Source organism: Phocoena phocoena, chromosome 20 (assembly GCF_963924675.1).
Source record: "Phocoena phocoena chromosome 20, mPhoPho1.1, whole genome shotgun sequence".
Lineage (NCBI taxonomy): Eukaryota > Metazoa > Chordata > Mammalia > Artiodactyla > Phocoenidae > Phocoena > Phocoena phocoena.
The window spans coordinates 45,535,668-45,824,025 of NC_089238.1; the positions used below are offsets into that span (position 1 = coordinate 45,535,668).

Sequence of the window (288,358 nt, forward strand, 5' to 3'; positions counted from 1 at the left end):
TGTAAATTGATACAGCCTCTATGGAGAACAGTATGGAGGCTCCTTGAAAAGCTAAAAACAGAACTACCATACAACCGAGCAATCCCACTACTGGGCATATACCTTGAGAAAACCATAATTCAAAAAGAGTCATGTACCACAATATTCATTGCAGCTCTATTTACAATAGCCAGTAGTTGGAAGCAACCAATGTGTCCATTGACAGATGAATGGATAAAGAAGATGTGGCACATATATAGAATGGAATATTACTCAGCCATAAAAAGAAACGAAATTGAGTTATTTGTAGTGAGGTGGATGGACCTGGAGTCTGTCATACAGAGTGAAGTTGGATCTAGAGTCTGTTATACAGAGTGAAGTAAGTCAGAAAGAGAAAAACAAATGCCATATGCTAGCACATGTATATGGAATCTAAAAGAAAAAAACCATGGTCATGAAGAACCTAGGGGCAGGACAGGAATAAAGACGCAGACCTCTTAGAGAATGGACTTGAGGATATGGGGAGGGGGAAGGGTAAGCTGGGACAAAGTGAGAGAGTGGTAGTGTATATATGTCTATATATAGACTACCAAATGTAAAACAGCTAGCTAGTGGGAAGCATTCGCATAGCACAGGGAGATCAGCTCGGTGCTTTGTGACCAGCTAGAAGGATGGGATAGGGAGGGTGCTAGGGAGGGAGATGGAAGAGGGAAGATATATGGGGATATACGTATATGTATAACTGATTCACTTTGTTATAAAGCAGAAACTAACACACCATTCTAAAGAGTTATACTCCAATAAAAATGTAAAAAAAATTTCCGAATCAAAAGAAAACTTGAAATAATAGTACCTAAATATCCTTTACTTAGAGTCATCAGTTGTTAACATTCTGCCACATTTGCTTTTGATTCATTTTTTTTCTCCTCTCTCTCTCTCTCTTTTTTAAACTACTTGGGAGCAAGTTTATAACTTCCGGAAGAGAGGTATCATGACACTGCTCCTTTAAATACATTAGCAGGTATTTCCTAAGAAGAAGAACATTCTTTCACATAGTCACAATAGTGTTTTCACAGTCCATAAACTTAAAATTGTTACAGTATTATCTAATACATTCCATATTAATATTTCCCCCAGTTTTCAGTAATGCCCCTTGTTGGTTGTTTTTTTTTTAAATTAAATTCAGGATCCAGCCAAGGATCATATGCTTCAATGAATTTTTAAGCTTTGTAGTCTCCTTTAGTGTAGAACAGTTCCCTTGACATTTTGTGGGGGTTTTGTTGATTTTTGCTTTTCAGGACATTAACATTTTTGAAGTGTCTGTTTTTACAGAATTGCTGTATCATTTTTTTAAAATTTATTTTTATTTATTTTTGGCTGTGTTGGGCCTTTGTTGCTGCGTGCGGGCTTTTCTCTAGTTGCGGTGAGCGGGGGCTACTCTTCGTTGCGGTGCGCAGGCGTCTCATTGCAGTGGCTTCTCTTGTTGCAGAGCATGGGCTCTAGGCACGCGGGCTTCAATAGTTGTGGCACACGGGCTCAGTAGTTGTGGCTCGCAGGCTCTAGAGCGCAGGCTCGGTAGTTGTGGCGCACGGGCTTAGTTGCTTCGCAGCATGTGGGATCTTCCTGGACCAGGGCTCGAACCTGTGTCCCCTGCATTGGCAGGTGGATTCTTAACCACTGTACCACCTGGGAAAGCCGCTGTATCATTTTTCGTTATAGATTCCTGTGTCCTGAAGAGATCTTCAAGCTTATCTGTTAGTACTTCAGACCCAGTAAGCATAGTTGTTTTATAGTCTGTATCCATTAAGTCTCCTCTATGAAATCTTTGATGATCTTTCTCCTGTCTGTAGTTTCTGTTAATTTTGCTCATGGTGTCTTGTCTTCTTGTGTGTTTGCTTGTTTTTGTTCCTCATTATCTTTGAAATATTATTTGTAGGGATTTTTATTTTTTGAGTCTGGTAAGGTGGTGCCTTACTCCATAGTAGATTTATATTTGCTTCTGCCAGACACGTCAGGATTTGTTAGTCTGGGACTAAAGTAAACCTAGCTCATGGCTTGAAGTTCTGTAGATGGTTTAAGTGGTAGGGAACTGGGCTGCAAATTTGAGTCAGAAGTGACCCCACCTTTTGGGGTATTTTTTTCCCCTTCTTTTTCTTTTTATTCTCTGTCTCTGATGAGCACCATGACAAATTTTACTTTGGCTTTCTGGGGATGGTGATGGAGTGGCCAGTTTTAACTGTGGGCCCCAGCCTAAAGTGAAAAAGATCTCTCATTATACTTCCCATCTTGAGTGGACTCTAATCATTAACTTCTCTCTCTTTGCCCAGCAAGGCCAGCTAAACCAAAGCCCAGATTTTTCTGTACTAGCAAATGCTGTAGGGCAAAAGTGGCTCTGGGTTCTAATGCTTTGCTGACTTCTCTGGTGTTTGATTTCCTTTAGATTTTTGTCTGGTAATTCTGACTATCTTGAAAGCTCTTTAATACTTTTAAGGAGATAAAAAAATTTTTTTTTCACCTGGAATTTTTAGTTGTATTCACATGACTTGTTGGTTCATGTAACTGTTACCTGCTGTTAGTGGAAATGGAGGTCCTCTTTAATTTTAATTTGTTGTCCTTATTAGAGATATGGGCTGGATACAGATGTTTTTCATACTTTTAATGGGAATTGATCTGGCCAAGCCCTGTGAAAGCACCACAGTCAGAGTTTCCTAGTCAACATTTAGCAGTGTGATAACTGAAAGAAGAAAAATGGCCCTGTTACATGCTATACAGCTCAAGTACAGTGTTTTAGTTTGTAACCAATCTCTGTCATTGGTTTTTCATTACTGAATTCTGTTATGACAGCCATCCAGTATGAATTAAAAGAATTCCGTTTGACATTTGACATTTTTTTTTTTTTTTTTTTTTAAGCCATATTTAATTATTAAATACAACTGTATTTATTTGTGACTGCCTTATACCTGCTTTGTGTTTTTTTTTAAATTAATTTATTTATTTTATATTTATTTTTAGCTGTGTTGGGTCTTCATTTCTGTGTGAGGGCTTTCTCCAGCTGCAGCGAGTGGGGGCCACTCTTCATCGCGGTGCGCGGGCCTCTCACTGTCGTGGCTTCTCCCGTTGAGGAGCACAGGCTCCAGACGCGCAGGCTCAGTAGTCGTGGCTCACAGGCCCAGCCTCTCTGCGGCATGTGGGATCTTCCCGGACCGGGCCACGAACCCATGTCCCCTGCATTGGCAGGCGGATTCTTAACCACTGCGCCACCAGGGAAGCCCGACATTTGACATTTTAATAAAAGGTAGACGTGCAGCATTTAACAAGTAGCTGCCAGTGAGGGGGTATGAGACAGTGACCAGTGTTGAAAGCACTCACTTGAGCAGGGTCAGGCAGGGTTGGTGTTCACTTTCTTCTGGGGTTTGCCACATGCCTAATGGCTGGTGGAGATTGATGAAAGCACTGGTCCTTTTCTTCACTCATGTCAGTTGGAACTATGCAAGGGTCACTGCGTGAATCCAGATTTGATCTTATGTGAATGGCTGGCTTTATTAAAGAGATTCTGTGAAAGGAACTCTGATTCCCAGTCATTATTTTTGTCAGAAGGATTTGGTTAACAAATAAGATCACTTTTAAATAATGTTTGCTAATAACTCTAAGTTGGTAGTACTTGGAAAAAAATGATGCAAAATGTGTCAGTTTTCTGTAAAGGATTTTCTCTGTAACCCTCTATAGCCTTTCATCTTTAAAGTCTGAAAATGAAATATTTTAAGTCTTCTCTTCTGGACTCATACTTTCTGGATGACCGGAATATTTGTATCCATATGAGCTTCTGCAGAGACCTTGCTATGTGCTGATCATATTCAAATGTGAGCTTGGTAAGAGCAGAATAATTTGTATATGGAATTACCTGTCCTGGGTTACCTAATCCAAACATGCAGTGATTTTTCATGATTTCCAGGTTTATAGTACATCTGATGGTGCAAATGAATTAGCCTTTACATTATATGTAAATACAAAATGTATAAACTTATTCTCTCCTAATAGAAATGAGGCATTTTTAACTTGCTTTGGAAATAATAACTTATGCCTTTGCATAGTAGTTGTTTGCAAATCTTCCTCCTAAACGCTAGGAATAATTTTCAGGTAAATGTATGACTCCTAAGAATATAGCAGTTATCATTAGAGAGTGTTAGATTTCAAGTGACAGAATCTTACTTCCAACTTCAGTACTGCTTAAACAAAATAAGAAATTTATTAGATCATGTAGTTGGGACACTAAGACACTAGGATGGCTCATAGGGTCAAAAGATGAGCTGCAGATACCAGGGCCTCAAGGTTTAGAACTGCTGTCAGTATGATTATGATTCACTTATATTCATCTTTCTTGCCTCCTGTCATCCATCCATCCTGCTCACATTTCTGCTTTTACCTCCATGGCTTTGTTCTTCAGAAAGCCTTCTCCATGTGGTGGGAAAGATGCCTGCTAATATCTTTAAGTTCATTTTCAACCTAGAAGGTCCAAAGAAAGAACTTCTCTTTCCCAGTGTTCAGCTATCGTTTAAGGGAAGAATTCCAATTGGCATTATCAGGGTCACATGTTCATACCCAAGAACAGTCAGAGTATAGGAGAACAGGATACTATGATTGGCCAGGTCTGCTTACCCCTTGTGGACAGGACATTGGGTTCTTATAGGAAGACAGAGAATGGGAGGGGGGAATTATACTGGAGAACCCAAAGAAATCCTTTACAAAAATAGATTGTTAAAAAGCGTTAAATACTGTTAAAGAGTATTCCTTATTGAGTACGCATTCTTGAATACAAGTAAGATAAACAGATTTGAGAAAATAATCCACTATAAGGGGATCCACAAACCCTTTATACTCATATGAGAAGATATTTTCTCATGTTAGAAAATTCCATAGAAATGTTGACTATTATGTGAACTCTATTTGGCCAGTGGAAATGAAAATTGAAAAAGACTGTAAATAGTTAAATCCAAATAATTCCTCTGTATAAATGAATTATATAATTTTTAAAAAAGTCTCACACACACGCACACAAAAGGAAAATTCCATAGGTTAGAGGAACTGATACAGCACACTAGAGGAGAGGACAATTGAATTAGGGATTGTTGTGTTAGAAAAGAAATTAATACACCCAAGATTTTCCTTTGCTTACATTTCTTCCACAAAGAAGTCACTAAGAAATGATAGACTGTAGCTTTTTTAAAAATTATTTTTTATTTTTGCTAAGCCAGCAAGAGTGAGCCATTTCATCTGTTGTTATTAAAATAAGCCCTCATTGATTTAATGGTTAGATCCAAAATAAGGGATTTTAGTTATCAGTAAGTGGTAATTTCAGTATCAGTTCTTCATTGCAGCAAATTCATAAATATGCATTTGTTTATGAATATTCTGCAATGAAAATAATATGAATTGACTAGCATTAATACGGATATAAAAATAGATTACCTTGAGTGATGTATGTGCATGTGTGAATTGAAGCAAATTCTCCAAATGAACATTCATCATGTGTAATATCTGTAGAAACCAAAAACATTCTCACTGTGCTTTTGCAAGCCTACTGGTTTTTAGACTCTGGTGGTAACAGAATCAATGGCATATAAATTAGAAGTTATTATATTTTAGTAAGGCAAACATGGATTTAAAATAGCTCGTCTGCTATATTTAAATTAGTATATCTGACAAAATGAACAAGTCTGTCAAAAACTGCTTTTACAAGTTACGGTCTGGAAACGTAACTCTCAAGTTGTTTATGCTATAGTAATACATTACAAATAATAGAGGGACTGCAATTATTTATAAGGAATTCACTTTGTCAGGAGACTGTGGCCACAGCATACAGCTCAGATGACACTTGTGTCAAAGAACATTAATTGGCTCAGATAACTCAAAAGTTCCTGGCTGGATCTAAGGATTCAAGTGATGTCATCAGAACTCAGTCTCTCGGCACTGCTTTTATTTGTGTGGCTTCGTTCTCAGCTTCCCCCCTCATTGGGTGCTAGAGGGCTGCCAGCAGAATTAAGCTCATATCTCACTTCTCAGCAACCTCAATGGAAAGAAAGCATGCCTCTTTTTCAGCAGTTGCAGTAAAGTCAGAATTAAGCCTCATCGACTGATTGGTTTGACTGGGGTCGTTTGCCCTGTCCTGAACCAGTCACTACGGCCAGGGAGGTATGATATTGGGGTAGGCCACTCCCGGATTGGAGTAAGAAGTGGGGTGTTTTCCTAAGCAAAAATGATATTGATCCCAGAAGAAGGGTGAATGGATGCAGGGTATTAAAAATCAATAAATATCTGCCAAATGATTCTTTTTTAAAATGAAGATATCCTTGAGAAAGAAAACAGAATAAATGATTCAGTGATTCAGATGCCCATTAATCATTCAACAAGTATTTATTGTCTCCATGCCTGTCACTATATTAGGTATATATGCTAGTGGTGAGCACAGTGGTCGAGGTCTCAGAACTCATGGAAGTTGCTCTCTGGTGGAGAAGGCAGACATAAAAATCTAGTTACACAAACAATTTACTTATTATGTGAAAAGTGCAATTGCTATGGGAACATATAACAGGGAGCCTTCAGGGAGGTCAGGAAAGGCTTTCTAGAGGCAGTGTTGTTTCAACTGAGACCTGTAGGATGAGTCTAAGCAAGGGAAAGGGGGTGGGATGGAAGGAGAGAGTTTCAGAGATTTTTACCTCTAAGTAACCCTGTAGTTTGATCAGAGGAACTGGGGAAGCCTGAGAACCTAGACAAAATGGGGACAGAGTGCACCAGTAGGGCTAACGGACTTGGAAGGCGATGCTGAGTGTTCCAGAGACAAGAGCTATGCATTTCACTGTGTCATCTGCGGGTGTCTGTGATAAGTGAGTCTCAGAATCCAGATCCATACATGGATCAAGACTTTCTGAAAGAAGATCTAGCTAAAGCTCAGAGAGTCTCAATTTTAATATACCTTTTCAAAAATTTTTTGCTTTTTTGGGTTCTTCAAGTGAGAAGAGGCTGGAAAATATGCCCTTGGCTGCTTGACAGACAAAAATGTTTACTTTTGGCCATTAAAGTTCTGCAAGTAGCTATTCAGTGTTAACACATTAAGTGTCCATCTAAGCTAACAGTGATTGTATCTCAACCTTTTACCTGAAATGAAATGATATTGAGACATCAGCTCTGTATATCTTAGATTAGTGGCATGAATGGGTTTTCCAGGTAATTACAGACATCTGAGCATCTAAGTAGACTTCTACCAGTCCTGGACACTCTTTGTATTTTGCTTAATTTTTGCATTTTATCTTCAAAGTTTCAAAAAAGTTGGACTTTTGGAAAATTCTTTCGGCCTGGGTTAGGATTTCTCCCCTTATACCGTCTACACTCAGTAAATGAGGATATCTGCTCCTAAGAATGGTAGACTAGGTAATACAGGTCTACCCTCCTGCTGAGGGCAACTAGAAAAACTGGACAGATTATAAACAAAGGCCTGCTTCAAGGCACTAGAAGGCTAACAAATAGTGAAGAGGTATCATCCAATAAAGATGTTAAAAAAAAAAAAAAAGCTATCAGACCAGGTCCTGGGGGAACAGCAACCCAGGGAAGTGAGCCCCAAACTTGGTGCCCCTGAGAGCACATGCAAATTCCAAGGAAGAAGCTGAGAGACTAAGAGGCTGGGCAGTCTTTGTGGGCTAATGCAATGAGAATTGGTGCCCAGGGTCTGCAAGGATACAGGGAGCCTGGTGAATCCTTTCCCTTTGGGTTTGGACCTTAAAGGGCTGCCTCAAAGGAGTAGGGATGAACTAGAAGTCAGCCCATGAAGCCAGATGAAATGAAAAAATAAGCCTGGGCCAAGACATTTGTAAAAACCTGTAACTGAACAAAGGGCTTGCGTCCGGAAGGACTTTCATCAATCAATAAGAAAAAGACCACCCAATAGAAAAAAGTCAAGAGAACTGAACAGTTCACAAGTATGAACTGTTACAAAAGGGACATCCAAATGGCCAGTAAACATGTGAAAAGGTACTTAATGTCGTTAGTAATCAAGGAAATGCAAATTAATACCACAGTGAGCTATCATGACACGCCCACCAGATAGCTGAAATTTAGGTTGCCAATAGCAAGTGGTAGCAAGGTCAGGGGGCACCCAGATCTCTCATACACTGCTGGTGGGAGTATAAATAGGCACAACAACTTTGGAAAACTGTTTAGCGTTATCTACCATAGTTTAAGATATGCATACCCTATGATCCAGCAATTCCAATCCTAGATATATATGCTGCTGGTCCTTGTGCACAGACGTATACAAGGGTGTTCATAGCTGCATTATTCATGATAGCCTTGTGGACCCATTATTCATTTGGGCTGGGAACAACCCAACAGTTAACCAGTAGTAGAATGGATTAATAAATAATAGCATATTCAAACAGTGAACTATTATACTTAAATGAAAATGAACAGACTATAGCTAAATGCGACAAAACAGATACATAAATAGAGCGAAAGAATCCAGACACAAAATATTACATGCTGTGTGATTCCATTGTTCTAAATGTTAAAAGCCAGGCAAAACTATAGTGTTTAGGGGTACATGCTTAGGTTATAAATGAAAATCAAGGGAGTGATTTCTACAAAAGTGAGGACAGTGCTTACCGTTAGTGGGGAGGGAGGGCTTAGTGATGAAGAGGGGGTTTGAGGGGGTGCTGGCAGTGTTCTTTAGTTGGGTGATCATTACACAGATGTTCACTTTGTAATAATTAATTCAGCTGTACATTTTAGAGACGTTTTTCTACATGCATATAATATTTCACAATAAAATCTTTTAAAAGACCATATCACTTTGTCTTTTCTCCACCTCAGTGAAACTAAAAGCAGAATTTATGACATACTCAATCAGATTGCAGCAGTGCTTTTCCCTTAGAGATGTGACAAAGCCTGAATGTGGGCAGACAGGCAAAGTCAGAGTCAAAATCGAGTTTGATTTCTGGGTGTTTATTACTAACTTTCATCTTCTTTCCTTATGATTTTACTTATAATTAACTAATACAGTGGCTTAGCGTATAGTAGACACTCTATTATTTAAGTATTTTAAAAATTTTATTTTTGGCTGCGTTGGGTCTTTGTTGCTGCTCACAGGCTTTCTCTAGTTACAGCGAGCGGGTGCTACTCTTTGTTGCAGTGCACGGGCTTCTCATTGTGGTGGCTTCTCGTTGCGGAGCAGGGACTATAGGTGTGAGGGCTTCAGTAGTTGCAGCACACAGTCTCAGTAGTTGCGGTGCATGGGCTCAGTAGTTGTGGTGCGTGGGCTCAGTAGTTGTGACGCGTGGGCTCTAGAGATTTGGGGAGAGTGTTGCCCTTGGAGAGGGCATGGAAGCTCTGTTCCCCTTCCCCATACCTTGCCTTGTGCATCTCTTCCATTTGGTTGTTGCTGAGTTATATCCTTTTATAGTAAACTGGTGACCTAGTGAGTAAAATGTTTCTCTGAGTTCTGGGAGCCGCTGTAGCAAATTAATTGAAACTGAGGCCGGGGTCTTGGGATACTCTGATTTATAGCCAGTGGGTCAGAGCACAGGTAACAAGCTGGGCTTGTGACTGGTGTTTGAAGTTTGGGGGCAGTCTTAACCAGTGGAACACTTAGCCTGTGGAATTTGATGCCATCTCCGTGTAGATAAATTACTTGCTGTTTTGGGGAATACCCCTCCTGCCCCTGCCACAAGCATGCACACACAAACACGCATGCATGTTGGAATTGGTGACCGGAACAAAATACAAAATACATCTTTATTTTTCTTTTCTTCAACCTGGGTCAAATAAGAGGATTCTTTCTGAAATTTGTCTCTCTTTTATCTACCTCAGATATATGTCACACATTCTGCAGACAGATGTTTTCAGGAAGTATTTCAGGGAGAAAAGAGCAGAGGCCAATGTGAAACCTATGAAATCTGAAGTAATCCAATTTAAAAGAGATCAAACAAATAGAAAACCAAGGAGCATAACAGCTTTAGAAACAGTAGAAAACCAGAAGAAGCGCAAGATTAAAATATGAAAATTAATCCTTTTACTCCAAGTGCCTAGAGAACCTGTCACTGACAACAGAAGTCATGTTGCATTTACTTGAGCATTTTCTGTATTTTTTTTCTTTGATATTTTCCTGCTAAAATGGTTCTTTGGGATAAAGAAATATTTATCAACATCCCAGAGTATAATTGCCCTTGCCCTCACTTTAGCAGTAGCAGAACTTGAAGACATGTGAACAGTTTCATATGCTCTTATTTATTTCCAGCAAGCAAGATTTAATTGAATGGAATTTCCATCTTTTCAGTTTTTTTAAACCGAACTTTCTGCTAATAACACTAAGAACAATTATATGCCAGGTACTGTGCAAAGTGAAGTACTTTACAAATATTATCTCATTTAATCCTCATAATAAACATATGAGGTGGATGTGATAGATGGCTTCCGATGATCCTCACTTCCTGATATTTACGTCCCTGTGTGGCCTCTCCCACATTGAATAGGGCTGATCTGTGTGACTAATAGATCTTGCATAAATGATGGTGTGTGACTTCTGGGGCACAAGCTACATTGCAGCTTCTCCCATGGTCTCTCAGACTGCTTGCTCTGAAAGTAGCCAGTCATCACGCCATGAGGACACTCAAGCATCCCTGTTGAGAGGCCCATGAGGGGAGGAACTGAAGCCTCCCACCAACAACCAGGAACAGCTTGCTAGCTGTGTGAGTGAGCCATCTTGGAAGTGGATTTTCTAGCCTTAGTCAAGCCTTCAGATGAATGTAGCCTTTGCTACCATCTCTGACTGCAACCTCATCAGAGACCCCAAGCAGGGTTCTCTTTCCTGAGTTATGTGGGAATACATTTTCCTCTGAAAGAAAGTACTCTGTCATACATACTGAACACTTATTTAACTAGATTCTTAGGTAGAAACACTAGAAGGAGCTGGAGGTTGACATTTAAATGAAGGAAAAAGAGGAAAATAGTTCCTCTGTGAAATGTTTTAGCCTAGTGAAAATTCTCTTTTATTGAGTGCAATTTAATATTAAATTCAATTCAACGAATGTTAACTGAGCCCCTTCTATGTGCCAATCACGCATGGTCTGTACAGCAAAGAAGCTTACATTCTGGAGGTAGATGCGGGCTGGTAAGCAAATAATTACTGTACAGTGTATTACATTCAATAATAGAGGCATGTGCAAAGGACAAAGTGATTGTCACTCTTTGAATGCATTAGGGAAGGCCTTACTTCTGGGGACCCTTGAGATGAGTTTTGTAGGATGAATAGAAGTTTGCAAGGCAGACAAGGATAGGGATGTGAGAAGAAAGTATGAGTCTATAAAGGTATAGAGGTGTGAAATAGCCTGGCACATTTGGGGATTGTGAAAGTCATTTAATTAATTACAAACATTTATTAAATATGCATATGTATGAGGCCCTGTGCTGGGTATGGGGAATACAGTGATAAGAAACACAAAATTCCTGTGCTCAAGGAACTTATAGACTCAAGGCAGAGGGAGATTAATAAATAACCATGATGGGGTGAGCATGAGGGCCCGTGAGTTCATAAAGAAGGGGCAGCCTTGGGTAGTCAGGGAAGCCTTTATGAAAGAGGTCACATCTGAGTCTGGAAAGACAAATGGGAGTTAGTTGGGGAGAGAAGGGGAGGAGGGGAGAAGAAAGGCATTCCAGGTGTTATGTACAAGTCTGGAGGTGTGTGAGCCCCTGAGACTTTGTGAATTGCGAGTTGAGCATAAAGTGCGAGAAGGGCAGGTTCCTGGGATGGATGTCGTGCTGAGAAGCTTACAGAGTATTCTGGACTAAAGGATTTTAGGTAGGGAAATGAGATGACCAGATTTTCCCTTTAGAATAGTCACTGTGGCTGCAGGGTAGAGAATGTCCAGGCTATGGGGGTGGGGTGGGAGTGGGGACACAATTCTGGAGTCAGGGAGGTCAGTTAAGAAGCTGTTGCAGCCACCCAGGCAAGACATGAGAGTGACATTAACAAAGGAAGGCAGCAGGGATGAAAGGGAGTAGATGGATTTGTGAGATGTCAGGAGGTAGATCCTCAAGGTGGAGGCAGAATAATGTCACCATCAAGAGTGTGGACTCTGGAACCAGAGTGACTGATTTTCCTCCCACTTCTTTCCTTTACTAGTGTGGGAACTGGAGCAGGTTACTTACCTTCTCTGTGCCTCTGTTTCCTTATCCGTGATATGGGGAGAATAATACTACCCACATCTAGGGTTGTTGTGGCGATTAAATGAGTACTTATAATGTTTGGAACACTGTCGGCACATAGTAAGTGTTCCATAAACATTTAGTTATTATATGATTGATAGGAGGAGAGAGAAGTCATAGGTGACTCTGGGCATGGGCAATTGTGTGAATCATGATTCCATTCACAGAGGGATACAGAAGAGAGCAGGCCTGGGGGGCATGCTGGGCTTGAGGTGCTTGTGGACACCTAAATGGAGACATCTTGTAGGCGTTGGAGTCAATGGAGTGGAGCTCAGAAGGGATCTGGGTGGGATAAATTCTCTAGAACTGCAGGGAGGGCATGGGCAGGGGCGTGAGAAATAGAAGGACTGAAATAGTTGTTGAGATGAGAGGTGACAAGGGAAAGAGATCGGGAGGTAGAGGCCCCAGTGGAGGCTAGAGACTCCGAATTTGCAGTCACATGATCTGGACCATTGTGTGGTTTTCTCCAGCAATCCTAACAGCCTGTTAGTATGAGAGAAGAGTTGAACAGCTAGACTGACCCAGTGTTGGGCTTTTACTGGCTGTGATGGCAAGGCTTGGAATCAGGACATTGACGATATTACTAAGAAACTGGAGGACAGGATCAACTGTGAGGTCTAGGCTGGAGAGGGAAGAGTGAAGATGACATGAGAGGGTAGAGAGAGCCATAGAGAGGCTAGGAGATGGAAGAGCATAGGATGTTGGAACCAGGTATATTGGGAGTATCAGAATGAGAGAGAGTGATCCTATGGAGAGAGGGTGCCCTCTCCACCCCCCACCATAGTGTTTGTTATTATTTTTAGACTTAAAAAGTAGTACATGCTTGTTGTAAAAAGTTTGAACACTTTAGACAAATCCACTTAGGAAGTGGAAGTCCCTTATTCTAATAGTTTCTTATAATTTTTAGTGTTCATTATTTTAAATGTATTGTTAACAGTTTAGTATATACTCTTCTGTATTTTTCTGTGCATCATTTCTTAGTATTGTTTCAGAAATTGAATCATTATACGTATTGTTCTGAAACTTGCTTTTCTTCGAATATACCTTGGCTATAATAATTTCTTGTACATTTAATCTTTGAGAATGGGTTATTTATTTATTCATTGTCCACAGTGATTTTAATTACTGTTCAAAAATTTTCCCTGTTATGACTTTTGGGTAGATTGAGAGGCTTTTCTTTCTTCTTTTTTCCTAAGAATTTTTTTTTAACATACAGAAATCTGTACATAATTAGTGTATACTACTTGATACATATGGAGATAAGTATACACCCATGAAACCATTACCACAGTCTATGCCATAGACCTATCCATCACCTCCAAAAGTTTCCTCTGGCCCTCTTATTCTTTATTATTATTAGCGTATGTGTGTGTGTGTGTGTGTGTGTGTGTGTGTGTGTGTGTGTGTGTGTGTGAGAGAGAGAGAGAGAGAGAGAGAGAGAGAGAGAGACAAGAACACTTAACTTTTGCCCTCTTAGTACTTGAAACTTTGTACCCATTGACTAATATCTCCCCCTAACCCCTGACAACCACCATTCCAGAGAGTGGGATATTTAAACTCAAGATTTTATTCGGATATAGAGCAGTATCTGGTGATGATAAGGTCTGGAAGGGCCTTCCTGGGAATGCAGATTGAAGTATAATGGAGGTGAGTGTTTTGAATCGGTTTCCGGCTCTATGGATGTTGCAGTCATCCAGAATGATGGCAGGAGTTGGGAAGAAAGGGAGGACAGTGACCCGGTTGGCAGAATCCTCAGTGTGTGAGTATGAGAATGTGAGTAGACAGAAGAGATGAAGGCAGGGAAGTGAGTATAGAGGGGCATGGTTTGAGCCACAGTGGAGCAGCATGGGTCAGTCTGCAAAGCAGATGGGAACCAGGCAGGGAAAGTGTGAACTTACAAGGAGTGGGGATCAGGGAGAATAAAAGATGCAATTTATATATTTTAAAGATTTTATTTGGTAAGAATTGAAAGACTGAAGGCAGGCAGCCCTGCTGGGAGACTATTGTGGCCCTGGAAAAAATAGCAGAGCTTGGGGATGTGGATAAGAGAGATGTTTGCAGGGCCGACAGGACCTAGTGACTGATAGCACTTGACGTGAGGGGGCAGGAGAGTTGAGGGTGATTCTCCAACTACTGGTTTGAGAAAATGACAGTGAAAACTAAGATGATAAGAGACAGAGGATGAGGAAAAACAAGGAGTTATGTGTACGTGTATGTGTGCAGGCTGTGTAGGGGAACAGAGGGTGGAAAGAAATATAATGACTATTTAATTAAAACATAATTCCATGAGTTTGTGAAGTTAATTTTAAAAAATAAAAATTTATTCTAGATAGAAACTGAAGATTTGGAGATATGCCTAGATGAGATAGTAAATGCCCTAGTAAAAGTATTGTTGTCCAGACCTTTTTAGTTAAAAAGTTCTTTGGTTCATGGGTTCTTTTACCGTACTTTGACTGGAGGGAGGTCTTTAAAAGCAGGATGTTAAGTTAACCCATGAATTACATGACTCAAGGCATTCCAGGGACATTAATGCATGGATTTAGTCCTGTGTTAGATATTGGAGCAGTGGGCTAGGTGATTATCATTTTTCATGACACTCCTGAATACTGACTCTGTCTAATTTACTAGACGATGGTTCGTTAGAAATTCACAAGCATCCATTATATACAAGGCACTATACATTACAGTCTCTACCTCAAGGAGCTTGTATTAATATTGGAATAAGCACGTACATAATTGCAAAGTAGAATGTTTTAGATGTTACAAGAGAGGGAAAAAGTAAGGTACCGGAAGGTCAAAGACGCTGAACAATCACTACTGCTGGTAGGATTAGATATTGCTTCGATAAGGAAATGACATTTGAATCAGGAAGTAATCTGTGTAGAGGTAAAGAGAGGACATTGCAGACAGAAGGTGCAGTGTGAACAGAGTTTTAGGGAAACATACCTTAACCATTGTAGATACAGAGCTGTAAAAGCATGATCCAAGTATACTATAGGCTGGAGTTGTAATATAGTGCTATTTATCAGGAACAAAAAAGGAAAGTGGTCAAGATTTTTAAAGTAGTTAAATCAGTTACAGAAATAAATGAGTTTTAATAAAAAAATACCTGGGTAATCAGATTTTAATGCAATAACTACTCTGTATTTTGGTATGATAAAAGGACATGCTATTTCTATTTTGTTGAGATAGAGTGGCCAATTTAAGTTACAGCATAGCTTATGAATACATCTTTTCGTACGTGGCCAATTTAAGTTACAGCATAGCTTATGAATACATCTTTTTGTACTTGGGGTAAATTCTCCAGCATCAAAGGATATGTACAGTTTAAAAAAATTGCCTAATGAAGTTACTGATTTACATTCTACCTGTAGTGTATGAGAGTGCCCATCTTCACAACATCTTCATAAATAATGAGGTTTTTTTTAACATCTTTATTGGAGTATAATTACATTACAATGTTGTGTTAGTTTCTGCTGTATAACAAAGTGAATCTGCTATATGTATACATATATCCCCATATCCCCTCCCTCTTGCGCCTCCCTGCCACCCTCCCTATTCCCCGCCTCTAGGTGGTCACAAAGCACCCAGCGGATCTCCCTGTGCTATGCAGCTGCTTCCCACTAGCTATCTATTTTACATTTGGTAGTGTATATATGTCAGTGCTACTGTCTTACTTTGTCCCAGCTTACCCTTCCCCCTCCCGGGGTCCTCAATCCATTCTCTATGTCTGCGTCTTTATTCTTGTCCTGCCCCTAGGTTCATCAGGACCATTTTTTTTTTTTTTAGATTCCATCTATGTGTGTTAGCATATGGTATTTGTTTTTCTCTTTCTGACGTACTTCACTCTGTATAACAGACTCTAGGTCCATCCACCTCACTACAAATAACTCAATCTCGTTTCTTTTTATGGCTGAGTAATATTCCATTGTATATGTGTGCCACATCTTCTTTATCCATTCATCTGTCAATGGACACTTAGGTTGCTTCCATGTCCTGGCTATTGTAAATAGTGCTGCAGTGAACATTGTGGTACATGTCTCTTTTTGAATTATGGTTTTCTCAGGGTACGTGCCCAGTAGTGGGATTGCTGGATCATATGCTAGTTCTATTTTTAGTTTTTTAAGGAACCTCCATACCGTTCTCCGTAGTCACTGTATCAGTTTACATACCCACCAACAGTGCAGGAGGGTTCCCTTTTCTCCACACCCTCTCCAGCATTTATTGTTTGTAGATTTTCTGATGATGGCCATTCTGACTGGTGTGAGGTGATACCTCGTTGTGGTTTTGATTTGAGTTTCTCTAATGATTAGTGATGTTGAGCATCCTTTCATGTGTTTGTTGGCAATCTGTATATCTTCTTTGGAGAAATGTCTGTTTAGGTCTTCTGCCCATTTTTGGATTGGATTGTTCGTTTTTTTTGATATTGAGCTGCATGAGCATAAATACTGAGTTTTGTCAGTCTTTTTCTTGAAAAACTAAACAAAATATAATTATAATTATACATTCACAGGAAGTTGCAAACAAAGTACAGAGAGGTTTCATATACCTTTGACCTCCTGTTTCCCTCAGTGGTTACACCTTATATAACCATAGTATAATATCAAAACCAGAAAATCATCATTGGTACAATGTATGTGTATAGTTATATGTCAACCTATTGCATATGTAGATTTGTATAACTTCCACCACGATCAAGGTACAGAAAATTCATTTATTAGCTTCAGTGATAGCACTAGAAATTGAACTCATAGCTTATAAGAAGTGAAAAACTTTCTGTTAGCAGGTTACCTCTTATTTACCCCAACTTTGTAAACCTCAAGATTTTACCCATTTTATTTCTTCTTTATGTGTATTCTATCACCTCAAACATCTCCTTTATAGTCATTTTTCCCCACCCTCTGCCAACCACTGGCAACTCCTGATTTGTTCTTTATCTCTGTAATTTTGCCATTTGTGAATATTATATAAATGGAATCACACAGTATGTGAGCTGTTAAGAATGTCTTTTATCACTTCTTTTTTTCCCCTGAGATCCGTACAATTTGCTGTATATATTGATAGTTTGCTTCTTTTTATTGCTGGTAATATTCCATGGTATGGATGTACCACAGTTAGTTTCACCATTCACCTACCGAGGGACACTTTGGTTTTTTAAGTTGCTAAGAATAATCGTGCACAGGTTTTTGTGTGGACATACGTTTTCTCTGGGGTAAGTGCCCCAGGATATGATTGTTGGGTCATAGGTTTACTTTTCCAAGAAACTGTCAAACTATTTTCCCATCAGCAATAAGAGAACCAGTTTCTCTGCATCCTTACCAGCATTTGATATTTTCATTATTTAAAAAAAAAATTCCTGGAACATTATATTATATATCCATATAATGCCCATTAAAAATATCTCAATGTAAACCTTATCTTTAAATAAACAGCAAAGTTTTACAAAATTATTATAACAACTCATTATCATTAGTTTCAAGAACTGCTTTCTGGACTTTTTTGTTAAGTTAGAGGTCTGATTATACTACCAGAAAAATTTGAAGTTACTAATACTATTTTGATCCATATGCTTAAGAGAATAGGAATTCTATCATTCTATGATGAACCTTTTGCAGCTTTACTGAGGTATAATTGGTAAGAAAAAAAAAACACCAAAAAAACCCCTGCACGTATTTAATGTCTATAATTTGATGAGTTTGGATATATGCATAGACCTGTGATACCATAACAGTCAAGGCAATAAGCATATCCAACACTTCCAAAAGTTTCCTTGTGTCCCACACTTAACATGAGCTCTACCCTCTTAACACATTTTTAAGGGCACTGATATATCATATTGTTACCTATAGGCACTATGTTATACAGCAGATCACTAGAATTTATTCATCTTACATAACTGTTTACTTTAGCTGTTTTGATAGGTAAGTGATATTATTTAATCATGGTATTAATTTGTGGTTCCCTGGTGGCTAGTGATGTTGAACATCTTTTCATATGCTTTTTAAAAAAATTTATTTTATTTATTTATTTTTGGCTGTGTTGGGTCTTTGTTGCTGCGTGTGGGCTTTCTCTAGCTGCGGCGAGTGGGGGCTACTCTTTGTTGCGGTGTGCGAGCCTCTCACTGTGGTGGCTTCTCTTGTTGCGGAGCACAGGCTCTAGGCATGTGGGCTTCAGTAGTTGTGGTGCTTGGGCTCAGTAGCTGTGGCTCGCGGGCTTAGTTGCTCCACGGCATGTGGGGTCTTCATGGACCAGGGCTCAAACCTGTGTCCCCTGCATTGGCAGATGGATTCCCAACCACTGTGCCACCAGGGAAGCCCCTCATATGCTTTTTGCTATTGATATATCTTCAGTGAAATGTCTCCATGTCCTTTACCCATTTTCTAATTGGATTGTGTGTTAGGCAGAATAATGTCACTTTTCTGCCAAATATGTCTATGTCCCAATCCCTCAAGCCTGTGAATATGTTAATTACATGGGAGAGGAGAGTTAAGGTTGCAGATGGAATTAACATTGCTAGGCAGGTGACTTTGAGAAAGGGAGATTATCCTGGATTATCCGGGTGGCTCTAATGTAATAACAAGGTTCCTTAAAGGTGTAAGTGGGAGGCAGAAGAGGAGGTCAGAGTGATGTGGTGTGAGAAAGACTCAACCTGCCATAGTTGGCTTTGAAGATGGAGGAAGGAGCCCATACAGCAAGGAAATGGATTCTGCTAGAGCTTCAGAAAGGAACACTGCCCTGCAGAACCTTGATTTTAGGCCAATGAGACCTCTGTTACACTTCTAACTTTCAGAATTTTAAGACAATAAATTTATGTTGTTTCAAGCCACAAATTTATGGTAATTTGTTGTAGCAGGAAGAAGAAACTAATACAGGTTTGTTTGTTTATTTCACTGTTTGGTTTTGAGCGGTTTTTAAAAAAAATGTACTCTAGATATGAGTCCTTTGTCAGACATGAAGTTTACAAATATTTTCTTCCCGTTTGTTTCTTTCATCCACTTAGAAGATTCTTTCCAAGTAGAAAAGTTTTTTTATTTTGATGAAGTCCTCTTTATTGACTTTTTCTTTTCTGCCTTATGATTTTGGTGTCATATCTAAGAACCCTTCACTGAACCCTAGTCTAGAAAATTTTCTTCCTTTTTTTTCCTAAAAACTTTGTAGTTTTATATTTTACATTTAAATATATGCCCCACTTTGAATTAACTTTTGTGTAAGATGTGAGATTTGGATTGAGTCTTACTTTTTGCCTATAGAGCTCCAATGGCCCCAGCACCATTTGTTTAAAGGCTCTTTCTCTTACATTGAATTGCTTTTGCACCTTTGTCAAAAATCAATTTGGAATATTTGTGTAGGTCTATTTCTGAGTTCTCTGTTCTCTTCTATTGATCTATATCTATCCCTCTGCCAATACAACATAGTCTTGATTACTGTAGCTTATGTAATAAGCCTTGAAATCGGTTAGAATAATTCTTCTCATTTTCTTCTTCTTTGTAAGTTTGTTTTAGTTATTCTAGGGCCTGTACCCTTCCATATAAATTTATCTTTGTTTAAATAAAAACTTTGCTGGTATTTGATAGGTATTAGATTAAACTTGTGTATTAATTTGAGGAGAATTGACATCTTTGCTATGTTGAGTCTCCCAATCCTTGAACATAGATCTCCTTTTAATTAGATATTCTTTGATTTTATTAATCAGCACTTTGTCGTTTTTAGCATATAAGTCCTGTATATGTTTTGATCAATTTACACCTATTTTTTTTTGAAGGGATGGCAGTTATAAATGGTATTGTATCTTAAATTTTGGTTTCCACATCTTCATTGTTAATATATAGAAATATGAATGATATTTGTATGTTTATCTTATATCCTGTGACCTTGCTGTACTCACTTGTTAGTTCTAGGAGGTTTGTTGTAGATTCTTAGGGAATATCTGTGTAGACACTTATCCCATCTGCATATAAGGACAGTTTTATTTCTTGTTTTCTGCTCTGTATGCTTTTTCTTTCTTTCTTTCTTTTTTTCTTCTTATAGCACTGACTAGAACTTCCAGTACTGTGTCTGATAGCCATGTTGAGAATGGACCTCCTTGCCTTGTTCCCAGTCTTTAGGGGGAAATCATTCAGTCTTTTACCATTTAGTATGATGTCACCTGTAAGTTTTTTGTATATTTTCTTTATTATGTTCCTCTATATTCCTAGTTTTCTGGGAATTTTTATCATGAATGATATTGAATTTTGTCAGATGCTTTTTCTGCATAAATTGACGTGATCATATGATGTTTCTTCTTTAGCCTGCTAATATTATGGATTACATTGATTGATATTTGAGTATTGAACTTGCCTTACATTCCTGGACTTAACCTATTTGGTCATGGTATATAATTATTTTTACATATTGCTAAATAACTTGTTAAGATTCTGATAACATTTCGTTAAAATTTTTAAATTTATATTCATGAAGGATATTGGTTTTTAGGGTTTTGGGGGTTTTTTTGTACTTTCTTCATCTGGTTTTGTCTTAGGCTTCATAAAATGAATTGTCAAGTGTTCCCCTCTTTTCCATTTTCTGGAAAAGATTGGTAATATTGGTGTTAATTCTTCTTTCCATGTTTGCTGTCATTCTCCAGTGAAACCATCTAGACCTAGGTATTTTTTTTTTTTTTTTGTGGTATGCGGGCCTCTCACTGCTGTGGCCTCTCCCGTTGCAGAGCACAGGCTCCGGACGCGCAGGCCCAGCGGCCATGGCTCACGGGCCCAGCCGCTCTGCGGCATGTGGGATCTTCCCAGACCAGGGCACGAACCCGTGTCCCCTGCATCGGCAGGCGGACTCTCAACCACTGCGCCACCCGGGAAGCCCGATATTTCTTTTTTTGAGTTATAAAATTATGAATTCAGTTTCTTTAATAGAGTTATTCAAATTATCTATTCATATTAAATTTTTGTAGTATGTGTTCTTTGAGGAATTGAAGCAGTACATCTAAGTTGTGAAATTTATGAGTGTGGAGTTGTTTATAGTGTTCCCTTATTATCCTTTTGATATCTGTATGGTTTGTCCTCTCCTGTTAAATTCCTAGTATTGGTAATTTGTGTCTTCTTTCTTTGCTAAAGGTTTGTCAATATTATTGATTTCTCCAGAGAATCAGATCTTTGTTGAATTAATTTTCTCTATTGCTTTTCTGGTTTTAATTTTATTGGTTTCTGCTCCTGTCTTTATTATTTCCTTCTGTCTGTTTGCTTTCATTTTATTTGGTGTTCTTTCTTCTGAACTTAGGAGCTTAGATGACACATTTGACTTTTACTGCTTTCTAATCTAAATATTTAGTGTTATAAATTTCAACACTGTTTTAGCTAACTTTTCAATATTTTGAAATGCTGTGTTTTCATTTTCATTCAATTCAGTGTGCTTGTGGATTTCCCTCTTTGACTTATGTATTTATTTACAAGTGTGTTGTTTAGTTTCCAAGTGTTTGGAGAATTTTGTGTTATCTTTCTGTTGTGCATTTCTAATTTGATTTCACAGTGGTCAACCAGCGCCCTCTGTATGATTCCAATTCTTTTAACTTTGTTGAATTTTATTTCTTGGCCTAGGAAATGGTCTATCTTAGTATATGTTCCTTGGACACGTGAAAAGCACATGCATTCTGCTGTTGGGTGGACTGTTCCATAACTATTGATTAAATCATGTTGGTTGTGTTAAGTTCCTCTACATCTTGTTAATTTTCTGTTTAGTGCTTATATCAATTGTTGAGAAAGAGATGTTGAAGTTTCCAGCTACAATTGTGGATTTGTATAGTTCTTTTCATTTTTTGCATTATATATTTTGAAGCTTGGTTCAAATCACACATTTTAAAAGTTGTTTGGTGCACTTATAATTATGATTGCTATGTCATTTTGGTAGATTCACCCTTTTACATTATATAGTGTCCCTCTTTGTTCCTGATCTTTTTTTTTTTTGAAGTCAACTTTATCTAATATTACTGTAGCCCTTCTGGCTTTCTTTTGGCCAACTTTTGCATGGTATACCTCTTCCATCCTTTTGCTTATAATCTACCTGTATCATTATCATTGAAGTGATTCTCTTAATTCATAACTATCCTTCCTCCCTCTCTCTCTCTCTCTCTCTCTCTCTCTCTCTCTCTCTCTCTCTCTCTCTCTCTCTCTCATGTGTTCATGTTTGCATACACACACTCTTTATTACTTGAGTGAAGTAGGTCATTTTCCTATAACATTTTCCACATTCTAGATTTGGCTTAATTTTATTCTTACAGAATACACATGTTCCTGCATTTCTTGATCTCCTGCAACCTAGCTGGTAGGTCTAGAGACTTAATTAGATTTAGGTTTAGATTGTTGTTCATAGTTCTGCACAGGTGGTGCTGTGTACTGCATCACGTCAGGAGGCACATAATATGTCTAGTTTTCACTCTTTTAGTGTTAAGACTGATTTAGAGGGCTCAGGTGTTGTTAGCCTGATTGAGCCATTATAAAGTTCTTCAGCAACATCCTTTCTAATGGTTTTAACATTGATGAACCTTTGTTTCATTAGGGGCTGCAAATGGTGATTATTTTTCAGTCATTTCTTCTGCATTTATTAGCTGGAGTTCTTCTATGAAGAATAATTTTCTGTCATCAACTATTTGGTTAACTTGCAATGCAATTTGTACAAAAATGGTACAGAATAAATGGTTGATTCTTCCCAGTTATTATTTCCAAAATAATTAGTCTGGTGCCTTAGTAACTTCCAAAGGTGACCAACGATTTTTTTTTAAATATCTTTTGAACTCCGAGTTTTAAAGACTAATCCATTGCAGACTTTTGTTTTTGTTTTTGTTTTCTCCAAATTGTCCTGTCTTTGGTGAATGGAAACTCCTTCAAGTGGCTCTGGGCTCCTTAGATACAACCCTAGTAGCCTTTGATAATGTACTTATTTTACAGTATAATAGAATGTTCCAAGTTCATCTTATACATTTCATGCCCCAGACCTTGAATTACCCATTTCTCTAAGGAGTTATGGTTTCTTTTAGTGGGAAATGGTGTTTAAAGACCACATTATGTCCCTGGACTGTCATTGCTTACTTAGCTTTCTTTGCTTCTGGGGTCTTTCAGTAGGGAGGTTATTTAAAAGGAGAGAATAATCAAGAGCTAAAACTCAGATTTTCTATTTAAATTTAAGATTATAGGGCTTCTTAATATAAGAACTTTTTTTTGTTTTATATTTTTAAAATGCTGAAATGCTTGGCTTCTAGCAATATTGATGTAGCTACTTGTTTTTAAAATATTATTATTAATATTATGACCAAACAATAAGACTACTATACAATGAAGATATATAGTCAAAAACCATGTTTTAAAATTGGTTGGAATAATTGTTTGGTGTTACAACACCAATTTGATATACAGCAAGGTTTATTTGTTTCACTTTTCAACTTTTAATAATTGATTTTTCAAAATGTTTTAAAATATATATTTTAATAACTTTATTGAGGTATAATTCACAATTCAGTTCAGGATACAATTCACCCATTTAAAGTGTACATACAATCCACAGTTTTTAGTATATTCATAAACACGTGCAATCATCACCACAGTCAATTTTAAACATTTTCATCATTTCAGAAAGAAATCTCATACCTTTTAGTTAACACCCTTCTATTCCTTCATTTCTCTCAGCCCTTTGCAATGACTAATCCATTACTTTCTCTCTAGAGATTTTCCTGTTCTGGTCACTTCATGTGAACAGACTCATACAATATGTAGTTTTTTGTGACTGGCTTATTTTATTTAACAAAATGTTTTTGAGGTTTTTCCCTGTTTCTGTGATCCAAGGGGATGCTTCAGTCTCATCCTGGGTTCTGGGATTTTCACAAAGGTGTCTTGTCTATGGATGATTGCTAGTTGGTCTTTTTGTGAGGGGAATTGAAGTTGGCAACCACCTATTCCACGTTGGTGACATCACACTGCCTATATTATTTTACACTGTAATAATTATGTGTATTGAATAGTGTATACTGTGATTGTATATGATTTATTGTTTGTCTTTAATATGTCTTCTTTGCTTTTTCTAAAATTGCTTTTGGTATTTAGGAAGGTGTATCTTTATATTCAGTAGTTTCTTTGTATATAAACCCTTTATAGTGCCTGTATTGTTATCTATTACTGTATAACAAATTACCCCCAGATTAATAGCTTAAAACACTGAATATTTGTTTTCTCAGTTTCTGTAGGTCAGGAATCTAGGTGAGGCTTAGCTGGGTGCTTCCTACTCAGGGTCTCTCATGCATCTCCTGTCAAGCTGTTGCCCAGACTGCAGTCATCTTAAGGCTCAACTGGGGCTGGCAACTCTGCTTTCATTCACATGGTTGTTGGCAGCCCTCAGAAGATCCACTGCCAAGCTCACTCATGTCATTGCTGTCAAGGCTTGGTTCCTCACCACATGGGCCTCTCTATAGGTTTCCTGAGTGTCCTTACAATGTGGTAACTGGTGATTCGAGAGAGCCAGGCGGTGCCCAAGATGGAACTAATTTTCTTTATAACTGATCTCAGATGTGACATCCATCACTTGTGCTGTATTATATTTGTTAGAATACCTAAGCACAGCCCACACTCAAGGGGAGAGGATCATATAAATATATGAATGCTTGGAAACAGGTATCATTGACTGCCATCATAGGGGCTTTCTACCATAATTCCCTTAATTCTCCTTTATTCTATCTCGTTAAATGCTTTGATTCCTACCTAGTACTTATATAGTTGTTAATCTTGTCTACTTTTCGGCTGTCTTTCTTTTTTCTTTTCATTTAAAATTGCATCCTTTCTACTTTGTCAGAAGATATAATGTTTAAATTCTATTCTTCTCCTTATGTCTTCAACATTATTTTAATACCTGTACAATTATATATATGAAATGCTCATCATCAGTCCTTTTGCTGAAATTCCCCAGCAGCTTTTGGTTGGATGAAGCCCATCCTCTAGTATATTCTTCAGGAAGGGAACATGTTTATAATATTCCCTGGGCTTTTGCATGTTCAAAACTCCTTTTCTGTAGCCTCAGTGACTGAAGGAGAGCTTGGTTCCTTCTAAAATCCTTGGCTCCTGCTTTGTAAAGTCTTTGAAAAATGCTGCTCCTCTGTTTTCCCCCTGCATAATTTGCTTTTACAAAGTCCAATGACATCTATTTCTCTTGCCCTTGTACATTATTTTGACTTTTTGCCTGGATGCTAATTTTTAAAATTCTTTGAAGCCTAGTAGTTCTTCTAAGACATGACTTATAGTTGATCATTTTGGGTCAGTTTTCCTGGGTACCTACTAGTCCCTTTTCATTGTTTTTTTTTCTGGAATTTTTCTTGGATTATGGCTTTAAATATTAATTTCCCTCCAGTACTTTTTCTTCTTCATGGGCTCCAATTATAGCATGTTAGAACTTCTTTCACTCTCTTCTATTCCAATCATTTCTTTCTCTGATCTTTTTTCTTATTTTAAAATTTCATATTCATTTCTTTGGGTGTTTTACTGCTTCATTTCAGTGTACCTTATTACATTTTCATCATATCTCTTTTCCTTTATGCACTGCTTTCCCCTCCATTTTGGTCTGGTAGTGCCTTATTGTCTTTTGAACTTTTAACAATTTTAAGGTTTTTTATTTGACATTGAATCAAGCTTTTTTTTTTTTTTCCTGCACAGGGTTGAACAACCTAGCCTGCTATTATTAAAAGTAGAAATCCCTACATAGTCATAAATGGACTTCCAAAGTTGCAAGTGTCCTGCTAGAAGTATATGGAAATATATGCAAAGGGGAGATGTCATATTTCTTTGCTTTGGAGGTATTGGGTGTCTGTTTAATGCCTTGTTTATTACTATAAACTTCAAAAAATTTTTCACAAACTTCTTTTTCCACGTATCATCTCATGCTGCCTTTTTCAATTCTCTGCCTAGGTGTAAAGGTTTGAAGCCTTATATTTATTGTGTTTGAAGGGTGCCATGAGAGAGAATTGTCAAATAAGCAGATAAAGTAGCAAACTATGAAGTATAGTTATTGAGCAGTTTTTGTTTATTTATCTGGAGAAGATAAAAGTACCAAAATATAGTAACTGCTTATGTTTTCATGTCTTCCCTGAGCTTAGTCCAGAATCACTTGCTTTTTCTAAAAGCGATCCTAGACTTCGGGATAAGGCTAAATCTAGACAGATTCATGGAATAGACTCCTACAGTTAAGGCATTTGTTCCAAGCATTGGATGTATTTTTGAAAATCGCTATTTTCTAAACCTTCGTATATTGGAAAAAGCCTCAAAAAATGTGACCTGTATTCAGGAATTAACTGTATTTATTCTAAAACTATTTTTTTTTCACTCTTAGGTATACAAAGGAAATAACTAAAAATGACAAGTAGAAGTCTTGAGGAGTCCATGGGGGCTGTTCAGACGGGGCTAGTCAGAACGCTTAAAGGATTCCAAAGCAAGATTTTGCCACCCCTGAATCCGAAGGTGGTTACAGAAGAAGAAGTAAATCGAATGGTAATGTATAAGAGAATTTCAGAGTAAAATACTTAATGCAGTCTTTCTCCTCAGGAGAATGACAGTTGCTACTTGACATTCTCAGAATATCAAACAGAATTACTGGCTGATAATACCCGTTTAGTTAACATGGGTAGATTGCTGCAGAGCACAGTTACCTTTTAAAGCTTGGGGAATTTTTGAAATTATATACATCAAAGTAGAGGCTTAAATTAAATTGCTTAAGTTAATCAGTTGAACTAAGACTATGCAAGCAAATTATTAAGATTTTGTAAATATTAGCTAGAACCTTAAGAAACTGTCATTTATGTAGTTCAAAAACAGTCAAATATCAGGATTTCATAGGTGTAACATATATAATCAATTACCTGTTGATTGGCAAGAGTTATTTTTGTTTGTGTATTTGTAGAACATAATGCATTAAAATGATGACTATATAATATCTAGGAAAAATGCATAACTTTTTCTGTCCTTTATGATAGAAAACAATTACATTTTTAATGAATTCTAATGATTTGGTGAGAATTGAATTATAAGCTACATGCTATGGAAATACCAATAACAATTTAAAGTGTTAAACATTGGGTTCACTGCATTTTAAAAACTAGTCTCAGGTTATTTCCAATTAGAAAAATAAAATCTGTCATTTTCTTTTGTGATTGTTCTTGTTTCAGCTTTAAAGTAACTCCTTACTTTTTGCTTGTAAGAGTTTATTTTTATTTAAATCACAACACAGCTGATACCTCATAACATTTTAACATTCTAATCTGTGTTCCAATCAAAAGGAATCTTAGAAGCTATATTAGAAATATGCCTTCATTTAAATGGATTCAATCACAAAAATTAAATTTGTAGGGAATTTGAAGAGCATTGATTTTAACCCAAGGCGAAATGAATCAGCTAAACTATACACCCCTGAATGTTTTAAGAAGTCTTGGCACATACTTAAGCATTATGTTGCTGCCAGTGATCATAATCTCTTTGCATATAAAGTAGCCCTAGAACAAAGTGAACATTCCAGAGCAACAATCAATAGTGATTGGTCTTGGGTAAGCCCTTGCTGGTTTATTTAAATGATAGGTTACCTTTTTTTCTCAAAACAGTAGAAAGTGTTAAAGAATTTTGTGTTCTTGTTTGGGTATGTGGATGTGACTGGCTGCTGGATCTGATGATTGACTTAGAGCTCTTTTAAAACAAGGTCTAAATGTGCTCTTACGATTTCTAAAAAGTTCAAACTCGTTCCTAAGCAGCACAGTCATACTTCCCAGATCCTTTACTTTATAAGATTTCTCTTTAACCTGATATAACATGATAAACACCCAAAAGCTTTACTTGCATGTTGTAACTTCATTTGAGAAATAGAAATATTTCAAGGAGGATTAGCCTCCTTAGCTCTGAAGCCCTTAAGTGATTTTAGAAACCTAGAGTTTTATGCTCTTCTGAGCATAATGTTAAGCTCTTTGGTCATGTTCCTGTGCAATTTCTTGCCCTTCCTCTCCCCCACCCCAGGTTCTTTTGTGTGATTCCTTCAAAATCATAAGGAAACAGCAACCACATATCCTTTCAAATTATTGTGCAAAGAGCTCAGAAGTGCACGGGTACTTCGCTTGTATTATTCAGTTATTTTAAACGTTTTATAGGGGAACTTAGTGGCATTCCAGAATTATCCTGAAAGCTGCAAACACAAATTATTCATTACTGGCACTTATGAAAGCACTTTTTCAGTATTACCATTTATGAATCTTTGGCTCCTGTTGCTTTAAATTCTAGCTGACTCCCTCAGAGTTCCTGAAGGAAATGTCCCTCACCACAGAGCAGAGACTGGCCAATACACGTGTGATGTGCCGACCACAGATCACTGAACTTTTAGATATGAGGGAAACAACACATCAAAAGGTAGCTGCTTTCTGTCATACTTGCTTATAAAGTAGGTCCTGGAATAATGTGGATATTCTAGAACAATAAGAACTAAGCAGTACTTATTGTTCCTGGGCTACCTAGTCCCTTATTGGGTTTGTTTTATGTATTCTTTTTCTACCTCTGTTGATCTTGATATCTATAATTTGATACAAAAAGAATTACACAATACAATAACTTTTAAAAAATATTTATTTATTACTTTTATTTATTTATTTTTGGCTGTGCTGGGTCTTAGTTGTGTCATGCGGACTCTTAGTTGTGGCATGCATGTGGGATCTAGTTCCCCAACCAGGGATCGAACCTGGGCCCCCTGCATTGGGAGCATGGAGTCTTACCCACTGGACCACCAGGGAAGTCCTCAACTAACTTTTGACTAGTCACATTTCTTCCTTAGCTACTTCTGGACACCATTGTTTACAGATTAGGAGTAATCCCAAGAATTATATTAGCCAAGCCCAATTAGGTTGTCCTCCTAGTGTAAGAAATCCCTCCTTACCTGAGCTGTCATAACTAGAAAGGAAGAAGGAGGAACTGTTTATTAAAATAGGCATTTTTGTCTATTCTGGCTGATTTCCAATAACAAATGTATCCTTTTAGTCTCTAAAGAATAGCTATTTTAACATGTTTCTGTATTCTCATGTAAACCATACATTCCAGGCTTTAGGAGTATATGTTTTATAAAGTAGTTCTTATTTCCTACATTTTAATTAATTTCTTGAGTTATATGCTTCACTTTTTTGCACAAATTATGGTATGAGCCTCCATCAGTTAAACTGCTGGAGATTAGCCTCCTCTCAAAGGGTTCCCAGCTATTCCTGAGGGTTTTTCAGAGTGATTTCCCACAAGACAAGTGAGTCCCTCAGGCTCTTTTGCTCTCCTTGGCATGCCATTGCCACCCCATAAAATTTGCTCTTCTTCTGAGCACTTCTAGCTTTAGCTATTCGTTGTTTCCTCTCTTTCCCATAACACCCTCTAACTTTGAGAGCAGGGAACACAGCTTTCTCCAAAGCTAATTCATCCTAATTAAGGGCTAACTGCTCCTTTCCCAGAGTATAACTAAGACCAGACTATGTGTATTGTTCTGTGTGTACTGCTTGTGTGTGCGTTTTAATGTATTTTGATTCCTGCTATGAAGGATGAAGAAATTAGCGTACCACATCTCATCTTCTTGCCTCTGTCCTCTGTCAACTCAGTCAGTTATTTTTTACTTTGTTTTCCGGAGTTTCATTTGTTTTTTGGTAGATAGTCATGCTCTTCTCATTTCCTCCAGAAGAGATTATGGAAACTATATTTCCTTGATTTTATAAATTTGATAATATTTGCCTATTGCCTTTATAGGTGAACTGCAGATTTGTTAGATGTAAAATTCTTGGGTCACACATTTTCCCCATAAGAGATTTGCAGGCATTTTCTTCACTACCTTCTGGCTTTAAATGATGATATGCGGAAGTATGCAGCCTAATATTTTAGCTTGTATGCCCAAAGATTGTTTATTCTTATTTGATGCCCAGTGATTTTATTAGGATGTGACTAAATTTTTCCTAAGACACTACGTACCATTATTTTATTTTTAGAAAGTTTTTCTTGAATTATCAAGTATTTGTTCATGCCATTTTTGTTTTTATGCTTTTTAGAAATATCAATTGTGAACATGCTGGATCTTCTTTGTCTGCCCTTCTACACCTTGCATTTCCTTCCTAATCCATCTTAAACTTTCTGTTCATTCCCATTTCATTGTAATTACATTCATCAACTTATCCTCTGTATCCCTTACTTTGAGTTGTGTGTGTGTGTGTTTCTCTTAAAATTCATTCTTAAGCTTGACCAGTTCAACACACCTGGGTTGTCTCACAGCATTTTACAGTTAGTTTCTTTTTTTGTACTTTTTAATTCACTTGTGTCTCAGATATCACTCTTCTTTGGCTTTCTTCCTACTTAACTGGTTGCTTTTTTCTTATTTGTTGGATCTTTCTCCTCTTCCTGTTGGCTAAATGTTGGAGTTCCCCAGTACTTGGTCCTTAAACTTCTTTCTCTTCTGAACTCATTCCTTAGGTGACTCCTTCCAGGAACAAGGCTTTAAATTTCACCTTTTAAGTGATTGCTTTCATAATTATATCTCCTGCTATGGCCTAGCCCCTGAACCCTGGATCATATATTCAGCTCAATGTGTGATTGGCAGCTCAAACTTAAAATCCTTAAGAGCTAATTTTTGCATTACATTCTTTCCCTAAAGGCATGATCTTTCCTCTTTTGTCTTTCCTCCCTCCACCGTGTAATACCCCCATTTATCTATTTTCTCAGGCCAAAAACCTTGGTGTTATCTCTGATGCCTCTGTTTTTCTCACGTCTTATATGAAATCCAAAACAAGGGCTAATAATCACAAATATGTCTTTAATCCAACCACTTCTCACCACCTCCACCACTGCCATCCCAGTTCAACCCACCATCATCTAGACTCCTGAAATAGCCTCCCTGTTTCCAACTCATCGCCCCGTTACCAATTCTCCACAAAGAAGTAAGAGTGGTTTTTATTTTATTATTTATTTAAAATATTTATTTATTTATTTATTTATGGCTGTGTTGAGTCTCCGTTGCATGCGGGCTTTCTCTAGTTTGAGTGAGCGGGGGCTACTCTTCGTTGCGTTGCGCAGGCTTCTCACTGTGGTGGCTTCTCTTGTTGCAGAACATGGGCTCTAGGTGCGCGGGCTTCAGTAGTTGTGGCTCGCGGGGTCAGTAGTTGTGGCGCACGGGCTTTGTTGCTCTGTGGCATGTAGGATCTTCCCGGACCAGGGCTTGAACCCATGTCCCCTGCATTGGCAGGCAGATTCTTAACCACTGCGCCATCAGGGAAGTCCCAAGAGTGGTTTTTAAAAATGTAAATCAGAACATGTTACTTCTGTGCTGAAAACCACCTAGTAGCTTCCTGTTACCCTCATAGTTATAAGTTCCTGCATTATCTGATCCTGAGTCCTTCATAGTCTTTTCCTTCCTCTCTCCCCCAGCTCATTCTCCTCTAGCTGCTCTCCCCTCTTGCTGCTCTTCAAACACTCAAGGATAATTCTCACCCTAGGGCCTTTGCATTTGTTATTCCTTCTAACTGGAATGCTGTTCTCTCAGATCTTTGCGTGACTTGCTTCAGATCATTTCCTCAGAGAGGCCATGCCTTGGCTACCTATCATAAAGAGCAACCATCCCCCATTCACTCTGTCTCCTTGTCCTACTTTGGTTTTCTTCATAGACTTATCACTGCCTGACCTCATATTATGTATTTCTTTTTTAAAAAAAATATTTATTTATTTACGTGGCTGTGCTGAGTCTTAGTTGAGGCCCATGGGATTTTCGTTGCCGTGTGTGGGATCTTTAATTACGGCATACAGGATCTAGTTCCCTGACTAGTGATTGAACCTGGGCCTCCTGCATTGGGAGTGTGGAGTCTTAGCCCCTGGACCACCAGGGAAGTCCCTATTTCTTTATTTTTTATCCATTTCCTTAAGCATTTCAGCTTCATGAGGCAGGGGCTTTATTGGCTTTGTTCACTACTGTATGCTCAACATATGGAAAATATTAGAAACTCAATTAGCATTTATTGAATGAACACATGAATTTTTCATCTCTTTGTCATTGTGATTATTATTATCACTCATCTTTGAAATAAAGAAGGGAATTCTTCCTGGACTTGCTGTTTGCAGGTAGTTAATGTTGAGGCGGGGCTCGGTAGGGTCACAGACCAGCAGGAATTCTCCATGATTCTAAGGGCAGCTCTTTATGAAAGCAAATCATATGTATGTGTTTATTTGGAAGGGAAATGAGAGGAAGGGAGGAGGAGTAACTGAGTTGTGTTAGCCTTTTCTTCTCCCCAGAGTTCTAACTTAGGGATTCTTATGATTCTTTTTTTTTTTCTTATGATTCTTTTACCCTGTCTAAATGATGGACTCTTCCTATAAATATGCATTTTGTGTATTTTCCATGCAATTGTCAGTAGTTCAGTGTAGATCTTCTTTAATTTCTGTCGATAATGGTTTGTAGTTTTTCCAGGTAAAGTTCTTGCACATCTTCCATTGGATTTATTCCTATGTATTTTATGTTTTAGGATGTGATTTTAAATGATATTGTTTATAAATTCCATTTCCTAACTGTTCATTGCTAGTACAAAGAAATATAATTGATTTTTTATGTTGACCTTGTACTCAGTGACCTTGATAAATCACTTGTTAATTCTAATTTATCTATAGGTTATTTTGAATTTTCTAAATAAACAAGTTTTTGTTCCGGGGAAAATGTCAGTTTTGTTCTTGATCAAAACTTCTAGTGTTAAAATAACCTTCTATTTCTGAGATAGACTCAACTTGGTCATGTATTATCTTTTTTATATATTGTAGGTTTCAGTTTGCTAATGATTTGCTTTTTTTTTTTGATCTATGGTTCATAACCTATAATTTTCCTCTCTCTTACTGTCTTTCTCAAATATATGAAAGTTATGCTAACAACATCATCATTAAATGGAAGACATTTAATTTTTTGTTTTTCTTTTTCATTGTAGTTTACTATAGGACATTATAGTTCCCTGTGCTATGCCGTAGGACCTTGTTATTTATCTATTTTATATATAGTAGTTTGTATCTGCTAATCCCAAACTCCTACTTTCTCCCTTTCCCACCCTCTTTCCCCTTTGGTAACCATAAGTTTGTTTTCTATGTCTGTGAGTCTGTTTCTGTTTCATAAATAAGTTCATTTCTGTCATATTTTAGATTCCACATGTAAGTGATATCATATGGTATTTGTCCTTCTCACTTACTTTACTTAGTATGATAACCTCTAGGTCCATTCATGTTGCTACAAATGGCATTATTTCATTCTTTTTTATGGCTGAGTAGTATTACATTGTGTATATATACCATGTCTTCTTTAGCCACTCATCTGTCAATGGACATTTAGGTTGTTTCCATGTCTTGGCTATTGTAAGTAGAGCTGCTATGAACATTGGGGTGCATGTATCTTTTCGAATTAAAGTTTTATCCAGATATATGCCTAGGAGTGGTATTGCAGGATCATATGGTAACTCTGTTTTTAGTTTTTTTTAAAGAACCTCCATACTGTTCTCCGCAGTGGCTGCACCAATTTACATTCCCACCAACAGTGTAGAAGATTCCTTTTTCTCCACACTGTCTCCGCCATTTGTTATTTGTAGACTTTTAATGATGGCCATTCTGACCACTGTGAGGTGGTAACTCATTGTGGTTTTGGTTTGCATAATTAGTGCTGTTGAGCACTTTTTCATGTGCCTATTGGTTATCTGTATCTCTTCTTTGGAGAAATGTCTATTTAGATCTTCTGCCCATTCTTTGATTATTTCTTTTCTTGTTATTGAGTTGTATGAGCTATTTGTATATTTTGGAAATTAAGCCCTTGTCTGTTGAATCATTTGTAGATAATTTCTCCCAGTCTGTAGGTTGTCTTTTCATTTTGTTTATCATTTCCTTTACTGTGCAAAAGCTTATAAGTTTGATTAGCTCCCATTTGTTTATTTTTGCTTTTATTTCTGTTGCCTTGGGAGACTGACCTATGAAAATATTGGTACGATTTATGTCAGAGAATGTTTTTCCTATGGTCTCTTCTAGGAGTTTTATGGTGTCATGTCTTATGCTTAAGTCTTTAAACCATTTTGAGTTTATTTTTGTGTATGGTGTAAGGGTGTGTTCTAACGTCATTGATTTACATGTGGCTGTCCAGCTTTCCCAGCACTGCTTGCTGAAGAGACTGTCTTTTCTCCATTGTGTATTCTTACCTCCTTTGTCAAAGATTAATTGACCATAAGTGTGTGGGTTTATTTCTGAGCTCTCTGTTCTGTTCCATTGATCCATATGTCTGTCTTTGTACCAAAACCTTGCTGTTTTGATTACTGTAGCTTTGTAGTATTGTCTGAAGTCTGGTAGGGTTATGCCTCTAGCTTTTTTCTTTTTCCTCAGTATTGCTTTGGCAATTCTGGGTCTTTTATGGTTCCATATAAATTTTAGGATTAATTGATCTAGTTCTGTGAAAAATGTCATAGGTAATTTGATAGGGATCACATTAAATCTGTAGATTGCTTTGGGTAGTATGGGCATTTTAACAGTTTAATTCTTCCAAACCAAGAGCATGAGCTATCTTTCCATTTCTTTGAATCATCTTCGGTTTCTTTTATAAATGTTTTATAGTTCTCAGCATATGCCTTTCATCTGCTTCATCAGGTTTATTTGTATTTTGTATGTGATTTTAAAAACATTATTTATTTATTTATTTATGGCTGCATTGGGTCTTCATTGCTGCGTGTGGGCTTTCTCTAGTTGCGGCGAGTGGGGGCTACTCTTCCTTTGGTGCGCTGGCTTTTCATTGTGGTGGCTTCTCTTGTTATGGAGCATGGGCTCTAGGCACGTGGGCTTCAGTAGTTGTGGCTCGTGGGCTCTAGAGGGCAGGCTCAGTAGTTGTGGTGCACAGGCTTAGTTGCTCCATGGCATGTGGGATCTTCCTGGACCAGGGATCGAACCTGTGTCCCCTGCATTGGCAGGCAGTTTCTTATCTACTGTGCCACCAGGGAAGCCCATATGTGATTTTAAAGTGAATTGTTTTTTACTTTCCCTTTCCAGTATTTCATTGTTAGTGTAAAGAAATGCAGCAGATTTCTGTATGTTAATCTTGTATCCTGCTACCTTGCTGAATTTACTTATCAGTTCTAGTAGTTTTTGTGTGGAGTCTTTGGAGTTTTCTATATACAGTATCATGTCATCTGCATATAATGACAGTTTTACCTCTTCCAATGTGGACAAATTTTATTTCTTTTTCTTATCTGATTGCTATGGCTAGGCCTTCCAATATTATGTTGAATAGAATTGGTGACAGTGAGCATCCTTGTCTTGTTCCAGGTTTTAGTGGGAAGGCTTTCGGCTTTTCACTGTTGAGTGTTATGTTGGCTGTGGGTTTATCATAAATAGCTTTTATTATGTTGAGATATGTTCCCTGTATACCCACTTTGGTAAGAGTTTTTTTTTATCATGAATGGATGTTGAATTTTATCATATGTTTTTTCTGCATCTATTGAGATGATCATGTGGTTTTTGTCTTTTCTTTTGTTGATGTGGTATATCACATTGATTGATTTGCTTATCCTTGTGACCCTGGGATGAATCCAACTTGATCATGGTGTGTGATCTTTTTTTACGTGTTGTTAGATTTGGCTTGTAATTGACTTGTAATTTTCTTTTTTGGTATTGTCTTTGTCTGGTTTTGGTATCAGGGCAATGGTGGCTTCATGGGATGACTTTGGGAGTGTTCTTTCCTCTTCAGTCTTTTGGAAGAGTTTGATATAAGAGTTTTGGTGTAAGTTCTTTGTGCGTTTGGTAGAATTCCCTAGTGAAGCCATCTGGTCCTGGACTTTCGTTTGCAGGGAGTTTTTAAATTACAGGTTCTATTTCATCTCTAGTGATTGGTCTGTTCAAATTATCTATTCCTTCTTGATTCAGTTTTGGTGGGCTGTATGTTTCTAGAAACTTACCCATTTATTCTAGGTTGTCCAATTTGTTGGCATATAATTGTTCATAGTATTCTCTTATGGTTTTTTGCATTTCTGTGGTATTGGTTGTTATTTCTCCTCTTTCATTTCTTATTTTGTTTATGTGAGTCTTCTCTTTTCTTCTTGGTGAACCTGAACAGAGGTTTGTTGATTTTGTTTATCCTTTAAATAAAACAGCTCTTGGTTTTATTGGTTTTTTTCTACTTTCTAAAAATCCCTATTTTATTTATTTCCTTTCTGATCTTTATTATTCCCTTCTTTCTGCTCACTTTAGGTTTTGTTTGTTCTTTTTCTGATTCTTTTAGGTGGTAGGTTAGGTTGTTTATTTGAGATTTTTCTTGTTTTTTACAGGAAGGCCTGTATTGCTATGAACTTCCCTCTTAGGACTGCTTTTGCTCTGCTCTCTCTCTGTTCTGCCTGTTGCAAACTGACTGCTGCACTCTCCTCCGAGCCTCTGAAGCTTCCTTTCTGTCCCAGCTGATCACCACGCCAGTGAAGGGGCTTCCCAGGATGAGGGAACCTTTCCTCTTTCACAGCTCCCTCCCAGGGGCGCAGGTCCTGTCCTGATTCATTTATTTTTTTTCTTTCATCCTACCTGGTTATGTGGTAATCTTTCTTGCTATTTTGGTTTTATGATCTTCTGCCAGCACTGAGCAGGTATTCTGTGAGAATTATTCCACATGTAGATGTACTTTTGATGTATTTGTGAGAGGAGGTAAGCTCCTCATCCTTCTATTCTGTCATCTTGATTTGGCGACCCCTAATTTTTTGTCTTTCTTTCCTTTGGGAGAGTTCCTATAATGTTTGAGTTGTATTTTCTTTAAATGGCAGCGCCATACTTTAAAAAAAATTAATTAATTAATTTATTTTTGGCTGTGTTGGGTCTTCGTTGCTGCACGTGGGCTTTCTCTAGTTGTGGCGAGTGGGGGCTACTCTTCATTGTGGTGCATGGGCTCCTCACTCTGGTGGCTTCTCCTTTTGCAGAGCATGGGCTCTAGGGCACATGGGCTTCAGTAGTTGTGGCACATGGGCTTCAGTAGTTGTGGCTCATGGGCTCTAGTGCGCAGGCTCAGTAGTTGTGGCGCACAGGCTTAGTTGCTCCGCGGCATGTGGGATCTTTCTGGACCAGGGCTCGAACCCGTGTCCTCTGCACTGGCAGGTGGATTCTTAACCACTGTGCCACCAGGGAAGCCCCAAGTTGTATTTTCTTTAAATGTTTGCCAGAATTTGCTTGTAGAGATATTTGGGCCAGAGTTTTATCCATGAAAAGTTTTTACTTTACAGATTCAGTTTCTCTAATAGTTAGGGAACACTTCATATTTTCTATTTCTTTTTGTGCTAGTTTTTACAAATTGTATTTTTCTAGGAATTTATAATTTTAATCTAAATTTTCGCATTTGTTATCGTTTTACTTAGTTTGGGTTATGTAGTAATGTTCCTATTTTTTATAATTGGCTGTGTCTTCTTTTCTTGATCAGATTCAGGTATTTTATTATTTTTATTAGTCTTTAAAGACTCAACTTTTGGCTTTGTTGATTCTGTGGGACAGTTACCTTGTATTTCATTAATTTCTGCTGTTTTTGTTGTGTCATTTTTGGTTTTTTGTTTGGGTTTTAATGTGTTTTTTATGTTTGCTATTGTTGTTCTAAATTATTGAGGTGGATACTTACATCTTCAATCTCCAAACTCTCTGCTGAGGTGCACCCAGGATACAACCGTGAACTCAACACGGCATCGTGGGGTATTCTGAATTTTTAAGGGAAACGTGGCAGTACTCAAAACCTGTTGGATACTACATAAGCTACTAGCTTGAGATAATTCAGTTTTACCATTAGATAATACTGTCTTGTTAATCCCTCAGTGCCTCCAAACAGGTTTTTGTTGATACAGCTTTTCTTCTTATTCTCATAGGGGAGTTGGTTCAAATTACCTTATTCACCATTACGGGAAATGGAAGTTTTGAGTTGTTGTTCTAACTAGCCTATTTTTTAAATTGAGGACCAAAACCTAGAAGTTGATGACAATAACCTTACTGATTATAATAGTGTTTATAGTACTTTCCCCTTTTTGAATGTTTCCTTTGTTCTTGGTGTTAATATTCATAGGTATATGTAGTAATTTCTTATCTTCCCCGGTTGTTTCTGCCATTGTGTGACTATATGATTTTCTTTTTTCAACTGCAGTTTCCAGGAATTGACCTGGATCAGGCCTTATTCCAGCCCTTTCCGTCAGAAATTGTATTTCAGAACTACACTCCCTGTGAAGTCTATGAAGTTCCACTAGTTTTGAGGAACAATGACATAGTGAGTATGTTTGCTGGGATGACTGTACCTTTCATGGATATATAAGAAGGGATTAGATAAAATGGGATCCTGTAGGGTCTTAGATAAACTCTTGAACTTGATAGGCCTAGGAAGGCAGATAAAAACATGCCCTTTGACTATAAGCTTAATGAAGACAAGACTGTGTCGGTTGGTTTGTTGCTAAATGCTCAGTCCCAGGGCAGTACCCAACAACTGGTAAACTCCCAGTGTGTGCACTGACATTTTGTTGAATAAGAGATTGGCTAGATCAGTGTCATGAAGTTCTCATGAGTGACCATTTGGGCTAGGTTTTCATTTAATACAAGATGATTACTGTTCATGTTTACATGCTCCACGTTAGAGCCACTATTTCCCCAACTGAAGGTATCGACTCTACTCATATGAATTGCAGTTGTTGAGCCAATGCATTTAGATTCTGCAAATTGTATTAAAAAAAAAACAAAACAAAAAAGAAGATCCCCTTTTCTCTTTTCCATCTCCTCCCTTCTACCTCAGATAGCCTTCAGATTTTGTTCACAGATAGTTTTGGATGGCTTCTCCCACTGTCTGTACCTTGTTGCTTTGTGCTTGCAACTGAGGATTTCTTCTCCATCCTTATGCCTTTTCTTTCAGAGCTATATTAGGGTATATTTCAAGAAAGAGTATTAAATGACTGAAGAGTTCCTTGACACGTAACAATAAGGAAAGGAAGAATAATGCAGAAGGTCAGCATGAAGCACAGTTAAGTGTGAAAAGTAATCAGGTAGGAAGGAAGGCATTAGAGAGATGCTAAGCATCAGGTGTTAAGGACAAGTAGAAATACTTATGGGAGTCTTAGAATGTTGAGACAAAAATTCTAGCTATAATAAAGTAGGGAAAATAAGTGAAGACTATGCAAGAATTCAAGGCAAATGGGAAGACTTGCAGTTATATTCAGTACAGTAGCTCATTAAAGGAATCAGTGATGCCTTTCAGAGATCAATGGGGTGATTTAGTGACAGCAAAGTCAGACTTTGGAGAAAATGGAACATTTAGTTCTCGCTGAAGGCGTGTTAGCAAGAGAAGCTCATGGGTTGGAAGCTAAAAGGTAGGCAGAGAGAAGAAAAAAACCCCGAGGTGTTCAGGGTTATGTTCCTAGACCTCAGGAAGAGGTGAGTTACATAGACATTAGAACTCTCTCTTTTCATGCAGGGCTGCCAACCAATTTAGTTTCTCACTTCGAGTTCTTGTTTTCCCTTTCTCCGTTACTTTTTGACTCTTGTTCAAGTTTTTTTAGGCTATTAAAGGCAGAGAGGAGCTAGTCCAAAGGGTACTTTGGGTACTCCTCCCCAGCCATAAGCAAGAAATGCTTGTCACTGAGTGTGTATGAGCACGTCAAGGATAAGAGGCATGTGTGAGTCTTGTCTGCCAAAGGGCATTCAGTTGTCATGTATAAAACCCACACTTCTTGGTAAGATGCTGCTAGAGTATTGGATCCCATGAAAGGAAGGTCCTCATCTAAGGAAAGTTCAACTATCAACAAGAAGACAGATTCTGTAGGCTAGGCGGGCTTGTTCTGGGTGAGTTACTCCCAGGACCTTCATACGAGGTGGCTGATGTAAGCCTGCTTCTCTACTTCCTGGTTCATGGATATGCAAGGAACCACTGAGATACATTTGGGGCACTGAGAAACGCTTTCTGTGTCGTTTACCTTTTATTTGCTTCCTGAGTGCCATGGAGTGCAAAAGACAGAGCCTGTTTGGTCTTTGTTTCTCTACCTCTCTCAAACACACAAGTTGAAAGTAAGCCATGAACACTCGACAAGCCACAACACAATTCACTTGGGGTACAATTATAAACACCCAGACTCCAGAGTCAGACTAATCTGGGTTCAGATTCTAGGTGAACTGTCTCCCAGATGTAGACTTTGGGCAAGTCACTTCACTTCTCCAAGCTATGGGGATAAGAATAGCACCCATTTCAATAGGTTGTTTGGAATATTAAATGAGATAATGGATGTAAAGTACTCAGCTCAGTGTCTGTCCTATAATAAGCACTAAAGCAGTGTTACTATTCTTCTTCTTCTTAGTGTTGCTGTTGTTTTCCTTTCTAGTTTTTAATCCACAGTTAGGCTCTTACTAAAGTATTCCCAGCAAGCTTATATGGCATCATTCAACACATCATAAACACCACTGCACATTTCTCTTACCAGCAAAGCCAATTCTATTCCTACCAGATATGTACACATCTCTTTCTTACCTCCCCACTCTCTAGTCTTTAGATCTGTCTGAATTCTCTCTGCATTTCTTCTTCCCTTCTGCATCTGGGTTTCAGCTTTGAGAGGTTGTGGGAGTTCCTGTTTCCTCATATTTCACCTGAGACTCCTAGGACATACTTAACTATAGTTAACTTTCTTCTGCCCTCTTTGAGTTTTTAAAAAAACAATCCTCTCCCATTCCTGTGTCTCTAGAACCTCCACCCCTGACCACCCCCCTTCTCACAGTTACATTTCTTTTTAGAAATATGTACTCTGGATGAGGCAAGCAGAGCAGAGGAATAAGACTGTAAAAGGATGGGACTGTTTGAAGCCGCTCTGAGACTGGCCTTGGGGATTGTACTGCCCTCTGTGTTCTTGCTTCACAGTGGTGTTTAGGTAGGACAGTCCTATAGGGAGGGAAGGTGGAGTTAGGCCGGGACTTGATCCGGAACACCATTGCTTGGTAAAGCTGTAGCACTTATGGCAAGTGTCTGTTTCCTCATCTGTAGAATGAATTGTAATGAAGCCCAGAGGTTATTGTGAGGATCAAGTGGCATCTCATGTGCAGTGGATGATCCACAGCAAGAGTGCAGTAAATGTGATTTCTTCTCCCAGAGCAGTTCTCAAATGTTGGGAAGTCCGGTGCAGCTCCACCGTGTGGGTGGGGTTTTAGATGATTAAGCAGTTAGTCTTCGAAAATAGTCACATTTAAATAATAAAATAAAGATTTGCAATAACAGTTAAATTGTGTAATAATAATAATGTTAATAAAAATTAAAGCTAAAGTACATTGAGTGCTTACTTTGTGTGAGGTCCTGGGGTAAAGGTAAGTACTGTCATCTCCTTTTACACTTGAGGAAACGGAAGTTCAGACCTAACCAAAGTCACACGGCTAGTAAGTAGTAGATGGAGATTTCACGTTTAACTGCAAGGCCTGTCCTTTTTCTTCTGCTTTCACATGTACAGTGCCCATTATTGTGTTTTTCTTGCAGGTTCCAAGGATGGTGAAAGTTGTTGAGGAAAGTTCACCTTACTTTAAAGTAATCGGCCCCAAAGATATTAGCCACAAAGTAGCACCAGGAGTGCCATCCGTTTTCCGAATCCTCTTTAGTCCAGAGGAGAACAAGGTAACAGCAGCGCTGGCAACAAACTGGTTGAATGCTTGTCGCTAGCAGTTTGCAATTCTGAGCATTCGAGGAGGTGGTGTTGGTGTTGGTATTGTTGGTGGTGGTGTTACTGGTATTGGTTGTGGTGTTGGTGTGGTGGTGGTGGTAGCTGTGTCGTCGACAGTGTTGTTGGTATCGTTGATGGTATCGGTGGTGGTGGTGTTGATGGTGGTATTGCTGGTGGTGGTGGTGAGGAGAGGGATGGTGAGGGTGGATGAGAGGAGGGGATGGTGCACCACTGGGAATACGGAGAGAATTGTCAAACAGTGATGAGGGCTTACATGAGCTGCAAGTAGCCAGAGTGTAAAGAAGGGTAATCCTGGATGCTCCCATGGAACCTACTTCAGCATATTTATGTTGGACTGTACACCGAAAAGGAAAAGATGTGGTCCAGGTGCAATGAGCTGAGACAAAGCGTAGAGATTACGCCTTCTTGGAAGTTTGGGATTCTTGTTAGTTGCATCCCTCCTCCCCACACCCTAATTAGTTTAGGAAAGAGTCCTAAGATCCAATATTGATCACAGTATCAGCCTCACTAATGGCAAAGAATGTGGCCAGGACCTGAGGCCATATTCTGCTCCTTAATGACCAGTAGATGACCAGTCCTCCGTGAAGGGGTGACCTCACCAGTAGCTCTTCCTAAGCACGAGTGGAGAGGCTAGAGCCAAAAGCAGAGACCTGCCCTGTCTGCTTATCCTTGTCTGCACACAGACCAGCTAGAAAGAGCCTGAGTTCAAAAAGAGGCCGTTTCCTTCCAGCATCACCACAGCTGTCAGGAATCTAGCCTATTCTCAGGCTCTCCTCAGTTGTATAAATTCCAGTTACTTCTGGAAGAAAAATCTAGCTTGGGTGACTGAGGGAGGAGGCTTCTCCCCAGCCCTTCTCCAAGACTGCAGAATTGTGGGTTGAGTTTTCCTCTGTAAGGGCCAAAGTGGGGGCTTGTGTGGAGGAGGAAAGGGCTTTTACCAGCATGACTGAAAGAGTGAGGACAAAAAGCAAGGCTAAAACAGGCATAACAAAATGTCAGGTTATATGTAATGTTAAATAGTGTGTTTGCTTATCTGTATTGTGCTGTTATGGTTGGAATCAAAAGAGCGTAATGGAGACATAGAGAACTGGCTTTGAATCCCTGCTTCTCCATCACTAATACTTATTAGCTGTTGCAAATGTCATTACCAGTATTCCTGGTGCTGGTGCTACTGTTTCTGCTTTTCTGGAGAGCAGGGATAGAGAATTTAATGTGGTCTGCCAAGCATATATCACTGGAGCAAGTGGTTAGAAATTTCATTACTATTATACTGCTGTTATTATTTTTCCACTCTGTAGTATTACTGTTTGTTTCTTGGGCTGTGTTTATGAACTTACCATTTTGTTTGGGGTATTATTGAAGTAAGCAGAAAGATAAATAGTTCCAGAAGTAGTGCTTTTTGTTACACGTTATTGAAGTCCTTATTTTTTTCTCCAGGCTCTATATCTGAATGCTCTCTGTGAAGAGAACAGTACTTGGATTTAGTTTGGGTGTCAAATTTGCCTACACTGTCAATTAATTATAAAAGCTGAATATAATAAGCTTTTGTGCAGCTTGAAATATTAAACTTGCTGGATTTGAGGAGTTGGCTTTCCTTAATTTTTTTCTGTGCTGGAGAAAAAAATATCTTCTGTTGAATAAGTATTATTCTACCTGTAGGTAGTCTGGCTGAGAGAGGGATACACAGAAGTTTCTGAAGAGGTGGAATGTTCGATGTCATGATAGATGTGTGGGTTACATGGATGAATTCATTCATCAAAATTGTATATTTAATATTTTTGCACTCCAAAATATCTAAACTTTACCTTAAAAACTTTTAAAGTATAAAAACAATAGAAAGGTGAATGGATGGAGGTACAGATAAACCAGAATGACAGAATGTTAATAACTGTTGAATCTGGGTGATGGATACATGGGATTTGTTATACTATTCTGTTTTATTTGTGTATATTTAAAATTTTACCTCATCAAATGTTAAAAGCAAAGGGAGAGAGATTTTATTACTGCTTATCTATACAGCAAATAAATAACTGAAATATATTTTAGGTGAGTTTGTATTTACTTTAAGTATGAAATGCCAGCATTCCCATTGAGGCTTATTACTTGGCTATATTTCGTGGAAGCTTATCTTACTCCTAGTTTTTTTTTTTTAATAAATTCATTTTATGAATTTGGTTTTGGCTGTGTTGGGTCTTCGGCTTTCTCTAGTTGCGGTGAGCGGGGGCTACTCTTCGTTGCTTCTCATTGCGGTAGCTTCTCTTGTTGCAGAGCACGGGTTCTAGGCACACGGGCTTCAGTAGCTGTGGCACGCGAACTCAGTAGTTGTGGCTTGTGGGCTCTAGAGCGCAGGCTCAGTAGTTGGGGCGCACGGGCTTAGTTGCTCCGCGGCATGTGGGATCTTCCTGGACCAGGGCTTGAACCCGTGTCCTCTGCACTGGCAGGTGGATTCTTAACCACTGCGCCACCAGGGAAGCCCACTCCTAGTTTTTTTATTCCCTCTTAGCATTCCATTTCACCAACATCGCCTATGGCCTATGGGGAAAGCCTTAATTAAAAAAAATAAGTTAAATGTTGTTTTACTGTTTTTTCTAAGTATTTGAAAGTTATCAATGGTTACATGCATGTATGAGGAGAGAGAGAGTGAGTATAATGGCTACCTATGAGAAACTTATCTAACTTTGGACACATTAGGATTTTGTGTTGGATTGAGCTCTAAGCTATGAAATAATTGACATAATACGTTTTTCTAAGGACGTAGTGATTTCTCCTGCTGACTGTCTAAGACTGATGGTGGGTTTTTGGGGAAGCTCCTGCTGCTAGTTTTGGTTCCCTTTTTCTGCAAAGGTCCTGCCACCCTTGCACCATCAGCAGGGCTCCATTCCAGTAGTTTTTCCAGTCGTCTGGGCATCTACATTCACTCTTACTGTTGGAAAACCAGCAGGGCCATGCACAGAATGACCAGCTAGGGTTAGTTGTGCTGTCTTTCGTGCTGCTCCAGAATGTAGCAGAGGAGTACTAGAGCCAGATTTATTTCAGGAAGAATAAAAGTCAGTCTTTTCACTGTGTCACTTTTTCTCCATTTGGCCAAATTGATAGCCAATGTGCATATGTATTTTTCCTCCTTATCCCCTGCTGATCTGAACACACTCCGTTCTCATTTACCCTCCTCACACCTGGAGGGTGAGATATGTAAATTGCAGCATGCCACAGTTTAATAAGCCAGTCCCCTTTCAATTGGATTTTCAGCACCCATGTATATTAGCATGTCGAAGATGATAATGCAATTTACATTTTTTCCTGTCATCTATTAATCTAGCTTCCTGGAGATTTAACTTGTTTAGAATGCCAAATACCCAGATAACGGGTGCAGGAAATTCACTTTGGCTTTCCTTATCTCTTCTTTTCACATGGACTTGAAAAAAAAAAAAGATTGGATATGTTATTTATCTAATAATCCTAGTGTACATGTCATGGATGGTAGAAACATAGTAATCAATGTTATCTTAACACTATAAAATTCTGGAGACAGGCATTTTTCTTGACCTCTTAAATCTGTATCTTTACTATTAAAAGGAGTATAAAAATATTAGGCTTATGTAGGAAAGCAAAACTGGGTACTTTCTTGGACTTAAGAAAGCATCTCTTTGTAATAGTGTTGGCATATGGAAATGGCAGCAGTGGTCTGAAGAAAATATGAAGTGATGTAATCTTATTGCTCAGTTATGTGTTGAGAAAATATCTAGTTTGTTGTCAAAATAGTTTTCTTGATTTGTTACTATGAAATTTAAAGAACATGGCCCAAGCAAAGTAGAAAAACGTTGACATAATTTGTAACCCAGGTGTGTAACATTAATGAACTATAGTGCCAGCACTTTGAATTAAAGTATAGATGTCATAAGATTTTCTACAGTCAGTGATTCTTGTTGACAGAAATAATGATAGGGATTTAGTTTTCTTCCTGCCTAGCATTCGCCCTCCCTGGTTCTGTCTGGGCTTCCCCTGTAACCCAGGTGCCTAGTACGGGGCCTAACATATAGGAAGTGTGCAATAAATATTTGCCAAGTAAGATAAGGAAGTTAATCTCAAGAAAATGTAAGGTAGTTTCTTCAACTTGAGGATGGCCTGAAGATGATAAAAGCAAAGGCATATAAAAAGGGGGCTCTAATATCTTTTTGTGCCATGAATGTATTAGATGTTAACGTTTTTTCCCGTCATTTCAACCAGGAGAAAGATATCTAAGAAGGCTTATTTAAAGGTGTTTCTTCCCATTTTGTTTCATATCTTCAGTGAGTCACATCACTACTTTCTAGCTTTCTGGATTTGACAAATATCATTTTATAATACGGCTAATGAGGATCTCAGACATTCTCTTGATGAAGAACTCTTGATAATGTAGTATCCAAATAAAGATATTAAGATGAATATTATTTCACTCGCTCTGCACCAGGCCCAGTTCTGTCAGCCAGGATCCAGTGGAGAATAGAAGAAGCTTGGCCTTCATGGAGCTTATGTTCCACAATGAATAAGCAAACAGATCATTTAATGTCAGATATTGACATGATAGAGAACAGAGAGTGATAGAGAATGGGGACTGTTTCCTTTCAGCAGGAAGATCAGGGGAGACTTCTCTGATGAGGTAACATTTGGGCAGAGAGCTAAACGGGGAGGATATTTGTGTGGGAGCAGGAACAGCACTTACAAAGGCCCTGTGACAGAAATATGTCTGGCAACAGGTCAGGGAAGTGCAAGGCCAGTGTGGCTGGAGCAGAGGAAGCTGCTGGGAAAATGGTAGGAGACAAGGTTTGTAGAGGGTAAGACCATGAAGCGTCTTAGAAATCATGCAAAGTAGAATAGGAAGCCACCATAAGTTATTTAAAATATTTCTATTATGGAAGCTTTCACCCATATGTAAAAATGTAGAGAATGATATAGTGAACTGTCATCCCCCAGATTTTCAAGCTATCAGTGCGTGACCAATCTTGCTTCATCATCCTGTCCCCTGCCTCAGAGGATTTTGCAGCAAGTCCCATACATCATTTCATTGTAAATACTTCATTGTTTGTCTCTAAATGATAAGGTCCTTTCTAAAAGTTAACGTAACCACAGTACCATTATCACCCCTAAAAAATGACAGGAACTCCTTAATATCATCAGATATCTGTCAGTACTCACATCTCCCCAGTTGAGTAATATGAAAACATATATGTATATGTAGAGGTGTGTGTATATATGTATATAAATATCACATAAATCGATATATGTGCATTTTAAGTTGCTTAAATCAATCATATGTATATGTGTAAGTTGGTTTGCTTAAATTGGGATCCATACAAGGTACTGAGTGCAACTCCACCAGATTCCATAGAATGATCCTCCATCCCCTCTGTTTCCTGTAGACTGGTAATTAGGTCTAGAGCCTTGTTTAGATTCGTGTTTGATTTGGAGGGGCCAGAATTCTTAGGTAATGTGGTATTTCCTATTGCATCACATCAAGAGGCACAAAATGTCTGTTGTTACACTTTATTTTTGTAATGAGTTAATAAGGATCCTGAGGTACAGTTCATACAGGAAAGATAGGATAAATGCTTGTTTCTTTCCCTTTATCTGCCCTGGTGAGTTTTGATTAGGAATGACGTATCTGGCTTACATTTTTAAGATCACTCTGGTTGCTGTGTGGAGAATAGACTGAAGAGGGTGTGAGGCATAATGGCTAGTTGTCTACTCTTAACATCCATTTTCCCTTTCCTCATTGGTAAGAGAATCACATGTTTTGATTGGATTCGTTGCTGCCAGAAACAAAATGTTGCATTTCCCCAGCCTCCTTTGCAGCTGCATGTTGTCTAAATGTTGGCCTGTGAGATGTGAGCAGGGCTTCCAAACACATGTACTTGACGGAAGCTGACACAGTGGAAAGTGCTCTATTCTGCCTTCTCCTGCCTGCAGCTTGGCTGTGAGAATAGCTGGCATCCCAGGAATCACTCTGCCCCATCCGGCAACATTGAGGATGGACCCTGTGCTAGACTGGTAGAGCAGGAATTTAGGAATTTGTGTCTCTCATGACACTGTGGAGTCACCATACCAACCTGGCCCAACTACCTCTGGACTTTCCAGGAGAGAAATAAACTTCTAGCTGCCTAGTTTAAGTTGCTCTTATTTTCTTCTGTTCCCTGTTATTTGTAGCAGAACTGAACCCTGATGAATATAGAGACAAGCGTCTATTGTAATAGTTTGCGAGAAAAAGATGAGGATGATTTGGACGAGGGTGGTAACAGTGAGGTGATGAGAAGTAGGTGGACAGAGGATATATATTTTTATGGTAGAGCTGTCAGGGTTTGCTGATGAATTAGATAAAGGGTGTGAAGAAACAGGAGTCTAGTTTCTCATAGTATTTTGGCCAGCAGCTGACCGAATGGTGCCACCATTTGCTGAGATATGGAAAGTGGAAGAAAAACAGGTTAACGAGGCTGGGTAGGAGTGAGGTAGGGACTCAGGACCTCTTTTTTTATATGTTAAGTTTGAACTTCCCTTTAGACATCCAAGTGGAAATATCAAGGAAGCAGTTGGACACAATTGTCTGCAATAAAGGGGAAATGTTGGGTCTACAGACAAATATTTAAAAGTCATAGTGTAATGATGCTACTTACCACCAAGGGTGGAGGAGATGATGCTGGGAGTGAGTGGAGATAAAGAAGAGGGTGGAAAGAGGAGGAGATGCCAACAGAAGATGACACTAAGAAGGGGTAATCGTGAAGTAGGAGGAAGGCCAGGAGACTGCAGTGCTCTGGAGTCCAGGTGGATAAAGTATTTTAAAAAAAGAAGGAGAGATCAACTGTGTCCAAAGCTATAGAATAAAACAAGGATGTGGACTTAGCCATTAGATTTGGCAAAGTCATTAGTGACCTTGGTGAGAACAGTTTCTGTGGAATGTTGGGTAGAGAAGTCTGATGGGGTGGGTAGAAGAGAAAAGAGAAAGTGAGGAGGTGGTAATATTGAGTATAAATAACACCTTTGAGGAGTTTTGCTGTAAAGGGTAATTGGAAAAATGGGGCAGTAGCTGGAGGTGGATGTTGAGATTGAGGGTAGTTTATTTAATATTTAAGTTGAGGCTATCTAAGCATTGTTGTAAGCTGATGTTTAAGTTATTTAAGCATTGTTATAAGCTGTGAATGTTCAGTAAAGAGGGAAATTGATGCTTCAGGAAAATCCTAAGGTAAGTGAGAAGGATTGAAATCTAGTACGCAAGGAAAGGGTTTGGTCTTAGATAAGAACAGGAATGAAGGCAGAGTATATGGGTATAGACACAGGTTGATTGGTAGATTTAAGGTAACTTAGAAAGCAAAAAAGCTAAACAGGAAATTAATTACCTTAAGTGGATGATTTGTACATGAATCATGAAGTAACCACATTATCGTTGTATACTAATGATAAAGATGGTCAAAATAAATTTGGAAGTCCTCGGGTCACTTTACAAGCCAAAGATCAGAGGTCATTCCTTTTTAATAGGTGGAGAAGTATAGATGCCCCTAGGAAGCTGAGACCCCAGGTAAATCATATGAAGAGTCAGAGTGGTAGAGGGTAAGGCCCGAGAGACCTGATCAGTCTTGTTTTTAAACTGATTAGGACTTGAGAACTAATTCTTCCCTTTAGAGAGGTGAATTTCAGATTGAGTACTTTTAACTGGTTAGGGAATTTATAACGTTTTTCAGGGACAGTGAGTATTAAATGTGCTGAGTCCTGATCAAATCTGGTTTTACTCTGTGTTAGCCATTCCACCATCAAGTTTAGGAGTGGAGAAAAGGGAGAAAGAGGATTGTGAGGGCTTAACCACACTGGCTGTGCTTGCACTTGAATGCCTGGGGAGTCGTTTGCTGCAGTAGAAGACATCATTTTCCTTTGCCTGAGTTGTTAAAGGACAGAATTATTGCCATGTTTGCTTTCTATCGTGGAGCTAATATAAAATCAAGATTCATTCTTTTCACTTCTCAGAGTCAAATCTGCCACTTGCATAGTCCACTGCCTTTTTTTTTTTTTTTTTTTTTAAGTTTGGAGGATAGGCAGGTTGGAAGGAAGGCTAATGGACAGAAAAAAAAATGGATAGGCAATTTCATCTGGAGGCCATTGTTATATAGAATAACATTTTGGGATATGAAGTAATTCATTGCTAAGTCTCATAGTAGACGGGAGAGAGTTTGGAATAAATATTTTGGCTCTGAATGGTGACCTGATTGCTCTGAATTTAAGTACAGAGGAAGGAAGTACATCAACTGAAGTAATTGCTTAGCTTGCAGGCTGACAAAGCCTCCCAAGTCATAACATCTGAATTAATTTTAAGCCAGTAGAGCAATATATAATTGTATATTATATAATCTAATATAGTCATATTAAATACAGAGCTTAAGAGATTGGAATACATTTTTAAGGAGTTTAAAGAATTTCTTCATATTCTTTTATGTGACTTGATTATGAAAAAATATATAATTCTGATCAAACTTCAAATCTTCCTCATTTGGAAATTTGAATATTTCAGTTAGCCTCCTAAAGTATTTTCAGCTGTCTTCAATTCCTTATAGAACAAGGCAGAGAATATGTAAACATAGAATAAATTACTTGGAGATCCCCTCTCATCGTGGATTCAGCAGCATCTTTTGTTCTTTCTCTCAAAGCCTCAGTTAATATTAAGTTTCCACATGTGCCAGCAGCTTTCCAGTTTCTAATTCCCAACAAAACCTTTGCTTGCTGGGTTTGATCTCCTAAGAAAAAATGAAAACAGTACTTATCTCTTTAGGATTCTGATGTAATCAGACTAGACTGTTTTGTTGTTGAATTCTGTGGAGTTTTCTAGGATCAAGTATGCTTCGTGTAATTTGTACTTTCTTATATCTGAATGGCATAATTTTTGAGCCTGGCATTACCATGCAGAAGCCAGAATCACTTCAAGAGCTAAGAGTCCAACAACTCAATTTAAATAAATTTCATGAATACTGTCCATTAATTGTTATTACTTGCTCCTACCTTAGGACTTTCATGTTTGCACCTCTCCTTGCCAGGAACACTCCATTCCTATATCTTGCCTGACTGGATGCTTTGGCTATTCAGGTCTCTATTTGAAGGCCACCTCCTCAGGGAGGCCTCCTTGGTTGTTGTAACCTAAAGCAGCCGCTTCCCATATTATCACTTTACCATGTTTTATTTTCTTCAAAGTCCTTGTTGTTTTTTGAAATTATCTTGTTCCATTATTATCATCATTACCAGGATTATCATTATTATCCTAACAACAAGTACACAAAAATTGAGTTTTCCTACATGCCTTACACAAAACATTGTATTTTATGCAACACTTTAGTAATGACAACTAACATTTACTGAGTACTTAACTACTCGCCAAGCTCTAGGCTAAGCATTTATTGCACTAGGCCAGGTCAGTTTCATCTCTTGCCTGGACTACTGCAGTGGCTGCCTAACTGGCCACCCTTTTTTCATCTTAGCCTCCCTACAGTTCGTTGTCTACATAGCAGCTAGTAATTCTTCTAAAACATAAATCAGGTACATCATGATCCGCTTTCAGCATCATTAATGTTTTTGGCCATCCTCAGGTCCTAACAATGGCTTACAAGCTCCTGTGTGATCTGGCTTCCCACAACCTCTTTGCTGCATCTCTAACCTCTCCTTACCTTATTCCCCTATGGCCACAGTCTCTGAATCATGCTTTGGCCAGATTACCACCCACCCCCATGACGTCATTTCTCCTTTCACTTAGATTTCTGCTGGAATGTCACGTCCTCATAGAGGCCTTTTCCCACTCACTCTTTTTTTTTTTTTTTCTTGCGATACGCGGGCCTCTCACTGCTGTGGCCTCTCCCATTGCGGAGCACAGGCTCCGGACGCGCAGGCTCAGCGGCCATGGCTCACGGGCCCAGCCGCTCCGCGGCATGTGGGATCTTCCCGGACCGGGGCACGAACCCACGTCCCCTGCATCGGCATGCGGACTCTCAACTACTGCGCCACCAGGGAAGCCGCCCCACTCACTCTTTATTCCCTTATGCTTTATTTCTCTTCACTCAGCACTATAGTACTCATTTGCCTGTCTTTAGCAAATATTTGTTGAATGTTTACTAAGTACCACGTCCTGTTCTAGGAGCTGGATGTGTGAAGTCAGTACGATGGGCAGAATCCCTGTTGACGTGGAGATATGGGGGGAGGCATACAATAGACTCAATAAATAGGTAACATATATAATATATTAGATGGCTTTGGTAAACTAAAGCAAACGAAAGGCTAGGGAGTGATGGGACAGGAGAGGGAGAGTTAAGTTTACAATAGGGCAATCAGGGGAGGCCTCAGGGAGAAAATGGACATTGTGCAAAGTCCTGAAGGAAGTGAGGGAGCAAGCAATGTGAATAATTACAGGAAAGCATGTTCTGGATGGAACGAACATTGAGTTTGAAGGCTCTGAAGGGAGAGCATCTCTAGAATACTCAAGAGACAGCAAGGAAACCTGTAGCTGGAGCACAGACGCAAGTGGGGGAGGGGGAGGTGTGGCCAGAGAAATGACAGGGGTGCCAGACCCTAGCACTCAGAGCCCCCCAGCTCTCTGCTTGGGAGATTTTTTGAATGGAGGAGCCTCCTGAGCTGACTTATATTTTAACTGGATCCCTCTGGCCCTTGTGTGGAAAATAGACTTTAGGGAGCAAGGGTTGAAATAGAGTCCAGTTAGCCCAGGAAAGATTGGAGTGGCTAGGGTCAGGGTGGCAGGGTGGAAGTAGTTAGACGTGTTTGTGGTCTGGATATATTTTGGAGGTCAGTCCTACGAGATTTACTAAGAAATTGAGAAACAGAGTGATCAAGGATGCCTCATGCCAGGATATTAAATCCAGGCCAGTGGAAGGATGGAGATTCATGTACCAAGATGGAGAGGCAGTGAGGGGACAGATTTAGGGTGGAAGGAAGGTCATGAGCAGGACCTCAGCTGGCATTGTGGAGCTTTTGTGGGCATGAGAAAAAGGCTGCCCCTCTAGGCCGATTCAGTTGGAGCCAGCAGAGTGGACTGGATTTCAGGCCCCGTTCCTTCCCTTGGTAGGGTATCTTTATGCACAGTTGCAGGCAGGGGCATTAGTCAGCAGCTTCGCTTTGGGCCATGGTAAGTTTGTATCCAGTGAGATGTTGATCTGGCTGCTGGGTATGAGTTTGGAGTTCAGGGAGGCAGAGAGATTGCAGGTGTAAAGCTCTGTCGTGGGAACATTCCTGGCTATTTTCTCTTTATATTTATTTAATATATTTGTGTATGTATTACATTGTACATTAGATATGCTTTATTTACCTGCTCACTGTCTCTTCCATCACTATGTAAGCTCGAAGTGATCCACGTCTGCGTTTACTACTCAGTTTCATACCCAGACCCAGCTCGGTGCCTGGCACCTGGACACTTAATAAACACGGTTGTATGAATAAACGAATTGGGGATACCACTGCTTTCTACTTGTCCTGTGGGTTTCGTGAAATTGAGTGCATGGCCAGGTCTAAATGTCAGTCAGTATGTCAGACATTCCCATTCCTGCTCTGTGCCTAAAGTCCAAAGAGAGGTTTTAAACCTCCACCACTGAAAACCATTTACTGCATGATTACCAAAAGGAAACTTAAGTTCCAAGAGGCCTTTATACTTATAAAGATTGCCTTGCAGCCAAAACACACACTAAAATGTTGGGGAAACTTAAAATGAAGGAAAATGAACCTGGTTTAGATAGCAAATTCCTTTCACAGTGACTTCTGAGCCTATTCTTTTTTATTTTATTTATTTATTTTTGGCTGCATTGGGTCTTCGTTGCTGCATGCAGGCTTCCCCTACTTGTGGGGAGCGGGGGCTACTCTTTGTGGCTGTGCGCGGGCTTCTCATTGTCGTGGCTTCTCTTGTTGCGGAGCATGGGCTTTAGGCGCGCGGGCTTCAGTAGTTGTGGCGTGTGGGCTCAGTAGTTGTGGCTCACGGGCTCAGTAGTTGTGGCGCACGGGCTTAGTTGCTCCGTGGCATGTGGGATCTTCCTGGGCCAGGGCTTGAACCTGTGTCCCCTGCATTGGCAGGCGGATTCTTAACCACTGAGCCACCAGGGAAGCCCTTTGAGCCTATTCTTGAGGAGACTGTTAATGCTTTCCTTTCACATTTAGGTTTGCTTGTTGGTGATGGTTTACTTTTAACTTTTTCTTTGTTGCACTGAGGATGAGATTTCCATTTTCCTATCTTATGAGAGGAGATAAAGGGTGACTTAATTCAGCATTTCTGTTGCATTTAGACTCAAGATTGGGGACGATGGATGCCTAGGGCCTCAGCATTTTTATTTGGAATGGTCAGTAATGGCTTTGCACAAGAGGTGAGGTTTAAAATGGGCTTTGAATAAGTTAGCTATTGTTGTATAATGACAGACCACTCCCAAATTCAATTATGGATATTATGGCTCACCAGACTATGGTTTAGCTAATCTTGACTGGGCCCACTCATGAGTTGGGTAGGCAACTCTGCTTAACTTGGCTGGGCTCTCTCACATATCTGGGGCAGTAGGCTGGTCTAGCATGGGACATTTGGGCTCCCATCCTGCCGTAGGCTAGACCAGGCTTGTTTACATGGCAGAGTTTCAAGAGCAAGAATGGAAATGCCCAAAGCTTCTTGAGGCCTTAGCTTGGAACTGGCATAGCATAACGTCTGCCGCATTCCAGTGGTCAAAGCACAGGGTAAAGAAATAGACTCCACTCATGATGGAGAAGCTGCACAGTCGTATTTCAAAGAGTGTGGTCATAGAGAGACCATTATTCGGAGCTATCAGTCTAACACATGGCTTGAAGGATAAGTAGGTAGGGTTTAGAAGGAGGAAGTTACTGGTGTGAACCTCCTCTGATCTAAAGAAGAATGAGCCTCAACTGTCCCGCATCCCACCTCCCTAATATCCGGGAAACACAAGAAGCATAAGCTTCTCTATTGGCTTGTAGGTTTTAATACTTGAACTGTTCTCTTTTTCTTAGAAAAGAGTATCTCATTGAAGGTACATCCATAATTGTCTTGAGAAGGTTTCATAGAATATATATATATATATAAAGTTGTTTTGCAAGATGCTTGGCATACAGCCCTATTTCTTGCAGTTATCTTGGTCATGTTGGTGTTTCCACAAGTAATGATTGTACCCTTCTCTTGTAGGACTATGCCCATATGTTGACCTGTGTCACTGAAAGAGAAAAGTTTATTGTGCCCATCAAAGCTAGAGGTGCACGAGCCATCCTAGATTTTCCTGACAAGCTGAATTTTTCTACTTGCCCTGTTAAATACAGCACTCAGAAGATTCTGCTAGTGCGAAACATTGGCAACAAAGATGCTGTGTTTCACATCAAAACTCATAGGTATGCATTCCTTCAGCTTTTGTTTTTGATTGATTATAACTAAATCTAGTCAGCACATGTAGTCTCCTCGAATAGCAGTCAAGATGCAACTGCTTATTACAGTCTTCACTTGCAAGGATGGGGGACCTCAATGATGTGGCGCAGACTGCTTCATCCCACGAGGAACCCAAAATTCAAGGTTACCTGTTTGGGTACGGGTGGTTTTCTGAAATGCTGGATAAGAGACTTTCTATTTAGCATAGCGAATGGCTCATGGGAATATATTAATAGACATATTTGTTGTGACTGAGACTTTTATAACTGACTGTATTAGTTTTCTACTCCTATTGTAATAAATTACCACAAACTTCATGGCTTGAAACAACACAAATTTATTATCTGACCTTTCAGTAGATCAGAATCCTCACGGGGCTAAAATCCCAGTGTTGGCAGGGCTGTGTTCTTTTCTGGAGGCTTGATGGGAGGATCCATTTCTTTGCCTTGTCCGGCTTTAGAGGCCACCCACAATTTTCTTATCTGAAAAATGGGGGAAAGTAGCCACCTTATGGGGTTGTTGTGAGGAGTAGATGAATTAATAAACATAAACTGCTGGTATATAGCAAGTACTGTATAGTGAGTGTTTCTTCTTTTATTATTTCTTTAAATGACCTACTGCCAGTGTGGTGGGCAGAATAATGGCTCCTCAAATATGTGCATGTCCTAATCCCCAGAACCTGGAAATGTGTAGTGTTACATGACAGAGGGGACTAGGGCTGTAGATGTAATTAAGGTTGCTAATCAGCTGACCTTAAAATGGGCAGATTATCCTGGATTATCTGGGTGGGCCAAGTGTAATCACAAACATCTTTAAAAATAGAAGGAGGCAGAAGAAGAGTTTGAAGTGATGAGATATGAGAAGAACTCAACCTGCTTTGAAGATGAGAAAGCTGAGCGATAGAGAGGTTGTATAACTTGCTCAAGAGCACGTAGCTAGTAAGTGAAGCTGTTTGATTTCAATCTGATAATTTATGGTGTAGCTATAGTGTAGTAGACATTATGGGACAATCCTTGCCCTCAATGATCTCTCTCATAAGATGGGGAAGAATGGTTGTTATGGGACGTGAAGATGCTGGCTGATTAGCAGGGCCATAACAAGAATGGCCAGCTTGGGAACACAGGAGACAGAAGGTCAAGTTCTTTTTCTATGACTTTTTAAAAATAAGGCAGGTATTGAGCTGGATCATTTTCATAAGGGCTTTATCTGTGGAATCCTTCGCTAGTTTAAGGACAATCTCTAGTTTAAGGACACATCTCTCCAGTAAGGATTAGCATTTACTTCTGCCTGGTTCCCAAAGATTAGACTACATAGACTGCCTCTCTGGTAATTTCTTGGTTTAGGGGTCCCTGGACTGATCATGCATATCTAAACCCTAAACTGGTAGAATACACATGTCCAAAGTATGAATTCCCTAGAGAATCCTTGTTTCCCTCATTCAAAACCACGATAGACATCTTTCCTTGTGCTAATGGGAGAATGTTTTGGTAACCTTTGAAGTTTCCCAGGTTTATATGGGGATTTTGTTACCATTCCCCTGACTTAACCATCCATAGACCTTGTATCCTGCTGCTATTAGCAGGGCTGTTAAAACCCAGGCTTCAAGGGCTCAGTGGCTTACTGCTCTGGTTCTTATTTCCTCTTGTTTTTGAATCCTGTGGATTTGCCTCTTTTGTTTTGCATGCTCAGCTACACATTTATGTAAGTTATATTTTATCCAGACTTTCTAGGTATTTTCTGGTGGAAGAGTTTTCGGGTTACTTGGTCTGCCATATTGTAGGTAGCAGGGATGCCATAATGTGGGTTGAGGCACATCCCTCAGGAGGGAATTTGTATTTATTCTTACATGTGTCCCAGGAGCATCACTAGCTCTAAACCATTTCATGTAGATTCAAGTTTCTGTTTGGTATCATTTTTTCCTGGCTGAGAAACTACTTTAATATTTCCTGTAGCACAGATCTAGTGGATATTACTCAGTTTTTGTCTACTTGAAAAAAAAGTATTTTGCCTTCATTTTTTGAAAGATTTTTTCTCTACAGTATAGAATTGTGAAATGGCAGTTATATATACATTTTTTTTTAGTACTTTAAAGATGTCACTTCATTGTCTTTTGGCTTACATTTTTCTAATGAGAATTCTGCTGTAATTCCTAGCTTTGTTCTTCTGTAGGTAATTATGTCTTTTTCTTGGGCTGCCTCAAGATTTTGTCTTTATATTTGGTTTTTAGCAGTTTGAATGTGATGTGTCTAGATGTGGATTTTGGTTTTGGTTGTTTTTTGGTTAAAGGATCTTATTTTGCTTTTATTTGGTTTTCGTCTCAATCCTGCATGAAGTTCTCTGAGCTTCTGGGATCTGTCATTTTTGGAAAACATCGGCCATTATCTCTTCAAATATTTCTTTTCTCCATCCTCTCTCACCATTTCTTCTGCTTGTAGGAATGTTCTATCTGCCACAGGTGACATACTCTGCACATGTCTTGTCTTCTTTAGGGGCAGGGGATTGTCCATTTTTGTTTGCCCTGCAATCTCAGCTCTCTAATGGGTTTGAGAAAAATTGTGATTTTGTTGTTTATCTGGTTTGTTGTTGTTGTTGTTAGGGCAAAAGAAACACTCTTTTCAGCTCTCTACATCCTGGGTGGAAGCAGGACTCTGACCCACTTTAGATAAATCAACCGTCAGAGGCAAAGGAAAAATTCTTTTGAAAATCAGTGTCTCCTGACATTGTCAAAGTGCTTATAAAGGCTTCTTTTGTCATTTCGTGGTGAGACTCATATTTTGATTGAAGGGAAGAGAGCAGGTTGTTCAACTGGCTCACCATGACTTAGAAAGAACCAATCTCTTTCGGTTAAAAAAAAAAAAAAAGAACTTTCATAACCACCATCCATAATACACATTAAAAACTTCCTGTGACATTGGTATTGTTCCAATGAAAAAGAGAGTCCACCTAAGGTGGAAAAACAAGCACAGGCAGCACATCTTCCTGAACTGTTTGGCTGAATCTTAAAAACTACACATAATTGGCAATACATTCATGTAAAGTGAAACAAAATCACAGATTTAATAGTGTGAAGTTGCGGGAAAAGATCTAAAACTTTTATATACATGTAACTGTGAATGTGAATCATCTTTTCCTAATGTAGAAACACTTCTAAGGTAAAATGGTGAGCTAACTCAAGGACTAGCCAGCAATCATAATGACATTAGAAACTCTAGTCCAACATTCCCAGTTTACAGATGAAAGAAGGAAGGTCTGAGAAGGTAAATGACTTAGCCAAGTTCCCCCAGTAAGTTAATAGCAAAACTTGGATTAAAACAAACATGGGCCACTTCTGGCCTTGTTTACCTCAAGATCCATTCCTTGCCCTTCCCAGGCTTTGCTCAGTATCTATGTTGGGCTGTGTTAGCCCCTCTAGCCTCCACGACCTGCTGGATTCCACCTGGGTTTGACCAGTGGGGGGCACTAGAAGGAGGTTGGAGAGTAGGAAGAAGTCAGAGTATTTCTCTTCCTCCCTGTCTAACTTCAGTAGAGTCCCCAGCAAGCAGCTGTATCTCCCTTGTGGTTCTAGCTCCTGTCAGACAGACCTGCTATGGTTCCAACTTCTGCCAGGTCCCCAGGATCTGCTCATACTTCCTCCTCTCCTTTGGTCTCCAGCCCAGTGGTGGAAATGGCTTACTGCTATTACCAATCCCTGAGCTATCTCACCATCTTAAGTTGGGCTTTTCATAGCTTTCATCTTCTGTGTAACCAAGTCTTTCAATTAAATTTCCTGTTTATTTTTGTTCTCCTGTTTAGACTCTGCACAAAATGGTACTTTTATGCACAAAATGGTTCTTTCCACAAAATGCATGTATTCCAACCATGATGTCAATTCTGTGAGCTACCCCAAATCCTTCCAATAAATCCCTTTTCTGTCTAAGTTAGCCAGAATTGGTTTCTATTGTTTGCAACTGAAAACCCTAACGACTACAATGAGAAAGAATGCAGTTGAATTTGTGGTCACATTTTATTGAATCAGAATGTCTGGGGGGATTCCCTGATGAGTATCCATTCTGAAAAGTGCACAGGTGATTGTGTTGCCCAGCCAGGGCTGAGGACCGCTCTTTCATTGACAACCTGATTGTCAATAGACATAGTGGAGCAGTATATGTAGTTTGAGAATTTGGAGTCAAAAACATAGGGTCTCTACTCTTGGTCTTGCTGCTTTTATAGGCATTGTACAGTTAGAAATAATATCTCACAGGAAATTGTTTAAAAAACAAATCATATTCTTTTCACTGAAATAATGATTTAATTAATGGTAAAGTTTATAAGTGGTCAGGTTCATATAAATTATAAAACTTTATGTGTCTGTTGCTCCCATTAGAATATGATCTCAAATGCAAGGATTGTATCTCTTTTCATTTGTATGTCCCCAGCATCTAGCAAATTGTCTAGAATAAATAAGTGCTTAATAAATGTTTATAGGATGCCTAACCAACAATATATCACAACAGCAGAGCTACAACTGTAAACCTCTACAATAATTTAAAATAAAAAATCATGCTCCAAGTACTATAAAAGAGGCATAGTGTTTTTTTACACGAATAAAAGGAGCCTCAGTGTGCTATAAAGTATACAAAGAACATAAACAATTACTCTTCAACTTTATTGCAGATTTGACCTAAAACTCGAGTAGGTACCAGAATAACTTTGACTATTAAAGTAGGATTAATTTTGGAAGGTGAAGTAGAAAGAATTAAGGAGCACTTTCAAAATCTAAAATCTCAATTTAGGAATCAGTTAATAAGAAAGATTATCTGAAGGAAAAATACTAATTTTATATCCAGTGTTTAATATAATAGAACCAGTATTTAGTCTTCTGCTAAAATATTGAATCATTTGAATGGAATAGTTTTAGTTCTTAAGAGCAGTTCATAGTGGATTGAACAAAAACTCAAAATCTTTCTTGTGGCTCATGATTTTACACAAACCCGAGTTCCCTCCCTAATCAAGTATTCAGTATTAATGAGGATGTGATATCGAAACCAGACATTCTGGTAGACAGAGGCAGCTTTATACCCTGGAGGAACAGCACCTTTTACCTCTCTGTAAGATCATTTTCTGGTACTTGGTATTCTCTAGCCTTTTCAGCCTGTCTGCCTCTAGTAAAATGAATACAAAATCAAATTATAGACAATGTTTAAGCACCAGAACTTAACACACTCTATCCAAGTAATGTCTAACTTATAGAGAAAGCTTAGGCGGCTCTAAGTAGCAATGGCTATCCCAGGTGATTTTCTAACCACTGAAGAAGTTTAGTGTAATATAAACCCAACAATTAGCACAAAAGGGAAGAACCTGTTACCACTGTATGGAATTAGGATTTCTGGAGGTCCTAAGAAGAGTCCCTTTGTCCATAGAAAATTAGCTTATGTTCTATAATGTAATACTATCCAATTCATTTCTAAACTGTTATTTTGCTACTAAGAAATGTTTGGGAAAAAAAATGAAAGCACAGTGTAGGGAGAAAAATATTAGAAACTGGGGAAGCGGAGGTAGAAGAGAATGTTACAATGTTGTTCCCAAAGCCAGGAAACTGGGGCCAGTTCTCAATTCTTCAGATTCTTCCTGAGGCCATAAGGAAGGAAAGAACTTTAAAGACGCTGAGACTCACCTTCATCTCCCATCAAGCAGAGATTCTTGTGATACCAAAAGCCTGCTCCTTTTCTGTTCCGCCACGTTGTTATAAAGATTAAATAAAGATTAGAGATATTTTAAATTTCCCTTTAAAAGTTGATTATAATTCAATTTAACAACCTCTTTTGAGAGGCTCCTATGAGTACAGAGCTATGCATGGGGTAGTGAGAGACACAAGGATAAATCTAACCAGGTGGCTTCCACATTGAGGGATGGTTTGGGGAGACAGAAAAAACTTGAAGGCAGGCTTCCATCCCTGCTCTACCACTACCTAGTTGGGTAGCTTTGGGCCAGTTGCCTGCCCTTTTAGAGCATCTGCTTTCTCGTATCTAAAATGCAAATAACAAGACCTACTTTCTCAAGATTTTGTGAGGATTAAAAGAATTGACATATGTAAAGTGCCTACTGTAGTACCCAGCATAGAGTATGTGCTAATGAAATTTTGTTTGCTTTCTCTTTCCTTTCATCTCAAGAGTCTCTAGCTATTGGGAGAGACAGGCGTGAAAACTTATTATTGTACAAGGTGAGCTAATGTAAGAAGTAAAAATAAAGTTATAGCCTCTGAGAGGAAGGAGACATTATTAATAAGAGAGAGAATCAGGAAAGATTCTATTTAAAAGGTAACTTTGAGTCTAGGCTATGTTGGGTGACTTTGGAAGGAGTATGACATGGAAATGGTGAATGTTCCTATCTGACCCAAGCAGTTCCGGAACTATGTAGGGGGCACTGTCTGGTTGGAAGGAAGAGTAGGTGCAGTGCTGGGGAAGGTTATGGGTGTAGAGACTAAAGCCCTCCCATTCCGTCCCACCCCAGTCTGACATGGAAGGTGACAGGTGTATAATGTATTTGGACAGATGTATCTGTTTAATGAGAAGGCCAAAACTAGTTGGGAGTAGATTGTGTGGGACCTCAAATGTCGAGGACTTTGAACTTTATTACATAAGTTATGGGGGCCACTGAAGGTGTTTGAACAAGAGATTGATGTGTTATATCCTGTGTGTGATTTTTTACAATGTCTCTAGAGCAGTGTGAAGGATTGAGAGGAGGATGATAAAAACCTGAATACCCAAGATCATCCTCTGGCTGCCAATGAGGGAGATAACAATAGCAATAACAAAGATAATAATAAACATTTGTTTAGCATTTCCTCCATGCCAGACATTATTCTACGCCTTTACCTCTATCAACTCCTTTAATTCTCACTACAACCCTGTGAAATGGGTGCTGTCTTTATCCTCATTTTACAGTTGAGGAAACTGAATGTTCAGTGACTTACCCAAGCTCATGGCTGATCTGGGTTTTGAACTTATTCAGTTGGCTCCTGGCTAGTAACTACTACCTCATGGTGCCCCTGCTACAGTGCCTGGAGTTCATTGGAGGTTCGGTGCTGAAGGTATGGGAAAAGGACAGACAAAGGAATGGGAAAGTAGTGAAAGGAGAGGGCAATCCAAATAGAGGGCACCAGAGAAAATAAACAAGTGCCCGTGGTAGGAAGCACTCGAGGTCCTGCAGTGATAATTTCAGGTACCACCAAGTGCTACCCATGCTGTAAGCTCCGTACCCTCATAGAAGAAAGGTTAGGTTTTCTGAAATTAAGTTCATTATCTAAGGGAAGGTTTAAGGACTGAAGACTAAAAACAGTTGCGATAGAAGTAAATAATCAGAAACAGCTTAGCCTGCCAGATACATTGTCCAACACATTACTTTGAAAAACTGGCAATTTAAAGAAGTGAAATGGACCATGAAAATAATTAAAAGGGCTGGGCTTCCTGTTTAGAAGGAAGAGTTCTGTAAGTTACTTAAGGTACTTCATGATCAGATCCAGCTTCTCTCTTACTCTTCCTTTCCAGGACAATTAAAGTCAACTGTTTCCTGTTCCCAGATCCACCCTACCTCCCCATAAGGTCTGCATGGCCAAATTCTATTTTCAAGACACAGATGTCCCCAGTTTGCCTTTCCAAATGCTCTCCACCCTTCCCCAGCTTACTCTCACCCAGGAGGCTAACCTGTATGGCAGAGGTCATTAGACTCCCCATGCCTTTGGCTTCTGGTTGGGTTCAGCCAGTGGGAGTCCCAGCAGGCAATCAGGCAAAGGATGTGAGGTCAAGGCACTTTTCCCCCTAGTGTCCTATGTGTGAGGTCTCCTGGGCTGACTGTCTCTCTTAACTAAAGCCCTTTGAGCCTCATAAGGTAGCCTTCTCTTACGACTCTGGTGGGTTTCAAAACCACTCCTCCTTGGCTCTTTGGGCCTAGAGGTGGTAACAGTTCTACTGGTAACAACCCTGGGCAATTGCATCGTCTCTTGCAGTTTCCCTACACCCCTTCCCCCCTTTTAAAAAGACCCCTTGTTAGACTGCCCTCCCCTTATCCTCATGTGATTGTGTGATCACTTTACTTTTGAGACTCTGGTATGTTTTTCCATCATAAAACCCTCTCTTCGCTGAACTCTCGCAAAATTTGATTTTTATCCCTTTGAAGGTACTGTTCTTTTGCAAATTACAGTATTTGCGTACATGTTATAAGTCTGTCCTTTACTGGAATCACTCAGTGAATGTTAAAAGAAAGGCTAAATGGCAAGGATACAAACAAGAATATTATGCATCATTTAAGTTTTTCTTACATTTGTTGTTCTATTACTGTTATTTTAACATTAATACTAAAGTTCTTTCACATTAACGGGAAAGTATACTTATGAATCACTGAATTGTGGTGTCGGGTCTGTGTTGTCTGCAGAACTGGAACTCATGTCTCCTCTCCCCTTCCCCCTCACACTAGTCGGGAATGTGTTCTTTTTTTTTTAATTGGAGTATAATTGCTTTACAATGTTGCATTAGTTTCTGCTGTACAAGGAAGTGAATCAGCTATATGTGTACATATAGGAATGTGTTCTGATGATGTGTCTCCATGTGTCTTGCAGGCCCTTCTCTGTAGAGCCATCTGTTGGAACTCTTAATGTAGGAGAGTCCATGCAACTAGAAGTGGATTTTGAGCCACAAACCGTGGGCAATCACAGCGAAAAACTTATTGTGTATTACGACACAGGTATGTGTTATTCTTTGTTAAAAGTTCTACATTTTAAGAAAGGTCAGATGGAAAACATGATGAGGCAAAACAGGAAATGGTTATTTTGGCTGCGTTAGAGTAAGCTAAGACCCACAAGGTAAAGAACTAAAGACTGAACGCCTCCAGCAGAAATGATGCTGAGCCACGTATAAATCCCACCTACCAGTTTCTCCTGTGCTTGAAAGCCTGAGAAATATAGGACTCAGAAGGAACGGAAGAAACCCATACCCAGAAGTTACACTGGTAGATTGAGGTTATTTATACGTAAGTGGAAACTTGAAGGTAACGTAATAACACGTGGGTTTTCCAGTTACTGCTGCATTAGTCTAACATATAAAAGATACAAACCCGAGTTCAGAATGTTCTCGTGTGTGTCCTCTAACTGGATGTAAGATCCGGTTACTTTAATCCTTAGAATATACAAATGTCTTACTTAAATCTAGGACTTTGTTTATTGCTGCTAGCATTTTCTTGAAGGCCCCACTCAGGATAGTAATGAAAATTCACTTACTGTTTTTGCAAATATTTAATCTGTGGTCATGTAGACTGCACGTACATTACGCAAGTCTCTGAAGTTGGTTTTCAAATTAATACTTATTACTACTATTTATTATTTCATGATTTTTCTCATTTCCTTCTCACTTCTTTTTTACCCATTTGTGTTGATTGACCCAGATTGTCTGCATCAGAAGGGCACTGTAGGGAGAAAACAGAAGTGCACAGTCAGAGAAAAAGCAACAAATGATACCTAGGTCATAGTTCAGAGCTGCTGACTTTGTGGATGCTTATCTGAGCAGGATCAATCAAGGCCTTGCATAATAAGGACGTGTGGTTAAGTGGTCCTGGCTCCACACTGCCCAGCATAACAACAATTCATAATCAGTGGCACAATCTATATTTATCTTTTAGTGTTGTCCACAGTTCACTGGCTGCTAGTAAGAAAAACCTAACCTGGACTAGCTTAAGCAAAAGGGGGAAGTTTTGGCCCATGTAACCCAACAGTGGAAGATTAAAAGCACAGTACATAACCCACCAGGGATGTCAGTTTTTCAAAGTAGTGCCATTTTACACTCCCACCAGCAAAGCTTGGGAGTTCCAGTTGCTTCACACCCTCGCCTACCCATAGTGTTGTATTGTTCATTTTAGGTATACTGGATGTATAAAGTGATGTCTTCTGGTGGTTTTAATTTTTATTTCTCTAATGATTAATGATGTTCAGCACCTTTTCATGTATCTTTTAAAATTAAGTGTTGAAGTCTTTTGCTCATTTTTGAGTTGTTTTTCCTTTTGTCATTAATTCGTAAGAGTACTTAACAACTTGTTATTCTGAATGCTAGTCATTTGTCAAGTATATGTGTTGTTAATTTTCTCTACCAGTCTGTAGATTGCCTTTTCATTTCCTTAATGATATTTCTTGATGAGCTGACATTTTAAATTTTTATGAAATCTGTATTATCATGATTTTAAATGCAATAACTTTTAAAAATTTATTTATTTTTGGCTGTGTTGGGTCTTCGTTGCTCCATGTGGGCTTTCTCTAGTTGCGGCGAGCGGGGGCGGGCTTCTCATTGCAGTGGCTTCTCTTGTTGCGGAGCACGGGCTCTAGGCACATGAACTTCAGTAGTTGTGGCGTGCGGGCTCAGTAGTTGTGGCGCACAGGCTTAGTTGCCCCACGGCATGTGGGATCTTCCCGGACCAGGGCTCAAACCCGTGTCCACTGCATTGGCAGGTGGATTCTTAACCACTGTGTCACCAGGGAAGCCCTTTTTTCTTTCAAGATTAACGCTTTTGCCTTCTTGCTAAGAAATCTTTGCCTTTTCCAAGATCATGAATATGTTCTCCTGTGTTTACTTTTAGAAGGGGAGTAGTTTTAGCTGCTAGTTTAAGTTAATGATTTGTCTTTGATTTCATTTTTGCATGTGTGTCAGGTGCGGACCATGTTTCTTTTTTTTTTCTCCATGTGGGTTATTGGCTCGTCTCCATTCTATTGTCTTATTCTGGAATTCCAACTACTTTATTATTCTATTACTTACTCTACTATTAGTCTGTTATTTATTACTTTTAATCTCTATTTTATGTTTTCCATTTTTTTGTAGACTTCTCTGGATACTTTCTTCCTATCTATTGTCCCATTCAATAATTCCCTCTTCAGCGAAGACTCACCTGCTGAGTTTTAATTTTTCAATTATTATAATTATTTTAATTTCTGAAAGTTTTATTTGGTTCTCGTCAAATCTGATTGCTGTCTACTCTTTTATTTTTCATGTTTCCCTTTTATTTCTTAAATATATTAAACATAGTTATATTGTGTATGTGGTAATTCAAACATACTAAGTCTGCTCATCTATTTATTTATTTTGCTGTTTGTTGTTTCTTATGGTTTTTCAATCATGGTATCTGTAGAGGAGGAAAAATGTCTTTTTCCTCTACCCATTTAGGTTTTTAAGATGGGGCCCCTGTAACAAAAGACAGATTAACAAGAGAAGAACATAAAAATTTATTTAATGTAAGTTTTACATGATATGGGAGGCTTCATAAGGAAATGAAGATCTGAAGAAGTAGTAAAATCTGAATTCCTTTATGCTGGTTCGATGAATGATGGAGAGTTGTGGGAAAACGTGACAGGACAATAAAATGACATGAGCTAAGAGTAGCAAACTGGGAGAAACAGTAAGGCCTGTTTATTCAGGCTCCTCTTGATGTCCCTCTATATTTCAAGATACGCATGCTTCTTTCTACCTGGTCTTGGAGGGCACCTCTCACATGGGGGATCTGTGACCTGCTTCAGGAGAAGTTAAGAAAATCCCTCTTGCACCTGCCATTTCTTATGTTCCTTCAGCTTGAAATATTTAATATGCCAAGGTGCCGTATTTTGTGGTAGTGTGTTCTGAACCCCATCATTATCTTATGCCTCTTTGTGTTTTGTAGCTTCTGGATTTAGCATCGTTACTTTGGGCAGGCCCTGGACTTTATGTCCTGTCCTAGGCACCCAATGCAATAGTTAAAACAGAAGTTCAAGGGTTAACAAAGTCCACTAGGGCAAAAGACAACCTTGGCACTAGATTATTTCCTGGTATTCTTCACTTTGCTTTAATGTCCTTATTTTCCTATCAGGTTAGTGATCAGTTTTAAAGTAGTTTGAAAAATGTTTTATTGAGTATTTTAGTTATTTCAATCTCCAGTTTAATGGGCTACTTAAAGCTGCTTTTAATGTATGTCTTTTTTCACATTATTCAGCAATACTTATGCAGTAGTTCATCCTTTCCCACTAGTTTTCAATCCTTTGTGTATATCATAAATACAGTTTATCCCTGCATGTAGCTAGGTTTTATTTAATTTCTCTCAGCAGCAGTTTTCTGGGTATAAGTCTTGAACATTTTGATTAGATTTATTCCTATATATTCATTCATGTTTGAGGATCCTGTAAGTGATTCTTCTGTTACTTTTTAAATTGAGGTACGATTTAGATATAAGATGCACAGATCTTAAATGTACAGTTTGATTCATTTTGACAAATGTAAATGCCTGTGTAACACATTCAAGATATAAAACATCTGTCACCTCACAAAGTTCCCTCATGCCCCTTTCCAGTCAATCCCTCCATCCGCCATCCCAGAGATTCTGATTTCTATCATCTTATATTAGTTTTGCTTATTCTTGGACTTCAGATAAATGTACTCATACAGTATATACTCTTTTGAGTCTGGCTTCTTTCATTCAACATAATGTTTTTGAGATTTATTCATATTGTTGTGTGTATTGGCAATTCCCTTTTTACTCCTGAGCAGTATTCCACTGTTTGGTTATACATAGGTTATCCGTTCTTCTGTTAATGTAACTGAATTGTTTGAAGTTTTGGGCTATTATGAATAAAGCTTTAATAACCATTATTGTACAAGTCGTGTGTGTGTGTGTGTGTACATATGCATTTATTTCTCTCGGGTAAATATTTGGGAGTAGAATTGCTGGATCATAGAGTAGTTATATGCTTAACTTTATAAGAAACTTCCAAAAAGTTTTCTAAAGTGGTTGAAGCATTTTACATTCCCGCCAGCAATGTTTAAGGGTTCGTTACTCCACATCCTCACCAGCTCTTGGTCATGTGTTTTTTTAAAAATTGAATTGACTTACAATATTAATATTAGTTTCGGGTGTACAACATAGTGATTTGATATTTTTATGTATTGCAAAATGATCACCACGGTAAGTCAGGTGACCATCTGTCACCATACAAAGTTATTACAATATTATTGACTATATTCACTATGTTGTACATTAATCCCTGTGACATTGACTTTTTTATTTTTATTTTTTAAAATAATTTTTATTGGAATATAGTTGTCTTACAATGTTGTGTTAGTTCCTGCTATGTATAGTGAATCAGCTATACGTATACATATGGTATATGTATACATATGCTCTACGTATACATATATCCCCTCTTTTTTGGATTTCCTTCCCATTTAGGTCATCACAGAGCACTGAGTAGAGTTCCCTGTGCTCTACAGTAGGTTCTCATTAGTTATCTATTTTATACATAGTAGTGTGTATATGTCAATCCCATTCTCCCAATTCATCCCCCCTTCCCCCCCCCCATATCCATACGTCCATTCTCACGTCTGTGTCTCTATTTCTGTTTTGCAAATAAGTTCATCTGTATCGTTTTTCTGGATTCCATATATAAGCGATATTATACGATATTTGTTTTTCTCTTTCTGACTTACTTGACTCTGTATGACAGACTCTAGGTCCATCCACATCTGTACAAATGACCCAATTTCGTTCCTTTTTATGGCTAAGTAATAGTCCGTTGTATATATATACCACATCTTTATCCGTTCATCTGTCGATGGACATTTAGTTTGCTTCCATGTCCTGGCTATTATAAATAGTGCTGCAATGAACATAGGGTGCATGTGTCTTTTTGAATTACATTTTTTTCAGGGTATATGCCCAGTAGTGGGATTGCTGAGTCATATGGTAGTTTTATTTTTCGTTTTTTAAGGAACCTCCATACTGTTCTCCATAGTGGCTGTATCAATTTGCATTCCCACCAGCTGTGCAGGAGGGTTCCCTTTTCTCCACACCCTCTCTAGCATTTATTGTTTGTAGATATTTTGATGATGGCCATTCTGACCAGTGTGAGATGATACCTTATCGTAGTTTTGATTTGCATTTCTCTAATAATTAGTGATGTCGAGTATCTTTTCATGTGTTTGTTGGCCATCTGTATATCTTCTTTGGAGAAATGTCTATTTAGTTCTTCCACCCATTTTTTGATTGGGTTGTTTGTTTTTTTGATACTGAGCTGCATGAGCTGTGACATTGACTTTATAGCTGGAGGTTTGTACCTTTTAATCCTCTGTCCCTATTTTACCCATCTGTCCCCTCCCCTCTGGCAACCACCAGTTTGTTCTCTGTATCTTTGAGTCTATTTCTGTTCTGTTGTGTTTGTTCATTTGTTTTGTTTTAATTTGAGTCATTCTAGTGGAAGTGAAGTGGTATCTCTTCTGGTTTAAATTTGCATTTCCCTAATGACTTGTAATATTGAGTAACTTTTCATGTGCTTCTATTTTTATCTTCTACCCTCAGGTGTGTATTCAAGGTTTTTGCCCAATCTTTATTGGGTTATTTATCATTTTGTTATTGGCCTGTAGTTTTTGTATATTCTCCCTACAAGTCTTTCAGAAATTATTATTGTTAATATTTTCTCACAATCAGTGGATTATCTTTCTAATTTCTTAACAGGGTCTTTTCATTAGCAAAGTAATTTAATTTTGATGAAATACAGTTTATCATTTTTTCCTTTTATAACTAGTGTGTTTTTTTCTAATTTTATTTTTTAAGTTTTTGTGAATGTATCAAAATACTGAATTTTGTATGTTGATCATTTATCTACAGAGCTTGATAAATTTACTTATTAGCTCATGATTTATCTGTAGATGATATTAGATTTTGTTTATATACAATCAGTCATCTGCAAATAATCATAGTTTTCTTCTTTTTAAATTTTTAGCCTTTTGTTTCTTATTATTTCTTGCATAGGCTAGGCCTTCAGTACAGTGATCAATGGAAATGATGATAGTGAGTGAACATCCTTTTCTTTTTTCTTTTTTTTTTTTTGCGGTACGCTGGCTTCTCACCGCTGCGGCCTCTCCCGCCGCAGAGCACAGGCTCCGGACACGCAGGCCCAGTGGTCACGGCCCACGGGCCCAGCCGCTCCGCGGCACGTGGGATCCCCCCCAGACCGGGGCATGAACCCGCGTCCCCCACATCAGCAGGCAGACCCTCAACCACTGCACCACCAGGGGAGCCCAAAACAAACATCCTTTTCTTGTTCTCAGTCTCAGAGGAGAAGTGCTCAGTGTTTCATGAATTAGTATGTTGACTTTAGTGGATACTCTTTATCAGATTAAGTGAATTCCCTTCTATCTCTAGATTTCTAAGACTTTCAATCTTGAATGTGTTTTGAATTTTATCAATTACTTCTGCTTTTGTTGAGATGATTATGTATTATTTCACTTTTATTCTTCTAATGCACAGATTGAATTTCAAATACTAAATCCCTGCTATATTCTGGGGTAAATGTAAGTTTTAGCCATTATCATTTTAATAAATCCCTGGATTAGATTTGCTAATATTTTCTTTGAAAGTTTGGCATCCAAATTCATGAGAAAGATTGGCCTGCCTGTAATTTTGTTTTCATGAAATGCCTTTGTCTTTGGTCTGAAAAAACAAATTGGTCTCATAAAACAAGTTGAGAGTTATTCTCTTTTAAAACTCTCTCTGGAAAAATTTTTTTAAGATTCATGTTATTTCTTCCTTAAATGATTGAAAAATTCATTGTTCAAGCCATTCGGGTCTAGAGCCTTTTAAAAATGGATTCAGTTTCTTTAGTAGATACAGATCTACTGAGATGTTTCTATTTTTTCTTATGTAATTTTTGGTAAACTTTTTCAAAGAATTTTCCCATTTAATCTAAAATCTTAAATTTGCTGGCGTAAAATTGTTTATAATAACTATAATCTGTGTAATGTCTTTAGGACCTATAGTGATATCTCCTCTTTCATTATTGATATTAGTAATTTGTATCTTTTTATTTCTTGATCTGTATTGTTAGGGCTTTATTCAGAGAACCAACTTTTGATGATATTCTCTATTGTTCATTTCTTTTCAATATCATTGATTTCTACTGTTTATTATTTCATTCCTTCTACTTTCTGTAGGTTTAATTTGTTGTACTTTTTCTAAACCTTAGGAGAGATGCTTAGAGCACTGATTTTTAACCTTTCATCTTATCTAATATATGCATTTAAGTCAATAAATTTTCCTCCAAACCTGACTATATCTTCAGCCCATATGTTTTTATATGTTTCATTTACATTAACACATAATTGACAGTATTTTAGAATTTCCATTTTTACTTCTTTGATCCATGGGCTACTTAGCAGTGTGTTGCTTAGTATTTAAACATTTGGGACTTTTTCTAGTTTTCTTTTTGTTATTGATTTCCAGCTGAGTTCCACTAGTGACAGAAAACAAATTCTGTATGATTTCTATCTTTGAAAATAGTTGAGACTTAGCATTATAGCCCAGAATGTGTTCCATTTTGGTAAATGAGCCCTGGGTACTTGAAAAGAGTACAAGTTCCTCAGATATCAATTAGGTCAAGTTTGTTAATAATCATATTGTTCAGTCTGTATCTCTACTAATGTTTTTCTTCTTATTTTATTAGTTATTGGAAGATGTCATTAAAATCCCCAACTATGATTGTGAATTTTCTATTTCTCTTTTTTTGGTGATATCAGTTTTCATTTTATATGTTTTGAGGCTATGATACTTGGTGTATATACATTTAGGTTTGTTATAACTTACTGTTGAATTAACTATTTTATCATTATGAAATGTTTCTCAATCATTTATAAGATTTCTGACATCAAAGACTGCATGATCTGATACTTGTTTCGTACAGCAGCTTTCTTTTGATTAGTGTGTACGTAGTATATTCTATTCATCCTTTTTATTTCAACTTTTCGGTGTCCTCATATTTAAAGTATGACACTTGGGAGTATCACCAGGTTGTTTTTTAATCCAGTCTGAGAATCTTTGTCTTTTAATAGTACTCTTCAGTCCTTTTATGTTGAATGCAATTTCTGATATATTTGAGTCTGAATCTTCTGTTTGACTGTGAAGTAACTGTTACCTTTATGGGAAAATTATTAGCTGAATTTCAACAAAGACCTTTGTGTTATTAGTGTTACTAGTGGATGAAAGTGAAAAAAATACGTGTTAATAAACTCAGTCAGTGATATATTTCTTCCATCTGGATCTCCATGTCTTTGTGAGGTATCAGTTTTTGTTTATGTCAGCCCCTAAAATGAAGTATTGGAAAAATTTGTGGCCTTAGAATTACCTTTTTCAGATGACTATATCACAACATTTTAAACCAGGAGCTTAAAAAAGAATGAAGGTTAGTCAGTGTTTTAGCTCTCACTAAAATAATTAATTGTTGGTAAATTGGTAAATATATCAAATAAATTATCTTTAAAATATTATCATCATCCTTTTTTAATATTTTTGGTTGTATTTTTAATACAATTGACATGTGACTATTGTAGTATATGGGTATAATTTATAAACAAACAAGTTTATATATGTTGGGGGTATAATGTCAAAATATTTTACTTGGTTGAGTTTTGAGACCAGCAGGCTTAGATTGCCCATGGATCAATAGAATCAAAACTTGAAAGAAGACTTCAGTGATAATCTAGTCCTTAGATTTGTTTGCATGTGTAAAACTGAAGCCCTAAGAAATTAAGTGGTTTGCCCATGACTCATATAACTAGTCAGAAGCACAGTTAGAACCCATGCTCAGGGACTTCCCTGGTGGCGCAGTGGTTAAGAATCCGCCTGCCAACGCAGGGGATACGGGTTTGATCCCTGGTCCAGGAAGATCCCACATGCCGTGGAGCAGCTAAGCCCATGCGCCACAACTACTGAGCCTGCGCACCTAGAGCCCGTGCTGTGCAACAAGAGAAGCCACTGCAATGAGAAGCCCGCACACCACAACGAAGAGTAGCCCCTGCTTGCCACAACTAGAGAAAGCCCATGTACAGCAACAAAGACCCAACGTAGCCAAAAAAGTAAATTAAAAGAAAAAAAAAAAGAACCCACACTCAGACTCTCAACTCACGTGTAGTGCTTTGTCCTCTATAGTGGATCATCTCCCTAATCTCTTGTATTACTACATGTGCCTTTTTACTCCCTTAATCTGTTGACTTTGAAATGCAGCCACGTTCTCCCAGTGGCCCTCAATCTGGATTTTACTTTTATGGAAATATTTGGATTGACACCCATACTTACATTTATAGTCCTGTGCTAAAGGAAATGAGTATTTGTGTATTAAAATTTAATCATGCATGGAAAAGTTGATTTCCATACCCTGAGGTGCTGGTGTCAAATATGATTTATGAATAAAGTTATTTTCTGAAGATTGCAGATAGAGGCAAACTGTCTTGTAGCATTTTTCCTTACATGAAATGAACTGCTGATAAGGATATGCTTTCATCTTTATTGTGCCTTATCAATGACCAGGACCTATAACCTTTTATTAGTGAAAAACATTAATGACTACCTAAACCCAGTTAATCACAGAGCTTTTCCAAGCAGCCTTGACCATTGGCTTCTCATTTCACTAAATAAGCATCTTACTGAAATTTCTGCAGCTGTTTGAAGTATGAATTGATTTGAGGAGGGAAATTTAGCATCGGTTTTTCTTCATACTTCTTCAGTGTTCCAGAAGGAGGAACACTGATACTCCTCAACAGGAAGTACTCAATCACATTTCTAACAGTTGTGTTTATGCCCTTCCATTGCTGGTCCTCCACTGGATACATTCTTGATTAAATGCAGCTGGGAGATTTTGCTTTCTTGACATCCAGAGTTTGAACCAGTGCTCTAGTAATTAAGGAGGTCAAGTGTAAATTTCACCAATATCTAATACTTTACTCATTAGCATTTTCGTAAACCAAAACTCTCCCCTCCTTTCCTCCTGTGTATGCCCTTCTGTAGTAAAATCAAGCTTATTCAAGCGATCGATTTTACCCCAGGAATGATTTAGTTACCTTTTTATTATAGTCTAAAACTTTCAGAGAAAAAGCTGAAGTAACTTGGTACCTTTTACAAACTAATCTGTCCAGAAGAGATTAAGGATACAATTTCTCAAGGCTACATTGATTAACAGTGAAACAAAACAAAAAACAAATGAAAACAAAATCAGAACGAGTAAATTAGTTCTATCATTTCATTAATACTGAGAGGTGAAAATATTGACTATTAGGAGACAAATGGTTAGTTGCTTAAGTTTTACACTTTTCAACTGGGTATTGAGAAACTTTATATAATCTAAGAATTCAAGCAAATATTAATATTTAGAATAGGCTTTTAAAAAAAGACATTCTTACTGAAATTTCGGTTACTTGAATGAGTGCTAGAAGTAGGAGCATAGCAGTGTTTTTTCTTTAATACCAGGTGAAGTTGCTGTCACTTAGAGGTGACATTAACTACTGGTATAATTAGGAAATAGAGCTAATGTACTTATTCAGTATTTTTTTTAAAGTATTAGGTCTCTTACTGAAGGGGAGATATTTCAATTCATGGATCAGAAGTTGGCAAATAGGCTCTTTTCCCCAAAGGTGTGATGATGTATTGTTATTAAATATACAAGCAATCATAATATTAGTACTTCACAGAGCAGCTTTATGGTCACTTATATATTTTACTCTAATAAACCGTGAAGAAATTCTTTTTTTCCTCCTAAAGGCTAATAAACAAGTACCAAAATATAATATAGTAATTGAGCATGATATGATATCTGGCAGTTGAAACTGTTAAATAATATGTATCTGAATATACCCGTGCGGATTTACCTGTATGAGCTTTGTGTCAATTGTGCGATTATTAGAATGAATTACAAGCATGTGCCATTATAATTACAAAATCTAGCAAAACATAGTTGTCGTAGAAGACCCAAATGTTTTTAAAATGGCTTTAGAGCCAATGCAAATATTCCTTGACCTAGTTTTCTTTTCTTTGTCTCTTATTCAACAGTTTAGGTTAGGGAATGGCAGAAGTTAGGATATACTGATGGTCAGAGATTGTTTAGGGAAGTGGAATGTTTTCGAAAATTACATAACAAGGGAAGACTCTCAAGTTATTAGGTGTTAGTACTTAAAGGGACATTAGAGCCCATCTCTGTAACTCCCTTCATTTTAGAGGTGAGTAAACTGAGGCCCAGAGGCTTAAATGACTGACTATACACCGAAGTACAGGTCTTTGGCCCCCTCTGAGGCCAGCATGCTTTCTATAATCCTAAACTGCTTTCTGTGCAGATTAAGAATACCGATTTTGGCATTGCCACCGGTGTGCTGGCTAAGCCCAGTCAAGTTGCTTAATTTGTTTCCTGAACCCTTTAGAGAAGGAGCACTTCCAAAGAAGTTTGATTCAGCAATTCACTTGAGTGGTGAATTTGACCCTGCTGTGACCAGAAGAGGAGAAACACTCTTTCCATCAACTTGACAGTTCCCTAGAGAATCTATGGCTCTACTCATATATTTTATTTACTGTGTCCTCCGTTGTCTGAAAATAACTGAAACCACAGTATGAAATGTATTGTGTATATAGCTAGCTTCACATTTTCTGGGTAAAATCAGTTTTGTTCATATTGGTTTTTGCTTGACTGATAGTAGCAAAACTTGCAAGATGTAATGAGACCTTCCACAAAATGTGTCTTTATTAAAACATAATAAATGACTGTGGCTAACCTCATCTACAGGGACTGCAGAATTCAACCTCAGAAACTGAAAAGAAACTATAGTGGTAACTGGCACTTCAAGGGCACAGAAAATACTAATGATGAGGCACAGCAAATTCATCCATTCTCGCAGGCATAATAACCCTTTCCATCCTATCAGTCGTCTAAGTAGCGGCGGAGAGGGACCCTATTTAAGATTGTCTTCATGAAAGTGGGTGTGAAAAGCAAGTTCTTCAACAGCTATGGGGGAAGACAAGAGTTATTGCTTCCTTCACTTTGTGACCTGATGACTTTTGGAAGATAGTAGTGAAAAAATCAATATTAAATGGTTCTTGAAAAGAAGGCAGTGGCTCTTGTTATATTTCTGGGAAGGAACGTTTTGCAGTGTGCAACTCAAATTGACGACATTAGTCTCTCTGACCCCTAGATTTTTATGAAATAAGTTAAGCCCTTGAATCCTTTTCCTTGATTAGTTTTTTTTTTTTTTTTTTTTTTTTTTTTGTGGTATGCGGGCCTCTCACTGTCGCGGCCCCTCCCGCTGCGGAGCACAAGCTCCGGACGCGCAGGCTCAGCGGCCATGGCTCACAGGCCCAGCTGCTCCGCCGCATGTGGGATCCTCCCGGAACGGGGCACGAACCCACGTCCCCTGCATCGGCAGGCGGACTCTCAACCACTGCGCCACCAGGGAAGCCCCTTGATTAGTTTTTTCAACAATGAAATATTTCAGATATGTGCAAAAGCACAGAAATAAGGTAATCAACAACCATTGTATTTTAACACATCTCAACATTTTGCTATATATGTTTCTTTCAGATGTTTTATTTTATGGATAACTAAATTGACTATAGATTTGGAGTCGCTTTGTTATTCTTTCCTGATTTAACTCCCATGTATTAATCCTCAGGGGAGCTGTATTGGGTGCATTTTAATGCCATTCCTACATATTTACTTATCCATAAACAATACATACCATTGTCTTGAATAGTTTTAAACTTCACATAAATGGTATTATACTGTATATACCATTTCCCATCTTGACTTTTTCATTCAACATTATGTTTTAAGGATTTTAACACGTGGATATATAGCTGTGATTCATTTTAACTAATGTGACACGCTCCAGCATGTGAAAATACTGTAATTTATCTATTCTCCCATTAAATATTAGGATGTTCCTAGTTTTTTGCAATTACACCATGCTGCAGTGAGTGTCTTTGTGGATGTCCTGTGTAGCTGTGTGAGATTGTCCTTAGGGATAAATAGCTAGAAGTGAAATTGCTGAGTTATAAGGCAAATGTATCTTGAGCTTTACTGGATACTAAATTGATTGGTCAAGTGGTTGTACCAATCTGTATTTCCATCAGTAGTATATGAAAATTCTTGTTTTTCTATGTGCTTGCCAATATACTGCCAAAACAGCATTGTCAAACGCTTTGATATTGGTTAATCTGATGGTTATGAAATGGTATTTTATTCTATTTTTATTTATTTCATTTCTCTCATTACTAGTGCTATCTAGCACCTTTACATGTTTCCTGGATGCCCTATAGTCCTTTTAACATTAAAGTTTTGGATGAGTAGTGTAATCATATGGTCAAAAATTAAAGCAGTATTTTAAAGGTATATATTGAAAGGTGCTATTTCCATCCTCCCTCATTCACCTGACCCTTCTTTCATTTTATTGCTGTCTTGTATACTTTTCCAGTGCTTTTATACAAATAGATGCAAACGTGAATGTATATTCTTACTTTCCCACCTTACACAAAAATAAAATACTATGTAAATTGTTCTAAACCTTGCTTTTTACACTTAATCATATATATTGGGGATCTTTCCATATTACTGGGTACTTTTTTATACCTGCACAGAATTCTGCTTCTAGGTGTAGCACAGATTATGTAACCAGGCTTCTCTTGATGAGTGCTCTGGCCTTTTCCACTCTCTTGTTATTAAGAACAATGCTGTAATGAATACCCTTCATCTTGTTCTGACTTATCTATAGGATAAATTCCTAGAAGTGGGCCATAGGGTAGTTTTATAATTTTGATAGATATTTTGATCCGTGCCACCAAATTCACTCCATGGACTGGGGAAGAATAATACCATTTTGCATTCCCACAGGGTGTATAAGAATGCCTTCTCCCCACAGTCTTGACTATAAATTATGATCTAAAACGTTTGTTTTACAGTCTGATGGGGGGAAACGGTATGTAAATACATCTTTAGTTGTATTTCTTTTATTATGAGTTGATGCTCAAATTGAGCATCTTTTAGTACATATAGGGGGCCTTTATGTTTCTTTTTTTGCAACTCTATCCCATTCTTCTATTGGATTGTCTTACTGATTTCTAAGAGCTATTTATGTAATGGGTGATTTAGTCTCCATGTCTAAGATATGAATTAAGTATTTTACCTAGTTTTCTTTTGTTTTTGCTTATGACTTTTTGTGCCATGCAGAATTTCTTTTTTCATTTTTATGTAATCAAATTTCTTAATTTTGTAGGAGGGATCTGGATTTTGAGCCACAGTTAGAAAACTTTCCCCCTGAAAGCAATGAAGAAGTTTTTCTGTGTACCCTTCTACTCTTAAAGTTTCATATTGAACATTTAAATATTTTATTCACTTGGCTTTATCTGATGTTAAATGTGAGGTATGTTTTTCCGTATGGTTACCAAGTTGTTCCAATAGCACTTTTTTAAAAAACAAAGTTTGTCAATACACCAGTGATTCAAGATGCTGCCTTTATAATATAATGAATTCCAGTGTGTATTTGGGTCTTTTTTGACTTTTTATTCTATTCCATTGATCTGTCTCTTTATGCTGTCTTAATTACTTATACTATGTTTTAATTCTATCAGTTCCTATTTTATTGAGTTTTTAAATAAAAAAATGTATTTTGAATTTTGTCAAATTCCTTTTCATCAATGGAGAAGATCATATAATTTTTCTTCTTAGGTATATTCTATATCAGTAGGGTTTCTAATAGTGAGCCATCTTCACATTACTGAAATAATGTCCACTTGATTGTGAAGTCTTATTCTTTTAATGTGCTCATGAATTATGATTGCTAATTTTTTATTTAGGATTTTACATTAATATCTGTAAGTGTAATCGGCTTATATCTTGGCCTATTTATTTTATCTTTGTCAGGTTTTGATAACAATGTTATACTGAAAATACAATATTGGAAATTAAAGAATAATCATGTTAGTTTACCAGTAGAGTAGACAGAGCAGAAGACAGGATTAGTGAACCTGAAGACAGGTCAACAGGAAATACCCAAACTGAAGCACAGAGAAAAACAAAGAAGAATGGGGATGAGATGCGGTAGGGAGAAACAAAACAGAAAAGGCCATGTGGGTCACAGTCAAAAGGTCAGCATACATGTAATTTGAGTCTTAGAAATAGGGTAAAGAATGGGGTAAAAAGATATTTAAGAGATAATGGCTGAGAATTTTCCAAAAATGATGAATGACATTAATCCATGGTTTAATGGATTAACAAATCCATTAATTAACAAATCCATTTAATTAAACAAAGCTCAGCAAACCCTTAGTGATACAAATACTGCTGAAAACCAAAGCAAAGGGAGTATCATAAAAGTAGCTAGAGAAAGAAAAACACATTACCTTAAAAGGAACACTAATAATACTGATGGCAAACTTTTCAGCTGAAATTATGGAAGCCAGATGATAGTAAAATGGCATTATGCAAGTGCTGAAAAGAAAAAAGGCTAATTAAGAATCCTTTACCCATTGAAAATATCCTTTAAAAGTGAAGACAAAACAAAGACATTTGTAGACCAAAAAATGCTGAAAAACTATAGAATTCTTGGTTGGCATTGTTTTCCCCTTCATCATTTTGAAGAAGCCATCCTATTGTGTTTTTAGTTTCCATTATTTCAGTTGAAAAGTTAGCTGTAATCCTAACCATGGGTCCTCTGAAGATAATCTTTTTCCCTCTGGCTGCTTTTAGTATTTTCTCTTTGTCTTTGATTTTCTTTAGTTTCACTGCAATATATTTATGTATGAATTTCTTTTAATTTATCCCAGTTGATGTTCATTGCACTTTTTGAATTGTAAACTGATGTCGTTAATCAATCCTAGAAAACTCCTAACCATCATCTCTTGAAATACTGTCTTTGCCTCATTATCTCCTTCCTTTTCTTCTGAGCTTTCAGTTAAACACTTCTACACCTTCTCACTTAATCTGCCTCATCTTTTACCCATTCATTTTGCATTTCCATTTATTTTTAATTCTTCATATTGCCTTTTGTATTTTCTGAACCATGTCACTATTTTTTCAGAAAATTGATAACATTATCTTATTGAGTATATTCTTAGAGTTTTTAAAAATTTAAGTTGTTTTGTTTCTATTAGAGCCTAGAGTGTAGCTCTTTTTCAGATTTTCTAGATCTTTTTAAAATCTCCTATTCCTTGGATAGAGCTTCAAGTGCATCCTTTGTTTCTTTAAACTACTAAGCATAGTTGGTCCTAGTATCTGATTCTTTGTGGGTCTACTTCTATTTTTCTTGTATATGCAGGTTCTAGCATATGGAGTTTTGTTTCTTTGCATGCCTGGTTATGTTTGGCTTTTTAAAAAAAAAATGTTGAACAATTTGAAACTTTGGATGGAGGTACCTTACTCCAAAGAGAAGTGGGTTCCTTCTTCCAGGTTTCTGAAGGCAAAAGTAGTCCATGACCACCAAATTCAAGGCGCAAAGTTCTCTGAAAGACTTAGGTAATGCCAGCATAATATTTAACTCTGAACTAGGGCTAGTCTACTTCCCATTTACCCTCATTTTGAGGGCACAGTCCTTTGAGGATCAGCTTATTGTGGGGACATCCCTTTTTTTGCCTTAACCTCCCCCTTTGGTTGGTAGGCTTAGGGCTTTGATTTCTATCTCTCTTGACCCCACACGAATGATAGCTTCTTTGATGAATGATCAAAGAACGATATAACACACACTTGTGTGTGTGTGTATAAAATCAATTAATACATGAAAAAATGTTTAACATCATCTATAATTAAGAATATGCAAATTAAAGCAGCAAGTTTTCACTCATCAGACTGTTAAATTTAACTCATCAGAAAGCTTAAAAGTTGACAAGAGTGCATACCTTTATTTGAGAAGGAAGTACATGAAAATATTAACAATTCTTAACTCTAAAAAGCAGGCCTGGGATTGAGTGAAGGAGAGGAAGATGTTTTCTTTTCATGGTATATGCTCTTATAGTACTTAAAGTTTTTACTTCATGTACATATTTTTTAATAAAAATTTAAAATGCCTAGATACTTACTTTTTAAAAAAACATTTATTTATTTATTGGCTGCATTGGGTTTTCGTTGCTGGGCACGGGCTTTCTCTAGTTGCAGAAAGCAGGGGCTGTTCTTCATTGCTGTGCGCAGGCTTCTCATTGCGGTGGCTTCTCTTGTTGCGGAGCACAGGCTCTAGGCATGCGGGCTTCAGTAGTTGTGGCACGTGGGCTCAGTAGTTGTGGCTCGCAGGCTCTAGAGCGCAGGCTCAGTAGTTGTGGCGCACGGGCTTAGTTGCTCCATGGCATCAGGGATCTTCCCAGACCAGGGCTTGAACCCGTGTCCTCTGCATTGGCAGGTGGATTCTTAACCACTGCACCACCAGGAAGTCCCCTAGATACTTACTTTTTATTTAAATTTTGGGGAAGATGTTGCTGTGTTCAAAGTGATTGGGCCTAGAAAACATTTGTACTGTATAAAGGGTTATCAGCTTGCTAAGTGGTGCTCAGTTCATATAGTCATGAATATAGCAGAAATATTTGCTAAAAAATAAAGTCCAAGTGACTAGGCTTTCTGGTTCCGATTAAAATGGTAACAGCACAGATCAACAGAACATTGATGATATTTAAGTGTTTCCTTTTTCTACTTTGACGTCAGACTGAGGCACCTGCTCTGACATTGCAGAGATCAGATAGAATATAGTTTGTAGCTTTGTGTCTTCTTGGAAGTCCCAGGGGCCTCATTTATATACCTAGAATCAAGGCAATTGGAGCATCCTGAATGAAGTCAAGGCCTTAAATTACTATGCTGAACAAAGGTGTTCTTAACATTTAAAAATTTAAACATAACTTTTGTCTTTCTGTGTTTTTCTTTCTTTGTAACCACTATCCAGAGATAGTGTTGTTTTGTTTTAATTGCTGTTGTTTAGGAATGTGGTTCCCTTTTTTTTTCCTTTGAGTTTAAACTGTCGTTTATTATTATTATTTTTAACATCTTTTTTGGAGTATAATTGCTTTACAATGTTGTGTTAGTTTCTGCTGTATAACAAAGTGAATCAGCTATATCTATGCATATATCCCTATATCCCCTCCCTTTAGCATCTCCCATCCGCCCTCCCAAGGGATGTGGTTCATTTTAAATATTTGGTTTTCTATTAATGAAGTTATTAATGCTTCCTTCCTGATCCCCTTTGTTTGGACTTAGAGCCTCTCATACTGAGCAGCTCTTCCCAGATGTACTGGGTGCAGTTAATTTAAGAAATCCAGCTCATGCTTGCAATAAAGATGAGGCTAATGGTTATAATTCTACAACTCAGGTGCCCTCATGGTCAGGTTGTCGGATTTTAAGCTACTACAAAGAAGAAAAAGACTGGTAGCACTCACCACAACAATTCATATTTTATGTATTTTTTACAATAACCAAGCAAGATAGTTTTTCTCTATAACTGTACCAAACATAACATTTCAGGTTTCTGATCATGTCTGATCTCTGACTGATATGGGGGGCGGGGCGGGGGTAGTATGAAACGTCTCATGCTTGTGCTATATTCCCTAATGTCACCTTGGGGTAAAAATAGCCTAGTAGCATAGTTCTAGAATAAATCTCAGAGTGTATTTATACTTTGTTAATTTCTAGGTGAAAAAGTGTTTATATCTCTGTATGGAGCTGCTATAGACATGAACATAAGGCTGGACAAGAATTCCTTGATCCTTGAGAAAACTTACCTATCTCTGGCCAATCAGCGAACTCTAACTATTCACAACCACAGTAACATCATTGCCCATTTCCAGTGGAAGATATTTGCTACGCAGGAAGAGGAAGACCGAGAAAAGTATAGGTTTGTAAGAAAAATCACTGTCTATACGCTATCTATATAATTTGGGGGAACATGAAACTTAGTTATGAAAATTCTGTCACTTTTGTAGTAAGTTTCTAACTCACTCAGTGTCAGATTTATTATAACTTGGGTCCAGTGTACAATGCTCCCTTTTTCATTTAAAGAACTGGAGCTGAGCTATGTGGAACACAACATTGTCCATCCTCAGTTAATCTTATCCCAGTTTTAATTTATCAGTAGCTAAACTCCTGGATTTTAAAGACCAAATACATCATTCTTCACTTTTCTCTCAAAACTAATCTATATGTCTTTATTTCTTTTCATAACCCTAACTAGATCGATCAGTTTTCATAGGGATTCTAAAAATAATCTCTTTTGGATTGGGATCAATGTGGCCTTTTTATTTTTTTTCTTCAGTGAAAAGGTACTTTCAGAAAATATGAAGAATGGGGAAAAAGAGGGCTTAGATATAATGGCTTTTATATTTTCAGTTTTAGTAGCATTCTCAATTCCTGCTGACCGTATAATTTAATAGTGATTTCTTGTTGCTATCTTTAATCTACTGCTTTTTAAAATGATACTTCAGGCAGTGGAGAAAATTAATAAAATGGAAAACCAAACTGTTTTAATTAATCTCATCACTGTTAAATTTTGAATATTTCTTTTTACTGAATCTGTCCTTGATTACTGTAATTCCATTTGCAATTTTATCTTCTTCCATCCTCCCTGAATTAGTTCTTTTGCTGCTTTCATTGGAATTTATTTCAGCCTTTTTTATTTGCCTCTCCATTTTCATTAAAGATTAGCCCTGGGAAGCTTCAAAGCTTTGTTTAAAACCAAGTTAGTATGTGATAAAAATAAAAGTCTTAGGTCTAGGGAAACCAGGCAGAAATCCCCCAGTGTGCTGTCCGTAATTGAATCAGAAGGAGCTGTGACAGTGACAGGACACAGTGGACCAGAAGCTTTATCATTCAGACAATGAGCTTTAATCACCAGATTGCCCCTGTGCCATCTTTAAAAAGTGAGAAAAGAAAAGCCTTTCCTGCCTAAAAACTTCATTTTGCCTCATGGTATAGATACCAGTAGTTTAAAAAGGCAAGAGGAGACTACTCAGCCATGGTTTCATCTGTCCTGATTCTTCAGCTGACATGTATGTACCAACAATCAGAGTGGTCCAGGCATATTTAAAGATAAGATAGGAGAGCAGGTACAAATAAAGAAACAGCAATAAAAGTAGTGTTTCAATATCCTACTTGTGCTGTGGGCATAATCTTTTGGGGAGAATGAGTATATACTATCAGAGGGAAAGCCAGCTTTAATTTCAACTATGTCTTTGTGTTTGACCAAATGTATAGCATGTGATTGATGCCATGCCTATGTCCAAAAAATATTTACAGAAGTTAATTTCAACAGTGAAACTCAGGAAAAATTCAAACCAGTTGCTATCAGAAATGCTTAAGATATAGAGAATATAATTTCAAACACACGTGGATGGATTTCGCCCCCCCACCTTCACCTCCTCCAACACTCATGGCTCTATCTCTAATATTATCCTTGAGTCTTATTCTTCCTTTTCTCTTGCATTGTCTTTCTTTCACTGTCTCTCTTGCTCTTTCTATTAGTTCCCCTAGCAGTTTTTTTGTAGCAAGGGAACAATATTGAAGAGCACTTTCATAACCATAATTGGAAGCCCAGTTTTATCATCTTGGATCATGCCCCTCCCTTAAAAATGAAGTTGAAGAGTGACTTCAGATGGCCAAATAAGAATACCTTGCTGTGTGTGGGTGACACACGGCGACATAACTCATGTTCCTGCAAACTGGATTGGTTGATCTAAGTGAAGAGTCTATTGAATATTCTGTTCCATGCCCTCTCCCTACCCCTCTCTTAGGGCCAGATGCCTAATCTCTTATTTGACCAGGTGTGTCTTCTCTCCCATGCCTCTCTTGTTTCTTGATACGTTCCCAAGCATGCCACAAGTTTCATATTATTAGCCATGGATTCTTGTCTTGGATGCAACTAGCCATGAAACGCCCATCCTCTCAGAAAGCAAAGCAAAGAAAGAGGTTTGCTCTTTACTGAACATTTGGTTCCTGTCTTTGGATAGCTGCCCCTCTGGTGGGTGGCTGTGCTCTTACTGTGGGTGTAGGCCCTCTCCTCCTCCCTGTCACAAACCCTTAGGTTGTCTCTTAGGCTCACATCAGTGGCAGATAAAGCAGAATGTTCTTGGGTAGCTTTCTTGTGGGCAGAGGTTTGCTCATCCCTGGGAAGCAGCAGTGAGCTCTTTAGCTAATGGTATAAACTCTCTCTTGAGCTCCCCAGCAAGGCCAGTGCAGGAATCCCTGGAATAATCTTTTTAATGTTTGACTCTCCTGCTCCTAATGGTGAGCAACCTCTTCCTTTTCTCCTCTTCCCTCAGCAGCCTCTGTAGTTAACGTGCAGAGCGAAAGGTCCACATTTGTCCTGAACTTGGAACAGAGATGATCTAAATGGGCTCATGTATACTTTGAGAGATTAAAGTTTCCCTTTGCAGCACCCAAATGACCTAAGATTTTAAAACTTCAGTGTATATTTTTAAGTGAGACTCAAGAGCCTGCCCACTGCTTTCCAGTTATAACGTGGCTTAAAACTCATCCCAAGGCATTCAGCTACAGGGGCTGAAAGTTGCTCCATGGTGGTTTCAGGAATTCTAACTGCTTTAGTATTATGGATGTCCTTAAGACCCTATTCCAGCCATCATGGCTTCTTGTTCTCCAGCATCTTGTTGATGTTCCTGAGCAAAGACTTGGACGTCTCTTCTCCCAGTGGGGGAATTTCAGCCCTACTGAGCCCTATTCCTTTCTGGCAGTTTATAATTTCCATTCTAGGAAGGATGACTTCCTCTCTGCCTACCAAAACACGTTGGTACAAACTTTAGGACACATGTCCAGATTTGGGGGCCTCGGGCTAATCTCAGGCTCCAGACTCTGACAATGAAGATGTTATTTCCCCTAGGAAGAAGTTCTGGGCTTAAAATTTTTTTCCATTTTTTTTAAACCTTAGGAATCAGATATAAGAACCTTTAAAAATCATCTTTTAGGTCTCTCCTGATACTTTTCTGAGAGTTGCAGAAATTAATCTCTTCAAAAACTGGTGCTGAATTCTTTCCTCCTTACTTCTTCTGTCTTGGCCTCAGGGATTATAAAACATCCTACAGGATTCTTTCATCCTCATTTTCATCACAGTTTATTATATTCAGAGACTTGGCATGGGCGTTTGAGGATTTCTGCTCCCTATTTCTCCATCAAGGTCATGGCCATTGTCTCAATAGCAACTGCTCTAATTCTAGATCTGCTCTGTGGAAGAACTGTAGAATCCTCAGTGAAGCCCCCCCACAAAGTGATCAGCATAGATGTGTTCCAAAACATTCCAGTGTTGGAAATGGCACGTTTCTCTAAATAAATCAGTTTTATTTGAGCTTTGAGCCTGCCACCCAGGCTCCAACTTAATCTCAGTTGTGGTCGGGGAGCCCTTCCCTTTCCTAATCATAAAAGAATCTGCAGACTTGAGTGGTACCTGATAAACAGGAAGAGGACCTCTAGTCCTCATTTTATAACAGGCACCACAGAGTTGTTGTGTGTCCAGGGTCACACAGTCCATCCGAAGGTGGATGGCTCTATCCTTTCCTTGCCAGGTGTGGACATGGGAGTATTTCTGCCAACCATGATGGCCAAGGTTCTTAGTTTTTAATCTCCTCAGCATCCAGTTACCACCTCTTAGGGGTGTTGTAAAGGAGCAGGGTGCAGGTCTCTAGGAACTCAAGATAAGGGGCAATACTAGTTCAATGCTACTGTACTTGAGACACAAGGGTTCCCCATTGAGTATAGTCCATTAGCTGGACTGTAGTTGATGCCTGAAGGTGATGGGTATTCGGGCTAGCAGACCATTTGCAAAATGGGTTAAATCCGTGGTTTTACTGAAAGAGAAGGTTGGTGTGATATTACACTCTCTGATGAGAGGTCTCTTCGTCTGTAAAACAGAACCACCTCTGAATTCAAGAGACCGTGAGTATCAGCACAACAAGATGGCAAAACAATAGACTGAGGTATACAGAAGTCCTCGTTGGAGTCAGCCCAGCTTAAGGTGGTATTGCACGTTCCCTTCTTAGGCTCTCAGCCTTGGCTCTAATTCTGCATAGAGGGCAAAGAGGATGACATCTGGTGTCCACCCCCCCATGCATTATACAGCTGTCACTGATACAAGAGTCCCGACAGCGTGGGAGAAGAGCATCATTTGGGAATTTTTGTTTTGTCCTCTTTTGTTTTCTGGTGTAAGGGCTGAGTTAATCATACTCCTCAATTCATAGAGCATCATCACCCTTGGTCCACATAAAGCATTTTATCCCCACACCCCATTTCCATTAACCCCCCTAAGTAAATGTAATGTATATGACTCCCATTATTTATTTAACCAATACTTCAATCCGTTACATCGAATTTACCCACTTTTTTTAGTATTATTGCTAGAACTTTGATGAACCTCTTTGTTGCTCTTTAATTACCACCGTGATTGTTTTTTTTTTTTGAGAACTTATTCCTAAGGAATAGATATCAATAAATTCCACTTGCAGGAATACATGGTTTCCTTTCTTTCTGTGGACTGAGCTGTCTTTAATTTGCCCTGCCCTGCCCAGCAATATAAAAGGACAGCTGCTCTGGCTACCTTGTACGCTGCTTCCCATCTAGCAATAAAAAGGGAGCACAGAATGCTTTCTTCCTTGGGACCAGAACATACTGAACCTATTTCTTTGACTTCTTTATGCTATGTGACCAAAGGATCCTGAACACAGAAGTTATTTAAAAAGAGTTATTTGACATTGCTGAGCATGTGGTGTGTGAAGTCATTTAGAAAATAGGGCTGGGACTGGAATTCAGTGACCCTAGCCTCTCAGTCAGTACTCACATTACTAAATAATTTATCTCTCACCACTGGTAATACCAGTAAAATGCTGGGAAAATAGTCATGTATACTGGGAGGAGATGAAATTCAGTCTTCAAAGTTCAGGTGAAGTAACAGACACCAGGAGTAATGTGAGCATAGCCTGAGTAATGAGTAGAATGTCGGGAAGGCTGCTTTTCTGACTTACCACAAGGGATATGAAGATCTAGAAAGAGGGAGAAAAATAGGACGTGTCTCCAGGTGTAGTCTGAGCATTTTATAAGCTTGACAGCTTGGTAATTGCCTGCGGTTGATACAAGGAGAAAACTGGCATTTATTGAGCAACTGTTTTGTCCCAGGAACTATACCAGGTCCTTGATCACATTTAATTCTCAACATATCTTTATGATGGAGGAGCTCCTGTTCTTTCCATTTTATTGATGAAGGCACTGAGGCTTAGAGGATTTAAGTAACTCCTGAAGTCACAGAGTGAGTAAATAGATAGTAGAGTCAGTACCAAAACCTAGGCGTTGGGACTTCCCTGGTGGCGCAGTGGTTGAGAATCCACCTGCCGATGCAGCCCTGGTCCAGGAAGATCCCACATGCCGCGGAGCAGCTACGCCCGTGTGCCACAACTACTGAGCCTGCGCTCTAGAGCCCACGAGCCACAACTCCTGAGCCCGCATGCCACAACTACTGAAGCCCGTGCACCTAGAACCCGTGCTCCAGAACAAGAGATGCCACCACAATGAGAAGCCCATGCACTGCGACAAAGAGTAGCCCCCGCTCGCTGCAACTAGAGAAAGCCCTGCGCCCAGCAACGAAGACCCAATACAGCCAAAAATAAATAAATTAATTAAAAAACCAAAAACAAAAAAAGCTCTAGGCCTTGCTGGCTCCAGCTTCTGTTCTCTAGGTAATAACAGCTAGGAAGGAATTCAAGCTAAGCAAGTGTAGCAGAAATGAAATTGCACTTAAAGTGTGGGAGGCAGGGTATATGTTAAATATTGAAAAAGCAGCCTGGAAAACACAATTACCTAAAAGAAAATATTTGTACAAATATACTAAGGGCTCAGGAGTAAGCAAATGGGCATTGAGTAGGACAGGAAGCCTGGGAGCACTTCTTGAAGGAAGCAAGCTGAGGTTCTTGAGAGGTTAAAGTACAAGGTCACTCAGCTGGTATATTATAGATTCAGGGCAAGGAAGGACCACCCCAAGGTCATGGGTGAGACTATTCCCAAGAGGATGGGCTGGCGGGGAGCCCTTTACAATGTTCTTCATGGGAGTATCAAAATGAATCTCATGTTTCTTGCTTTTTTTTAGGGTCTGTGATGATCTTACCAAAGAGGAAAAGAATGAGATCGATGGGTTTCTTGAGGAGTGCATTACTGATCCTTCACTACAACAGTGTCTTTCCTTTCTGTCCCGCACCTTTGAGAATCAGAGAAAGCTGGTTCAGGCAGATAGCATGCTCTTCTTGAATAACATTTTCAGTGTTGAGCCTCTGGTAAGCACATAAATACAGTCTGACCTTACAGTAAATGTAGTAGGGATGCAGGGCTTAATTTGATGGGATTACTCTCTCTGAGATTGATATGGTGAGTTCCAAGAGCATAAAGATTCCATCTGAGGAGCCTCATTGTCGTTATGAGACAGTGAATGAAGATTAATAGTAAGAACACTCAGAGGTTACATTTATAGGTCACACTTTATATGCACCAGTCACTATTAAACACTTCATATGTATTACATACTTTATCTTGTTTGTATATATATTATCAGTTTTAATCAGTCCCCCATTCTACAGATGAGGAAATTAAGACTTAGAGAAATTTGATAACTTACTCGAGCCCAAACGATTAGTGTCAGTAGTTAGAAATTTATCCCTCATTAGCCTCACTGTAGAGCAGGGTTTCTCAACCTCTGCGCTATTGACATTTGGGGCTGGATAATTCTTTGTCCTGTACATTGTAGCATATTTAATAGCAGCCCTGACTTTTACCCATCAGATGCTAGTTGTGACAACCCAAACTCTGTCCAGATGTCAGATGTCCTCTGGTGGGCAAAATCACTCGGGTTGAAAACTGCTTTGTCCTTAATTCACTCAATAAATAGTTACTGAGTGCATGTTCTGTACCAGGCACTGCGTATGTACCAGGCATCGATGAACAAAACAGACATAGTCCTTGACCTCAATGTCTGTCTAGTGAGACCTGAGCCAGAGTTAGAACAGGATCTGTCTGATTCCACAGATGAAACTTTTTTTTGTAGGTGTACAACATAGTGATTTGATATTTTTATAGATTATACTCCATTTAAAGTTATTACAAAATAATGACTATTATCCCCTGTGCTATACAATATATCCTTGTTGCTTATCTTTTTTATACATAGTAGTTTGTATCTCTTAATTTCATAACTCTATCTTGCCCCTCCCCCTTCTCTCTTCCCATTGGTATACACTAGTTTGTTTTCTATATCTGTGAGTCTGTTTCTGTTTGCTGTATACATTTGTTTGTTTTGTCTTTTAGATAATAACATATAGTATTTGTCTTTCTCCATCTGACCTATTTCACTAAGCATAATGCTCTCTAGGTCCATACACTTGTTGCGCATGGCAGAATTTCATTCTTTTTTATGGCAAAGTAATAGTGTGTGTGTGTGTGTGTGTGTGTGTGTGTGTGTGTGTGTGTGTGTATCACATCTTCTTTATCTGTTCATCTATTCATGGACATTTGGGTTGCTTCCATATCTTGGCTATTGTAAATAATGCTGCTATGAACATTGAGGTGCAAGTATCTTTTCGAATTAGTGTTTTCCTTTTTTTCGGATTATGTACCCAGGAGTGGAATTGCTGGATCATACAGTAGTTCTATTTTTAGGGTTCTGAGGAACCTCCATACTGTTATCCATAGTGGCAGCTTCAATTTATATTTCCACTAACAATGTACAAGGGTTTCCTTTTCTCCACATCCTCTCTAACATTTGTAATATGTAGGCTTTGTGATGATAGCCATTCTGACAGGTGTGAGGTGATATCTCATTGTTTTTTTATTTTTTGCTTTGCATTTCTCTAATAATTAGTGATGATGAGCATCTTTTCATGTGCCTGTTAGCCATCTGTATGTGTCCTTTGGAAAAATGTCTGTTCAGATCTTCTGCCCATTTTTTTTTTTTTTTTTTTTGCAATACGCGGGCCTCTCACTGTTGTGGCCTCTCCCATTGTGGAGCACAGTCTCTGGGCACGCAGACCCAGCCGCCACGGCTCACGGGCCTAGCCACTCCACGGCATGCGGGATCTTCCCGGACCCAGGCACAAACCCGTGTCCGCTGCATCAGCAGGCGGACTCTCAACCACTGCACCACCAGGGAAGCCCCTTCTGCCCATTTTTAATCAGATTGTTTGTTTTTTTTTTTATATTGAGTTCTATGAGTTGTTTTTATATTTTGGATATTAACTCCTTATCTGTCATGCCATTTGCAAATGTTTTCTTCATTCAGTAGGTTGTCTTTTCATTTTGTTAATGGTTTCCTTTGCTATGCAAAAGCTTTTAAGTTTCATTAGGTCCCATTTGTTTATTTTTTGCTTTTATTTCTTTTGCCTTAGGAGACAGATTAAAAAGAATATTGCTATGATTTATGTCAAAGAGTGTTCTCCCTATGTTCTCTTCTAGGAGTTTTATGGTTTCAGGTCTTACCTTTAGGTCTCTAATTCATTTTGAGTTTACATGGTGTAAGGAAGTCTTTTAGTTTCACTCTTTTACGTGTAGCTGTCCAGTTTGCCCAGCACCACTTATTGAAGAGACTGTCTTTCCCCCATTGTATATTTTTGCCTCCTTTGTCATAGATTAATAGACCGTATGTGTGTGGGTTTATTTCTGGGCTGTGTATTCTGTTCAATTGATCTATGTGTCTGCTTTTGTACCAGTACCACACTCTTTTGATTACTGTAGCTTTGTAGTATAGTCTGAGGTCAGGGAGCCTGATACCTCCAGCTTTGTTCTTTTTTCTCAAGATTGCTTTGGCTATTAGGGGGTCTTTTGTGGTCCCATACAAATTTTAGGTTTAGTCGTTCTAGTTCTTTGAAAAATGTCATGGGTATTTCGATAGGGATTATATTAAATCTGTAGATTGTTTTGGGTAGTATGGACATTTTAACAGTATTAATTCTTCCAATCCATGAATGTGGGATATCTTTCCAGTTATTTGTTTCATCTTCTATTTCATTCATCAGTGTCTTATAGTTTTCAGAGTACAGGTCTTTCAACTCCTTGGTTAAGTTTATTCCTAGGTATTTTATTCTTTTTAATGCAATTGTAAATGGGATTGTTTTCTTGCTTTCTCTTTCTAATAGTTCATTATTAGTGTATAGAAAATCTACAGGTTTCTGCATATTAGTCTTATATTCTGCAACATTACTGAGTTCGTTTATTAGCTCTAGTAGTTTTTTGTTGGAGACTTTATGGTTCTCTCTATATAGTATCATGTCATCTGCAAATACTGACAGTTTCAATTTTCCCTTCCAATTTAGATGCTTTTGTTTCCTCTTCTTGTATGATTGCTGTGGCTAGGACTTCCAATACTATGTCAAATAGAATTTTCAAGAGTGGGCATCCTTGTCTTGTTCCTGATTTTAGAGAAATAGCTTTTAGCTTTTCACCATTGAGTATTATATTAGCTATATATTTATTGTAAATGGCCTTTATTATGTTGGCGTATGTTCCCTTTATACCAACTTGGTTGAGAGTTTTATCATGAATGGGTATTGAATTTTGTTGAATGCTTTTTCTGCATCTATTGAGAGATGATCATATGATTTTTACCATTTGTTTTGTTAATGTGGCATATCACAGCAATTGATTTGTGTATATTGAACCATCCCTGCATCCCTGGAATAAATCCCACTTGATCATGATGTATGATCCTTTTTACATATTGTTGAATTTGGCTTGCTAATATTTTGTTGAGGATTTTTGCATCTGTATCCATCAGAGATATTGGCCTGTAATATTCTCTTTTTTTGGTAGTATCTTTGTTTGGTTTTGGTATCAGGGAAATGGACTCATAGAATGAGTTTGAGAGTGTTCCCTCCTGTTCAATTTTTTGCAATAGTTTGAGAAGGGTAAGTATTAACTCTTCTTTATATGTTTGGTAGAATTCCCCTGTGAAGCTGGGCAGTCCGGGACTTTTTTCTCTTAGACGTTTTTTGATTACTGATTCAATTTCAATAATAGTAATTGGTACATTCAGATTATCTGTTTTTTCCTGATTCAGTCTTGGAAGATTGTGTGTTTCTGGGAACTTATCCGTTTCTTCTAGGTTGTCCAATTTGTTGGCATATGACCATTCATAATATTCTCTTATGATTGTTTGTATTTCTGTGATATCAGTTGTAATTTCTCCTCTTTCATTTCTTATTTTATTTATTTGGGTTCTGTCTCTTTTTCTCTTAGTGAGCCTGGCTAAAGGCTTATCAGTTTTATTTATCTTGGTTTCACTGATCTTTTCTATTGGGTTTTTTTCTTTTTTTGGTCTCTATTTTATTTACTTCCTCTCTTATATTTATTATTTCCTTCCTTCTGCTGATTTTGGGCTTCGTTGTTTTTCTAATTCCTTTAGATAGCAGGTTATGTTGTCTACTTGAAATTTTTCTTGTTTCTTGAGGTAGGACTATATCGCTGTAAATGTCCCTTTTAGAACTGCTTTTGCTGTGTCCCATAGATTTTGGAAAGTTGTGCTTTTATTGTGATTCATTTTGGTGTATTTTTGCTTTCCTTTTTGATTTCTTCATTGATCCATTGATTTTTAGTAGCATTTTGTTTAGTCTCCATGTGTTTGTGTTTTACCCGTTTTTCTTCCTGTGATTGATTTCTAATTTCATACTGTTGCAGTTGGACGAGATGCTTGATATAACTTCTATCTCTTAAATTTGTTGAGACTTGTTTTGTGGCCTAGCATGTGATTTATTCTGGACAATGTTCCATGTGCACTTGAAAAGAATGTGTATTCTGCTGTTTTTGAGTGGAATGTCCTGTAGGTATCTATTAAGTCCAGCTGGTCTGATGTGTCAGTTAAGGTCACAGTTTCTTTATTGATTTTCTGTCTGGATGATTTGTTCATTGATATAAGTGAGGTGTTAAAGTCCCCTACTATTATCATATTATTGTAAATTCTTCCCTTTATGTCTGTTAATATTTGCTTTATATATTTATGTGCTTCTTTCACAGACCAAACTTCTGACCACTCTGCCCCACTGCCTCAAAATGAAAGTAACCAGCATCTTCTGTGTTTACTATCTGCTAGGCACTGTACATTACCTTAAACTTAGCAAGCATAGAGTGCTGTGAGGGTAAAGACAGCAATAGGAGTTGAGAAGACCCACAGCTAGTTAGAGCTGCCATTCAAACCTGTTGGAGAGAAGACATGGGCACAGGGACACATTAGAATAAAAAGTCACTTGTGAGAAGTGCCATTGACCTGTACGTACCAGTTTTCCTTATGTCTGTACTTCCAAATTATTACAGTATATAACATAGAAAAGGGAGTCCATGGCTAAATAAGTATGAGAAACACTGGGTTCAATATTGCTTGAAAGGTTTATTTGCTGTTAGACTTAAAAAAGTCTTTCATATGATAATGAGCATTATAAATCCCTTAAGAGGGAGCCTTCCCCTTGGAGATATCCTTTGGAACTAATATTTAGTGGGACTTGCTGTGTGAATCACAGGTAAAGACAGACAATCAGGACACTAGTTCAGAGGCTGAGGTGATTATCATAGGCTAAGAAGTTAGAGTAGGCTTTTTGAGAGCAGAGCCTTGAACTGGGTCTTGCAGGATGGAACTTTTGGAAAACAAAATTGGGGGTGTGCATGGCATGGTTCATTCAAGGTTCCATTAGTGGATCAGTTTGCTTGAAGTAAAGGGTTCATGTAGGGAAACAAGGTTGGAGATGTGGGTTGAGGCTGAATCTTCTCTCCTGTCAGAAGACTATCCAGGGCTCAATTCAGCAAAGGGATCTTCAGATATAATGAGTTAGCCCAGAAAGAGGTTAAATCAAGGTGAGCATACAGTCTTGGAAGGACAGGACATGCACCTATAAAAGTAGGTCATGCCCAAAGGTGCTGAAAAGATCAGGAAGGCATGACAAGTCCAAGCAAGTAAGTTGCTGAGTGAGGCAGAGGCAGGGAGGAGCAATCAATCATGGCAATCTTAGACGTGGCTGGTAAGGTCCAGAGTGTAGGCAGTCCAAGATTCTTCCTAGCCGGTACGGAGAATCCAGACTGATGACTGCTGTCCTTTTCTCATAGCCTTCTGGGAGTGGGTGACTCTGGGGTGGCAAACATTGGTGGTGAGAAGGAGGTGGGAGGCCTGCAGGTAAGGCTTGTATATTTCAAATTCAGAAGTAGGAAGACTGGGAATACCTCAGATTTTCTTCTCCTCATGCACGAAACCCAAAGCTGCTTGCTGCAGATATATGTGTTAAAATGTGGCACTTAATATGATTCCTTTCAAATTCTAGATAGGAACTGAATTGGGCATTCTTATCACAAGGCATTTTTTCACTATTAGGAAGAAAAACATTTTGTAGAATAATGATACACAGAAATGATACCTTTTAAAATAAATGAGACTAATTTCATTTATATTATGTGAAAAAAATACCCAGGAAGGGGATAGATAATATTTGCTTAGTACCTAAGTGATGGTTATGGCATCTGTAATAATTTTGTCTTTTCTGTACAGTATTCAGGTTTTCTTCTCATGATAGTATTCATTAGCTGATTCTTGATCATTTTTGCAAAGTGAAAAATGAAGGCATGAATTTTTCCTAGTGTTATCCGTAGTGTTTTTCTGGCCAGAATAACAGAACTCATTGTCAGTTATACTGGTATATTTATTGATCTTAAATTTCCTTTTTTCCTACTTAGAGATCCTGATAGTTTTATAGAAATACAGTTCTTGTGAGTGTAATATAATCTTACCTTGTAAATTAGTTTTGAAGGTATTTGATGGGAAAATTCTGTAATTTCATTAGCTTCTTGACTCTAATGTGAACTATGGGTATTTTCCACTATTGAGATTTTGGTTTTATGATACAGGTAAATAAATTCTGTAGTATTTTTGGATGATAGAGTTGGGAAAGGGTTTATAGAAGAGATGAAATCTGAACTGAATGTTGGAGGAAGGGTAAGATTTAATTAAATAGAAAAGAAGAAGAAGGATGTTTCCAATTGGAGAAATTTTGAAAACAAAGAAAAGGGAAACTTGTAATAATAGGTTCATAGCATATTAAACAACAATGAAATGATGGATTTTTCTGGAGCAGGTGGTCATGGAGAATATAAGAAATGAGACTGAGAAGGAGAGTTGGCATATCTGGGCTGCCCTGGCAACCCGTTACACTATAGCCAACTGTCTCCCACATTATGTGTTCTGTAAATATTGGATCTGAGGGGTGGTAGTGTGTGTTCCTTGCCAAGGGGAATTTTGTGCTCAAATAAGTTTGGGAAATACTGGTTCAAGAGAAGGTGACTCTCAAAGGGAAAAGTGCAAACAGTATTTCCCCAGGACGAGAGACCCCTTTTCCCACACAGTATCCACCGGAGTCAGTGTTGTGTGGATCCTAGTTTGGTAACTGGTGCTGAGGGTATCTGAGACTCACTGTAAGGTTTGGATCAGGAACAGGATGTGTTCGGGGTGTTTTAGAAAGATTATCATAGCATCAGCTTGTGGATCAAATTGGAAGAGGATGGTTAGAGGGTGGGATGGATAGTGCAGGTCAGGCAGGGGAAATTCACTAGTGCAGGGAGGGTCAGGGAAACTGAACATCTCTGCAGGCAAGTGGAGGGTAACGTGTGAGGGTGACACTGACCTGGAACAGCCTGGTGATGGTCAGAAAGCAAAGGAAATGGCAGATGTGAGAGATGCTCAAAGGAAAGACACTAGAGTGCTCTTTGACTGACTGGCCGTTGATGGTGAGACATGGTGAGGAATCATATGTCTTCTCAGATCTGAACTAGAGTGACTGGGAGAATTATGATGTCTTTGATAGGAATTAGCAAGTCAGGAGTCCTGGGTTTAACTCCTAGCTTTGACAATGGCGAATGTGACCTTAAACAAGCAGTTTGGTCTCCTTTGGCATCAGTTGCCTTTTACACAAAATAAGGATATTTGGGCATGTTGATCCTTTTTAGCTAGTAGGTTATGATTCTCCAGTTTGAGAACAGACTCCGAGATTGTCAACATCAAGGAGTGCCTTATCTTTATCTGTATCCCAGGCCTAGCACAGTACCAATTAATGGGTGGCTGAAGGAAGGAAGGAAGGAACGAACAAATGGAAATCAATTAATGATGATGATTTTGTTTCTGAACATGTTGAATTTGAGACGACACTAGATGTCCACATAATTTTGGGATTGCAGTACTTGTGGGATGGGAATCAGGACTGGAGGTGAGTATCCTTTAGAGGTCTTCATGGAAGGCGTGAAAAGCGGATGGAAATTTTAAGAGCAGAGCAAAGAAGGAAACTTGCAGTGGGCCCAGGACAGCCCCCAGGTGCTCATTTTTAGAGGCCCTGCAAAGAGAGGAGAGGCTGTGAATTCACAGAGAAGGATGGCCAAGAGGAGAACCAGACAGCTGAGAACTCGCCAGCCTATCCTACATGTCTTTCTACCCTATTATACCTTGTTCATCACCATTTTCTACTGAAGGACCTTCTGAATCTTGCTCACATAGAAGATCAGTTACACCAAATAGCCACTATTTAATTTCTGACACTTGAGCTATGCATCATCGATTAGTTTTTTTTATCAGGATGTGATTCCTTTTGATTAGCTTCTTGATATGAGCTGAGTTCATAGTAGAAGCAGAGATGATTAAAACCAAGCAGTGCCACCTACTGATCTAACAGTCAATCTCTAATTGACGTCCTGTTCAAAAAATAAAAATAAAATTGAAGGTTGATGCAGGGGTTTAGAGACTACCTTGCTTTCTGATGGGCCCTTCAGCCTCTGTGTCCACCAGGTAGGATATTGTCTTCAACTGAGGTAAACTTAAAAAGTAAACAAAACCCAAAAAAACCCATGTTACCTTAGGGTCTGAAAGGAAGTAAGAAATGCTATGCTTATATTCTCAGACCTATGTCTATATATGTGGTTCTTTAAATGCGTCAGCCAAAACAAAGTTTAGTTTAGCCCTTATTGTGTTCTCTGTGTATTGAGTGTTTTATGGGAACACTGTTCCTATTTTAGAGGCTCTTTCAATTTAAAGCAAGTAGATTCAAGATTAAGAGATCACTGTCCTTAAGTTGTCAAAAAGTGGTGATGGGTTTGAATTTAAATCACATTTTATTTATGTGATCATGTGAGAAGTAGTTTGACTCAATGCTGTAAGAATGTCTGATCCAAAACTCTAGAACTTCAAGTTCTTACTCTGTTCTACCACCACCTGGCCACTGGCTAATTCCACTGTCTTCTCATCATGCTCATTGCCTACCATTGCCATGGGGTCTGTTGGAAGAACCTTGAGGAGTTATGCTGGGGCATCTTTGGTACTGATGTGGTCACAGAGTGCAGAAGTGGGAGTTTGTCTTTTGAGAGACCCCAGACATGTTCATTGAAGATGAAGTGGGTGGGCAAAGACCCAGGGAGAAGGCATTCCTGGGCAGATACAAGAAAATGGGCTGGAAGGAGTTTTTTTTACTTGGTAGTTTATTGATAGTCTAATAGTAACCATAATTGTTGTTCTAGTCATTAAAGCATGTGCTGTATTACTACCATTTTTATCAAATTCCTCATGTCCATTCTTTTGATAATGTCTTGAAATATTAATGCAATTAACCTAAAATTTCCCATTTATTCCTGACCTAGGGAAGGTAGTACGTTCTACAGAATACTGATCATTTCTCAAGCCACTTGCATCCATATAGTTTTCTTCCCCCTTTGGAAAAGAATTGTGAAATTTAGTCTATTAGGCATGTTTTGTGCCTTCCAGAAAAACAAGTGGAATTGACTACCTTCAGAAATACAATATTCTATTTTACTAGATGGACTTTGGCTGTACAGAATTTTGACAGTCTCATTCTGTTATTTCCTCTGCTTAGGTCTCTTGGGTACCCTGAGTGAGAGAGAGTCAGAGATAAAAAACACAATTGCGAGAATTGAGAGGCAGAAGAATATTACAGGGCAAAAAGAGAGAATTAAGCTTTCGGTTTCCATGGGCATCTAGGAGTCCTCTGAGAAATCACAGCACAGTTGTGCTAGCCTTGTTTCTGAACTCTGGTACTGCTGGCTCAGGTCACACTTTTAAGATGCAGCAATTTTCTGAATGTTGAACACTTGATATTTTCTCAGAAATAAGGGTCTGAGAATTTAAAGACCTTTGGCTAAACTGGCCCTAAATGATTGGCTGACTGACATCAGTGAGCAGGGAAGACATTTCTGCTCCTTCATCCAGAATCCCTGGGGAAGCTTCAGCTTAATGTAACTAAGCCTTAAAAAGGGCGAGAAACTTGATAATTTCTTTATTACCATGTAAGTAACAGTAAACTATGCTTTGTCATCACCTAAGCCTGCGGAAAACATGTGGTTCAGCAATTCAGATTTGAAAGCACAGCTCACGTTAATTTATTTTTCCCAAATCGGCATCGCGTGTGAGCTCAGCAGAACCAGGTTGGGTGGGAGCCCAGATGGCTACCAAAGAGGAAAGATCTAGCTTTTTACTACAACCCCCTTCCACTTCTTGTACCATTAGTCGTGAGTCACATTGCAAACATGTGGGCGCTGACTCCTTGGAAAAGGACACTGGAAAGGAGAAAGGAGGACAGGGATCTGCTGAGAGCACACTGTCCTTGACAAGTCACGGCTCTTCTGTCGGTGTGGTTTTCCCATTCTTCACCCTCCCTTTATTATTGTTCGTCCTCTCAGATCTTTGTGCTCAGATTAGAGAACCATTGGAGGTAGAGGGAGGCCTAGGGAAGTCTTAGAAACAGCAAGGTTCCTCATGGCTTATGAAATAAATTAAGACCCTTCGTTGTTGGAAGAGACGTATGTCTGCTGTCTCCAGAGAGAGGCATGAGCATCATGCACAACTACCTCAGCCCTGCAAAACCCCACTGGAATTTTCACCGTACATGGGTTGGAGTATCTCACCCAAGATAGAACACACCTTTTGTGAAACTTTCTCTGACAGATGGCCAAATCTTAAACCCCTCTCTTAGAAACTTTTCTGGTCATTATTTTAAGAATCAAAACTTTACTAAATTCACAGTTTCTAGTCCTAGGAGATACACTGGACGAGAAAAATCTCCTTGCGTGTCATGTGCCAATTCAATCTTTTCTCTCCATGATAATTAGGATAGTTTACCTTCAGTTTTTTAGCTTCTGTTTTTTCCCTGTATCTCTGAGACACTTCTCTTTGCCCCAAGTGACAATAGAGAGCCTCCCATTGATCTGAAAGGTGCTACAAGAGCAATTGTGGGTAGTGACACAGATTATAGCTTCTAATCAGTGCTTTTATTTTTTTCTCTTATTGATTGATAGAAATTTGACTTTAAGAGGATGTTTTTATTTCCCAAGAGAAATTCTTTAAATTTTTCTTAAATATGATAAGATAGCTGAAAATATTTGATTATATAGTCAAGAATATTTCCATTTTGGTGGAACATGATGGAACTCATTACACATTATAGCTGCTCTTGAAGTCATTATTCACTGAGCTTGTTCTGAGCTGGCTGTACCCTACCCCACCAGGATAGCTTGATAAAGATCCTCCAGTGTTGACTGTATCATCCACAAGAACTTCCTGTGAGTCACCTTCCAAGTTACCTGAATGTTTGAGTATGAAGAGTGTCCTACTGTGTTCACTAGACAGGAACACCAGGTCATGCTGGCTTCAATGAAGCCTGATTGTCGGTTATAGTGTTTTTAAATTTCTCCTGGCATTTTTTAAAAACAATATGAGAAAGGTGAGACCTGACATTTTGTTATAATTGCAGTAGGGTTCAGGAAGTTAAAGAAAAAAGTATTATAGAATCCCAGCTCTGCCACTTACTATTGATGTGGCCTTGGGTGAGATACTTAACTTCCCCTTGCCTTGGTTTTCTCATCTTTAAAATGGGGATAGTACTACTTCACAAGGTTGTAAAGATTGAACTAGATAATGTATATCAGCATTTTAACACAGTGCTGGGAACATGAGCTCTCAGTTAATGGCTGCAAATATTATAGTTTGGAGTTATATACAGTTCAGTCTTGTATTGTGTCTGATCTCTTGTCAGATTAGAAAGTATGATCGGAAAGTATAACATTTGAGCGGGCAAACGTTTAGATTACTCTTCTCAGTGTAAGTTGGGAATTAAAATGCAGCTATTTTATATGATAAATTTAGGCCTTGAGTCATGTTGTAAACTACTTTCCAGATAACCAAGTAAATTAAATGTGTACATAACCCTCTGTTCTTGCACTTTGGGTTTTGATTTTGCAAAATTTTCAGAAATAATTCTTCATTGGAAGGAAGGAAGGAAGGAGATGGGTAATAGGTGGGGGGGGGGAAGAAAGGTGATTTTTAAAATATTTTATTTTTATTTAAAGATTTTCAATAGAGAATTTTTAAAGAGCCTCTTTAATCATTGCCCATATAATTTTAAAGGAGGTCATTTTAATAGACACCTTTCTCATGATCGTATTAATGACCTGTCATGAACCAGTGGTGACATGTTCATAGACAGCTTTCAGAAAGTCTCAGAACTGTCCCTGTCGAGTCACTTGGTTGTTCGTGTTCCAGAAATTCCATTTCCAGAAATATTTAATATTGGGGCAAAAACTGCAAACATGGGAATTAACTTTAGACCTGAAAATTCAAAGTTGATTCCTTCTAGCAGGTCACTTGATTAATAAGTGAAAGGCAGTCATGGGTCTGAGGGAAAAACGAAACATTAAGACCAAGAAGGAAGGTAATTACAGTAAAAGTGAAGGCCATTGGGACAGTTATTTTCATCAAACAAGATAATGGTCATTTACAGATTATATTCTCCATACTCATCTCTCATTTGGAGCAGGAAAATGGACAGTGATGGGAAAGGAGTCATATATGGAAGGAAAGCAGAACAGCAGGGGGTTCTGTACGATGAGGCTGGTTTCACAGGACTGGGAGGAAAGGATATTGATGTCAGAGCCAGTAGGGAACATTCTGAATGTTTTGGCTTTCAGAAAGAAAGTTTAGAACTGAGCAATAAAGAAAGAAAAATTATTTTCAGAGACATAAATGGCATGGACGTTAACTTCAGAAGTGTGGGAAAAGTAATATGAAAGGTATCAAAGATATATAAGTAGCAGTGGGGTCACGTTAGGCTGGTTGCCTGTTACTGGGGTTTGCTCTCTCTGATTTGGTAGAAAATGCTATAGTGAGTTTTTGCCGTAAAGAAATTGAAGTTCTTTAACTTTTATTTTAATCCCAACTGAAAAATAAAAGTGTCCTTCTGCATGTTCCTGCCTCCTTCAAATGACCTAATATTGAAAACATCCCTCTGTGGGAGGAAACTGAATGACCACACTTCTGTTTTTGTAGATACACTCAGCCCTCTTAATGCACATTACCTGATACAAGCCCAGGAGAGGTTTTAGCATAGGATTTGTCCTTGAATTGTCTCCGGGGGCTCAGTAAAAGCCGTAAATTACTACGTCTTAAGCACAACAAAACAGCTGCAGCCCAGGATAAGAAAGCACGGCACCCACAGTCCCATTCTCCCAGTCTGAAGAACCCCGTGGAGGAAGGGCTTCTCAGCTTCCAGGGGGCTCCATATCAGACAGTCCGCTCCTGGATCCACTGCTCCCTCCTCTTGGAGGTTCTGGTTGCTTCTCTGTAGCATGTCTGTCCCACGGTTTTCCAACCCACCAGTCTGATAATCAGACTTCTTTGATGATGGGATGTGCAAGAGTGCTTCTGGGATAGAACTTAAGTTTGTTGCCTTCTTGTATGCGCATGGACCCTGGATTTTCTTGTGTTTGAAAGTGGTCTGGCCCAGCTCAAACCGTAAGGCCCTTGAATTTTCACACATGTACCGAGCTTATCTGATTCCTAGCATATCCTTTTTGGGGCATTTCTTACCACTCTGGTGAGATTTTTCTAGCAGAGGATTTCTAGGGATCCAAGATGGCCCCAGTGGTCAGTTTGGATAGGAACGGGTTAGCTGTGTCCATTCTACACTTCTAAACAAAGCAGAGCCTAAACCCAGCAGGGGAATACATTTGTCTCAAGGGTTAGGAGTAAGGCCAGGTCTTTAGACATTCTGAGATGGACTACCCACTGATACACCAGTGAATGGATGAGCCACTTTTTCTGCCTGGCCTCTCTGCTCATTCTGGCCACGAGTGTTCATAGCACTCCATATCACTAAAAACCCCCACAAATCAAAATGGGCCAGGTAGTCGCTGTTTATCAGAATAAAACAGATACCCGTTCCAAGGTTTGGAAAAGCGCCACGGTGAAATGCGCAGATAAGCAAAGGTGCTTAGGACTTCCCTATGCCCTGAATGATCTCAAAAGTCCGTGTCAGCTCGAAAATTGTATGACTTTTGTGGTTCCAGTTGAGGAGAAAATGGCAGAAGTAGACTGCAAAGATGAATAGGCATTTACCAATAACTACACAGTGTGCAAACTGAGTGATGTGAATGACTCAGTAAATACGTTGAACACTTACTATGAGCCACTTCTGGTTTAGGTGCAGGAGATAGAGCAGCACCCACCCTCATGGAGCCTTCATGCTAGTGGGCTGATGTGGAAGTGAGAGCTCCTGGGACCCACATGACACCCACAGCCCTCACTGCTACTTCTTTTTTTTTTTTTTAATATTTATTTATTTATTTGGCCGTGCCAGGTCTTAGTTGCGGCACACAGGATCTTTGTTGCCACGTGCGGGATCTTCATTGCAGCATGTGGGATCTAGTTTCCTGACCAGGGATCGAACCCAGGCCCCCTGCATTGGGAGTGCAGAGTCTTAACCACTGGGCCACCAGGGAAGTCCCCCTCACTGCTGCTTCTCGGAGACTCTGTGCCCTTCATGCTTCTGAAGCAGGGCGACGTTGCCTGAGAAGCACACTCACCAGGCTGTTACCTTCGTAAGCAAACCCAAATTGGCTCTAGTTTTCTGTTTTCCCCATCTTGTTTGACGTCTGCATTTTAAACCACTTTGCTCTCTGCTTGATTCTTCACTCCAGCACTATGTTCAGTTCCAGCCAAACTAGAAATAGAACATGCATGTGGGACTGTCTGAAACTGGATCCTAATTATTTATCAAGTTGCCTTTCCTTAGTTTTCTATTCAGTTGGTAGGACCATTTATACATTTTTAGGTGTGCTTATCACTGATGTTCTTGGCCTTATTTACAGAAACCATAGGAAAAAAACACATTTTCCCCCTAATTTTTCTGATACTTTCATCTTAGTCTTTCTAAGTGGCATAAGAATGACATCAGTCATAGCAAACAGTTATTTGCTGAGCTCTTACTGTGTACTGAATGTGGGTCAGAAAGCATTTGACCTGCATGACCCCTCGTCAGACCTTAGGAAACCCTTTGAGGTAGGTGCTATAGCATCTCCTTTTACAGCCCTGAAAAGTTACATGGTTAGTACAAAAATATTTTTCAAAAGATATCTCAAGGGGATTCTGATATGTGGTATGTTGCATTACAAGTTCAAAACTTGGTTTTCTTATTGTGACTTTTGAGTAGTTTGAGTTAAAACGAGAAATAATATCACACTGGATCAGAACCAGAGTTTGATCTGGCCGTTGTTCTGCCTTGAGCCATTGCCGTTTTCACAGAATAAGAGTATTTCCTTATGCTGTCACTCAAAAGTTAGGAATGGTTTTTCCATCAGGTGAGTTAGATACTTCTTTCCCTGTGGCCTTTCTGGACCTTATATAGATAAGGCGCAGCACTTATCACGTATATTTCAAGATATTTGTGTACATTTTTATCATCTCTCTGAGGTGTGAGCTCCATGCAATCTTAGACCATACCTTTCTTCATCTCTGAAGCCCAATGCTGGACACACAGTGGCATATAATGAATGTTAATTGAATCCACAAATTTTAAAAATGCCCTAAACACCCTAGTTTCCTTTAGTAACTAATTATATATTCATGAACTCACTGAAATGATCTTTGAAGCTTGTTTGCAGCTTGTACCACCTCTTAACAAGTAGTAGAAATTTCCTATCTGTTGGGTAAAATTGTGCTTTCTTTTATTTGTTGTCAAAATATTTCCTTCAAATTTCCTGGAGTTACAACAACAGCATTTAAAAGCAGTGCATTCCTTCCATCATATTGTTTTTTAATGATTCTTTCACGTTTTTAGGAAGGTGATGTCTGGCCCAATTCATCAGCTGAAATCACTGTGTACTTTAACCCTCGGGAAGCCAAACTCTACCAGCAGACTGTTTACTGTGACATTTCAGGTAAAGACTTCTTCCGTGTGGTAAACTCAGGTTACCAAGTACCTAGAGCATGAAGTGATAAAGTGTGTGTGTGTGTGTGTGTGTGTGTGTGTGTGTGTGAGTGTGTGTGTGAGAGAGAGAGAGAGAGGGAGGGAGGGAGGGAGGGAGGAGAGAATGTTCAGGCTATGTGCAGTGTATGATATCAATAGGGGAATGATGGAGTCAAGCTAGGCATGTCACACTTCTTTCTAGTACAGATCAAACTTTGAAGTACATTACAATTGTGGTGTGGTGGGTGGGGATGGGAAACCATGGGTCTGGGTTACCCTTTGATTTTTAGAGCAGTAAGAATATTACTTGACACCAGTTCTCACAGTGTTATATCACAATGGTATATTTTGTTCTTTTTGTAGTATTTGGCTACTTAATATTTTCCTTTTTAAGTTTTTATCATAATAATGCAGGCCAAGTGAAATGGGAAGGCAGCCTGGCGGTGGCCAGAGCCACAAGGAGGGTGTACTAGTTGGGTGACAACCTGATGGCTTCAGGAGGTTGGATACATATAGAGGAGTTAAGCAAAAAGTAAATATATTGAGGATAACAAGAGCCAGTATTTTTCACTCTCGAAGGGAGGAGATACAAATATGGGAAGGAGGAAGCCTAAGATGAGCCCTTTGATATTGGAATGGAATTGGAGTTATCACTGTGAACTCAGGGTTGCTGATGTGCATGGATATAGAAATAAATGTAAATATATGTATATGTGTATGTACATACATATGCTTAATTCCTAGCTATGTTCATTGAGATGTCATGGAAGCTTTGAGACCCTAATAGCAATGAGTACAGCTAGCACCCAAAGGTTGGTTTCTAAATCCCACCCTCCACTCAAAAGGAACCTTGAAGAATTGATTGATTCTAGAACTGAGGCAGAGAAAGAGCAAGATGAGCCTGGAACATCCTTTTGTGCTGGAAAATAAGGAAATGCGTAAAGAAAGACAGATATGTCAAAATGACACAGAAGCCAGCAAAGAGACTCTCCCTGACCAAATTTGGAACAAGTCGAGAATCAAAATAAATAATGACACTAATAGATTATAATCAATTGAATAAACAGGAATCTATGAAACTACTCAATAAAATTTGCCATTTGGCAATCATAGTAATAACCAATTCTGGTGAAAATCACCAATGGCTTAAAAACTAATAGGTGAAAGGGAGGTGTGGAACAGGCTTTAACATAGTCTCAAAATATTCTCCCTCAAAATACTTACTAATCATAAAGAGGAGAAAATTAACTTTACCCTAAACAGACCTGGTAGATGTCATTTAAATTCATACCAGCAAATAGAGCAAATCAATACTGTGTATCACCCGCTAGGATGCAAAGAAAACACAGCATGTCTTCAATGATATTAGGACCAAAATACCTAACTTGAGTCTAATAACAAGGAAGCATCAGACTAACCCAAATTGAAGGACAAAACGAGATGACTGGCTTGTAATCTTCAAAAAATATCAAAAAATTTAAGAAGAAAAGACTGAACAACTGCTCCAGATTGAAGGAGACCTGGGAGACATGATATCTGGGTGCAACATGTGAGCATGGATTGGATCCTTTGCTACAAAGGGGACTATTGGGCAAAGGATGTATAGAAGTTCTTTGCACTACTCTGGAGACTTTTCTGTATTTTAAAAATGTTTCAGAATTTTTTAAAAAGCTGATGCCATTAAATAAGTAAAACATGCATATAGTAAAATGAAGCTAAATAACAGTCTATTTCTCCAGTACTGCTTCCAAGAAGTGCTTTTACGTGTTTCTTGTGGTGGTAATTTCCTTTGCTGATTCTATGCTTGTATGGCTATTGTTGATTTATCAATTTTATATACTACTTTTGAGTCCTCATTATGAAAGATGAAGATTTAGTTCACCTCTGTCTCCTCTACCGCTTCCTGGGCTTATTGGTTTATAATTTACATGCAATGAAATTCACCCTTTTTTGGTGTACAGTTCTGTGAACTTTGGCAAACCTAAACAGTGATGTAACCACCACCAAAAGCAAGTGTAGAATATCTCCATCACCCCATAAAATTTCCTCATGCCCCTTTACAGGCAATTCTATCCCCCACCTTAGCCCCTGGCAACCCAATTATTTTTATTATATTTATTTTATTTTATGAGTTTTATTTATAGCCTTAAATAACTTTTATTTATATACTTAAAAGTGTATTTTTGGATCCATCAGCTCTACAGTATCTCTGGATGTATAAAGATATTGGGACCCCTAACCTGCCCACTGCAGTTAACCCTATTTCTCCCTCTTCTGTGAGTTATTCTGCTTTGTGTTGTCATGGTTGATAACCACATTCAAGTCTTCTATTTTGTCTATATACACTGAAGGGTCAAGTTGTATTCTGAGATTACATTTTATATTCTGTTGGTTGAGTGTTCTGACCCTTAGACACTCAAAGAATGTCCTTAAGGTCTGTATCTTGTAGATTTTCTTTACTGTCCACCACTTAACTATACCTTGTTTTAGCTTACTTCATAATTGACTTGACTCTTTTGTACAGCTTTTGGTATTTCCCCCCCACTGTGGTTTCTAATTCCTCATTTCTTTATTCCTATCTAATTTCAGAATTCATGTTCTTCTTCTCCTTGAAGACATTTCCTCAGAGCCCACCAGCTTTTTATTCTAATTTAGATCAGTTACCTCCTGCACAGTTTTTATCCAGGAATTTTTCTTTAATTTCCATGTGTGTTCCATTATATCTTTTGACTCTCACTTTGCTCAAGTAACTTCCTCAGAAAAAGTGTATCTAGGTGGGAAACTTTGACCCTTGCCTGCAGGAAAATGTCTTATTCTGCCTCCATACCAACTTGAGAGTTTAGCTGACTGTAGAATTCTAGGTTCAAAATAATTTCTCCTCAGAACTTCGAAGCCATAGGGCCAACTTTATTGTAAAAATCCAGAAGTTTGAAGGCCACCCAATTCTCCTTCCTTTATAGGTGGCCTTGTATTTCTCTCTCATATTTTCTAGGGTTTTTGTTTTCATTTTTTTCCTTTTTTTGTACTTGGGGTCTGAAATGTCATGAAGCTGTGTCCAAGAGTGAGTTTTCCTAGTTCGTTTTCTTCAGCTTTCTATGGGCCATTTGAGTCTGGTTACTCATGTGTCCCTTCCAGCTCTGGGAAATTTTTTTTTTTACATACTTTCCTCCTTTTTCTTTCTTTTTTTTTTTCTTTTCATTTTATTCTTCCGGAAATCTTAACATTCCAAAGTTAGACCTACAGGATTGATTATCTGTTGTCAAACAACAAGATTTTAATCCTCAAACATGAATAATAAATAATATTAAATGCCATTTAAAGCAATTAAATAAGGATGCCCAGAGAAATACTGACATTTATTAGTCAGAAAAATCCAAGGTAGCAGGTATGCATTCATAGGGTTACTTCCAATGTCTTCTGGTCTGTGGTTATCTGTTTGTATATAAGAATAAGAAAATGAGTTTAATTTTCAGGGTAGCTAGTGCTACTTACTTCTGCTGTTTAATGTGTAGGTCTCCCAGGAATATAACCGTGGTGATTTTAAACTTGGGAGGGAGAGTAATAAGAGTACACAATCATTAGTATCCCCAAGTGCAAAAATTCCACTGTTCTGCAATACCTTGTTTTCCAGTCCATATCTATGGACTGTTTTCAGTTCATATCTGTGCAGTTACTTTTCTCTTTGTGTTAAGGAGTCAGGCAGTCTACAGGGGGCTGCTTAACCCAAGACTCTGCCACCCTCCACCCACCCCAGGTATGTATCCCTTCCTGATGATATTTCCTGCACCTTCCCTGGATGTAACCATCACCTTGACTTTTATGATAGTCATTTTCTTGTTTTCATATATAATTTTACCACCTATGTATTCATCCCTAAGCAAAATAGTGTAGTTTTACCTGTTTTAAAAATTTATATGTTGAAATCATACTCTATGTCTTAAGCTGTTAGCACTAGGAAGATAAAGCCATTCAATAAATACTGATTAAATGAATGAGCAAATAAATGAAAAAAATGAAGGAATGAGTGAATGAATCCTAGTTTGATCTGCTATCTCCCTTGCCCATGTATGCTAGATTCTCAAGATGGTCCTAGAATGAATGAAGAATGGACTAGGAGTTTCTGGATTGACAGGTCTGTTTTCACACTTCAGACCAGTCTCATCTAGCCCGGACTTCTTTTTTTTTTTTTTAATAAATTTATTTATTTTATTTATATTTATTTTTGGCTGTGTTGGGTCTTCGTTGCTGTGTGTGGGCTTTCTCTAGTTGAGGTGAGCGGGGGCTACTCTTTGTTGCTGTGTGCAGGCTTCTCATTGTGGTGGCTTCTCTTGTTGCAGAGCACAGGCTTTAGGTGCACGGGCTTCAGTAGTTGTGGTATGTGGGCTCAGTAGTTGTGGCTCGCAGGCTCTAGAGCGCAGGCTCAGTAGTTGTGGTGCATGGGCTTAGTTGCTCCATGGCATGTGGGATTTTCCTGGACCAGGGCTCAAACCTGTGTCCCCTGCACTGGCAGGCAGATTCTTAACCACTGCGCCACCAGGGAAGCCCCTTCCCTGGACTTCTTAATGGATCTGGAGGAAATGTTGGTATATCAGTGTTCAGACATAGGCTGGAGATGGTCCAGTGGCCCCCACATCACAGGTGCTGGGACCTCCCTCCCAACAATGGCTTCCCTGGGATGTTGTGCTTGGCCATATACCAGGGGGCTGGCTGCTCTCCAGGAGGTTCCCAAACATTACATAACTAATTGCATTTATCTATTGTTTCCTTTGCAATTCTGAATTCTGCCACAGAATTCACATCCTGGGTAAACTGAACGGTGTAATTTTTCATCTCCATGACATTCTTCTTTATTTTGTTAGTGGTTTATTAAAAGATAGGATTGCCAGGGAAGGGTTTTGTTTACACAGTAATTCCATATTGTCTTCCCTGTAAATTCTGTGCAATTCTGTGTCTTTTCAAGGGCTGGTGCTGATTCCTTACTATTATCTTCAAAGCTTGGTAAAAACCTCCTGGTTTTAGGCCACTAAGAAATACTTCTTAGGCAAATAGAAAAGCTCCTTCCCTCGTTTTGTTTTGCTTTGCTTTTGTTTTCCTATATGCTTTGAGCATATAAAAGCAAATACATATAGATATGCTTTTCCTCATACCATTTTACATAAATGACAGCATACTTTACACAGTAGTTCTAACACTGCTTTTAAAATATTTCTTAGAGATTATTCCATAACACTAAATAAAAAGGGACCATCCTTTTTCATGGTTGTATAGGAATTCTTTGTATTTGCATACCACAATTTGACTTCTCACCTTTTGTCACTGAGAAATAGAACACAGATTCAGAAATGTACATAATGTGTGCTGTGGTAGGCAGAGTAATGGCCTCCCCAAGATGTCCATGTCCCCAGCATCTGTGGGTATGTTACTGTGGATATGTTACATTGCATGGCAAAGGGGAATTAGGGCAGAAAATGGAATTTAGGTTACTAATGAGCTTACGTTAAGATAAGGACAATGTCCTGGGACATTTAAGGACAAGGGTCGTTAAATGTTCAAGAGGGAGGCAGAAGGATCAGTCTCAGTGTTGGAATGATGCCCTGTGAGAAAGACTCTACCAGCCATTTCTGGCTTTGAAGCTAGAGGGCCAAAGAATTCAAGCAGCCTCTAGGAAAGGAAAAGGCAAGAAAATGGATTTTCTGCTAGACCATCCAGAAAGGAACGCAGCCCTGCCAACACTTTGATTTTAGCCCAGTGAGACCCATTTTGGATTTGGACCTCTAGAACTTTTAAGATAGTAAGTTTGTATGTTAAGCCACTACGTTTGTGGTAATTTGTTCTAGCAGCAATAGGGAACTAATATACACATGTACAGTATAACAAATAATTATAGGCAGACATTATGTAATTGCCACCAAGATCAATAATAGAATAATTCCAGCCTCAATAAGCCCCCCTGTGTATTCCTTCCCAATCACACTCCCTTCACCCCAACCTCTCCCTGAGATAATCACCATTCTATCCTTCATGATTATTATTTCCTTGCTTTCATTTATAGCTTATACTCCCATGTGTGTATAACTAAACATTACAATTTAGTACTGCTTGCCTTTGGAATGTACATAATTGGAATCAATCTGCATGTCTCATCCACGTTGTTGCTTGTAGCTCTAGTTGCATTTCATTTTCATTGTTGTATAGTGTTCCATTGTGTGAATGTATGTTCAGAGACAGGAAGTAGCAGGGAAGGCCAGTGTCATTGGTTTTGGGGAGGCCGCTCGGGATGCATGAAATTTAACCCACATCTCCAACGACAACCTTTTCTTCTTTTGAAAGCTTTTATATCTAGGCACCATGAGTACAGAGATGCACAGAAAGGCATAGAATTGCCCTCAGAAAGGCATAGAATTGAGTGGGGGGAAACGGACACATAAATCAACAGTTATGTAATGCCATACAGTGAATGAATGATAATAGTTGAAAAGAATACAGGACACACAGCTTAGTCTTGAAATATATGTTAGTCAAGTGAAAAAAAGGAGGGGCTGGGCCCAAGAAGCAGGGAAACACTTGTGAAAACACATAGAGAAACACTATGTAAAAATATACCATGAGCATGAAATGACAAATAACTGCAAGTTCCTGGAGTGTGAAACAGAGAGAGACAGAGAAACTTGGGAGGGGACAGGCGGGGGCAGGAAATGAAGCTGGAGGCTGGTGTAGTAGGTGGGAACCAGTTCTTGGAGGGCTGCCCTTGTCTGCCCAACTAAGAACCTCAGACTTCACCCAGAGTGAGTAAGGAATCACTGAAGGGCTCTATGCAGGGGAGTGATCTGCTCAGACATGAATATGGCAAATACAACATCATTAAAATCTTTTCAGTTAATCTGAAACTGAATTTTTTTCTTCATTTAAAATTTTCATATTTCCTTAGAAGTAGTTAAACCTGTGTGTTAGATCTTTATAAAGACTTGCTGATAGTTTGATCTAGGTCTCAAAACTGATCTTTCATGTATCTTGACTTAACAATGGAATGTGTAAATACCTGATTTAATCATGAAGATTGCCTTAAAAAAAAAAAAACTCAAAGGGAAACTACACATATTTGGTTTGGATCACCATATGGGAACTTCAAAGGAAGTAACACTTTCTGATTTCAATTGTGAAATATATTGCTAGATAACCTCGTTAATGGGTGCTTCAGAGTCAAATGCAGAAAAGCAGCCTGTTGGAAATGACTCCAGACATACCCGCTTCCTTTAAAGACCCAGTTAATATGAACCTTATTGTCCATTTTCATTCTGTGCATCATAAGAGAAACATCTGAGTTTTTAGCACAATCTGAGGCTTTTGAGTTTAATCCTAATTAAACTAAAGAATGGAGATTTAGGAAAGGAAAAGCTAAATCACCCCAATCATTAAAAACATTTTTGGATTTTCAGAGTAATAAGTGAGTAATACTCTACATATTTATAAGCTGTCTTTCTCAAAACTCATCAGATTGCAACCTGATAATAATATAAAGTATCTTAGTCCTATGAATGAGAAATTATTTTCTTGATCAACTACTTTAGATTATATTTACTTTGAATTACATTTTCAGTTATCAAATACTTCAAACATAAAGAAAAATACAGGGAATAATATACCAATGTCTTTTATACATACCCAAATTTAGGAAAACTTGAACAAATAGAAACGCCCATGTTTTTGGTCAGGAAAATCAACATTATAAATAGGTCAATTCTCCCTGTAAATGCAATGTGATCCCAATGGTAATATCAGTAAGGTTGTTTTTTTTAATTGGGTGGATTCTAAAATTCTAATGGAAGAAATAAATGAAGTAGGGTTGCCTAGAAACTTCAACAAGAATACTGTGGGAGGACTAGCTCCACCATATATTAAAACATTAAAACCTATAGTAAATACAGTTGTATGTATGGTTTATGAACATGAAGAGAAAGTAGCCATCGAATCAATATTTCTTTTTCTTTTCAACCATCAGCAGCAGCAGCAGCAGCATGTCCCAATCCCCTAAATCCTACCCTCCCCCAAATCCTTATTTCCCAGTGTCCTATGTGAGCAAAATAAAAACCCTAATTTGCTTAAGTCACTTTGTTCTATTTATCTTTTGATGCATAACAAACCATCCTAAATTTAGTGGCTTCAAACAACTAGCAATCACTTATTTTGCACACAGATCTGTGATTCAGGATTCAGCAAGGACAGCTCTCTTTGCTCCACATGAAGACAGCTGGACACGCTTGAAGGTAGAAGCTGATTTCATTTTTTAGCTCATCCATCTATATATCTGGCACTTGATCCTGGCTGTTGGCAGGGACCTCACCAGGTTCTGTTTGCTGGAACCTATCAGTGGCCTCTCCATGTGGCTGCTTGCTTCCTCATAGCGTGAACAATGGACTGAATTGTTGAGATGAGAAATCTACTGCAGTCTAATTTTAATTTCTTTAGGTTATCTGTCTTTCTATCAGATTGATATTAAGAATTACTTTATGCTTTGATGTTCTACAGTTTCACTGAGATGGATTTGCCTTTATCCTACTTGATATGCTTCTTTAATTTAAGAACCTTTAATCAATTCTGGAAAATTCTCAGCAGTTATCTCTTCAGTGTTGTTTTCATCTCATTATCTCAATTTTTTCCTTCTGTAAATTCTTTTAGATATATGTCTTTCCCATGGAATTGCAGAGTCTTTTAACTTCTCCTTTATATTTTTGATTTCTTCATCTCTGTATGATACATTCTGGGGTTTTTTTCCAAGATCTTTCTTCTAGTTGACTAATTCTTTCTTCAGCTATTTCTACTCTGGTATATTCATCTATTCAGTTTTTATTTCATCAACTTGATTTTTCAGTTTTAGAAGTTCTATTTGGTTTTAATACTTTCATTTTTGTCTCCTTCAAATGGTTTCTCTTTCTTCATTTACCTCTTTAAAGATTTTGAGAATGCTATGTTAGAGTTTATTTAAGACTGTTCTATTATCTCAAGCTCTTGGGGTACTAATTTGCATGTTTTCAGTAACCACTGATTTTCCTCATGTTGATTCTTCAGACGGCTTGAAATGTTTGTGTTGTTAGCTCATCTTTAGCATGTGCTATGGAATGAATGTTTGTGGCCCTGCCCCCTTGCCCCAAAATTCATATTTTGAAACATAATACTCAATGTGATGGTATTTGGAGGTGGGAACTTTGGAGGTGATCAGGTAGAGGGCAGAGCCTTCATGAATGTGGTTAGTGCCCTTTATAAAAGAGACCCCGGAAAGCTCCATTGCCCATCCTTCCATGTGAGTGAGAAGACAGCATCTGTGAAGCAGGAAGAGGGCTCTCACCAGACACTGGATCTGCCAGCACCTTGATCTTGGACTTCTCGGCCTCCAGAACTGTGAGAAATAAATGTTTGTTGTTTAAGCCACCCAGTCTGTGGTATTTTATTACAGCAACCCAAACAGACTAAGACAGTATGGGTACTGGATCATGGAGGTGTTCCTTCAGAACAATTTTTTATTTCTTCAAGACTTTACAACTTTTATTTCCACAGCTTCTGATTCTTTCACCTATAATATAATATAAATTTGGATCCCATACCTATACATGGGACTTAGATTTCTCATAGGGGCCTTTTCCCCCTATTCAGATTGCAAGGTAGAGGACAAGCTTCATCACTGCTCCCTTAGACCAATAGGTAGAATTTTTCTAGTTTCCTTTTTGGAAAGAGGCATCCTTTCCAAGGTCCTAAATTTATGCAGGGATCGAAGTTCAGTTCCTCATTCCCAGATAGTAACAAAGCCATATGCCCTATTTCTATGAGGGTGTTTAAACTGAAGCCATTAGACCATAAGGCTGTATGTACTTTAAAAATCTCTGAGTTCCCTTTTTATTTCTAGCACCTGGTGTTTTCCTTTCTTTCTTTTGGGCTTGGATAAGTATTAAAACTGTATGTTTGTCATACTTTTAATAATTTTTTTTGTATTTGAAGTGGAAGGATGTGCTGAGTCAGCTTACCCTGCCCTGTTGTCAGAAGTTAATATAGTTAACAATGTTCATATCTTTCTTGAGGTAATATCCTTAGAGAATCTGCATAGAGTCACTCTGGCTGCTCATTAAAAATGTAGGTTCTTGGGTTTCACCTATGTTTTTTTTGTTTTTTTTTGTTTTTATTTTTATGTGGTACGTGGGCCTCTCACTGTTGTGGCCTCTCCCGTTGCAGAGCACAGGCTCTGGACGCGCAGGCTCAGCGGCCATGGCTCACGGGCCCAGCCGCTCCGCGGCATGTGGGATCTTCCCAGACCGGGGCACGAACCCGCGTCCCCTGCATCGGCAGGCGGACTCTCAACCACTGCGCCACCAGGGAAGCCCTCACCTATGTTTTTTGAATTAAAATCTGTGGAGATAGTGCTAAAGAATATTTTGACAAGGACTGAAAATAAAGTGTGTAACAAGGTTGCAGGATACAAGATTTATATATAGAGAAATCAATTATGTTTCTAGACAATGAACAATGGAAATTGAATTTTTAAAAAGCAATATTACTTATAATACAATAGCATTAAGAAATGTGAACTACTTAAAGATAAATTTGACAAAAGTTGTGGAAGACCTGTACACTGAAAACTATAAAACATTGCTGAGAGGGCTTCCCTGGTGGCACAGTGGTTGAGAGTCTGCCTGCCAATGCAGGGGACACGGGTTCGTGGCCCAGTTCAGGAAGATCCCACATGCCGCGGAGCGGCTGGGCCCGTGAGCCATGGCCGCTGAGCCTGCGCGTCCGGAGCCTGTGCTCCGCAACAGGAGAGGCCGCAACAGTAAGAGGCCCGTGTACTGAAAAAAAAAAAAGAAAAAAAAGAACACATTGCTGAGAGAAATTAAAAACCTAAATAAATGGAGAACTGTACCTTGTTAATAGGTGGGTAAATTAAATATTCAGATGTCATTTCCCCCCAAAATTCATCTTTAGATTCAATGCAATTCCAATAAAAATCCAAACAGCTTTTTCTTGGTAGAAATTGACAAGCTCATTCTAAAATTCATATGGAGATGCAAAGAATTTAGAATAATCCAAACAACTTTGGAATAGAAGAATAAAATTGGAAGACTACTATGACCTGATTTCAAGGCAACTTCTAAGCTACGGTAGTCAAGATAATCCAGCATAATATCCCCAACTAAAAATTCTTAACTTAATCACATCTTTTGTCATATAATTTTCACCTTTTTTGCCATATGAAATAATACTTATAGGTTACAGGAATTAGGACGTGGATATCTTTGGGGGCCATTTTTCAGCCTACCACAGATCCTATGTGGGTGCCCAGTTGTTTTAGCTCTTTATACTGTGTGGTCCACCTTTCTGTACTGATTTTCAACACCTGCTCTGTCATAAGTCAAATCTGCATATGTGTGCATTTATTCTGAGTTCTGTATTCTGTTTCCTTAGTCATTTTGCACTTTCTGCCCCAATACCACACTATCATAATTACAATAGATTTACAACAGACTTTAATATATGAAAGGGCAAGTCCCCTCAATTTATTTTTCTTTAGTAACGTCTTGGTTGTTACTGGCCCTTTGATTTTACACTTAAATTTTATAATGAACCATCAAATTCCTCCAAATTTTACCTGCTGGCATTTTGTTTAGTAGAGCATTAAAATTATATAGATCAGTTTGAGGAAAATTGACAATTTTATAATATTGAGTCTCCCATTTCAAGAACATAACCTAGTTCTCCATTTATTTAGATCTTTCCTAATATCTTTCGGTAAAGTTTTACAATTTGTTCCTTGAAAGTCTTAAGTATATTTTGTTAGATTTATTTCTAGGTACTTTATATTTTTGTTGCTATTGTAAAATTAATATCTTAAAAATTAATTTTTTGACTCTTGCTGTGTATAGAAATGCAGTTGACTTTTGTATTTGATTTGGTAACCATCATTCTTTATCTTATTAATTTTTAAAAGTATTTATAGGTTCTTTAGGATTTTTCAGGTAAGTAGTCATAAAATCTGTGAATTATGACCATTTGTTCTTCCTATTTATACATTCCCCCCCCCCTTTTTCTTGTCTTACTGCACAGGAATGAAGCTCAAGTATCATATTGAGCATCTAATATATATATATATCTTAGATGGCACGTTTTTGAAAGCCCATGGTTACATTTTCTGGTATTTAATGCAATATGATCTATTGCATTCACAGATTTTAGGGCTATGAAAGGGGTTCTATAGTACATCTCCCTGCTTCTCATGTGTGAAACCAGGACACTGTAATCATAGATGAGAAGCTTCCCTATTTTAAAAACATTTTAATATTTTGCTCTTCTAATAAGGAATCTGACCTTAGAGCTTACTAGTTCTTTCAAGCTTGTCCATCTTGCTGCCTTTTGCCGAAATCCCTGCTTCAAAAATCTTGTGGAAACATAGCATTTGTAATGTAACACTAAAATTTAGACTAACTCTTACAAACACAAGCCTGGGTATTACTTTACTCCTATTCTGTCCTGGGTTAGGGAAATGGCTAGCTACAAATAAGAAAGTCTCCTTTGAAGTAATTAATAATTCCCAAAGAAACATTGGCTCACTGCTTTTGTACAATACATCTCCTTTTCTCTTTTTTTTTTTATTAAGGAAGGCAGTCAAGATAACAGATTGGGAAAGCTTTAAGCCTGACAGTTATAAATAGTCATGCAGTTTATTCCACAATGTATTTGCAGTTCTCTTTCTTTGCTGTTCTGAAAGTTGGATCTCTGTCAGAATACTTTTCTCTTGACCAAGGAGTACAAATCATTGCCTTCAAAACAGGTTTGAAGATGAAAACTCTAAAATAATGGAGTAGGGTGATAAGGTTTGGGCTCTCTGAGAATTTTACTGATGCTCTAGAGTGCTGTCAAACCAACACTGATCTTTAGAGGAACTTTAGAGGAACTTCTTTCCCAGGGATCACATGGATTGGGAGAACCCTTTGAATAAATGAGCTGTTTCCAGATATTGCTAAGATTGCTCTTGTTTCTTGTAATCAAAGCAATACTTGCCTAATGACCACTGTGTTGCCAAGCACTAGAGGGGACCCAGAGACAAGTATTCTTGTCTTTAAAAGGACAGTCATGGAGAGGAGGCATTAAAGATACAGATGCTGAATAGCAATAGAAGACAGTGGAACATAAAATGTCACAAGGCATTATTATGATGATAATAAATTAATATTATTAATAACAACCAACAATATCACTTGGTCGTTCAAAGTGTATTTGCTCTAATACTGAAAATTACATCTAACAGAGCATCAAAATAATTTTGAATGTTCAAAATGTTACACACAGAGCAAATACATAATTTTTCCCTAAATAACTTGAAATTTTAGTGGTGCAAATTTAAGGAAAACCTATTAAATTATCAAATATTTTCGAGTATTGATTTTTGAGGGAGAACATGGAAAGACAGAAACCATTAAAACTGTTGATGTTTTCGTGTAAATTAGTACAACCATTCTAGAAGACAATATGGCCATAGCTGTCAAACTGTCAAATGTGTATCCTTTTGTTCTGGCATTCTACTTCCTATAGTGGTGGGCTGGGTACTTTAACTCCCTTTCTCTCTCTCTCTCTCTCTCTCTCTCATACACACACACACACACACACACGCAGAGCAACTAAAAGAATAAAAGAACAAGACAAAATATATTTTTTAAACTTGTTAGAAAGCAAAAGAGAGCTTCCAGGACAGTGAAGGATTTGCGGGCCAAGATCCAGGAGAAGAAAGAAACCAAAACAATCAGATTTGGGGGGCCTCTTTATCCTTAGTGACACTGACTTTTTGGGAAATACTGCAGAGACTGAAAAATTAAGCAGAGTTAAGGAAGAAAACATAGAAGTTCATGGGATGCCCAAGGAGAAAGGGCCCTAGAAATCCCCCATGCTTGAGGGTGGGACCCAGTAAAGTGGGGACTAGAAATAAGACTAGAAATAAGTCCTTATAAGAACTAGAGCTCAGCTTTGGATCATTTTTCAAGCATAGATTTGATTAAGACAGTTCTCCACTGGGGTTCCAAGAGTATTTAATCCCTAATGTTCTAAGGTATCTCTTATATATGAGGAATTAACTTCTCTTCTATATGTAGGATAGTACTAGCTACACACCCTTCTTGGGAGAATTGAGAAAATAGTCACTCCAGTGATTTGCTGCAGGGCTTAATTCCGTCACAGAATCTTCAATGGTTAGATTAGGTTATCTGGGATCGCTAATATCCCCTAGTCACCAGCCAGAACCTGGAAGAAGATAACATCTTAGTGTTTCAAATTAAATCTACAGTTTTTTATATACACTGATCAGCACTCAATCAGAAATAACCAAGTATATGAGGAGGTAGCACAGTCTGATAGAACACCAAGATAAACAAGAGGAGCAAACCCATAGAGAGCCAGGTGATAGAATTTCCAGACACAGATTTTTTAACATGTTCTTACTAAAGATAATATTGAGCAGAGACCTGGAAACTACAAAAAAATCCAATAGGAAGTCTAGCATGGAAAAGTTATGATGACAAATTAAGAACTCAGTAGATGAATTTAATAGCCTGTTAGGTATGCCTAGAGGTAGAATTTGTAAACTGGAAATAAGATAAATCAAAGAAAATAGCCACACTAAAGCATATAGGGACAAAATGCAAGTAAGAACATAAGAACTGAGTGGAATGTGGTAAAAAGCTCATATACATGTGTGTGTGTGTGTGTGTGTGTGTGTGTGTGTGTGTATAAAGAAATGGGAAAATTGAGCATAAGCAATATTTGAAGAGATAATGACTAAAAAAATTTCCAAATTTGATGAAATACATTCATCCACAGATTCAAAAAGTTCAATAAACCCCAAGAAGGATAAATGCAAACCACACTTGGGGACATTATAGTAAAACTGCTGAAAAACAAGACAAAAGGAAAATCTTAACGCAGTCAGAGGAGAAGACGTATAATCTCAAATGAGCAATAAGACTGTAAACTAAGCTCTCAACAGAAATGGTGGAAGACAAGAAACAACAGAATGGTATCTTCAAAGTGCTTAAAGAAAACATAGGAAAATTGATCATAAATGTACTAAAGGATATTAATTACATTGTAATTTGTTGTAATGAAAATTTGGAAGCCACTTAAATATCCAATAAGAAGGACTGGTTAAAAATATTTACTACATCTTTAGGTGATGATACGTAAAAATGTTCCAGATGTATTGTTAAGTGAAAAAAGCAGGCTAAATATAATTTATAGCAGATGCTCTCATTTACATTAACAATTCTTAAATATGATTAAATGTGGAAGGATTGGCACCAAAATGCTAACAGTAGTTATCTTTGGGTGGTGGAATTATGATAAAATTTCTTTCCTTTTAATATTTTTATAATGATCACATATTATCAGATGCAGATACATACCCCATTTTAAAAGGGAGACAAAAGCAGTCAGTACTTTAAAGGCTTGTGCTCTGTATTGACCCTGGGTGCATTGTGGCTGTGTAGTAAAGGATACTGTTTAGTGGATTCCATTTCCTCTGTATGAAAGAAGCTGCAAAGTGAGGGTCAGGTAAGACTCCTAGACTCAGATCCCTTAATGCCCTGGCTCTTCCTAAATCTAGGGAAGATCAGTGTGAACAGGTCTCTTGGAGCCCCATGGCAGCGCTCATCTTATGCCATTCTTCTCTGATTTAGAGAAATTATTTTCCTTTATAAAAAACTTAAGGATACAGTTAAGATTGGGTTAAATTTTTTTAATTGTTTTTTTCTGCTAAAATGTCAGCCTAGCTTGCAATATAAGCTTTCCCCTAAAGTTAAGAAACTAACCAGTATTCTTGTTTCTTAAAGATAAGCTAAATCTTCAGCGTTGGTTAAATTACACTCCCTCAGTCCATTGTAGGGAGTTGTTGCAATAATCTTGACTGCTTACATTAATAAGAGGTTGTGGGTAATCTGGGGTAATAAAGCATCACTGAGGGTAATAAAATCTGAATTGTTTTTATAGGCCGAGAGATCCGTCTGCCCCTGCGAATCAAAGGGGAAGGAATGGGACCAAAGATTCACTTCAACTTTGAGTTGCTGGATATTGGAAAAGTTTTTGTTGGATCTGTACATTGTTATGAGGTAAGCACTAGAATTGTGCATTGAGACTCAAAAGTACTTGGCTTTTTTTGTTTTATGTGTGTGTTTTTATTGATAGAAAATTTGTGACATCCCATTTTTTCCATTACTCATACCTATTCAGACCCCAAACAATCGAACTCCTCCTCCTCCTCCCTCCCAGCCTTGTTGAGGGAAGCAACTTTTTCCATCCTTTTCAGCCTCTCTAGCTTTATAAAAAGCATCAAAGTCATAAGTTAATTGGTTTTATCATCATCATTTTGTAAATTGCAAAGGGGGACACTATAAATACGTCTCCGCATCTATTTAATGCTTGATCTCTGACAACATGAATCCTACAGATCAGAGGATAGAGAACCTTTTACATTTTCCAGAATGTCCTAATGAGGGTAGCTGTTTTCACACTTCAGAAGTTTCTCTAATTTAAAATTTTAATTAATTTTCTCTGATTTAAAAACCAATCGTCCTGATTTCTGGAAGAGATCTCCCTGCTTTGTCTTTCCAGTTAAATGGAAAATGATTTTTTACATGATGTACCCATGGGTTCGTGAGGATCAAAGTTACTTCAGTGTCACTTCATCACTAAATTCATATTCAGGACACTTGTTTACACTATATCAAACTATAACCATTGAAAGTTTATTGTAGAAAGATTCCTAAATTGTAAGTGTTTATATTTCTATAGAGGTAACAATAAAAGCATTTATTTAATGAGTGACAAATAGGTGTCAAGTTCCAGGCCTTATTATGTGTGCATGCCTACGTACGTGTGTGTGATTTCTAACTCTTACAGAACCATGAGTGGTGGGTTTTACTGTACCTGTTTTTACACATGAGACATATGAGGCAATAGTGGTTAATTCAGTCAACATCCTCACCCTTCATGTATGTTGAGCACATATGCATTAGTTCACTTGGTCCTCACAAAAACCCTATGAAGAAGGCACAATGACTATCCCCATTTTATAGCTGAGGAAGCTGGGGCTTAGAGAAGTTTTACTAGTTAAGGTAACCCTACATACTGTAACAAACAAATACAATAATATATCTATTTTGTTCCTAACATAAAGTCCCAGACAAGCTTGGTCATCAGCAGATGGCTCTCCTACCGCAGAGGATCAAGAACTCAGCCTCATTCTATCTCATGGCGCTCCAACCCCTAACATCTGAGTTGCAAGATTGTAGTCTCACATGTATCACACTGGCAGTAGGAGAAAGGCATGGAGGGATGCACATGAGAGGTTTTGTTTTGGTTTTTTTGCGGTACGCGGGCCTCTCACCGCTACGGCCTGTCCCGCTGTGGAGCACAGGCTCCGGACGCGCAGACCCAGCAGCCATGGCCCACAGGCCCAGCCGCCCCGCGGCATGCGGGATCCCCCCGGACCAGGGCAGGAACCCGCATCCCCCGCGTTGGCAGGCGGACTCCCAACCACTGCGCCACCAGGGAAGCCCCACATGAGAGGTTTTTATAGGAGGTAGTAATGGAGGTGGCATGTATCGCTTTTGTTCATATCCTGTTAGGGTCTGTAACTGCAAGGCTGGCTGGGAAATGTAGTCTAGCTATAGGCACAGGAAGAAGAGGATATGGGTTCAGTGAATGGCCAACCTGACTCTGCCACATTTGTTAAGTAACTTGGCAAGGTCACACAGCCTGTAAATGTTAGTGATCCCCAGGGTACTAAGGCCCTACATTGTGTGGGAAGAGAAAGCCCTTTGCTGGCTTTTCAATCCCTTGGGCTCTCATTATGGGCAAATCTGGTCTACAACCAATTCAGCTCAGCCTAAGCATGGGAGGTAAGTGCCCAATTGATGTTGAGAGCTTCCTGCAGTGTCATTTGTCCTCACATTCATTAGACTTAAGGATGGGCCAAATGGGATGATTTGAAAGGTAAATAGAGATGTTAATGTCATGGAATAAACATAAAATGAGATGGAATATAGGGAAGAGCATAACTTAAATGAAGTAATCACTCACATGACTAACATAAAGTGGAAAGTGGCACAGCTACTATGTTGCATTGTCCTGTATTGCATTCTGAAAACAAATGGTCACTTAGGGAGGGAAAAAAAGGTATGAGTTCTTATTAAATTAAATTGTTCTTATTAAATTGATACTCTGCCTGTACTTTATCCAGTGCAAATTTCCCTCACACCTTACAGACTGTGTCTTATGGATGCCACATTGGAAAGGAACCTGTAGTTTGGATGCAGAATTGTTATCGAGTCCAAGCTCGCTCTGCTGGCTACACAACAAGGCAATAAATTGGGAGACAAGGTGTTGAGGCAAGGAATAGTGACTTTATTCAGAAAGCTGATAGACTGAGAAGATGGCAGAATAGTGTTTGCAAAAAACATCTTATTGGGGTCTGGATGCCAGTTTCTTTTATAGGGCAGAAAAGGGGAGGAGGTGAGGAAGTAAAGTAAAAAGGCCATTAGTTTTGCAAAATATCTCTCTGGTCGGGCTTGGCCAGCATCTGGGAGGGGATGTGTTAATTTCCTCTTTTCTGCAGCCATTCACAGGTGGGAAGGGTCAGATTGTCTCCCTGTGAGCTGAACAAAGGCACTTTAGTTTAACATTCAGGCAGAGGGGCAGGGTGCCTTGAGGCAAGCCATTATGTATGATTATAATAACAAAAGCAATGAAAAGCAAAGGTTAAATAAAAGAAACAGATCCAACATGGAGTCAGATTTTGCTCTCCCCTGTTACAAAATGGATAGGGTTTCTCTGAATGTAATAATAATTTCTTACAAATTTTAACAGAAGTGTCCTTGAGACCATCACTTCCCACCCTCCCATAATTGAACAGTAAAGCAAACCACAGCCAGCTAAGTAAGTGTTAAATGAGGTGCTGCATCAGACTGGACAGTTTTGAGAGCTGTGCAGTGGCAGAGAAGGACATGGTAAGGTGCTTCTTAGGGGAATATTTTGCACTCTCTGCGTATTTAATGCTGATGCATCATTGCATCTCTCTTTCAATTTATTACATTACCTACTTGAAACAAATTTGAGTAACTAGCTATTGCTGTTAGTCATTGCTGAGCTTAGCAGACACATGAAGACTAACCCCCAAGAGTATGCTATTCCCCAGTGTAATTAGAAGGAAAACAAATGAGAGGTGAAGTTCTACTATAAATTTTCCCCACTCCAAGGAGTTGAACTGCAAGGGTAAGGGCATTACTAGTAATCACAAGGTGTCAGAACTGTATTGTCAAACAATTTGCTGGATTCCTATACATAAGTAGTTGCTGGTTTGTCGGGGGGAGAAGAATGAAATGCATATTCTCGAAAATAGAGGAACTGGCAACTTATAGAAGAGCTGGGTAAAACAAGAAAAAAGGCAATCTGTGCACCAGCTCAGAGAGAAGAACATGTGTCCTTCGAGTTACCATTAACACCTTTGAGTTGCCTTCAAGTTATCACTAGTGCATATCAGTTGCTTCTTAAGCAGAGGTAAATCTTAAACCCATTCTGCTTAGAACTGGGGACGTAAATAGCAATTACTGTCTTTTATGAGCACTCTTTGTCATGCACTATTCTAAAAGTTATGCAATTTAATAAATGTCATTTTCACGGCAATCTGAGAAGTTAGTAATACATTTTTTTAAACATCTTTATTGCAGTATAATTGCTTTACAATGTTGTGTTAGTTTCTGCTTCATAACAAAGTGAATCAGCTGTACATATATCCCCATATCTCCTCCCTCTTGCGTCTCCCTCCCACTCTCCCTATCCCACCCCTCTACATGGTTACAAAGCACCGAGCTGATCTCCCTGTGCTATGAGGCTGTTCCCACTAGCTATCTATTTTACATTTGGTAGTGTATATATGTCCATGCTACTCTCTTACTTCGTCCCAGCTTACGCTTCCCCCTCCCCATGTCCTCAAGTCCATTCTCTACATCTGTGTCTCTATTCCTGTCCTGCCCCTAGGTTCTTCAGAACATTTTTTTTTTTTATTCCATATATATGTGTTAGCATACAGTATTTGTTTTTCTCTTTCTGTCTTACTTCTGAACATTCTATTTTTAGTTTTTTAAGGAACCTCCATACTGTTCTCCGTAGTGGCTGTATCAATTTACATTCCCACCAACAGTGCAAGAGGGTTCCCTTACTCCACACCCTCTCCAGACTTTATTGTTTATACTTTCTTTGATGATGGCCTTTCTGACTGGTGTGAGGTGGTACCTTATTGTAGTTTTCATTTGCATTTCTCTGATGATTAGTGATGTTGAGCGTCCTTTCATGTGTTTGTTGACAATCTATATATCTTCTTTGGAGAAATGTCTGTTTAGGTCTTCTGCCCATGTTTGGATTGGGTTGTTTGTTTTGTTGATATTGAGCTTCATGAGCTGCTTGTAAATTTTGGAGATTAATACTTTGTCAGTTGCAAATATTATCTCCCATTCTGAGGGTTGTCTTTTCGTCTTGTTTATGGTTTCCTTTGCTCTGCAAAAGCTTTTAAGTTTCATTAGGTCCCATTTGTTTATTTTTATTTTTATTTCCATTTCTCTAAGAGGTGGGTCAAAAAGGATCTTCCTGTGATTTATGTCATAGAGTGTTCTGCTGATGTTTTCCTCTAAGAGTTTTATAGTGTCTTGCCTTACATTTAGGTCTTTCATCCATTTTGAGCTTATTTTTGTGTATCGTGTTAGGGAGTGTTCTAATTTCATTCTTTTACATGTAGCTGTCCAGTTTTCCCAGCACCACTTATTGAAGAGGCTGTCTTTTCTCCATTGTATATTCTTGCCTCCTTTATCAAAGATAAGGTGATCATATGTGTGTGGGTTTATCTCTGGGCTATATATCCTGTTCCATTGATCTATCTTTCTGTTTCTGTGCCAGTACCATACTGTCTTGATTACTGTAGCTTTGTAGTATAGTCTGAAGTCAGGGAACCTGATTCCTCCAGCTGCATTTTTCTTTCTGAAGATTGCTTTGGCTATTCGGGGTCTTTTGTGTTTCCATACAAATTGTGAAATTTTTTCTTCTAGTTCTGTGAAAAATGCTGATGGTAGTTTGATAGGGATTGCACTGAATCTGTAGATGGCTTTGGGTAGTATAGTCATTTTCACAATGTTGATTCTTCCAATCCAAGAACATGGTGTATCTCTCCATCTGTTTGTATCATCTTTAATTTCTTTCATCAGTGTCTTATAGTTTTCTGCATACAGGTCTTTTGTCTCCTTAGGTAGGTTTATTCCTAGGTATTTTATTCTTTTTGTTGCAGTGGTAAATGGGAGTGTTTCCATAGTTTCTCTTTCAGATTTTTCATCATTGGTGTATAGGAATGCAAGAGATTTCTGTGCATTAGTTTTGTATCCTGCTACTTTACCAGTTTCATTGATTAGCTCTAGTAGTTTTCTAGTAGTGTCTTTAGGAATCTCTATGTATAGTATCATGTCATCTGCAAACAGTAACAGCTTTACTTCTTCTTTTCTGATTTGGATTGCTTTTATTTCTTTTTCTTCCATGATTGCTGTGGCTAAAACTTCCAAAACTATGTTGAATAAGAGTGGTGAGAGTGGGCAACCTTGTCTTATTCCTGATCTTAGTGGAAATGGTTTCAGTTTTTCACCATTGAGAACAGTGTTGCCTGTGGGTTTGTCATATATGGCCTTTATTATGTTGAGGTAAGTTCCCTCTATGCCTACTTTGTGGAGGGTTTTTATCATAAATCGGTGTTGAATTTTGTCAAAACCTTTCTCGGCATCTATTAAGATGATCGATCATACGGTTTTTATCCTTCAGTTTGTTAATATGGTGTATCACATTGATTGATTTGCGTATATTGAAGAATCCTTGCATTCCTGGGATAAACCCCAGTTGATCATGGTGTATGATCCTTTTAATATGCTGCTTGATTCCGTTTGCTAGTATTTTGTTGAGGATTCTTGCATCTGTGTTCATCAGTGATATGGGCCTGTAGTTTTCTTTCTTTGTGACATCTTTATCTGGTTTTGTTATCAGGGTGATGGTGGCCTCGTAGAATGAGTTTGGGGTGTTCTTCCCCCTGCTGTATTTTGGAAGAAGTTGAGATGGATAGGTGTTAACTGTTCTATAAATGTTTGCTAGAATTCTCCTGTGAAGCCATCTGGTCCTGGGCTTTTGTTTGTTGGAAGGTTTTTAATCACAGTCTCAATTTCAGTGCTTGTGTTTGGTCTGTTCATATTTTCTATATCTTCCTGGTTCCGTGTCGGAAGTTTGTGCTTATCTAAGAATTTGTCCATTTCTTCCAGGTGGTCCATTTTATTGGCATATAGTTGCTTGTAGTAGTCTCTCATGATCCTTTGTATTTATGCAGTGTCAGTTGTTGCTTCTCCTTTTTCATTTCTAATTCTGATGATTTGAGTCTTCTCCCTTTTTTTCTTGATGAGTCTGGCTAATGGTTTATCAATTTTGTTTATCTTCTCAAAGATCCAGCTTTTTGTTTTATTGATTTTAGCTATTGTTTCCTTCATTTCTTTTTCATTTATTTCTGATCTGATCTTTATGATTTCTTTCCTTCTGCTAACTTTGGAGTTTTTTGTTCTTCTTTCTCTAATTGCTTTAGGTGTAAGGTTAGGTTGTTTATTTGAGATGTTGCTTGTTTTTTGAGGTAGGATTGTAATGCTATAAACTTTCCTCTTAGAACTCCTTTTGCTGCATCCCATAGGTCTTGGGTCATCGTGTTTTCATGGTCATTTCTTCCTAGGTATTTTTTGATTTCCTCTTTGATTTCTTCAGTGATCTCTTGGTTATTTAGTAGTGTATTTTTAAGCCTCCATGTGTTTGTATTTTTTTACAGACTTTTTTCTGTAATTGGTATCTAGTCTCATAGCATTGTGGTCAGAAATAATACTTGATATGATTTCAGTTTTCTTAGATTTACCAAGGCTTGATTTGTGACCCAAGATATGATCTATCCTGGAGAATGTTTCATGAGCACTTGAGAAGAAAGTGTATTCTGTTGTTTTGGGATGGAATGTCCTATAAATATCAATTAAGTCCGTCTTGTTTAATGTATCATTTAAAGCTTGTGTTTCCTTATTTATTTTCAATTTGGATGATCTGTCCATTGGTGAAAGTGGGGTGTTAAAGTCCCCTACTATGATTGTGTTACTGTTGATTTCCCGTTTTATGGTTGTTAGCATTTGCCTTATGTATTGAGGTGCTCCTATATTGGGTGCATAAATATTTACAATTGTTATATCTTCTTGGATTGATCCCTTGAACATTCTGTAGTGTCCTTCTTTGTCTCTTGTAATAGCCTTTATTTTAAAGTCTATTTTGTCTGATATGAGAATTGCTACTCCAGCTTTCTTTTGATTTCCATTTGCATGGAATATCTCTTTCCATCCCCTCACTTTCAGTCCGTATGTGTTCCTAGATCTGAAGTGGGTCTCTTGTAGACAGCATATATACGGGTCTTTTTTTGGTATCCATTCAGCCAGTCTATGTCTTTTGGTTGGAGCATTTAATCCTTTTACATTTAAGGTAGTTATCAATATGTATGTTCCTAATACCATTTTCTTAATTGTTTTGGGTTTGTTATTGTAGGTGTTTTCCTTCTCTTGTGTTTCCTGCCTAGAGAAGGTCCTTTAGCATTTGTTGTAAACCTGGTTTGGTGGTGCTGAATTCTCTTAGCTTTTGCTTGTCTGTAAAGGTTTTAATTTCTCTGTCAAATCTGCATGAGATCCTTGCTGGGTAGAGTAATCTTGGTTGTAGGTTTTTCCCTTTCATCACTTTAAATATGTCCTGCCACTCCCTTCTGGCGCACAGAGTTTCTGCTGAAAGATCAGCCGTTAACCTTATGGGGATTCCCTTGTATGTTATTTGTTGCTTTTCCCTTGCTGCTTTTAATATTTTTTCTTTGTATTTAATTTTTGGTAGTTTGATTAGCATGTTTCTTGGTGTGTTCCTCCTTGGATTTATCCTGTATGGGACTCTCTGTGCTTCTTGGACTTGACTGACTAGTTCCTTTCCCATATTAGGGAAGTTTTCAACTCTAATCTCTTCAAGTATTTTCTCACTCCCTTTCTTTTTCTCTTCTTCTTCTGCGACCCCTATAATTCGAATGTTGGTGCATTTAATGTTGTCCCAGAGGTCTCTGAGACTGTCCTCAATTCTTTTCATTCTTTTTTCTTTTGTCTGATCTGTGGTAGTTATTTCCACTATTTTATCTTCCAGGTCGCTTATCTGTTCTTCTGCCTCAGTTATTCTGCTATTGATTCCTTCTAGAGAATTTTTAATTTCATTTATTGTGTAGTTCATCATTGTTTGTTTGCTCTTTAGTTCTTCTAGGTCCTTGTTAAACGTTTCTTGTATTTTCTCCATTCTATTTCCAAGATTTTGGATCATCTTTACTATCATTACTCTGAATTCTTTTTCAGGTAGACTGTCTATTTCCTCTTCATTTGTTTGGTCTGGTGGGTTTTTACCTTGCTCCTTCATCTGCAGTGTGTTTCTCTGTCTTCTCATTTTGCTTAACTTGCTGCGTTTGGGATGTCCTTTTTGAGGCTGCAGGTTTGTAGTTCCCGTTGTTTTTGGTGTCTGCGCCCAGGGGCTAAGGTTGGTTCAGTGGGTTGTGTAGGCTTCCTGGTGCAGGGGACTGGTGCCTGCATTCTGGTGGATGAGGCTGGATCTTGTCTTTCTGGTGGGCAGGACGGCATCTGGTGGTGTGTTTTGGGGTGTCTGTGCCCTTATTATGATTTTAGGCAGCCTCTCTGCTAATGGGTGGGGTTGTGTTCCTGCCTTGCTAGTTGTTTGACATAGGTTGTCCAGCACTGTAGCTTGCTGGTCATTGAGTGGAGCTGGGTCTTAGCATTGAGATGGAGATCTCTGTAAGAGCTTTTGCTGTTTGATATTATGTGGAGCCAGGAGGTCTCTGGTGGACCAGTGTCCTGAACTCGGCTCTCCCATCTTAGAGGCACAGGCCTGACACCCAGCCGGAGCACCAAGACCCTGTCAGCTACACAGCGAACAAGATGCACTGTGGTACTTGGTGCCAGGTGGCAACTACAGCTGCTGCCCAGGTTCCCTGGTTTCTTAGTAATACTTACATTTTACAGATGGGAAAATGGGCACAGAGAAGCCAAGCAGGTTCTGCAAGGTCACACAGCTAGTCAAGTCAGTGGAATAGCTGGGATTTGAACCCAGGCATTTGGCTTCTGAGACCCTGGTCATAATCACTTTTCTACGTGGTCTTTTTAAAAGGAATAAAGGATGAAGCATAACTCCTATGACCAGGGAACATAGGATGAGGAAGGTGGGAAATAAATGTAAAAAGATGAACAACGTATCAAGTAACACTTAGTTATGTACCTCTTTTGATACATCATCCATCTTCTCTTGGCAGGAGTGGTTGTCTTCCTTTGCAAGAGCCCCTGACTGTATCCTACTTATGCTCTTGATTCCTTCTTCTCTGCTCCTCAGGAGGCACCCTGATCTAGTGGACCCCCTACATCCACCCAGACCCTATTACCTGGGTTACCTAGTCCCCTTTTCTTATTACAAAAACAAACATCTAGGCTGGGCCTTAAGTGTGCATTATCTCACTTAATAGTATAAATAGACTAGGTCTCACCTACCATACCTTCCTGCAGCTTTGCCACCCTCATTTTCTCTTTTTTACCACTAATCTTCTCAAAACAGGAATCTGGAATAGTCAACCACTATTTCCTCTGCACCTACTCACTCCCTAAACATTTGTACTCCGGATTCTACAATCACACTCTATTGAAATTACTTTCTTCTTCAAGGGCAGGGATGGCCTCTAATTAAAAATTAAAAATCTATAGAATTTTCTCAAAGCTTATTCTCCTTAACCTCTATCCCCATTCAACCCCTTCTGAAAGTTCTTTCTTGGATTTCTCAGTTCCTGCCATGCCCCCCATACTTTTCTGAATCTTTCTTCATCATCTCCTCTTTTTTTCCTCCAGTGCCTTGATGTAGGTTGAAGGTACTTTCTCAGTAGACTCTTCACCCATTCAGGTATAAGCATTGGCAAGGAATAGAGATCGTATTTTAGAAGCCGAGGAATAGGACTGTGTGGCTATAGTACAAGTTCATGGATGGACTTGTGGAAAGTGCCAGTGGGAGTGGTAGACAGAGCCAGCTGTGGAGGCCTCTGAATGCCAGGCATGAGCTTTGTACACACACCTCGTGTGCAGTCAAGTATGGACAATGACTTGGTTCCAGAACATTAGTATATAGGAATAAAACTTTTCTGTATGGGACTTCCCTGGCAGTCCAGTGGTTAAGACCCCATGCTTCCACTGCTGGGGGGACACAGGTTCCATCCCTGGTCGGGGAATTAAGACGCCTCACACAGCACTGCACAGCCAAAAAATAAAAACAAAAAACCGAAACCAGACAAATGAACAAAAAACTTTTCTGTAGTAAATCAATGGCTTACATAAGCATCCCAAAACAGTTATCCATCCATTACAGTTTGAGATGAAAATATCACAATAGGATGAAATCTAATGGTACAACAAAGAGAATCCTTGCAATCTGGAATCCACAATAATAGCTTATTCTACATTCTTCAAGCTACGTTATAAACATAGGCTTAGATATTTCTTGATCCTCTATTGTAGCTTGCTTTTTATTTTTCAGCATGTCACTTAATCCCAGCTTTCTCATGTGTATAAGAGAAAGACCTACCTTCCCTTGGTTACTTCAGAGATAGAATAAAAAAAAAAAGGTCTTTTAAGGTTCTTCTTCAACAGATGTGATTATGATCAGTCTTTATAGCATGAATATAATGCATATGACTAACTCTATTTTAAAGAGGAGATAAAAACACAAAATTACTTTCTGGCTTGGGATTCCTGTCTTCAAACATTCAAGACAGAAGACTGCTTATTTTTCCCCTGGAGTTTTTCTGTGGTTCTACTTCCTGCAGCTGTTTCTGTGTTGGTGCTTATATGAGAATAAATCAGAGGCCCGTTGCCTACCTTTTCATTCTTGTCTTTTTGATATAGGCAGTACTATCCAACAAAGGCAGCATTGATGCCCTCTTCAACGTGATCCCTCCAACTTCGGCTGTGGGGACCTGCTTTGTTTTCAGTCCCAAGGAAGGCATCATCGAACCAAGTGGAGTCCAGGCTATCCAGATATCCTTCAGTTCTCCCATCCTGGGACACTTTGAAGAAGAGTTCCTGGTCAATGTCAATGGATCACCAGAGCCTGTGAAATTGACCATTATGTAAGTTACTTCTACAGGTAATGTGGAAACTGAAGTTTTTACCTAATGCTTTCTTAAACTTCAAAACTAGAGCACTTTACACATTAATGGAGAATTACTAGGTTGCCAAAATATTTATTTTTTTGTTAACAATATTGATACCTGCCTGAAGGTAGCAACAATTTGATTCCCTACTGTTTACTTTTTAAAATCCAGGCACAGAAGTAGAATGTAAAAATAAAATCTTTTCATAAACTTACTTTAAAAAAACAAAACTAGATCATGTCTTGAATGTCCATAACTGTCTTTGTTGACATGACCACATCAACATACTGGGGTGTTTTAAATTTCCACCAGTGTTTCTCTAGTGAACATGTTTAACTTATTACTGTAGTATGGATGCAGATGGTATTTTGGAATCGAGTTTTTCTGTAAGCTCTAACCTTATAAAATAAGAACTTAAACACTATATTAGTTTCTACTTACTCTCTGTTTTAGTATGTTTAGGGAAAGTAGGTTATTAACACGTGGATAAAATTGAAAAGTTTTTTCAACCGATGTTGCTGGAACAACTGGATATCCACATGCAAAAGGATAAAGTTGGACCCCCCCCAAACCTCAGACCATATACAAAATTAACGTAATATGGGCCAAAGACCCAAATGTAACAACTAAAACTATACAACTGTTTAAATAAAACGTAAGTGCAAATATGCATGACCTTGGATTAGGCAAAGGTTTCTTAAAGATGACACCTAAGTATAAGCAATCAAAGAAAAAATAAATAAATTAGACTTCATCATAATTTTAAAATTTTGTGCCTTAAGGAATACTAGTAAGAAAGTGAAAAAACAAACCACAATATGGGAGAAAGTATTTGTAAATCATATATCTGAAAAGGGACTTATATCTAAGATATATAGAGAACATTTACACTCAGTAATAAAAAGGCAGCCAGACAAAAATTGGACAAACCATCTGAGCAGACATTTCTCTAAAGAAGATATACAAATGATTAATAACATGAAAAGACTCTCAACATCATTAATCATCAGGGAGGTGCAAATCAAAACCATAATGACATATAACTTCACACCCACGTGGATGGGTGTAATTTAAAAAATGGAAAATAAGTGATGGAGAGAACGTAGAGAAATCAGAACCTTCATACACTGATGATGGGAATGTAAAATGTACAGCCACTTTGGAAAACAGTCTGACAGGTTTTCTCAAGTAAACGTTGAGTTACCATATGACCTGGCAATTCCATTCCTAGATACATACCCAAGAAAAATGAAGATATAAATCCACACAGAAACTTGTACACGAATGTTTATTACAGCATTATTCATAGTAGCCAAAAAATCCAAGTGTCTACCAACTGATGAATGGATAAACAAAATGTGGTCTACCCACACAATGGAATGTTATTAAGACCATCAAAAGTAATGAAAAAGGAAAGAAAGGATGTACATGCTACAGCATGGTACAATGAATGAACCTTGAAAATGCAATGACAAGTGAAAGAAGCCAGTCACAAAAGACCATATATTGTATGATTCCATTTATGTGAAATGTCCAGAGAGAGTAAATCTGTATATGGATAGGAAGTAGATTAGTGGTTGCTTAGGGGCAGGGGTGGAGGTGGAAGATAGAGAGTGATAGTTAAAGGGTATGGGGTTTCTTTTTGAGGTGATGGGAATGTTCTAAAGTTAACCCAGGTGGTGGTTGCACATATATGTGAATACTATACAAAAACCATTGACTTATACACTTTAAATGGGTGAATTGTATAGCATGTGAATTATATTTCAATGAGGCTGTTATTTTTTTTTAATTTCCAGGAGCCTATAATTCATTCATTTCATGGGTGAATTTTTTAAACCTCTGATCTCTTCTCCTGAAGATCCCAAACTAGTAACGCAAGTCACTAGCAATGTCTGAATAGGTTAGGGTCTACTTGGTTTTTCCACTGTGAATAATAGGGCTTAGGAATCTCCTAGGAACTTACAAGTAAACTTGGACTAGTTAATACTCCAGGTGCTCTGTGGAGGTTAAGTCTCTTGTTTTATCCTCTGCACCTTACCATTCACACCACTCCCATGCCACTTTCTTATTTTGGATGTTCATTCCTTGTTTCTTTCAAAGGAAAGGAAAGTCTGTGGAGAGAATGCTTATGTTCATCCTAAAACTGATCACAAATTGCTAAGAGAAATATTCTTGTCTAAATTGCATTTGTCCAAAGTGTTCTAGCGCTTCAAACCACAAACAATAATTTCGAAAACTTGGCAAATATCTAGTGTCACAAATAAATGTCTAATGATAAAGGGTGAAATACATGTATAATTTATTATTTATTTCCAGCTCCACACAGGAATACTGATTTTACTTACGACTTTGCCAGGAACTCTTTCTTGAGCCTTATGGTCCAAGAAGTCTCTATGAAGTTAATATTGTGGATTCTGTAATTTTGTTTCTTATTCTTTTATTGTTGGGTAATCTTCTTTCCTTAGCACCACAGAATTTTGACTAGTATGCCTTGAAAGATCAGAACAGTTGCTGTTTCTGTTGATTTCTCCAGCTGCATGACACCGTATTTTAAGTGGTTGGACAAACAGCACTGTGAAGTTAATGCGATTTTTAAAATTACCCATGAACAGTTCTGTTCCCTCCTATTTTTACATATGTGACTTTATACAGTTTAACTCTAGTATATTTCGCATTCAACCCGTTTCACATAACATCATAATTCAATCACTCTCTTAGTCTTTAAAATTCTAATTTTAGCAGACCATTGCTTTGATGGAGGGCACCCACCGTCTTGGCAGAGACTATCTTAATGTTCAGGATCCCTGTTTGAATGAATGTGACAGTATCTAAGTCCAGTTGGTATTCAGCTGCAGTTCCCCTAGTTACATGTGCCTCTGAACAAATGTGATTTAACTCTGGTTTTTCTCTACTTCTACACTGATTAAATGACTGCTTTGTGCAGTTTTGTAATCTTTCTTATTTCTGTAGGCTTTTGTGCATTTCAGACACTTTTGATCTATTTGTTACTTTGGCCCGGCCAGAACTTCTTTTACAAGCCAAGTATCTAATCTGTAGGCTCCTTTGACTTATCTCAGCTGGATCCTAATTCCTTGCTAGGTACCAGCTGCTCCTTTTGAAACCACTTTGGATCATTAGCATGAAATAGAATAGATGGTCTGGGAAAGGCTTTTAGAATTGAAACTTGCTGCATTGATTCTTTGTTGTCATCTCTCCTCCCAGGCTTTCAACAGCCTCTCACCACATTATCATCCGATCTCTAGCGGCCGGAAGTATCACTAGGGCACCAAGTGTGTTCAGCATGGTGTGACACACCTACATCACCAACATCAGGGTCTGGGTGAATTAGGAGGCTCATGCTTAGTGAGGTTTCTGGTATTTGTGTGTCTATAACTTTTAAAAGCTTGGCACATAGATGGGGAATTATTTCAGTTCTTACCTTTGGTCTAGAGATTTTAGGGACATGGACCACGGAGAAAGACAAGAATAAACAAATATCTGATATATTGGTTTTCTATTGCTGCTTAATAAATTACCACAAACATAGTAGCTTAAAACAATACAGATTTATTATTTTACAGTTCTATAGATCTAAAGTCCAACACAGGTCTTACTGCACTAAAATCAAGGTGTTGGCCAGGGCTGTCTTTCTTTCTGGAAGCTCTAGGGGAGAATTCATCTCCTAACCTTGTTCAGCTTCTTGAAGCTGCCCACGGTCTTTGGCTCATGGTCTGCCTCCTCTGTGTTCAAAGCCAGCAAAGGCTGGTTGAGTCCTTCTCACATTGCCTCACTCCTGCCTCCTCTTCTGTCCCTGTGTTCTAATTTTAAAGACCTTTGTGATTACATTGAGCCCACCTGGATAATTCAGGCTAATCCCCTTATCTCAAGATCAGTTAATTAGCAAACTTAATTCCTTCTGCCACCTTAATTACCCTTTGCCATGTAACCTAATATATTCACAGATTGTGGGGATTAGCACATAGACATCTTTGGGGACCATTATGCTATCTACCACAACGGAAGTCAGTTAGAAGCTGTAGAATCTCCCTATTGTTTATTTTAAGCAAGAGTGTCACTCCAAGATCATGAGCCTTGTATGAGAGGGAAACAAAACAACAACAGTTAAAGAGTCTTTAAAGGCCACCTGTTCCAGTCTTCTCTTTTGTACGTTAGGAAAAGAAACTCAGGCCTACAGAGGTAAAGTGATTGGCCAGGATCACAGCTAGTTGGTGGTAGGAACTGGATTAAAACAGTTTTATAAAAGTGTGGGCCAAGGAATACCGGTATCATTGATAGTCTTTGATGTCTATTGTATGATTAGACCTATAATTTTTTCTTGCCTGAGTTAATAAATTTTCATGATGTGTGTCTCATCCACATTAACATTTTGTGCCATTAGTTCAGTGATGTGTCTGCTCTGCCTCATCATTGATAGCAGTATGGTGGTAAGTTAACCATAGCATCGTTTGCTAAAACCCAAAGGTTTGAGAGTGGAAAAGGAATTTTCAGAACCATTGGGATAGACCACCATCTCACAGTTTCCTTAAGTCCTAGATGATGCTGTAATTGAGTTAATGCTAAATTATGGTTTTCAGTACTTACCTCTACCCACTTCTTGATTGTTACCTTGAATTCACTGGATTCTCTTTCCACTCCCTTACCTTGTATTCCTACTTTCAGAGGCTGTGTCATTGGACCTACCTTCCGTTTTAATGTTCCTGCTCTGCATTTTGGTGATGTTTCCTTTGGTGAGTACTTTTCCATTTTAAATTAGACATTGAGAAGAATTACTTTTCCCTCCACATGGAAGGAGGAAAGTTTACAAAGAACTTCTCTTACCATTTTGTGTGGGTAATAGCTAAGAGGGTCTAGAATTGTTCTTCCTCTGCAGAATTTTGGTGCTGTTTCCTAGTTTATAGGTGAATGTTATAGCCGTGTCTCCTGGATACTAGTAGTTGTCAGGCCATGGCTGTCCCCCCTCTTCCTGCAGTGGAACACAACAGAAAGCTTTATGCTTTATTCCACTGTCTTAACATTCTGAACATTCTATTTATATGCAGTTTCTGATTTGCCACTTTGGCTACACAGCAACCTTTCCACAGAGATGCTCTCAGTATACCTGTGAGCTCGGTGGTGGTTTAATTCAGGTGTTTTATCACTGCAAAATGATGACTCTTCTATATGTTTGTATAGTCTTTTTACTCAATTGCTTCCCTGAGTCATTTTCTCCCATCTAAACTTCCCCAATAATAAAAATGATAATAACAACAGTGGCAGCAAAATTACCCATTAATTGGTTCTTTCTTGTAGTCCAGTTACTGCTAAGTAATTACATACGGTACTACATTTAAACGTTTTAGCAATCCTAGGAGAAGGCACTCTTTAAGGTCCCCATTTTAGAGCTGGACGAACTGAGCATTGGAACAGTTAAATCACTCCCAAAGGTCACACAGCAGTGGCAGAATTAGTATTTCAATTGAGATCTGTCTAAATCATATACTGTCAACTTGGGTGTTGAGAGTTGCCCCCAGAGAGGCAAAAATTGGCTCTTGGGTGTTGAAAAAACTTAGATATAACAATGGTTTGTGTTCCTTCAAAGTTCCACCCTGCCCAACAGAATCTTATTCCTTAGTATTTATTTTCTCTTGTTAGGTAGAAATTGTCTAATTTAAATCATATTTAATTAACTGATTTGACTTGATATAAAATTAATTTATCACAGCGGTTCTTTTTAGGAGGTGATGACTTTAAAAAATTGAGAAACCCTAGTCTAAATCTTTATTCCATAATTCTTTCCATTTTGCTCTATTGTCTCCCATTTTAACTTTCAGTTCTCTTGCTTCATTTCAAGTAGGCCTGTCTAACTTGGGGAAAAATAGTTCTTTAGAAAAAGCTGATTCATAATGCCTTTATCAGTTGCTTTAACATTTGGGTGTTATGAAAGTTTCTAAAACTCAGAATATATTTATTTATACAATGCTCCCACCCTGATCTACATTATATTGGGTAAGGCACATACCATAGGAAAATCTATATAAATGAAGTTGAATGTCTGTTCATGTAGGATGTGAAAATGGCTGGAGAGATGTTACAGATTTGTAGGGCATATTTGAATGATAGACTCTTTTGAAGGAAAATGAAAGTGGCCTACAACTTAAGGGTAACTGTAACTGATGCACAATAAGAGGGGAGTTTGTGTACCCAAAGACCTACGCAGTGTACTCCAAACACTTCAAACTGAGTCCATGGAGAGCTCTGAGCAGCTGGTGCCCACAGCAGCATATCCTTCCACAGGCATTTAAACACAGAGTCCAGTCCAAGCACATTTGGAAGATGTGCCCTATATTGTATGCCCTGGTGGGAAAAAACAAGTCAAAGTAAGCACCTCAAATCAGTTGCTCCAAGAAATCTCCACTGACTTATTGTCTAGAATGTGCCCTATTGCTCAGCTCTGACATGTTAATGTAAATACTGTGCCAATGATAAGCCAATTATCGAACCCCATGAATATCTGAAATGCTTTTATCTAAAATCCAAACATTTTAAAACATCAAAGCCCCTAATAGTACATTTCCATGGAATATGGCAAATGTGTATCCCCAAGATGCCACTGATTTACTCAAAATGCTGTATTTGATATTGGCAAGCTCTTGGTCACACAATGGGTAAAACCATGTATGCATGCTCCAAGGCTAGTTAGGTTTTTCCAGTAACAGTCTTCCATTTGGTCCTCTCTTAACCCTAAGGATACAGGAAGGGCCATCACTGGGTAATTTATTCATAGTTTTCTTTCGCTATAGAGATAATAATCAACAGCTGTTCCTCATAGTTGGTCCAGCTAGAAGTTTTGGTAACTAGCTTAGGTGAAAATTAGAAATAGTTTATTTTCCTTTTGTATAATATCTTACTGAACTATTTGATGATACAGCAGCTAGACTCTTATGACATAAGAGGCTAGAAGACACTACAGAGCCATGACCCAAGATTTCCCAAGTCTGAGATACGAGAACTTACCCTCCTGAGTCCACCTTCAAAACCCAAGTTGCCTTTTCTTTTAGTTTGGATGTGCATTCCTTAATCTTCTCTGCATTATGACAGGAAATGTTAATAAAAACATACCCTTTTTCTTGCCAATAGGAAATCTAAGGTTTTCAAAACACCCGGTTCAGTAAATTCAAGCTACTTTGCAGCACGTCTGGATTCTTCACTGTAATGGCCAAAGTTAGGGGCAGTTTTGTAATAATCTTTCAAAATTGTCTTATGGTATATTTTCAAATTCCAGAGTTGGAACTAAAGTCCTCATGACTCCAACACAAAGTATCACTTATTTCTCCAGGTAGATTGGCCTCCTATCACAAAGAAACATGGTTCTTAGGAGAGTTATTTTTTTGAAACTATACTCTAAGAAGTGTATATAGTTAGTTCCAGATTCAAAAGAGAAATCAACTGTTACAGGAGTCAGCCAGAAACTGGAGGACTTTTTTAGTTATTTCAGGATGACAGATATATTGTGTGGAGTTAAACGAGGTCTTCAGAGACTGTTGTAGAGCTGGGGAGTACGTTAAGCTAACTAAAGTTGGTAGTATTGTCCCCATATTGGCAAGAAGGCCCATTCCTGAAGAGGCATCTGTTACAGGCTAGTGTTGGAGACATGGCATTTACTTGCTTAGAGATGAAGATCTAGATCTGGCATCAGGGTCTGTGGGGATCAATGATGTTAGGATATTATAAATACCATAAAGTAGGTGAAAGGTAATAGTACTGTTGGTTGGCATCTAAAATATTTAAAGTATGGCTGTGAATGCTGTTGGATGACCTGTCTAATAATTAATTAGTTTGACTGAAGCTACAGTATCATGAGAGAGTTAAATTACAGAATTTGGGTGGTGATTGTCCCTGAAGGAACACTGAGGCTTTGATCACTCCTCAGATTGGTCAAAGAATAAAACGGACCAAGTCATAACTGGTATTATGCCAGGTGATAGACCAAAATGGGCCGGATAAGTGTCTGCAAAGTCACTATTTTTCAGGAGGCACAAGAATTTGCTGAATGAGAATAAGGAATTTGGAAGGCTCCAGGCTTTCAGTGAACCTGACCATTGGATAATTGGACAGAGAAGTTAGGGTTTGAGGTTAGAGTTGTTGGGATAAATAAATATAAGCATCAAAAAATATACATGATAGTTGTCTCTTCCATGGCCAGGTATGAACTAGCAGTATTTTACTCAAGGGGAAGTATTTAAATTGACTTTAGGAGAGTGTAAAGTGGAGAGTCAGGGCCAAAGCTTAATTGTCATGATCATAGAAAGTTCATAGAAGGGTTGGCAGAAGATATTATAGTAGGCATGGGCAAAGCCTAGACCCGAATAAGTTATCATTAACAGTAAGGGAGACACAATAGGGGATATCAGAGTTGTTATGAATTTATGAAAGTAAATAGAGAATAATATGGCAGAATGATAAAGAAGGAAAGTATACAAGGAAAAGTATGAGAATCAGTAATGCCCGGTATGTAGCAAAATCTTGTTCCATCACTCTTGAGCAGAGTCTTTCTATTTCATGTAGACTCTGCTTGTTCTGAGGAGCTTGGAATAGCAATCTGTTGCTGATGGTCATCAATTTCTGGCAGTTTTTTTTTTTTTTTAGCAAACTTCCATTTAAGATCTCCAGTAAGAGTCATTTTCTATGTCTTCAGCAAGTAATTCAGTTTCTTTGGGTGTCTTTTTATCCAAAGGCTCACCTCTTTTTTTTTTTCTTTGCGGAGCACAGGCTCCGGACATGCAGGCTCAGCGGCCATAGCTCACGGGCCCAGCCGCTCCGCGGCATGTGGGATCCTCCCAGACCGGGGCACGAACCCGTGTCCCCTGCATCAGCAGGCGGACTCTCAACCACTGTGCCACCAGGGAAGCCCAGGCTCACCTCTTAATTAACTGCAGGGTCAGTTGTTAGAAGGCTCTAAAGAAGACTATTGATATATATATATATATTTTTTTGAGGTTGAAAGAGGGAGAGTTTCTGAGGGTGAGTTTTTGGGGAAGATTTCTTGAACTTATAGATGAACTGTTCTTGACAATGTTTAGTTATGTCTGTATTAAGCAAGCTTGATTCAGATTGATAAAAGACTTGTAATCCCTAATTATTATTTCCTAGGGTGAATAGTCTGAGTTGTAGAGGGAGCTAACCTGGTCTGATAGACATTAGAACCAAAGGTAAAACTCTTCACCAAAGAACTCCAAGAGCCTCAGAGAACTTGGCCAGTTTAAGATCAAAAATACTATTTTTGTGTTCTACATTTCCCAAGGATTGTAATTGTGAATTTTTTTATCACATGGTTAACACACTCTAAGATTCTTTATAAGTCTTCTATGTAAGGCTGGTATTCCCTAGGTGGGAAAGTTATAGAGTACAATGTCTTAGTCACATTTATGGCAGCGGCCTTTCTGTACAGGAAGGCTCAAATCCATATCAAGAATTTACAGACAATTACAACAACATATTTTAACTGTATAATTTCGGCACAGCCCATCTGTATTTGAAAGGTTCTTTGGAGTATGATGTAGACCCACAACTCACTGCACAGTTTTCCTGGAATATGATAGCAGAATGTAAGGCAGAAGCCAGCCACATCCCCAGTTACAGAAGAGAAATTTTGCTATCAACGCTTATTCAGAAATTATCTCATCTCTTTTATGATGGGACCTGTGGTATAAGATTTTTGTCAAAGACCAGCTCATACTTTGGGGCACGTCGTAGTTGGTGTGCCAGAGACCATTGACAGGAACAGAGGATCCCAATTTTAGGTAATGTTTGTTTTCTAAGTCTGAATTTTTTATGTTCAGAATGGATTGTGAAAATTGTGCTTATTGATCTCCCATATTGTGAATTATTTCTGTAGACAGCTACAAAAGTACCATCTGTTTTGCACAATGCTCTGCTAACACATTTCCCTTTGCTTTGTGGATATTTTTATTTTACTAGAAAAATTAGGAATCCATTGTCTAAAATAGCCCGTGAATCCCAAAAAGTCTTATTAATTGTAATTTAATTTTTGGTCTTGAGTGTTGCTGAATCAGTTTAACACACATCTTAGCTAGGGTCCATTCTTAGTAGAGAGATAATGTTCCAAATAATGTACCACCTTTTGTCAGAAATGGAATTTTTCCTTTGCAGCCTTGTGATCTTTTGTCCCTAGTTTCCTTAAGTTTACTTTCTTTTTAGGGGCTTTCCAGGTCAGGTGACAATACACATATTGAATGAGAATCAATGAGACTATCATCTTTTAAATCATTATTTAAGTACCAGGAGAGGTATGAAGGCGTCTCTTTGTATCTTTGAGGCATTCTGGCCAAGCATGTTGTTAATTATTCCAAGAAAAGGCACATACGTGGTGTTGTTGTTGTTTTATGTAGTAGGTGCTAAAGAAGGGAGTATAGAGGTCTACACTGTAAATTACTTGCATTCAGTTGGACTACAGATAGGGTAGTAATTCAGATTTGGTGCAACCAGAAACCTAGGAATAACATTTGTGTTAATGAGCCTTCAGGCTTTAATAAAATAATATCCCTTTTCTTCAGGCTCCTGGATAATCAATATGGGATATTACAAGTAGTTGTACAAGGAACTGTTCTAGTTAGGAGGTTGTAGTTGGCTTTATTCTCAGAAAAACTTCTAGCTTCAGGGAAGTAGTCTGGGCAATGGTTTGGAAAGACCTGTCTGAATCTTTATAGGATCCACTTCCATAATACACCCTATGTTTGAACAATATTTATCCCATAAATGGTCAGGTAAAACAAGAGTCATTGTTGGGAAAGTTCAGAAAAGTCAAATGTAGCGATCACATGATTGTGAAACTGACTTTCTAGAAATACCTCTGGAATTTCCAAGAATAATCTTTCAAATGCCCTTAATCAGACAGTTCTTTTTCCATAAAAGATCTCTTCCAAGTAGATTGGCAGGTGCAGAATCACAGAGGAGACATGAATGTGTTTCTTCCAACAGTCCTAATGTATAGACAAAAGCTCAGACATGGGGTGAAGTAGATCGGTTCAAAATATCCCCAGCAGTACTGCAGTAATTACTCCAGGAGACCAATTGTATTTTATCACAGTAGTCTTCAACATAGAAAGAGAAGTGTTTACATCCAGTAGGAATATGCATATTTATTCTCTTATGGGTGTAGATCATTCTTGTTCTGAAAATGGTAGCAGATACATTGGCCACCTAGGGAATCCAAAATCAGAGTTCAGTTTATTGTTTACCAGGCAAGTAGGATCCACATCTCTAGGAAAGGAACATGAGTCTCCCTGAACTGAATGTAGGAGGGCTAGAAATAACATTAAAAAGCAGCTTTGTCTAAGGGAGGCGAAAGCCGATGTATTAGTCTCTGGCTGGCTCAAAAGTAGATCGTAAAGTCTCTCTCAGGAGAGGCTATTATTCTATTTTGTGTCATCGACTCTGAGAACATGAGCCTCAGACAAGTCTAGGATGAATTATATAATGTCTTGGCACGCTCTGGGTCACACAGCGGGCAAAACTACAGAGGCTTCTCCTTTCACACACTGGCAAATAAAAAGAGCAAATATAACTCTGTTCTTTGGGGAAAAAATCTGTATTTCTATATGAAAATTAGTTGTACAATGTGCTTCTAGAATATTACTCAGCCAACTGATTATAGAGACTGCCTCTAGAGAGGGGTCTGGATGTTGATGGAGGCGTTTGTTTCATGTCTATTGTTGTTACATAGTAAATGCATAGTAAGTATTCACTGAATGAATGAATGAGTGAAATGCATTTATTGATTGTGCAACTGAAAACAATACTGGGGAGAGTTGGAATTAAGCAAGTAGTGTTGAAGTGCATAGGCAATTCATTTAAGAGGTTTGGCAGTGCAACGGGAGGTTGAAGTTAAAGGGAAGGTCTTGTGGGGCTTTTATTTCTCACCTTACATTTTGTTTTCCAGGGTTTCCTCATACCTTGATATGTTCCCTCAATAATACCTCCTTGGTCCCCATGACCTTCAGACTGCGTGTGCCTGGGGATGGTGTTGGCCATAAAAGCATTTCAAGTTGGGAGCAGTATTCAGACAACAAAAAATCGTATTGGAACAAGGATGAAATACCTGTAATGAGACCAAAGGAATTCACTGTCACCCCCAACTGTGGCACCATTCGCTCCCAAGGATTTGCTGCTATCAGGGTAAAGTGCACAGCCTTCTAGCACATGTGGCCAAGCAGCTGAACTGTCAAATAGTTATTGGGACCACATCTAGAGTTTGCTTTATATGCCCAGTGTCAATGGGAGGGAGTGCCTCTAATTCACGTAGAAAAGTGAGTCTATTTCTATAAGGAAATAAACTACTGTAGCAAAAGAAACCAGACCAAATATATTGGGCAAAAGCGCTGACACTGCTCCAGTGGGTTTCCATCAATCTAAATGCATTGCCTTTACCATAACAGTGGATTCTAGCAATTTCTGCTGAAACCACTGCTCTAAACAGATAGTACGCCTATCAGTACTAACATAAAAATATTTAATAACTCGTTGATAATTAGGTCCTGCGTTAGACTCACATCATTTATACCACTAAGTATCCAGATTTATGCCACAGATGATACCCAGTTTATTCATATTTTTAATCTGAATCTGAGCTTCATGGTGAATGTGGGTGTGATATTCCTAACCGTGCTTTATATTAAGGTCCACAGTGTGATGCTTTGCTTATGGCCTCACAGTGCCACCAGCAGAATTATTTCACAGCTAACTGAGAAAGATTTTAGCTGTCTTCCCTCACTTACTTTTGCTTCTCCAAACAGTTAGGTCTAGCAATACTGAAGGCTGCTAAATTTAAATGATTTGATCTTTTCTGGAAAAGGAAAAAAATAAGACTTCATAGCTAAGGTTATAGTTTTCTCTTTAGTCATTACCTTTGAATATTTAATTCAGCTATGGTTTTATCCCCCAGATTTGCTTTTAATGCTTCATAATATCTCACCATGAATCTACTCATCCTAAATCTATTCTGGGAGTTTTCAGCTCTTCTAAGGGCTTCTCCATGGATCCAGTGAGGTTTGATCTCACACATCGTTGTAATTTCCCAGTGTTGCTCTCTCAGTCTATTTGGGCTGCTACTACAAAATACCAGAGACTGGATAGCTTGTAAACATCAGAAATTTATTCTTTACAATCTGGAAGCTGGAAGTGTGAGGTCAGGGTGCCAGTGTGGTAGGGTTTTGGTGAAGGCCGTTTTTCAGGTGGCAGACTGCCGACATCTCCTTGTATCCTCACATGATGAAGGGACAAGGGAGCTCTCCGGGGCCTATTTTATAAAGGCGCTCATCCTGCTCACGAGGGCCCCACCCTCATGACCTCATCACCTCCCAAGGGCCTCGCCTCCTAATACTATCACATTGTGAGTTAAGATTTCAGCATGTGAATTTGGGGCCAGAGGTGGGGACACAATCATTCAGATCAGAGCAGTTGCTAACTGTGACTTGCCCAGGAAGAAGTGCAGCTGCAATGAGTTAATTTATTTTTTACTTAGTAATGCTTAGCTTACATATTACCTACCATTCCCCCCCTTTTGGGGGTCTTCTCCCAGAATAGTACAGGAAGATTTTAGAAGACAGAGCATCTATCTAGGAGCCTTCTGCCAGAACCACTTGTTCTAACCATAGCTCAGAGACATAAATAAGGGTTAGAGTCACTCCAGGAATCTGTGTACTGGGGCAGCTGCTTGTCTCCAAATCTGACAAGTTTTCCTTCCAAATCAATGACCCCCCTCTTTGCTTTTTTTTCCTTTGTATTTTGAAAAGCTTTCTCCAAGCCTCAGTTTTCCCTCCTGATCTGCACTTTAACCACGTCTGTGTGGACTTAAAAATTTGCATCCAACAATTCCCTTTCCAACCAAAACAATTTTAATTAGTACCTGATGCATAATTTATAGATAGAAAAGCTGTAACCTACGCCAGAAGCTGTTTTCTACACTTACAAGTATCTCTTCCAGTACAAATCATTTTAAGACAATTAAAAATTGCAACAATGCTTCAAAAGCCTAAATGTCAGGTTTCACAACAGTAAATAAAAACATAGGGTAAAATATACTGGCCAGATACTGTCCTTGGATTGACCTTTCTTTGGAGCTTCTTACTTTCTTCTCTAATAATGAATATGGGAGGTGGGGAGGAACAACAAGATTTTGGTTAAAAAAAAAAAAAAGGCTATCTAGTTGATTTCTTATGCCATTTCTATAACTGACATTTATTTTGCCGTAAGAGAAATCTAGCTGTAGTGTTTTATTGGTGTATTGAATTTTCGTAATTTATATAGCCCAGAGTCATAGAGATCAATTTAAATTGCAGTAATTAAAGTTTGTTTGATGTTGCATATCCTTCAGGGCCCTGTTTCCCCTCGTGCAGGTATATGACTCCTTTGATACGACCCCCTTGGAAATCAGCAAACCTATTGTACCAAAAGCCATTTGGTGGTTTCTAACCTGGCCTTTGAAAAAAACTCAGCATGCAGTAACCCCAAAACATAGCTTGTTTAACTAAAAATGTAAAATGCCACACATCCCCTAATAAAGTAGTTAGAAACTGCATTCATTAATGTGGTCCTCCCTTGGCCCCTTTCTCCTCTGTGCGGAGGGAGAGCTGGCCTTTGAGAAGAGCAGTTTTTCACCTTGTTCTTTCCAGGTGACCTTATGCTCCAACACTGTGCAGAAATATGAGCTGGCCTTGGTGGTGGACGTGGAGGGCATCGGGGAAGAAGTGCTGGCGCTCTTAATTACAGCGAGGTATTGCACTCACCTGCTTTCTCTTCCCCAGTCTTCCCTGAGCCGCCAGTAATGGGCTCTTTCTCCAGAAGGCAGCACGCCTACAAGCAGTTCACACTGCGTTTGTTCTGCTTTCCTGGGAGAGGAAGCTAAATCTGATATTTGAGTGACAAAGCTTTAGAACAGCAAATGCACCTTTGGTGGAGATAAGAGGAGGGATGCGTGTGTTTTGCAGTGTTAAGAATAATAGTGCTCTTTAATGGGTCTGACTTGCCGTGTGTATAACTGACAAGGTTTTAGCAGGAAGAGGTGAACAGTTGCTGTTTCTTATTGTTATCTTTAAAGATAGTACCCCAGAGTTCTGCAGCTGAAAGGGTGAGGCTCGCAGCCCTGCAGTGGAAGATCCTGCTCCTGGACTCTGTCATTATGCCTTTAAGGGAGGCTGCAGGCGGCCCCCAAAATGAGGCCCCCGCTAACATCACAAACTCCTCAGAACCGTCACCAACTTGTCTCTCCGTTTTAATAGAGGCAGCAGTGGGCTCTGGAGTCAGGTTAAGATCCTGGCTCTGCCATTTGTGGACTGGGTCTCCTCCACTAAGTTACAGTCTTTCCGAGGGTGGTATGTCACTTACTGATGATGACAGTGATCCTAAATAAAATCGTTGGCCACACTCCTGCCAAAGCAAACAAATACCCAGGTCTGGAACTTGAGAGTGTGTATGAAAATACCATCTGAAGGAAATAGAGAAAGGTACTTACTGAAACTCTGACAGTATTCCAATCCCTAGAATTTAGCACTTCCATGAATCTTAGGAAGATGCGCCTTAAAGAGTATGCAGCCGAACTGGTTGGTGGGGCCATGATAACTGGCACCATTTCCTGTGTCTTGGGTTTGAGTGAAGTCACAGGGCAGCCCTAAAGTAAGGTCAAATTCTGCTTAGTATTCCCTCCGGAGACCTAACTGTTTGTTTAAAAACAGTGAAAACTCTTCCATCTGGTCCTCTCTGTCCCGAAGTTTGACTTTTTGTCTAGTCTTGCGTGTATTTTCTATGTGGGTTTATTCTGATACTTTCCAGCCCCTCTTCCCTGCAGCTCTCAGTAGAAAATCCTGAATTTTTAAGAAAAAGGGGAGGGGTGGTTCTAGGAGGCTATGGGTTTCCTACCATGTATTCTCTGTGACCCAGTCAAATACTATCAGTCCTCTCAGCCACAGTGTTTCAAGTAGTAAAGGATAAGCTTTACCGAAATCATTGGGTCAACTGACAACTTCCACTCTAGCTAAAAATGAACAGTCATCTTGTGCTAAACCCAAACTTTGAGGTCAACAAGACTCTTTCATGTCACTGCTTTTGGTGCAGTCTGTAAGAACTGCTCAGAGACTCTCAACAGAAGAGCTGCTTTTAGAACGTGCTCCCTAAAGTAATTCTCCCAGAGAGCCAGCAGTATGGCTGGCGACACCCACCACCACAGGCTCATCATCTCTTCCCGAGCCATCGTGCGGCTCCGTGCCATACCCTTCATTCACACCGTCTTCTGTGTTTCCCTAAGAAGAGTTAATGATGCTAACATCAATCTCTAAAATTACCTTCATTTTACCTATGAGCAGAACAGGACTCTGGGAGGGAGAGCAGCTTGCTCAAGGCTGTACTTGGTAAGGTCAGTACTTGAACCTGGCTCTGACGGATTCAAACGCTAGCACCCCTCAGCACTGCACTATATTGTCATAGTGCAGTAGGGCAGGGCAGACTTCAAGACTTAACAGACACAGAATAAAACCCAAGTCACCTAGTACTAGGCCAGCTGCACACACAGGCCTTCCACTCCTCCCTGCCTCTCCCCCATCACACCCCCTCTGCACTGAGCAGCACTGTCACAGTGCCAGTTTTGGGTCGAGCAGCTGCCTGAGCCTACTGATCCAAGGTAGCTGTTCTGCATAGGAATTAGAATTATTACCATTAGTTAGGTGGTGTGGGCTGTTGCTAGACTTCGGGGGACTCTGACTGGTCCAAAGTGTCACAGCTAGTCAGGACCTCATGCCGGTGGCATTGGCCCTGTTTGTCATGGAAACAGATCCACAACCCTAAGGAATTTGTGCTGTGGAGTCTCTTTGCCAAAGGAAGGCCAAATATGAAAAACAATGGAAACGTTAGTCATTACCCACAGAAGACAGTGTTTAAGGAGTCCTCCTTCTAGCCCTTTTTTGATTAAAAAGTGGTGATTGGGGGCTTAGGGAGAGGGATGACAGGAGAGAAGATTTGAAAATGATTAATGTAGTTATTAGAGGAAAACTACTGTGTGACAGTGACAAATGTGTTTAACTTGGGACTCTGTGTCCTCCATGTATAAACAAGCTCTCCCTCCATCCTTTTGAATTATTTAATGGACTCCTTCCTTCGAGCAGGTGTATTGTACCTACTCTCCACGTGGTTAATACAGAGGTGAACTTTGGGCGCTGCTTCCTGAAGTATCCATATGAGAAAACGATCCAGCTTGTCAATCATAACAACCTCCCAGGATGCTATCAGGTCCTGCCTCAGGTGAGTTACTCTATCTTTTTTTTTTTTTTTTTTTTCTGGGCCGTACGCGGGCCTCTCAGTGTTGGTGGCCTCTCCCGTTGCGGAGCCCAGGCTCCGGACGCGCAGGCTCAGTGGCCATGGCTCACGGGCCCAGCCGCTCACGCGGCATGTGGGATCTTCCCGGATCGGGGCACGAACCCATGTCCCCTGCATCGGCAGGCGGACTCTTAACCACTGCGCCACCAGGGAAGCCCCTCTATCCCTTTTCAGTGTTGATTTTTCTTCAGTTGGATTCCTTCAGTGAGAAAGAGAAGACCTTTGAAAGAGCCATATTCCTGAGCACATGACTGTGTGTAATTCTAATTTTTAACCGTGGGATAACCTGGAGATGGGGTTATAAAGCTATAGCTGGATTGCCACCTGTATGAGTGAGCAGCTGCAGGTGGAAACAGTTGTTAATTTCCCAGGGTAATTGCCTTCTATAAAGAGGAGAAAGGGTCAATTAGGGCAGCATGCAGAAGTTGCACCTGCAAATTACTGCCTGTGCACTAACCATGCATGGGAAATGAGGCAGAGCTAGAAGTTTTCATTTATGTCTATGGCTGTGACTTGAACAGAATCACTAAGATATGGTAATGCAATATTTATAAATGAACTTGTTTGACCGGAAGGCTAGAGATAATATAGGAAAGAGAAAGGAGGAACTGTTTCTTAATGCTTTATGAAATGGATCTGCCCACATGCCATTACACCTAGCTAGGTGGGAGACTAAGCCATTAAACATAGATGGAAAAAAGATTCAAAAAGATCTGTATAGACTAGAGTAATGAAAGGTGACTAATGAGGGGCACTTTACCAAGGATGAATTTGGGTTTAAAATTCATTTCTGTAAGTAGTACTCTAATAAAAATAAATGCAAAAAATCAAATGGGGGTTTCATTTGGCTGTAAGTTCAAAATAAGTTAAAAGACCAGTGAGGTGACTCCATGGAGCAATGGATAGTGCCATTGGCCTTCCAAAAGACTGGTGTTGAGGCCACAGAACCAAGGCAGGTTTGGGCTGCATCGGAGAAACACAGTGTTCCACAGCTAAAGGAAGGAGAGAGCCACACATCAAAGCGGTGCTGGAATGTTGTCTTCAGATCTTGACAGGGTATTTTTTAATGGCAACTTAAAAAAAAAAAAAGAAGAATTCTGTTTGGAGTAACGAGAATGTCAGTCTCTGTCATCTGGAAATCCAAGTCATATGAGGAACAAGCACAAAGTCTAATCTGGAACAGAGAATTAGCTGGGATGAAATAGTTCCCACTAGTCAAAGGTCTACTGTGTAAAAAAGGGAATTCGAGTCATTCTGTGGGTGTCTCTCAGACAAAACCAGAAGCCACGAATGGGGGTGACAGGAGACAACTTTTCTAACTTTCAAGTGTTCAACAGCCGAACAGGCTCGCCCTGCAGAATGCACGGTCACCTCAAGAACTCAGAGCAGAGCCTGAGTCACCCAGGGTGATAGGGAAGCTGTTTGTACACAGCTGGGCTGGGAAAAGGGTGAGGCACTTGCTTCAAGCACAAAATTTAGGGGAGAGCCAAAACACTCAGTAATCAAGATAGTCTATGATAATGTTTTCATGCTACACTTGAAGAAATCAAAACTAATACAAAAAATCCATGATAAGTAAGATATCAAAATGTTAGATAAAGGTGGAATCAGTATTACTGATTTTCCTTTGGCCTCGGGGTCCAGGAAGGCCGGGCGGAGCACTGCTGCTGAGGGAGGCTGAGTTAGATTAGGCCAAGCTGGACCAGACCAGGTGCGGAAAGACCACGGGGTGTCCCGGACTAGTGAAACGCTCGGTCCTTCCCTCCAGGAGCCGACGCTCTGAGAAGTGTTTCCCAGTTACTCAAGCTTATTCGACCATGGGATTTTTAAAGTTTTATTTGTTGTTGTTGTTGCATAAATGCTTAGTAATATGCTTCAGAACAGGGTTCTTAGGAACGTATGTTCGTAAACAGTGGACAACATTCCTTCATTCATTCACCTAACTCTTTCCCCATTTAAAAAACATGTACTGGGGCTTCCTGGTGGTCCAGTGGTTAAGACTCTGTGCTCCCAATGCAGGGGGCCTGGGTTAGATCCCTGGTCAGGAACTAGATCCTGCATGCCACAACTAAAAAGATCCTGCATGCCACAACTAAGACCCGGCACAGCCAAATAAATAAATATTAAAAAACAAACCAAAAACAAACAAATGTGTATTGAGCATGTATTTTGGGCCAGAAAGTGGGCACATCTTGAGGAGAGACCCAGGTCGTGCCCTAAGAAGTTTCTAGTCCTTGGAGAAGATGGACGCGTTGATAATGCGTGGTGAGGAAAGGGACGGAAGGATGCTCCCTGAGGACAGAGCAAGCGCCCAGACTCTGGGGCACTGGGCATCCCTGGGGGTATAAGGATGAGTGTGCAGGCAGGTCAGAGGGTGTGGGCATTCCAGGAAGAGTAACCACAAGTGCAAAGGGTTGGAGGTGGAAACAGTGTCATGCGTTCAGGAAATGCCAGTGGCCTCTACCAATGAAGCACAAAGGGGTGAAGTGGATGGGGAATAAAGCATGAAGGTGCGGAAGGCCAGTTTTAAGAAATTTGGCCGTGGGAAGCTGTTGCCCTGAACTAACTCACATTGTGGATGATTTCTGCACTTTGCTGGGTTGCACACTTTGCATTTGGGGCCTTATGCACACCTCACTTAGCCAGAGTTCCTTCTGGCTGAATTGGGGTGCTCATCTCCATTCACTTGCTTTAATGATGATTCAATTCTAAAAGCCCTCCACAGACTCAGGACAACGCTTGTTTCAAAATGATCTAACGTGCTGTTGATTTCATACTGAGCCTGGGGCTTGCTTATCCTTCTGGCTTCTCTGTCCCACCAGGTATATCAGGATGCACCAGCTGTGTTGCTGTCTAGTCCCACCCCCTGTGGGGTCATCCCCCCCAACAGCACCGTTCACATACCTCTGGCCCTGGAGACCCAAGTCCTTGGGGAGTACAGGTCCACAGTGTACATCTCGACCTTCGGGAGCCAGGACCCCCCTATGGTGAGAGCCAATTTTCAGAATTGTAGTTATAATTGCCATACTTGCCGGACATTCCAGCCTTCGTATGTAAGGCACTCAACATATTTGCATATCCTCTAGTTGTTGGTAGTTCTAGAGTTTTTCATTTTCACTCTGCAGTGGTAAAATACCAGGGCTGTTACTTCGGGAATCTGTTTGTGGTTACATCTAAAAGTGGTGCTTTATAGCAATTGATTTTTCTCACACACAGAGACACACTTGACCCCTCTCCAGACCTATTAAATCAGAATCTCTGAGGGAAGAGGACCAGCACATCTGTATGTTTAACACCCTCCTCAGTTGTTCCTAGTACAAAGCTGGGTACCCCTAGCTTGCTACATGTGGGCTCTGAGATTGGTTTTACTCACTGCTCACCAGATCTTTTCCTGTAGGTTATTGGATATATATACAACTATATGCTATAACATATTCTATAATTGGACTTATATCCCAAATTAGCCTACTGAAAGTCTTAGTCTTTCTCCAAGCCTGGGAAGAGAGAGACCTGGAAATCTCTCTGCTGCTTGAGCTGAATCGAAGGATGAATCTTGAATCTTGAAGGAAGTTGCCCAACAGACTGTGAATTCCTAGACGTCGGGTTTACTTGGAAGCTGGGTGATGTCAACATACATTTGTTTGAAGTGATTCTGATTGCTCAGAGAGTATAATATACCCAGATTTTGCTTTTATGTCTTCCATATAAGATGCCATAGGTAAGCCACCTGACTTATAAAGCAACATCACTAAGGCAGGCCAACTGAAAGGTGCCACAGTCCAGGTACCCTTCTAGCCAACAGTGTGCCTGCCCTGCACAGATGCAGCACATGAGAGGGTAGCTTGCTGAGCAGGAAGCACTTTATGAAAGAGAAAGACCCCCTTCCTTGGGCAGACACAGTGCCTGGCCGAGGGCACAGGGCAAGGGGAGGAGAGCAAGGTGGGTTTCAGTCCCCAGCCTGCACAACTTTGCTCAGTGGATGGCCCTATCGTGTTGCTAATACAACAGCAGAACTGAGACTCAGTCCAGCCACATCCAGCTCTGAAGTGCTGGTCCTTAACCTCTAAGTGTTCTTGAGGCTGTAGTGCTGGGTGGCATATCAAGGACCATTATTCTGGTTTCCCCTCGGGTGCACGGCTCTGGACTGACCCAGGGAAGTGGATCATTCTTTTAAGGGAGGAATTCCAGGTCTGATCAGCATGGCCATCCCTGTGACCTTTGACTGCAGAGTACCAGGGAGAAGGGATGTCAGTTCTAATAAGCACCCTTTTATGTCCCTGCTTTTTATAAAGGGATGCTTAAAAGCTTCTGTTTTAATTTGATTTTAAAGGCCAGCCATTTTCAGCCATTCCTGTGTTCTTTCTCTTACATGGAACGCAGGTATGTCACTTAAGGAGCATTGGAGAAGGCCCAGTTATCTACGTACATCCCACTCAGGTTGATTTTGGCAATATCTACGTCCTGAAGGACTCCCTCAGGATTCTCAACCTGTCTAACCAGTCCTTAATCCCCGCATTATTCAAGGCATGCATGGTGAGTAGATTGTGGAACTGTCACTGAAAACACAGCTCTGCCTATATGTTAATAGGCAGTGGCCTTATTTTGGCAACATGCCTTTGAAAATGATCACCAGAAGCAGAGATTTAAATGGTTCAACTGCATGGAACTATGTTATTCTCATCCCCACTTCCTCTTTATTATAATCTTTTTGTTGATTTAGAAACACAATATACATGTAGTTTGGTAAACAAGCCAATGTATTGACTATAATCCCAGTTCAGGGAGATGCTTCAGAGATCTCCTTACTGAACTGTTCCTGAGCTCAGCCCCGCACTTCCAGAAAACACTTTTTAAATGTCTCTATAACTGGAAATGCTTCCTTGTATTTAATTTGAAGCCATTTGGCTACAGACTTGTTAGTATGCTTATTCTATTTTTATTCTCTCTTCCTTCTGGCAATATTTTAATGTAGTTTTTAAGGATGTAGGAAATACAACAAGATGGTAGTTTCCAAAAGTAGAAATTAAAGAACACAGCAAAACAAAGATAGATAGAAAAATAGATATAAATTGGTTCTAGAAATGAGTCTATCTTACTTCTGTGTATTTTATAATGACACTTAGATCCACTAGTCTTCTATAAGCTAATTTTTTAAACAGAGATACCAATTTTTTGCAGAATTTAGGAATTTCTAATTCAGTAATTGAAACTATTCTTGATTTTAGAAGAAGTTTTCTAAATTTAAATATAAAATTTAAAATAGTATAGCCTTTCTCCTATTTCCAAATTAATTGACATTTGAATGAGTGCTGACCTTTGGTTTCAGCATTTGTCAGATTTTTTTTTTAATTTAATTTATTTATTTGTTTGTTTTTGGCTGTGTTGGGTCTTCGTTTCTGTGCGAGGGCTTTCTCTAGTTGTGGCGAGCGGGGGCCACTCTTCATCGTGGTGCGCGGGCCTCTCACTGTCGTGGCCTCTCTTGTTGCGGAGCACAAGCTCCAGACGCGCAGGCTCAGTAGTTGTGGCTCACGGGCCTAGTTGCTCCGCGGCATGTGGGATCTTCCCAGACCAGGGCTCGAACCCGTGTCCCCTGCATTGGCAGGCAGATTCTCAGCCACTGTGCCACTGTGTCAGATATTTCGGAAAAATCAATTATTGTTAATTTTATAAAATATCAGAGGGAATAGGATCATAGTTTTCTATCGACTTGTAATGGCTCCTCAGAGTCATTGGTCCCAACTAGGAGCCATTTATCATTATCATTATCATTATATTATCATTTGTCATTACTCCTTGTAAAGACAGTGATTTCCGGTACAGTCACTGCTCTTTTGAACATGCGATTCAGACAGAAGCCCACTCTTGATCTAGTGCCTTGTTGATCTTGTATAATGAATAATGTTGAAAGAAAAATCCTACAGAAAAGGACACCTTCTCTAGTCTTTATCCAATGAGTCGCAGTTGGTGTGTTTGGTGGAAGCATGGGGTATTGCCTAGGAAATGTGGCTTCCGGTCCAGTTTTGTATGTGCAGAGTTCACAGTGGGTAGGAGGAGTCAGCCAACCTGTCTGAGTTGATGAGAGGGGGCATGAGAGGGTCCCAGTGGATTACAGAGGAAGGAGATGGAAAGAAACCACAAGAATACTTACATACAAATACAGCAAGGATTCCCTTCCTCGCTGCCTCCCCTTTCATTTTCAGATATCTCCAGATTTCACAATTTGTGGCAACTTTTGGTACATTTTAAGAAACAAAAGCACATCAAGGATCTGTTGTTTTTTACTAATATAGTATATATATTGAATGACCCATATGGTTGTTAAAATGGGACTTTTTCTTTTCCGTAAAGGTTTTCATGATTCCATCTTTTTTGATTGTTTAATATCATCTTAAAACAGCAAGCTCCAGTTCCAAGGAGACAAAAGTGTGATGTTCTTCCCTCAGTCTCCTCTTGGAAAACTGACGTTTATTGATTTGATTACCTTTATAGCATAAAAGTCATTTCAACTGTATTTCTCATAGGTGAAAATTAAACTCCTTTCATATTTCGGCTGGGATTTTTGATGGATTTCCTAGTAAATACTATGTGTGTTAATATAGAAATTGAATTACACTAACTTAGAAATTAACTACAGTGGAGAAAGAAATTGAAATACCATTTATTAAATTTCAACTTGATATACCATACTGAATCTACAGATTCATCCTTACAGAAATCACTAAACATTAGGAGAGTTTCAGTTGATAGCTGTTTGTTCCCTAACCCCAGTGCTCAGTGCCCCCGTAAGTTGTGGTCAGATAATTATTGCATTTAACTTCTTGCTCACTCAGAAATAAGTAGCGCCAAGGGCACAGTCTTCATTTCTTATGTTATCACTATAAATCCATGTCTGGAAGTTCTTCTCTTTTCTGCTGGGTGCCCTAAAAGGAGGGGTCATTCTCTCCCCTCTTTTGACTGCCAGTCAAAAAGTCCACCCTCCCCAGATGCGGCACCCACTGCCAGCCGTCTGTCATGCTTTGCTTTGGAATGTTTGAAATATCAGCCTCCCCTTGAGGTTTTGAATGGGCCAGCTTACTTGGATTAAGGTGAAGGACTCCAAACAATAGAGTAAGTCACCTCTGGTTTGCGTGGGGTAAAAAATATCAGAATGTGAGAGCAGACCATAGAAAGACCCTTTTGGCAAGAGTGTGTGGGCTCTGCTTGTGCACATGGTGCTCCTGTCGGGATGACAGCAGAAATGAGGGCGAGGATGTGGTCCCTGGCCACCGGGACCTCAGCCCTGGGCTGGAAGATAGATGCCTTCTTTGCATGGGTGCCCCTTGCTAGGTGGAGCAAGTGCATTGCTCAGCACTTGTTTGGAAGCATTTGGAATTCTTTTTCATTTACTCTTGGCTCTAATTCAACCTCAGGTGTACCGTTAACTCGAGAACTTGCGTACAGGCGTCAGTGACACCTTGGGATTCAGCTGGCACTAAAACGTTTTCACAGCGTCCTTTGCCCCTGTGATCTGCAAGAGAGCCCCTTGCAGTTAGGTCTTTATAGAGTTTCCGGGATCCAGGAAGCAGTAATTCTGATGTCTCATTCAAGCAGTTCTTTTTAAACATTTTTTTGGTCATTTGCCATAGAAATACACAGTGATGTGGCATCAAGGGAATCATCAGGCTTTCACATCTCCTTCTGCTCCTAAGCCATTGGGTTATTTTCTTGTGTAAGTAGGGATCCTCCTTTTTATATTTACTTATTTATATGCCTGTCTCCTTCAAGTGACAAGGGTCTCTGCTTTGAATTCCTGACGCATGTTTGTATTAAATCAAGCTTATGTATTGTATTGTTCAAACATTTTACTGCCTTAATTATTTGTATGATAGTTTCTGATATAATTTTATCAAAATCTCCCACTTTTCCATTTCTCCTTGTAATTATGTCAACTTTCACTCCGTATATTTAAAAGCTATGTTGGTAGGTGTATATAAATTCGTGACTTATATATGACAATATATTATTCCTTTTTTCATAGTAATTTGTCCATTTTAGCCCCTATTTATGCTTTTTGACTTAAATTCTATTTTGCCTGATAGAGATAATGCTACATCACCTTTCTTTTAGCTAGCATTTGCATGATATATCTTTTTCATTCCCTTATTTTCAGGATTTTTGGGTATGTATTGGTTTGTTTTGTGTGCTGATTTGTTTAGACTCTCTTAAAACACCACACGACTGAATTTTTTAAATGCTAATGATAGACTCTGTCTTTTAATTGATGAGTACATTAGTTTTCTATTGCTCCTGTAACAAATTTGTTATCTTACAGTTCTGAAGGTCGGTAGTCTAAAATGTGTCTGTAAGGCTGTGTGCCTTTTTGAGACTCTGGAGGAGAATCTACATCCTTGCCTTTGCCAGCTTTGGAGGCCACCTGCGTACCTTGGCTCATGGCTCCTTCCTGCACCTTCAAAGCCAGCAGCAGCATAACATCTTTGCTCTCTGACCTCTGTTTGCATTCTTACTTCTTCTCTGACTGTGACCCTCTTGCCTCCTTCTTATAAGGAACTTTGTGATTACATTGGGACCACACCAGTAATCCAAGATGATCTCTTCGTCTCAAGATCCTTAATCATATCTGAAAGTCCCTTTTGACATGTAAAACAACATATTCACAGATATCAGGGATTAGGATATGGACATCTTTGGAGGGCTATTATTCAATCAACCGTACCAAGACTAACCTTTTAAAATTTATTGTGATTATTGAAATATATGGACTTACTTCTACCATGTCTTTCCTATATACTATACTGTTTTCTTCTTTAGTTTTCTTCTTTTCTGCTTTGTACTGGATTGATAAATTTTCTCCAAGCCCACCTCCAACCACTGCTATCTTATGTACATTTTTCCCATACTCGTTTGGAGGCTATAGATTTTATTTATTTATTTTATTTGTTATTAACCCTAACAAATAAATGTTATCTTTTTCTAACAATAATGAAAGAAATCAGTATCTTGGTCCTCCTCAAGAATAAGACAAGGACCCTATCACACATTTATTATCTCTTAACCTTTCTTCACACCTGTCATTTGTAATTATTGTGTAGAATTTTGGATCTTCTCTTCTTTCCACAAAGTTGCTGAATTTTGTCATTCAGTAACTACTCACTAGTTATCAAAATAGTTTGCGAATTTCTCTTTATTCTTCTTTTATTTCTTGTATCTCTCTGCTTCCTTCTTGGTTTGTATTTCTTCTTGGTGAATTTTATCCCTTTAAGTTCTATGCTAGAGGTTTCATAGTTTATGTATATTTGACTATATCTTGATTTCACCTTCAGTCTTGCATGCTAGTTTAGCTGAGTATAAGAATCTATTTAACAAGGTTTTTTTTCCTTTGTACATTGATCTCTGGCATCAATTGTTGCTGATAAAATTCTGCTGTTAGTCTGATTATTATTCCTTTATTGGTAATTTGTCTTTCTCACTAGTTGCTTTTAAGACTGGGTTTTCATTTTTATTTTCTTAAATTTCTCTTTACTGTATCTGAAGATTTGACCCTTAAATACTGGAAAGTTTTTTGCCATCATCTCTTCAAATGTTTCTTCTCTACCAGTCCTTCTATTTTCTACTCTGAGGAAAACAATACACATATATGCACACGCACACACACACACACACACACACACACGTTTCTGTGCAATTCTACAAGCTTAATTTTATTTCCATCCATATCTTTCATCTCTTCATCCATCTCTTCATCTCTCTGTGGTGCCTCCTCAGTGGTATGTTCCAGTTTCCAAATTCTCTTTTTGGTTTTGGCAAATCAAGTTTATCTTATCTACTTACTTTTTTTATAGTTTTATATAGTTTTTAAAAATACATTTATTTATTTATGCTGCGTTGAGTCTTCGTTGCTGCACGTGGGCTTTCTCTAGTTGTGGAGAGCGGGGGCTACTCTTCATTGCGGTGTGCGGGCTTCTCATTGTGGTGGCTTCTCTTGTTGCAGAGCACGGGCTCTAGGACGTGCGGGCTTCAGTAACTGCAGCACGTGGGCTCAGTAGTTGTGGTTCGCGGGCTCTAGAGCGCAGTCTCAGTAGTTGTGGTGCATGGACTTAGTTGCGCCGCGGCATGTGGGATCTTCCCAGACCAGGTCTTGAACCCATGTCCCCTGCATTGGCAGCTGGATTCTTAACCACTGCACCACCTGGGAATCCTTACTTTTTAAATTTAATTTCGGTGACTGTACTTTTCAATTCCAAGATTTATAATTGGTTATTCATATCTACAATTCTCGATTCATATCTTCATGTTTTTGTTTCATAATCCTTGTTTTATATATATTATCGTATCCTGAACCTCTACAAGGGTCTCGGCACATTTTCTTTTTTTTTTTTTTTTTTCGGTACGCAGGCCTCTCACTGCTGTGGCCTCTCCCGCTGTGGAGCACAGGCTCCAGACGCGCAGGCTCCGCGGCCATGGCACGGCATGTGGGATCTTCCCGGACCGGGGCACGAACCCCCGTCTCCTGCATCGGCAGGCGGACTCCCAACCACTACGCCACCAGGGAAGCCCTCGGCACATTTTCTAATCAATTTCATTTAGCTCTATTGATGCTCGAGAATGAATTCATTAACCAGTTGTTTGAGGTTGCATTTGGAATTTTAAATGATAAATTAATCAGGTGTGGGGTATTTTTTCTCTCATTCTCAGTGCTCTTATCTCCCTGTCCAGCATTTTTTCCATTTGTCTTCACCCTGAGCAAATCAGTAGTCCAGAGTCAAGTGTTGAGCCTTTTTTCCATGGGGATGTAGATTCAGTCATCACACTGGGCAGTGGCTTGGCCTGGAGCCTATCTACATGACAGTCTCTGTTTCACCACCATAATGTCCACCACCACTGGCACAAGCCTGTGTGTAGACTGTAGCCTCAGGAACATCACAGCTTTGTTTAGCCTTCTTTCAAATACAAGGAATCTCTGTTAGCTTGGAACCTTGACCCTTATCCTTTACTTCCTGGAGGTTCTTTTTGGTTTCTGTTTTTCTCCCTTGAGCTTCCTTTACTAGAAGTTTATTGTTTCTCTTCCACTTCTGGCCTATATGATGTTTACCTTGTTTTTGAGTACGACTGTGCCTGGAAACCAGCATCAAATCAAAAAGACAACCTACTGAATGGGAGAAAATATTTGCAAATGGTAGGATTGATAAGAGATTAATATCCAACATATATAAACAGCTCATACAACTCAACATCAAAAAAAAAGCACAATTAAAAAATGGGCAGAAGAACTGAATAGTCGTTTTTCCAAAGAGGAAATGCAAATGGCCAACAGGCACATGAAAAGATGCTCAACATCGCTAATCATCAGGAAAATCCAAATCAGAACCACAATGAGTTATCACCTCACACCTGTCAGAATTGCTATCATCAAAAAGTCCCAAATAACAAATGCTGGCAAGAATGTGGAGAAAAGGGAACCCTTGTACACTGTTGGTGAGACTGTAAACTGGTGCAGCCACTGTGGAAAACAATATGGAAGTTTTTTTAAAAAACTAAAAATAGGGCTTCCCTGGTGGCGCAGTGGTTGAGAGTCCGCCTGCCGATGCAGGGGATGCGGGTTCGTGCCCCGGTCCGGGAAGATCCCACATGCCGCGGAGCGGCTGGGCCCGTGAGCCATGGCCGCTGAGCCTGCGCGTCCAGAGCCTGTGCTCCGCAATGGGAGAGGCCACAACAGTGAGAGGCCCGCGAACAAAAAAAAAAAAAAAACTAAAAATAGAACTACCATGTGACCCAGCAATTCCACTCCTGGGTATATCTCTGAAAAAAACATAAACACTAATTCAAAAAAATACACACACCCCGGTGTTCACAGCAGCATTATTTCCAGTTGCCAAGATATGGAAACGACTATGCCTGGCTTTTCATTTTTCAAAACATGATCTCTTTTTATCTGTGTGTTAGAGTAAAAGACATGTTTTAAAGCTTAAACTCATTGATCTATTGTCAGTCCTCTTAACTGCTTTTTATAGTGCTTTATATATTATCGGTGAGCACTGACAAAAGCATGATGAACTGTATCTTCAGCTGGCCTGAGAGAGCAGAGTTCTTATGTCTTAGCCTTAATTGTGAAAAATCTATAAAATAAATTCACAGTAATAAGGAAATAAGAAGAGAATAACATTCTAGTTTATCATGGTGGGCATCTTTTCTTTCACCACATAAAAGTCATAGCCATTCCAGAATAGACTGTGCTTTTCCTAAGCCATACCAAGTGACTCATTCAGTGACAAGAGGATACCAGTGGCAGTGATATCAAGAGACTTCCAGAAGCAAAGGTTTGTACTTGACAGAGAGCTGTAAGCCTCTCACCCCCACCCTCACTTGAGACCTCTTTTACTTTGGCATAGCTAAATGTGAAACTCAAAAGACAGATTCCAGTAGGTCATATTGATTATAAACCACCCTGAGAGAAGGAAAGCTACTGATTGAATGTTAGGTAACATGATGGGTCAGCACCTCCCCTGAATTTAGAGCGACAGCTCTACTGATTGAATATGATTAGTTCCAGTATAAGCTAGAGCCAAAATGAAAGGAGATTTGATTTCCTTGTCACTAAAGAGCTAGCCAGAAAATAAAAGAAAAATGTCTTGGTTTCCTGCATGCTTTGTAAACCTTTCCATCTTCATTCTGCCTATTCCAGCTCTTAATTAGCTTTAGCAAATTGTTTATGTTAATTAATTATTATTCAGGCAACAGTTAATACTTGTCACCACAGAGGGAGATTAAGGCAAAACTTCCTTCATATGGATCAAGTGTGTTTTTTTTTTCAAGTTCTAATTTCCCGCCTCCATAAAAATCTATAACTTGTTCCCTATTACCATCATCATCATCAACCCAACTGCAATGGGCTAAATGTTTGTGCCCTGCCCTCCAAATTCATATATTGAAATCCTAACCCCCCAAGTGATGGTATTAGGAGATGAGACCTTTGGGAGGTAATTAAGTCATGAAGGTAGAGTCCTCATGAATGAGATTAGTGCCCTCGTAAAAGAGACCCCAGAGAGCTTTCTCACCCTCTCCATCACGTGAGGATACAATGAGAAAAATGGTTGTCTGCAACCCAGAAGAGAGCTCGCGCATGCCAGAACCTGATTGTGGTGGCACTCTGATCTCAGACTGCCATCCACCAGAACTGTGAGAAATGAATTTCTGTTGTTAATAAACCACCCAGTATAGTATTCTGTTATAGCAGCCCACATTGACTAAGACACCAACTCATGTCACTTTTAGGGGATGCCTATTATTGTCATTATCAACTAAAAAATTTATTCTGCCTGTTTGTGCACTGACAGTAGACAGTCATTTTCAATAATAAGCTAGTACAAAATGAAATAAACACTTTTATATAATGATAAAAGACAAGAAGAGATGCATGGTGTAAAAGTTTATTAATGGTATGAAATCCCCAACACACATACGTCAATATTATATGATGTTGATCAGGGAGCAGATCATATTCTTCCTTAGTCACATTTCATCTTCCCTGTCTCAAGTAAAAGGAAAGAGACTGGAGAGGCATATATAACATAGTAGAGCTCTCCATAGGGTGACACTTGGGGTAGTTTTTTAAATGTCAGTTGCGATAAAGTTGTATCTAGCATTGTTTCATGCTTTGGAAGAAAAAAATCCTCCTCTGAGATGTTAGGACATTAAACTGGGGTGTGTCTGGGAGGGGAGGACAACATTATCTGAGGGTGGGCATGGTCATGTGTCATGCACGGTTATCTTACATATGGTAGTCACTCAACAAAGAGTGGTTAAGTGTGTCAGTGCTGAAGTAGTATTCTGTACTATCGACAGTGTAGGTACTGTATTCAAACAGATCTGGAATCAAGCCTTAACTGTGCGTGCACTAATTCTGGGCACGTTATTTAATCTTTCAGAGCCTTTGGTTCCTTCTCTTTAAATAGAACTAATAATGGCATCTAGAAGATTAAACATGATAATCTATGTAGAAAGTGCCTGGTAAAAAATAAGCACTCAGCATTCAATAGATGGTAGCTTTGATTATTAATGTTGACAGACAAGAAGATCTAGGTGAAATGGCTTATGAAAAGACTTAAATTTTTATGACACTGTATCTTAAGATCTTTTATATTTTTCTTAGGTAAGAAAGAAAAAGAAATAAGGCACACTCAGAGAGGCCCCTAGGTTTCAAATTTAACTGATCCACGTAGTACAGTGCTCTGTCAAATGGGAACTCTAATGCTGCCTTTTTCCTTACTCTTCACTTGTTTCTATAATTTTTGACAGTGAAGCCATCTTATAAAATATAAAACATTTTTATTGATGAATCCATATGTGTTCTTCCACATCAAAGAAAAAAAGGTTTATTATATGTATATGTATAACTGATTCACTTTGTTATAAAGCAGAAACTAACACACCATTGTAAAGCAATTATACCTCAATAAAGATGTTAAAAAAAAAGGTTTATTAGCAAATAACTTACTTTAGAAATTTCAGGTTCATTAGCTTTCTAATTCTTTAGCTCCTTGGGGCTTATTTATTCATGTATTTGTACAGATGCTTCCTGGCACTGTGAAAATCATGCCTATGTGCTCAGAGCAGTCCTATTTCCTTTTATTTAACTATCATCATGACTTGTGTTTGATATGACACTTTTCACTGTCTTTTTAAAAATTTTTTTATCTTAAAAAAATTTTTTTAATTAAAATTTTTTAATCTGTCTTGAGAAGGCAGTGACTTTCAGAAAGAACATTATTGTCCTTGTTCAAAGATACCTTCTTGTAGCCTTAAAAGATTGTTGAAAAAGAATAGATACATGTATATGTATAACTGAATCACTTTGCTGTACACCTGAAACTAACCCAACATTGTTAATCAACTATGCTCCAATATAAAATAAAAATTTTTTTAAATTGTTGGTACACATTACTTAAGAGCTGTGTAAATTACAGATACCTGCCTCCCTCATACAGTCAAAGTCTGCTGGCCTTAAAATTCTCAGACTTTTTTTTTCCCCACAAATGGGGAAATTAAGAGGTAGGGCAATTGCTTGACCAACCGGAACTCTCAGCGTACCAAGCTCAGACCAAGCCCTTTCAATTCAATATATCATTCTGAACTACTTCCCTCTAAGAACAGAGAGAAAAGCTGGGCAAGATACGAAAAAGCATGAGTTTAAGGGAATGACGGAGCAAACAAAGCCAATGACAACCCAAAAGTAAAAGGAAATTGAGAAATATACATCCAGCGTTTGTGACTGCTTTTCCCACATAGTACCAGAAGAGGCTGAAAAACTGAAAGGAGCTTTCAGAAAACTCACTGGTCTAAGAAGATAAACATTGGAATCAGGACAGGCTAGAGAGAGAAAAATTGGAGAAGAATGGACTTGGTAAGACTCCCAAACTTTTGGTTAGTACTAGGAAAAGCTACATTCTGGGAACAAAATTAAGCTAGTACAGACCATCATTTTAATCTCTGCCTATATAAAGGAGTTCTGGGATTGCTGGTTTTCCCCAACATCTTTCCTAGAAGCAAATATATAGTCTCACCAGAGGAAGACAACATTGTTCTAAGCCTCAAAGTATCTCTACGGTTTTCATATACAACGTCAAACAGTTAATTTAAAAATTACCAGGCATACAGGAGACAAATTAATATAAATCTACAATATGCTTAATATACTGAAGGAAATAAAAGGCAAGATTTAAAATTTTGGTAGAGATCTAGAAAGTATAAAAGAGAAAAAATGGGAATTGAAGACCTAAAAAATACAATTGAAATTAGGAACTCAATAGATGGGTTTAACTGCGTATTACATACAGATGAAAACTGTGGAAGTGAACCGTCAGATGAAACTACCCGAAATGAAAATGTAGAAGAGTTGGTAAAACAAATGCACAGAGAGAGGGAGAGGAAAAAAGCTTTCATTATCTTCCGTAGAAGAAAATGGATAAGGCTCAAACTGAAAAATTAAGAAGTAGCAGTAGATTACTTACAGATGTGAAGGTAAACACCAAAAGAAAATGCTAAAAATTAAAGGGGTTGCCCTCATTAATGTGCAACAATGAGAATGAGAAGGGTGGGAGAGTGGGTTCAAGAGACAAGTGTTTTTCACAGTATACCTTCTTAAAAATATTTTTAAATTAATTTTTATTGGAGTATAGTTGCTTTATGATGTTGTGTTAGTTTCTGCTGTACAGCAAAGTGAATCAGTTATACATAAGCATATATCCACTCTTTTTGAGGTTCCCTTCCCGTTTAGGTCACCACAGATCATGGAGTAGAGTTCCCTGTGCTACACAGTAGGTTCTCATTAGTTATCTATTTTTAACGTGGTAGTGTATATATGTCAATCCCAATCTCCCAATTCATCCCACCCCCTCTTACCCGCCTTGGTAACCATAAGTTTATTCTCTACATCTGTGACTCTATTTCTGTTTTGCCAATAAGTTCCTCTGTATCATTCTTCTAGATTCCACATATAAGCGATATTATATGATATTTGTTTTTCTCTCTCTGACTTACTTCACTGTGTATGACAATCTCTAGGTCCATCCATGTCTCTGCAAATGGCACTATTTCGTTCCTTTTTATGGCTGAGTAATATTCCATTGTATATATGTATCACATCTTCTTTATCCATTCCTCTGTTGATGGACATTTATGTTGCTTCCATGTCCTGGCTATTGTAAAGAGTGCTGCAATGAACATCAGGGTGCATGCATCCTTTCGAATTATGGTTTCCTCTGGATATATGCCTAGGAGTGGGATTGTTGGGTCATATGGTAGCTCTGTGTTAGTTTTTAAAAGAACCTCCATACCGTTCTGCATAGTGGCTGTACCAATTTACATTCCCATCAACAGTGTAGGAGGGTTCCCTATTCTCCACACCCTCTCCAGCATTTACTGTTTGTAGATTTTTTGATGATGGCCATTCTGACCGGTGTGAGGTAATACCTCATTGTAGTTTTGATTTGCATTTCTCTAATGATTAGTGATGTTGAGCATTCTTTTGTGTGTTTGTTGGCAACCAGTATATCTTCTTTGGAGAAATGTCTATTTAGGTCTTCTGCCCATTTTTGGATTGGGTTGTCTGTTTTTTTGATAGTGAGCCGCATGAGCTGCTTGTATATTTTTGAGATTAATCCTTTGTCAGTTGCTTCATTTGAAATATTTTCTCACATTCTGAGGGTTGTCTTTTTGTTTTGTTTATGGCTTCCTTTGCTGCACAAAACTTTGAAGTTTCATAAGATCCCATTTGTTTGTTTTTGTTTTTATTTTCATTACTCTAGGAGGTGAGTCAAAAAAGATCTTGCTGTGATTTATGTGCAAGGGTGTTCTGCCTGTGTTCTCCTCTAATGGTTTTATAGTGTCTGGCCTTACATTTAGGTCTTTGATCTGTTTTGAGTTTATTTTTGTGTATGGTGTTAGGGAGTGTTCTAATTTCATTCTTTTACATGTAGCTGTCCAGTTTTCCCAGCACCACTTATAGAAGAGGCTGTCTTTTCTCCATTGTATATTCTTGCCTCCTTTGTCATAGATTAGGTAACCACAGGTGTGTGGGTTTATCTCTGGGCTTTCTGTCCTTTTCCAGTGATCTATATTTCTGTTTTTGTGCCAGTACCATACTGTCTTGATTACTGTAGCTTTGTAGTATAGTCTGAAGTCTGGTAGCCTGATTCCTCCAGCTCAGTTTTTCTTTCTCAAGATTGCTTTGGCTATTCAGGGTCTTTTGTGTTTCCATACAAATTGTCAATTTTTTTGTTCTAATTCTGTGGAAAATGCCATTTTTAATTTGATAGAGATTGCATTGAATCTGTAGATTGCTTTGGGTAGTATAGTCATTTTCACAATATTGATTCTTCTGATCCAAGAACATGGTATATCTCTCCATCTGTTTGTGTTGTCTTTGATTTCTTTCATCAGTATCTTATAGTTTTCTGAGCACAGGTCTTTTCCCTCCTTAGGCAGGTTTATTTCTAGGTATTTTATTCTTTTTGTTGCAATGGTAAATGGGATTGTTTCCTTAATTTCTCTTTCTGATCTTTCATTGTTAGTGTATAGGAATGCAAGAGATTTCTGTGTATTAATTTTGTATCCTGCAACTTTACCAAATTCTCACAATATAACTCTTCTAGAACCATTTAACTTTGGAAATTGTGTATGTGTATACATTTAATACAAATAAAATTTAAAAATTTACATCATGCTTCAGGACAGAGTGTATAAGTATGCTACCATTTATGCAAGAAAAGTGTATATGCAATAATATAAATACATATATGTCTAATTTTACTTATAAAGTTTCTCTGAAAAGCCAGGCAGAAAACAGCAAACAGTGGCTGCCTCTGGGGATGGTAACTAGTGATCATGCACAGGCATGAGAGACAGAGAGAGACTCATTATCCTTGAATCCATTTGAATTTAACACTGTGACATGTATTATTTATTTTTAAAGAAAAAGCTTCTAAGAAAGAAAGAAACTGGGAATGAATCTGAAGCAAGAGAGCAAACAGAGTTAAAATTAAATGCTCTCTAAAAGAGAAGAGTGATCGTATCCTTTTAGAATGAGTTATTTATTCAAGAAGTATACGTGTGTCTTCTTGTTACACAAATAACATTTCCTTAACTTCTGTTTATTCTATAAGGATAGAGAAAAAAATCACTGTATGCCACCCTGAAGCTAACCACTATAAAATCTTTGGTGTACATCTTCCAAAACTTTACTGTGTTTGTGTGTCTGACTGTGTATTCCTACCCCCCACCGTCAAAAAATACTATTTCATTACCAGCTATTTTCATTCAACAGTGTAGTATAGTCAATTTTGTTATGAATTATTAAGGAGTATTCCTGTTCAGGTCATTTTCGGTGACTGACTTTATTGCATCATTTGGCTCCATGACAGTTGTTTAACTAACTAATCCCCTACTGGTAGGTGGTTTCCAGTTTTTCACCACTGTAAACAATGCTCACGTCTTAATTGCTGCTCCCATCTTTAACTGTTTCCTTAGACTAAATACCTAGAAATTCAATTGCTGGGTCAAATGGCATGAACATAACTAAGAGTATTGATACATCTTTTGATATTATGTCTCAGAAAGTTTGTACCAGTTTGTATCCTACCCACCCTACCCCCATCAGTGTTAAAGAATGTCACCCTCTCCAAGACCCTTGCTAACATTTTGTTTGTTTTACTAAACTGGCAGATGAAAAAAAGTGTTGTATCATTAGTTAAGTTTGTGTTTCTTTGGCTTACTGGTGATGCTGAACATTTTTCATATATTTATTGGCCAATAAATAAATATTTTTAAGCATCTTCCTCATGCCTGGGATAAACTCTGCTAGCTGAAGGGAGAGACATAAAAATGATCTTTCTTCATAAAATCATAAGAATGATCTCTTTCTTCAAAGAGTTTACAGTTTCAAAAAAAAGAAATGGATACAAAAATAACACAGTATTACAGTATGCTGCTATGTTATATATAAGCACAGAGGAGGAAGTGGCTAATTCTTCCATAAAATTAAAAATGTTCAGAGGTAGGCACATTTGAGTGGAGACTTGAGGCATAAGGAGGAGAAGGACAGGGAAATGGGGTGTACATTTCCAGAGAACAGCATAGTTAAATGCAGTGATGATGTACAGCTCACTTGGGAAGATCTGGTGTGGCTGAAACCGAGGGTGTGTGTTGGAAATTGACAGTGCCTGGGAAGTAAGCCTGGAAAAGTGCATTGGGGCCCTCTAACAAAGGATTTGGAACAAATCCTCCAGACCATAGGTTCTTATCTGGTGTACCGGTCTTGATTGCAGGCTGCCTTTATTTCAAACAGAAAAGATGAGAAACACCCACCATGTTTGAGGGTCAATGAACCCTGGAAATTATATGTAAAGTTTGGGATATGTGGTGTGTGTGTGTGTGTGTGTGTGTGTGCTTTTTCTATGGAGGGGTTCCATAGCTTTATCAAAGGGGAAAAAAATTCAGCACCACTGGTCCAGACACTGGGGAGCCACCCAGAATCTCCAGCAAGAGAGGCATAGGATCAGGCCTGTGAAAGAGATTCCTGTCAACTAGATTGGGGAGGGTGCAAGCAGGAAGGAGAACTGGACGTGAAGTTTTGAATGATAACGTTAATAATAACCACCAATTATTGAGTATTTACTTTGTGGTAGACAAAGTACTAGGTGCTTGGCACCCATTTTATTTCATCTTCAAGTAATACATTTAACAGATGAGAAAACTGAAACCTAGATTTTAAAAATTAATACAGAGCCACCTGGCTACAAATGGGCAGAGTCCACAGTTGACCAACAGGTCTCCGTGTGACTTTAAAGCCCCCTCTTTTAATCATGACCCTCTCTGCTTCTCTTATAAAGCTCCGGCATCATTTCTTTTGTACTTCATCTCCTAACGTTCAGTTAATTATTTTAAGCAGCAAAGTGACTCACTTCAGGGCAGAGAACCATATGACTACAGATACCATTTAGAGGACAAAAAAGAGAAAGGCCTCAGTGACTGTTCATTGTTCTTGTTCCACAAAGAATTGGTCATCTGCTGAGATAATAGTATAAATCCAAAGAAATCCCTCACTCTGCACCTTGGTTCTTGTTGTTATTTGTGTCCTCTCATTCCATGGAAGGAAATTCCTGCAGATTTCAACTGGCAAGCGAGTCATTTTAGAGAAAAGTGCACAGTGCTGTTTTCTTCAAGCTTCACAGTCATTAGCACTGCAGGATAGGAGGTCTGCCTGAGTGTATTTGCTCTCGTTTACTGTTGAAACGACATGTGCAAACACTTTTGTCTTTTATGGCAAATATTAAGTACATGATAGGGTAATTTATAAAAGCTCTGACTGTTTTACCTTGGGACCTGATCACTGCCTAAGAAGTGTGCTAATGCCCTATTGTCAAATAAAAAGCAAGTGTTAGCCTTAGATATGTGTACCCTCATATCTAAGGAGGAGGGTTTAACACTTATCACCAGTGGGCGTGGAATTCTGAATTGCAAAAGATCACATTTTTTCCATCCTTTGCACAGTCATATGCACATACACATACCAACCTCCTGTATGTGTTGTTCATGGGCTACTGGAATGACTCAGGCATTCTAGCACCAATTCATAGAAAAAGCAGAGGCAGCTGTTGCTGAGATTTTGGTAGAAGGCTTAGGAAAGCTAATTTTTTTCATCTTTGGAACCCTGTATTAGTTTTCTATTGCTACATAAACAATTACTCCAAACTTAGTGGCTTAATACAATACAAATGTATTACCTCAGTTTCCATGGGTCAGAAGTCCAGACATGACTTGGCTGGATCCTGCCTTTAGGATCTCAGAAGGCTGAGATCGAGATGCTGACTGAGCTGCTTTCCCTTCTGGAGGCTTGACTAGGGAAAGATCCACTGCTAGGCCCCCTCAGGTTTGGCAAAGTTTGTCTTCTCTCAGTTGAATAACTGAGGCCCCATTTTCTTGCTAGCTGTCAGCCAGGGACTGCTGTCAGCCTTCAAGCCCCTCACAGTTCCCCACCATGTACCCCTTCCATAGACCCTCACATGCTTGGAATCTCCTCATTAGGAAGAGCCCGATCCCTTCTAAGGGCTCTGTGTTCCGGCGTAAGTCGGGAACACTGGGGTAATCTCTCCATCTGCAAAATCCCCTCACAGCAGCGCCTAGACTAGTGTTTGATTTAATAACTAGGAGAAGATAACCGGACACCAGGAGATGGAGTAGGAGTAGCCATCTTATATTTCTGCGTACTGTAAACCCTTATGAGATGCTTCTCTTCTGGCAAGAGTATTGTATGTTAATGTTTTCTTAGCATCCATCCTTACTGTCTCAGTTTTTTTTTTTTTTTTTTTTTTTTACTGTCTCAGTTTTGTAATATATTTCAGGGACAAATACTATTGAGCCCATAATTGTGTCATGTGGGACATTTCAGCTCTTGGTAAAATGATGACAATAGCTGTCATTTATGGAGACTTACTGTGTGCCAGACACTATTCTGAGTTTTATATGCATCACCTCATTTAACCATCAACTCTGTGCAGAAGGTGCAGTCAGTATCATGAGCTGCAGGTGGGAAAGCTGAGTCTGGCCACGGTTAAGTGACATGCCCAATGTCCAACAGCTGGAATGTGGCAGATCTGGGACTCAAACCACAATGTCTCTTTTCCTTTAGAGCCTTCCTTCCTAACCTATCAGTCGTTGTCTTGCTGTGTTGTTATTTTGAAAGGGTTACCAAATGTTCTCCATAGCTATGATTATCACTCATCCATCCCTCCTTTAGTCAAACTTGCCATCTAATAACATAAAACGTCACATAGGCCAAGTCCTCCCTAAAAACAAAGGATACCCCTAAAAGCCAAATACCAAAGAGACACAAGGTGAGAGTGGTTTAGAGCCTGACTTTTGGTAAGGATAGTCCAGTACCTTAGCAGCTGGCATTTTATTTTATTTTTTTATTATTATTTTTTAATATATATATTTATTTGGCTTCACCGGGTCTTAGTTGCAGCACATGGGATGATCTTTAGTTGCCGCATGTGGGATCTTGTAGTTGTGGCATGCGGGATCTTTAGTTGTGGCATACGAACTCTTAGTTGCGGCATGTGGGATCTAGTTCCATGACCAGGGATCGAACCCAGGCCCCCTGCATTGGGAGTGCGGAGTCTTAGCCACTGGACCACCAGGGAAGTCCCAGCAGCTGGCATTTTAATGTGCCTTGTTCTTGGATTCTAGGATGTACTTTGCTGCCTGGTTTTATGCCAAACATTGATTAATAAGCTTCATCAAAAAGAAAACTTACCACTTCAGCCCTGGAGAGCAACTTCAGGTCTTCTTTCCAGAACAGCCAACCCGTGTCAGCAGGAATCAGAATAGAAATGGTACCCATCCGTCGAAAACTAATGTCCCCAGACTTGAAATAGCACTTAGGCTGGTGACACCCTCTCTTTATTGTAGACAGAGGGTTGACCTGTGCTACTGGCTAGACGAGGAAAATAAATGGTTAGAACAGGAAAGCTGACGTTGCCAATACCCTCTTTTGAAAGGCATTTTTTTTGATAAAAGAAGGACAAAAATGGCATTGATTTATGTTTTGATTGTAAGCTGAGCCTCATAAATGAGTAAAACTATGTAGAGTGTTCAAAGGCCATATATTTGGGAAGAAGGGCCAACAGAATGAGATGATCCTGCCTAGAACGTTTTTATTATATCTTCTAGCTGCCCCTCCATTTGTCCTAACAGCAGATAGATATGAACTCCAGGCCTGCAATTCCCATAGAAGTTGAAATACCAAATTATACTCCTACTTCTGTGTTCTGATAGAGTAAACTCTTCACCTTCCAAAATCTGAGTTGGGGGAAGACTTAAGGATGTGACAGTATACAGAACCAACAAGGTAGCTAGAGCAGAGAGTAGCTAGCAGTTCACCACGCCTGTCCTCCTTTACTCTTGGGCCAGAGCAGATGACATTTCCCAGCCTCCTTTGGAGTTAGGTGTGGCTGCGTGACTGAGCTCTGGCCAGTGGAAGTGAGCGGAAGTGATGTGTGCCACTTCCAGGCTTGTGCATAAAATCTTGGCATATGACCCTCCATTCTCTTATTGGCCAGGCAGATGTCAATGTCCACACTGGCTTAGAAGCCATGAATTAATAAACATGTCAGTATCTGTTTAGCTGGGGCCCTTGAATGCCTGAATGGAACAGAAGCCCATCCTCACTCCTGCCACCAACTGGAATGCGTGTGAGCCAGAAATAAGCTTCTGTATTATTAAGCCATTGAGTATCAGGAATCTTTCCATTATAGCAGCTGGCATTACTTTATCTAAAATAATAGCCTAAAATGATTACTGTATGTCTTTCAAAGTCAATCAGGACATTAAAATTTAAATTCTAAAGGACTTCTAGAAATGCAAAAGATTACATCAAATGTTGTGATTTTATTGTTCTATAGGAAATTAAACAAATATCTAACTTAGCAATTATATTTCAGCATTTTTTTTTCTTTCACTGGCTATATAAACCAGTCTCTGTATTCTCCTTGGAACCAGCTTTATTATCTACTGATTTTTTTCATTAAAGAGAGAAATCTTTGACAAAATAAAATAAAAGCCTAGAATAAAAAAAACTGAAAGTAAGACAGATAGTTCTAAGTAAAGAGAAGGGCTAGTTACTCAAGCATGGGAAATCTATTTCCATGTATTACTTTGATTAGGTAGGTCAGACTGAAAATGATATGTCAGAGATTCCTATTTACTGTAATAAAAACTCCAATGAAATGATGCTATAATGACGCACTTAAAAATATCTATAGGAAGTTGCATTTGCATTTATAGCTCTTTAGAACTCACTTTTGTGTTATTTTCTATGGTTAATATGTTAGAGGATATTAGTATTTTCACTTTGGGACTGTGTCTTAGTTCAGGCTGCTATAACAAAGTACCACTAGGCTGGATCAGACTGAAGACTGATAACTTCTCACTGTATCCTCACATGACAGAGAGCAGAGCAGAGGCAGTGAGTCTTTCATGACTCTTAACGAGGATACTAATCCCGGTCAAGAGGGCTCCACCTCACGACCTCAGCTAACTCTCATTACCTCCCAAAGGCCTCACCTCCTGGTACCATCACATTGAGGATAGGGTTTCAACATTAATTCGGGAGGAACACAAACATTCAGTTCATAACATTCCATCCTGGCCCCTCCAAATTGATGTCCTTCTCACATGCAAAATACATGCATTCCATCCCAACAGTCCCAACAGTCTTAACTTATTCCAGTATCAACTCTAGAGTCTCCTCTAAATATCAATTAAATCAGGTATGAGTGAGACTCAAGGTACGTTCATCCTGATGCTTTGGGAGCTGTTTAGATGAAATGGATATATTTTACATATGTGAAGGGCATGAATTTGGGGGGCCTGGGGCAGAATGTCAGGAACTGAATGTTTGTATTCCTCCAAAATTCATATGCTGAAACCCTACCCTCCAATGTGATGGTGTTAGGAGGTGGGGCCTTTGGGAGGTAATTAGGATTAGATGAGGTCACAAGGGTAGAGTCCTCATGATGGGGTTAGTGCCCTACTAAGGGTCAGAAGATAGCTTGCTTCCTCTGCTCTGCTCTCTTCCATGTGAGGATACAAGGAAAAGGCAACAGTCTTCAGTCTGAAAGAGGGCTCTCTGCAGAACTCAACCATGCTGGCACTCTGATCTCAGACTTAGAGCCTCTGGAATTGTGAGAAACAAATTTCTGTAGTTTATAAGCCACGCAGTCAGTCTACGGTACTTTGTTATAGCAGTCCCAGCTGACTAAGACAGATAAGGGTGCTGAGAGTGGGTACTGCTGCAACAGATGCCTACAAATGTGACAGTGGCTTTGGAACTGGGAAATGGGTCGACGCTATGAGTTTTGTTTTTTGTTTCTAATTTTTTTTTGTTAAAGTATGGTTGATTTACAGTATCATGTAAGTTTCAGGTATACAGCACAGCAATTCAGTTACATATATATATATAAATATATATAAAAATATTTATTCTTTGTCAGGTTCTTTTCCCTTGTACGTTATTACATAATGTTGAGTATATTTCCCTGTGCTATACAGTAGGCCCTTGTTAGTTATTTTTTAAAAATTTTTATTGGAATATGGTTGATTTACAATGTTGTGTTAGTTTCTGCTATACAGCAAAGTGAATCAGTCACACAGATAAGGGTTTTGAAGTGCATGCCAGAGAACCCTACGTTGCTGTGACTGGGCTATCACAGACTGTTTTGGAAAAGTGGATAAATTAAGATGCAAAGAAGTTATTTCTTTGAACCTAAACATGAGCAAAATACAGTGGCGTTCAATTTTGTAGTTTCTCTTGCCAGTAATAATTGATCTGTAGTCCCCAAAATTGAATTTATGAGGATTATTATCTTTTTGTTACTAATATTTTAAGATAAAACTACATACAAATACAGGTTAATGTTCTGGAAAGACAGACTTTGCTTACTGTCTTCTTAATATTTTAGTACTCCACTAGGGCTAATTTACTGTGAGTAGAAAAGTTAGAGAGAAATTTTGGAAAAACAACTTGAGTCATACAAGCATCAACATTTCTTTTGGCAAGTGTCCACTGAATAGAGAAAATTCTCATACAAATATCTTATCTCAGCCCTAGTTTAACTAGTGTGGTATTCAATGTTTGTTTTCTTTTATATCTGTGTCTAGAGATGGCCCATATTAAAAGGTTATGAATAATAACAGGCATCTGGACTTAGAGTTAAACCTATAATTTCCATTAATACCAAAATTAAAATAAAATTTCCACATCATCATTCATCTACATCCTCTTTATAAACAACTTATAATCTTGAGAACTGTTCTTCTGTGCTTTGTTTAATTTATTTGAATTTTAAAATGCAATGTATTTATTAGTTCCCACTCAGACTTTCAAACCAGGAGGAAATATAATTAGCATTGTGGTCTATGGAATAGAATTTTCCTCAGTTGTTAATTGGGAAATTGGCATTTGAGTTTAAATCTTAGATTCTCCTTATTTAAGTGCCTGTGAGCCTGTCCCCAAGAGAGTGACCATGCAGGGCCCACTGAACAAATCCAGTCTCTGAATCTGCTTTGGGGCCAGACCTGGATTTTGGTGACATTCCAAAGCACTGCCATCCTGTGAGATTCTGCCTGGCTGAAATTTCTAACTCTTGCCTGCAAATTGCAACATACATTCTTCTTATTTACAACCATCATCAAGCAGTGCAACTCTATTCCAAACCCAATCTGTGCTTGTCAGGAAGTTTCTGATCCGCAGCTTTACATTGTGCCTAAGCCCTCATAGAGCTACATGTGTTTTTACATTTGCTAGGAGAAATACACCATAGGAACTAAATAGAGGCAGGATAATTCTGGACTGGAGTGCCCTCTCAAATCCAGCCCATAGAGTGTATTTTACATTTGTTTTTAAGTTGTTGTTTTCTTCTATGTGCTTTTCTTCAGAGGGCTTATTCTGAGCTTCCCTACTCAGAAGAGTACGGGGAGCCAAGAAAGATTCACGAGGGAGTGATCAGACTCTTCCTCAGTGAAGTGGAGAGTTTGGCTTTGCCTCTCCATTATTATCCTGGAAGTTTCTAAATGATCTCTATACCAGTTCCTTTTTCAGCCTTTTCCCAGTGCATTGTTAGTCATCACTAAATATTTTCTATGAATATTTATCCATATAAATATTTCTGAGTAATTTCTTCCTCAAAACAGGACTGTTAGAAATGATTTAAATGATACAGCAATCAAAATAGGGATATGGTGCTTTGTGTTAATTTTGAGATAATTGTTTATATATAAAATTAGAGTAGAATAAATTTGAATTTTATCAAGCAATAGTATAATACAGTTAGGGGGACTTCCCTGGTGGCGCAGTGGTTAAGAATCCATCTGCCAATGCAGGGGACACGGGTTCAAGCCCTGGTCCGGGAAGATCCCACATGCTGTGGAGCAACTAAGCCCGTGCGCCACAGCTACTGAGCCTGTGCTCTGGAGCCCGTGAGCCACAACTAGTGAGGCCACATGCTGCAACTACTGAAGCCTGGGCTCCTACAGCCCACGCTCTGCAACAAGAGAAGCCACTGCAATGAGAAGCCCGCATACTGCAACAAAGAGTAGCCCCCGCTCGCCGCAACTAGAGAAAGCCCGCATGCTGCAACGAAGACCCAATGCAGCCAATTAATTAACTAAGTAACTAATATATATATATATATATATATATATATATATATATATATATATATAGTTAGGGGTCACACTACCTGAAAATTATGCTCAATTTCACATTTAGACAGAAAAGAAAATGTGTCTGGAAATTTGTCATACAGACAAAGAATTTCAATATCTTCTGCTCTGGAAATGCACCTTGTTCTTTAGATTTCCCTGAGGCACTTTCACCCCAACCTCCTTCTGACTTGCATTTTTGTTGTTTACACGGTGGTCTCACTGAATGTCATTACTATCAGCTTCTTGGGGGCAGGAATGGTGCTTTGGACATTTTTGTGTCTCCCACAACACCTGGACCTTAGAACCACTGAACGTGTATTTGCTATATGTACTGAAAAATCCTAAGAACAATTTGCTTATAAAATTTACAGTTGACTAGGAAGGATAGGAAAAGTAGCTAATAAGTCGAATGTCATAATCAGAATTTTTAAAAATCTCAAAAGGCTGAAAAATGTATAAAAAGAAAAGTAAATAATAAAACCTGAATTCAAAAACACACAAAAAATGCTGAAATTAATAACATAATAAATGTGTTTAATAGTGAAATACACACAGCTGAAGAAAGAATAATGAACTGGAAGATAGCTCAGAGGAAGTCATCCAAAATGAAGCACAGGCAGAGAAAGAATGGAAAATGCAGATGAAGGCTGAGACAGAGAGGACACACTAGGAAAGTCATACCCATGTGTAATGGAGTAATACAAGGAAAGGAGAAGGAATGAGGCAGAAACAGTATCTAAAAACATAATGGCTGAGAATTTTTCAGAAATAAACACATCAAACCACAGATTCTGGAAGTGTAGCAAATTCCAAGCAGGATATACAAATAAACCCATAACTAGAGACATTGTAGTGAACCTGAACTATAATCAATCAAATACAAGGATAAAAATCTTAGAAGCAGCCTGGGAAAATAGATTACCACCAAAGAAACAGAATTTATATTTTTAAATTAAATAAGATGCTTATAGCATGAGTCATTTTTTATTATTTGACACTTTAACCAAATTTTCAACTTACTTTGGAGCCATATGAGGTTTTCTTCTAAAGCTGGATGTAGAATTTGAAGGGCTGTTGAACAAAAGAGGGAGATTTGATTTATTCTATTTAGCTCCAAGGGAGTGGACCAAATACCAGTGTTTGGAAGGTCAAAAACAAACAAACGTATCTCTAATATAAGGAAGACATATCAAATAGTTTGAGTTATTAAAACCAGGGATAAGTTACCTTAGATGATAAATAAGATCTCTAACATCAAAGGATTTGATTAAAAGGCAGATATATGAATTCATTTAACAAATATTTATTAAGCATCTCCTATGTACCAGGCATAGTTATAGATCCTAGGGATGTATCAGTGAACAACAATAACAAAAAAGACAAAAATCCCTTCTTTGGAGAGCTTATATGGTAGTGCAGAGAGACAGAAGCATGATCAATCAGTCATGCACAATGTTAGAAGATGGTGAATGCTCAGGGGAAAATATAGAGCAGGGTAAAGGGGATCAGGAATACTGGGGGAAGGCTTGCAACTTAAAATGTGACGGTCAGAGTAGGCTTCACTGAGAGGTATTGTTTGGTCAAAGACCTTAGGGAGGAAAGAGAGTGAGCTATGAGGATCTAAGCAGTTAAAGGGAACAGGTTGGTGGGAGTCACTTCCAACTCTATAATTTAGTCCTATCACACATTTCAAAATAAGTTTGGAATTTTAGCAAATGAAATTCTATTGATTATGATGAAATAATAGAAACGAAGATGACTTCCTATACTGTGTTTATTAATGAAAGCTCTTCATCCCTACTATAACATCATGGAAACTTTGCATTTGAAAAACATTTCTTTTAAAACTTCCAAATTCCAGGAAGGATGTTGTACCTTCTGCTGGTTTCTCAGAATTTGGAGATTAGAGCAGATAATTAGTATAAGCTTGTTAGAGAACTGGGCTGTCGTCTTAAGAAAGAGATGTAAAGAATCTTCACAGAGCATTCAAAAGTAGAATTGTAGGTTTGCTCTTCAAAATCGTATTGCTTTTTGAAGAAAAAAAAAGAAAAGCCAACAAACACCCAGCTGCTTTGATTCAAAAAAGTAATGTTTGTCTCTGATGTTGAGTTCTGCAGTGCCAGGCATTTGAAATACAGAGGGCTTTGACACGTGCAGGATGAAAAGCCAAGAACATCTTCACTGCTAACTTGTAGTCTTGTGTTACAGGCACACAAAAAGTCCCTCTGGACGGTTGAGCCCAAGGAAGGCACAGTTCCCCCAGAAAGTGATGTTGAACTGACACTGACTGCCAACCTGAACGACATACTGACATTCAAAGACACAGTCATTTTGGACATTGAAAATAGCAACACATACCGGATACCTGTCCAGGCTTCAGGAATTGGCTCCACCATTGTTTCAGATAAGCCCTTTGCACCAGAACTCAATTTGGGAGCACATTTTAGGTAAGGAAATATCATGGACCAAGTTTTATGCATATCACATATATTCTATAAGCTGAGCATCACTCCTACTTTGGAAAATTCTTTTTAAGTAAACAGAACTAGCCTCGTCAGCCCCCTCCCTTCCCTATCTTCACTTTTCCCCCTCCAGATGGGTTCATCAGCCACAAGAAGACATTTCCTAGTCATAGTTTGGTTACATTCTCCAAGCTGTGTCCCTCTACACTAGAGAAGAGATGGTTCACAGGAAGTATATTCTTCTCTGAAACTTACTGTGGCTTCTCTGTGACAAATTCAGAATCTTGAACATGGTTTCTCTTCTTTGATTCCAATATATTGTTAATTCCTCTCCATGAATGTAGAAAATACAAATGGATCTTAGTGATAACCTAAGTAGAGTATAAATAGGAAGGTAAAAATATATTGCAGGGACTTCCCTGCTGTTTCAGCGGTTAAGACTCCGTGCTCCCAATGCAGGGGGCCCCGGTTCGATCCCTGGTCAGGAAACTAGATCCCGCATGCATGCCGCAACTAAGAGTCCATGTGCCGCAACTAAAGATCCCGTATGTGGCAACGAAGATCCCACGTGCTGCAACTAAAGACCCAGCGCAGCCAAATAAAAAAATATTTTAAAAAAATTTTATATATATATATAGCAAATGTATCTTACCAGGTATTGCAAAGCCAGTAATTTTTTTTTTCGTATATGTTCTCTGCTTGCCTCCCCACCGTAGCACCAGCAACTGAGGTGGTTGTAGTTGGCTCCACCTGATCACTCAGGAAAAGCTAGAGAGTCTAAATATTTAAATAACAGGTGGTACAGGGTAGACATCTCTGAGCAGAACGATCTAAATGTGACTCTAAAAATGTATGGGGTTTGAATACTAACCATGGAGGACATGTGTGAGGGTTTGTTTATGGTTCCTCAGAAGAGTCATGCATTGTCACTAGTTGACGCTCAGGAGCCAACTGAATTGGTGCCTGTTTGTTTCAGTGCTGTGAACAGATCTCAAGGGGATGCTCCTGCCTTTTGGCCAAAGGCCCTGAAACCAAGATGGACACAGTGTGTTTAGAGATGTACCTGACAAAATACTGTTAGGAACCCTCCTCCCAAACCCATCCATACCTCCTTTCCTCTGCTTCATCTACAAAATATGGCACTTAATTGAGAATACAATAAACCAGTAGGAATTAAGTAATAGGCAAGTGAGATCGTTAATTGCATATGTTTTCAGAGAGGCATCCAATTACAGTTTTTGTGTCAACTAGATACGAAAAATGCTCCTCTCCTCCTATCCATTGACCATATGGTCATTGCATACTATTCCTGTTTCCAAATTTATTTGTTAAGTGCATTCAAATATAATTACAGAAAACAATATACTGCAAACCAGACTTAATTACATGTTCTCCTTAATCTACAAATAGTGTCAAATGACCCCAAAGGATATTCTGACACTTGCCTAGAATTGGAGGGATAGCTGATAGTTTTCAGCAAATAAAGAAGCAACCTGTATCTTTTAGCTGCCAATTTCTGCTCTGCCTAAACCCTATTGTTCTTCTTTTTGACATAAAATCTTGATGCCAGCAATCTCCAGAAGAATCATCAAAAGCAGGGGTGGGAAAACTGCAGCCCATTGCCTGTTTCTATAAACAAACTGTTGTTATTGGAAGACAGCCACGCCCATTCATGTACATATATTGTCTACAGCTTCTTTCACACTACAGTGGAGAGTTGAGTAGTTGTGATGGACCACGTGTCCCAAAAGGTCTAAAATATTTATTATTCAGTCCTTTACAGGAAAAGTTTGCCAATTTTGGGGGCACAGGGATCTAAAGAAATACCCGTATGCCACCTCTTCTGATGGCATATTTTTGGACAACTCCTTTAAATTTTCAGAGCTTCTGTTTCTTCATCAATAAAATTAATCAATATGCTTAGTATTACTGGGGTGCTATGATGACTGAAGTATACACTGTGAATAAGTAACAGAGACCCTGCCTAGTTTATACAATAGTATATGTTGTTTATTATTTTCCCCAAAACCTACATTTAGCCCTGAAGTCAAACTACAAAGTGAAGACTCCAATGAGCATGCCCCATTGGACATATATTTAGCTAATAATGGTTATACCTGACAACTGGCAAACACTCCTTATTATTTAGCAAGCTTCAACTTGCTTATTAGACATGGTGTCTTTCCAAAGGAGGGACAGATGGGATGAAAACTCAAAGCCCCAAAAAATAAAAAATAAAATTTAAAAGTCCTGAGATGAGTTTTTTCCCTGAAGAGAATATTTTAAAGTAAGCTTATAAATCAGTTTAAAAAAAAAAAAAACTCAAACAAAAACACATTTGAACCACCTCCAAGATCTTAGAAATTTCAGTGTCTAGCAAAGAGACAGATAATAAAGAGGTCTTTAGTAAATATTTGCAGAATAGATGAATGAATGCATGCATGCATGCATGAGTAGTAGCATCTTTAAAGCACATTAGTCTGAGATAAATGAGCGATCCAGGTGGTGTTCTGATGCATTATAGTCCCCTTGACCTTTGGTAAGGTTTAGAGGATATGTGTTGTTTCTATTTAAAGTTCCCTTCAAATTGAGTCCATCACAAGACATTTAACTAGTTACTAGAAATTTACTCAACACAATTTGAAATATACTTCTCCTTCAGTAGCTGTTTTGCTTTCACTTCTCAGTACCATTTCTCGTAAATTGAAGTGATTTTCACATGAACTGTATCTGTGTGTTATGTGGCAGCTTAACCTGCTGAGAAAGACTGGGGATGGGTGGGGCCACTTCCCCACAGCCCCTTTCCTGGTGATGGCAACTCAGGGACCAAACTCAAGTCACTGACTCAAGTCTAATGACCCAACGAGTAGATGTTACCTTGTCCTGGTAGTTCCTAGCAGTATCACCATTTAGCCTTCCTACATTAAAAAAATAATAATAATGTCTATTTTGTTGCTCACTTTTTAAATACTTCCGGACGAGTAAATCCCAAGGCTGTAGAGCTGAACGGAACAACTCAAAGCTGAATCCTCTCAATCCTTGCCTCCTCTTTTCCAGCCTGGACACCTATTATTACCGCTTCAAGTTGACCAACAAGGGACGTCGGGTCCAACAGTTGTTCTGGATGAATGAAGATTTCTGTCCCCAAGAAAAGCTGGGTAAGAAGAGACTGGCTAAGAAGAGGCGTGCTAAGAGCCACTGCCAATCCCAGTGCTCCCAGGCACCCAGGGATCCTCAAAGCCCCGTGTTTCAACTCCACCCCATCAGGATGGAGCTGTACCCAGGCCAGACGATTGACGTGATACTTGAAGGCTATTCTGCCACGCCCAGGGTAAGAGGACACACATTTAGAAGCTATTATTCTCCTAAATAAATCTTTGCTCTATTTCTTAGGAGAGTCCCTTGACATTTATCTGAAGAAAGGCTGTGGTTTCTCAAGGATTGCATACAGCACTGAGTTACCATGGCAGCACCCATCGCATTCAAGGTTCAGCTCTGCTGAGTTTTCTGTTTGTTTCTACAGCTACCATGAACCCAGTCTTAAAATACTGTTTAAAGCAGGTTCTCATCCCCAGAGTCAACAGAGCCAGCAAGTCTCTGGTAGAGGGACATCCACTGTTCAGCCAAAGCTAAGCCTCTGATTAATACTTAGCAGTATTCACTTAATATTTATTTTTAAGAAAATGTTTTTCTTAAAATTTCTCGGCTGCCTCTCCTATCCAGGTATTGGGATATCCTTAGTTCCTTCCCTCTCAGCTTGACTCAAAAGCATCACATTTATAATCATCATCTTTTTATGTGTCAGTGAAAGAGCTGCATTTATCTTCAGCAACTCTGATGTTCTGCTCTTATTCACATTATCACCATTCTGCTTAAGACATTTAGGCAGATCCAACCATGTGTCTCTTTATTCCTGTTCCCTCATGGAGGCTGGAAACCATTAACAACCTAAAAGAAAGACTTCTGAAATCACTTACAAGCCTCTTCACAAAGGCAGACGTTGTGAATGAGAAATGATGGTTACCTGAGCTCCTGCTGGTGTCACCAAATTAGGATGTGATGCTGAACTTTCTCCTCATGAAAATAGGAAACAGTAGGAAATTGCCTCCCAGCAGACGAGATGGGAAAGCTGGTTCCCTGCTTAGTTCCTCGAGGGTCACGGATGGCACTTTGCTTCACTTACGTTGTTTCTTCACAGAACATTTTCAGGAAAAACACATCCTTAGTTTAAAAGAGAAGGTTATTTCCCATTATGGAGTGTATAATATGTTCTTTCTCTCTGTTACTGAGGGGTTCAGCCAACTTTCACTGAGTATGTACCACATGGCACACACTGTGCTAGGCACCAAGGATGCAAAGATGAATAGCATGCAGGCCCTCATCTCAAGACACTCACAGTCTGTTGCAGGCATGTTTACAGTGTTGTTCTCAAGAGTTGACTGTATTTTAAAGGCATTAAATCTGAGCTGCTGGGGTTCTAAATTCAGCTGTAGCTTTACTAAAATCTCCCCTGTATTCCAAGTTCTGCTACATAATTGAGAAGACTTGAATTCATTAACATCTGACGCCTGAGCAGTCTTCAATAAAGCCTATTCATGTTATAAATTCACTTTGAGTCCTTTCTACTCTATAAAAATCTAATGCTCTTGGGTCCAAAGAAGTGTTAATTACCGTACACGATTTTTAAATATTCAAATGTGAAAGGCAAAAATTTTCCAGCCAGCTTCCAACTACCTTGATAAGAAATTGTGTGTAACTACCATTGAATATTTTTGTTCAACTGTAGTTGAGTTACAATGTCGTGTTAGTTTCAGGTGTACAGCACAGTGATAGCCCATGAAGGATTTTTATCTGCATCTTCCATCACTGTTTTGCCTATCCAGTCCCTAACAGCCCTGATAAATCTTCCATAAGTACACTGGATGAGCTGAATGTAAATTGATTGTGTCCTCAGGGACAGTCAGCAGTAGACACAGGACCCATCCTGGACACATCTAACCAATCAGACTTTGTGTGACAGAGACCCATCCCTGACATGCACTGCTCAGAAAAATGTGTTCCTCCCTGGTGTCCCCAGGCAGGTAGTTGAGAATCATTTTGCTGATTGTTGAGAATTAGGTCTTCCAAGCTATAGAGGTTCCACAAACGCTGGTATATCTTGTCTGCAGATAGTCAAAGAAAAGCTGGTGTGCCACGCCATCATCGGGACACAAAAGGAGAAGAGCCTGGTGATGACGGTGAACATCATCTGTGAGTTCGTGGCACCGTTCATCCAGCTCTCCACCAAGCAACTCGTATACCGACTGGAGAAGGTCAGTGGGGCTGTGTCGGGGAGGGCCGGGTGCTCCAGCTAGGGGTGCGCATGTTCACGCTTTCATTTCGGAAGCTAAATTAATGGGAATCCTGTTACACCCACACCCAGCCAATGTTTTTTAAGCTTCAGAGGCCAATACACATTCAACTAAAAATTCTGACTCTAAACCTACATTCTTTTGAAAAGTGAATTGCCATAGAAATTCTACTTCCATCATTCCTGATGTATAAGACCAAAGTGAAGGGGTATTCCAGTGCACTGAAAATGCATTTCAGTCCATCATTTTACTCTAACTAGGTAAAATAAACATCACAGTATAGAAATGGTTGGAGAAGAATTATTGATAATTACAGTAACCAGTAAGAATAGCTACCACTAATGATTGGTACGTGCTGGGCATTGAGCCATGTTCATTACATACATTTTCCCATTTGTCCCTCACAGCAATCTCTGCAGGAGCTTCTCTTTCCCATGATACACAGGAGGAAACTGAGACACAAGTTAAGCTGTTTTGTAGATCACCTAACACTGCTTGGGAATAAACAACTTAAACTATTTGATTCACATTCTTTGATGTATATGCCCATAACTCTCTATAACTTTATGTGCCGTTAAGGGTGAGTGGTAAGTGGGGGAGGCCCAGAACAGGGGAGAGATGGGGATGACTGCTGCTCAGGGCAGTGGGCTGGGTGGTGAAGAGGAGGGGAGATATCACAGCAGGACTTGACCTAGTCCTAGGCAGGTTTCCAGCAGAGAATTATTTACTGTTCAGGACAGGTATGTGTGGAACACTTCCTCTGGGTCAAGGGCTGTGTGGGTGCTAAAAATCTGACATAGTCACAACTAAGAGACTGGTTGAGGTTAAAAACTGTCAACAAACTATTAAAATTTAATTGTTTAAATTATAATTCTAAACAGCGCTATGAAGAAGAGGTATAAGTTGCAGTGAGAGTATGTATCAGGAGACATGACCTTATTTGTACATGAGGTCATAGATGGCTTCCTTGAGCAAATGCCTCAAGTTGGGACTGGAAGGACAAATAGAAGTCCGTCTGGTGACAAGTGGGGGAGAGAGAAGTAGGGAACAACATATGCAAAGGGCCTGAGTCACGAGAGAGCTTGGTCAGCATAAAACCTGAAGGGCCACCTCAGACAGAGATTATGCCAAGAATGACAATGAAGTCCATCTAGAGAAGTGGGCAGGGGCCAGGTGTGTGTGGCATGACTGGGACACATGTTGTGAACTTCGGGTTTTGTTTTGGGTGACCACTGGAGGGCTTCAGGGAAGGGAGTGACATGGTCAGATGTATTCATAACAGTCACGCTGGCTGTGGAGTGGAGTATTTATCAACACCTACCATGTGCCAGGCACTGTGTCAGGTCATAGAGATACAACAGTGAGAATATTCCCTCTGTGATGAACTTCACAACCAACTGGGAAGACCAAGCATTAAGGAAGATCCCATGGTGTGATCTATGCTGTCACACGAAAGGACTGGGTGTGGCAGTGCCTAACCGGTCATGGGAGAACAAACCAGGGTTCCTTCTGTTAACGGAGGCTAACAAGAGAATGTTCAAGACCATTTGTTCTGGTGCATTCTATATATATTGTTCATATTAAATAAATATCTGTTGACCACCCACCATGGATAAGGTGCTCTGCCAGAAGATGAATAAGGGAACTTATAGGCTAGTACGGGAGGTGAGATGTACAAGTTCAATTTAAATCAACAAATAATTTTTGAGTACCTGCAGTGTATTAGGCAGTAAAGACACAGCAAAAACCCTAACCTAACAAACTGGTGGGAAATGTAGACACTGAAGAAGTAGGATAAAGGTTTCAGTTACAGGATGCTAAACTAACTGTGACAATCTCCATGAGACATATAAAAAGAAAATACTACCAGAATTCCTTCTACAGTTGTTAAGCTTTCATTGCTGTTTTAAATTCTTCCTTTTTCAAGTAATCAGGAAAGATATTTACTGGCAACAGCTGTGCCAAATTTGGTTGCATCATATTCTCTCTAAATGTAGCCATTCAGAGAACATTCAGTGAAGATTTATTGAATAGCTATTCTGTGCAAGACATTACAGTATATGATAAATATGCAGCTTAGTTTCCTATTAGATTTTTTTTCCAAAGTACATAAACACTCATAAAAATGTGTGGGTAGTGTTCCTTTTCCTCTGTTTATATCCTTTTTTTTTTTAAAAAAAAAGCATATTCTTGTTTAAATGTCTACTGTTTGAATTTATCACTAGAATAAAATAGCAAATATTTTGAATATGACAGTGACTTGTTGAATTTAAAAAATGAATTCAGTCATTACGCCCTATTTGTTTTTGTTCTTCTCTCCTTCCTCCCAAATATCGCAAGTTTGGAATCTGTCCTACTACTGTATTCTTCATTGTTCATTTCCTGCTCACATTTCACTCCATATCAGGGACAATGAAGAAATGCGACTTCATTACCCACGGTGTGCAGGAGACCTGTCTTGGTACACCCAATTATCCATTCTGTCTCCTTGTTTTTGGCTCAGGGCAGTGTATCTGATTTAGTACCTTAGACTTTAATTATACCAAGCCTGCCTATGGGAAGAATTTTTCTATAACCATTTCCTCAGATTTGATCTGCTCTATAACTATTGTACCATTCAGAAGCCACAGAGATGAAACCACATCTCTGTGGAACTGAAAAGGTCAATTGAAACTAGCAGTCAGTTTGCTTCATGAAGTCCAGAAGCAAATCCTGTCTCCTGATATTTGGCGAGACAGGCCAGAGAGAAAGGGTCATTTTAAAATAGAACGGGTTCTCTGTCCGTCGGCTCTTTCTCATCACTAACCTCTAAATGGCCTCTTGCCAAAACCAACCTAGTGTGGCTTCTTCACTTCAAAGCTACCTGCAGTGACACAGCAGCCTGGGGGGGAAGGTCGAAAGTGCTGCTTCATCCCTCTCCAAACGGTAGTATGAAATCTGCAAGTGCAAGGTGAACCCAGTACCTATATTACCATGTTAGAGGGAGGGGAACAGTGGCAGCTTCTCATGGTAAGTGCCAGACCGAACCTCCGAAAGAACTTTGGGAGTGCACGAGGGGCTAATGAGGTACAACCGAGGCAGGTGGCTCAAGCCAACTTTATGGACTGAATGTTTGTGTCCCCCCAAAATTCATACACCAAAGCCCTAATTCTGTATATGATCATGTTGTAAGTGGGGGCTTTGGGAAAGGATAGGGTTGTGGAGGTGGAGCCCTCATGAATGGGATTAGTGCCCTAATAAGAAAAGACAAGAGAGGTGATCTTTCTCTCAGGCATGTGAGGACACAGTGAGAAGACAGCTATCTACAAACCAAGAAGTGGGCTCTCACCAGACACTGGATGTGCTGGCACCTTGATCTTGGACTCCCCAGCCTCCAGAACTATGAGACTTCAGTGGCTGTTGTTTAAACCACTCAGTCTGTGATATTTGTTATAGCAGCCTGAACTGACTAAGACACCATGGACACTGGTCACCCAAGCTCGCTCAGAGCCAGTGGCTCCAGGAACCACAGTGGAAGAAAGACTATGCTGGACAAAGAAGCAGAGGCAGAGGCAGAGCAAAACATGGAGTCAGGAGGACTTAACTGAAATTGGAACAGGGAGAAAAGCAAATCAAAACAAATAGGCCTGGGAAAAATAGGCTAGAGTTGTTGGAAGAGCCAGGGAATGGGAGGGAGATTCTTTTTGGAGGCCAGAGACTGAGGTTTCCAGTCACTTCCTAGTGATATTAAAGGACCCCCTTTCCAAGGCACACAATGAACAATGTGGATCCCAATGTCAGAGTGACAAAAATCCAGTCTGACCGGAAACTTCCAGCTTAAGATCCATTTATGATGCTTTCTACAACTGAAAAATGAAATTTGATCTAACAGAATGAACCATGCTTCTAAATCAACTCTCCCAGTGTTATCAAGAAAATTTTCAGGAAATAGTTATAAGCGTTTGTCAATATAGCAAGATAAGTATATTTGCAAATTGGATATTTTAAGCATGAAAAGAATATTGTGTAAGGAAAAAATGTTTTATTCATTGTAATGATACATGGGTTCTTCCATAAGATATCATTCATTTATTAAACTTTGTTTTATGATTCTGTGGAAACTTCTGTAGTAACAGTTCTACCCAGAGGCATGGCTTTTATAGGGTTTTTTAAACCAGGCAACAAGAAAGTAAGAAAATCTAATCTGTTTTCTGGCTTAAGTAGGATCTCTTCTAGTGAAATGGATGCATAGATACATAGATACATAGAAAATATCTATACCTATATCTACATCTATATTAATCCCTTATAGAGATTTAGATAAATCATTTGGAATGTATGGTGGACTACTGGGAAGTGAACCTATATAATATATAGATATATATTATCTATATCTTGATAGATAGATGACAGATAGATATAATATAAATCCATACATCTGTAGATATAAACAGAGAGAATGCTAATTCTGCTGTTAACAATGCATATCAGACATTTGTTGCTAAAGGCTTACTGTGTTTACCATAAGTTGGTTTGTTTCCTTTTTTCTCTTTTTTGCAGAAACCTGACACTATCCTGGAACCTCATTACCAGCCCTTGGTCATGAAGAACATTTCCAACCTGCCTGTGAACGTGTTGCTCTCAACAAGTGGACCCTTCTTTATCTGCAAGGCTGATAAATCCCCACTGCCCTCAATTCCTGAGGTAACTGGACAGAGGGTGTCCTAACTCCTAGGCGGGTGCTGTGTGTGTGACAAAAGAAGAGAATAGTATTGGTACACTGCCTAATTTCAGTCGAGAAAAATAAAAAGAATCCAGGAAACAGGAAAAATCTAAAATGAGTCATAATATCAATAAATTCTGATATAAATTGGTAGGAAAACCATTATTTACAATGTGAGAGCTTCTTGCTCATTATTATGACCCTTTCCTTCCTGCCCATTATAACGAAGCTCAACTTTAGAAAACAGTGACTTCCCACTAATGAGAGGAAAGATCTTTTAATCCCCCTCAAGTCTGACTAAAACTCAAATTTGACCACAACTCAAAGCCCCAACCCTAAACCAGCCAGCCCATCTCCAGATAGTGAGAAATGTGAACCAGGCTGAAGCAGGAGGCTGTGAGCTCCCCTGGCCACCAGTCTGGGGCAGGATGCAGTGTTCTCTGAACATTCCCACAAGATCATCCCTGTGATCCCTGGCTGGGCATGAGGATACCAGTGGGAATGGCTGGGCCCTGGGGCAGGTGGCACTGCAGAGCGGTAGGGAAGGAGGATTGAAGGAGGGACCAGCCCCACACCCCATGGTGTTTGGCCTCCCAGTCCAGGGAGATAGCTAATGGAGAAGTGACATAGAGGAGGAAGTGAGGGCAGGCAGCAATCGCAGGATCTCAGAAGAGGGAGCCTGGGACTTAAGGACATCTGCCATGAGCCACACTCGGGGAGACGGATCTTTGTGGAAGATGGGAAACAGAGCCACTGGGTGAGAGCGTGTTGCAGACAGTACTGCACCGCCACCCTCCCCTGCCCTTTCTTCCTCACTGATTCTTTAGTGGGTCTCATTCAAACATGATTTGGGGGAAAAAAATAGCTAAGATCTTTGAACAGAGAAATAAAAGGAGGAGATGATCATAAGCAAGAGGCAGTTGAAAACCTCCTGCAAGGGAACCTGTGCCAGGAAGAAAACCCACAGTACGAACAGGGAGTTCTCTACAGTCTCACAGAAATTACAGGTGATATGACCTGTCTTTAAAAAGAGCTCAGGGACAAGATACAAGTGTTCAAAGAGGAGGTGAAGAGTGAACTCAAGAGCAGAGGAAAACAAATGGATGAGAAAATGAAAATTCAGGTATAAGCAGCTTTCTCTGTCTGGGTGGGAGGTTAGACCCACTCTTGTCCCTCCTGAAATCTTAATAAAAGTAGAAATGTTCAACAGGAAAGACACCCAGAGCAATAAAATAAAAGGGGAAGAGGAGGGTATAACCAAATAATGAGAGATTTAAACAAATTCTAGAAGATAGAATGAGGAAGGGAGTGGGTGGACAAAAAGGCATAAAGACCTGAAGCATAGAAAATTCACCAGTGAGGCTGCAAAGAAGTGGGAGTCATTCAGCCCAAGTAGCCTGGGCTTAGAGGCAACGAGTGTAGCAGAGGGCTGAAAACAGAGGGATTCTGTCTGTGCACCAGACAGCTGTCCCTGCTGACCCCACTCAAAAGACTTGGGCAGCTGACTCTTATCCCAAGACATAAAGATAAATGCTCTTCCCCAGAGAAACTCATCAAAACGTTCAGGGAAATTTAATGTTTCCTGTGTCAGTGTCGATACCCCAGAATAATCCCTGGTGTCTGAGTTGTGTGCATCACCGGATTTTCCCCTCTCTGCCCCAAAAAACTGTTCCATAGACCTGCTGTGCTACAAGAATTGAGAAATTGTGGCCTCAGGATTGTCGGGATGCCACGGTGGGTCAGGAACTACTGTTTCTTGTAATAACTCTTGTAGTGCATTTTGACCTTTTATATTACTTGCACATATAACTTTAATAAAAAGCATACATATAATTTTAAAAATAAAGAACTTCTACAAATCAACAGGAAAAATACCAACAACCCAATAGAAAAATAGGCAAAGGGAATGAACAGAGAGTTCACAAAAAGAAAAAGAAAATAGCTTTTAAATATATGAGAGTATGCCCAACTTTACTCATGTTGGAAGAAATGCAATTTAAAATTACTATGAAACACACTATTTTTCCTATAAGATTGGCAAAGAGCAAAAATTGGATAATGCTTTGTGTTAGGGAGGGCATGTGGAAACAGGCATCCCCTAAGGTATTGAGGAAGTGTACATTGGAAGATAGTATGGCAGTAGCCGTCAACATTTTTTTTTTTTTAGTCATCAGTGTATACATGTCAATCCCAATCACCCAGTTCATCACACCACCAACCCCAGCCCCCCACAGCTTTCCCCCCTTGAGGTCTATACGTTCGTTCTCTACATCGCTGTCTCAACTTCTGCCCTGCAAACTGGATCATCTGTACCATTTTTCTAGGTTCCACATATGCGTTAATATACGATATTTGTTCTTCTCTCTCTGACTTACTTCACTCTGTATGACAGTCTCTAGATCCATCCACATCTCAACAAATGACCCAATTTCGTTCCTTTTTATGGCTGAGTAATATTCCATTGTATATATGTACCACATCTTCTTTATCCATTCATCTGTCAATAGACATTTAGGTTGCTTCCATGACCTGGCTCTTGTAAATACTGCTGCAATGAACACTGGGGTGCATGTGTCTTTTTGAATTATGGTTTTCTCTGGGTATATGCCTAGTAATGGGATTGCTGGATCATATGGTAATTCTATTTTTAGTTTTTTAAGGAACCTCCATACTGTTCTCCATAGTGGCTGTATCAATTTATATTCCCACCAACAGTGCAGGAGGGTTCCCTTTTCTCCATACCCTCTCCAGCATTTGTTGTTTGTAGATTTTCTGATGATGCCCATTCTAACTGGTGTGAGGTGACACCACATTGTAGTTTTGATTTGCATTTCTCTAATAATTAGTGATGTTGAGCAGCTTTTCATGTGCCTCTTGACCATCTGTATGTCTTCTTTGGAGAAATGTCTATTTAGGTCTTCGGCCCATTTTTGGATTGGGTTGTTTGTTTTTTTAATATTGAGCTGCATAAGCTGTTTATATATTATGGATATTAATCCTTTGTCCGTTGATTCATTTCCAAATATTTTCTCCCATCCTGAGGGTTGTCTTTTCGTCTTGTTTATGGTTTCCTTTGCTGTGCAAAAGCATTTAAGTTTCATGAGGTCCCATTTTTTAATTTTTGTTTTTATTTCCATTACTCTAGGAGGTGGATCAAAGAAGATCTTGCTGTGATTAATGTCAAAGAGTGTTCTTCCTATGTTTTCCTCTAAGAGTTTTACAGTGTCCAGTCTAACATTTAGGTCTCTAACCCATTTTGAGTTTATTTTTGTGTATGGTGTTAGGGAGTGTTCTAATTTCATTCTTTTACATGTAGCTGTCCAGTTTTCCCAGCACCACTTATTGAAGAGACTGTCTTTTCTCCATTGTATATCCTTGCCTCCTTTGTCATAGATTAGTTAACCATAGGTTCGTGGGTTTATCTCTGGGCTTTCTATCTTGTTCCATTGATCTATATTCCTGTTTCTGTGCCCATACCATATTGTCTTGATTACTGTAGCTTTGTAGTATAGTCTGAAGTCAGGGAGCCTGATTCCTCTTGAGTTTTTATCCCTCAAGACTGCTTTGGCTATTTGGGGTCTTTTGTGTCTCCATACAAATTTTAAGATTTTCTGTTCTCGTTCTTTAAAAAATGCCATTTTTAATTTCATAGGGATTGCATTGAATCTGTAGATTGCTTTGGGTAATAGAGTCGTTTTCACAATATTGATTCTTCAAATCCAAGAACATAGTATATCTCTCCATCTGTTGGTATCATCTTTAATTTCTTTCATCAGTGTCATATAGTTTTCTGCATACAGGTCTTTTGTCTCCCTAGGTAGGTTTATTCCTAGGTATTTTACTCTTTTTGTTGCAGTGGTAAATGGGAGTGTTTCCTTAATTGCTCTTTCAGATTTTTCATCATTAGTGTATAGGAATGCAAGAGATTTCTGTGCTTTAATTTTGTATCCTGCAACTTTACCAAATTCATTGATTGCTCTGGTGGTTTTCTGGTGGTATCTTTAGGATTCTCTATGTATAGTATCATGTCATCTGCAGACACTGACAGTTTTACTTCTTCTTTTACAATTTGTATTCCTTTTATTTCTTTTTCTCCTCTGATTGCCGTGGCTAGGACATCCAAAACTATGTTGAATAATAGTGGTGAGAGTGGACAACCTTGTCTTTTTCCTCATCTTAGGGGAAATGCTCTCAGTTTTTCACGTTTGAGAATGATGTTCACTGTGGGTTGCTCGGATTTGGCCTTTATTATGTTGAGGTAGGTTCCCTCTATGCGCACTTCCTGGAGAGTTTTTATCATAAATGGGGGGTGAATTTTGTCAAAATCTTTTTCTGCATCTATTGAGATGATCATATGGTTTTTATTCTTCAATTTGTTAATATGGTGTATCATGTTGATTGATTTGCGTATATTGAAGAATCCTCGCATCCCTGGGATAAATCCCACTTGATCATGATGTATGATCCTTTTAATGTGTTGTTGGATTCTGTTTGCTAGTATTTTGTTGAGGATTTTTACATCTATATTCATCAGTGATATTGGTCTGTAATTTTCTTTTTTTGTAGTATCTTTGTGTGGTTTTGGTATCAGGGTGATGGTGGCCTCATAGAATGAGTTTGGGAGTGTTCCTTCCTCTGCAATTTTTTGGAAGAGTTTGAGAAGGATGGGTGTTAGCTCTTCTGTAAATGTTTGATAGAATTCACCTGTGAAGCCATCTGGTCCTGGCCTTTTGTTTGTTGGAGGATTTTAAATCGCAGTTTCAATTTCATCTGTTCATATTTTCTATTTCTTCCTGGTTCAGTCTTGGAAGGTTATACCTTTCTAGGAATTTGTCCATTTCTTCCAGATTGTCCATTTTATTGGCATAGAGTTGTTTGTAGTAGTCTCCGAGGATGCTTTGTATTTCTGCAGTGTCTGTTGTAACTTCTTTTTCATTTCTAATTTTATTGATTTGAGTCCTCTCCCTCTTTTTCTTGATGAGTCTGGCCAATGGTTTATCAATTTTGTTTATCTTCTCAAAGAACCAGCTTTTAGTTTTATTGATCTTTGCTATTGTTTTCTTCATTTCTATTTCATTTATTTCTGCTCTGATTTTTATGATTTCTTTCCTTCTGCTAACTTTGGGTTTTCTTTCTTCTTCTTGCTCTAGTTCCTTTAGGTGTAAGGTTAGATTGTTTATTTGAGATTTTTCTTGTTTCTTGAGGTAAGCTTGTATAGCTATAAACTTCCGTCTTAGAACTGCTTTTGCTGCATCCCATAGGTTTTGGATTGTCGTGTTTTCATTGTCATTTGTCTCTATATATTTTTTAATTTCCTCTTTGATTTCTTCAGGGATCTCTTGGTTATTTAGTAGTGTATTGTTTAGCTTCCATGTGTTTGTGTTTTTTACGGTTTTTTTCCCTGTAATTGATTTCTAATCTCATACCGTTGTGGTCAGAAAAGATGCTTGATATGATTTCAATTTTCTTAAATTTACTGAGGCTTGATTTGTGACCCAAGATGTGATCTATCCTGGAGAATATTCCATGCGTACTTGAGAAGAAAGTGTAATCTGCTGTTTTTGGATTGAATGTCCTATAAATATCAATTAAATCTATCCGGTCTATTATGTCGTTTAAAGCTTCTGTTTCCTTATTTATTTTCATTTGGGATGATCTGTCCATTGGTGTAAGTGAGGTGTTAAAGTTCCCCACTATTATTGTGTTACTGTCGATTTCCTCTTTTATAGCTGTTAGCAGTTGCCTTATGCATTGAGGTGCTCCTATGTTGGGTGCATATATATTTATAATTGTTATATCTTCTTCTTGGATTGATCCCTTGATCATTATGTAGTGTCCTTCCTTGTGTCTTGTAACATTCTTTATTTTAAAGTCTATTTTATCTGATATGAGTATTGCTACTCCAGGTTTCTTTTGATTTCCATTTGCATGGAATATCCTTTTCCATCCCCTCACTTTCAGTCTGTATGTGTCCCTAAGTCTGAAGTTGGTCTCTTGTAGACAGCATATATATGGGTCTTGTTTTTGTATCCATTCAGGGAGCCTATGTCTTTTTGTTGGAGCATTTAATCCATTCACGTTTAAGGTAATTATCGATATGTATGTTCCTGTGACCATTTTCTCAATTGTTTTGGGGTTGTTTTGTAGGTCCTTTTTTCTCTTGTGTTTCCCACTTAGAGAAGTTCCTTTAGCATTTGTTGTAGAGCTGTTTTGGTGGTGCTGAATTCTCTAAACTTTTGCTTGTCTGTAAAGCTTTTCATTTCTCCATTGATTCTGAATGAGATCCTTACCAGGAAGAGAAATCTTGGTTGTAGGTTCTTCCCTTTCATCACTTTAAGTATATCATGCCACTCTCTTCTGGTTTGTAGAGTTTCTGCTGAGAAATCAGCTGTTAACCTTTCGTGAGTTCCCTTTTATGTTATGTGTCATTTTCCCTTGCTGCTTTCAATAATTTTTCTTTGTCTTTAATTTTTGCCGGTTTGATTACTATGTGTCTCAGCATGTTTCTCCTTGGGTTTATCCTGTATGGGACTCGCTACGCTTCCTGGACTTAGGTGGCTATGTCCTTTCCCATGTTAGGGAAGTTTTCGACTATAATCTCTTCACATATTTTCTCTGGTCCTTTCTCTCTGTCTTGTCCTTCTGGGACCCCTCTAATGCGAATGTTGTTGCATTTAATGTTGTCCCAGAGGTCTCTTAGGCTGTCTTCATTTGTTTTCATTCTTTTTTCTTTATTCTATTCTGCAGCAGTGAATTCCACCATTGTGTTTTCCAGGTCACTTATCCGTTCTTCTGCCTCAGTTATTCTGCTATTGATTCCTTCTAGTGTATTTTTCATTTCAGTTATTGTATTGTTCATCTCTTTTTTTTGTTCTTTAAACAGCAAAGTCATTCCTCTGGGGGAAGAAGTGTTTAAGTCAATCTCCAAGATATTTAAACACCAAGCATTGAGATGCCTAGTGCTGCAAATACCATGGTCTACAAGAATGACTTCTAAATTGTGGCAAGCTACCTGGGCCAAGTGGCCAGCGAGCCTTTCAGAGGGGATTAGCCAACTGAGGAATCATTACCCTCTGACTCTTGAATCCGGTGATTCGCTTTATCAGCTGAAGCCATCTGATCCGTGTCACTGAAGTGCACAGTTAAATACCTGAACCTTCAAACTCAGTGGAGAGGAAAGTGTTCTGTAAACAGATTTGTTGCTGTGCGCATTCTTCCTTACTGCCTCAGGGCACTTTCTGCAAAACCAGGAGGTGGCTTTCATGCCGATTAAATGTGGGGATTAAGCAATTCTTAAAAAAGCCAACTCAGAGCCAGGCTTTCTATGGGAAGGTGTTTCTGTGGCCTTGGTGTCAACTAACACATGGGGATTTGAATCAAAGAGAGAAAAGAACAAACACAATCTACCGAACAAACTCTGTACGGCTCTGGAGTGTCATTTTAAGTTGAATAGAAAGCAGTGGAAAGTGGATACCACTATGCTGAAGAGTTAGAATTGGAGACGTTAGAAAAGAAATTAAATTACCTAATCCATCCCTTTCTGGGTCACCCTCTACAGAGCCCCTCCACCATGGGGTCCTTTAGAAAGCCTTTTTAAAATTTTCTTAAGCAAAGAACTTTTCCCACTTATCTAGGAAGAACGTTTTACAATCTAATTTATTTTCAGTTAAGAATATTTCATAATAATTATTCATTGCAGACTTTCCTTTTACAACTCCTCAATCCTTACAACCTCACAACGCTTATCAACGTCACTTTTTTCAAATCATTTTTCTTCAAATTTTTCTTGCTTTCATTTTCAACTATTAAAAAATATATGTGTGTAAGTGCATAGAGATAGATAGATATGGGTAGATATAGATATTGATAGCGATATACTAGCTGTTTATGTGAAGTGTGGTTACATAGTTATGGATAAAGTGTATATATACATATTTCCTACTAATCTGTGTGTCTGTATGTATGTGTGTGTGCATATATATATATATATATATATATATATATATATATGTATGTCTATAACTTTGGTTGTCCTATTTCATGTATCAGGTTGGAAATGCACATTATGGAGGTTGGTAATTCTCCATTATCTTGTTTGTAGCCTATTAAACTGGAGATGGGTGAAGAAAAAGACCTGCTGGTCAAATTCAACCCTTCCTATAAAAGCGATTTGAATACCTGGGTGGCAGAAGAAGTTCTAGAAATCAAGTATGTGGAGCACCCTCAAGTGGACAGCCTGCACCTGCGTGGAGAAGTGAATTACCCCAACCTCACCTTTGAGACCATGGAGCTGGATTTTGGCTGTATCCTGAATGATACTGAGGTGATCCGCTACATCACAGTCACCAACTGCAGCCCCCTTGTTGTGAAGTTTCGCTGGTTCTTCCTGGTGGATGATAAGGAAAATCAGATAAGGTACCAACTAGTGTGGCAATCCTGCAGAGCTCTCCCCTGCTCTTCATTTTTTTCTCCTTCAGGCTTTGCACTTGGTTTCCTGTATTCTGAGTACTGGTCTCTCATGAATACTTTCACTTCCAACAACTAATCATTGACAGAAGGAACAAAGAGCCATGGTCCATCCTAGGTTTCCAAACAGGAAAAGCAGATAAAACATCTTTGAAAGCCCCAATTGCCACCAAATTAACAAAGTGATATCCCTAAGCCTGCTCTAATTTTGAATCTAGTGGTTGGATCATTAGAAATTTATCACTAAAAATAGTCTTCATAGAGTTTCCTTAATAAGCATTTGAAACCCAAAGCACGAATTGAGCAGGGTGATGCATGAGATGTGTGCTGCCCTGAGCTCTACCTTCTGCATATTTCAGTGGGTTCCATTATGGCCCATATATGTATGTATGTATATAGATATATACTTATGTACAAAATAGTGGGAGGTGGTGAGTGCCGGAAGGGAAAAGCTGTCTTTACAATATTTGGGTTTAGAAGTGTCTTTCCTGTTCAATTAGAAGCTAAAGCCAACTTAATTTGGAAAACACTCCCTTAAAGAACTAGGAACAGCCTATTTCAGTCAAGCCTCAATAACAGTTTCATGTGGGTCAAAAGCCATGTTGTTGGCCAGGATGGATGGGCTTGTGCATATTTCCTTATTGGATGTTTGGACAGCTCGGTTTTCAACACCTGAATTTTGAATGGCCATTCTTAACTGGGAAAGTCTCATGTTATTTCTTGGCTGGTCGATGCTTCCTGTACACTATCCTCATCTTGTGTATGATAGCCATCCTTTCTCTCCTGTGCCTGTTTCCATGGTAACTATGGCTTGCTCTGGATGTCTTCCATAAACATCTGATGATGACCCAGTGTAGCACGGAAGCCGGTTCTGGGCCTGAGTGATGGAGCCTGCTCATTAGGTGCCAATGACTGTTCAGGTTTGGGATGAAATTCTGTAGATGGTGAACATTTAAAATAATTATGGAAAACTCAGCCAACCTGACCTAATGAGTTTCAAACACCAGATTGTGTGAAGTTATTCTGATGGAACACAGCTAAATGAGTTTTTTCTATCTGGGAGCAAGGGACATGCTTTATGTATTTTTTTATTTTCGAGAGGCCATTTCCACAATTAAAATGATGACATTTTGAAAATGTTCTTGGCAAGTACTGGAGATGATACACTTAATTTTTCATTGGCTTAAGCACTCATTTAACCATATTTTTCCTTTCTTCTTTATCTTCTAATATCTTGATACTGAGCCTCTGCTTATATTTCATTCATTCATTCATTCAGAGAGTCACTCAGAAACCATTTGATAAGTGGCTCTTATGCACCAGGTAATGGGTGAGGTATCAGGGATACAGAAGTGAGTAAGACATGATCACTGGACTGAGGCTATTGGGGAAACAGATGTGTAAACCATGACACATGATAGTGCCAGCCTCTGAGGGATGCCGGGGGAATGAATGCTCGCAGGAGTCAGAGAAGGCTGCACTGAGAGGCACAGTTAAATGCTCCAGATGGAGAAGCAGAGAAACATTCTCAGTAACAGGAATAGCATGTATATACGTTCGGATTCATGGACCCTGTTGCAAGTGACAAGAAACCTGACCCTAAGTAAAAATGAAAAGCAGGGACTTCCCTGGTGGTGCAGTGGTTAAGAATCTGCCTGCCAATGCAGGGGACACAGGTTTGAGCCCTGGTCCGGGAAGATCCCACATGCCGCAGAGCAACTAAGCCCGTGAGCCACAACTACTGAGCCTGTGCTCTAGGGCCCACGAGCCACAACTACTGAGCCCGCGTGCCTAGAGCCCGTGCTCCACAACAAGAGAAGCCACCGCAATGAGAAGCCCACACACCGTAACGAAGAGTAGCCCCCGCCCATCACAACTAGAGAAAGCCTGCACACAGCAATGACGACCCAATGCAGCCAAACAAATAAATAAAATTTTTTTAAAATTTTTTTCTAAAAAAAAAATGAAAAGCAAAGTTCATTCACTGGTTCCCACAACTCAAAAGTCCAAGTTCATTCTGGCTTCTGGCCTGGCTTAAAGCAAGGACTCAAATAGTGTTGCTGGAGCCAGGGTCCCTGTCTCAGCTCTGCTCTCCGTCATGAGTTAGCCGCGTTCTCAGAGCAGCTTTTCTCCCATGGTCACCAGGTGCTGCCAGCACTCCTGGGGCCATGTCTGTGCAGATTCTGAGCCACTGAAAAGGAACATGAGCCTTGGTCCCAGAACTTCCAGGAGATGCACTCTGATGGGACCATCTTAATCACCTTTCCTGTCCCCTCCCCTCACCGGTCACCATCAGGGGAGGGCGAAGCTCTTGATTAGCATTGGCCTGGCCGTGTGCCCCATGCCAAGCGCTGCAGTGATGACCTCAGAACCACATGGACCGAAGGAGTGGGAGTGGGGCAGATCTCCAGGCAAAAAACTGCAATCTAGGAGAAGGAATGCGGGAGAGGCGGGTGGCACGCCCCTATCAGTGTCCACAGGGGACCCGTCAGTGCAGCCACAGTGCAGACTTCATCAATGGGGGGCAGTCCGGGGAGGCGAGTCTGGGCAGGTAGGTTGGCAGCAGTGTGTGAGAGGCCTGGTATTCCATGATAAGGCACTTAGACTCTTTCTTGGAGGCAGTGGTGAGATTTGTAATCAGGAGAGTGACAGAGTCAGGTTTTTTCAGAAAGATAACCTTTAGCAGCATTCAGCACAGTTGTCCAACCCCTCCTTCCTGAAACACATTCCTTTCATGGCTTGAATAGCACCATACTCTCATGCTTTTCCTCTTGTCCCCTCGACTGACTACTTCTCAGCTCTCGGCCAGCAGCAACTCTGATAGAGTTGTAGGACGCAGGGCTCCCTCCTAGGCTGTCTGCTCTTCCTGGAGTTGCATTTACCAACAGCTTCACTTAGCCCCGGTTGCAGAGGCTTCTGAATGCGTATCTCCACCGAGACCCCTCAGAGTTCCAAGTGCATCACCTTCTTGACATCTCCTCCTGGATGTCTCGCAGGTGACTCGTGTCCAGCGTACCCCACTCCAGTCTCAGGCTCTCCCCTGCCCCCTCCCTGCCTCTCCTGCAGGGCCCTTGTCCCAGTAAATGGCACCACTGTCCTGAGAGGCATCCAGATTCCCTCCTCTCCCTTACCCCACGCATCAAATCCATCACCAAGTTCTACCTATTACACCTTCTAAAAACCTTTCATTCCCATCTCCACGGTTGTTACCCTAGTTGAAGCCCCGATTGCTCCTGCCTGGACACTTGTGACAGCCCCTGACTGGGCTCTCTGCCTCCACTCCTGTGCCACAGTCCATCACCCCCTCAGCAGACAAGCGATGAGCGTGTCACTGCCCTGGTTTTCAGCTTTGAAGGACGCCCATGCCTCTTGGGATAAAGTACAAAATACTCACTGTGTTCTTCAAGGCTCAGCTGCCCCTGTGGTGCCCCTGAATTCCTCTCCAGCTTCTTCTCACTTTGCTCTCCCCTTACCATACTGACTTCTTTCTGTTTACCCACCATGCTGGCCTCTTTCCTGCCGAGTGGTGGTTTGCTGTCTAACTGCCCTCTCTCTGTTGGACACTGTCCACTCTCCTCACCTAGTTAGCCCTGCTGCCTCACTAAGTCTTCAGCTTAAACCTCCTTCCCCAGGAAGCCTTCTCCGAGACCCTGCCCTACCCAAGGTCCCCTGTTATAGGCACCAGTAGCCTATCTCCTTGGTGACTCATCACATTTGCAGCTACGGCTAATGGTCAACTTCCTAGCTGGTGCATAATCCCCATGAGACTAGGGAGCACATCTGTTCTGTTGCCTCTGGATCCCAGAGCCCAGCACAGTCCATAGCACAGTCCTCAAAAGGTATTTTCTAGTTAATCAACTGCTCTCCCTGCCCCTGGTGTTTGTAGTGAGAGGAGAGTCATTTCATAACTGGTTTAACACTCTTTTCTGTTGGCTTCCTGGCACCTGCCAAATGGAAAGGTTCAAGGCATAAATATCACCTTGAAGAGAAAAAACAATGCCACTTGCTGTCTAGACAGGCTCTGTCTGTGCAGCCCGTCAGAAAAACATGAACCACTCATTGGCTAAAGGTCACTTTTATCAGATATACCAACACGAACCTTTCTTTTCTAGTCAGAATTCTTCTAAGCCTCACAACTAGTAAAAGAAACAAAAGCATAAAAGAAGTTTTCTTCTTTTATTAGGCAGGATATGAGGAGGCCTAGACTCTCAACATTCCTGCCTGTCACAGCACGTATACATCACACGTGTGTGTGTGCGTGCACATGTGGGAGCGTGCGTGTGCATGTGCATGTGTACATGCATGTCTGTGCATTTGGGAGTGAGTGTGCATGTTTGTGTGTGTGTGTGTGTGTGTGTGTGTGTGTGTGTGTGTGTGATTTTGTAGGGAATTCTGACTCAGACATTCAAAGCATCTCTCTTGTTTGAGCATATTTTTGGTTCCAAGTTGGCCCTCATGTCACACATAAGAACAAAGAGAGAAGTAAAGTGGGCAAGCGTGTTAGGTAAGCACTCCCTAAGCCAGTCATTGCCTTAGAAACCCACTCATCCACGCGAGTCCACGTGCATGACAGAGTTCTGGACTGAGTTTGATAGATAACAGTCCACGCGCTCATACGTACGCAAGTAATGAGGAAGCTGGGAGGACATATCAGGGCTGGGCATGGCTGCCGGCACAACAGCACTGCAGAAACGTGCCCTTTCTTCGGCCTAACTACTTAGCCGGATAAGAGCACGATGCTTTGTGGCATCTGTGTGAAACGGGAGCACAGGGAGGCCGACACTGAAACCAGGCTTTGCTTTTAAGAGACCAGAGAGAACCAAGCAGATGCTGGCTCAGCTGGCGTCTATGCCCAGACTCAGAGCTGCAAGCTGAGGCGATGTTAGAACTTGGAGCATGTGAGCCGCGTGGTCCCCAAGGACAGCTTTGCCTTTTTGCTTCCGAATCAGATTATAAATAAACCAAATTCAAGAGCCTAAGGGAGCCCAGCCTGACAGCAAAGGAACATGTGTTGTTCTCACACTGATTTTTTTGTGATGAGCATCAGTTGTCCAATATTGTGATTGGAAGAGGAGGGTGGAAGGGCTGGAAGTGGAGTGGAGGGTCCTTATCGCCTGGATGCTTCTGTCTGTCTCTTCATCACCCCTCAACTTCTCTTGCTTTGAAAGTGGAACTTTTTAAAGACATGGTATCAGTGGTAATTGAGGTCCTGGGCTGTGGAATCAGACATGGCTGGTTAGAATCCCAGCTCTGTCCTAAACACATGACCCCGTGCCCTGGCTTACTTACCTGTAAAACGGGGATAATGCGGAAACCGAAAAGACTTGCTGTGAGCACTAAATGTTTATAAAGTGCATGTGTCTTTGAGATAACACATGAAAGAAAAATCTGAACTTGGTGGCTGTTTTCAGGTCTCAAAGGGTCCCTTCTTCTCCATTCCTTCTCACCAAGTGCTGCTAAGTGAAGCACTCCCCAGGATCCTAAAGTGTTGGAACCATAGGGTCCTTAGACACCAACATGATGGACGCAGCCCCTTTTCCTTCTGAAGGTTAGAAAATTCCTTTCCTGTACCAGGCCACATTCATCAAGGCTGAAGCCAGGCCCTCAAAGGCCACAGTCTGTGTGTGGTCAGGAGGGCCAGGCCCAGAGTGCCCTCTGTCTTCCCCACCACTCCTCCCTGCAGCCAGGTAAGCCCAGACCCATGCTCAAGAACAGGCCTCTGCTTTGCCCAAGGGCCCAATCAAGGAAACAAAGATGTTTAGGGGGAAAATAAAACATGGTTCTTTATTTTTCTTTCAAAAAAAATAATAATTATATTGAATCCCATGGGTCAGGCACTGGGCATCCTTGCACCCCAGCCTTCCAGGGCTGCTCAGTGTGCTAAGAGCCTGGCCTCTAAGGCAGCCTTCTACTCAGCCACCTGCCCCATGTGACCCTGATGGATGGCTGAGGGTCCCTGAGCCTCAGCTTCCTTGTCTGAAATGAGGGTGATTATAACGGCATCTCCCACATACGGATGTGGTGAGGATTGTCTCAGCCCCTACTGCAGAGCTCTTGGATCTGTGTGTCATATAATAAATGCTCAGTAAGTGTCAGGTGTTACGACCATTCCTTTATTGAGGAAATTGAGTGGATTGGCACCCCTGTAATGCTAATACAGGACCTATTTGAGAAGCAGAATCCCGGAGGTGGCTTGGAAACATCTCCTGGAATTAGTCAGAAGCCATTTCAGGACACAGAGAGGCCTCACGGGGTCTGAGGGCCGCAGGTGTCTCTTGCTAGCTTGAGCTTCTGTCCCTTCAATAAATATCCCTCTGTCTTCCCCACAGGCCCTGCACCTCTCAGAAGCCTTCAAGCTTCTGCAGTTGTATTTTTTTTTTTCCACCTCCCAGAGAAGTTTGGTTAAGAGACAAAAGCGAGCGTGGAGCCTGGGGTCTAGAGGGAAAGCAGTTCTGATGAGGGAGCAAAAAGGGTCAAAAGAGGGAACAGAAGTGGCCACAGCTGTCCTCAGGCAAAGTGCCAAGTCAAGTTCTTATGCCCCTCCCACCCCCTTTCTTCCCTAACTCTCCCCCTGCTTGTACTTGAGCCAGAATGACAGTTTAACAGCCCAAAGAATGAATCCAGTGCAAACAGGGGCTATCCCCCTCGCCTGTATTAGTTTCCTATTGCTGCTGTAACAAATCACCATAAGCTGATGCTGGCAGGAAGTAGCACACCTAAAGGATTAGTCTAGATGAGATGAAGAAAGGTAGCAGAGGCCTGAAGGGACAAGGGATGAGAGTCTTAACCAGAACTTCTGTGGCCTCCCTTACCAACTCAAGGTGTTATGTGACCTGCTTTTCTGAGTCATGTATGGCTGAGGGTTGAGGGGAAGTTGACCTTAAGAATATTCACTGAGCAGTAGTGCAGAAGTACTGGGGGTTAGAACTTCAACATAGTATTTCAAAGGGGACCGATTCAGCGCATAACAGTCTTTAATTTAAAAAAATTAAAATAGTAAATACATGAATAAACATTTGAAGAGTAAAAAGGTCATGGTATCAGAAGCCCATGAGTCAGGGAAATGGTAGCAATATGACTGGAAAATTCTGCAGGGCCAGGTCAGGTCCGGTGTTGTAGGCCATGCTGAGGAGTTTGATTTTTTTCAAAATGTAGTGAAAAGCCATGGAAGGGTTTAAAGTAAGTGATTAAGAGAGAGTGACATGGGCTACCATGGACCAGAGTCAACAGAAACGGTAGTCCTTAGACTAACAGAACTGCAAGAGGTCATTATCAACAGAAGAGCAGGTCATTATCTAAGGGGGAGCAGGCTCATTAAAGGCAATTCTACTGGGTATACTTAAGGAAGAAGGAAAATTATCTCAGACATATGTCTGAGATGCAAGAAGGATTTCTGAACTAAGAAAATGGTATATTATGGGTAAAATTAAAATACCATTAACTACATAAAATAATAATGTAGAATATTAATGTAGGACTGAAATACTGTATAGTATGGAAGGGGAGAAATGAAAGATTTTAGGTCTTTGAGTTGTTCCAGAAGAGGGAAGAGGTAAGCTTTAAACATACATTTAAGTAAAGAAAAGAAGTAAAAGTATTTTATTACTAGAAGAAGAAAAAAAGTGAAGGGGAAAAATATAGTCAATCCAAAATAAATAAAAAATTAGGGGAAGGAGTGACATGGAAAAGAAACACAAAAATAAATAAACAAAAATTACAAAATAAGATGATAAAATAAATCCAAATGTATCGGTAATTGAAATCACTGTAAATAAAACTAAGAAAATGATTGTGCTTCTGGATTTTACTCACAATTATTTTTAAAAGAGATACCTGAAAAATAAGGATACAGTAATATAAAAGGATGGGGAAAGATAGAACAGGCATATAATGGAGGGAGTTCTGAGGAAGCTATGAAACATCAGTTAAAATAGACTTCAATTTTTAAAAATTTTTATCAGAGTATAGTTGATTTACAATGTTGTGTTATTTTCTGCTGTACAGCAAAGTGAATCAGTTATACATATACATATATACTTTTTTTAGATTCTTCTCCCATATAGGTTATTACAGAGTACTGAATAGAGTTCCCTGTGCTATACAGTAGGTCCTTATTAGTTATCTGTTTTCTATATAGTAGTGCGTATATGTCAATCCCAGTCTCCCAGTTTATCCCTCCCCCACCTTTCCCCCCTGGTAACCAAAAATGGACTTTAAAACAAAAAAGCATTACCAGAGGTCAAGAAGGTTACTAGGTCAGTTCACCAGAAAGATATAATAATCCTAAACTTCATACATCTCAAAACATAACTTCAAAATACATAAAGCAAATCAAATCCCCTATCTTTAATAACACTCTCTCGAGCAGACAGAAAATCAGCAAGACTATATAGCTTACATTGCCGCATGTAGTAGCCACCAAACCTCATGTAGCTACTTAAATTTTTTTTTAACTTTTTAAATGAAAAATGTAGCTCCTTAGTCACACTAGCCACATTTTAAGTGCCCAGTAACCACATGTGGCTTGTGGCTGTTGTATTGAACAGCACAGATACAGGCCATGTCAGTCACTGTAGAAAGTTCTGTTGGACAGCTCTCCTACAGACAATTCGAACACAATTAACAAGCTCCATATAATATATGTAGAACACCCCATTAAGAAAAAACTCTTCCAGCCCTATGGAACACTTATGAAAAATTACCATATACTAGGGCTTAAAGCAAATCTCAACAATTCTGTTATGTTAGAAATCAATAACAAATATATATTTAAAAACAAACAAGTAAAGAAGAACATAGACTTAGACATTTTAAAATACACTTCTGAATAACCTATGGGTGAAAAAAATCACAATGAAAATTAGGAAATACTTAAGATTGAATGACAATGAAAAAAATCAGTGGTAATGAAGCTGAAGTGGACTTCTAAAAATTTTTATTGGATTATAGTTGATTTACAATGTGCTAATTTCAGGTATACAGCAAAGTGATTCAGTTATACATATACATATTTTCATTCTTTTTCAGATTCTTTTCTCATATAGGCTATCACAAAATATTGAGTAGAGTTTCCTGTGCTATACAGCAGGTCCTTGTTGGTTATCTATCTTATGTATACTAGTTTGTGTATGTTAATCCCAAGCTCCTGGTTTATCCCTCCCCCCCCACCCCATGCTTCCCCTTTGGTAGCCATAAGTTTGGTTTCAATATCTGTAAGTCTATTTCTGTTTTGTAAATGAGTTCATTTGTATCATTCTTTTAAAATTAGATTCCACATATGAGTGATATCATATGATATGTCTTTCTCTGTCTGACTTCACTTAGTATGATAATCTCTGGGTCCATCCATGTTGTTGCAAATGGCATTATTTTGTTCTTTTTAATGGCTGAGTAATATTCCATTGTATATATGTACCACATCTTCTTTATCCATTCCTCTGTTGATGGATATTTAGGTTGCTTCCATGTCTTGGCTGTTGTAAGTAGTGCTGCAATGAACATTGGGGTGCATGTATCCTTTCGAAATATGGTTTTCTCCAGATATATGCCTAGGAGTGGGACTGCTGTATCATATAGTAGTTCTATTTTTATTTATTTATTTTTAATTATGAACTTATTTGGTAATTTTATAATCATCTATCGGCACATACTTTTTTTAAAAATAACTATTTATTTTTGGCTGTGTTGGGTCTTCATTGCTGCACACAGGCTTTCTCTAGTTGCGGCGAGCATCGGCTCTTTGTTGTGGTGTGCGGGCTTCTCATTGCGGTGGCTTCTCTTGTTGTGGAGCGCAGGCTTTAGGTGTGCAGGCTTCAGTAGTTGTGGCATGTGGGCTCAGCATTTGTGGCTCACGGGCTCTAGAGCACAGGCTCAGTAGTTGTGATGCACGGGGCTTAGTTGCTCCGTGGCATGTGGGATCTTCCTGGACCAGGGCTTGAACCCGTGTCCCCTACATTGGCAGGCGGATTCTTAACCACTGTACACCAGGGAAGTTCAGTAGTTCTATTTTTAGTTTTTTAAAGAACCTCCATACTGTTCTCCATAGTGGTTGTACCAATTTACATTCCCACCAACAGTGTTGGAGGGTTCCCTTTCCTCCACACTGTCTCCAGTATTTATTGTTTGTAGACTTTTTGATAATGACCATTCTGACTGGTGTGAGATGATACCTCATTGTAGTTTTGATTTGCATTTCTCTAATAGTTAGTGATATTGAGCATCTTTTCATGTGGTTTTTTTGGCCATCTGTATGTCTTCTTTGGAGAAATGTCTATTTAGATCTCCTGCCCATGTTTTGGTTGGATTGTTTGTTTTTTTGACATACAAACAGCATGAGCTGTTTGTATACTTTGGAGATTGATCCCTTGTTGGTCACTTTGTTGTCAAATATTTTCTCCCATTCTGTGGGTTGTCTTTTCGTTTTGTTTATGGTTTCCTTTGTTGTGCAGAAGCTTTTAAGTTTAACAAGCTCCCATTTGTTTACTTTTGTTTTTATTTTCATTACTCTAGGAGGTGTGTGCAAAAAGATTTTGCTGTGATTTATGTCAGAGAATGTGTCCTGCCTATGTTTTCTTCTAAGAGTTTTATAGTGTCTGGCCTTACATTTAGGTCTTTGATCCATTTTGAGTTTATTTTTGAGTATGGTGTTAGAGAATGTTCTAATTTCAGTCTTTTACATGTAGCTGTCCAGTTTTCTCAGCAGAAGCTAAAGTGGACTTAAATGAAAATCTGTAGTCTTAAGTCAGTGGTTCCCAACTGAAGGCAATTTTGCCCCCCAGGGGACATTTGGCAATGTCTGGAGACATTATTATTATTATTATTATTATTATTATTATTATTATTATTATCATCAGCATCAGCGTCATCATAACCAAGGGGAGCTACTGGCTTCTAGTGGGTAGAGGCCAGGGATGCTACTAAGTATTTTTCAATACACAGGACAGCCCCCAACAACAAAGAATTATCCATTCGAAATATTGATAGCGCTACCATTGACAAGCCCTACTTTAGATGCTTATGTTACAAAAGAAAGGAGGCTGCAAATTGATTTGAACCTTCACAGCTATAAAAGTTGGGTAAGTAAATAAACAAATATAGCCAAAAAAAAGATAGAAGGAAATATTGAATGTATGACCAGAAATTAATGAAAGAGAAAATTAAATAAAATACAAAGAATCAACAAAGCCAGGAGTTGACTGTTTGAAGAGACTATTAATAAAATCAACAAATTCAGGCAAGACTGATAAAGAAAAAAAAAGACACAATCATTACTAGGAATACACAAATGATATAACTACAGTTGCAGCAGATTTTAAAAAGATGAAATTTTCATGAGTAACTTTATGGCAAAAATTTGAAAAATTGGATAAAACGAATAAAATCTTAGAAAAATACAACTTATCAAAACTAACTTAAAAAAAAAAGAAATCCCAGCTTACCCTTCCCCCTCCCCGTGTCCTCAAGTCCATTCTCTAGTAGGTCTTGCATCTTTATCCCAAGTGGCATGGACATATATACACTACCAAATGTAAAACCGATAGCTAGTGGGAAGCGACTGCATAGCACAGGGAGATCAGCTTGGTGCTTTGTGACCACCTAGAGGGGTGGGACAGGGAGGATGGGAGGGAGGGAGATGCAAGAGGGAGGAGATATGGGGACATATGTATATGTATAGCTGATTCACTTTGTTATAAAGCAGAAAGTAACACACCATTGTAAAGCAATTATACTCCAATAAAGATGTTTTAAAAAAATCCAAATGGTCTTTTAATCACTGAAGAAATTGAATAAATAGCTTCAAGTCCTTCTATAATAAAACACTAGTTCTGATCGACAAAGGCAAGTTTTTCCAAGTATTCAAGGAACAAATAATTATTCCAAACTTACACAAATTCTTTTTTTTATATTACTTACTTTTTATTGGAGTATAGTTGATGTACATTATTGTGTAAGTTACAGGTGTATAATATAGTGATTCACAATTTTAAAGGTTATACTCCATTTATAGTTATTATAAAATACTAGCTATATTTTCCATGTTGTACAATATATCCTTTTAGCTTATTTTATAAGTTTCTTATTTTGTTATTTTTTATTCTTATTTTATAACATAATAGTTTCTACCTCTTAATCCCCTACCCCAATATTGCCCCTCCCCTCTTCCCTCTCCCCACTGGTAACCACTAATTTGTTCTGTACATCTGTGAGTCTGTTTCTTTTTTGTTATATTCACTAGTTTGTTGTATTCTTTACATTCCACATATGTGATGTCATACAGCATTTGTCTTTCTCTGTGTGACTTATTTCATGTAGCATAATGTTCTCCAAGTCCATCCATGTTGTTGCAAATAGCAAAATTTCCTTCTTTTTCTAGTGCTGAGTAATATTCCATTGTACATATATACCACATCTTCTTTATCCACTAATCTGTTGATGGACACTTACGTTGCTTCCATATCTTGGCAGTTATAAATAATGCTGCTATGAACATTGGGGTGCATGTATCTTTTCAAATTAATGGGTTTTTTTTTTCTATATATACCCAAGAATGGAATTGCTGGGTCATATGATAGTTCTATTTTTAATTTGTTGAGAAACCTCCATATTGTTTTTTGCAGTGGCTGCACCAATTTATGTTCCCACCAACAGTATTTGAAGGTTCCCTTTTCTTCACATCCTTTGCAACATTTGTTATTTGTGTTCTTTTTTAATGATAACCATTCTGACAGGTGTGAGGTGATATCTCATTGTGGTTTTGATTTGAATTTCCCTAATGATTAGTGATGTTGAGCATCTTTTCATGTGCCTGCTGGCCATCTGCATGTCTTCTTTGGAAAAACGTCTATTCAGATATTCTGCCCATTTCTTTTTTAATACCTTTATTGGAGTATAATTGCTTTACAATGGTCTGTTAGTTTCTGCTTTATAACAAAGTGAATCAATTATACATATACATATATCCCCATATCTCCTCGCTCCTGCCTCTCGCTCCCACCCTCCCTATCCCACCCTTTTAGGTGGTCACAAAGCATTGAGCTGATATCCCTGTGCTATGTGGCTGCTTCCCACTAGCTATCTGTTTTACATTTGGTAGGTATATATGTCCATGCCACTCTCTCACTTTTTCCCAGGTTACCCTTCCCCCTCCTTGTGTCCTCAAGTGCATTCTCTACGTCTGCATCTTTATTCCTGTCCTCCCCCTAGGTTCTTCAGAACCTTTTTTTTTTTGATTCCATATATATGTGTTAGCATACAGCATTTGTTTCTCTCTTTCTGACTTACTTCACTCTGTATGACAGGCTCTAATTCCGTCCACCTCACTAGAAATAACTCAATTTCGTTTCCTTTTATGGCTGAGTAATATTCCATTGTATATATGTGCCACATCTTCTTTATCCATTCATCTGTCGATGGACACTTAGGTTGCTTCCATGTCCTGGCTATTGTAAATAGAGCTACAATGAACATTGTGGTACATGACTCTTTTTGAATTATGATTTTCTCAGGGTATATGCCCAGTAGGGCGATTGCTGGATCGTATGGTACTTCTATTTTTAGTTTTTTTAAGGAACCTCCATACTGTTCTCCATAGTGGCTGTATCAATTTACATTCCCACCAGCAGTGCAAGAGGGTTCCCTTTTCTCCACACCCACTCCAGGATTTATTGTTTGTAGATTTTTTGATGATGGCCATTCTCACTGGTGGGAGGTGATACCTCATTGTAGTTTTGCTTTGCATTTCTCTGATGATTAGTGATGTTGAGCATCCTTTCGTGTGTTTGTTGGCAATCTATATATCTTCTCTGTAGAAATGTCTATTTAGGTCTTCTGCCCATTTTTGGATTGGGTTGTTTGTTTTTTTGATATTGAGCTTCATGAGCTGCTTGTAAATTTTGGAGATTAATCCTTTGCCAGTTGCTTCATTTGCAAATATTTTCTCCCATTCTGAGGCTTGTCTTTTCATCTTGTTTATGTTTTCCTTTGCTGTGCAAAAGCTTTTACGTTTCATTAGGTCCCATTTGTTTATGCTTGTTTTTATTTCCATCTCTCTAGGAGGTGGGTCCAAAAGGATCATGCTGTGATTTATGTCATGGAGTGTTCTGCCTATGTTTTCCTCTAAGAGTTTGATAGTATCTGGCCTTACATTTAGGTCTTTGATCCATTTTGAGTTTATTTTTGTGTATGGTGTTTGGGAGTGTTCTAATTTCATTCTTTCACATGTAACTGTCCAGTTTTCCCAGCACCACTTATTGAAGAGGCTGTCTTCTCCATTGCATATTCTTGCCTCCTTTATCAAAAATAACGTGACTGGGGCTTCCCTGGTGGCGCAGTGGTTGGGAGTCCGCCTGCCGATGCAGGGGACATGGTCCAGGAAGATCCCACATGCCACGGAGCGGCTGGGCCCGTGAGCCATGGCCGCTGGGCCTGCGCATCCAGAGCCTGTGCTGCACAACGGGAGAGGCCACAACAGTGAGAGGCCCACATACCGCAAAAAAAAAAAATTAAAAAATTAAGGTGACTGTATGTGCATGCATTTGTCTTTGGGCTTTCTATCCTGTTCCATTGATCTATATTCCTGTTTTTGTGCTGGTACCATACTGTCTTGATTACTATAGCTTTGTAGTATAGTCTGAAGTCTGGGAGCCTGAATCCTCCAGCTCCGTTTTTCTTTCTCAAGATTGCTTTGGCTATTCGGGGTCATTTGTGTTTCCATACAAATTGTGAAATTTTTTGTTCTAGTGCTGTGAAAAATGCCATTGGTAGTTTGATAGGGATTGCACTGAATCTGTACATTGCTTTGGGTAATATAGTCATTTTCACAATGTTGATTCTTCCAATCCAAGAACATGGTATATCTCTCCATCTGTTTGTATCATCTTAAATTTCTTTCATCAGTGTCTTATAGTTTTCTGAGTACAGGTCTTTACCCTCCTTAGGTAGGTTTATTCCTAGCTTTTTTATTCTTTTTGTTGCAGTGGTAAATGGGATTGTTTCCTTAATTTCTCTTTCATATTTTTCATCATTAGTGTATAGGAATGCAAGAGATTTCTGTGCATTCATTTTGTATCCTGCTACTTTACCAAATTCATTGATTAGCTCTAGTAGTTTTCTGGTAGCATCTTTAGGATTCTCTGTGTATAGTATCATGTCATCTGCAATCAGTGACAGCTTTACTTCTTCTTTTCCAATTTGGATTCCTTTTATTTCTTTTTCTTCTCTGATTGCTGTGGCTAAAACTTCCAAAACTATGTTGAATAATGGTGGTGAGAGTGGGTAACCTTGTCTTGTTCCTGATCTTAGTGGAAATGGTCTCAGTTTTTCACCATTGAGAATGATGTTGGCTGTGGGTTTGTCATATATGGCCTTTATTATGTTGAGGTAAGTTCCCTCTTTGCCCACTTTCTGGAGGGTTTTCATCATAAATGGGTGTTGAATTTTGTCGAAAGCTTTCTCTGCATCTGTTGAGATGATCATATGGTGTTTATTATTCAGTTTGTTAATATGGTGTATCACATTGATCGATTTGCATATATTGAAGAATCCTTGCATTCCTGGGATAAACCCCACTTGATCATGGTGTATGATCCTTTTCATGTGCTGTTGGATTCTGTTTGCTAGTATTTTGTTGAGGATTTTTGCATCTTTTTTCATCAGTGTTATTGGCCTGTAGTTTTCTTTTTATGTGACGTCTTTGTCTGGTTTGGTATCAGGGTTATGGTGGCCTCATAGAATGAGTTTGGGAGTGTTCCTCCCTCTGCTATATTTTGGAAGAGTTTGAGAAGGATAGGTGTTAGCTCTTCTCTGAATGTTTTCATGTTTAGAATTCACCTGTGAAGCCATCTGGTCCTGGGTTTTTTTTTTGGTGGAAGATTTTTAATCGCAGTTTCAATTTCAGTGCTTGTGATTGGTCTGCTTATATTTTCTATTTCTTCCTGGTTCAGTCTCGGAAGGTTGTGCTTTTCTAAGAATTTGTCCATTTCTTCCAGGTTGTCCATTTTATTGGCATATAGTTGCTTGTAGTAGTCTCTCATGATCCTTTGTATTTATGCAGTGTCAGTTATTACTTCTCCTTTTTCATTTCTAATTCTGTTGATTTGAGTCTTCTCCCTTTTTTTCTTGATAAGTCCAGCTAATGGTTTATCAATTTTGTTTATCTTCTCAAAGAACCAGCTTTTTGTTTTATTGATCTTAGCTATTGTTTCCTTCATTTCTTTTTCATTTATTTCTGATCTGATCTTTATGATTTCTTTCATAGCATGAGTTCTGCTAACTTTGGGTTTTTCTTTCTCTAATTGCTTTAGGTGTAAGGTTAGGTTGTTTATTTAAGATGTTTCTTGTTTCTTCAGGTAGGATTGTATTGCTATAAACTTCCCTCTTAGAACTACTTTTGCTGCGTCCCATAGGTTTTGGGTCGTCGTGTTTTCATTGTCATTTGTTTCTAGGTATTCATTTATTTCATCTTTGATTTCTTCAGTGATCTCTTGGTTATTTTAGTAGTGTATTGTTTAGCCTCCATGTGTTTGTATTTTTCACAGATTATTTCCTCTAATTGATATCTAGTCTCTTAGTGTTGTGGTTGGAAAAGATACGTGATACAATTTCGATTTTCTTAAATTTACCGAGGCATGATATGTGACCCAAGATATGATCTATCCTGGAGAATGTTCCATGAGCACTTGAGAAGAAAGTGTACACTGTTGTTTTTGGATGGAATGTCCTATAAATATCAGTTAAGGCCGTCTTGTTTAATGTATCATTTAAAGCTTTATTTTCCTTATTTATTTTCACTTTGGATGATCTGTCCATTGGTGAAAGTGGGGTGTTAAAGTCCCCTACTATTACTGTATTACTGTCGATTTCCCCTTTTACGGCTGTTAGCATTTGCCTTATGTATTGAGGTGCTCCTATGTTTGGGGCATAAATGTTTACAATTGTTATATCTTCTTCTTGGATTGATCCCTTGATCATTCTGTAGTGTCCTTCTTTGTCTCTTGTAATAGCCTTTATTTTAAAGTCTATTTTGTTTGATATGAGAATTTCTGCTCCAGCTTTCTTTTGATTTCCATTTGCATGGAATATCTCTTTCCATCCCCTCACTTTCAGTCTGTATGTGTCCCTAGGTCTGATGTGGGTCTCTTGTAGACAGCATATATACGGGTCTTGTTTTTGTATCCGTTCAGCCAGTCTATGTCTTTAGGTTGGAGCATTTAATCCATTTACATTTGCAGTAGTTATCGATATCTGTGTTCCTATTACCATTTTCTTAATTGTTTTGGGTTTGTTGTTGTAGGTGTTTTCCTTCTCTTGTGTTTCCTGCCTAGAGAAGTTCCTTCAGCATTTATTGTAAAGCTGGTTTGGTGGTGCTGAATTCTCTTAGCTTTTGCTTATCTGTAAAGGTTTTAAGTTCTCCGTTGAATCTGAATGAGATCCTTGCTGGGCAGAGTGATCTTGGTTGTAGGTTTTTCCCTTTCATCACTTTAAATATGTCCTGCCACTCCCTTCTGGTGCACAGAGTTTCTGCTGAAAGATCAGCCGTTAACCTTATGGGGATTCCCTTGTATGTTATTTGTTGTTTTTCCCTTGCTGCTTTTAACATTTTTTCTTTGTATTTAATTTTTGGTAGTTTGATTAGCATGTTTCTTGGTGTGTTCCTCCTTGGATTTATTCTGTATGGGACTCTCTGTGCTTCTTGGACTTGACTGACTAGTTCCTTTCCCATATTAGGGAAGTTTTCAACTCTAATCTCTTCAAGTATTTTCTCACTCCCTTTCTTTTTCTCTTCTTCTTCTGCGACCCCTATAATTCGAATGTTGGTGCATTTAATGTTGTCCCAGAGGTCTCTGAGACTGTCCTCAATTCTTTTCATTCTTTTTTCTTTTGTCTGATCTGTGGTAGTTATTTCCACTATTTTATCTTCCAGGTCGCTTATCTGTTCTTCTGCCTCAGTTATTCTGCTATTGATTCCTTCTAGGGAATTTTTAGTTTCATTTATTGTGTTGTTCATCATTGTTTGTTTGCTCTTTAATTCTTCTAGGTCCTTGTTAAACGTTTCTTGTATTTTCTCCATTCTATTTCCAAGATTTTGGATCATCTTTACTATCATTACTCTGTCATTAGATATCATTACTCTATCATTACTATCATTACAAAATTCTTTTTCAGGTAGACTGGCTATTTCCTCTTCATTTGTTTGGTCTGGTGGGTTTTTACCTTGCTCCTTCACCTGCTGTGTGTTTCTCTGTCTTCTCATTTTGCTTAACTTACTGTGTTTGGGGTCTTCTTTTCATAGGCTGCAGGTTCATAGTTCCCATTGTTTTAGGTGTCTGCCACCAGTGGGTAAGGGTGGTTCAGTGGGTTTTGTAGGATTCCTGGTGGAGGGGACTGGTCTCTCTGTTCTGGTGGGTGAGGATGGATCTTGTCTTTCTGGTGGGCAGGACCACATCCAGTGGTTTGGTTTGTGGTGTCTGTGCCCTTATTATGATTTTAGGCAGCCTCTCTGCTAATGGGTGGACTTGTGTTCCTGTCTCTCTAGTTGTTTGGCATAGGGTGTCCAGCACTGTAGCTTGCTGGTCATTGAGTGGAGCTGGGTCTTAGCATTGAGATGGAGATCTCTAGGCGAGCTTTTGTCATTTGATGTTACGTGGAGCCAGGAGGTCTCTTGTGGACCAATATCCTGAACTCAGCTCTCCCATCTCAGAGGCACAGGCCAGACACCAGCCAGAGCACCAAGACCCTGTCAGACACACGGCTCAGAAGAAAAGGGAGAAAGAATGAAAGAAAGAGAGAGGCGGGGTAGGGAGAGAGAGACTGAGAGAGAGAGAGAGAGAGAGCGAGAGGAAGGGAGGGAGGGAGGGAGGGAGGGATGGAGAAAGGGTATAAAGTTATTAAAATAAAAAATTATTTTAAAAAATTTTTTAAAAATAAGTAAATAAAAAAAATTTTTAATAAAATAAAAAAATAAAATAAATAAAATTAAAAATTGTTAAACATTTAAAAGTAATAAAAAAAAGAAAGAAAAGAGCAACCAAACCAAAAAGACAAATCCACCAATGATAACAAGTGCTAAGAACTATACTTAAAAAAAAAAAAAAGAATAAAAGGACAAACAGAACCCTAGAACGGATGGTAAAAGCAAAGGTATAGAGACAAAATCACACACAGAAGCATACACATACACACTCACAAAGAGAGAACAAGGAAAATATATATATATATCTTTGGGGATGTAAGCTCTCTAGACCTTTGCCCTCGGTACAAGTGCTCCACGTCTTTGATAGCCCTTCTCTTAATCCTCTTGCATCATCACCATCTCTGTACAAGGAAACAGAAGAAAACAATACACTAGTCACCCCTCTCACTCCCTAATTTGACTTAAGCTGGCTTTTGGCCCCTCACTTAGCTGAAACTGCCTCTCTGGAAGTTCAGTGATGATTTCATTACCGAGTTGAGGCCCTTTCTCACTCCACAGTGTTGCTTGACATCCACTCTTGTTTTATTGTGAAATTACATCATGCAGGCAAAAGTGTGTATAACACATGTGCATAGCTTAAGAATAATAATGAATTGAACATCCGCGTCTTATCACCCCCATTATAACTGTAACATTATTGGTAAATTTGAAGCCCCTTATGAAAGAGAACAGTGTGAAGTTGACCCCCAGCAGACCTGCTTATCCTCCATGCTGCTGCCCCTGGAAGCCCCCCAGGCCCTCCATCACCCAGGCCTCCCATAGCCCATCCATCTAGAGTCTCCTCTCCTGCTGTGATAGGCCAGCTAATTTATCTGACCAGGGGATCAGATTAGCCTCTGGGACTAATGGGAGGGCTGCACACCATGTCTCAAGTCTGAGCTTCCAGAAACAAGTTCCTGTCTTTGTAGTGAGCCTTCAAGTGACTTAAATCCAAGAAGAGGGAGACCTTTCACTCTCTTCATATTTAACTTAAAAGTGATCACCATGGGCTTCCCTGGTGGCGCAGTGGTTGAGTCCGCCTGCCGATGCAGGGGACATGGGTTCGTGCCCCGGTCCGGGAAGATCCCACATGCCGCTGAGCGGCTGGGCCCGTGAGCCATGACCGCTGAGCCTGCGCGTCCGGAGCCTGTGCTCCGCGACGGGAGAGGCCACAACAGTGAGAGGCCCGCGTACCACAAAAAAAAAAGTGATCACCATTTTAGGGATCACGTAGTCTGCTTCTATTTGCAGTTCAGTTTAGTCCAATTTCCTGAGATATTTGTTACCCCCTAGAGAAATGAATTGGGCTGTTTTTCATTTCAATTTTGAGTGTTATAAAACGTCTTATACGGCTTTTATGTTATTATAGAAGAAGTCTAGTTACCTTATTATAAGATTCATTCTTTTTAAGGCATCTTCCCAATGTCTCAAAATTCAGTGGAGGGCATCAGACTTTTAGATATTCACTGTGAACTAAGCTGGCTTCTAAAGAAGTCAGTGGAAAGTTATCAGTGCATATCTGAACCTGAGTTAGGATGATGTCTGCTTGCTTTGTATAGTGATCTGATTTATCCACATGTTTGTATTAATTACCCCCCCAAAGCTAGCTCTGTCTACTGAAGGCCAGACATTAAATGAAATTGACTTTAAAAACTGTCCTGTTTTCAAATACACACTACTATATGTAAAATAGATAACTAATCAGGACTTATTGTATAGCACAGGGAACTCTTCTCAGTACTCTGTAATGACCTATACTGGAAAAGAATCTAAAAAAGAGTGGATATACATGTATGTATAACTGATTCACTTTGCTGTACACCAGAAACTAACACAACACATTAAATGAACTATACTACAATAAAAATTCAAAAAATTAAAAATTAAAATGCAAAAACAGAATATGTCAACTGTGAATAAAGATAGTTTTACACTCTCCTTTTCAAAAAAAAAAACTGTCCTGTTTTGAAAATATTTCTGAAGAGTTTTGAAGCTGATTATAAGGGAGATTTCACAGCCCACCTGTTCGGCAGCCTTTCTAAGAGCATGTAGCAGTGGAGACACCTTCTGGAACTTTTATAGAAGTGGTCATTTCTCACGGAAATCCCTCTGGAGAGCTTCGAGGTAAATTCTGGGCACATCCCTCTACTACTCACCTTGCAGCAAAACTCTCTGTAGGAAGTCACTTCAGGGACAAGGTCGACTGTGTCTTGCTTTTCCTTATCTAGATACAATCAGGATGGGTCCCTTTTCTTCCAAAGAAAGCTTCTAGACAATACATTGTATGTTCCTTATGTTGCGTCTTCCAGTTACTTTCAGGATGAAAAAAAACTACTTTATGAGTCACTGCCTTGGGCAGGGCATGGCATGAAGTAACCAAGGAGAAGCCTTCTCTTGTTGACCAGGTAGACTGTCCAGTAAAGCTGTTAAGAGCATGAGATTTGGAGCCAGGCTAACTTAGCTCAGCCACTTACTTGCTTTCTGAGTTTTGTCATCTGAAGACTGAGACCATCATAGGACCTACCTCATCAAGCTGTGGTGAAGATTTAACTAGGTAGTCCTTAGTAAGTGCTTAATATAATACCTGGTAGAGAGTAAGTGATGAATAATTGTTGGCTGCAGTTACTTTATTAGGGCCTGTCTTAGTCTGTTCGGACTGCTATAACAAATACCAGAGACTGTTCGGACTGCTATAACAAATACCAGAGGCTGGGTGGTTTAAAACAGTAGACATTTATTTCTTACAGTTTTGGACATTGGGAAGTGGTTCTTCAAGTTCCACAGGTGGTTCCAATGGACAGCTGCAGTGGGAACCATTGTTCTAAAAGCTCCTACTGCATCTCCTTTTGAGAACCTTTAAAAATACGGTTTTCACCCCCCTACAGTCTGAGTAACTTGAGTCTCAGCTGCTCAGTTATGTCCCACCAACTCGCAGTACGGGTGGCCAGTTGGAAGCATTCTGGGATACAATAAAGAGCTAAGGCAGGCTGCTTTCCATGTGAGGAAGCATGTGCGTGCCAGATGGAAGCAGATGATGGTGATGACAGTGATGTTGACAGTGATGAGGGAGAGGAGGAGGATGGAGAAGAAGAAGACTAGAGAAGCGGTGGGTGGCAGTCAGGGCTATCCAGCAGTGGAGGCAGGCGTGGCAGGACAGGGGCCTAGCAGCCACGGGGACAGGAGAGGTGCCCATCCTCCTCCTGCCACTTTATTTTTACTGTTTTCGCACACCTCTTCCTCCTGGCATTGGGCACGGGAGGTTGACAAGCACAAACAGCAAATGTAGGGGGAGCATAGGTGCCCGAGTGATTGTGGTGGCCCCTACTCTCTGCTCCACTGTTCTCTTATTTCCATCCCTGCTGGCTAGCCAGCCACCCAGCCTTGCTCATGGACAGGCTCGGGAGGTGGCAGTAGGTGGGGATAGACCTCGGGCTGTGGTCTCTCAGGCTGGGCTCCTCACTCCAGGGCCATGGTCCTGCCATTCCACCTGCTAATATGCACTGGAACTTCCCACTCCATCTCCCCTTTGATCTCCTTGACCAAGGCTGCCATTATCCTTTTTCTGGATTTCTAACACTGTTTTCTATGTGGGCTTCCTGATTTTTATTTTTTAAAAAATCATAAAAAAACAGAACATCCCATTAGGTTATGCTTTCCATCGCTGTTTATAGCATGGTTCAGATTTTTAGTCATTCTAGGGTTGTCCCCTTCTAATCCACCATGCTCCCTTCTGCAGCCCAAGTGAACTTTTCAGATCATTTCCCTTCCCCATTTAAAACCTCTGGGAAGACTCTCCATTTTCCTGAGGATAAAACCAACTCCTTAGTGAGGCTTACAAGGCCCTTCAGGGTCAAGCCTCCTGCTCCCCAGCCTCCCCCTATTTGGATATCAAAATGAGAAAATGACCCACAGCAGCTACTGGTCTCCTATCAGTGGTCTTAGCATGGTTCAGAGGTCCAGTTTGAGTTTCAGCAATTCAAGGTTATGAATGTGTGCTATTCAGTATGACCGATTTCATTGTCGAGATATTTTCTCCTACAGTTACACCTCCTACTTCCATTGCTTTTAATGTTTAATCTGTGTGCCACATTAAGCAAACCACATGTCTTTACCTGTTAGACCTTACCAGGTGGTTTTTTACATTGCCATTCTTCCTCTCAGCTGTCTAACCTCTGCTTCTCTAATTTCCTTAAACCCCTCTCTCTCTACCTCTTTCCCTCCCTCCCTTCCTCTGACTCTACACATCATAAGCTTCCTCCAGATTAGATAGGCCCCCCAGTTCCCGCTTCTAAAGGGGGCAGATTATAATCATCACTTTAAATCATGTTAAAAGTAGGCAAATTCTTGAGCCTCTCTGAGCACAAACACAAAGTTCCAGCCACTTTTCCATATTTGTGGTCTTACACTTGCTGATCTTCCCACTTCGGGAAGCAAATGACAGATGAAACAGATGGGGCTGGCTCAGCGCCTTCCCCAGCAGCACGTTCCAGCTCTGCCACATGAACAGGAGGAGCCAACTGCAGACGTACACACATGGAAGACAGCCTGCCTTAGCCCTTTATTATGTCCCAGAATGCTTCCAACTGGCCACCCGTGCTGAGGTGGAAGTTGGTGGGACACGCGGAGTAGCTGAGACTCAAGTTACTCAGACTGTAGGGGGCGAAAAACAGCTCCCAGGCAGCTCAGGGTGGGTGAGGCAGCTCCTGCTGAGCCGGGGCAGTGCTCCAGAGAAAGGTGCAGCCAACACCCACAGCACCTAGGGGATGGGTGCGTCATCTTAGTGACGGGGACCTAGTCTGTGCACCAGCAGCATCTGCTGCTGTCAGTAATTTCAAAAAAATATTAAACAACATATGAGCCAAACAAAACACACCTGAAGGACCTTTTTATCCAGCCAGTGGCCATTTGCACCCTCTGTATGGATACTCCCAGAATCCAGGTGCAATGAATCAACGTATTAAAAGTGTTTACTACAAGGCTGCCCCCACCTTTTTTTGAGACCTTGGCTGCACTGCAGAGAATTCAGCAGATATGCAACATACACCATTCCATCTCCAAGTGTAGTCTGAAACACAACACACGACATTAACTGAAACACAAGCCTGTTCTCTGGGGTTTTATTTTGATGCAACACTGCTTCCAGTGAAGGGAGACCCGGAAACAAGAGTGGTGGACTTCTTTTAATTTGTAACACAAAAGATTGTATTGATCCTTACCGAAGAATTGAAAATAAACTATGGGGAGGGAAACTGCTGAGCCCAAACCAGCGTGGCTGATGGGCAGCGTGTCTGACATCCACGCAGTTCTGTCACAGCTTAAGGGAGGGTTTCTTTGCTATCTCCTCCTGTGATTCTGATATGGGCAGCTCTGGAACTGGAGCAGTATTGATTTTTCTTGTTTGCTACGCATTCTTTTAAAAATAACTGAATCTAATCCCGTTTGGGTTAGCATAACAGGAAAGTAATCATCTGTTCCTGAGAGTAAAATAAAATCTGATCCAAAAAACTCTACCAACATTCTATTTCAATTCTTTGGAGCAGGTTTTCCATTTTACTGATAAGTTAAAGCCTTCATTATGGTGAAGGTTTCTCTGTCTGCCGCCTATTAGCAGCTGGGCTGCTTTACTGGTCTCCTTTGTTTCCAAAAGACCTCTCGCTTCCCCATTGTCCAGGTGTCATTGTCAGCTGAGGTGTTTTTCCTCGGGTCTGAAGACACTCTACAGCTTCGTGTTTTTCCTTTTTCAGATATTCCCCATTTGCTTTTTTTTTTTATTCAGCACAACATCCCAGGGGGGTGCAAATGTTGGATGAGAGAGCTGTTATGTGGGGCAGTGATCTGGCAGAGTCTCCCCAGGTGTCTCTGCTGCCCTGGGGTGATTTAATAAGTGCTCCGAATCATCCTCTGCTGATCTTCTCTGTCCCTAGCTGGTAAGGCTGAGTGAATGCCCCAGATTAATTACCAGCTCCAGCCCTTAGCTGTCCTCTGGCCCTTCCTTCCCATGGCGGGTCCTAAATTTGGCTGTACAGTAGAATTACCTGGGAAGACTGTTAAAAACCTAACTCCTGGGCCCTACTTGAGACCTGCCAAATCAGAATTTACCCAAGGATGAGGTTCAGGAATCTTTAATGAGCTTCCCACCACCCAGCCCCTGTGTCCTCTACCCAGAATGGTGTGATTTCAGCCTAAGATAATGTGAACTAGAGGCACCTGACCTGGAAGAAGCCAAATGGAAGTTTGTGCAAGAAGATGAAAAGAGCTTTTATACTCTTCTCTGAGGCCATCCCAGGTGGGGATGGGGTGGAGGTGGAGGTGCAGAATAGCCAAATTACCCTGCTTGCTGCTTACCTGTTCTCATTCAACCATCCATCCATCCATTCAATCAGATGCTCAGATATTGAGCTCATGCCCTATGTATAAGACCCTGGCCTATGTGAGCTGTAAAGAGGGAATACCTTGGACCCTGCCCTCCAAGAGCTCACAATTCTTAGATGGTGCTAGCCCAGTGATTCCCCAAGGGGAAGCTGAACTGATCTCACTTCTTAAAAAGAGCAAGCAGGAATCAGCGCAGAGTCTTCACCAGGCAAGAAAATAGTAACATTAATTTTTCCCATCATATTGATTTTCCTAAATATGGTAGATAAAATTGGTTTTTAATTTATAGTAATGATATAAAATTTTCCTTTAAAGTAAGCCTACTGATTAACACCACAATGTGCTATCACTACATAATCATTTGAATAGTTATAATTTAAAAGACTGAGTACCAAGTGTGGGTGAGGATGTGGACCAACCGGAGCTCTCATCACTGTGGGTGGTAGTGTAAAGAGGTGTAAAGCCACTTTGGAAAACTGACAGTTTCCTATAATGTTATACAAATACTATACAATCCAGCATTTCCCTTCCTCAGAATTTACCTAAGAGGAATGAAAACATATGTCCACACAAAGACTTCTACACAATTGTTCTTAGCAACGTTATTCATATTATTAAAAGCTGGAAAAAGCCAAGGTGTCCATCAACAAGAAGATGGTTAAACACGCTAGTCATCATCCATACTCTGGAATACTGCTCAGCGTTAAAGAAAAAAAAAAGAGAAGAGGCTACTGCTCCTTGCTACAATATAGATGATTCTCAAAAATACTGAGCAAAAGAAGTCGGACACAAAAGAGTACATATTTAGGATTCCACTTATCTGAAACTGTAGGCATAGCTTAATCTATAGTGATAGAAAGCAGATGAGTGTTTGCCTGGAGCCAGGGGTGTGGGAGGGGGAGGAATTGACTGGTAGGGGCACAAGGGAACTTTTGTGTGTGTGTGCGTTTATTTTATTTTTTTAATTTAATTTATTTATACAGCAGGTTCTTATTAGTCATCAATGTTATACACATCAGTGTATACATGTCAATCCCAATAGTCCAATTCATCACACCACCACCACCACCCCCCACTGCTTTCCCCCCTTGGTGTCCATACGTTTGTTCTCTACATCTGTGTCTCTATTTCTGCCCTGCAAACCGGTTCATCTGTACCATTTTTCTAGATTCCGCATATATGCATTAATATACGATATTTGTTTTTCTCTTTCTGACTTACTTCACTCTGTATGACAGACTCTAGATGCATCCGCGTCTCTACAAATGACCCAATTTCGTTCCTTTTTATGGCTGAGTAATATTCCATTGTATCTATGTACCACATCTTCTTTATCCATTCGTCTGTCGATGGGCATTCAGGTTGCTTCCATGACCTGGCTATTGTAAATAGTGCTGCAATGAACATTGGGGTACATATGTCTTTTTGAATTATAGTTTTCTCAGGGTATATGCTCAGTAGTGGGATTGCTGGATCATACGGTAATTCTATTTTTAGTTTTTTAAGGAACCTCCGTACTGTTCTCCATAGTGGCTGTATCAATTGACATTCCCACCAACAGTGCAAGAGGGTTCCCTTTTCTCCACACCCTCTCCAGCATTTGTTGTTTGTAGATTTTCTGATGATGCCCATTCTGACTGGTGTGAGGTGATACCTCATTGTAGTTTTGATTTGCATTTCTCTAACAATTAGTGATGTTGAGCAGCTTTTCATGTGCCTCTTGGCCATCTGTATGCCTTCTTTGGAGAAATGTCTATTCTGCCCATTTTTGGATTGGGTTGTTTGTTTTTTAATATTGAGCTGCATGAGCTGTTTATATATTTTGGAGATTAATCCTTTGTCCGTTGATTCGTTTCCAAATATTTTCTCCCATTCTGATGGTTGTCTTTTTGTCTCGTGTATGGTTTCCTTTGCTGTGCAAAAAGCTTTGAAGTTTCATTAGGTCCCGTTTGTTAATTTTTGTTTTATTTCCATTACTCTAGGAGGTGGATCAAAAAAGATTTTGCTGTGATTTATGTCAAAGAGTGTTCTTCCTATGTTTTCCTCTAAGAGTTTTATAGTGGCCAGTCTAACATTTAGGTCTCTAATCCATTTTGAGTTTATTTTTGTGTATGGTGTTAGGGAGTGTTCTAATTTCATTCTTTTACATGTAGTTCTCCACTTTTCCCAGCACCATTTATTGAAGAGACTGTCTTTTCTCCATTGTATATCCTTGCCTCCTTTGTCATAGATTAGTTGACCATAGGTGCATGGGTTTATCTCTGGGCTCTCTATCCTGTTCTATTGATCTTTGCCTCTGTTTTTTTGCCAGTATCATATGGTCTTGATTACTGTAGCTTTGTAGTATAGTCTGAAGTCAGGGAGTCTGATTCCTCCAGCTACAAGGGAACTTTTTAAGATGATAAACTTTTTTTTTCAAATACATTTCTCTTTTTTTTTTAATGTTTTTTATTTATTTATTTTATTTATTTATTTTTGGCTGCATTAGGTCTTTGTTGCTGCATGCAGGCTTTCTCTAGTTGTGGCGAGTGGGGGCTACTCTTCGTTGCAGTGCACAGGCTTCTCATCACAGTGGTTTCTCTTGTTACGGAGCACGGGCTCCAGGCACCCGGGCTTCAGTAGTTGTGACAGGTGGGCTCAGTAGTTTTGGCTCGCGAGCTCTAGAGTACAGGCTCAGTAGTTGTCACGCTCGGACTTAGTTGCTCCATGGCATGTGGTATCTTCCTGGACAAGGGCTTGAACCCATGTCCCCTGCATTGTCAGACGGACTCTTAACCACTGTGCCATCAGGGAAGCCTGATGATAAACTTTTTAAGTGTTCTGTATATTAATATGGTAGTGGTTACAATTGTATATATGTATTTGCAAAAACTCATCAAACTGTTTAAAATGAGTGTATGTTAATTATACCTCAATAAAATAGATGTATTAAATGATACTCAACAGGGCAGAAATCATGAAGTTGGTAGTTGAATGCCCGGTAGTGGTACTCAGGTATGTGGTAGACAGTGGACAGTATCCTAAAAGATGTGCACATGAAATGCTGTGAAACTTCAGAGGGAGGAAAAAGTTCTTCAAATGGGAAGATGGGAGAGTGCTGGGACCTTCATATAATAGGTAACATATATAATAGGTAACATTTCTGCTGAGCCTCTGAGAAAAAGTAGAGAGCATGTGGGGCAAGAATGAATATCAAAGTGAAATTGGGTTGAAATTAATATAAGGGGCCTGAGATGGGGGAGGGGAGGAGTCCCTAAAAAAGCCACATGCACCCTGGGGAAACAGGAAGAATGGGGGCGACCCCACCACTTTGGCCTTTATGACGTCAATTCAGTGAAACCTGGACATAAGGGCTTCAGCACCAGCTGGTGCAGTCACCAATTTCCCCCTCGGCCCTCTGCTCTGAGAATTGGAGTGGCAGCAAAGTAAACGCAGGGCCAGGACCAGGGTGGAGCAGTCCAGGCGCCCAGAGCAAGCACGATGGGAGGCAGGGTCCCACAAAGGCTGAGCCCTCACTAACAGGCCCCGAGAGTGAGTGCCTCGCATCCTCATCCTGCTTTCTGGTTATCTGGGAGCAGGAGCCCTGGTGACTCATTCTTTCCTAGCCATTCTGAGTGCCCCCTGCAGGCCAGGCACTGTGTTAGATGGCGTATTAGATACAAGTCCTCAGGGGGCTCACAGTCTAGCAAGAAGGGGAAAAACAAGTGTGAGAGGAGAAACCCGGTGGCCGTGGGTTCTCAGAGGAAAGACACTGGACCCAGACTGGGAGGGGGTGGTCAGCAAACTTTTGGAAAAAATGAAACCTCAGTTATGATTTGAAGGAGATAAATCCAAGAGAGGGTGTAGGGCAGTCCCTTCTCAACCTGCCTCGTCTAGGATTTGGAGTTTGGCCTTAGAAACCAAGAGCCTACCCCGGCACTGACTTGCAACAGCTGATGTGACTCTTTCCCTCCATCCCCATGCCTCTGTAGGTTTGTGATGTGGCCAAGGAAGCCCTACAGTGCCCCCCTGTCCCAGGTGGAATCCATCCCAGTAACCTTGGCATCTGTCAGCTTGGCAGCAGTCCCAGCAATAGAGTCCCCTGAGATGGATCTGAGTGATTTTGTTAAGTAAGTGCAAAGGCAAAGCCAGAATGGATTTCTTTAAATAGCATTCTTTTCTCTACACTGACTTACATTCTCAAACTCGTCTTTCATGTATTCATCCAGCAGTTTAATGAGTGCCTTCTCTGTGTTAGGCCCTGGAGGGGGCATCTGGGATACAGAGTTGAAAGTCATCTCTGCTCTCAGGGGATCATAGCCTCCTGAGTCCTGAGGGACTGAGCCCTTCTGATCATGTTGCCCTCTCCATCTGCCAAGCCAGGGTCAGGTCAAGGGTAGAAAGCAGAAAAGGATATGACAATTGGCCATGTGTTATATTCTCACAATAAAATGTTCCGGCCTTGGGGACACACCCAAGTTATCTGAAGAACTGCCAGAGCTTCTGAGAACTTTCTGTAAGTCAGACAAGGGCTTGATAGCCCAGGAAAAGAAGAGTTGGGGCCTATGGAAAATGGATGAGTTTGATGCCCTAGACTGCATGTTTGGGGGCAGGTAGTAACAGAGCACTGACCAGCTGACCCTTGAGAAACGTGTCCCTTGAATGAGAAGCCCACTTATTCTTTGGGGTGCCGTAGAAGGGAGAGGAAGACAGGGCCGTCATGCAGCTGAAAACTGTGTTGTGATGCTTGCCAAATGAGTGATTCTCCACATTTTCATTAAACTCCCCAGGACTATCCTTGTGGATGAAGAAGTTGGATCTGAAGAAAGAGAGACCAAAAAAGCACAGGTGTCCATCATGGCGGTCTCAGATGTATGGTTTCCTTTCCCTGGGGCGGGTGGGCTGCACATCTTTATCCGGGTTCCTTCCCAACCAAACACCCACAGAACCAACACCTCAGTGAGAACCCAGACACCTCAGCAAATGGTGTAATGGAAAAGCCATTTACCTCTAACCTTGGCGGCCTTGTGCTCTTCCCAGCCCCTAGATAGAGGCTACAAGAGGAGGACTGTCTTCCATAGTAAAAACAAAGAGTAGATTGAGAGAGTTTACAAATTCATACTCTTAAATTCTCCTTCTAGAATGATGACCTAAGGAAATCATCAGAAATACAAAGATGTATGTACAAAGGTGTGTGTTAAAACGGTTTAGAAATAGCAAAAAATTAGGAAAATTACTGTATGTCCATGATAATATGCAATCTTTTAAATAAGGTTTGTCTCAATATTGGCAGAGTCGGGGAAAGCAGGCATTTTCACACTTCGTAGGTAGGAGTATGAATTGGTGTAGCCTCTATTACATGCAATCTGGCAGGTGTATCAAAATTTAAAATGCACAATTCCTCTGCTAGAATATTATTGTCCAGATGCAACTTTATGTTTACATAAAGACGTGTAACTATCCTTGTACACTGCAGCTTTGTTGGTAAAAGCAAGAAAAATTGGAAACGACTTAATTCCCCCAGTAGGAGACTGGTCGAATAAACTAAATTACATCTACACAAGACAGTACTATGAAATCCATTTTAGAAAATGAAAAAGTTCTCTCTTTACTGATTTGGAGCAATCTCTGATATATTAAGTAAAAAATACTACATGTTCTGTTTTTTAAAGTATTTTAAATGATGCTTGTAAAGAATATTTAGTCATATGGGAAGGTATCATTCATGCTATAATGTTAACTGAAAAAATCAGAATACAAATATATATACATATATACTCACTCTATACACACACACATATATATCTGCAGAATAATCTAACGATGGATTTGTATTTCTTTCTTTGAAGCTTTCTGTATTTTCCACATTTTTTAGAATAAGTATGTGTGTGCATATAAAACACTTGTCTTTTAAATGTTAATTCTTTTCTTTTGTATATATTTTGAAAGATGTCATAGAAAATTCAAGAATGCAGAAACATGAAAGCAAAAATTCTCAAAATCCCACCATTCATAGAAAAATTTCAGCAAATAACCTCCTAGATATCTCTATTTGCATATGCAGATCTCTGAGTGAATTTATACACACTCACACTTGCAGGTGTGATACATAAGCCTGTGTAATATTACATAAATGGAACTGCTTTTTTACTCAGTAATATGTTGTGCACATCATCCCTGGTTTATAAATATACACTGCATCATCCTCCATGGATAGCAGTACCACACACACTTCGTTTAAAGTGATCCCCTAGTGATAGGTATTTAGTTTACTTCCAAAGTTTTGCTATTACAGAAAACACTGAAGTAAACATCCTTGTACATACATCTTGGACACCTCCCCAATTATCTCCGTAGGAAAAAAAAAAAGTGCTATTTTAAAAATGTATACAACATACTTCATTTTTCTATCAGCTAGGGGGAGGAGCACGTTGATGACAAATTATGAATGTTTGCAAGTTTTTCCTCACACTTCTAATTCCCAGGGATTAAAAATGATCTCTGCTGAAACAGAAAGAATAGACATAAACCAGAGCCAGGCGGAGTTTCAGGAATCGCCATGGATCTTTGAACAGGATGAAATGTTTTCCATTGGGATAGAAGAAGTAAGTAACACCTCATGGGCCCTAGAGTCATCTGATACAATTCTTCTTACTGAGCCCCTGCCCCAAGTTAGAAATTTAAATTTGCCCGAGCACTGTTACTGCCTTATCATCATGTATTTTCAGGGTGCTAGGCTAGTCACCTTTCATAGAGTCAAACAAGGTAAAGTCAGGAATCAATCTGTAAATTGGCTGAACTTTAGCTTGCCCTTTGCAGGTTCTCATATGGAATGACTTTCTCTGCAGGTGTTTGATATTTTGCCTCTTTATGGAGTGCTGCGGCCACACAGTAGCCACCAGATATCTTTCACCTTCTATGGACACTGTGACATCATTGCACAGGCTAAAGCTCTGTGTGAAGTGGAAGGAGGGCCCACCTATGAGATAATACTAAGGGGAGAGGCCTCCCTGGTCAACTATTCCTTTGACACCAAGGACATTAACTGTGGATTACAGGTATTGCCAGCCATCGGGAGGAGATTTTCTGGGTTTGCCTTAAACATCGGTCATAGTCTTTGTGCTCTCATGTCTCCTGGAACCCCAGTCAGCATAGTCTCACCATCACCCCTATCCTTGACCCCTAAGCTGCTTCCTAAGCCTGATCATCCCCCCACTGCCAACCATTTGCCAGACATTTTCACTTGCTTTTCTCATTGTCTCCTCAAATTCTGCATGTTAGACACTAAAATTTGCATCTTTATTCTCAGTCCAAAAGCCCATTCCACCCTCTTTGTTTCTTTCAATAGGACTACTCCCTTCTCAGTCCCTTGAGTTTACGAACTCCAAGGAATTTTCCACTGCATTCTGTCCTTCAGCTCCCCACATCCTTACAGGCCCGGGGTTTGCTAATTCATCAAGCATAATTCCTCTGAGTTGGTTTTCCCTTCCCATCACCACTGCGATTATCACACTGCAGGATCTCAAGCCATGCCTAAATTATTACAGCAGTTCTTCTCAAGCTGTGATGTGCATACGAATCACCTGGGAATCTTGTTCAAGTGCAGATTCTGATTCAGTAGGTCCAGGGTGGAGCCTGAGAGTCTGCATTTCTGACAAGTTTCCAGGTGATGTCGATGCTGCTGGTCCACGGACCCATGGAAGCAAGGGATTACAGTGCATTTCTGGCTTCTATCAAAAACTGATCTAAATATCATTGCCAGGTAGATTTTCCCAAAATTACCTTGGGAAAGGAGCAAAAATGATTGCATAGAGAAAAGAGTATTGTTTTGTATATGACCTTGGGCACATCACCTAACCTCTCCAAGTCTCATTATCCCTCATCTCTAAAACGGGAATGGGGTAGCAATTCCTATTTCACCAGATGGTTATGGTTACCTAAGTAAAGTGTCAGGTCAGTACTGTGCCTGAGTCAGAGAAGGCCTTCAGTCATGAGTCACTCTGTGGATCAGAGCCAGGTTCCTCCACCTGAGTAAGGGTATCCTAAGCCCCTCTATTAACTGATGCTCCTTACATATTAAACTTTGTTTCTCATAATTTCGCATTATAAACTGCTCATTCATTTATGGCCAAGCTGGTTTACCCACTGGCCCTAATGCAGCCCAGCCCTTTCTGCTTCCATTTTTCCTATTATATTATCTCATCCTCCGCTCTGCCAACTCCAAAGTCACACATACTGTAAGACCCAGCTCAACTCAATCCCTCAGTTATCTTCCTCTTACACTATATTCTCTTGGCACTTAGAGTCTTTGCCATACTATAATGTACTTTCTAAATCTTGCTTTGGAATAATTGTCAGTTAATTCCATGTCTGTACAACTTCTCTCCCCAATTAGAATTTGTGTTATGTACTCAGATACCATATCTCCTACCAAATATGAATGGGAATCAGACCCCCCATTATATAGCCACTGCATTATTTTTTTTTTATTATTCAGTATTATTACTGAATTGTGTGTGTACATATATGTTTACAGGTTAAAGATTGTGCCTAAAATCAAATTCACCTAACATCTATTGACACCTTGTGCGTTACTTTGACCAAATAGAATTTTCTTTCACTCCTTATCTCCAGGGTCTTCTGGGCAATTGGTTTTGGCTCAGCTCAGAGTGCTTCCTTTGTAGCAACTAGTTCTTCCCCTAGTTTGTCCTAAGAGCCTCCAAAGTGGCTTCAGTTTGTGGTTATTGGACCCTCTGAATTATGTTAGCAAAATCTCAGGAAAAAGAATATGGCTGGCCTATTACTCCCCTGTCTCTCCATAAAAATAGAAAAAGTCATTCTAGAAAATTCTGAACTCAAATCTTATCTAAAAAAGCAAATCTTCGTAATATAAAAAAGCTTACTTTAAGATCCTCTAATATGAATTCTTTGTGGTGAAGAAACAGAGGTTCAGGAAGGTGAAATGCTCACCCCACAGCCGTACTAGACTAAATTTATTGTTAGAAGACCTAAGACAGAGCCATTCTCCAGGGTCTAGTGCTCCTCCCGCCCAGTAGGCACCTGGTTGTGATACTGAAATGTGGATTGGCCAGCATCTACCTCATGGAAAACGAAATCCGTGTCTGTGAGGCATGCTTGTCTCCCTGCCTTTGTCAGGATGACAGCAGCATCCCAGAGGGTGGGTGACAGAGGAGTCACTCTTCTCCTTCTTCTCCTCTCGAGCTGTTCGACCATGTCACAGAGAGTGAAATCACACTCAAGAACACTGGGAAAGTTGGCTTTGAGTTCAGCGTTCTGACTGACCCCCAGTCTTCACCAGACAACCTTCTGCCCGGAGTGCCACTCATCCAGCCTCTCTCAGTAAGTAGCCCATCCCCCCACAACCCATGAGGGCCACCTGATGATGGTAGGAGGGGCCCAAACCCAAACCTGCAAGCCACACCCCAGGGGCTGAGATTATGCTAAACATTCACTGCCAGGATTATTGGTGTGATTTTTTTTTTTTTTAATTAAAACTAACAAGCTCTCAGAGACAAGAAAAATAAATATATCCAAGCCCTTCCTTCATTCATTAAACAACTATTTAGTGTGTCCTCCATTAGCCAGGCACTGTTCAGGCACCAGGGGTTAAACAGTGAACAAGATATGCAATCCCATGGATTTGTTTTTCATGATTATAAGAATAGTTTATTTCCACTTATGTCCTCACACTTCCCTTGTAATTCCTTGAAGCCGAGGGCCTGCTCTACTCTGACTACAACAAATAAAAGCAGCTTTTTGCTAGCAGTAGTGAAAACACCAGTAGACTGCAGTGAGCCGTATTGGTTTTAGAAGCAAATGGAAGAGATGTTTCCTTGTACATATTATGTTAATCTAACAGTTTTAAGGAATTTTTGTCGAGTTCATCTCATCATGAAAATAATACATAATTGTTATAGAAAAATTGAAAGGTATGAAAAAGGATAAAGAATGAAATTATAATTGTTCATCATCTTACAATCCAAAGATAAAAGTGCTGTCATCTTGGGTGATAGAGTCTATTCTTCCCCTAAATTATCACATATATTTGGGTCTATTGCTAGTTTCTCTGTTCTTTATTGATCTGTTTGCCAGTACCTACATCCATAATATACTATTTTAAGTGTTATAGCTTTAAAATACATCTTAATGTCTATTAAGTCAACTCCCTTTTAATTCTTCTTTTTCCAATTTATCTTAGATATTCTTTTGAATTTTACGTTTATGTTCTTCCTAAGTTGAATGCCTACTTTTCTTTCTTTCTTAATTAATAATGAAAAAATGTGAGTACACATTTGCCTGAGTACACCTTTAGCTCCATCTCATAATTTTAAAGAAAATTATAGATTGAAAAAAGGAAGTTAACTTTGCATATTTCATACATTTTAATATCAGCCATTATAATTCTAATTATTTTCTAAGTTGTCTAGAATTGTAGTTTTATCTACAAGTGTAATTTTAAAGTATATTTTTCTCTTTTTCAAATTTCCAAATGACTCAGCTTTTTCTTTTTGTTATTGAAACTCTTGTTAATGTGAAGTTAATACTGAGTTTTTCATATCATGGCCAGGTAATATGACCTTCTGAATTCCTACTTTTATTAGTTTGTTAATATATTTTAGTGGTCTAAAATGATTTTTTAATACCAGTGAATGTTTGGAAACAATGTTGTCTGGACTATAGAATGCAGATTATGATGAATCTTTATTAAATTAACCTCTATTAAATTATATTATCCAAATCTTGTATCCCTTTTTCTGTTTAATTATTCTAAGACTAAGAATGGTATATAAAAAGTTTTCTAAGACTAAGAATGGTTTATAAAGGGTTTTGGTATATAAAAGACTAAAAATGGTATATAAAAAATATATATAAATTTTTGTTTTATCCATTTTCATTTCTGTCTTATTTAACACACAAGATTTAATGACTATTAAGTGTTCATCCTGCACTGTATATTTTATCTATTTTAAATTGCCACTTTCTTCCCTTTTAATGCTTTTTACTTTGAATTCTTTGTTTGGTATTAATATTGTGTCTTTCGAAGTACCATATTAGCTATCTTTCACAAGGCTTGGTATGTTGTGTTTTTATTGTGGTTCAGTTCTATACATTTCATAGTAATCACAAGTATATCTTTTTCTTTGGCTGTGGGTTCACTCCGAGGATATGTCTTTCATTTATTATATCTTCAAGTATTGCTTCTCCCCTATTTTCTCCAGTCTTTTCTGCTAAAGCAACTTTTAGACATATGTTGGACCTTCTCATTCTGTCCATGTTTCTAAACCTATATGTCACATGTGTATCTCTTTACTCTTTATCTCTCTAAACTGCATTCAAGATAATTACCTCAGCTCTTTCAGTTAACTAATTTTCTTTTCAACTGAGTATGATCTACTGTTTATACTCTGCATTCCTAACCCTACTCTGCATTCCTAATTTCAGTGATCATATTTTTCATTTCAAAAATTCCACCTGTTATTCACCTCTTTCATTGGGATTTTAATTTCTTCATTTATCACTAATCATTTTGTAGATTCTTTTAAATTATTCTAATTGAGTTATTAGGGATGCCATTATTCCTATTTGTGTGACTGTTAACTCTCTTTCATTATCAATGCTTTCCCTGTATGATATGTAATTTTTGACTTGGGATCATCTTCCACTGAGACCGTTTTCTCTGTGACAGCCTCATTCACCCTGGATTGCAGGGTGGTGCTACAATAGTGTTGCAGTTGTTTTTGCCAGGTACCCCAAGGGGTCAGATTTTGAGTTAATGTTTGTTTTCTTTCTTATTGGAGTATAGTTGCTTTACTTGAGTTAATGTTTTGACCTGGATTAACCACAGTGATCTGTCAGTGTATGTGAAGACTCCATGCACATGCATGATACAGGCTTGAGCATTCTGTATCCCATAGGATACATATTTTCCCCACCTAGGATCCCAGAGAGATACAAGCTTCCTTGATTCTTCCCTGAAGTGCAGAGAAATAACAGGAGCGGCCGCCCTTCATGGCTCCAGCCTCGTGCAGGGATTTGCCAGGTGTGCCCACCTCACATGGGTCCAGGCTGCATCCCTCTATTTCAGTCCTTGGGTGGTAAGGACTGTAGTTGGGTCTGATGTCACCCGTGGTCACCAAGTAAAGGCTCTGAACTTAACCACACTGGCTAGGTTCCATCTGTTTCTTTTGCACATCAGAGGATCTGTTTTCTTTCAAGCTCACTATATATTGAAAGAGAGTTTTGTTGTTGCCTTTGTTGTTGTTGTGCCTTATACAGAATATCCTTACACTTGTAGCATGAGAGGGAGCTATAACAGTGCAGTCACCAGCATTTTCAGAACCAGAAGTAGGAGGATTTTTCATCCCCATATACTTTTTCCTGGTTTGGGGTTACTCCCTGTCCCTGACTCTCTGCTCCTGCTGTTTACACACGGTGGCTTCTTGAATCTCATTGATACCATGGATTAGATATTATCTTATTTTTTCTTCTTTCTTATAGGAACTCATAGAATATATTTGCTCTTATTCCTCAGAATCATCCCTGTGTCATGGGTCCCCAGGATCATCCCCCAGGTTTAACGATTCTCTAGGGGGACTCACCAATAAGTTGTACTGGTGACTATGATTTATTCCAGCCAAAGAATACAAGTAAAATCAGCAAAGGGAAAAAGCACATAGAGCAAAGTTCAGAAGAAACCCGGTGCAGGCATCCAAGAATTCTCTCCCGGTGGAGTCACGCAAGATGCTCCTAATCCCCCAGCAATGAGCTGTGACTACACAATATGAGAGCTACCACAGAAGCCCACTGGAGACTCAGTGCCAGTGGGGCCCAGTCACACAGACACCCTCTGCCTGGCACATACCAAAATTCCAGTCTCCCAGAAAGAAAACAGGTGTTCAGCATAAACCATAGTTGTTTGCACAAAAAGTTGAGGCACAGTGAGCCATTCTTGCCAACTTTGCAAGCAGGCCTTTCTAAGAGTAGTAGTTTTAGGACTGCTATGTTAACTCTTTTTTGTACTTCCCCCTTCTTTTGAACTGGACGTTGTTTTTATGGTTCCGAATGGGATTTTTTTCTCTGTATGTTTTTTCTTTTCTATATTTACCAGATTTCCTGCTATAAGGCCAGATTCTTATAATGAAAACAAGTGTTTACAGAGTCCTGCAGTGTACATGAATGCTTGAACATATAACTAGATAGAGAAAAATTTTCCACCAGAATAACATGAGAGAACTATTGGTTATTGGAAAAATACATTGTTACTGCTCAAGATAAAAGCTGAGACCCACCCCACTACCCTCCAGGGCACTGAGTGCAGGAAGAAAGAGAATTTTGTAGGAAACAAGAGAATTTTGTGGATTGCTCAAGAGAGGGGTGAGGAGAAGAGAGAATGAGCGTGGGAGGGTGAATCCTGGGAAACACTGCACACTGCAATTTGACTCCACCTTATAACACTCCCCACATACACACTCACACTCACACATTCCATAAAATGTGCAGAATTTCATAAAATGCTTCATGTGAGTGAGTGCATTGTGAAATTTGGTGACAAGGCTCAGTTCTGTTCAGTGAAGCAGATAGCATGTAAGGAAGTAAGAGAGTGGAGGCCAAGGGAAGCAAGAGAATTAGGCAGTGGCTTATCATAGAAATGATGGCAATGATTTTTAACTGTCACAGGCACTTTGAGGGTTGGAGATAAGTTTATTAACACTAGTGGGCTCATGGACCCCCATGGTGTGTGTGGATGTGTATGTGTATTTAAATAAAATATGGATTGATATCCACCAATCAGTGTTAATCATTATTTATGTGTCAGTAGTAAGCACTAGTGATCTTATTAAATTTTTTCTTGTCTTCATGCTCTAATTTTTCTTCAAAGAATATATATTACTTGTAACATCAAAAAACAATAAAATATGTTCAAAATTATGAGGCCCCTTCAAAAATGACTTTTAAAACACTTCTAAATAGCTTGAACCTATACTAGCATTTTTCCCTAGTTTTGTTTTTCAATGTTGGCTCCTTTTTGGAATTAAAAAAAAAATTTTTATTGGGGTAGAGTTGATTTACAATGTTGTATTAGTTTCAGGTGTACAGCAAAGTGATTCTGTTATACATATATACACTCTTTTTTAGATTCTTTTCCTAAGAAAAGAATAGGCCATTACAGAGTACTGAGTAGAGTTCCTTGGGCTATACAATAGGTCCGTATTAGTTATCTGTTTTATGTGTAGTAGTATGTATATGTCAATCCCAGTTTCCCAATTTATCCCTATAAATATCAGTTAAGTCCATCTTGTTTAATGTATCATTTAAGACTTGTGTTTCCTTATTTGTTTTCAATTTGGATGATCTGTCCATTGTTGAAAGGGGTGTTAAAGTCCCCTACTATGATTGTGTTACTGTCAATTTCCCCTTTTATGGTTGTTAGCATTTGCCTTATGTATTGAGGTGCTCCTATGTTGGGTGCATAAATATTTACAATTGTTATATCTTCTTGGATTGATCCCTTGATCATTCTGTAGTGTCCTTCTTTGTCTCTTGTAATAGCATTTATTTTAAAGTCTACTTTGTCTGATACGAGAATTGCTACTCCAGCTTTCTTTTGATTTCCATTTGCATGGAATATCTTTTTCCATCCCCTCACTTTCAGTCTGTATGTGTCCTTAGGTCTGAAGTGTGTCTCTTCTAGACAGCATATGTACGGGTCTTGTTTTTGTATCCATTCAGCAAGCTTGTGTCTTTTGGTTGGAGCATTTAATCCATTTACATTTAAGGCCGTTATCGATATGTATGTTCCTATTACCATTTCTTAATTGTTTTTAGTTTGTTATTGTAGGTGTTTTCCTTCTCTTGTGTTTCCTGCCTAGAGAAGGTCCTTTAGCATTTGTTGTAAACCTGGTTTGGTGGTGCTGAATTCTCTTAGCTTTTGCTTGTCTGTAAAGGTTTTAATTTCTCCGTCAAATCTGCATGAGATCCTTGCTGGGTAGAGTGATCTTGGTTGTAGGTTTTTCCCTTCCATCACTTTAAATATGTCCTGCCACTCCCTTCTGGCGCACAGAGTTTCTGCTGAAAGATCAGCTGTTAACCTTATGGGGATTCCCTTCTGTGTTATTTGTTGTTTTTCCCTTGCTGCTTTTAATATTTTTTCTTTATATTTAATTTTTGATAGTTTGATTAATATGTGTCTTGGCATGTTTCTCCTTGGATTTATCCTGTATGGGACTCTCTGTGCTTCCTGGACTTGACTGACTCGTTCCTTTCCCATATTAGGGAAGTTTTCAACTCTAATCTCTTCAGATATTTTCTCAGTCCCTTTCTTTTTTCTCTTCTTCTTCTGGAACCCCTATAATTCGAATGTTGGTGCATTTAATGTTGTCCCAGAGGTCTCTGAGACTGTCCTCAATTCTTTTCATTCTTTTTTCTGCTCTGTGGTAGTTATTTCCACTATCTTATCTTCCAGGTCACTTATCTGTTCTTTTCCTCAGTTATTCTGTTATTGAGTCCTTCTAGAGAATTTTTAATTTCATTTATTGTGTTGTTCATCGTTGTTTGTTTGCTCTTTAGTTCTTCTAGGTCCTTGTTAAACGTTTCTTGTATTTTCTACATTCTATTTCCAAGATTTTAGATCATCTTTACTATCATTACTCTGAATTCTTTTTCAGGTAGACTACCTATTTCCTCTTCATTTGTTTGGTCTGGTGGGTTTTTACCTTGCTCCTTCATCTACTGTGTGTTTCTCTGTCTTCTCATTTTGCCTAGCTCACTATGTTTGGAGGTCTCCTTTTCACAGCCTGCAGGTTCATAGTTCCCGTTGTTTTTGGTGTCTACCCCCAGTGGGTAAGGTTGGTTCAGTGGGTTGTGTAGGCTTCCTGGTGGAGGGGACTGGTGCCTGTGTTCTGGTGGATGAAGCTGGATCTTGTCTTTCTGGTGGGTAAGACTGCCTCCGGTGGTATATTTTGGAGTATCTGTGCCCTTATTACGATTTTAGGCAGCCTCTCTGCTAATGGGTGGGGTTGTGTTCCTGTGTTGCTAGTTGTTTGGCATAGAGTATCCAGCACTGTAGCTTGCTGGTCATTGAGTGGAGCTGGGTCTTAGCGTTGAGATGGAGATCTCTGAGAGAGCTTTCGCCGTTTGATATTATTTGGGGCCAGGAGGTCTCTGGTGGACCAGTGTCCTGAACTCGGCTCTCCTACCTCAGAGGCTCAGGCCTGGCACCCGGGCGGAGCACCAAGACCTTGTCAGCCACATGGCTCAGAAGAAAAGGGAGGAAAAAAAAAGAAAGAGAGAGAGAGGGAGGGAGGGAGTGAGGGAGGAAGGGAGGGAGGGAGGAGGAAAAATAAAATAAAGTTATTAAAATAAAAATATATTATTTTTTAAAAAGTAACAAAAGAAAAGAAAGAAAGAAGAGAGCAACCAAACCAAAAAACAAATCCACCAATGATAACAAGTGCTAAAAACTATACTAAAAAACAACAACAAAGAAAATACCGGACAGACAGAACCCTAGGACAAATGGTAAAATCAAAGCTATACAGACAAAATCACACAAAGAAGCATAGACATACACACTCACAAAAGGAGAAAAAGGAAAAATATGTATATTAAAAAAAATAAAGGAAGAGAGCAACCAAATCAATAAACAAATCTCCCAATGATAATAAGCTCTAAATACTAAACTAAGATAAACATAAAACCGAAAACAACTTAGATGCAGAAAGCAAACCCCAAGTCTACAGTTGCTCCCAAAGTCCACCACCTCAGTTTTGGGATGATTCATTGTCTACTCAGGTATTCCACAAATGCAGGGTACATCAAATTGATTGTGGAGATTTAATCCTCTGCCCCTGAGGCTGCTAGGAGAGTTTTCCCTTTCTCTTCTTTGTTCGCACAGCTCCTGGGGTTCAGCTTTGGATTCGGCCCCGCCTCTGCATGTAGGTTGCCTGAGGGCGTCTGTTCTTCACCCAGACAGGAGGGGGTTAAAGGAGCAGCGGATTAGGGGGCTTTGGCTCACTCAGACCGGGGAGGGGAGGGGTACAGAATGCGGGGCGAGCCTGCAGCAGCAGAGGCCGGTGTGACGTTGCATCAGCCTGAGGCGTGCCGTGCGTTCTCCTGGGGAAGTTGTCCCTGGATCACGGGACCCTGGTAGTGGCAGGCTGCACAGGTTCCCGGGAGGGGAGGTGTGGATAGTGACCTGTGCTTGCAACAGGCTTCTTGGGGGCTGCAGCAGCAGCCTTAGCATCTCATGCCCGTCTCTGGGGTCCGCGCTGTTAGCTGCAGCTCACGCCCATCTCTGGAGCTCATTTAGGCGGTGCTCTGAATCCCCTCTCCTCGTGCACCCCAAAACAATGGTCTCTTGCCTCTTAGGCAGGTCCAGACTTTTTCCCAGACTCCCTCCCGGCTAGCTGTGGCGCACTAGCCCCCTTCAGGCTGTGTTCAGGCAGCCAAGCCCAGTCCCCTCCCTGGGGTCTGGACTCCAAAGCCCGAGCCTCAGCTCCCAGTCCCCGCCTGCCCCGGTGGGTGAGCAGACAAGCCTCTCAGACTGGTGAGTGCTGGTCGGCAGCGATCCTCTGTGCGGGAATCTCTCTGCTTTGCCCTCTGCACCTGCGCTCTCCTCCGTGGCTCCAAAGCTTCCCCCTGCCCACCCACCATCTCCACCAGTGAAGGGGCTTCCTAGTGTGTGGAAACGTCTTCTCCTTCACAGCTCCCTCCCAGAGGTGCAGGTCCCGTCCCTATTCTTTTGTCTCTGTTTTTCTTTTTTCTTTTGCCCTACCCAGGTACGTGGGGAGTTTCTTGCCTTTGGGAAGTCTGAGGTCTTCTGCCAGCGTTCAGTAGGTGTTCTGTAGGAGCTGGTCCTCACATAGATGTATTTTTAATGTATTTTGGGGGAGGAAGGTGATCTCCACATCTTACTCCACCATTTTGAAGCTATCTCCACTAAAACAGTTTTCACAGTGATTTTTCCCATTGACATTCCCACCAGATGTGTTGAAATGTGAGTTTCTTTTGATGCATAGTCTTACCAAATTTGGCAAACTTTGCCAATCTTATGGTTTAAAATTTTTTTCATTATGATCTTAATTTGCATTTCCCTGATTACTTATAAGGAAAAGCAGCTTTACTGTTTGTTTGCCATTCTGTTTCCTCTTCTATGAAATGCGTGCCCACATGTGCTGCTATTTTTCTATTGTTTGTCATTTTCTCGTACCTTCATAGGAATGAATCTTGGAGGAGGAATGTGAGTGGACAGTATAGCACACTAGGCCCTTGGGATTATCTAGTCCATCAAACTGCCAGAAGCAAGAGTCCATTGTAAATTTTACGTAAATTTTACGTAAATTTTACGTAAATCTTAAAATTCTCTCCCATCTTTCTGCTGTATAGGGTTTTATCGGTTCCCATAAAGAGCAGGTGTTGAAGGTTTACTACTTGCCTGGAGTACCTGAGATCTTTCAAAGGAGCTTCCAGATACAGATTGCCCACTTGGACCCAGAAAATATTACTCTGAGTGGAGAGGGAATCTTTCCCCAAATCTGCGTCGATCTCCCCAGGAACCTCAAAGGTACTTCTGCCCTCTATAGTATTTCCCCACTGGATGACAAGATGTGTTTTAGCTGCTTATTATAAGGTTGATGGCAACTCGCATTATTTGTTTGGCAGTCGTCACAGGTTCCCTTTTGTGTTATTCCTGAATTGCAAAAAACATCAAGAGTTGAAATTGACTTGGTGACCTGAGATGAGTAAGACAAGATAGGGTCCATGGTAGTTCCAAATTAAGACCCCTGGCCAATTTTGCCATCATTAAATTACTTAAAGAGGGATCAGGACATTGTACTTCCAAAAACCTTTTCCTCCATCGCATGTTCCTTCCAGCTGCACTCTCTCACTGAGTTGTCACTCACAGATGGCCATTGAGAAGGCAAAGGCTGATTGTACTGCAAGGAATACAGTTCTCAAAATATCAATATAAACTGTACAGAAAGGCAGCTAAGGTTCCAACCCCTTATGCTGGCAGTACAGTTTGGAGGCTAATTTAGACTTATCAATTGTCTGCCCACATCCTTAGCCAAGGCTTTTCTGGGTAACATCTGCACCCAGAGCCATCCCTCTGTATCAGAGTATTTCTGTCTTGGCAGATCCTGAAGCTCAACCCAGCAGCTCTTTTATAGCCACAGACTGACTCTGGCTCTTTCTTCCTGACATGGACTACAGGATGAAGAGTCAAGAGAAACTTCTCACTCTTCTTCATGAACCCTCTTCAAGCTCTTTGAAATCTACATTCCCTAAGCAGCTTCAGACTAAGCCCTTCCACCTCAGCCTTTCCTCCTACCCCACTCCCCAAAGTCACTAACTCACCTGTTGATGGTCATGCATTAAATCCTAATTGTCCGCTCCCTGATAATATGAACACAAATATTAATAAATCGAAGACCATGTTACACTCTAGTATCTAGAGTTCCAGCCAGCCGGAGGTTAGTCCAGCTCTACGTATAATTGTCAAGAAGAAAAGCCTTTGCCACACGGTTGAAAACTGGGTGCCCAGCTGGCCTCATGATGGCGGTAGACATGTTTGCCCAATACAGGGCTTTAAAATAATTTAAATCTGAATACTAGTTGGGTCTTCTGTACTCCAGTTCACCACAGTCCCAGCACTTCCTATGGTTTCATAGAAGGCACTTTAATTACTTTGCTTACCTTGCCCCTCAAGCATTTGAATTTGCGCTGGCTTACTGGTGAACTGGTGAAATCTCTCTCCCCGTTGCCCAGCCTGCCTGATTCAGGGGACTGTAGCTTATTTAGTCGTAGTTAAAGCAACTTGAACCAAATATATTCTTTTTAACAGAGAATTAATGAACATGAAGACCAACCTAAAGGGTGACCATCCATCTGGGTTTGTCCAGCATGGAGGGGTTTCCCAAGTGGTGCAGCCATCGGTGCTAGAACTGGGAAAGTATCAAGTAGGCTGGGATCCAGTTGGTCACCCTATGAGCGGCTCAGGATGTTACTGTCATTAAGTTCTTGAGAAGCAGTTGGTAGCCCACTAAAGCATAATCTCATAAAACTCAGTGAGTTCTCTTTTACAAATTCTACTCATTCACAGGTTATCCTCTGAAGCAGAGAAAACATGGCAGGCTAAGTTTCACAAAGTTCACTTCCCTTCTCACTTTATTTACCTTGAGCTTAGAGTCTGTGTTTTAGGCATAATTCATATATTTCTAGCCATTCAGATTTCCTTCTCCTTCCAACCCCCACAGGATGTGAGAAGTATGAAATCTTCTTAAATCAGGCCAGAAAAAACCTAGAAAAAACCAAAAATGAAATGTTTGACTACTTAGAGAGACCTGAGGAAGTGCCTGAGGATGAATCTTCTGAGGTAAGATTGGCTTCACTCTGCACAGGAAGTAGATTCACAGGAAGCTGCAAAAAAATGTTTTTCCCAGTGGTAACATCTTGCATAACTATAGAACAGTATCAAAACCAGGAAATTGACATTGGTACAAGCCATAGAGCTTATTCAGGTTTCATCAGTTTTCTATGTACTCGTGGGTCTATCTCTGCATGTCTGCATGTCTCTGTATGTATGCATATCTGCGTCTGTGTGTGGTTCTAATCCAGTTTTTTCACGTGTAGCTTTGTGTATCCACCGCCACAATTGAGATACAGAAGTGTTCCATCTCCGTAAGTATCCCTTGTGCTCACTGGGGAAATAGAATTATAAGCAAAAATCTCTTTCCAACCCACAAAATCTCTCCACAAAGGTGGAAGAGAAAGAATCCAACTTTATCATTGGTAAGCATTAAAGCAGAAAGTGTTCCGTGTCTCTGTCAGTCTGCTAGGAGATTGCAAAGACAGAAAGAAATCTCAGTCTTTCATAGAGCCAAGCAGATACATACAACCTATTATATACATGTTCTCAAGGTAAACAGTAACTAGTCCTTAAGTAAAAACTATAACTAGTCCTCAAGTAAGAGGACTTGACAGCACCATTTGTCACACTTGGTTCATGCTAAATTCACATCGTAATTGGGGTGACCATCTGTGTTAGCTAATTGGCTTTACCCAAAGGGAAAACAAACCTTTTGTGTTTTTATGACAGGGCCCTCTGAAGTTGAGCTCCTATCCTCCCACAGAAATGGCGGGATAGGAGATAGGGCTCTATCTTCCTTGATGATGACATGTCAAAGAGATGGTTCCCAGGTCCTTAAGAAAGATGTTCCTGGGTTGTGAAGCTGATAAAAAGTCTTAGCCTATGAAAAGATTTATATATATTTCCAAGAGACAGAGAAAGATCTTACAAGTTTTCTTGAAAATGAAGCTGGAAGAAGTCTCTACCCTTATTTTCAACAGGGAGAATTGAGCCTCTTTTTTTTTGCCACACCTCATGGCTTACAGGATCTCAGTCCCTGACCAGGGATTGAACCGGGACCGCAGCAGTGAAAGCCCAGAATCCTAACCACTAGGCCACCAGGGAACTCCCTTGAGTCTCTTATTTTTAATTTGTTTTTGCCTTTACATGCTTCTCCCTTATAGCCATCCCCAATCTCCCTACCCTTTTCCCCTGGCAGCCACTATAGTTCTCCATCTCTATAATCTTGTTGTGAGTATAGAAGAGTTATGTAAATGGAATCATACAGTATGTATGAGATTTTTTTTTTTCATTCAGCATAATGCCCTTGAGATCCATCAACATAAATAGTTCATTCCTTACTCCATTGCTCAGTAATACTCCATGGCACGGATGTACAGTTTGTTTAACCACCTTGAACCCCAACAAAACTTTTAACACCACAGATATACTGTATATCTATTTATTTACTGTGGCCCTTTGCAGGGCCACAAGCCATTGTAATAGCTAAGATTTTCTTACTCCTCCATGAAGCAACTTTCGCCCCCTTAGGGGTGGTTTTGCCCCCGTTGAGAATGCATGTTCTCAAAGAATTTGCTTACTTGCTCTTCTCTCTTGCTCCAGTTAAATGCTCAACTCCAGATGGAAGTAGAGCGGCTTATAGTCCAAGACTATGCCACAGAACATCAGAAATCAATTGTCCTTGGTTCCATGGACAACTTCTGCCATCCGAGTCACCGCAAACCGATCAAGTGAGTGCCCTTCCATGTCGTGTTTGTTTCAGAGTGTAGCAGAGCCAGTGGTGCCCTCCACCAGAGTGCTCCATGAATTAATGATTGACTATGTACGGATGAAATCCACTCGCCTTACATGTCTGCCGTTCTCTAGCAGCCAGCCAACCAGGCAGGTCTCTGCCTCTTAGTCAGAAACCTCCCACTTTGTCTAATAGATGGGCCGGTTTCAGGTCCTTAAGGACCAGCACTGAATGTGTTTAGAGATGATGGCTAAAGCAGCAATGTGGTCTTCTGGGGGAAGTGTCTTGTTCCTAGTCTCCATTCTGGAGAGTGGTGGTTCTCTACTCCAGAGAATAGAATTGTGCAGAGGAGATGGAAGAAAACCTCACACTCTTGCACATTTGGAAATGTGAGTGGTAAGAAGACCTTGTTAACTGTTTCAGAGTCCAGCTGCCAGAATATATCCTAGACTTTGGCTACATCATCCTTGGTGATGTCCGAACCCACATCATCAAGATCACCAACACCAGTCACTTCCCAGTGTCCTTCCATGCGGAAAAGCATGTCCTTCACGACACAGGTAACCAAGATGGAGACCCTTCCTATTGCACTCTGTCATTTCTAACACGACGCCCGTCTGTACTGTCCTGGAGTGCTTCTTCTGGGATCAGCTGAAAGCATTGTTGGGCCATTAATTGATACTTTGGGTGGTGGTCATCCTGCCTCCGACAGGCTGTATCTAGAGCAGCTCTTGATTGCTACTTCTCTTTTCTGCAAAGAAATTTTGTTTGTCTTGGTCCAGGCTTCAGTATTGAGCTAGATCGTGTGAAGAATCTGCCTTACTGTGAAACGGAAACATTTGAAGTGAGATTTGATGCACAAGGGGCCAGCCTTTCTGTTGGAAACAAAAAGGTCATTCTGCCCATCAAGGTAAGACGCATCACTAGGCCCAGCTGATCCTCCCCAGCTTCCAGCTCTGCTTGCTGATCACCCCTGTGATGATCCAGTTACTATTTCAGAGCCGTGATTCTTTCTCCAATCCCATGCTACATGGTAACAACGATTTTATGCCCACTCTAGGTGGTTGGAGGGCCAACAGTTCACATCTGTCTCCAAGCCAAGGTGACCATTCCCAGTATGACACTGTCTTGTGGAAAAGTGGAGTTTGCCACAATTCAGTGTGGACAGTGCCTCGTGGAAACTATTCAGCTTTCCAATCACCTCCAAGTCCCTTGTGAATGGTTTATCCACACCCATAAGCAAGTTAGAAAGGTAAATGAATTGTGGCCCGTTGTCCCCTTTTTTCCATCTCCATTTAAGTCAGATTTATAATTCTAATCCTTCACTCTCTTCATTTCACCCTTCTGCTCAAAGACTTTCAGCAACAACCATTGCCCCCTGAATAAAATGTAGGCCCTCAGCCCAGCACTCAAGGACTATCAGGCCATGCTATCTCGCGAATGTCGTATTTATCTTTGTGCCCCGGGTATCCACACATCCCCTGACACCTGGGAAGTAATCAGTAAACATAGATTGAGTGGGTGGAGGGTGGAGGCATTTTCCAAAGAAAATGGTCTAATTGTCTACTATTTATTTGCCAGCTGGAGAAACACATGCCAAAGTACTTAAGACGGAAACTATGTGCTGAATTCAAGCCAAAGACACGGATCTTTGAGATTCAGCCCACTTCTGGGGTCTTGGATCCTGGTGAGAGGTCCAACATGCAAGTGAAATTCATGCCCAAAGAAGAGGTAAGCTTTAAAGAAATGCAGTCTCATTCAGACTCTCTGGATCTCTTTGAGCTGTACTCGAAGTCCATGTTTGATTGGGTCTCCAGGGAAACTTTGAGTGACCTGTCCCTCACTATTCTGATTATGACATTCAGTGCTCTGATTCATGCAGGAGCTGTGTCCTGGTGGTTAGGAGCACCGGCTCTGGAATCAGCAGATCTATCTAACACTTTGACTTTTACCAACAGACCTGGCTTAGTGGCCTTCTGCCTCTGACTAAGAGGCTGCATGGCTTTGGGCAAATTATTCAGCCTCGCTAAACCTCAGTTTGCTCATAGATAAAATGAAAAATAATAATATCACATGTCCAAAATCCCTTATTGCAATTCCAAAATCCAATAAGTTCTAAAAACTGGGGGAAAAATTTTTTTAAGTTTCAGACCCAAACTCATTTGGCAGAAAAACCTATCTGAACTGACATGAGACTACTTAACCTTTATTTATTCCCCTTGGTTTGCAGACTCAAACACTGCAACTGCAGAAATATTAATGTGTTTGATTACAGGGGATACTGCTAAGGATACTATGTAACATAGGGTATATGCTCTGTGTTTACCTTTTTAAAACTCTGAATTTGAAAGCATCTGGCCCCTAGGGTTTCAGGTAAGAAACTATCAACCTGCAGTAGCTACCTCCTAAGGGTCATTTTGAAGATTAAATGAATTAATGTGAATAAAATGCATAGCATACTGCTCTGTATGTAGTGTCTCAGTATCTATTTACTATTATCATCAGTAGTTGTGATAATAATAAGTACTTTCTGGTAGACATACTCCCTGGGCCTCACAAGTGTTTCTTTTGCAAACACCATGAGCACAAAGCTACTCCTGACAAAGAATACAGTAAAAAAATAATAAAAATCCTAGAACCAGAGAGGATCTCAAGAGGTTACACTGTAAAGACTTTTGCTGAAAGCCTAAGGCATTTGGGAGATGTTTTTCTTTATTCTTTTAAAAGAAGAAATCGATGTGAGTTTTATAAAATACCCATGGTTAACTCCCGTTTTCCTGGTAACGGCTTTGAGGAAATGCTTCAGAATCTACAATGAGAAGAAAGAAAAGAGAATGACTTCATATCTGATTCTAAAATAGAGTCCCTGTTTCTGTCATTATCAAAATCTCCCCAGCCCTTTTAAAAGAAAAGAAAACTAATGTGTTTGTCATTCTTAGAGAGTCTTAAGACTGCCACCAGGTTTACTCAAGATTTTGGATGTTTTACTGAAAAAAATACCAGTAAATATAGTAAAAAAAAAAGATTTGTTTGGGCAGTTCCATAAGTGTTGAGTTAGCATTGGTCAAAATTAATAAAATGTTTCCACCAAATGGGATAGGAATTTTTTTAAGTAGCATTTTTTACTGAAGTATAGTTAATTTACAATGAATACATATATTTTTTTTTCAGACTCTTTTCCATTGTAAGCTATTATAAGATATTGAGTATAGTTCCCTATGCTATACAGTAGGTCCTTATTGTTTACCTATTTTATATATAGTAGTGTGTATATATTAATCCCAAACTCCTCATTTATCTCTCCCCCGCCCCCCACCCCACTCTCCCCTTTGGTAACCATAAGTTTGTTTTCTATGTCTGAGGTTATTTCTGTTTTGTAAATAAGTTCACTTGTATCACTTTTTTAGATTCCACATATAAGCGATATCATATGATATTTGTCTTTCTCTATTTGGCTTACTTCACTTAGTATGATAATCTCTAGGTCCATCCATGTTGCTGCAAATGGTATTATTCCATTCTTTTTTACTCCATTGTACATATATACCACATCTTCTTTATCCATTCTTCTGTTGATGGACATTTAGGTTGCTTCCATCTGTTGGCTGTTGTAAACAGTACTTCTATGCACATTGAGGTGCATGTATCTTTTCAAATTAGAGTTTGGGAGAGAAATTTATTGGCCGTATACAAGGAACTGGTTAGCCTTGCAACCCATACAGTCCACACCTATATCCTCACCAGCATCAGCAGCACAGAGAAACACTGATGTCCACATTAACAACTCCTAGACATTATAACATGCGTTCAGAATACTTTGTGTTAGAAAACAAGATGAATGAAATGTTTTAGAAATATTTCCCTGGGACTTCCCTGGTGGTGTAGTGGTTAAGAATCCACCTGCCGGTGCAGGGAACATGGGTTCAATCCCTGGTCTGGGAAGATCTCACCTGCCATGGAGCAACTAAGCCCATGCAGCACAACTACTGAGCCTGTGCTCTAGAGCCCGTGAGCCACAACTACTGAGCCCACGCACCTAGAGCCAGTGCTCCGCAGCAAGAGAAGCCACCGCAATGAGAAGCCCGCGCACCACAACGAAGAGTAGCCCCTGCTCATCGCTACTAGAGAAAGCCCACATGCAGCAACAAAGACCCAATGCAGCCAAAAAAAAAAAAGTAAGAAATATTTCCCTAAAAAGCAGTTAAAATATAGAAGTTTGGATCACATAAGGTGCTAAACCCATAACTATATAGAAAACCTTCTTAGCCAATAATTTGTTCTCTTACTATCTCCAACAACAGGTATTTTTCTGAACTTGTATCTATGTCCTTACACATTCTTTCCATCTGATTTTCCTTCCGTCTGAGCTAAGGTAGTTAAGAGCTCTCCAAATCGCTCAGCCAATCATGCTTTCCAAACCCAAGCCATGAGCCCAACAGTTTCAGAACAACCTGGGCATCTGGTTAAAACTACAGAATCCCCAGCCTTACCCTGCCCCTACCAAGTCAGGATCTCTAGGAATGGGCCTGTGAATATGCATTTTAATAGGTTCCTAAGTGAAACCAGATTAGAATAATTGGTGTCATTATCAACTGGTATTTGGATTGTAATTGTATCAGACGAACTGATTGCGCTAGCTGATCATCTCTGACTAGCTGCTTAACTGTATCTTTAAATAATGGAAATATGATCATTCAGATTCTCCAAGAAACAGACCTGGAGTCAAGAATTTGAGTGCAAGCAGATTATTTAGGAAGTGTAGGGAATACTAAAAGAGAAGTAGAAGGTGATAAGGAAAAGGAAGGCAGCTAATAGGGTGTGCGAGTGAGCCAGCTACCTTGGACACTGGACTGATTTATTGATTTATTTATTTTTGGCTGCGTTGGGTCTTTGTTGCTGCGTGCGGACTTTCTCTAGTTGTGGCTAGCGGGGGCTACTCTTCGTTGCGGCGCACAGGCTTCTCATTGCGGTGGCTTCTCTTGTTGCGGAGCACAGGCTCTAGTTGCACAGGCTTCAGTAGTTGTGGCATGTGGGCTCAATAGTTGTGGCTCACGGGCTCTAGAGCGCAGGCTAGGTAGTTGTGGCACATGGGCTTAGTTGCTCCACGGCATGTGGGATCTTCCCAGACCAGGGCTCAAACCTGTGTCCCCTGCATTGGCAGGCAGATTCTTAACCACTGTGCCACCAGGGAAGTCCTGGACACTGGATCTTAATCCCACTGGAAACTCGGAGAAAATATACAAAATGCACATTTCAGAATTATCCCTCTCAGGAGTCTTTATACAGTAACTCCTGAGAGTCGTTGGTTAAGGATTGTCCCCAGAAGGTGTTACTTCTCTGACATTTCTGCCTTGCCCTGCCCTACCCATGGGCAGCAGGGCCCATGAAATGAGAGCCCAGAGGTACAGACCCAGAGGTGCAGATAGGGGCAGTGGGACCTCTGAGCACATTGGAGGATCTGAGGGGTATGAGAGCAGCATTCACAGGACTGTGATGAAGCACTTGGTACAGTGCCTGGCATGCTAGATACCCAGTATTAACAGTCTAATATAAATTGCTCTCATGCAATTTTATAGGAAAACTTTTCTCTCTTAATCTAAACAGGATCAATTTTGTCCCCCAGTGGTTATCCGTTTTACATGTCACATAACAGAAAAAAATTTAGTTGCTTGTTTTGTTTTTGTATTTTCCAGAAATTCTACAGCCAAACCTTGGTGTTCCAGATTGCCCAGAGTGCTCAAAAGCTTACCCTACTGGCACAGGGGCAAGGTCTAGAGCCATGCTTAGAATTTAGTCCCTCAGTTCTGGAGCTGGGGCCACTGCTGCCTTATGCACCTGGAGATGAGGCCGAGGTGGTGGTGAAGAATCCCTGCAACTTTCCCATTGAGTTTTACTCCTTAGAATTTGACCAGCAATATCTTGTAGAAGAGAAGGTGAGCAGAGACCAAAACCAAACTCCATTTTCCTACACATGCTGGGCCTTGCCAAGTACTCTTCTCTCTGCCTGGACAACTTCCTCCTCACCTTTGCTCCTTCTTCCTGTGAACCCTTCCCTGTCAATTTAAAGATCACTTTGCAGTCTTTCCTGACCTACTTCCCTTGCCCTAAGCAGAATTCATTCTTCTTTGTGATCTCATTATACATTTGAAACAACTAATTTAAAAACTAATACATGATCATGTTAAAATTCAAACAGTAAAGAATGTATGCCATAGTCATTATATTTGAAATGAGTTTCTTGTAGACAGCATATATTTGGGTCATCTTTTTTATACACTCTGGCGGTCTTTGTCTTTAATTGGTGTATTTAGACCATTTACATTTAATGTAATCACGTTAGGGCTTAAATCTGTCTTTTTTTTTTTTTTCCTATTTGCTCTGGCTTGTATATTTTACAATTGCTCCTCCTTGTCCATTTTTTTTAAACTTTATTCTTCAGAGCAGTTTTAGATTCACAGGAAAATTGAGGGGAAGATGCAGAGATTTTTCATATAACCCCTGCCCCCACACATGCATAGCCTCCACCATTATCAACATCCCTCACTGGAATGGTATATTTTTTACAATTGATAAACCTATGTGACATCATAATCACCCAAAGTCCGTAGTTTACATTACAGTTCACTCTTGGTGCATTCTATGGGTTTAGACAAATGTATAACAACATGTAGCAATCATTATAGTGTCAAAGTATTTTCATTGCCCTAAATATCCTCTGTGCTCCACATATTCATCCCTCCCTCCTTCCAACCCCTGGCAACCATTAATCTTTTTTACTGTCTCTGTAGTTTTGCCTTTTCCAGAATGCCATATAGTTGGAATCATAGAGTATGTAGATGTTCAGATTGGCTTCTTTCACTTAGTAATATGCATCTAACGTTCCTCCATGTCTTTTCATGGCTTGATAGCTCATTTCTTTTTAGTGCTGAATGATATTCCATTGTCTGGAAATACCACAGTTTATTTATCCATTCACCTACTGAAAGACATCTTGGTTGTTTCCAAGTTTGGGCAATTATGAATAAAGCTGCTGTAAACATCTGTGTGCAGGTTTTTGTGTGAACATAAGTTTTCAACTCTTTAGGTAAATGCCAAGGAGTATGATTGCTGGATTCTATGGTAAGTGTATGTTTAGTTTTGTAAGAAACTGTCAAACTGTCTTCCAAAATGGTTGTAACATTTTGCATTCCTACTAGCAGTAAATGAGAGTTCCTGTTGCTCCTTATCCTCACTAGCTTTTAATATTGTCAGGGTTTTGGATTTTGGCTGTTCTAATCGGTGTGTAGTGGTATCTCATTGTTGTTTTAATTTGCATTTCCCTGAAGGCATATATAATATGGAATATCCATTCATACGCCTATTTGCCATCTGTATATTTTCTTTGGTGAGGTATCTGTTAAGGTCTTTGGCCCAATTTTTAATCGAGTTATCTGTTTCCTTATTGTTGAGCTTTAAGAGTTCTTTACATATTTTGAATAATAGTCCTTTATCAGATGTGTCTTTTTCAAATATTTTCTCCCAGTCTGTGGCTTGTCTTTTCATTCTCTTGACATTATCTTTTGCAGAGCAGAAGTTTTTCATTTTAATGAAGTCCAGTTTATCAATTACTTTTTTCATAGACTGTGCCTTTGGAGTTGTGTCTAAAAAGTCATCACCATACTCTGGGTCATCTAAATTTTCTGTTATGCTATCTTCTAGAAATTTTATAGTTTTATGTTTTTTATTTAGGTCTACAATTCATTTGAGTTAATTTTTATGAAGATAAGATCCACTCAGATTTATTTTTTTGCCGGTGGATGTCCAATTCCAGCATCATTTGTTGAAAAAAACTCTTTGCTCCATTGTATTGCATTTGCTCCTTTAGGAAAGATCAGTTGACTATGTTTATTTCGGTCTATTTCTGGAATCTCTATTCTTTTCCATTGATCTATCCAGGTCCATTTTTACTGTCTCTACCCTGCTGTCCTACCTTGAGGCTGATCTGTATAAACTATGCCCTTATCTAATACCCTTAGTACCCTACTTTTTAGAAACTGCCTCTTACTTCCCTACTATGAGCAATAATGAAATTAGCTAAAAATCTCTTTTTACCTCTCCTCACCACCCTCTAATTTAAAATGATATTTCTTTACTTCCAGTTAATGCCTACTGGGTAATCATCTAATTTCCATCATTTAGTCTTAGTTCTACACTTGAACATATTTAATGCTCAACACCAGTCCTTGTGATGAGGCTTCTCCATTCGCTACTGGGTTGTCAGAAGATCATTCTCTAGTGGACTCCTCAGGAAGGGACCGTGGGAACAATATTTCCTGAGTATTCATGTGTTCGTAACTGTTTTTCCTTGGCTTTTGTGCTTGAAGATCGGTTTGATTGGATACAGTATCCTTGGCTCACATTTTCTGCACTCGTATATCTTGAATACATTGCTCCATTGTTTTCTCATAAGGTCTTGCTGTTCATGAAGTGTGATGTTATATTAGCTATCTATTGCTGCAAAATAAATTACTCCCAAGCTTAGTCACATAAAACAATAAATATTTGTCATCTCTTGTTTGCTCTGGGTCAGGAATTTAGGAATGGCTTAGCTAAGATGGTCTGCTTCCTCTGGACTCTCCATCAGCTTGGCCTTTGAATCTTCTGTCTTCTTTACATCCAGTGTTTGTGCTCTGCCCGGTTTGGATTCTGTCCCTCTGGATTCAAGTCTTTTCATTAGGTATTTATTAGATGTTCAATGGCTTGTGTTGGCACAGCATCCTCTGCTGTGGGTCAGGGTCAGTGGAAAGCAGAATCCAAGACTCTGAGATTTGCATGCAGAAGGTTTATCAGAGAGTACTCTCAGGGACGACACCTGTAAAGGATAAGGAACGTTAGACCTAGGCAGACAGAGAAGGTAAGCTGTGATGACATCGCACAGAGACTTCAGCTGATCCCACAGGACACTCTGCAGCTGGGCTGGCTGTTTACAGTCGCCTCAGATGAAGCAAGTTGGCCAGGCCTTTGTGTCTCTACATCAGCCAGCCTTTGGAATAGGCCTTCCTTTCCCCACTGATCTGCCATGCCACCTCTGTCCTGTGTCAAAGCTCCATATACACGTGGGTCTATTCTAAGCTCTCACCTCCATTTCATTGGTCAGTTTCTCTATTCAGCATCAATACCACCCTCTCCATTGCTCCAACTTCATAATTCCTGATATCTGGTAGGACAGTCCTCTCTATTTTTCTTCATTAGCATTTCAACTATTCTTAGCCCTTTGTTCTTCCATATAAATTTTAGAGTAAGCTCATTAATATTGGTTTTCAAACAACTAAAATTGGTGATCTTGGAGAAGGGTTACCTAACTGATTTTTCACACCAGTAGATTAGGTTGCATAGGAAGTGATTGCTTTCTAGGAGTTGATTTTACTGTCTTTTATAAATGTACATACACACTAGTGTTGCTGGATTTAGCAGAAAGAAAAACAGGTTGCCGCAATTAAATTTGAATTCCAGATAAACAATATGGGACACATTTATACTTTAAAAATTATTCATTTTTTTATCTGAAATTTAAATTTAACTAGGCATCTTGTACTTCATCTGACAAGCCTAATTTACATCCCTCTCTGTCTCTCTCTCAGATATACACACACACACACATACACATACCTAAACAGCCATTTTGCCTACTTTTCTCTGGATCCTCTATATATGAGACAACCACCTTACCAAGACAACATTGCTGTCCGCAATATTTTTCAATAACATGTCACTCAAAGTGGATAATTGAGTTCTGTACTTTTGTCAATGGAAAACAACAACAACAAAAACAGTATATGTTATCTATAAAACAAGGGGAAAATTCTTTTCCACATGGGAAATGCCCAGGCACAAATGGGGCAAAATAAAAATTCGGTATCCCCACAGATCCAGGGCTCGGCCTTACACTTTAGACCTCTGCAAAGGACCCTACCCTTTGAGATCCAGAAAGTATTTGTATACACCCCAGCCTTGGTCAGGGGCAGGGTTTTTATGAGATGGATGGCAGACCCACCTGGGACTGTGGGGAGGAAACTTCCAGTGGGACCAACAGCAGTTCCCATTCTCCTTGAGCAGATCTTGCGAACACTGAAGGGCTATGATTCCTACAACTCCCTGCTGCTGCCTCCCCGCCTTCCGGGGGAAAACCTGCCCCCAGAGGTGTATGAATACTTTAAGGAGATGAAGAGGTCAAAAGAGGAGCAGATGAAGATGAAATATCTGGAGAGTCTGGCGCAGGAGAACGGTGAGAACTCAACAGTTCTGGAGCCCGCGGCTCCAGCCACTCCCCTGGCTTCTTTGAATTATCTCTGCTGGGAGACGAACCAGTTACTGAGCACCTTATGGATTTCATTTCTAACCCTTGCAAAATGGTCCTGTTGTCCCCATTTTAGGGATGCAGAGATGGGGACACATTCTGCTCTCACTAGAGTCTGGTGGGGAGTTAAGACTTAAAAACAGCTAATTCAGATATAGAAGGACACTTGCTAGATACCAAGCCCTGTGCTGAGGGCTTCACACATAGAGATGAGGGAGGAAGCACTGAGAAGCCAGATCCACAGATTTAAGTGGCAGAATCAGGACTCAAGCCCAGGTCTCTCTGACTCTGGAGTCCACGACAATAACCACTCCACAGCCTCCACATCTGTGCCTAGGTAATGCAAGGTAATCAATCATGCGTGGTAGATGTTGGTGCCCTACAAGAGGTAGGGGTGGGAGTTCACATGAGGAAAGACCCTCGATGGTCCTCAAGGCCAAAACTCAATCACAAAGCTGGACTGTGCTCTTACGATCTTGCCCTTTCTTGCCCAGCACCCCAGAGTTATCCATCATCCACCCAGGATCCCCCCTTGTGTGCACTTGAGCATCAAGGTTCCAGGGAGACCTATGGGATCGTGTAGCTTGTTGGGGTGCTCACTTCTCTGCTTCCCTGTGCCCTCACCCTGGAAATTTGCCCTCCGTTCTTACTTGCCCTCTTCTTCTGCATAATAGTCATCATATGTATTTTCTTCACACTTGTCTCCCCTCTAGACAAGCCCCCATAAAGGCAGTGATCATGTCTTCCCCAATGTACACCCAGTGCATGGACCAGCACCTGATACATCATAGTGTCTGATAAATGTTTCTGTAAGAGTGAATGAATGAAGTCCATTTCTCCTGCCCTTGGACCTGTCTTGTTGTCTCTCAAGACAGAAGGTAGTCGGAGAACACTAATCGGCCCTAAAAGGAGAAGATGAGAGAAGAAGGCTGCCTGTCCACCCAGTCTCCTGGTTGTATTCATTGAGCATATTAGTTCACTAGAGCTGCCACTGCAAATACCACAGACTGGGGGGCTTAACCACGCAAAACTTATTTTGTCATAATTCTGGAGGCTAGAAATCCAAGATCAAGGTGTTGGTGGAATTGTTTTCTACTGAACCTCCCTCCGTGGCTTGTAGATGCCTGTCTTCCCCCTGTGTGTTCACAAGGACTTCCCTCTGTGTGTCTGTGTCCTAATCTCTTCCTATAAGAACACCAGTGATATTGGACTATGGATGGCTTAGGACACTCATTTTAACTTAATTACCTCTTGAAAGGCCCTAACTTCAAATAGTCACATTCTGGGATACTGGGGCAGGGAGTGGAGTGTGGCACGGGGGTGGTGCTTAGGACTTCAGCAAATGAACTTTATGGGAACCAGTTCAGCCCATAACAAGCACCCACTATGTTCTAAGCACTGAGCTGAAGTGCTAGAAGAAAGATCAATGAAATCAGCCCCTACCTTTGAGAGCTCAAAGTCAGGGAGGGGTGGGGGGATAGACATTTAAACTCAGGACTGCCTAGTGGCCTGAGGCAGAGAGTCACGAGGGTCTGCAATGTAAAGAGGACTTAGTGAGAGCTGAGAAGGGCCCATCGCTCTCATCCCTGTCCTACATGCCTTGGTTGTGGGTTCATTTTTCCATTTGGCCCATGGAAAGGTGATCTAGAGCCAGGACCTGAGGGTCAGTAGAAGTCCAGGGAGGCGCTCCCTCTGCTTCTCACCAGCACCTCTCTGAGCATCTGCTTACTCTGCTGTCACAGAGTACACATCCTTCTCTGCTTCCAAACCACATCCAGGGAAGGCCAGCAGCTACAAGTCATGTTATTGCCATTCCCAGGAGAGCTACAACCTCTCTGACTCAAATTCAAAATTAAACAAAGAAGGTGTCTTGGCTCCAGGGTAGAGCTGGGTCACCTTGTACAATGACATCCCAATGTACCCACTGAAACTCTGTGGAATAGGGGCATTGACGGTGGTGCAGGGCAGATAAAGTAGTAGATGTGCTCAACAATGACATGGAGAGATGTTCATGATAAATTAAGGGGGAATGCAGGCTACAAATTGGTATGTGTATAGTATGATCCCAACTTTAGTTTTGAAAAATTAAAAATTAAAAATCTGAGAGGGGGCTCCCCTGGTGGCGCAGTGGTTGAGAGTCCGCCTGCCGATGCAGGGGACACGAGTTTGTGCCCCGGTCCGGGAAGATCCCACATGCCGCGGAGCGGCTGGGCCCATGAGCCATGGCCGCTGAGCCTGCACATCCGGAGCCTGTGCTCCACAACGGGAGAGGCCGCAACAGTGAGAGGCCCGCGTACCGAAAAAAAAAAAAAAAAAAATCTGAGAGGTTGCCACTCTCCTATACTGGTATCATAAAATGAAGCTGCTGTTCCTCTATCACCATTTCTTTGTCTATCTATATTTCTTTCTGTAGCTAAATTTTATCATTTTTGCTCTTTTGAATTTCCAAAATTTTCTAAACCAAATGTATAATTTTGGTATGTATTTTTTCATGTTAAAATGTAGAAACACTCTGGGCAGAGAAATTTAACAGCAGACTGACTGCAGTTCTTGTTTATTGGGGTCAGATAGTCCAGGGTGATGGTAACCAGTTCAGTGATTCTCCTCTTTGTCTCTCTTCCCTTTTCTGCCCTATCTCCCTTGTCCTCCTCCCAACTCTTCCTGTGTGTTTCCATTCTTTGCTCCCTGGCAGAAGAGGACGATGGTCCCTTGTCAGAACAGGGAACCTCTGCCAGCACAAAGAGGACCTCGCTTAGCCGAGAGATCTCTGACACATCCAGCCTGGAAGAGCGGCATATCCCAATGGTCAAGTCCAAGACCTACCCAGATGAAGAGGAGGATGAAGAAAGCCTGGAAAAAGTCATGTTTCCAAGTAACCAAGCATTTTAATGTTGGGGTACCTGTTCTCTCTAAGCAAAAGTGGGAAGGCTGTTCAGTGCCTTTCACCTTTCTCCATAAAATGCATCTTTCTAGCACTATTATGTATTAATTCTACAATATGAATATGCCATCATTTATTTAGTCATTTCCCTTACTGTTGCATATTCAGCTAGTTTCCAATATTATTTTTCAGGAGAAGAGATTCCCCAAAGTGGGATTAAGAATCAAAGAGTATCTGTATTTTCAATTGTAGTAGCTACGGGCAGATTATTAGCCAAAACGGGCACTTCCGTGCACTACAGGGGGAGTGAGGCAACATCTGCAGCAGATTACGTTTATTTTAAAATAGGATGTTTACTAAGAAAAAGTCGTCCCCACTTCCTTCAGAGCCCAGGTGAGTTCTGGGTGTGTCCGCATGTATGTGCATGCACACACGCACACATGTATATTTAATTTGCAGCTGACAAGATTCAGAGCATTGACAGCCACTTTCCAGAGGAGGTTGGGGAAGTAGAGAACAACCCAGTGAGCAAGGCCATTGCTCGCCACCTGGGCATTGACATTTCTGCAGAAGGCCGCATGGCCAAGAACCGGAAAGGCATCGCTATCATCATCCATGGGACGCCCTTGTCAGGTATGCACAGCCCTGAGGGGTTTATGGTGAAGTTTGCGCATGTAATTTTTTTTTTTTAACCTCTGGATGATGCCTTTTCTTTTTTTTAAAATTTATTTATTTTTGGCTGCGTTGGGTCTTTGTTGCTGCATGTAGGCTTTCTCTAGTTGCGGCTAGTGGGGGCTGCTCTCTGTTGTGGTGCACGGGCTTCTCATTGCGGTGGCTTCTCTTGTTGCAGAGCGCAAGCTCTAGGTGCACGGGCTTCAGTAATTGTGGCACGTGGGCTCAGTAGTTGTGGCTTGCATGCTCTAGAGCGCAGGCTCAGTAGTTGTGGCGCACGGGCTTAGTTGCTCTGCAGCATGTGGGATCTTCCCGGACCAGGTCTTGAACCCGTGTCCCCTGCAGTGGCAGGCGTATTCTTAAGCACTGCGCCACCAGGGAAGTCCTGCATGTGTAATTTTTGAGGCAGTAAAGGACTCTTCTGTTTGAAATTTATATACCAAAGGATTATCCCCAAATTGTTAAATTGCCAAGTTCAGAGATATGGAGTTAGAGAAAGAGCAGGGACACCTCATTCTTAATTAATACATCTCTGAATAGTTGGAGCTTGCATTCTTTCAATAATTTAATAACATTAAAATATTAAAGAAAAATCCAAGACATTAAGTTATTTAAAAAGAGAAGGGGGGGCTTCCCTGGTGGCGCAGTGGTTGAGAATCTGCCTGCCAATGCAGGGGACATGGGTTCAAGCCCTGGTCTGGGGAGATCCCACATGCCGTGGAGCAGCTGGGCCCGTGAGCCACAATTACTGAGCCTGCGCATACAGTTACTGAGCTTGCGCGTCTGGAGCCTGTGCTCCGCAACAAGAGAGGCCGCGATAGTGAGAGGCCTGCACACCACGATGAAGAGTGGACCCCGCTTGCCACAACTAGAGAAAGCCCTGGCACAGAAATGAAGACCCAACACAGCCATAAATAAATAAATTTTAAAATTCACGACATATGTCAATATTTTTTAAAAAAAGAGAGAGGGGAAGAATATGTGCAAACTCTTTGGCCTGGCAGTATTACTTCTAAAAATTTATCTTAGGAAAATAATCACGTCGACAAAGATTAACTGCATGAGTGTTCACTGCAGCATTGCTGACCATACTAAAAATCTGGGAGCACTTGAAGCATTCGATATGCGGGACTAGTTAATTAAGCCATAGTATATTCATGCAGTGAATTATATCGCCATTAAAAACAGTGTCTTGGGGCTTCCCTGGTGGCGCAGTGGTTGAGAATCTGCCTGCTAATGCAGGGGACACAGGTTCGAGCCCTGGTCTGGGAGGATCCCATACGCCGCGGAGCAACTAGGCCCGTGAGCCACAACTACTGAGCCTGCGCATCTGGAGCCTGTGCTCCGCAACAAGAGAGGCCGTGACAGTGAGAGGCCCGCGCACCGCGATGAAGAGTGGCCCCCACTTGCTACAACTAGAGAAAGCCCTCACACAGAAACGAAGACCCAACACAGCAAAAATAAATAAATAAATTACTAAAACTCCTACCCCCAGCATCTTCTTTAAAAACAAAAAAAAAAACAAAAAAAAAACACAGTGTCTTGTACACCCATTTTCATAGCAGCATTATTCACAATAACGAAAAGGTAGAAACAGCCCAAGTATCCATTGATGGATGAGTGGATAAACTAAATGTGGTATAATGGGATCTTTTTCACCCACAGAAGGAAGGAAATCCTCACACATGCTACAACATAGGTGAAACTTGAAGACATTATGCTAAGTGAAATAAGCTAGACATAAAAGAACAACTACTATATGATTCCATTTACATAAGGTACCTAGAGTCATATTCATAGAGACATGAAGTAGAATGGTGGTTTCCAGGGGCTGAGAAAAGGGAGGAATGAGAGGTTATTGTTTACTGGGTAAAGAGTTTCCACTTGGGAAGATGAAAACGTGCTGGAGATGGATGGAGGTGATGGTTGCACAGCAATGTGAATATCCTTAGCAGCTGAGCTGTACACTTAAAAACAGTTAAAATGGTAAATTTTGTATGTATACTATCACAATAAAAAAGTACCATAGAAGTGTATTGAATGAATAGAAAAATGCTCATGATATATATCGTTTTAAGTGAGAAAAAACATGCCATGCTTACAATCTGTTATCTATATTAATATCCTATTGCTACTGTAACAAATAACTACAAATTTAGTGACTTTAAAAAATGCAAATTTACTTTCTTAGAATTCTGGAGGTCAGAAGTCTAAAATGGGTCAACAGGGCTGCATCCTTTCTCAAGGCTATAGAGGAGAATCCATTTCCTTGCCTTTTCTTGCTTCTAGAAACATTATCTTCATTCCCTGGGTCATGACCCCTTCCTCCATCTTCAAAACCAGCATCATAACATCTTGTAGTCTGTCTGTCTGTCTGTCTCGTCTCTCTCTCTCACTCTCTGTCTGTCTCTCTCTTTGCTTTCATCATCGTATCACCTGTTCTTACTCTGAGCATCCTGCTTCTCTTATAAGGACCCTTGTTATTACATTGGGCCCACCCAGATAATCCAGGGCAATCTCCAACATCAAGATTCTTAATCATACCTGCGAAGTCCCTTTAACATATAAGGTAACATATTCACAGGTTCCAGGGATTGGAATGTGGACATCTGAGTGGGGGAGGCATTATTCAACCTACCACATAACCCATTCTTTTTTTATAAGAAATATGAATAAAATAGTTACATACGCATACTGAGCAGCCATATGCTAACTGTAGTCTCTCTGGAAGATCAAATTTCTTTTATCCCTGCTGTTATTTCTGAATTTTCTGCTTTCTTTTTAATAAGCAGGTATTTTGAATGAGAAAAAAACATCAACACAAGTTATTCTTTAAACCAAAAAAGTCTCTTCCCATTAGAATCAGAGACAGTAAGAGCTACAAAATTTTTAAAGCTCATCTGATAGAATCACTTTTTAAGCCGAGGAGAAAATCCAGAGGGGACGTGGGTTGCCATAGCACAGAGCTCATCAGGGGTAGAATTAGGACCAGAATCCACGGTCCTAACTCCTGGCTCAGGTCTTGCCTCTCTTTTCTGCTGCCGCCTCTGGCCACACGAGAGACTTAGAGGCAGAGACTTTGGAGAGATCACTTTCCAGTAGCCTCTGTTATAGAAGCTTCTTCTGTCTAGGACACTGAGGAAATGAGAGCTGTGAAATTCAACCTCCTGACCTTTTTTAATAGGAAAGTCGGCCACCGCAGTCAGCATAGCCAAGTACTACAGTGCAGCCTGCCTGAACTTGGACTCCATTGTGCTGCAAGCCATCTCCGATGGCAGCAACATCGCAGGGATCCGGGCCCGTGAGCTCTGCATCAGGGCTGCCCTAGAGCAGTCCATGAAGGAAGAGGAGTCTGGTGAGAGCCATTTCCCCTGACTCTTTGTGGCCAAGTGGCCCTTACCCCACTGGTAATGCACCTTCTCAGTTTCCCCCACCGAGCTTTTCTCCACAGCCCCATTGAAGGCTGACTTATAACATGCTGCCAGTTAGCATCCCAGAGAATTCTCTCCACCAGACACCTGTGGCTCTCCTGACTGCCCAATGCACTTGGCACTGCAGGGAACAGGGCGACGGAAGAGATGTGGCCCACACCTTTGGGAGTGACCCCTGGAGGGGAGCAGACATGTGCTCATTCAGGGAAGAGGAAAATAATGTAACAGAACTACCAGCTTCTGTGAAAGACCAACTTTGGGATAGTTGGGTTCCAACAAGCATGATTTGGGGAAGTTTTCATGGAAGTAGGCTTTGAAGGAGGAGGAGAATGTTGACAGGCAAAGATGAAGATAAGGACATTCCAGGCCAAGAAAGCAGGGAAGCTGACAGTAAATTAAAGGTGGGAAGGCAGGTTAAGGCCAATCATAGTTGAATTTAATGCCAAGATTAGGAATTTCGATTTTATTTTGAAGGAAAAGAGGAGTTGGGCAGTTTTCACCCTATGGGAGAAATGGTCCGAAAGTTGCAGTAGGAAGGGAGCTCTAGTGATGTCTTGTAATGGAAGAGAGGTGAAACTGAATATGAGTGGGGCTGCGCTGGCTGACCTGATAGCCGCCTGCATGGCAGGGAATTGAAGGAGGGGGAGGCATTCAAGATGATGTTCACACCAAGATTTCTGGTCACAGAAACCAGGAAGAGAGCAATGTCATTTACCAAGACAGGGAACATGGGAGGAAGAGAACGTTTACTGGAAAGGAAAATTAATTGAGTTTTTAAACCCCATAGTAGTGAGGCCTTACCTACCAGAGGTTAAGAATCCTGGCTCTCCCGGATCCTCTAAAGACATACAGGGCAGGAGGGTGGCTGCTCAGTGGGAAAATCTATCAAATATAATGAGAATACCTGCTCAGAGTAGAATCTTTTTTATATAAATACTTAGAACAACATGCCGTCATTCCTGATAGTGTCCCATGCCTGCTAGATGATAAAACTGGCTGGGGCTTTCAGGGATGTCACCTCCCCTTGATACCTCTGCATGGGATGCTTAGAGAAATGGAAGATTCTTTGCTGGGAAGATAAGAGAAACAGCTCTTCAGTGGTCTAGGGGAGAGAGAATAATTTTCTCTCTACTCTTCTGAGTTCTTGGCTGAGCCCCCCTGCAATAAAAGACAGATTAACAAGAGAAAAACAAACAAGTTTATTAACATGTTTACCTCATGTACCGTGGGAGATACTCAGGGGAAAATGGATGGCTTTAGAATTCAGAAGTAAATACCACCTTAATAGGAAAAGGGAAGGGGGATGTAGTCCTCTTAGGGGAGGGAAAATGGTTTTTAGGAAAGATGAGGGACCCTTACAAGAACGGATGGGAGGTGTGGCTGTTTGTGATAAAGTCTTTCTGGGTGTAGTATGGACTTGAGTCTCCTCTCCTGTGATAAGAGTCCATCTCCCTAGTTGATGAAACTCTCTGGAAGGGGACTTGTGACAGTGGAGCTTCTTTTGGAGGTTCTGTCTTTGAGCAAATAAGGGGAGGTCAAGGATAGCCACTCCCTGCATTTACTGTGTTTCAGGTGCCTACAGCTCAAAATAACCAATATGCCAAAGCAGCATATTTTGAGGTGGCATATCCTGAATTCCTGTAGTCATATTTTGGGGTGGCATATTCTGATACCATTTAGTGGGAACCCCGGGCTGCATCACAATTCCAGTTCTCTTAGATTTTTTGTTTCCTTTTCTGTCAAATAAACTGCATTTCACAGAAGTCTTTGGAGCTGTGTTGACATCTCGTGACAAATCATGAATTTGAGCTCCCTGAGAAAGTAATGTCAAGCTAAAAGCTTAATAACTGGGGGAGACTTCCTCAACAAGGTGAGGGGTGCAGCCACTGGAGTAGAGGAAATCAGCCCAGAAAGTTCCAGAAAGAGAGGAGAGGGATGGATAGGGCAGGATGGGAACTTGGGGAACACTTCACATTTTAGGAGGAGGTGGGGGCAGGGGGAGAAGCCAGGGGAGGCGGAGAAGGCAGAGTGAGGGTCAGAAGGGTGGGCAGTCAGGAGAGCTACAGGCGGGACGGGGCCAGAAGGACTTTCGCATCTCTGCGGAGCCCTGGTTGGAGTCTGGGAGACCCTTCCCGCTTTATTTTCCTCATAGCCCTTACCCCTAGTTAACAGACTGTTTATTTTATTTACTTATTTTATTGTCTGCCTCCTCCACGCCACCCCCGCCCCGGCCAAGAATGTGAGCTTCGGAGAGCAGAGATTTGTGTTAGTTTTCGTCACTAATGTATTCCAGGCATCTAGACTAGTGCTTGGCACATAGTAGACACACAGTAAAGATTTGTAAAAATGTGTTAAATCAGTAAGTGAATATAATCGGAGGTGGCTGAAGGTTCAGATAGAATGAGCCCTGAGAAGAGGGCCGCTGTAGTTCACAGTTCGGAGGTCACTGGCGACTTTGGAGAAAACCCTCTCAGTGACGGAGTCAAACCCAGACCTGCATTTGCTGTTTGCTGTGGAGTCAGCAGGCTGTACTGAAGTGACCAGTCTAAACCTGTCTGTCCCACGCAGGACCCACCGGCCCCTTGAAATGTGCCTAGTCCAAACTGAGATGTGCTCTCAGTATACAATACATGCTGGGTTTTGAAGATGCAGTAAGAAAAAAGACTGTAAAACAACACAATAATCATTGTGGTAGGTTTCCGGGGCAGTCAGGACTGTAGTGTACCAGCAGTTTCAGAGATGATTACCCTCTGGGTTGGAAGAGAAAGTGGGGGAGAGTATCGTGGGATCCCCTGGGAAGATGAGCAGTGAAGAGCCCGGGGCACCAGGCCAGGCTCTGCACACACCCGTCGTCATCATCCATCCTTAGTGGGTGGAGCCTCTTCTCTCAGCCCTGCCAAGCCAGCTGCAGGTGGAGATGGCTTTGTAGTCTTCAAAAGAATCACACTATGTTTCAACTTGCCATCCTCGCTATTATTTCCTTATTATCCTAAGGTGACTTTTAATATAAACCCTCTCTCTCTGTGTAGCCCAGGAGGCTGTTGCTTTGAGCCAAAATGCCATGGGACAGTTACGACTGAGCAGTGAGACCCTGGGGATGTTAACTTCAGAATCCACTCTGGTAACTCCCGAAATTAAACCTGCCAAGCCTGTGCGTGGGAGTGTGCTCATCACCAAAGGCAAAGCAGACAGCCACAGCTCTGTGTCTCAGAAGCAGCATCACCACCCCTCGTCCGAAACACCACAGGTACAAATCAGGGCTCCCGGGAGGAAGGTTGGGATTTTTCCTTCCCGCTCCCCCTCTTCTCTTTTTTCTCCTCCTCCTCGGCATCTTGCATCCAGGTTAGCACAACTTCATTCCTACAGGTGCCCTTGCCAGGCAGGCCTGAGTACTGTCCCTGTACCACTCCTGAACGGAGTGTTCATCTAGCAGGTGTGAACCAAGTACCTTTAATGTTATAGGCATTGGGTTGGGTGCTGGCAAAGTGAAGATAAATAAAGCAAAATTCTTTCACTCAAGCTGCACTAGGAGTCTGATAAGCGTGATAACCACACATTCAAATATATGCAATAAAAAGAGATAGATGACAAAAGAGGTGTGTAAAAAGAATTAGGTTGAACCATATGAAACTGCCAATATTAAACCACTCGGGAACTCTACTGCAGCAATTTCATATGGCTCAAACTACTACTAAAGGCATGTGAAGGATGGAACCATGAATATAAGTTGTGGGAGAGCGGCAGGGGAGTCTTGGAAAGTCATAAAGAAGCCAGAGAGTTTGAGTCACATGCCGAGGGACTTCAGAAACAATCTCAGGAGGTGAGATGAATAGCAGGTGCTGAAGTCAGAGACAGTGGGTGGCGCAGTGAGAGACAGGTGGGTGATGAGTTGTGAGTGGGAAAGCCGAGTCAAATGAGTATAGGCTTCTAAGATATTTGAAGAAAAGGGAAAAAAGATCAAGTAGTCATCAGAGGAGCAAACCCAGAGTCAATGAGTTCTTTCTCTGAAAGGAGGTGGAGGCACAACGAGGTCTATTAAGATAGCTCCTGGAGAAGTATAAGGTGATGATCTACCCAAGAGGGAGTGAGATTCCAGGAAGAAACAGGGAGGGCAGGATTAAGCATAGTTGAGGAAGTTGGGAGCCATCTTCCTCTAGAGTCAATAAAGGTGAAAGTAGATACAGCTACTTGTAGGGGTACCGGGGTGGAAAATGGAGGTTGGAGAAGGTCTTGCTGAATGGCCCTAAGATGTATGCAGGATGCACGGTCTTTGCGGGCAGTGTTGAGGAAGTTGGGTTGCATAGCATGCTTGAGAAGAATGATAAAGAAAGCACTGATGTGTCCACTGTGAAGACAGAACCAGAAATTGGTGGTGGACAAAAGAAAAGATAGTTGAGAGTGCTGATGGCCCAGGCAAGATGTGAAGCCATAACTTCACGCTTGTAAGATTTCCCTAAGCAGCCCCTGGCAGCCCTTATTCAGAGGCAGAGAGAGAAGTTGTCATCATTGCAGGTGTGGGGGTGTGCTCGGAGCAAGGGTCAAGGGAGTTGAGAGTCGCATCAGTATAGGAAATCTGGCCTAGGTAGAGAAGGAATTAAAAGAAGGACAATAGAATGGGAGAAATAGGAAGAGTAAAAGGGTCTGTGGCTCTTGCTTCAGTCTGAGAGTGCTGTATAGGGGGAATGGGAGAGGTAGACATTTCAGAGAAGGTTGCTGAGGTGAATGGAGCAGAGGAGAGGAGAATCACACGTGTTGGATGGGGCAGGTCAGTGGCGGGTTGGTGGGGTAAGTAGAGCACTGGATGGGGCATGTGGACAGAGTGGAGGTGAAGGTCTTCATGTAAGAGGAGGTATGCTCGTTGGATGGGGCATCCATGGGGTGGGATTTATGCCAGATGATGTCACATGATCTTCACTTCAGTTGCATGTTCTTCTAGCACCTTGAAAACTGAAACCGTTGACTCAGTTTCTTTTGGAGCATCATCCTTTTAATCCTCTTCTCCAAGATCTAATAGAATATTCTTCACTTAGATGTTTATGGATGAACTGAACCCATATATTTCTATTAAATACGGTATCATGGGAAATGATTTTCTTTGGTTTGTTTCTGCCAATCTGGATAGTAAAGTGAAGCTTTTTAGAACATATCAAAGGCAGCAGAAAATCCCAATTCTGACTCCTATCTAAATAGCAACTTAAAACCTGTTCAATATCACAGTAGAAATCAGAGTTCAAAGACCTTCCCCCACCCGCACTGCACATGTGTCTGCCAGCATTGCTCCAGTGTTACAGGATCAAGTGGTTTGGACAGCTGTCGCCTTGTCAGAGTGCTTTTCCTAGAGATGGCTGTTTGGTTTTCTTGAAGCTCTCCTAAAGCATGAACTCTTCAATGATGGAAATTTTAGTCATGGTGCAAATGGGAAGAAATGTATACTATGTCACATGATGAGGAAATGACCTATAATATAAGGTCATTCACCAGTTTGAAATCCTAATATTTTGAATATTTAATCCAACACCTTGACTCTTCAATTCCACGGCCTCCTCAGCTACTCACTACTGTGGTCATATTCTAGACCTTATTCACTGTGACCTGTAGACTTGTGATCTCTACATCACACATCCTACTTTTTGACAACCATCTTCTAACTTTCCAGATGACCTTTTCTGGTAAATAATGGGTCCCAATGAAACCTCCAGTTCACATCTTCACTGCCTACCGACCCCTTCATTTCCTTTCTTACTCAGTTTGGATTCATGGTCCATCACTATAGGTGCTCCCTTTCCCCTTCCCCTTCATCGTACTCTCAATTCTCCACCTCCTCCATGTAGGGCAGTTGAACGTAGCTAGAAAAAACATTCATCTTTCCTGAATGGTCTTAATTTAAATTTAAGACCACAGGGATTGGAACCAAGATGGTGGAGTAGAAGGACATGCTCTCACTCCCTCTTGCGAGAACACCAGAATCACAACTAGCTGCTGGACAATCATCAACAGGAGGACACTGGAACTCACCAAAATGATACCCCACATCCAAAGACAAAGGAGAAGCCACAATGAGACAGTAGGAGGGGCACAATCACAGTAAAATCAAATCACATAACTGCTGGGTGGGTGACTCACAGATTGGAGAACACTTATACCACAGAAGTCCACGCACTGGAGTGAAGGTTCTGAGCCCCACGTCAGGCTTCCCAACCTGGGGGTCAGGCAACGGGAGGAGGAATTCCTAGAGAATCAGACTTTGAAGGCCACTGGGATTTGATTGCAGGACTTCGACAGAACTGGGGGAAACAGAGACTCCACTCTTGGTGGGCACCCACAAAGTAGTATGCACATCGGGACCCAGGGGAAGGAGCAGTGACCCCAGGGGAGACTGAACCAGACGTACCTGCTGGTGTTGGAGGGTCTCCTGCAGAGGCAGGGGCTAGATGTGGCTCACACTGAGGACAAGGACACTGGCAACAGAAGTTCTGGGAAGTACTGCTTGGTGTGAGCCCTCCCAGAGTCCGACACTAGCCCCACCAAAGAGCCTGGGTAGGCTCCAGTGTTGGCTCCCTTCAGGCCAAACAACCAATAGGGAGGGAACCCAGCCCCACCCATCAGCAGACAAGTGGATTAAAGTTTTACTGAGCTCCGCCCACCAGAGCAACAGTCAGCTCTACCCACCACCAGTCCCTCCCATCAGGAAACGTGCATAAGCCTCTTAGATAGCCTCATCCACCGGAGGGCAGACAGCAGAACTACAATCCTGTAGCCTATGGAACAAAAACCACATTCACAGAATGATAGACAAGATGAAAAGGCAGAGGGCTATGTACCAGATGAAGGAACAAGATAAAACGCCAGAAAAACAACTAAATGAAGTGGAGATAGGCAACCTTCCAGAAAAAGAATTCAGAATAACGATAGTGAAGATGATCCAGGACCTCGGAAAAAGAATGGAGGCAAAGAACGAGAAGATGTAAGAAATGTTTAACAAAGACCTAGAAGAATTAAAGAACAAACAAAAAGAGATGAACAGTACAATAACTGAAATGAAAAATACACTAGGAGGAATCAATAGCAGAATAACTGAGGCGGACGAACGGGTAAGTGACCTGGAAGACACAATGGTGGAATTCACTGCTGCAGAACAGAATAAAGAAAAAAGAATGAAAAGAAATGAAGACAGCCTAAGAGACCTCTGGGACAACATTAAACGCAACAACATTCGCATTATAGGGGTGCCAGAAGGACAAGAGAGAGAGAAAGGACCAGAGAAAATATGTGAAGAGATTATAGTCGAAAACTTCCCTAACATGGTAAAGGAAATAGCCACCAAGTCCAGGAAGCGCAGAGAGTCCCACACAGGATAAACCCAAGGAGAAACACGCCGAGACACATAGTAATCAAACCAGCAAAAATTAAAGACAAAGAAAAATTATTGAAAGCAGCAAGGGAAAAATGAAAAATAACATACAAGGGAACTCCTGTAAAGTTAACAGCTGATTTCTCAGTAGAAACTCTATAAACCAGAAGGGAGGGCATGATATACTTAAAGTGATGAAAGGAAAGAACCTACAACCAAGATTCCTCTACCTGGCAAGGATCTCATTCAGAATCGATGGAGAAATGAAAAGCTTTACAGACAAGCAAAAGCTAAGAGAATTCAGCACCACCAAACCAGCTCTACAGCAAATGCTAAAGGAACTTGTCTAAGTGGGAAACACAAGTGAAGAAAAGGACCTACAAAAACAAACCCAATAGGAGCATACATATTGATAGTAATAGGCAATAGGAGCATACATATTGATAATCACCTTAAACATGAATGGATTAAATGCTCCAACCAAAAGACATGGGCTTGCTGAATGGATACAAAAACAAGACCCATATATATATATGCTGTCTACAAGAGACCCACTTGAGACCTGGAGACACATACAGACTGAAAGTGAGGGGATGGAAAAAGATATTCCATGAGTATGGAAATCAAAAGAAAGCTGGAGTAGCATTACTCATATCAGTTAAAATAGACTTTAAAATAAAGAATGTTACAAGAGACAAGGAAGGACACTACATAATGATCAAGGGATCGATCCAAGAAGAAGATATAACAATTATAAATATGTATGCACCCAACATAGGAGCACCTCAGTACATAAGGCAACTGCTAACAGCTATAAAAGAGGAAGTCGATGGTAACACAATATAATGGGGGACTTTAACACCTCACTTACACCAATGGACAGATCATCCCAAATGAAAATAAATAAGGAAACAGAAGCTTTAAATGACACAATAGACCAGATAGATTTAATTGATATTTTTAGGACTTTCCATCCAAAAACAGCAGATTACATATTCTTCTCAAGTGCGCACGGAACATTCTCCAGGATAGATTACATCCTGGGTCACAAATCAAGCCTCAGTAAATTTAAGAAAATTGAAATCATATCAAGCATCTTTTCTGACCACAGCGCTATGAGATTAGAAATGAATTACAAGGAAAAAAACGTAAGAAAACAAACACATGGAAGCTAAACAATACACGACTAAAAAACCAAGAGACCACTGAAGAAATCAAAGAGGAAATCAAAAAATACCTAGAGACAAGTGACAATGAAAACATGACGACCCAAAACCTATTGGATGCAGCAAAAGCAGTTCTAAGAAGGAAGTTTATAGCTATACAAGCCTGCGTCAAGAAACAAGAAAAATCTCAAATAAACAATCTAACCTTACACCTAAAGGAACTAGAGCAAGAAGAACAAACAAAACCCAAAGTAAGCAGAAGGAAAGAAATCATAAAGATCAGATCAGAAGTAAATGAAATAGAGACAAAGAAAACAATAACAAAGATCAATAAAACTAAAAGCTGGTTCTTGGAGAAATAAACAAAATTGATAAACCATTAGCCAGACTCATCAAGAAAAAGAGGGAGAGGACTCAAATCAATAAAATTAGAAATGAAAAAGGAGAAGTTACAACACACACTGCAGAAATACAAAGCATCCTAAGAGACTACTACAAACAACTCTATGCCAATAAAATTGACAACCTGGAAGAAATGGACAAATTCTTAGAAAGGTAAATATAACCTTCCGAGACTGAACCATGAAGAAAAAGAAAATGTGAACAGACCAATCACAAGTAATGAAATTGAAACTGGATTAAAAATCTTCCAACAAACAAAAGTCCAGGACCAGATGGCTTCACAGGTGAATTCTATCAAACATTTACAGAAGAGCTAACACCCATCCTTCTCAAACTCTTCCAAAAAATTGCAGAGGAAGGAACACTCCCTAACTCATTCTATGAGGCCACCATCACCCTGATACTAAAACCAGACAAAAAGATACTACAAAAAAAGAAAATTACAGACCAATATCACTGATGAATATAGATGCAAAAATCCTCAACAAAATACTAGCAAACAGAATCCAACAGCACATTAAAAGGATCATACACCATGATCAAGTGGGATTTATCCCAGGGATGCAAGGATTCTTCAATATATGCAAATCAATCAGTGTGATACACCATATTGACAAATTGAAGAATAAAAACCATATGATCATCTCAATAGATGCAGAAAAAGCTTTGACAAAATTCAACACCCATTTATGATAAAAAAAAAAAACTCTCCAGAAAGTGGGCATAGAGGGAACCTACCTCAACATAATAAGGTCATATACGACAAACCCACAGCACACATCATTCTCAAACGTGAAAAACTGAAAGCATTTCCTCTAAGATCAGGAACAAGACACGGCTGTCCACTCTCACTACTATTATTCAACATAGTTTTGGAAGTCCTAGCCATGGCAATCAGAGGAGAAACGGAAATAAAAGGAATACAAATTGTAAAAGAAGAAGTAAAACTGTCACTGTCTGCAGATGACATGATACTATACATAGAGAATCCTAAAGATGCCACCAGAAAACTACTAGAGCTAATCAATGAATTTGGTAAAGTTGCAGGATACAAAATGCACAGAAATCTCTTTCATTCCTATACACTAATGATGAAAAATCTGAAAGAGAAATTAAGGAAACACTCCCATTTACCACTGCAACAAAAAGAATAAAATACCTAGGAATAAACCTACCTAGGGAGACAAAAGACCTGTATGCAGAAAACTATACGACACTGATGAAAGAAATTAAAGATGATACCAACAGATGGAGATATATACCATGTTCTTGGATTGGAAGAATCAATATTGTGAAAATGACTATACTACCCAAAGCAATCTACAGATTCAATGCAATCCCTATCAAATTACCAATGACATTTTTTTACGGAACTAGAACAAAAAATCTTAAAATTTGTATGGAGACACAAAAGACCCCGAATAGCCAAAGCAGTCTTGAGGGAAAAAAACGGAGCTGGAGGAATCAGACTCCCTGACTTCAGACTATACTATAAAGCTACAGTAATCAAGACAATATGGTACTGGCACAAAAACAGAGACATAGATCAATGGAACAGCATAGAAAGCCCAGAGATAGACCCACGCACCTATGGTCAACTAACCTATGACAAAGGAGGCAAGGATATACAGTGGAGAAAAGACAGTCTCTTCCATAAGTGGTGCTGGGAAAACTGGACAGCTACATGTAAAAGAATGAAATTAGAACACTCCCTAACACCATACACAAAAATAAACTCAAAATGGATTAGAGACCTAAATGTAAGACTGGACACTGTAAAACTCTTAGAGGAAAACATAGGAAGAACACTCTTTGACATAAATCGCAGCAAGATCTTTTTTGATCCACCTCCTAGAGTAATGGAAATACAAACAAAAATAAACAAATGAGACCTAATGAAACCTCAAAGCTTTTGCACAGCAAAGGAAACCATAAACAAGATGAAAAGACAACCCTCAGAATGGGAGAAAATATTTGGAAATGAATTAACAGACAAAGGATTAATCTCCAAAATATATAAACAGCTCATGCAGCTCAATATTAATAAAACAAACAACCCAATCCAAAAATGGGCAGAAGACCTAAATAGACATTTCTCCAAAGAAGACATACAGATGGCCAAGAAGCACATGAAAAGCTGCTCAACATCACTAATTGTTAGAGAAATGCAAATCAAAACTACAATGAGGTATCACCTCACACCAGTTAGAATGGGCATCATCAGGAAATCTACAAACAACAAATGCTGGAGAGGGTGTGGGGAAAAGGGAACCCTCTTGCCCTGTTGGTTGAAATGTCATTTGATTCTGCCACTATGGAGAACAGTATGGAGGTTACTTAAAAAAACTAAAAATAGAATTACCGTATGATCCAGCAATCCCACTACTGGGCATATACCCAGAGAAAACCATAATTCAAAAAGACACATGCACCCCAGTGTTCATTGCAGCACTATTTACAGTAGCCAGGTCATGGAAGCAACCTGAATGCCCATCGACAGACGAATGGATAAAGAAGATGTGGTACATATATACAATGGAATATTACTCAGCCATAAAAAGGAACGAAATTAGGTCATTTGTTGAGACGTGGATGGATCTAGAGTCTGTCATACAGAGTGAAGTAAGTCAGAAAGAGGAAAAAAAATATCGTATATTAATGCATATATGTGGAACCTAGAAAATTGTACAGATGAACTGGTTTACAGGGCAGAAATTGAGACACAGATGTAGAGAACAAATGTATGGACATCAAGGGTGGAAAGCGGCAGGGGGGTTGGTGGTGGTGGTGGTGTGATGAATTGGGTGATTGGGATTGACATGTATACACTGATGTGTGTAAAATTGGTGACTAATAAGAACCTGCTGTATAAAAAATAAATTAAATTAAATTAAAAATTAAATAAATAAATTTAAGACCACAGATCTCAAGTGGACTCTCAGATCTGCCCTAGTACATTTGCCCTCCATCTCTTCAAGATAGCTGTTTTATTGCCATTACCCCTCTCCAAACCTCTGAGACACTCCTCTTTCTCATTCTCAGCTACTGATCTCTCTTCTGGCTTCATGGAGGGCACAGCAACAACCAGAAGACAACCACCTTATCCTCCGACCACCAAACCTACCAGCCAACCTTCATTCTCACCTGGTGCTCTGCCTTCCCTGCCCCTAAGTAACTGCCCCTGCTCTCATCCAAATCCTACCCCTACACATGAGCACTGGACTCCACCCCTTCTCTCTCATTCAAGGGCTCAATCCCTGCAGTTGTGTCCTCTCTCTCATTTGTTTATCTCCCCTGTCTGTTGAATCCTTCCTGTCATCGTCTATGCATGCTGCATTACCTCCCAACTTTAAAATACTTTCCCACAGCCCCAGATCCCCCTACAGGTATTACCTCATCTCTCAGCTCCTCTCCATAGCTATTCCTCCAAAGGGTTGCTGGATGATTGCGTCCTTTTGCTCACCACCATTGTCTCTTCCACCTATTCCGGTGAGCCTTTGTCCTCACCACTGCACTGGCTACTCTTCTCAAGGTCATTGACCTTCATCTTGTCCAATCCAGTGGCCAGTTTTCTGTCCTCACCTCACGTGACCTCTTTGGCAGCTGATAACCCCCTCCTCTGGGAAACGCTCTCTTTACTTGGATTTCAGAACACCATGCGCTTCTACTTTCCCATCTGCCTCATTAATGACTCTCTGCACTCCCCCAGTTTCTCCATCTCCTCCAGATTCCTAGGTTTTCAGAGTAAGCTAGGACTAAGTTATCTACTCTTTTCTTTATAGATGATTTCATCCACTTCATTTCTTAAAGATATTTTCAGTATCCTTATGACTCTTAAATTTCCATCTCCAGCCCTAATTTCTCCCCACGCTCAGGTTCATATATCCAAACTCACATTAAATATCTCTACTGAATGGCTTCGAGATGTCTCAAAATTTATATGTCCAAAAATTGACACTTATTTACCCCCAAAAAACAAAACAAGAGAAGGCAAATGTTCTTCCTTCAGTCTTTCCTGTCTTAATAAATAACTTCACCACTTTCCATCTTGCTCAGGTCAAAACTCAAGGAGTCATGCTTGATGCCTCTCTTTCTTTCATATCCCTTGCCAAATCCTATTGGCTCTCCTTCCAGAATATACCCTGTATCAGCCACTTCCATCATGACTGTCCTTGTCCCTGCCGCCATCACCTGCTGCCTTGACCACAGAGATATGTAACTAACTAATCTTCCTGCTTCCCTCTTGTTACCTTGTGCAGGTAGAGTGGTCTTTTAAAAAGCAAAACAGGATCATTTATCTGCCTCAAACTTGCCAACAACTTCCCATAATACTTGGAATAAAATCCAAATTCCTTACCGTCCTACAAGCCCTGCATGTTCTGGCCTGACTGTATCTTCGACTTTAAGCCTGACCATCTTCCCCATTGCTCACTCAGCTGCAGTCGCTGTGGGCTCCTGTGTGCTTCCCACACACCCACAGCACACTCATGATGAGGGACCTTGCTGTTCCCTTTCAGAAAGACCCGTCTCTCAGGATCTGGTCTCTAAATAGCCGTTGTTAAACCCTGTCATGGTTCTTTATTCCCTTAACTGATTGTTTTCTTCCTTGCACTCATCACTATCTGATATTATATCAGTGATCTGTATATTCGTGTGCTCCTTTTCTGTCTCCCGCTCCCCATTTGAACACAAGGACCACGTGGGCAGCAACACTGCCAGCCTCGTTTGTGGTTGTATCCCTGGTACTAGAGGGGTCCCTGGTGCATCAAAAGTGTTCAATGAATATTTGTTGAATGCATGAACAAATGTTTGCTGTTCGGTACACGTATAAAGCACCTTCCACAGTGCTCCTGCTTGAAGGTTACGGCAATTCTTTAAGTGAGATAGGAATCTTCCATTTTACAGTGCAATCCCCATTTTACAGATGAAGAAATGAGACCCAGAGAGATGAGATGATTTTCCCGAGGTAACATGGCTCATAAGTGTACGAGTTGTTGGAACACCACGCTGGGTTCTAACTCTTGATCCTTCTTTCTCTGAACAGATTTCCTCCAGCCCTCTCTCCTCAGGACCCACACAGCGCTGGCTCAGCCTCAGCGCCAGTATTGGAGGTGATACCGGGCTTGTGAGCTGCGTGCTCCCTGAGGAGCTCTTCACTCAGATCCTGGCCAAGCGTATTCAGGTACGTCCACACCCACCTGCACAGAGATGCAGGGCTCACACATCGTCCCCATGCTGTGAGCTGAGATTCTGAGCCATCACCCACCCACAGCAGCTCAGAACCCAGGAGTCTTGGAGAGGAAAGATGGGTTTCTTCACCCTCTTTTGTCCTTTTGACACAGCCCTTGTCAGTCTCTGACCCTGGCTCAGTCTGCTGCCTGAAGCCACTCACCTTAAAGGACCAGTGGGCAGAAGGTAGCGCCTTCAAAACACACACACACAAAGGCAGACTCATGGTACAGCCCTACAGTGGTATGTTAAAAATTATAACGTGGAGCCATGAAAAGTTAGAATTTGGAGCTATGTTAATTGTGGTAAAGGTAAGTTTTCAATATGTTATTAACTGAAAAAAGCAGATTATGAAATAGTATGTAAAGCACAACTATATTTCTCTAAAAATATTTACAAATGTGTATCATACACATAGTAAAAACACTTAAAGTACATGTTAACTGTGGTTATCTTTGAATAGCAAGATGATAGGTTTATAACCTTCATACATTTCTGAATTATTTTATAATGATATATTGCTGTTAAAATCAGTAACACAATAACTGTTTCTTTTTGTTTTGATTTTTCATAAGTGGTGTACAGTTAAAAGAAAACTAGATCCGCAGGATTTGGGAGGGTTTGCTGCTTATGGTTTACAGAGAACGAAATTGTTCACCGTGTCCTAGAGTTCTGTGTTTGCTTTGGTTTCCGAAAATGGGCCGCACTATTAATTGCGCATTTAAATATAACAAAATTAGACTTGAGGTTCCCGGAAGAGGAGGAATGTCATCACCAGAAATGATTCGTGTTGAGGTTTGAACTCACTACTGCATTAAAGGTACTGTTGCTCTCAGGTGATTTGAGCTAAGTGGTCTAGTAAGTGTGCAGGTGTTTCCTGCACCCAGATAAAGGCTGAGAATCATTGGTAAAGCCCAAAGTAAGCCAGGAGAGCTGTGCTACTCAAAGTACTGGCCTCTGATGAGAGGCGGAGCTTGCACTGCTTCCTTTATTGACAAAGTCTTCCTACAGGGCAAAAAAAACAGCAGCTAAACTAAATGGTGTATTTACTGATTGTAGTAGTTGATTTTCTGACACAAGATTCTTGTCTCGTCAAAAACTGGTAGTAATCAGTTCCTAGCCAATGGTGGCTAGTCAGTGCACTACACTTTAAGTAACACTGCAGCACAGCCAAGGCTGTTCTACAACAGCTAATGTTATGAAAACCACTACACTCCAAGGCAGGAATACCACTAAGGAAGATACAAATGGCCCATCTGCTACAGCTGCCCTTGCTGCATGGGGACACCTTTCCTTTGCATCTTCCTTTCCTGTACTTCATGGATCTTCCCAGACCCTCGCTTTAACATTTAGTTTGTCTTCTTTATCTCTATAGAGACAGAATAAATCCTTTACTCTACAAATATGTATGGTAAAGATCTTTCGTGACTGCTAAAATATTTTTATTTTTCTCTCTTATTTAATTACAGCCCCTGGAATCTAGCAGGTGGAAGGGCAGTTGAATGGGATTTTCATCCGGACCCAGTAGGTCTGCAGAACCAATTGCAGCACCAGTAAAAGCACCAACAAAAGAACAAGCAGCTTTTCTCCTTAGAGAACAGATGATCTTGTGGCCACAGTAACTGTCTCTGCTCTCTGCTTTCAGCTGAGTGACTGCTACCGAGGAGTGGTGTTTGACAGCCTGGAGACGCTCTTTGCTCGGAATGCGGCTTCGGCTCTCCTCTGCCTGCTGAAGGCCATTGGCACCCGGGAGCATATCTATGTCATCAACATGGCCCGAGATTATGCAGCCATGAAGGCACAGGAGAAGGCCAAAAAGGAGCAAGAAGGTGAGCCCATACCCTCCTAGGCTGTCCGTCCCAAGCCCTACAGGTCTTTCCTTTAAACAGAGCTCTAGGCTTTTTACAGTCCTTCCATGCCATGGTTTACATGAAACTATTACATTTGCCATCTCATTGGCACCCCACCTCTGCCCTGGAAGATGGCTGGGAGTTCTTATTTCTACTTTTCATGTGAGCAAACTGAGACACAAGTGACCTTTTGAGAGATTCTAGAAGGAAGGATGAACCCAGATCTTCTGACTGCAGGCACCTTCCTCTTTCCCCCAACATCACACTGCATCCCTTCATCTTCTCTGTAATTACAGCCTAGCTGAGGGGACCCGATCACAGGTCCCATCCTGACTCAGTTGACGCATTAGCTTGTCGGTTTTAAGTCAACTGTGCATTTCCTGTAAGACCAGAGGTGCTGATCACTTTATGAAACAATTTCTACATCTTAGCCTACTGTGTACCAGGCACTGCAGCAGACATGGTGTACACGGTAAATGTCTTTAAGTGACACTTTGGGTCATTTAATCTTCACAACAACCCTATGAAGATTGCTGCCCCAATTCTACAGATGAGGAAAATGAGGCTCAGAGGTATCCAAAGTCTTGTGTAAGGTCACATCGCAAATCAGTAAGGTCTATGTAACTCTGAACCCTTTTCTTTTTTGTCATTACATCAGTGGCCTGGAAAAAATTTTCAACGATTGAAAAATACATACACACACGCAAAGAAAGTAATGTTAGCTTAAGTTCCTGGTTGAGTCAGAAGCAGACCCAGCTGGCTGCATCACTGCCCTTCCTAACTCAGCCTTACTTTTCTCTTCTAGAACAATCTACACCAATCATAATGCTTTTCCATTTAAGGAAACATTCGCAAACACTGAGCTCTCTTAGTTCTTAAACAGAACTCAAAGATTGCTTCCTTTTATTCTCATGCAGAGAAAAATTCGAAAGAACAACCAGGCATCTCTCAGCAGTATTTCAACATTTAGATTCCTAGTTTCCCAGAAAGCTCATTTCCCCTCAATGATCAACTTTTAGAAAAAAGTATCTCTTTTCATTTTCTCAATCATCTGTAGATTGAAGTTTTAGTTTTTCACAGTTTCCATATGGGCTCCTAGTCCCTGAATCATTTTTAAAAATCCAGAGGGAGCGTACAGTAGCAATATTATTATATTAAAATCTAATTTTTATTGAACATTTATGAATGTGCCAGGCGCTGGGCTAGGTGCCTTACACAATTGCTTATTTGATCTCCACAACAGCCCTATGAAGGAGGAGTTAGCATTCTGACCTGTTACTATCCCTCGGTAAGTGTCAGAGAAAGAACGCAGGATGTAGATCTCCAAGCCTAAAGCTCAACCTTACAGAAATGTCAGGTGAGAATGCGGTGCTGGTGAAGGTGCAGAAGAAGCTGAGTGCCTTGGTGCCGAGGGTGAACCACACCTCAGGACCTGTAGGTGGAAGGCGGCTCCCCTTGGTCTGCAAGTGGTTGTTTCGCCCTGAGCACTTTGGGGGCATATGTTAATAATAGGTAAAGTCAGTGGGTGGTATGTTACTTTGCTCCTATAACAAATTACTTCAAACTTGGTGACTTAACACAGATTTATTATCTTACAGTCCTAGAGGTCAGAAGTCCTAACATTGAGGTGTCAGTAGAGCCATTTTCCTGTGGAGGCTCTAGGGGACAATCCTTTCCCTTGCCTTTTCCAGCTTCTAGAGGCCGCCTGTACTTCTTGGCTCGTGGTCCCTGCCTCGCAGCTCTCTGACCCCTGCCTCCGTCGTCACATCTGCTTCTCTCCCTCTGCTTCTTCGTCACATCTTCTTGGGCCTGACACTCCTGCCTCCCTCTAGTGGGCCTCTGTGATTGTATTGGGCCCACTCAGATAATCCAGGATAATCTCCCCAACTCAAGGTCCTTAATATAATCACATCTGCAGAGTCCTCTTCTGCCATGTAAGCTAGCATATTCACAGGTTCTGGGTATTAGGACGGGGACCTCTTTGGGCCCTCTATTCAGCCTGCCACAGATGGGAACTGTGTGAATGCAGGAAACCCCACCAGCGATTAGGAATGTCGCCTGTGGCACCAGCCACCTCTCACTGTCACACACCCTCCGCAGCCTGTTTAGGCTGAGAGCTAAACCACAGGGGAACCCTGCAGCCAAAGCTGCTGAGTGAGTTTTCCCCACCTTCCTGTTTGTTCCCCCGACAGAACACAAACGCAGGGAAGCGCTTCAGAGAGAGAAGGAGCGTCTGCAAAACATGGATGAGGAAGAATATGATGCCTTGACGGAGGAGGAGAAAATAGTGTTCAATCGAGAGGTTCAGCAGGCCCTCCGGGAGAGGAAGAGAAGGTCAGTGTCAGGGGCTTGTCAGAACAGAAGCGCAGCCCCGGGGAGCAACTTCTGTCAGGCACACGGCCCATCCCAGAGACCGTGGTCATCTGGGGTGGAGGAGCGGGGGAGCAGTGGCTACAGGAGACCCAGGAGGACGAACTGCTGAGAGCAGAGACACATATCTTACATATCCAGGGTGCTGGTTGCTGCAGCCTTGCCAGGTCTCCATTCTCCTCTCCTTCCTTCTTTCTTGGGGACAGCTGGGACTCAGGGAAAGGTTATGTAATTTGATGAGGGGAGGGGCTTCTGGCCCCTGTGCTGTCCTGGGGCTCCTGCTGGCTCCCCGTGACAACTGTGGCCCATCAACTTCTGTGCTCAAGTGTCCACAGCTGGTGACCCAGGGGACATTCTTGTGACATGGGCATGGTGGTTGCCCCTGCATAACTCAGCCATTTCTCTTCCTTCCCTGGCTACCATCTTGACCTTTCGTGGTGCTGTCCATTTGCTGAGTTCTGACCGCCTCTCTCACTTGATCCTCAGCCTGGGCAGTTCATCAGAGACCCTGGGCAGGCTCCCAAGCCAGTCCTCTCAGCCACCTTCTGTGCCTATCCCTGGGGACCACACAGGAACGACTGGATCCCCTCCACACCACCCAAGACACTTAGGCCACTATCTCAGGCCATCTCACATACAGGTGGGCAGCGAGAAATATGTCCTTTCTGCCCTCAGGTCTTCAAACATGCCAAGGGAGGGGGTTCTATTTCCTACCCCTCCTTAGGATTCCAAACATTGGAGGGGGAAGGCCAAGATGCTTGCCTACAATTTAACCCCCTTCTGTCCTCTCCCTCCACCTCCAGACTCCTCCCACTGGCCCCAAAAGAGTTTTCATGTCCTCTGCAGTATGCAGTACATATACCCTCACCTCTTCTCCTGCGTGGTCTACTGTAAACATGCCCAGTCCTCCAGAGGTATGCAAATCCCAGCTTTGGGATTTCAAAGGAGTCGCTTTTCTTTCTCATCCAGTTCATTACTTTCAGGCGTTCATCTCACAGCGGACTTAGGAAATGCAAATCCGATCCTCCAAGGTCAGCAGTGACTTGTTTGTATCTCTCTCTCTCTCTCACACACACACACACACGCACGCACACACACACACACACACACACACACATACACACACACACACACGAAGTAATGAAGTCATGATGAGTCAGCTTCAGTGGACAGAGAGCCACAGCAGCTGGGGACAACTAGGGATTCCCAGAGATGGAAATAGATGGATTTCATATCTTAAGAAATGCTATCCGCTCCACTCTTGTTTGTACTTGGTGCCCAGGCTTGGTGCCCTCTCTGCCATTAGCAGCAGGGCAAACACGTTTGAATCCATAGCTGGAAAGGGAAGAAAGAGAAGGAAAGAGAGGAATGTGGCCTTCAGCTCCAGCACCATGGCTCCGAGCTAGCCAGGGTGGGGACTGCTCTTAAAAACACCATTTCTTCTTATCTAAACCTACGACGTGAGTGTAGGAAGGAAGCTGGGCCTCATCTGTACCGATATCAGAAGGATCCTTGAAAGTAGCTTTTTAAAAGTGCTAACATCAAGCTTATTTCCAGCCCTTGCCTCACTCTCCTATGAAAGGAGTTTGGAATAGAAATACAGATTAGTTGAGGATTCCTCTTAGTTGAGCTTCAATTATCAGTTTTGCTGAATGACCATTCAAAGATAGACGTGAGCCGTCCTCTCCTCCTTTCTTTCCTTCTTTCCTTCTCTTCCCTCCCTTCCTTCTTCCTTCCTTCCCGTATACCCAGCTTTCTTTGTTCCTTCTTTTTATGCCTGAGAAAGCTCTGCCCCATGTCCTCCCACCACGTGATCCCAGGCAGGGGAGGGGCTCGGGCAGGAGGGCCTCTGGACTCTGTTTTCTCTGCCTGGCTTGATGAAGGGAGCTGGAGAGACTGGCAAAGGAGATGCAGGAAAAGAAGCTACAGCAGGAGCTTGAGCGGCAGAAGGAAGAAGATGAGCTAAAACGGAGGAACAAAAAGCCAAAGCAGGGACCCGTGAAGGAGGAGCAGCCCGTGAAGAAATCTCAGACACCAAGTCGGCAGGTAGCAGCCCTCCCTCGTCCCTTAGCAAAGGGCAGGCACAGAGGGGTCCACCACTGCACCCGGCCAGTCAGCCCAGCACACTTCCCCTCCAAAGAACTGACCCGAGACTGGGTAGATGTTGTGGTGGTGCAGAGGTAGGAGGAGGGGGACCAACATTTGTTGATCACTGACTCTGCGTCCAGGGCTGTCTTATGCTTCGCCTAATCCTGCCCTTTTGCGTCCTGCTGTCCCTCGGAGGTTCATAGACATGAACCCCATCTGAGGTTGAACAGGATAAAGCCATACCGGTTGTGTGTGAGCACAGACCTGGCTCTTTCCACTGTCCCCTGCAGTCCCCTGGGTGGTGCTAAATAGGCTAGTAGGAAAGAGTTGCCTCCAGTGAGCCACCAAGTCAGTGTGTTCAACCAAGCGCTGATCCTTGCCAACAGTCAAGGGAGATGCTCCAGCATAAGCTGTCCTTGCATTTATCAGCCTGCCAAGCTCAGCTGTCACGTCTCTGCCCTCCGTGATACGGGAAGGGCAGAACGGCCAGAGCTGTGCCCAGGATGGCGCTGGTGGCCAAGGGGTGTGGCTAGCTGGTGTGCACAGTGGCCATTCCAGCATCGGGAGTTCTGAGGGTGAAACTAAAGCCAGACTCCCAGACGAGGTGCAGACCAGTCCCAGGAGGTAGACATAAGGGCAAAGGACTCAGTGTCCAGGGATCCCCATCAGGTAGAGCTCAGGAAGGAGCAGGGTCTGAGTGCACAGAACTTCGGCACCAAAACAGGCACAAGAAACAAGCAGACCTGGAGTTCAGACTCCCGCAACCTTCCAGGTACAAGTCCTCCCCTCGGCAGGCCTATTCGTCCACGCAAAATCCACTTCTGCTTAGAACAGGGTGTCCAAACAGAACTCTCAGTGTCTTGGCAGTGACCTACAGATGGGGAATAATACAGTAGGCGCCAAGCCCCTCCCCTCAGTACACAACGAAGGTGAGACACCCCCGCCGGCAGACAGCCTTGCCAGCGGTTCTCTCAAGGCTGTAGAGAGGGCCAAGTGGAGGAGGAGTTGATGCAGTGCAGTGAGGTGAGTAGCCAACCTGGGCCGCTGCCTCCAAGCCTGAACTTAGGCAGGAACAGAGCTGTCACTGGGCTGTACTGCAGACAGTGATCCTGAGACTGAACTGGACTTTATGTCCTCAAAGAATGACCCAAAAGCCTGTGAAGCCTCCCAGAGGAGTTCATTGGAGCAGAGAAAATCAGAGCCCACAAAGCAGGTTTAAAAGGGCAGTAAGAAAGAGAATAAGGTTGGTTTCTCTATGCCAGCTTCATTATATAAATGCAGGTTTGTTTAAAAGGCTGGAGTGCAGCCAGATTCTAAACCCTCATCTGTTCCCAACAATACTGATTCTATACATAACCTGTATAATTTTATAACTTGACATTAAGAGACCCTTTACTCTGTGGCAGACACTATTATAAGCTTTTTTAAAATTATTTTTACTGGAGTATAGTTGCTTTACAATGTTGTGTTAGCTTCTACTGCACAGCAAAACGAATCAGCCGTGCATATACATACATCCCTTCCCTTTGGGATTTCCATCCCATTTAGGACACCACAGTGCATAAGTAGAGTTCCCAGTGCTATGCCATATATTCCCATCAGTTGTCTATTTTATACATAGTATCAACAGCGTATATGTGTCAGAGAGAGTCATACAGAGTGAAGTAAGTCAAAAAGAGAAAAACAAATATCATATATTAACATATATATGTGAATTTAGAAAAATGGTACAGATGACCTTATTTACCAAGCAGACATAGAGACACTGGCGTAGAGAACAAATGTATGGATACCAAGGGGGAGAGGGGTGGGGTGGGAGGAATTGAGATTGACGCTATTATAAGCTTTTTACATGTATTCACACATTTAACCTTCAGTAGTCCTCTGAGGTACTTATTAATATTACTATCAACATTATACAGATAGGACAGAGATGTGAATTGCTCACCCAAGATCACACAGCTAGCAGGCGGTGCGACCAGGATTGGACCTCTACGCTCTGGCCTCTCCCGAAGAGAGGATCATTTTGGGGATCCTTTCCCGCTGATCCTTCAAAACAGCAGCTCTCAACCACAAGTGCACATCACAGTTGCTGTGCACCTTTTACCAAGTGCATAATGCCAGGCCCCAGCCAGCTGTATGACAAGGAAGGACCACAGAGTGGATATTTTGAGAAAGGCCCCCAGGCGATTCTTAGGCACAGCCCTAGTGTGAATACGAGGTGCCTGGAATTGTATGAGGCCTTCTTACAAAACTAAACACCCTCTTGCTCTTCTTTATGCGATTTGCTCTCCCTTAAAGAACTCTTTTAAGAATAATTTATGTGTTTTGCCTCCTAGATTTTTACTTTTCCCAAACTAGAGCTGAAGAATGAGGCAATAGAAAGAAAAGTCTCTGTTAGGGAGCAGGTGACTGCGGAGAAGGAAGAATTGAACAAGAAGAAGAACCAGCTGTCAGATATCAACATGCTTGGGTTTCCTCTTGCCCAGGAACAAGAGGACAGCGAAGGGGACTTCCGGAAGGACACTGACAAGAACATGGCCCAGAAGTTTAAGACCTATGAGTTGTCTCTGAAGGATATCCAGAACATCCTCACGTACTGGGACCGGAAGGAAGGAGTTCTGCTGCATCATACCGCGGCCGAGGATGCGAGCCATGAGGACGGAACCGACCAGCGCCAGGTTCCGTCGTCGGGTGGGCGCCGAGGCCGCAAGGACCGGGAGAGGGAGCGCGCGGAGAGGGAGCGCGCGGAGAAGGAGCGCCTGGAGCGGGCGAGGGCCGAGAGGGAGCGGCTAGAGAAGCTCCGCACGCAGGAGGAGCGCAGCGACGGGGGCGAGGGCAAGGAGGAGGACCACGAAGGGAAGAAGGATCTCGGTGTGCCCTCCATAAACATCCAGATGCCCGACTCCGAAGGCTCGAGCTGGAAGCAGGCCCTGGAGAATGACAGGCTTCCCAAAGCGGAGCAGGTACAGGCTCTTCTCCAGGATGGGAGCCAGGGAGCTGTGCGGTGCTAATCCTCGTAAAAGTGTTGCTTTCAACACAAAATCCATATCCCCTTTATTCCATTAATCTCTGATGCCCCTTTGGATATAAGACAATAATGCCTAAAAGGACCTTTTTCTATGTGGTGAAACATCCATAGAGAGTTCCACAGATCTCAGCTATTCCATCTAACCTCGTAAAAAGCCACCTGTAAAGTTGATTTTTAACATTGACAGTCCTGTGTTAGGGGTTGGCAAGGCAGGTATACTTCGGGGTGACGCAAGTGGCTCAACTATTCTAAAATTTCTTTCCCACAGGCTTCCCCCAGTGACAGAAATTATACTACCAGACAGCTTTTTGTTGCTAGAAACAAAACCATTGCATATCTAGAAGCCCCTTTGGCAGTGGTTTGGAGGGGATGATTATGATAGCCTTTTGTCCAGGGACAGACTTTTTCTGTGAAACGCCAGAAAGCAAATATTTGAGGCTGCAGGTCATACAGTCTCTGTCTTGACCCCCAACAATATGTAAATGAATGGGCGTGACTCTGTCCCAATACAACTTGATTTACAAAAGCAGGTAGCAAGTGAGATTTCACTAGAGGGCCACAGTTTGCCCACCTCTAGTTTAGTTTTTTTGTTTTTGTTTTTGTTTTTAATAAATTTTTTTTGGCTGTGTTGGGTCTTCATTGTGGTGCGCGGGCCTCTCATTGCGGTGGCTTCTCTTATTGCGGAGTATGGGCTCTAGGCACGTGGGCTTCGGTAGCTGTGGCACACAGGCTCAGTAGTTGTGGCTTGCGGGCGCTAGAGTGCAGGCTCTGTAGTTGCGGCACACAGGCTTCGTTGCTCCGCAGCATGTGAGATCTTCCCAGACCAGGGCTCGAACCCGTGTCCCCTGCATTGGCAGGTGGATTCTTAACCACTGCGCCACCAGGGAAGTCCCTCTGGTTTAGTTTTTATCAGAAACTAGATGCAACCTTAAAAGGTAGGGAGTGGAGCCAGAGAGGAGTCCTAGGTCAGACTGTAGCTTAAAGAACTCCCTGCCTCTGTTAGTTTAATAAGTGGTACAAATTATTCATCCCTTTCCTCACAGACGTTCTAAATCCTGGGAGTTAACTCTAGCTACATGTTAGTCAGGAAGTGTCTTCTGCTGTCTGACCCAGAGAATTAGAAACACAAGATTACATGAAGGTAGTTACTTGCTAGACCTAATAGCCCATTTAGTCCATAGAATGGGCACTCAGATGGCCTAATTGTTGTGATGACAACAATTAATCAGGGGATAGCATCCTTATTCGCAGGGTTTTACAAGCTGAGAAGGAAGTT

General features: G+C 40.0%; 1 protein-coding gene across 1 annotated transcript; it reads left to right on the forward strand.

The window, feature by feature from the left end:
* The first annotated feature begins 26,588 nt into the window (after positions 1–26,588).
* Positions 26,589–180,324, forward strand: HYDIN (HYDIN axonemal central pair apparatus protein). Its single transcript, XM_065898432.1, has 18 exons — positions 26,589–26,735; positions 28,506–28,631; positions 38,386–38,505; positions 41,734–41,868; positions 55,113–55,312; positions 63,940–64,064; positions 82,789–82,990; positions 89,231–89,414; positions 105,261–105,360; positions 121,404–121,522; positions 132,485–132,708; positions 137,416–137,483; positions 144,695–144,930; positions 147,426–147,526; positions 149,907–150,042; positions 152,940–153,104; positions 154,498–154,650; positions 180,082–180,324. Exons 1-18 carry the CDS (start codon positions 26,601–26,603, stop codon positions 180,322–180,324), a joined length of 2,772 nt encoding a protein of 923 aa, XP_065754504.1. The 5' UTR covers positions 26,589–26,600.
* The last annotated feature ends 108,034 nt before the right edge of the window (positions 180,325–288,358 follow it).

What these genes read in the sequence shown, in the direction of transcription:
- HYDIN (XM_065898432.1), top strand. Translation starts at nt 26,601, where the DNA reads ATGACAAGTAGAAGTCTTGAGGAGTCCATGGGGGCTGTTCAGACGGGG. An exon ending in GGGAAACAACACATCAAAAG is followed by an intron (nt 28,632 to 38,385) that starts GTAGCTGCTTTC and finishes TTTCAACTGCAG; the next exon opens with TTTCCAGGAATTGACCTGGA. An exon ending in TTTTGGTGATGTTTCCTTTG is followed by an intron (nt 137,484 to 144,694) that starts GTGAGTACTTTT and finishes TTTGTTTTCCAG; the next exon opens with GGTTTCCTCATACCTTGATA.